Genomic DNA, 225,063 nt, shown 5'->3' with positions numbered 1-225,063 from the left:
CAGTACATAAATGAGCACGTAAAAACAGATATCAAGTCAGTACAAGAAGGAAACTTTGCTGAAAAAAGAAAGCAGAGAGTTGCAGGCCAAGGTCTGATTGAGATTTCACATTTAGACGAAAAGATCACAAAACACAATTTACTGCAATATTAAACAGTTCAACCAAAGAGACATTTTTCCTTTTAACTTCTGAGAAAATACCACTGACACAACTATTAGAAGCAAAAAGAGAAGAAACTAATAAATATTTCACAAAAAAGATTAAAGAAAAGTTTTAAAATTGAAAACGTTGTGAAACTGCATTCTGACAACCTGCGGGGAAAAAAACATGAACTCACTATGAAGGCAGCCCCGTGGAACTATTAAATGAAAAAAACTAAAACTTGTAAAGCAGTGGCAACAAAACTGAGACCCTTGGAATTACCCCGGACCTCCATAAAAAAAAATACCAAACTCCAGAAGCTTAAGTTTTCATTTTAATGTCTTGGGTCAAAACCTTTAAATAAAGCCTCCTTGACATAGTGTCTCATCTACTGTGGGTTTCAATCTACTGACACTTATGTGCAAACCCAGTTTCAAAAAGTTGTGACGTGTAAAATGTAAAGAAATACAAATCTCAAAAAAACAATCTTATTCGTAATAGAACATATAAAACAACAAGTGTTGAAAATGAGTGATTTTACTATTTAATGAAAGTGGCAGCAACACATCTTAAAGAAATTGGAGCAGGGGCATTTTTACCATTGTGCAGCATCTCTGAAACAGTTCATTTTTGGGAACAGAGGAGACCAATTGCTGGAGTGTTGGGAGGCGAATGTTGTCCCATTGTTGTCTGATATAGAATTCTAGCTGCTCAGTTGGTGAAAGATCTTGAATGCATAGAGGTCAGTCCAGCACCCAGACTCTTCGACTACAATGCAACATGTGTTTTAGCACTATACCTGTTCAGCATAAAACCTGTATATATCTTTCGGCTTTGATGGAGCCTTTCCTAATGTACAAGTTGCCATTTCCATAGGCACCAAAGCACATCCCAACAAACATGACCCTTTAGCATCCAGTTATAGACATCAAATGCACATTAAACACAAATTGGTAGAAGTGTAAAAGAGATGTTACAACTTCGTGTCAAAAAGGAAGCTGTTTTTTCCTATACAAAGAAAATAGCATCAATACCCCAACAAAAAAGGATTTTTAAAGGATAAACAATTTAAAAGTACAGGACATCTGTAGCACAATAGCATCAACATATAGCATCCAAAAATAGGCTGGCTTGTCATATATTATTGCTGGAATAATCTGGGCGGAGTTGGAGTGAAATATCTGTTTTTTAAAAATGTGAACATCAGCTGAAGCCGTGTTTTATTAAAATGTATTACAAAAGTGACCTCTAGTGACCGAACACATCAAGCACAGCTAATGATACCAAGAGTGATGACAGAATCTGATTCTTCATAAACAGCTGTCCCGTTAAAGAGATCATTACTAGTTTCCCTCCTGACTAAACAACGTCTGTCTGTTTGTTTGTTTGTGTGTTTGTTTGTTGTTCTCATGCCTGAGCTCGCAGCAACTGGGGGGAACCTTTAAACCAGCATCGTTTTTTTTCAGGAAGCGATTCTGTGCTGCAGTGTGCGCCTTTGTTATCTTGCCGACTAGGAACACGTTCACGCTAAGTTTGGGCTTGATACGACTTACCGGTATTTTTCAGCTGGCAGCGTAAAAGTGGTTGAGTTGGTAAAAATGTCGGAGGCCTTGTTGCAGTGGTGTGCGGACCAGTTACACTACAAGTTTGGCTTGGAAGCGTGTGAAGAAATCGTCCAGTAAGTAATGCTCGATGCTCCTGTTTGGACTGTCTGTCACCGGTTTTCGAGATAAAACAGTAAGCTAGTTAGCATGGTACAGCTTTCATGTCATGTACTGTAATTGTAATAAGTTGTGTGTGTGTATGAAAATAGCGTTATGTAACGCTATAGATGTGTTAAATGTAGTCTCTTTTTTTGGCTAGCTGTCAGCTAACGATTGGAGTGTCCCCATCCTGTAACATCAGTAAAAATAAATCCAATAACCGATTAGTCGTGTCGGCCTTTAAAGTCATAAAATACATGTAATTTTTGCAACTGCCAGGTATCATTCATTAGATGTGGCACAGAAAAATGAAAGGCAGACTGCTTCTTCCTGACTTGCTCCTATGACATTTCTGACATTTTCAAATATGAGTGAAAGTGTGAGCATACCCAAAATAGATCATATAATTCGTAAAAATGTAAGTAAAAGCAGACCGTAACGATCTGGAAGTAATTTACTATTACAAAGAAGACTTATAAAACCTTGTAAAGTCAAGTTGAATATCCAGCAACAGAATCCAGAAAAGTTGGGACACGTGTCGATCGAAAAAAAAGAAGAAGAAATCTTCACCAGAAGAGTGGTTCATTGCATCTTTCATTTACATATTTCATCCCTGAAATGTTCTAACGATGGGATCCCATAAGGCATATTATTCTCCAAGGAGCCTGATGGATTTTTCAGCCATGATACATCGAGGAAGGGATTTCACATGATTGCATGATTATGGAGGATTTATGCAAGAAGTTTCCATTCTTTAGAAATGTGATCTTTGTAAATGAGGTTGTAAATGAACAGGATTGGGATTTGTGATGTGTTTTTATCTTAGACTTTTGATGATCTATTTTAAGTGGAATGAGTTCTGTGCACATCTGAAGGTGTGATTGCAAACTGTTGAAAGACACTCCCCGGCGCGCAAAAGTAATGGGTTAGCATTAAACATGTCTTTTTACAACACTCTGATGAAGGCAAGAGGAGAGCAATAAGATAGTATGATTTATTAACTCATTAGATTTCTTAAGTAGTGATGCTGAGCAAGAGCAGTGCGCAGGATTTTCTCCTTGGTTTAAAACTTCAAAAGCTTCAGGACAGAAATTTGTACGACTGTGTTATCATCTCCTCTTTTAACAACACTCCTTTGACATTTCAGGATATCAAAGTGCTTTAGTTTTTAAAGTTAAATGTGATTCTTGTATTGCTTGAAGTTCAGAACCTTCATTGTGTCATTTTTGTATTCTTAATGTGCAAATAGTTTTCAAAGCATGATTGATCTGGACTGCAGGCTGGCCCCCTTAGCACCTGGACTCATTTACTACACAGCCATGTCATTTGTTTCGAAGGCAGCATTTGTTGGGCCAAAGTTCGTACAGGATTATTGGCTCTTTAACAGATGTACAAGTTACCCTTGAACAATAGTGCATCATCACAAAAATGATCTTTTTAACTGTGTGCTGATAACAAGCTGGATGGTCCCACTCCTCTTTAGCCTGCTGGACATTCATTATTTCCAAAACAGGTTTAAATTTTTTATTTGTAAGGCAGCAATTCAGTCCATGTTAAATGAGCTTGGGCACAGAGGGATCTTTTCTGAGTTTCAGAATTGTTTTTTTGTGCTATCTTTGATTAAATATATAGTTGCACATATATATATATATATATGTATAGTCACAGTATATAGTTGAATAGCATTCAACATGCCAGTGTTCTTTGGACAAAAACAGACTTTCAGGCAAAGTATCCATCATGCTTTTAAGGCTCTTTATGGAAAAAATAATGATGACAAAGAACTGTTTAGTTAGCAGATATATTCTCAATGAATAAATTAGTAACCCATGAGCAGACCATGTTGCATTGCTCAAACTCTCAGGAATACAAAAGCAGAATGTTGGAATTGCTGTTCTTTGTTTATTTTGATTAATTCAGTGTGTCATCCTGTTGTGTAGGTACATTCTATCCATTGAAACAGCTGAAGAGATGGAGGAGTACGTGGGTGACCTCTTGCAGGGCACCGATGGAAGAAAAGGACTGTTTATAGACGAGCTCGTTAGTAGATGGAGGAAGACTCAAAGACAGAGCACAGACAGAGCAGGCCTTTTCCTTGTCAAAGAATCTGTGTCATCAACAGGTAGCGGGCTCCTCAACTTATAAGCTCTCATCAAACAACTCGCTGTGAAACAATTTTACTGAAAGTTATTTACTTTGCTATCCCAGATATACAAGATGCGAACAAAGATACCCAAAAGAAGTCTAAACGCAAAGGTCGAAACAAACTGGAGGCGATGACTGTGAACGTAAAAGAGCCTGAGCCTGAGTCAGTGAAAACCCCCATCGATCTGATGAGGGTAAGCACACACTGACACATATGTGTTCTCATGCACTGTAGTTGGGTAACTGGGTAATTCAGTGGTAATTGTGTGAAGAACACATACAGAACTGGTCAAAGTTAGGACACAACAACTCATTCATCATTTTGACTTTTGTCTAGTCAAAACTAAGCGATAAAACATTTAAATTTGTACAATAATAATTCAAAGTAAACCCCTTTCTCTTCGACAATAACTATTTACGCAGTATTAACTCAAGCTCCTCTCAGTACGGCTTGGGTAGGATGAATTTGGAGGTCAGACCGTCTGATGTGACCATTTTGGCTCTTTTTGCTGATGAAAAAAACACATCCTCATCACACCTAACAAAGAGATTCACACACATAAACCCCATCTCTATTTTATTGCTTTTATTGTTTTTTACTTATTCTTTTCTTTATTTATTATCTGCTGTAAAGCACTTTGGTACACCGAAATGGATTATTGTAAAGGGCTGTATAAATAAAGTACATTTACATTTGCATCTCCAGGACCTTCTTTGAATCTCACAAAGACACTTCAGTTAAGGCCAAAGTGCATATTTCCACGGAGCTAATGCCCATACTTTGTGTTTCTTGGACCATGCAGTTCTCCTCTTTGTGTCTCTCTCCCTCTGTGGTGTTTTTTTTGTTTTCAGAAGCTCAGCCATGAAGGCTGATTTACTCTCTGTCCTCCCAACAGTTAAAGTTGAGATGTTTCAACTAGAACTTTGTAATGCGCTGATGTGCTAATCTTAGATGGTGTTAAGCGTTGATTTCTGAGGCTCTTAATGAGCTTCTTCTCTGCAGCAGAGCCAGCTTTTGATCCTCATGAGATTAATTTTAGCTTGAGTTATTGTAGCTTCTCTCCAAGAAACTTTTCTGAACCTTCCTGACCTTTATGATGTAATTGATTTTTCTTTTTCCTTTTAATAAGTTTTGCAGTTCTTGTCATCACATGGATTATTAGAATGATATAGTAGCTTTGATCTCAAATGCTGGATGTTCACCTCTTTAATTTGTCTTATCGCTTAGTTTTACTGTTTGAAACTGTAGAAATTCAAACATTTGGGTGTAATGGTAATATTTCATTTTGTTGTTGTGTTGATTTATCTGTTAATTTTCCTCTCTTCTTTCAGGCCCAAGAAAACAGTAATACCTCTTCAGCAAAGAAGAAAACTAAGTTTGTCAATCTCTATGCTCAAGAGGGCCAGGACAAACTGGCTGTTTTGCTCCCAGGGCGACACGCTTGTGAGTGCCTTGCCCAAAAGCACAAACTTATTAACAACTGCATCAGCTGTGGGCGTATTGTGTGTGAGCAAGAGGGCTCAGGTCCCTGCCTTTTCTGTGGAAACCTGGTACGTAACTCTATTTCAGTCTATGTAAGGTAGTAACATTTCTCATTTTCTATTTAAGTGTTTAATCACCTTCTTTTCTGATTTAGGTTTGCACAAGAGAGGAGCAGGAGATTCTTCAACGAGACTCCAACAAAAGCCAGAAACTAAGAAAGAAGTTGATGGGAGGTGAGTTAAAGATACCCAGAACTATGCAACATAAATACAGAGCAATGATGGTGTGTTATACAATGCAATTGTTTGGATTTTTTTGGTAACAGATTGTGGGGAAAGAGAGCTCCTCCCACACCAAGAGGCCAAAATGAAGGCCGGGTTGGAGAAAGCAGTTCAGCACAAAGAGAAACTGCTGGAATATGACAGAAACAGGTATAAAAAATGAAATAAAAAAAACAAAACACAGAAGGATTAGGTTTACTGCTTGCCATGCAGTGTCAACACTTAAACTGGACATTTCAAGGTTGTAACGATGCTCTATCGACTAATAACTTGTCAAATTTACTGCTCCCTTCAACTCCAGTGTCAGGAGAACACAGGTTCTGGACGATGAATCGGATTACTTTGCCACTGATTCCAATCAGTGGCTGTCCCCTGGTGAGAGGGAAAAGCTGAGGAAAAAGGAAGAAGAGCTGAGAGAACTTCGCCACGCCTCTCGCAAGGACCGGAAGATCACACTCGACTTTGCTGGCAGACAAGTGGTTGACGAGGGAAACAACCTGAACGAGTACCACAAAAAGTGAGATCATCTGATGATGCTCGAATTAAAGCAGGCTGAGACTGTGTAGGCGTGCCAAACATCTTTACATTCATAAATTATTGCTATGATTTGCAGGTTGGATGAGACCCTCAAAGTTATGAACAATGAGTCAAAGTCACAGTCACCAGGATACTCTGACAGAAAAGGTGGAAAGCAGAACCTCAGAGAGCTGGTCAACCCAAGCATTATGCAGCCAGCACCAGAGGTAAGTTCAAGTGTGGTGTTAACTTGGTGAAGCAGTGCTGTGTGCTACATTTCCAAGACTGCATTAATGTCTCTTCTTCAGGGCGGCCGTTTGCACCTTAAGGATATTAACTGGAACATCAGTCGTTTGGCTAAGGGCCTTTTCTGTCACATATACATGATAGTTTGCATGATAGAACTTTTAATCTGTGAAATTGATATTCACACAGCTTCTACTTTTGTTAATCACACTGAATATGCTTTTGTAGTGGGTAAGTGTTGGAGGCAGTGAGAGGCACAAGAAACCTGTAGAGCAGGTCAAAAGTGTGGGGGAGCACAAGGGAGACGAAGAGCGTCACAGGCTGAGACTCCAAGACAAAGAGCTCCAGGAAATGTCTGACGGAGGCTGGTGCCTCAGCATGCATCAACCGTGGGCCTCACTGCTGGTCAAAGGCATCAAGAGGTAAGGATTACACAAAATCAGTGCTAAAGTTTTCAGATGGACAAAGCTGCTCAGGTAGTTGCTCTCTGCTGACGTTTGGTTTTGTGTGTAGGGTAGAAGGACGGACCTGGTACACGCCACACCGGGGACGACTTTGGATAGCTGCCGCAGCTAAGAAACCCACACCTCAGGAGAACGCTGAGGTGGAAGCCATGTACCGCCACATCTACAAGAAAGGTATGCAAACTGTGCTCAGGAAATCACTGACTTACTATGATTAACAGATTTACATGCAATGCTTCTGAAGTGGCAGAATCTTGTAAACTGCTGTCACAAAATTGGATAAGATCGCTTACTAAGGATTTATTATCTGTATGCAAGCATTGAAACAACTGTTGTGCACTCTGGTGCTGTAGTAAGTCAATGCAAGTGTTTTTAGTATGATTCTAAGTCTAAGAATCGTACTTAAGAACATATTTAAAGTGTTTGTACTTTACTTTAGCATTTTACATTTTATGTTGTTTTGTATTTTGTTCGGTTACATTTCAAAGGGAAACTTTGAACCTTCTGTTCCACCACATTGGTTTTAGAGCTTCAGTTACCATTTGTTTGGCATCACATTTCAGATAAATTCACTTTAAATGCACATTACATTGTTGTTGATGACTGTTTATTGTCACAACTTGGCTTGTGACAAAAGGGGGAAAGGACACCAAAAAGCCAATTAAAAGTAATTTATTAAAGCAAAAAAATCACATGAAAGCAAACCTAAATTGCAGGGTGTGTCAGGTCAATAAAATCTGTGATACAGAGATGGATGTGTGAGTATGGTGGGTACCAGTGTTGAGCTCAACAATACCTAAGCAAACAAAAACCAAAAGTCCAAAGGAATCAAGCCCTGGTGGAAGAGGGTAAAGAAAGAGAACGCTGCATGGGATGCTGGAATATCTGCTCTGAGACTCCAGGTGCTCCAAATCTGGATGGAGGGTGCAGTTAACCCATCTCATCAAGTCCTGCAGTAGCTCACAAAGATGGATACTATTACCATACAGCACACAGGATATGCCTGTCACATTATATTGATACTGAACGAGGTGTGTGTGGTTGCAGCATTGCTGGTGATGTCTGGAGTTTTACATGTCAGTAAATCAGCCATCGCTCTCTTTATCTTTCCAGAGCCCAGGTTTCCTAAAGACTATCCCACTGGCTGCCTTTTGGGTTGCGTCAACATGACTGACTGCCTCTCCCAGGAGCAGTTCAGAGAACAGGTTAGTGATTTATATTTTTATCATCAGTTTCATTTAAACAGTTTAATTTGTCGGTGTTTCACAAAGAAAATTTAAAAAAAAGCTTCCATCCTCCTCTTCTGAGCTTTCTAGTCCATCAGACTAGTATTACACAACATAAGCACATCTAACTTGTATTCATACACATAACTTTCTTATGTTTTATCATGTCTTGTGCAGCTTTAAAATATCCAGGAAAGCCTTTAAACTCGCAGACTTCTTGCTCTTCTTCATGAAGGTCAATGTGTAAGAAAGACTACATGATTTAGTCCAATGTATTTCCTGAAAATGGCAATTCTATATTTCACTGAGTTGATCATGTTGAGTGTGAAAATGCATTAGATTGATGCAGTGTCATTACTTACCAGCAGAGGTCGGGCTGCACCTTGAAACCAGCCAATCCTTGCCAGATGACAGTATGCCCCACTGGAGGCAGTGTGCACCACAGGAATAAACGCAGAAACACACATACAGCTTTTTAATGTACTGTTAAACTACTGCTACCTGTCACTTATGTTTCACTCTGAATATCTTCATATGAAATGAAAATAATTGGACCTGAAGCGAAACCCGCCGTTAACCAGAGTTTTAGACGGACTCTGAGCATGTGCTGTGGCAGAATATGGCTCTGCTCCATTGGCAGTGAGGCCACTGCTGCCCTCTAAGACTTATAAACTGTTTACTTGAGCTTTTAAACCCATTTAGTCTAATTAACTGCACTTTAACCAAGTATAAACTGGAAAATACACCCCACTCTCCATAAAAACATTAGGTGGATACAGAGTTTCTCTCTGTGAACTGTGAACTGACAATGAATGGGAGAGAAACTTTTAACTTGATTACATAGCATTTGTCATCTGGCTTTGGATGACACTGCTCATCTTAAGTTGACCTTTCTCTTTCTTTTACAGTATGTTCTTTGCATGGATTGTATGCCATCACTTGTTCTTCAATTAGTGGGTCACAAAGAAAATTAACATTTATAATATTCTATTATAAGCTATAACTTTGAGATAAAAACTTAGATTATGTCATTTTTGCCTTTTTTACTAGTATTTATTGTCATTATTTGCAGTGATGATTAAGTAATGCTAGGTGTTAAAGGTTCAATATGTGATGTTTTAAACCAATGATCGAATCTATCAAAATAAAACAGGAAATGACTAAAACTAAGAAACCAAAAGTCTGAGTGTAGCCAAATCACAAAAACCCGTAGATCATGGCAGATCTTAATGACATATTTTTCTATTTGTCTTTCTGACCGAACAGTCAGAAATTGAAATTGAAATCTCATCTTCACAGTTGTTGTTTTTTTTTTTAAATAGCAGCAGTAACTATTTGTTCAAGCTCAAGCTGTGTAATTATAATCTCATGAGACTGCGCAGTCACTCTTCCTCTGTGTGTGTTTTAATCCAAGCTGTTTTGTTTAAGGTTGTGGTAGCTGGTCTGTGGTAGCAACACTGAGCAATTACACTTCCAAGTTTCCCCCACAATAAACCGTGCTTGTTTGCCTTAATGCTTCCCAGAGAGAGAACATTAGGAGCAGACTCCGCATTGCTCTGCTTTTCTGAGATGGTAGAGTCTACAATTTGCTTGAAGAGCTCCAAATGGGGTTTCACCTTTTGTCTTGGACTGAGGTTGTTTTGGTGTAATGTGACACCCAGTAGTTTTCTAAGGTCATTCAACTATTAACAGGTTTTGTTTTTGTTAATTTGTTGGTTCTTCGATTTTTGACGACAACGATACAATCAATCAGCAGTGTGATTTTTAAAAAATAAATAAATTAAATTAAATAAAAAAAATAGATAAATATAAAAAAAATAAATCAAACTAAATGTGTATCCTATTCAGTAATATTACTGTTTCTGGTACTGATCAGTAGTCTTTTGTCCTATGTACACATTAGGGCTGTGGTGATATACACTGATAAATGTGACATTAGCAGAAGAAGTATCAATATTGTGTTGTGCGTACACATATGTTGATGTTATGAATGGGCCTCAGTTGATAAAATCAAATGATTATTAAATGCAGGTTAGGTTTTGTTCCATTACTCTGATTTTGAGTATAAGTCAACTGACCGAAAAAGAGACAAAATAGAAAGAAAGCACCAAAAAAAAGATTAAATTAGTCTTGTAGCATTTAAAACACTTTTTAGTGATATCAGGACTAACCGTAGCCCCAAACCCTGCAAAGCTACAAGCCCTGGTGCAGATGTTTGCACACACGTGTTTACCGTCTTTGAGATACTGAAAGAGATCACATGTGGAAATTTTAGTCTTCTGTTGCAATTAAATAAACAGACCCACGGAAAAATAAGTGCTTCTCTTTTGGGACGTTGTGCTTGTGTTTCCATGCTTCTCTACACCCATTCTTCCACACACCTATCTTTCCTCTTACAGCCAGTTGTCTTCCTTCTGAAAAGCTTTGAAAACGTGTTCTGCTACATGGTTGCATTCTGACTGCTGGGACCTGTAAATTTAAGGGCTTTCCCCTTTTGTGCTCTGTCCTCATTCTCTCCTCCACCACTCATTCCACCCAAGGCTGTAAAATCATGTTTGCAGGCTGTGTGACTGCCCTTTCATCCTCTGAAAGAGAGTGTGTGTGCGTGCATGTGTGTTTGTCTGTGTGTCCACTTGCACAGAGCAGCCATAAATAACACCCCCACCCCACACGAGGCCCCTTAGAAAAAAGAAAGCAAGGCAGATGTAGAAAATAGTGGAGCAACCAGAGAGGAATAACCGTACTAAATACCTCATGATTGTGCTGAACAGTTGCTTAGAACCTATTTCTGTTGTGGAAAAAAAAGGGTGTCTATTAGCCGTTTAGCCTTTTAATCTAGCTTCCTTTCGTGTTAGAAAATGGCATGTTGTGTTAGTGCATAGTAGCAAATAGCTGTGCTGCTGGACAGGGCGAATGAGTAGGATTTACTGTCCTGTGCTGGCAGCTGTGGGTGGTTAAAAGTGAAGTAGTGAAGGACAGACAGCCATTATTCTTCAGGCTCTTTTAAATCCATCCCAACTGATGTATGAAATATTCAGAGAAAGTGGGTAGATCAAAAACCCATAAGAGAAGCACTAAAAATTCACGAAAAACGCAGTAAATGTTGTTACCACTTAAATAGAATCGACGTGGTGTCATAGCAGCCTTTCCCCTGTCGGGGCGCTGTTGTACAAGTCAGCCGCCCAGGCCTGATACAATGCTGACAGACGGTGCAGAACGACCACCTAAGGCAGAGCAGGATTTTCACCTGCTTGGCTTGGACCAATTCTTTCCCTCATTAGAAACTGACTGCTTTATTGATTAAATCTCCCCATAATCTCTCATTCCTTCCAACTCCCTAGCTCCCCTTACCACTGATAATTGGCCAACCATTATGATCTGTGCTCAGTCTCTCCACTCCTACCCCCAAGTGCTCACTCAGCAGTGGGTGGAGATGCACGCCTGACCTGCCTGCTCTAAAGCTAGGGAGAGGGGATAAAAGATGCTTACATTACGCCACGCTGGAATGGAAATGTTTTGTTGGAAGAGAATGGTGGAAATAATAAGAGAGGATGAGCAGAAAGCCAAACTAAAGCAGGTTGCAGTCATTCATTTACAAAATAACGTCAAACAGCTTTCATATGTATCGTGTGCACAACATCCATCTGCACATGCACAGTATCACAGCAACAGTAAAGGCCCATCACACCACATACAGAGCTTGAATTGCACCATCAACTGTACTCCTGTGGTGAAAAAATTGATTGGGTCAATCCACAGTCTCACTGGGCCTGATTTCTTACCCTGTTCCAAAGACCACATCACCAGCTGCAGAGCTGAATGTCTTAGCGAATACGGGTCAAGGGAGTTAAATCTTTTGGACAGCTGTGCCACGAGCACAGCAGTCACGTGTCCTCAAACTATGATGACAAGGAGGCAAAGTGGGCTTTTTTTTGTTTGTGTGACGTGTGCTCGTATTATCTAATCAAAAGGCCCAAAGAATTTTATTATGATGAATGTTGACATAGTGAGGTAATGTGTAAGTTGCACCATTCACAGCAGTTTTTAATAGTAAAATGGTGTGTGGTATGTAATGTTTCACAGATAAGCTTATGTTATTAACCTCAGCTCTGTTGAAGCCTGACATTACGGGTCCACTCGCGCTCGAGTGTATCAGATGGAAACATCTTTGAGACATTACTTGTACTAGAAGGTTTATAGCAGTGGGTCCCAACTGGTGTGGACTCAGATTTCACATCTCTCCTTCATCACTTAGAAAACACAGGCTAAACCAAGTCAATTTTATTTCACAGAATGGAGAAATTTGCAAAGGGAAAGATTTTAATGTGTCCACAAGGCACACACATGTTTAAATAATCATGAATCATGGCTGCATTCCATTTAGCTGTTTCAGTTACAGAGTCTTGTTATCTCAAATGCTGACTAATACTGTTTTTCCAGTGCGTGGTATGGTATGGCTCATGTTTTTGGTTTTTTTGGGGGGGGGGTTTCCATTGTAGGTACAGTGTATCTTAAACTATCTGATAGTTTTCTTTGTTGGTACTACCCAAGACGATGTTCCACGTGGAAACACTGCAGAGCACTGATTGGTCCTAAAATAACGATACTCACACGGCACACTTCCTTGTTTCATGAAGTCGTTTGAAAGTCCGGTAGACGAATGACAACGTAAATCAAGGATAGTTAACTCTGAGTGTGCATTAAAATACTCTGTACTCCTCTCTTGTAAGTCGCTTGGGATAAAAGTATAATGTGATAAACAAACACACACACACAGCATAGGTTTGTGGCTCGTCTGCTTCACACACACTGCGATGATAAACAGCTGATTCTGCCCACAGAGAGGGGACACTGTCTGTAATGGAAAATGAAGCACAGATAGGAGAGTTGAGCTGTACTCTACTACTTTACCGTAGCATGTAATGAAAAAACTACGTAATTGTCAGCCTGTGGAAACCCTTGAATTAGTCCCATTGAACAGTCCCCCTCAGACATTCGCTGAGAATGTCTGCTGGTATCTGAGCGTGTCTGCCTCATGTCTGAACGAGCATTCTGGTGCTTGTGATGAGAATCTTCATTCCTTTACACTTGAAATGTGTTTGTTAAAGCAACAACATTCATTCATCTTTCACTAAGTTAATAATCCTCGTGCTTTCATTCAGACCTCACTCTAACAGAGTGCATGATGTTAGCTGTTTGCATGAGGTTGGACAGTGAATCAATGTAGAGTCACAGTTTTCTCACAGCTTATCATAGCACCATAATTGTTCATATCAGTGTGCCAGGCAGTGGTTGTGTAAAACATAGTGACTGTGCACAGAGGCAGTTGAAAGGCACTTTTGTATTAGTAAAAAAGTAGTTGAGTAGTTTAGTACCTTACCAGCAGGAGACGGCGGTCAGAACACGCCATGTTTGGAGAAGCAGGGAGGAATTCTCGTGTATCCAGACGCTCATCACCTTAGTCTGCCAGAAGTTGTATCAGACTTGCTGGATGTCTTCCTCCTGGACAGTACTTCTGTAAAGATTTACGGGATGGTACGTGTTTGTGGTTTTTTCCAGGTTGTTCCTATAAAGTGTAATTCTGGTCCCCATATAGGTTGCAAAATCACTCAGTCACGGCTGTCCAGGGACAGGATATGTTAGGCAGCTGCAGTGCAAGCTGTGATGGGAAGCAACATGGACGTTGTTTGGTTAAAAGGACAGTGACCAAGTAAACAGCAGTCAGATGCAATGTAGCGTTCGCTGAGCCGCTATGAAATTTATGAGGTTTGAGTTGTTTTAGATTAAGAAAATTTGCTCATCTTTTGTCCCTGCTCTCAGTAGCTGTTAGCTTGGTTCATCCACGGGAATTCCTTCCTGCTTCTCCAAACTGAGAAGGCTCTGACTGCTGCCAATTTGCAGGTATGGTTTTTAATTACTCATAAGGACATCACAAAACCCCACTTTAAAAAATCCCTTTAAAGAGCAGTCGCGGTTATATTCCTGAGAGTTAAATTTCACCACAGTCAGTGGGTCTACATGATGAGATTAACTCTAGTTATATAGTATAGCTATAGTTGGGTTATGCTCCTTTCTGAGCAAGGGTAATTATCCTTGGATATATGGCGGTGAATGAATTGAATCACTGGCACAAAGCATGTCATACTCCGGTACGATAGGTGGCGCTGTACCCATTTCAACTGTCGCTAATAGAGCCACTTCTGGTTCACGTCTTCACCACCAACAACAACAAACTCAGGTATTCAAGAAAGATGGCGAACGAAGAGCAAGATAAAGATTTTTGTCAAAAAATCTCGAGCATGCGCAGAACGCTCAATCCAATCCACAACGTGCTTCTGCCGTCTACATGCATGTTTGGTGTACGTTTGCATCGAGTTATCTCTGGGTGTCAATCCGATCGCGAGTAACCCGATCCGATCCATTTTTTTTGTCAGATTAAGGTGTCTACATGAACTGAATAACTTCCTAAGTAATTTAGCCATTAATCTGATCCGATGGCATTCATGTAACCCACTGACTGACGAGCATAGTTGTTACGAACTTGTGAAAAATATTGTTTTTTCACCATTTGATGAATTGCCCGCCAAGGTGTGGATGAAAAATGTGGATGAAACACTCCTGCATCCTGAAAAATTCTTATCAGTATCCAGGGTAAAGCACCAGTCAAATGTTTGGACACACGTTCATTTCAATGATTATGTGCACTATGTTTGAATGAAGCAGTGGGAAACATTAGCATAAATGAGGCTGATGTCTGAATAAATTATTGCTGTCCCTTTTTAAGAGACTGATAAAGTGTCTTGTCTATTTTTCCATTATTATACAGTGATATTTACTCTAAAACATTTTAAAACAAAATTCTAGAGCCTCAAAACCCGACCAAAGAATATAAATAAATGATGTAAATAAATAAATATATATATATGTGCTTTGTAGATTGCTTGAATCTACCGAGCGGTTGCTTTTAGCTGTCCCCAGATCTGGGCTTGTGCACAGAGGAGACTTGGTCATTGCTGTTATATCCCAAAAATTAAGAAAGCAGCTTCTGCTGCAGTGCTCAGCACTTTGATTAAAGGGCTGTTGTCCTTTATGAATATATTTAAATTGACTTCTTATTAGGGGTGTGACGATACACTCAGCTCACGAGACGAGACGATATTGGGTTCACGAGAACGAGGCGAGACGAGATTTTAAGAAAACTACCATGACAAAATATATGATTGGACCAACAGACTTTTATTTAACCGAGTTGCACATGCATTTTGAAATGTTTTATTATAACTGTATGCATGATGTAAGCATGAGCTTTTAATAAACTTCTTCCACAAATTTGAACTAAATTTCTACGGTGTACGGCATTAATTTCATACAATGTTTGCATATTGTCCGTGTTTTATCAGTCACTCTACTGCCATTTATCACTTCTGCCGCGTACCCAAAATGCTGCCAAACAAGCGATTTGAAGGTGGCGGGGGCATCTTCAATGGTAATACCGGTATTTTCCGACGTCATTCTGGCTGCTGCTTGCTGCCATAGACGTATAAACAATAGACGGCTACTGCCTATTGGTGCTGAGGAGCCGTGGGGCCACCATCTTGGACCGGTCACCCGCTCCACTCAGTGTAATCTGTCTGGCATCCGCAATGAAGTGTCAGCGCATATAATCAATCTTAACTCACTGACTTTTCACTGGTTTTTTTTCTGCAAACGTCATACATGTAGGCATGATACTGGATTCACATGATTCGGCGTATTTTAATTTTCATAGTAGGCTTAACAGTAATAGAATATTATGGTATGTAATATGTTATATATGATAGGTAGGCTATTTTGCAAAAGAAATACGAAAATACTAATAGGGAGGCAGAAGCAGATTGTGTGCTACTCAGCTATTTTAATAAGTTGAAAAATGAGGAAATAATACATTATACATCCATATATAAGATAAAACACAATACAGAGAAGTTATAAATCAGAAAAAAATTAATATCTATATTTACATATATTGGAAAAATGTAAAATCTATTTCTATATCAAGATTGATTCAAATTGGCTTTGTTGGCATGAATGGTATCAACCATTGTTGCCGAAATCAAAACATAGCAAAATACAATTCAATCATAATACAATTACATTGAATAATTTACAGTAATTATTATTTAATTACTCTCTCTCTCTAAAATAAATGAAAATCTATATATATCAGAAAAAATTAATACAGACAGATAGATGATGGAGAAATCCTATGAAATGTAAATTTTCAAGTTAAACACAAAAACATGACACCAAACCATATTTACACAAAGTTGCTCATGAAAGTTTAAATGAGCTAAAAGCCCTGAAAGAGGACTGTTTGCAGAGCTTCTTTCTCGTGCTTCCTTTGTGCAGGTCAACAGAGGTGAGTTTGGCAATGTGGTGGAGCCTTCTGACTCGCTTACTGTGAATCCTTCCCTCAACAAAGCAACTTCCCACTTCTTCCTCATATCTTTGTCTTTGTGAAACTAAGAAAAATAAAAACGGGAGTTTCGAGAAAGTCAACACAAAAACATTTTAAAAAGGAGGTCAAGCTTATTTTCTTCCTTCTTTTTCCTATTTTCTTCCTTAAAATTTCTTAAGAGGGTTCGGGTCAACAAAACTCCCATTTTGACGTTTATCTGTTGATAATAAACCAAAGCTGCTGAGATTGTAAGTAAGCTTGTTTGCAAACTATTCTGCTGTCAGATGTTCTGTTGTCTGTATTGTTAAGTAAGTGGGTTGGGTATGAGGCATGAGAGGTATCTTACTTTTGTTGGGATGAAAGAATTACATGTGAATAATATATTAATACAGTACAATAATATTCTACTCCCAAAATACAACCAATAATAATGTTGAATCCTACTTGTGATTCAACATCGACCCTTGTTCGCAATCGTCCGCCGATTTGCACAGGAATACAGTGCTCTGGCATCTTAAATACTGTGCTATTCATGGGTAAGATGACCGGTCCAAGATGGCGGCCGTATTTCTCGCCCCCCGCGGTCGATGCAGCATCTACTCTTTATGTCTATGCTTGCTGCTTCTCCTCCTCTTTTTCTTTTCCTTCTCCTTCTTTAGGTGCTGACAGGCTAGACGTAGCAAAGGTGCATTACTGCCCCCACAGGTCACAACTAGAAGTTTGGATACCTCACAAATCTTGTGAAACAGATTTTTAACGCAACTAGAAATATTGTCGAGTTTAATATCGCACGAGATCTCGTCACACCCCTACTTTTTATATTTAGCTTGTTTGGATGTTGTATTAATTATGAGTTTCTGGTCTTGTCTTTTAGCTTTCACAAAGCGCATGCATATATTTGAGTGTGTCATCTGCATTTATTCATAGCCTTTAACTGTACGAGTGTCGTCCGCAGAATATACATCGACATCCTGATCGCTGAATGTAAAAGTAGTGGAACTGCAGGTGACCCCAGTGAAAAAAGTGAGGAGATAATTCTCAGTCATTCATGTTTTACTTAACTGCATTAAGAAGCAGTAATTACATAAGAACATACTTGAGCTGGTTTTGAAATAATCCTCTCAAACCTTCAGATATAGTGTGACAAACCCAGAAAAACAGCTGAATCTAATCGATATTTGGTGTTATCGCTCTTTTTCCAGACAGCATGTTCAAACCAGCTCAGTACTTCTGTGGATTGTAGCTGTCTCATTGTCTTCTGTCTTTTCAGTTAGTCCCAGTTCGTCTCAGTGTTGATGAGGTCAGGGGTTTGTTTGGGTCCAGACCATCTGTTGCAAGACTCCTTGCTCTTCTTTTCACTGAAGAAGGTTCAGTGCGACAGTGCAATGGGTCAGAGTCTCTTCTTCCAAACTTCCAGTTTTGCCCAGCACAATTGATCAGACACAATTTAGTGTGGACATAATGTTTTAATTTCTAACAGGTTACTAATCAGATAGTCATTTTGCCATTAAGATGATTAGTGACTCTATCTGCCTCTTCAGCTGCATCAGCACTCGATGGCGTATATTGTTATTTTTATCTTTTTGACATTCGATTGATAAAACAAGGCTTTAAATCAATCCTCGTCATAGCTGTGTATTAATCCCATTCTAGCACAACGAGTTTATAGACTGCAGCTTAGTAGGTGTATGCATACTGGCACATGACGGATAACTGAAACCAGGCTTATACCACATCCAACCCCATAACCACTTATCTGTTAAAAGAAGTACTGGTTCCTGTGGAATTCCATTTGTGTAAGCTCTCCCTCTGACCTCCAGAGTGGAGCTCCCGTACTTGTTAGGCAGGCTGGAAGCTCCAACTGATGCCTGAGTTTCCTTGTGTGGTAATGTGATATTTATATGCTGAAAGCCTTCCTGCCAGCATGCCGCACACACAAACACACTCTCACACAGGATATATTGGATGCATTCCAGAGGAAGGGAAGTCAGGCAGCGCTATTTTTTTCTTCCTTCTTTCTCTCTGTAACATTGTGTGAATCCTCAGCAGTGGCTGTTCGACTCTCTTCCTGCTCCCCTCCCCCTCTATCACTCTATCCTCACTTTTTCCCCACTTTCTCTCTTGCATTATGTTTTACAGGTCAGTGCTGTAAAATGTACACTGTTGCAGAGAATTTGGTATATGCTTTCTGAGCAGACGTGGGCATTTATCAAGCATCTTTCAGTCTCTCTGTCTCTTTCTGCACAACCTCAGTCACACACCAACACACTGACATTCCTCCCCTTCCTACCTCTTCCTTGCTGGGCAGTTTGCCATGGCAGAGAGGTCAGACATCATGTGATTCTGCAGTGGTGTGTAGAATGCATTCAGCTCAGGGCCCCCAGGCGCTGGACGACAACCAACCTAACCTCAGTCACAGGTTTTCCACTGCATGAAAAATACATAGAACCATCTGCCAGACTTGAAATGGCCTGCTACTGCTGTCCACAGACCACTTCATTAAATGTCACACAGTCTCTGCTGTTGGGGAAGCTCACAGTCAAGCACCCTTTATTTTCTCTACTTCTCCTTTATTTTGTTCTGCCCATTTAATGGTGCTTGTTCCTCTCTCTGTATGCTGATCACACAAGCTTGGAACAATGAAAGAGGCAACAAGAGACACATTTCAGACAGTTTTCTTTGATGGTGTGAAAGATGGCTCACTTGATGAAAATAAGTCAGAATCAAAGCAAGGTAACTGAATACCAATCTGCACAAGCTGGTACACTGAATGCTAAACAGGCTCAAATTCCTCTTTTCTTTTTGTCGCCTTATTGTCGTTTCAAGCATTTTCGGAGCTCTAACACTGTCTTGTGTCTCGTTTCTGAACTGGAAAAATAGTCCTGAGGTCATAGTCATTATGTAGTCATTACTCCAGTGCAGTCCTTGAGAATATAAACAGGAAAGCCTCCAGGGTGTATTCGTGCTATTGCAGTGTGTAATATTATTGACTGTGACAGGAGTCGAGGGATAAGAAATGAAACCGTGAGTTGGTCACTTCTTGTTTCGTGCTACAAGCAAATGTTACAACTAATCAAAAAGAAATGAATACATATTTTCCTGTGTCATGGTGGGAAAACTTATCGTTGACAATTATTCTTTGAGGCTCATTTTATTTTATATTGTTGCAGGTAGTTGTCACCCAGTATTTGTATGTAATGTGGCTGAAATGATGTTACTGGTATGATGGGTGTTGCAGTACTGTAGATGGATGAACTTTCTACGCCTGTAAGGATATTTTCCTTCGTTACCTTAGTAATCTATATGCCACATGTAAACGCATTGTAAAAAAAAAAGAATAATTCTAACATATCAACAGTAACTGTAGCTGATGGTCATTTTTCATTTCATCATAGAATAAGGGTCCCACTCAAATTCTTCTAACATGGCTTTCCAGTCCGTTTCCCTGCTACACAAGCCATAATAGTTTGTTTTTTTCCATGTTTGGCTGCTAATTTGAAAAGTGGGTCAGCATATGTCTGATGAATTATGACCCCTCTTAAATATTACCAGCTGGACTGAGTGAGTGGTTGTAAGGACATTTCGAGCATGAACGCTTTTCAAGATTAATTGAAATGTTTTGAACATTTCTTTTGTTTGCTTTGTGACGGCCAACGAACAATTGCATTGGTTATTGACACCTTCTGGTGGTAGTAACTGGTTGTTAACAGGCGCTGGTAACAGTCACAATATTCTCTAAGGCAAGAGACAGTTGAATACAGTTTTTAATCTCTTTTAATTAATGACTACTCTAAATTTAACCCATACCACTGACAAGTAAAGAAAAAAGGGCTCAGGCTAAAAAACGTTTTTAAATGGTCTTCAATAGATGGTAGATAATGAGCACAGAAAATAACTGTATAATGTTGAAAATGGTGCTTTATGTGCTACTACATAGACGACATATAAAAATACACACAGGTGCAATGTAGTCAGGCAACCAATGAGCATCCACTGTTAAAAGCACCATTACATATTAGTCACCCACTCAGAAGTAAAATGAACATGGAAAGCAGCTTTTTAACCTAGCAGAATGTCCCATGCTCATTCAGGCAGATTTCCACCAAACATTTGTTTACACAACCAAAATGGCTCCTGCTGATGTGTCGTGGTTTTATATTTTCAAATGCACCTATGACCTCCTTTTAGCCTAGTAACAGAACTTCGACACCTACACCACTCTGCTGATGAGGAATGGTTGGGACACACCGTGGTATTAATCATAAACAAGTTTTATTTTCTCTGCAGCAGCAACACAAAGCACTAGCAGTATTATGTTGCAACCTGAGCTCATCTGGACCCTTTCACACTGACTATTATACCTCACGGCCTACAGCATGTACTTTGCTTTGTGATAACTCTTCTCTGACATACTCGAAGCAGATCAGCTTCCCACAGCACTCAGTAACCTACATCACATCCACACGGGTTACCTACAGTGGATTTACTATGATTTTTAGTATTTATATTGAATTAATTCTATGTTTTTTACTTAACATTTTTAACTAATTGTGATGTAAAAGAGTAGTGAAAACAAAACGGATCACAGCCAGTAGAGGTTTGGACACGAACACCACTTTAATGGACTGGTATCTTTGTCAGTGTTAAAATCCAGCGACCTCGTTTTTATTTTTAGTCATTGCAGTATTTGAATAGTTGTGTTTGCATTTCAGACAGATGATATTTAGGTCCCAGCTGGAACCGAAGCAGCCGTTTTGTTTTTGGTTCATGAAACAGTCTTCTGCTTCTCTGTTTGTGCTTTCTGTGAAATAAAAACTCCAACTGTGTTAAACAATGTTTGCGTGAAACAAGACCTCCATAGATGTCGTTGCTGTGAACTATTTAATGCTTTGCCACTGGCACACTCTGCCCTGCAGCCCCTCCCTACGATGAGCTTTAATGAAGCAGAGAATCAATATGTTTGACATTTATCTCCCATCTTCACATCTGGTGTTTGTTGATGATGCCCCAAAATGGCTCCTCATGAGGCCAGTGTTTGTGCCAGTTTTTTGTTTTGGAATGAGGAAATGAATGAAGGTTGTGTGGCGTAGTCGGTAAGTACTTTGCACAAAGTCAGCAGGCAGACGTGTTTTCCTGCTATGATATTATCACAAACTGGAAAAGCTCTCTGTTTAATCATCCTTTATGCCTGTCCCCATCCAAATCTGAGAACAGACATTAGCTCCCGTGACTTCTAGCTGATTTTGAGTGTTTTTGGCAACATTCCCCAGGCATGTCTATGCAGTTGCTTAATGTCACATATGCCCGTGTGTGTTCACTGGAGAAGTATGCTTACCCAGCCAAGCCCCGGCCCAGCAGCAGTATTACGAAAACAATCTCTTCTCGAGAGGGAGAACCAGAGAGACAGAGAGCAAGAGACTCTCTGCCACTGCGGGTCAGAGATTACAAACTCAATTGTACTCTGCTGGGTGACATGTCTGCTCAGCAACTTCCTGCCAGTGACAGCAAAAGAGAGGAGAGTATGAAGAAAGGGGGAGCCAAGGGAGGACATCCATGCCTCCAGTGCCGTTAATCTTTTTCTTATTGTGTGCTGCAAGCTTGTAGTAAAACACAGCTTCCTCTTGTCTGTCAAGCCAGTGAATCTCACTGGAAAAAGTGTTGCAAGTTATAAATTACTTCTTATTTTTATTACATCTAGTCTGTGCAATCTCAGTGCATCCACTGATATTTATTACATTTAGAAGGATGGTCCAGTCAAGCTTACAAGCGTTAAAATTGATCATTTTTGCGCTGATCTGGTTGACCCATCGTCTATCATTCATCATTTGGTTCTGTAATTGAACACTTTTGCACAGAATGCGTCCGTATTAAAAGCCGGCAGTGATGCTCCCTACTTGCGCATCGTGCCATGTGTGAAAGTACAGAGGTGAAACGGGGGGGTCGAGCTGATCTGCCGCTGATAAGCCTCTGAGCCAGCTAGGGAGATAGATACAGGCGAAACAATGCACGCATCAAGTCGGCATTGTGAAACTCACCACTCTGTCACTCAGCTGATTCTGCGACAGCAGCATGATGTGTGCACAGACACAACGACACAGAGCCGACACGTCTCTGTTTGGCTTGTGTGAATAACAATGAGGAGCAGCTGCCGGTAATACAGAAACCCTTGTGTGAAAGAGGCGAAAATATTTTACACATTTCTGTAACCCAGTTTGTTTCAATTGTTGGATCAATTCTCACGTCCATGTAAATGGACTGGTGTCCACTGTTAGCTTGAGCAAATACATCTGTATAATTTCCAGAAGTTTTGGAGAGGGTTTGAAGTTGATCATCATAGAACAGCTTGAGTTTTCAGATAATTAAAGAAAAAGTAGTTCAAATGTCCACTGATCCTCTGTCTGTTGGGGTTTATTAAGTGGAACCCTGGCTAATATAATGTGTACAGTTCATTACTTTAATGTTCGATAAGACTACATACACTGAATGTCGAAAGAAACTCCCAAACTAATATTATGTTCAACCGCCTTTAGCTTTCATGTTTCAATAAGTTAACCTTTATCAACCATCCAGAGTAGCAATAATTCTTCACTGCTCAAAGTCTTCTCCATCGCATCACAAAGATTCTCAGTGGAATTCAAGTCTGAGTCTTTGGAGGCCAATTCATGTGAAACAAAGACTGTGAGAAAAAAGAAACTAAAGTTATTGAGAACAATAATGTTATTTATACATGAAGAGTAAAGAGAACAGAGTGTAGAGAGGTGCATCTGTTGTACTTTTTAGTTAGTTAAATCCAAGTGTTGACCTCTGTTTTATGGTCAGACAGTGTAGAGATCATATTTGGGGGAAAAAAGAAAAGAAAAACTATATCCAGGTAGCTTTGTTTTAATTATCTTCCTCCATCTGGAGGTGGCTTCTGTTATTTACATTGGAATGTGACATAAATCGTGGTTTCCTTGTGTTTGAACATTGATTGTTTGGTTTCCAGGTTTCAGTTGCTGACAATAATCTGGGCTGTGTCTAACAGTAAATATACTAATGCTATCTGGGCTCTGTATACATTGCAGTGTAATTACAATGCATGGAATATCATAGGTTCTGACATTTAAAAAAAAAACCAACTAAATCAATGGTTTTTCTGTTTGTTTCTGTTGTTATTGGAGAAAATATAATGCAAAGTATTTAGTCTTCTTATAACACACAGAACCTGTGAACTGTTTTGATTCATAAGATGTATCCTGTTCATCAGGGGAGAAATGGCAAGGACACAACAGCAACCTTCAGGAAGCTGTTGGCTTTCTCAGGAAAAAAAAGGCTTAGATGTATTTGGAAAACCAAAGATTTAACTTTCCTTGTTGCCTCTTACCTGGATACTACAACTCAAAGCAGCACAGAGTTGCATGTACTGTTCTGAAGGCGGATGGCACATGTTGTAATCATGTGAAATGGCAACAGTTGAGCAGATCCACATCATAGCAACTCGCATCATAATGGTGGTCCCTGTGGTTTGTAACAACGTGATCGACTGTTGGGGTAATTAAACCTTATGAAGGCCTATATATTTGTTATTAGCAGGAGTTCCTTTTTCTGCAGTGTCTCAGATGGAGGCTTCATGGAATAAGTGTTTGTCAGTGAGTCATACAAAAATTGTATCTTTCTTATTCATATGTGTGCATGATGGTTTGTTTTTGGTGTGTAACCTCTATCAGCTTCACTTAGTTTGAATCCTCTTTCTACAAGACGGGGATTTGTGTGTTGATTCAAGCTGCCATGTCTTTAAATGTCAGGAGGAGTGTTTTCAGTGAGGCTGATTATTTTCAGTGAGGCTCCAGTGGATGCAGTATATTCTGTGGGAGGCAGGGAGTTAGCAGTCTGGCCCACATACCACCAGGTACCACTGTGTGTATGTGTGTAATCAAGTAGAATTTATGTCAAATATCGTATGCCTTCACGCTCGATTCACCCAGAGCTGGCGGGTGGGAAAGTGAAACTACAAAAAGTGTCATGAGCATCCACAGAGATCCTAGCATGACATAGTTTTCTCTAATGTCACAATGAAACTTTTAAACTTTTGCACTTAAAAATCACATCATCACTCACATTACACTACAAGGGGGGCTAACTTGCATACGCTGATCAGACGCAACATTAAAACCACCTGCATATTATTGTTTACTTCCCTGCCATGCTGGGAAAATAGACTGGGTCTTGGATAGAGGACCACCAGGGCTTGTCCTTTGGTGTCTGGGACTAGGATGTTGGGAGTAGATCTTTTGACTTCTGTGGGTTGGAGGCTCTGTAAATCGGGCTTGTCCCTGAGCGTTCTCCCTGATGCTCAAGTGCATTGGAATCTCAGAAGTCTGGAGGATTTTCGTTGTGTTCTTTGAGCTTTTCCTAAGAAAATTTTTGAAAGAATGGTGGGAATCGGTAAGCAGAATATTATGCTGTTGATATATTTTCCATTCAACCTATAAAGACTCTAAACATGGAAACTGGTGTAACCATAGTTTGCATCACATCCTAATGAGTAAATGCACTCTACATGAAGGGGAATTTGTTGATCCTGATGACATTGCCGTCTTATCTGGGATCAATCGGGGGGAAAGCTTTTAACCTTGTTGCCGACTACATTTCCTTCGCTTGAGTCAGCTTCAAATAAAGCAACGTTTCTCTGTGGTTCAATCAGACATGTGAGAAATAATTCATTGTGTGATCCTTTTATAGCCCAGAACCACACATTTTTCAACTGACTTCCAGGAGTAAGCAGCTCAGCTTGGAAGAAAATTCTGATTGTTTTCTGTTGCAAATCGGTGGAGCTAAATGGAAGAAATGACACTGAAGCCCTTTCCACTCAAAGCCATCATTTTTGTATACGTTTTTTAATCTAACAAATGTCGTCCAACAAAAAGCTTGAACACTTTAGTCGGACGCATTTTATCCATCTATTTATTGCGTATTGCTTCCTATTCGCTTAATTCCCGCTCCTCTGGCCTGTTTGATTGCGTCACATTTTCTTCAAGGTTTAACGTGACCTCATACATAATGAGAGAAAAAAATAGCCATTGATAAGTTTCCTAAAACTAAATCACTTCTGTGTAAACTTGGCTGAATCGTCTTGTGATCAGTGGCCTGTCTAACGCTTCCAATTCCAAGCTGTTCTGTGATAATCCGCCACAATCTGTCTTTAAATTCCATGTCCCTGTGTTCCTTACATTGTTTGTCATAAAGTGCTTTGACACAGAGTGAATCAGGCTATTTGGTCTAAGTGGGTCTAAGTTGTCCGTAAAGGAGACTTGGAGTACCAATCAAAAGTTTGATTTGTATCGTATGTTTCTGTATTTTTGTATAAATCACAAACATGATTTCATAAAGCTGGGAGTGTATAAAGATAACAAAAAAACTGGTTACCAGGCTTTAGTCTGGATCGGCTGTGTTACAATATATTACACACTGAGAGCGCACAAACTGAGTTGTTGTTATTATTTTTGTTGTTAAAATTGGTCTTACCCCCTTCACTGCCACCTTCAGCTGTTTTACTCTTGTCTCTTTGCCATATTTAGTGAATGTTCTTGGACCTCTAGAGGACAGCCCCTCTCTGCCATGCTTCACTGGGCAAATATGACAAGAATTGCAGGCTCTGTGTGTGAAGAAGAGTATTGATTTACAAGCAACACCATTTTCTTACCTTTCAAGCTTCTGATGGTCAGTGCAGCACGAATAAGACTCCATATGCTTTTGCTTTGTGTTTGAAAACATGTGCATGTTATCATCACGAGGAACAGATGTTTTTTTTCCATTAAAATGAAGAGCTTTTGTCTCAGAACAATTTCGTCAGTTATTTTGAGTCCAGATGTCTCTGTAATGACGTTGGAATTTCCAGAACAGCAATTGAGTCCTTCTCTTCTCTGACTTTGAATCCAACCTGTTCATGTATGTGTCTGTTTATATGGACCATCTGAGAAGTTATTGAGCGTTCGACACTGAGTTCGGTAAAACAAAATGAAGTACTTCATCCCACTAGCGTCTTTGATATATTCTCATTGAATGTTTATCTAGTAAAACAGCACATTTTAGGGGAAATATGCAGAGGAGTTTAAGAAGGTTTGAGCTAGTGTATAGAGAGATCACCTTGGTGCAGATTTACTATCCTGGTCAAATTAGCTTGTGGTTGCAGATAGTAAGCGGCTCCTATGGGAGGGTCCAGTTCTGCGGACGACCTGATCTGCAAACACAGATGCAGCCAGTTAATTTCAGTAATCACGACCATCACGAGCAGAGTAAAATCACAAAAAACAACTCCTGTTGATGATTAGGAGCCTGTTAAAATGATTAATTGACATTTTAGTCGGATAAAACAAAAAGTGGGTGCACTTTCAAAATAAATACTCTGTGAGTGACTTCCGTCTTCAGATTAACTGCCCTCAGTTTAGGTTTGTGTGGTTCAGGATCAGACAGCACTCATAAATGAGGAAGAGTCATTAAATTCTAACATGTAACCTTATGGTGTTAAGAGCTATCACCTCAGCCCACTGTTCAACCCCGGGATATTTTTAAACCGTTATTATTCCAGATGATGACAGCATGTGAACATAAATCCGCCTCCTCACCATTTGGTAACGTTATTCCTACAGACGTTATGGTGCAGCATGTATTTCATGACTCCTTATTCCAGGCTGTCTTATGTTTCCTCTATTGAGGTAAGAATAACAGTGATTATTTGTTGTTACGGTAACCTCTTCTTGCATTACAAATAAATTCACATGGATGGAGAGTGTCCGCCGTCACTCATACTCTCCTCTTGCTGATGATGTGTAACACCTGCAGCGCAGCCACATACACATTGAGCCCGTACATGTAAGACATGCTTTTCTTGTAAATGACGGCACAATCAGCAGTGAAACGCAAGCGTAAAGCTTAATTAATCGCTTCATCTTTCATTTTGGGCTCTGACAGGGAATCAGGGGCCAGGTGCAACAATAACTCCTCCTCTTTTAGGCGCCAGCAGCACCTCATCGGTAAATACTGATGGCAGCATGCTAATGTTAGAGGAGTCTTTGCAAAAGGCACATGGAGATGGTATGTCTACCCCCTTGTATTGTAACTCTAGAAAACCACAGGCTAATTATGAGCAGAAAGTATTTATACAGTGATTTACACAAAAAATGTTTAATATATGTACAGTCTTGGTATTGTTGTCTAAATTAACATTAGATTTAAGCTGTTATCCAGTGCAATCATGCCTTTAGGCAGGAGGGTTGCTGTGCTTTAGATATTGTCAATGATGCTCCAATTCAAGAGGTCCTTGACGCTGTTAAATTTTAAAGGTTTAATTTAATCATTTAATCTCCAAGTTGTGTCTAATCTGCAAAGTATTAGCTAATTAGTATAGGAGCTCATTTGAAAATAGAAAAAGTTTAAGTTGCAAAAGGGAGTACAGGCTCTTATACAACACCTAATTCAACAGTTCACTCGGTTTGTCCTTGGAGCATTTATCACAGATCACCTTGTCTATTCTAAGCTGTTGTATGAACCCATGGACTCAGGGAAACCTAAAACTTTCCTATGATAAGAGTCGGTCCCTGTGTGCCTCTCGCTTAAACCCTGCTTGTTGCTTGCTTCCATAAGGAGGGACAGTTGTTTCCCACAGAGACTGAGTGAACACAGATGGGGAGGGCTGCACCCCGAAGCCAGAATTTCAAAGCAAACATTCACCTTAAGAGACAGACATCTCCATAAATTGTCCCGTCCTCCTCAATTTCCACATTATGAAATCAAATGCCCACTGTGAAAGGGTTTGTTACTTTGCTTAAAATACAATCCTCTTTGCTGACAGCACCTGTGTTAAAGAGAGCTGGATTTGTGGCACCGATAAAAGAGATTGTGGTGGAAAATAAGAAGTTTTAATGCCTTAGATTCCCTTAAATTTTTCTTTGAAGTCCATGTTTGAAGGCAGACGTAGTAATTGTCTCCAGGGGTTCTTGCGGTATGAGCGTGTGTGTCTGTGTGTGTGTTTTATAGAAAAAAACGACATGGTGGGGTTTGCAGAGCTGTTAAAAAGACGTCCACTTATTTCTTTGTGTTTTGAATGACTTATGAACACAGAGCCCTGCATCATTACCCACTTTCCGTGTTATAAAAATTGTCAGTTTCTCAAAACACCATTTTCTGCCACATTAAAAAACTGTTTATTTTTCAGCCCTGCACTCGTCAAACAGAAGCTTAACTGTGAGTACTAGAGAGGAGCCTTTTCCTCGGAAAGTTCCAGCAGCTAGCTTGTTGAGTCTAAAAGGCTCTGACTGTTGTGAGGCAGTCTTGTTTTCTTCTTGCCAGAGGGCCACCGCAGGAGGTGAAGTCATAAACATGGTTGGGAAAGTGGAACTGGCCTAAGTGAGGAAGTCTGTGTGAATTCCCCAGCAAAAACACATGACTTCACTACACCTGTCAGCGGGAATACAGGCCAATGTGTGGCTTGCTCTTTGCTAACATTACTTTTGCAGAGCTGAATTGTTATGCTTATGTAGCATAAGTGTAGAAAAATAAATTTGGTTACCTCCTGCTCCTGTCATACAGGGAATTTTTTGAAGATTGATGGTTGACTGTTGACAGCTTGAGGTCATTTTGCATGAGGACGATAATGAATCCACTGTTGCTGACTTGCAGATTGGTTCTTGAACCAAAGAACATAAAAAAAGTTAATGTTCTGTATCCTGCCCACATTCCTCACTTGTAAGTTTGGTGCATTTACCACAAAACAGACCTATTAGGAAGGAGCTTTACTTAAGTTCATTTTCACGCACAGACGTGCATTTGTTGTAACTTTCTATCAGTTGCAACTGAGAGCATTTTAGAGGCGAAGGAAATGTGTTTTTGCTTTTGAGCAGACTCACACGGTGTCGGTAATTGGAAAATTGTGGCCTTGGTGCTGAGCTTCTTATCATGAGACATGTCTCTTGTTGTGTTGAGGATATTAATAATGTAAAAAATTCAGGAGCCGGTGTTGGACACTCCTGGATAATTAATGTTCACTCTCCAACTTGACACCAGTTGATTCTGTAGGTGAAGGAGAGTGTTACATTTTTAATCATCGCCGTGCAGCTCGTTGTCTGAGCTCCACCGAAACAGACAAAGTGAGTTGCATAAGCTGCTTGTCTTGGATGGAAAGATTATTACTGGATTTGGTTACTGTATGACCACATGGCTCATCCCTGCTAGCTGAGGCTAAATGCATTTGCACTTTTTTGCTTCCAAAAGCTTTTTTTGCTTTTTTGATTGAAAAGATCTGTACAAAGCATTTAAGAGCTAATCAGGAATGAGATGGTGCTGCGGAGATCAAAACTTAATGCAGCAAATAACGGTACGGTAGCAGTTCATAAACGGGCTCTTGTAACATCCAAAGCATCAAAGCTAAGGATGTGTGTTACTCCTATATGTTCATAGATTAGTAAACTAGTCAAATAAGTTATGATTTAATCATTCAAGCTTTAAAAAGTCAGATTAATAAAGCTCAAATTGCCTTGTAAACATAGAATATCATCCAATCAGCAATGTAAAATCTGCAGATATTTAGTTAGCTGTCACATTAGAGAAAAGTGGTGAATCCTTAAAATTTAGAGGCTAAAAGCAGAGCAAACAGCAAAATCTCAGCTTTCAAAACCATGAGAAAATCAAAATGATCTGCCAAACCAGAGCAGACCAGTACATGTACATCAGTGTAATTTATTCAATGTAAATATTCAAAACTTTTATAACTTTTGTATTTGTTGCGTCAAGCATGTTGCCTTAATTAAAAACTTTTCACATTACTTATATTTCCATTGTTGCCATGTGTTTAGCAGCAGTAAGCGATGCTGTTTCCTGATAAATTTACAAAAATGTTCTCTTTTCTCTGTACAGACACGGTATTTAGAGACATAGAAAAGGTTTTATTATTATTAGTTATTAATCACCTGGTTTTGATTTAGATTAAACATGACTTTCCTGAATTTTCCTCACCACGCAAATAAAAAGGACATCCTATAAATGCCAGAAGATTCGTGTTTCGTGATTGATTTACAAAGAGGTGTACACTGTTCAGACTGACAGTCAAAGAGACAACTGAGATCATTTAAGCCACAGGCTACATTTACATGCATGATGTAATTTGGCTTTGTGCCATACGACAGTAGAGATGTTGTTTGCATTTAGCTGTTTACATGAACCCTCTTTGTTAACATGAATAAACCACTTGACAAATATTCTTATCGATGTGATCTGTTGAACTTTGAAACTATGCACCAGGATCTATATATCTGTGTTGACAGCCACCACAGATGTAAAGTTGTGACTTCGCAGTTAGCAGTCATATCTGGCTGTATTGAAAGCAACAGGTTGAACTCGATGCTATGCAAATGTACGTGTGCAAGGAAAAGTTCAAAAAGAGTCTTTTTGATTCTAATACGATGTGTTGATATCAAAAGCACCTTTAAAGATGGGAAAATAAGGGGAAGATGCATGTGCTTTCATGGTTATCATAGCAAGCGTCTTTTTAAGTGCAACAGCACAGTCCCAACCTCACATACTTACTCATGTTTTTTCCTGTTAAACAGAAGTGCTGTTTTCACTCACTGCTTTTCTGTGCTTTCATCATTTTAAGTTGCTCCTGATGAAACGCAACAGTTTCACAGTAAATGTGACGTGAAAAGATTATTTCTGCCGAATCTGAATAGCTGGGGGGCTTTTAACACAAAACAGATGCAGGGGGGAATTTGCATTAACAGCAGTGGTCAAATGGGAGTAAATCAGAAAACATGCAAGATTCCTGTTTAAATATGGGAATCATTTTCATGAATACTTAAGCCTCTGAAAGCTTTTAATGGAAGCCTCTGTGAAATAAAGGCTTCATCCTGTCCAACAATAATGTACTGTGGACAACAGCTGTCTTGCATCACCTTTAATGGTGCAGACTACTGCTGTAACTTTTTTCTCTGAATGTGAGAAGACTGAAAATTCAAACTCTTGATGACCTGTTCTCATTTAAACTTTACAGTTACTCGACTTGCTGTGCGTCTCATTGATATTCGTACAGTTGATGCATTTGAAGGAGAGTGGTGAGCAAAGCTGTGCTGATGAGATAAGATCAGTACGTTTACATGCACAGTGAAGCTGAGCTACGGTTGTGACTTGAACTGGCAATTTGACTAGACTGCTGTCATCGTCCGCATGTCCCAGTCGAGTTGTGTACTGATGGATGTATGACGCTGCGATGCTGCGTGAAAATGTTCAAGACATTCTGCCACCTCTTGACTTTCTCTGTGGGAGATAATTGCTCATGTAAGTGTAACTGAATTCACTGCACCAGACATGGTCTTTAACCTACTTTAATCTTTATTTTTGTCAGATGGCGCTATGGTTATAAAATCAGGATTTTATTAGAGCAGAGTGACTGGAAGAGCTTGAAGTGACTAAGAGTTGACACATGGACTCTTAATGGGCTGATTTGATCACCTTTGTCTCTGTCTCCTTTGTCGTCTTCTTCTTTGTGTGTGTTGTTGTCATCATCTTCATCCTCTCCTGTTTCGTCTTCTTTGCCTTCTTCGTCGTCTTCTCTTTCTTCTTCTGCTTCATCTTCTTCTTCTGTGAACTGGGCGGGAGCTATTGACTGTGCATAAAGTTCATAAGCCATTTTGAGTCTGGTTGAGCACACACATGCAGGAGTGACTCAAGCCTCAACCGAATTATTAGGATGTGTTAGCCCGACTTTAGAGAACTTTGATTTTCTAAGGCTTTGGTCTGACCGACATGCATTTTTGAAAGTTTTGGTAAGAGTAATACAGTAATGATAACATGTATATATTGGCTGAACGTACTGAAATAAGAGTCTGGAAAACATTGTGTGGGAGTATTTTGGCTTTAGGTGGAAACCTTGCCATGAAAGGCTAAGTTTGGAAAAGCAGCTACTTAATGAATCAGTCACTACAAATCTGAGAGCTCATCTGTCCCTTTAGTTGAACTCCATCAACTGCACAGCCTCATCTGACTGCCAGTTTTTCACCCCACTCATCCTCAAGCCTCTGCCAGAGGCTTGTGAAAAAGCCATTACTGATAAGATAGCGAGATTTATAGGCAGCGATATGCTGCTCACGGGTCACGCTTGAGAGGAAGCCACGTTATAAGTAGCGCTGTGGTGCAGCTGATTGACACAACACTGGAAAATATTAAGTATAAACTGATGGATAAGACCCTCTTAGTGGCTACTGATGAATAAGATATTACCTCTTATGGTTTACTTTTTCATAAATGTGATCAAGTGACATGTTTACGAATGATTTAAGTCAGTTTCATGGATGGATGGAAGAATAAATATTGATAAATGCTGAGGGGAGATGGTGGTGTAAAAACTATAATCTTAAACAAGTAAAGACTATAAGTGAACAACTGTAAACCAACACATTCTGAGCTGGATTCTACACGTAGTTAGTTGTCTCTGCATGCCTGTGCTATGTGTGTGTGTGTGTGTGTGTGCGCTCTGTTCCTTTGTTGGACATGGAAAAACAAATAATGCACTAAATCAGTTACAGTACAAGTTTCCTCAGGGCAGCAGTGTTTGTTTGAGGGTTAGTGAATGCCAGAAACAGGGTTGTTTTGTGTTTGGGGAACATGATAAATTAAAGAACGATTGGCGAACGATTACTGTTGCATACATTTCCCAACAACACCCTTTCACCTCCCACATGTAGCCCATAGCTCATAGACAACCCATCTGTTTCGCCATTCCCGGGGTGAAACCAGCCTTGACAGAGCTGGCTAGGCAGTATTTCAAAAGTGTCCTCTGTGGGAAGACACAGTTGGTTTTGTGTAGTTCCCTATCTGTCAAAATCTCCGTCTCTCCTTGTCTCACCCTCACCTAAGACTCTTATTATCCGTCTTTCGTGCTGAATCGAATTCCTCATTTTTACTCGCTGCATCTCTGGCTCCCTTCTCTGTGTTCCTCCCTCCCCCTTATTCCACCCTCCTCATTTTTAAAAGCCACATGCTCCCAGCCCGTCTGGCTCAGTTGCACCCTGCCAATGAAGGGCTTTTTATTGGGCTGAGATTGAGTGCAGCCAAGCAGGGCCTGGCTATGGGGCTGAGGCTGGGGCCAGCCTCACAGTCCCCCAACCCCCCTCCTGACTGCACAGCCCACTCCACATGCCTGTTCTGGTCTGGCCTTGTCGCCCAGAAGGAGATTACTTGTCTCTGCTGCCCTTAATTGCCGACAGTAGCAGAAAAGAGCCAGAGAGAGGGAGGGATATTGTATAGAGAGATGAGGGAACAGTGTTGGTTTGTTGTGCTGTTACTTGACAAGCTTGAACTCAAAGGTTTGTGTTCTTGCTGGCAAATCCTGCCTCTGGTTTTGTTGTGTTTATTAAGATGGATGTTGTTTTGCTCTGATCGTAGCTCATGGTATTTGTGCTAAATACTGTGTAAAAATAGTAAAGTATGTAGAACGTTGGTAATGTGCTGAAAAGTAGAAACATTATTTTACTGTAAAAAGATCATTTTTCCATGTCCTTGGCCATTGTTGTATTTCACAGCCAAAGGCGCCCTTTCAGCAGCCTGTGCCCTATCACCCCTTTTTCCTTTTTCCAGTGAACTTGTACATTTCGTGCTTATTACACTTAGTTATTATTAAATCATCTCTGGCTTGATCCCAGCAAATTATATAGTAGGCAGTTTATTGAACTGGCAGTCTTTGAAGAGGCTCTGATGCTGTATAATTTTTCATCCTTTCTCTGTTATTTATTTTTTATGCTGTTTTCATTCAGCTGTACTCCTATTAAATGTTCAGAATCCCTATTTGCAGCACACTGTCTGCTTAACTCCCACACAATCTGCTATTACATTTATTTTCAAACCTTCGCTGTATGTCTAGCCTGCAAATTAAAAGAAGCTTCAATTAAAATTGCCCTACCTACCACATAGCAGGAGAAAATGAAAGATTGAACAGCATTTCATGTGGCTCAATTTTAAAATATAAACAGCACATTTTGGCTAACAGACACCTCTGTGACAGATGTATGGTACATCTAAAGCAAGGCCAGGCTTCTGTATCTCATACAGTGCATGACCTTAACATGTACGATGTTTTGAAACATGCACATTTCAGTGGTGGGTAGGTCTGCTTTTGTAAAGAATAAAGCTTCCTTTCTGCTCTTGATTTGCATGTCCATCCTGAACATTTGTGCATACAGTTTGCATGTTTCTTCCCTTGGCTGTGTGGATGCTCTGTGGGCAGACAGAAACCTCTCATCCATACAGAAAACATGAATTGCCCTTTAGAGATACCAGAGCAACCTGATACTAAGGTTGAACTAAGTTAATTTTCTGCTGTCAGTAGCTTCAAATTTACCGAACACATGTGGATGTGGTATTATTCTTCTGATCTCCCTCTTGGCAAGAAACCTAATGAGCACATTTCCCAAAATGTCAAACTAAAACAAATGTTAAAATACACTTCTGCTGAAACGCATGACTGATGACTGCATTTATCATCAGTTGGCACGCTGGCAAGGTTAAGGTTATTTGTATCCACTCACTGAAAGCAGTTTGGAAGCTAGCCATGCAGTAGACATGCATTTCCGTGTTGAACATGAGCCAAATGTCAGTGATGTTTATGAGCAAGTAGAAGCTTTTTGTCTCACAGTTGTCCGGCTTCAAACGGAAAGTGACTTGGGAGCGTTTAACTTGCACAGCACAACTCACAGTGAGGCATTTTAATGCAGCTGACTCCAATCTCCCCCTATGTTGAACACATTAGTTCCTTTACCCAGAAGACCCCAAGGCTGTAAGCATGACCGACCATATTAACAAACTGCCACACCAACAACTGTGTGCCAGTGTGATGTCACATGACTGTTATTGTCACCCACGGTGTTTGTATATAAATTAACTCAACAATTTCTTAATTCAATACCTGTGTTGCATAACAAGCTCAAATTGGATTGCATTTGTAAACAGGTCCACTCTGACTGCATTAGATCCTTCCTGATGAATATGGAAGGATTTAGAAAACCTCTTTGTCACACAGCCACAATGTTTCGTGCCCTTTTGATTAACGTGGAATGGAAACAATTAGGTGGGGGGAGGTAGTGAGGCAAAGCAGCACATTCAACAGCTTTAAATGCTAATTAGCTAATGGAGGATGAAAGAGCAGGCAACTGGCAGGGTCTCACATGAGCACACTCAAGCTCTGGTTGCAGCTATGCCCGTTTCATCTGAATTCAGCAAGACCACCACCATTTTGTGTCCTTGAGTACCACTAACAATACAGCCATCTTGTGTAACGAGATATTCCTTTTTTTTTTATTGATCACAAATGAGGCAGATAGTTTCAGGAGAGGCCTCCTGTCGACTCATCTCTCACAAGCAGTTTTAAATATCAACTTCTCTTGCAGTGTAAGATACAATGTTTTTTTCCAAGCACCTCCTGTGTAATCAGTCTGAGAGCAATCTCACAGAGACTGAAGTTACTTAGTCATGTACGCCAAATATACAAGAATTTAAGCCCTTTTAAAACATGAAATATGTGACATTATTCATCAAGCTGTTACAGTGGCGTCCTTCTGTCAGGTATCTCTTATATTAATGTTCCTCGGGCTTTCACTCAGACGTGACAGCAGATTTTCACAAAGAGCAGCAGGCTTGCGCGATATTTCTCATCTGGTGTCTATGAGAAAGAAAGAAAGAAAGACTCAGTGGCGTGTTAATACGTTGTGATGGCAAGCAAGAGGATTTGTTTTTGTGTTCCTGCAGGAGTTGATAGATTTCAAAACTTGTTTTGACTGCAGTGGAAGCTTTACCTCCCCTGCTAGGCGATTATGCACGAGCACAGAACAACAGGGCATGAAATTAGGCCTTAAGTTTAATTCTTAATGTGCCGCGTAACATGTGTGCTAGATATTTATGATCAACATAAATGACTTCTGAGTATATGGAGAGGGTGTGCCGTTTATAAGTGGGCTGTGTTTTTACATCGCAAAGGAAAAGATAATTGTGTTTTTTGAATTATTTATTTTATTGATCTAACATGAAAGGACAGTGAGCTTCACAAATTAAAATATGGTCACATTTTAAATCAGTATTTTATTCAGCACTGTGCAAAAGTCTTGAGCCGATCTTAGTTGTTTTTTTTGTTCACCGGAAAAGATCTGTCAATGTTTTTCTCTGAAGGATTACTACCTTCTATCTCAGTTTCTGTTCAGATCTTATACTTCACCACTTCAACCATTTCACACTGACTCTCTGAATCATGCTGCAAAAAAAGGCACCAAACTCAAATAGTTTGCTGTGTGTTTACACATAACAGACAAGTTAGCTAAGAATCCATTTTAAATCGTCTTTTGGCACTTTGTTGCAGCAGCTAGTTGCAAAGACACGTGAGTTGATCATGATCACACAGTCTGACGGATGTAAAAATGTACTTCTGCATCGATGAGGGGATTTCTGAAGAGCTATTAGCTGAAAATAAATATCTAAAGCAGATGAACAGCATCTGAAAGTGATGTCTTTCAGAAATGAGAGAAAACAATTCATCAAAGACTTAAAACAGGACCTAAAAATTAGTGACAATGAGTCTTACGGATCCCCCCCAGAGCTTGAACCTCAACGTCTCTGAAGCAGTGTGGGATCATCTTAACAGAGAATGGAACAAAAGGCAGCCGACATCCAAAGAAGGGCTTTGGGATGTCCTTTCAAGAAGCCTGGAGAACTATTCCTTAAAAAAATGACGAGAGAGGTTCTCTAATAGGGTTAAAGCTGTGATGATTGTGACTGTTATTATTGTAATAATGTGATGATTGTGTAAGATTTAGTAATCAAAGTATTGAATTTGTTGGAGCCAAAATGAGGCAAACTGTTTCTCCTCCCTCATGTTTAACTCGTCTGAAATGCTTTGGCTTTTATGTTGGGTTGACGGCATTTAATTCGGCGTGATATCAAAATGTTACAAGGTTGAACCCACAGTTGTAAGACTGTAATTAGGACTGTAAATGTCACTGAATAATAAGTACCGGGGCTGAGCTTTTCAGTTTGTTATACAATTACTTGTTGCCTCGCTGTTCAGCTGATGTGTGTCCAAAGTCTGATTAGAAAGCTGTTTGTTAACTCTGGCGCTAAAAGTGGAATATTTCTCTGCACTCAACCAATGTTTGCATTGAAGTAGTTTGGAAACGAGTCCTGGATTTATTGGCGGCTGTTAAAACAATTTTCAGAAGTGGAAAATGAAAGTTTTTGAACACTTGAAGTCTGTATAATTTAACATAAATGAGACCAGAAAAAGATCTCATTTTCACACAATTTCTAAAAGTAGATAAAGTGAAGCTATTTAACCAGTTAGACAAAAAATATTACATCAGCTTATTTATTCTTAGTGGAAAATGATACGATGATACAAATCCATGAGTGGCAAAAATTGGTGAACCACTTCCATTAGCAGCTCATTTAAATGTGAAGGTTAAGTCGGATGTTTTTCACTCGGTGGTATGACAGTCAGTTGGGAGTGGGTGCCCTGCTTCATGTAGAGGACAAGGATCTTTCAAAGGCTAGGCTTCTCATCACAGCTTCCTGGGCGTATATCCTAGCAAGAACAAAGAAAATCTATCAAATGTTGACACTCGTTAGGCTGGAAAAGGTTAGAAAAACATCTCTTAAGAGTCTGGACTCCAGCAGTCCACAATTAGACAGGTTCGTTATCTTTGACTTACTTCAGTGGTGATTTTGTCAGATGACAGCGTGGTTATAAAATCAGGATTTTATTAGAGCAGAGCGACAGTCTGGAGATACCTAAAGTCTTTGACACGTAGCCCTAATGAGCTGATTTTCACTCCCAGTTTCTGACATGTTTAACCATCTGACAAAAGTAACGGAATAAAAACATGATGGAGAGCAGCTTTATAGGAAATTTAGCTGTATTAAGATACATTTAGCTGTGTTTATAAAAAGATTAGAAAAGTTGGAACTTTGAGCTCGTGCGAGCATCATGTCACAGATCGATTGATCCCTAACGACATTATCTGGGTGTGAGTTTTTGCTTTTCTTTTACTTTTTAAACAAATGATGAAGAACATTTGGGTGAAGGCAGTAATTTACCATTAGAGACAAACGCCAATCTTTTCATTTCATGTTTCTGTCTGTGTCACAGTCAATGTTGACACTTAAAACGGACAAAAAAGTAAAACAACTAGGTTATAGAATCATATTTAAAAGGGCATCTTAGGTTTTAGTGGGTTAACCGTGTGGCTCACTGAGTTATGCTTTTTAATGACTGTTTCACAACAAAGGAGCCCTCTTTCACAGGGAAATGGATTCTGTTTGGCTTCTGGCCAGACAGGTAATGTTGAAGGTTGGATATTTGTAAACTATTTGCTGGTTATTTCTTTTCACGCTGAAGTCACAAAGCTTATATCTTTTTTGGACTCACAGCCTTCACATTCTTTAACTCCCTCTTCATCATTGATAATTTTGTTCAAGGACAGTCTGGGGAATTTTCTAACCGGGAAACCTAATTTAATTTGAATCACTGTATCATTTGAGATAGAAGGAAGTAATCAAGGGCTCTTCTAGGATCCCCCACAACATCTAATGACTATTTGAGTGTTTACATATTTTATCACTCAGTGGCGTATGACACTCAAGTCAACATGGACTTTAATCTGAAACGAGCATCTCCTTCATGACTCCCCAGTTTGTCAGGGAACATACAGATGGGTAGCAGACTCTGTTGATTTCTTTTAAAAGCCCCAAATTTGTCACAACCTTCAGTGCTCCTTTGAGGGAGATAAAGTGGCTGTGAATAAGAGGTGGGGGGAAGGAAAAAGCATGCTGTCATGAAAAGAGCCGCTTCCTGGCTGGCTAGATGCAATCAGGGATACTATCTGATAGCACTGGAGGAAATTGGATGAGCCGAGAGCCGTTGGCTGCTCGTGATGGGAAAGATGACTCCTTTGTCACTGTGTCAGTCAATTCCCTACTCTCACCTGAGAGACCAATCAATAACACAAGGATAGAGAGGTTTTTCTCTTGTCTTCTGTATGCTATGGGCTGCTGTCAATTATAGGCTGTAAGACACCATCTTATTTACAGGAATGCAGTGTGGGATGTTATATGGTAAGCATGAATATGTTACACATGTTGTGTGTTTCTGTTTTAAAGGTGGTTTTAATGAATTTAGGTATCTTTAAAGTAAGCAGTTGCACATCTCAGGGGAACACATAAACGTCCTAACCGGTTTCATAAATGGGATTCAGAAGCCTACTGTCTGTTCGTCAGAGCGCAGATACACAAGACTACATCTGAAAAAGCCTGTAGACGTGTCAGATTTGATGCTGCTAGTTATATATTTTGTGTCATCTTTACAGCTCACAAGTGCCATGGCTGCCCTCATTAGCAGCTACATCATTAGTTGTGCAATTATGGAGCATAAGACCCAGAGAGACTCATAACTATCAGTTGCTGTCAGGCATGTAGTATTACATCAGGCATGAAAGACATCTAGCACGATGTAGGCGTATAAACAGACACTCACTGAATGATTCATAATCGTGATACCATCCTGAGCTTCAATATATTTTCTGTGTACAATATATGGACATGCTAGGTTTGTGTAAGGTGAAGCAAAACTTTTCTTTTCATCATCCTTCCCTGCAGTTCCCTGATACCTGTGAGGAGTCTGCCTCTCCATTCGTCTTCATCTGCACCAATCCACAGGAGCTGCTGGTGAAATTCCCCATGAAAGGGAAGCACAAGATCTGTAAGTTCTCATTCTTTCATGTCAGGGGAAATAGAGTGGCTGAAATTAGCCTGAGCCAACTAAGGGTTTTCGTTATTTCTGTCTTTATTTATTTATTTCAGCATTATCTTCTGTATTTATATGCAGACATAAACAGTCATATAAAAGCTTGATAATTCTAAGCACGGTTTCTGATTACTACTTTTTTATTAGTAAAACAACAACCACTCTCACATAAACACACTCCTACAGATCCCCTCCGCACGCCATCTGTAAAGACAGGATTTTGCTGTCAGGTTGCCTGGGGGAACAAGCCAGGTCTGGATGTGCAGTGTTGTTGCTGTATTTTGTGATTTATAACAGGATTCAACCACATTTTCCCTCTGCTGCCATAGCAGCTACTGTAAAATGATGTACCTGCAAGCTCTTTTGTTAATATTTCACAACCCTCTAAAGACTTGAAAGGATTGTTTATGCAGCTGTGCCTCTTTCAGATCTTTTCAGATCGATGGAAAATACTTTTTAAAGGCTCAAGGTAAAATTGAGCAGGCGCTAGACTAAGCTAGTTGTAATGGCCCTGTCTCTTTCTTTGTGAATATCATCCACAGCAAAGCATTAGGTGTGAATAAGGTTCTAGTTAAGTATAGTGTTGGTAGGTATTGAAAAGATGATTGACTGATGACTAAAGTCTTTATCTTAGCTCTTTTAGTCCTCAGACTGTTGCTCATTGCTGCTAAATTACTTCAGAAATGAATAAACAAGCCACTAGTGTGAATGTGGGATTTTATTTTCACATAAGATGGTGTCAAATTGATGATCTTGAATAAAAAAGCTGGACTTGATAGAATTTGCCGACACATTGTTGTAGGCTTGGCTTGCTGTCGTGGGCGCAGATTGCTGTGGTCAAATCTGTGCCTGCATTATTTAAACTGGCAGCAGCCTGTGGTTTATGAATTGGCCATTTCTTTTTATTGGTGGATAAATAAATGTGTTTTAAGTTTCCCAAAGTAAATCTCCAAATAGATTTTATGTTTACTTTCACAGTTCATGCTGTCTGCTTCTTTTCCCGTAAAATATTTGTTTTTAGGCGCATTTACATCATGTTGAAAATAACAAAGATAAAAATTCTTGTTATGTTATTCGTGCAGCCTAAATCTCTTGCCACTTGTGCTGCTTGTAGTCTCAACATATGTCAGTTTTCCTTGTAAGAAGATTTCAACAACTGCTATCTATTGGCATGTTGTTAGGCCGCCATCTTCCCTCAATGTCAGGAGATTTAGATTGGGATTCTATTCTCAGGTTTCAAGTCAAGGGTTATATGTTCTGCATATTTGAGCAGGCAAGGGGCCAGCTGACATAAATGTTGTCATTAGAGGGACATTTGCAAGCTCTGTGGGGATGCCTCCATAGCCATCAACTTCTGTACAATTCTGTATGTAAAGAACAATTATATCACTGAATATATATATATATATAACTTGTGGAGAAAAGGTGCCCAGGTTTTTGGAATATAAGGGAATTTGTGTTTACAGATGCCAGTCTACCTTTTTTTCTTTCACTTTCTTTAAAAAGTGGAAAAAAGTGGTTATGTAATTCAAACTCATAATGTTGCTGGTCTGAAAAATGAATGAAGACTGTCTCGTACAAAAGAAGAAGCACTTAGATAAGCCTTTACTCTGTGGTTTAGCTCACATGTCAGAAGGTTAACTTTAAGCTGCATCAGTGGCATTTTACAGAAGTTAAGGAGCACCTTGTACAGTTTGGGCACATCAGGATATTTAAGTTTCCAGAGAACTTTTGTTGTTAAGCTCAGGTGATGCAACTTTCAAAACATTATGAATGTTCAAAATTTGTCCCGGTATGTAGTGGCAATACGCTCCTTTACTCGGACTATTACAACAATTCATACCCACCATAAAGACTACAATCATAGCAAAACCAACATTAAAACTAATTTACATTTCCCTTATGTCCTATTATAATAAAGGCAGTTTATTATATTAAACATGACAGTTTTCAGGTACCTTTGAGGTCTGAAAATGCAAAAAGATTAAAATGAGTAAATAAAATAAACAAAATGAAACTTGAAGGACTGTTGGAAAGGCAAATCAACCATCCCATTTGGACTATAAAACATTATGAAGTGGACCAGCCCTCCAGAATCTGAGGTGGTTGTGCACTGTTGTGCTGTGCAGCGGTGCCAACATCTGGACAAGCCTGTGAATTTCTTATGTTAAAATGTCTCCTTTTTTTGTCCAGTTTAGGCTTATTTTCCAGCCAGAAGCATGAGGAACATTTAACCTGGTATGGGTAGAATAGACGGAATTAATCATCAGCAAACGTTTAAAAAGCTGAAGGTGAAAAGCGAATAGCTTCCAACAGGCTAATCGTCCACAACACCTCAAAATCCACAATGTGATCTCAACAAGATGAAAGATTTGGCGTAGCCTTCAAAGCTTCTGAACATAAACATCATGAAACATCTAAGGATACACATCTGCTGATGAGGCGAGCATGAAAGATTCTCACAGAACTAAGAGACTTTATTTGGAAGAATGGATAGAAATCCCCCAAACAAGGACAGAAAAATTTGGCGAACTAGCCAAAGGGGGTTTTACTCACTACTGACTCTGAAGGCTGCCCACAGCTTTGCTCCAGGCCCTTTTCCTTCTTCAATTTTAAACAGTAAATCATGCTAATTACAGGAAAAAATATATTTTCTTCAAATTTAAAAAGAAAGTAGAATCTTTTCCTCACTGAGTTCAAGAGAACTTGGCCAATAGTGCTGAAATGATTGAATGCCACTCTAACTCCACACTCTGCGTGTGTTTCGAATATCTTCTCATGTTATGAGGTGTGCTTTGATCGTGACATACTCCCAGCAGCGCACGTTAGCTTGGATTTTGGATTAGCTTTTCTGACCTACACAGACCTGCACAGTCCAGTCTCATTCTTCTGTCACCAGCTTGCTTTTCACTGTCTCACTCTTTTGCGCTCTCGGCCTCTCTTCCACCTCAATTCCCACTGCATCTCACGGGTCAAGGCATTACCGCTCATCTTACTCAGGGGGGCTTAGTGCGAGTATTTTTTGCTCCTCCAGCAGCTTACATTGACAAGATCCACTTGTGTCTGGCATTGGCAAACATCTCATGCCTCATCACAGTGTGCTAGAGAAGAGATGAACAGCGATGTGCTTTTCCATTTTCTTTCAGCGGAGTCATCGCTTTGTTACACAACGATAGCAATTGTTGTTTTTTTTGTCATTAGGGTGTGACTCTTTAATGTGTTCGTAGGGCATTTTGCAATATGTAAAATTACACTGTGTTGCTGCTGAGATTAATTGTTTCATTAGGCAAATTGTGCACTCATGTTGTGGGAAATGGGACTGGGAGCCATGATGAATATTAGCTGGTACCTAACTCACAGCAGCAAGCCTTCTTGCCACAGACTGTCAAGCATTAACTGCCAAGATTTCCTCCAGCGTTTTTGTGGTTTCCTGTTAGAATTGAAATATAGTGCTTATATCACATTAAAATTACCTCAAAATTCAACATATGCATGCAAAACATTTAGTAGAAAACCAGTCTGTAAGACTTTCCATTCGTTTACTTCACCCCTTTGTTGTGGTTTGATTAAAATGTGCCAGTAGAAAGATTGTGCATGAATGAGAGTGAAGCATTTCGGCTGATCTGTACAGTTTGTGCTTGTTTTGTAGCAAAAGCAAACGTTTTGTAGAGATGTTATTTATTACTGCTGAAAGCTTGAAACCGTGGGATAGAAAGCCTTGCACACTCACATACAGATTAGCATTATTGGATGTGTTTGGCTGTTATCAAATAATCTAATTCAGGCTTTCCCTCCTCTCTTTCTTGCCTGTTGGCTGTTATAGATAAATTCTACGCAATACTAGATGCGAACTCGGGTTGATCAGGCATTACCCTGCAGTGGAGTCTGTGACATTTAAAATGTCAAACAGCCAAGACTCACTTCTGTAAGAAGGGAACTGCAATATGGTTTATGGTCACATCCTGTGAATATTTGTATCTGTGTGTGTGTGCTTCTTTGTAAGCTGAAGGTTAGGCAGGGTGTTGAAAGCTAATTGGCGCTATGCCACGAACGCACATTTTCTTTTACTGTTACTTATTGCTTCACTTCCCCCATGTTTTAACAGCCTGACATTATCTGTGTGAAGTGGCTATGTACACTCAGCTCAAAAGATGAAATACGAGCTCTATACCAATACACCCAAAGCCTTTTAACAGTCAGTGAAACTCTTAATATTTACCATTTAAAAAAAATTACCGAATCTAAAAGATGCTTATAATCCTCAGAAGGCCATAACAACTAACTATTTATCCACATGATGACAAATTAGAGCTAGGCACATTTAATTATCTTGTTACATCCAGGGACCCCCGACTAAAAGGTCTGGACCCCCTACTAAACCTCAAACCAGTTAGACATGGCCACAGTTTGCCACTTCACTAACAACTACAGTGATGTTTGGTGAAAAGTTCCTGTCATTTGGTGGAGATTTGAGCATAAGCTGTGAAAACAGTGAGGCACATTGCCAAATACTTAACCTAACTATGGTTAATAGGTGCCATATAAGTGCAGATCCATTTAAATTGACAGATAAAGACATTGTGTGAGTACTGGTGTTGAGCCTGAAGCTGCTACTAAATGTTTTGGATGATAAAGAACTGAGACTTAAGTTTGACCTTCTTTTTATGATACCGCGATAGAATTTAAATCCTATTCCTTTCAGGCATGAAGAGCGCGTATGCAGCGTAATGTTCCATGAGTGAATCAGATGGCTTTAAGCCTCGGAGTGGTCAACCAGCAAGAAAAACTTGATACTCTCCTGAACAACCACTCCTCTATTCATCTTACAGCAGTGAATTAGTGAAAGAAGTGCAACAGTAGACTGCAATCAGTCCAAGGATTTCAGAATATGGTTTGTTAGCTGAAGCCAGTCGGGGCCTTTTGTTCCATCTTGCAGCCATTTGTTGGCATCAAAGAAGTGCTGGCTGATTGTAGAGAAAATGATTCCATGATTTAAGCCATCAGTTCTGTGGCTTGTATTTGTTCCATAGGAAATCATGTTCTTTTATATCATCCTCAAGGACCAAGGAATATGTTTGCACTTGAACTAAACATGTAAATGATCTGAATAATTACATGCAATACTCGGACAAAAAGCGCAGACAGGAGAGAAGTGTTTGAAAAACAAAAGGCAAAGTTTTTCGCCAGCTTTTAAAGGAAAGACTCATTGCCAGCGCTTCACTTGTGGCTGAATTTATGACTCTTGTAAACACATGGACTCAGTGCCTTACTGCCTTGTGCCTCACTGCCTTATCACTCCCTGTTAAGATTAGTCACACCGATGGCTCTTTAGCAGATACAAAAGTGCTGTCTTTTGTTGAGTTGTCTGTCTTACAAGAAAGGAAGTCATGGGTGTAATTACTGCGATGAGAAATTCAGCTTTGGCAGCAGGTCGCGAAGGGGTCATTTTATCTTTAGTGTTGGTCAAATCTCAAAAAAGGCAGCAGACTTGAGTCATTTCAGAGGACCTGGAGGTTAACGGAGTAGTTTCAGTAACAATACTATTCAAGCACTTAAACATTTAGCTATAGAAAAATGTTTTTGCAATATTTCTGCTATTAGGCCTTTTGTACCTTTGAATATCTTGGACATAAAAACAGCCACCTCAGAGAAAACAATGGTCTGAGTAATTATTGACTCAGTTTACTGCTGTCAAAATGGATGCCATTATTTATTCTACAGCTAGCGAGCCTCTGCTGTCTGATGTGAGTTTATCACATGTGAATTGCGTGTTTGCATTGTGAGATTTTGGTTGTTGACATCGTTGTTGCTCTCAGCCCCCACAGATGAACATTTTTCACTGCAACTGGACAGCTGGGCTGTCCTCCAAAACGCTAACAGCACGTTGGCTTCTGAGATGTGCGAAGATGAAGCGCCGATCGCCTGAAAGATAGCTTAGGCCGGAAGAGGCTAACCACCAGTTTCATAACAGAGAGTGCCTAAACGATACATAGCGAAGAAGCACAGGTGAAAAGCACAGAAAGCAGACAATTTCAATTATTTTAACAGTCAGTTTCACTCCTCCACAATTCAGATATATGACCCTTTGCTTGTCCAAAGCAGGGCAAAGCTCAAGGGCCAGCAAGTCACGGCTCACATTGTTCCACATATTTATAGACTGTCTCTGATTGTTGACAAAATGTCATCTTTAGGCCTTTAAAAGGTGTAGGTTGTGTAACCCGTACTGGCCCACAGACTTTTTACCTTGCAAAGCAACTGGAGTTTTGGAATTTTTGAGATTGCAGTCATAGTAAAATCTGTCTCGGCCGACTCCAAACTATCCAGACCAATAAGCATCCAATAACTGGTACCTATGGGAGGGTTTTAGCTGGGACGACAAACAGCATTAGCACCGCCCAAGTCATTTACAAGTTGTGTAACTCTTAGTTCATCTGATTGAAGTTTGATGACTTTGATAGTCAGATGCTTCAGTCAGTCACCTGTTAAATATCTTCTGAAAGTGCCTGCCTTTAAAAAACTGTTTCACAGATAGTTCTGTGAAATAAACCCATTCATACATCAAGTTAACACATTATAGCATGAGGCGAGTGCATATTTATACAATTTGAAGGTTTCAGACTTATTTCTTAGTCAATCCATACATGAAAATTAGACCATCTCATAAGTTTCTTTTTGTGATAAGCCTCTTTGAACAATTTATTAAACAATTTTAACATATTTTATCCTTTAATCCTGGTGTCAAATTCACTGTATTATCAGTTTAATGTTGTATTTTTGAAGCAGAAGCAGTAGGAGCGGCTGGATTTACATGTAATTTAATAGTATAGTTCCATTACAGTATATGTCAGATATAATGTGAACCAAAGACACATTAAATGCTAACAATGCTAAATCCAGCTCAAACTTAAAGGCGATACTTCCAGGCACTTTTCTACTGCTCATAATAAAATGTTTGATTATCTTATCACTCTGTCCTCCGATAGTGTGAATGACACCGGGACTGCTGTGTATATGTGAACACAGACAGATTATAAAACACCAACATTCATTGAAACTTCTTAACCAGGCGTTTTATGCTCTTCTTATCTTTTGCCCTCAGTGTTCCCAGTTTAAAATACAGGCCACTGAATTCCGGTAGAGAACATCTCAACCTCACTTAGGTAATTGCTTAAAGCAAATAAATCTATATTGACTTGTTCCTGTGTAACAGCTACAAGCCCAGGGACTAGTGAGCATACATCACAAATAGATGATTCTCTTTATTTGTTTGCTTGGCATTCAGCATCATATCCCTTGTACACATACCACTTCCAGCTCTCTTTGCAGTGTAATTTGCATTTTCCACGCATACATTATTGAGCCCTTGCAACATGCACGGTTCTTATGCCTCAGGTTGCACTGCACATGGAAATAACCCAATATATTCACTGTGAAAATATTGCAGCTAAATTTTGCTCTACTAACCATCAGCTGCGCTGTTACATCGTGATTACCTCTTTCTTTTTATGTGTAAAATTACCCCGTTGTGGAATGGTAAGTAGAGAAAGCCAATTACCTAACAAATGTCCATCTTTTCTTCAGAGGTGGTTGTGTTTTTCCTCTCATTTCTCCACTGTGCTTTACTGTCATCCTCTGCTGGGAGACAGAAAGAGGTTAGAGCAACGGAAGTCCTTTTTTTTTGGTTATTTATTCATAGATTTTCCATTTAATATTCATGCCTTTTTTCAGGACTATCTGGGTGCAGCAGAGAATTTGCTGCCTCAGAGGTGGCAGAGGCCAAAAATCGTGTTTCAGCTCCAATGAGTCCAGTGGATGAAGGGAAAAGGAGGAGATGGAGAGGGAATGAGAGACTGGGGTTTCATGTGTTCTCTAGTAAATGAGAGGCAGGCCTTGAAGGTGACAGGCTGTGTTTATTACTGATCTGTCAGCCGGTTAATGGGGAGAAGAGAAGAGGGTGGAGAGAGCTGAGCTGTTGAGCAAAGTCTAAAGCACACAGGCATGGGAGCCCGAGAGAGCCCTAAGCAATAAACCTTGCCATACTAGACCTGCTAGTCCTTACTGCTTCGGTGACTGCTCTCCTGCATGCTAAATTAGCAGCAGTAAAAATAACACAGTATTTTGTTGTGGTGTTGTAAAATAAGTCTTTTTTTTTTTTTCTTTTTTTCTTTTAAGGAACAAAGACCGATAGAGTGCTGTTTTCACACTCTACTTTCTTAAGCTCAGATATTTCTTTGCACCCTCACATGGTGAATGTGTACACCATTTAGTCAATTTTATTTTATTTGTGTCTACTTAACCTTTTATTCATACAGGTAATCTCATTGAGACACGTCTCATTCTCAAGAGAGACCCGTTTCAGTGCAGCATACAGCGTAACAAATTGGTTGCAAACACATATTATTACAGTACATGTGTTTAAATAAAAAGCACCAGGTGAAAGCACTAAGGAAAAACGGGAGCTTCCAATTGATTCCTATTGCTGTGTCCATTAATGTTTTTTATTCGCATTTTAAAGTATCTCTTAAAGAAAAAAACTGAAGTGGCTACATTAAAAAAAGACTTCCTCTATACTGCCTTTGCATAAAGGGAGATTGGAAGTTCCTTTGTCTCCTACATTAGCATATTTACATCCTTACTTAAAAATCTGCTATTTCAGCCTATTTTTTGCCTATTTTCCCACTATTTTAGAGAAGAAACATGGCCAATAGAAGCTGATAGAAAAGAAGAGTTGTAGCATATCGAGATGGAAAGAAGACTTCTTCATTTTTATGTCTTGTGCTATATGATGATATTTACTCATTGAATGTCTCTTAAATTTTCTGCTCAATATCACTGATCACATTCTCAGGATTAGCAATAGCTGGGTTTTTTTTTAGGTATTGTTAGCCACCATCGTTCGCTGAAACCAATGGGACTCCGATTCAGCAGAGAGTGAAAGTGCTTTATGTGAACACAGTTTAGTTTTTTATACCCATACTTGACGTGCTTGTCTGTCATGTGCTGCTCTGCTTTGGAAATAAAGCTTTTACAAATGCCAACCAGACTCCCGTTCTTTAAGATTTTGTTTGTGGTTAGTGACCTTGACACATTCTACTCTTAATTACTGCCATGTATGTAGCATATGCTGCCACTTTTAGCTAACAAATATGTGAATACATCCCTTGTTTATATTTGTTTTGGAAATTAGTTAGTGTTTTTCTTAAACAACCAGCACACAGCAGGCGTTCCATTTGCCATTTGGAGTCAACAAGCTGATTATTGGCCGATACTAACGTTAGAACCGTATATCTGTGCAAAGAATAAATTACTTTATTTATAAAGCTGAGGCGACTGGGTTGTTTGTCCCTTTGTCTTTGAGATCCAAGACTGAAAATGAAGTAAATGCAAACGACTTCTTTTGATCCAGTTTAGCCTTAAGTAACTGTACAATAAAGGTCTCACTGTGCAGTCTTTGCTTTGTTGACTTAAAAAAAAAAAAAAAAAACAACACTGTGATGGCAGCACACACAAAATCGCCTGTGAATGAATACAAAGGAATTTTAGGTTCATTATTACAGCCTGTCGCTTTGTAGATGTTGAGTCAGAGTGGAAGAAAAGCTGTATAGACTGACTGAGATGACCTGGTTTGCATGAGTAATATGTGCTTGGTTAGAAGTCGTGATCATGATTAGTGGAGCTGTTTGATCAGTTGATATGTTTAAGAACTGAAAAGACGTCGTGAAGTTGACTTTATTCTTGTGCTTGTGTCATGAGTTGAATGGGAAAACCTCTGGCTGGAGCCGACCACTTGGTGCAGATTTAAAGAATTTCTGGAATTTTTCTAAATAGCATTTTCAGTATTGTGCGGCCTTCACAGAGACATGCTTTGTCTGTGAGGTTTTTAGCGTTTGATTGCATTTGAGCTCAGAGGTTTTATCAGCTGCCCTTGGTAATGAAGCCTCCCAGCTTTCTGTCTCTTGAAAGGTTGAAAAGGCTGTGTAGAGAAATTGCTCTGTGTTGTAGCAATAGATTTGTCTCTCCTTATCTTAACCAGGCATTGTTGCCTTTATCAGCGACCATTACGAAATCCATATCAATCAGCATTTGACGTGCCTCTGCTGGTCACGTTCACTGCATAAATGGCTTTCTTTTTCAATAAAATGGGCACATTTGTCATTATTTGATATCATTCTGTCATTGTCTTATTTTAAACTGAGATGTCATTAACTGGTAAAATGTGTCTACATGTGATGCTGCTTTAAGCTGCGAGTGGCTTTAAAATGAACTATAGGAGTATGAGATGTACAGGATATGCTGATGTTTTCTGTAGCATGACCCAGTCGCCATTACCGCGTCGTCTTTGTTTTCCCGTCTTTTCTAAAGCTTGTCAGAGTGATCAATCTGTGTCTGCACTGGGGCGGGCGTGTGCCGACAGATGCGCTTTGCACCATGATCAATGTTCCTTGATTAGTGAGAGATTACTCCCATCTTTGTACATGTGTGTGTCCAACTGACTGGCAGACGTCTGCTAGTTTGCATGAATGCAGCCTTGATTTGGTTAATTTGTCAGGTTAGGGATCTTCGGATCAATGGGTGGCTTATTGTCACTGTTCAAGTGGCTGATGGAGGTGAGGGTATTAAAATAGACAAGGCCAATGAGTCACTTATGGTATTTTTAAAAATGGTGAGTGGATGTTCTCCCACTCACCTGCCAAGTGAATTTTACACTCGGGTTTGAAATGTCACAAAAAGTGAGCTCCTTACATATCTGGTTAGATACTCTTATTTTCACCAGTACATCAAAGACTTACTACTGTTGTGTATTTTTGTTACATAAGAATTGGAACTGAATATAACCATGTTCATGCAGGGCAAATTAATTACATTTTGGATGTTACTGTCCCTTAAACAGTTTTTGGCTTGTCGATTCCATCATAATACATTTTGAATAACTTTAGCTTTTGATTAGCTTTTGTCAGCCAACATGTAATTTCAGTCTATTTATGAGCTGTTAATTTTGTTGTTTGTTAATCTTTGTATTTCAAAATGGCTCAATTAAATTACACTTGGGTTGTTTTTATTAACCCCATGTGTCTTTAATATTTTTTTAATTTAAAGTATAATATGTAACATTTCTACATTATAATGTGTAAGAACGACTGGACCACAGGGATTTATTTAGCTGACTTGTCCACCTACCATAGACAGTAAGAAGAAAAAAGTCTATTTTACTGTGAAAGGCACCTGCATTGGAGGAGAAATCTGTATCCATTTTGGTTGCAGTTGTGTCATACTCCTTTTCCTGTATTTCACTGAATTTTCTCACAAATAACAAATACAGTTTTTTTCGTCATCCAAGCTTAATGACAGTTTTAAAGAGCTGTAAGCAACATATTTATAGATTAAAGAGCTAAGTGGTTGTTGTTAAAATTGATGTACGATGACCAGGATGAAGCTAACCCGTGTAACCCGAATGTTATATTGTTACAACATTCAAAGCTCTCATAAATTGAAGTTTTATTCCCACTTTATCTAATAACTTGAGTAGATCATCTCGTCATTTCATTCCAGAATTACAATGAACTAAAATGGATGGAGATCCTTGGATTAGCAGTGGTGTCGGCAAACTAAACCCAGAAAACACTGAATGATTTGAATGATGAATTTAATTTAATTGATAAATTAGCAACTGACATTGTGGCTTTTTCACATAACATGAACAGAACATAAATATATTTTGTTACCTTATTGCTCTTTTGTAGTTCTTACACCGAATCCAAATAGCTAGTTAAAAGTTGTTGTTTTTTTTAAATGTGGGTACACCCACTAAAACAAATCAGTTGAATCCATTCCTGTTGCCAGTAATATAGTGTTTACCCGCAGTGCTCTGGGGGCTGCATGAACTCAGAATCAGTCCAGTAACTTCCACTACTTGCCTGGGGACAAGCCTGAAACTACATTATCATGAAGGGATGGCATTATGCAGCATCCCAGGGGCAGCATAGAGCCACAGTTTCTGGCACAGCTGTCTTACAGACAGTTCTAATTGATCAATCTCATCTTTTTTTATCAGTGAATTGTTGCTGTCATATTTCATTGAAAGGACCGTGTTCTCATACCTGCTGATCGGAGCTGTAGCTGATAAATACCTGCAACTGCTGCGCTGTTAATCAGAGACTAAGAGCTGAGTAACAGCAACTGGAAAAGCCATATTAAAAGTTAGATGCAAGTGAGTTTTTCTTTTTATTTACTAGTGTGAAAAGAGCTTCAGTCAAGCCAGATAGTTTTCCTTGGGCAGCAGTAATAAAGACCTGCCTGTATCCCACTTCACTTCACTACATCATCAAACTCTCTTTTGTTATTGCTTTTATTGAGAAATCCCAACCAGCAGAAATTGTGCAAAGCTCTGTCGCTGTGTGTAAAGTAATAACGGTGAAAAGAGCCATCTGAGAACAGCACAGCTCTACTGGTATAAACACTGACACCCTGCTAACATGAGGCCATCAACATTTCTCTCAGAATAAAAAGTAATCATCTTACTACACTTGTGAGAAAAATCAACAGTGGTAATTCCCCTCTGAGGCAGCTTGTCAGCTTTCCATCAGCTGTCCGTGTTTTCACAGCATTTGATTCTTGTAGTTTTCCTTTCCCTCTGAAAAGAAGCAGACAGATGTAATAGCCATTAGCCTCAGGGAGAGACAGCACAGATGTGTCAACAAGGCTCGACTTTTACTGTCCAAGTGAAGTCTGAGTAAACAGTGGCTGTGTAGAGCTCTGTGTGGTTGAGCAGTGATCCAGGGACACGGTCGCACGGCGTTGCCCCGGGACTCCAAACAGACCGTGACTCCAGCTCTCATTACAGGAGTGGGTCAGACCACCCCAATACGGAAAATAAATAATGCAGAGGAAAACCTGAGTGCTGTCACCTCACTGACAACATCCACACAACCTTGTCCTTCGTGAAGAGAAGAATCAATCATTTATATATTCCTCCTGCAAGCTGTGTATTTTGTACTCGCAGTGAGTTGTATTGTTGTTATTTCAACTATGATTTCACTTGCTTTTTTTTCTCTCTTGACATATATTTTGGGTTTATAAAATGTCACAAAAGTAGAAAAATTACATTTTGCATGAGTCCTTGTTGAAGTCAGATTTTAAGGATAGAACCGGGAAAATGAATGAGCATCATGCAAAGATATAGACCTGAATGACGGATCAATGAGAATAGCAGATTTTTATTTTGCACTAATTGTTTAAAGCCCAATTGTCAGCAAACAAATCTGAATATCTCATTTTATGCAAATTCAGACTTTCCTTCACCAAATAACTCCTCATCCCTCTGAAAATCTACAGCTAATCGGGCTTTCTATCTTAATTTGATCTCAGTTTCCTGTTGCGACGCAATAGAAAGTCCAAGATGAAAGAGTTGAAATTCTAATTAAGCTGTAATGGCAGCAGCGAGTTGATATTTTTCCTCACTTTACATTTCTCCCCAGTCAACCCTGTCCCTGCTTGTATGTTTAGCTTGATCTCTTCAAATTTATTTCCTACTTTGTAACCAGAGGCAAGAGCCCTTGACTTGCTGCCCCCACAGCCACAGCCAAGGCAGCTATTTAGGTTGTGATTAAAAATGAATGGTTGAGTGAGAGGCAGCAGAGAAGGGACAAGGGAGAGCAGAGAAAGAAAGAGAGAATGAAAGAGAGAACGAACATGAGGACAGGCTTTTGAGAGGGGAGCTAGCTGCAGCTGCTCCCTCGTAGAGGGTTGCAAGGTCTGCTCGCAACTCTGCTGTGTTTAACTGCTCTGCTCACACCCCACCATGAATATTGCATTACCGCACCATAGGGTTCCTTGTGTTACCCCCACTGTGCGCTGAGCAGAGCTGCAGCCACAGTGCAGAAGCATCCAAGTCAAGCCTGTGCCCACTGTGACGGGGGCGTCCACATTCAGGCACACAAACCAGACCAGCTTTCACGCCACATAATGGGCAGACCCATTCAGAGAGAGCCCTGCGTCATTATATGTCACCAGTAATTATAATAAGTACAGCCACAAAATGGAACAATACTGCTGGGATTGCAAGCCATTGTGTTTTTCTTTGGCTTTAGATCTTTAATGAAGCTGTTTAAATGGTCTTTTTAGCGCTTTGTAATGAAATGATTTCTAGTTAAGTTGCCAAAGAAAGGACATAAATTATTTTTATTTATACCAGCATACATTTGTTGCTCGTATTTTTATCTTAGAGTAGCTCTCTATTAAATCAAATCATTCAGAACATGACCAGTGGAATAAATGTCTATCAGTGCAGGCGTTGTCGAGCTTCCTCTCTGTACCACTCTTACGCTTCCATTTCTAAAAGCTAACCAGCAATATCACGGGAGCTCACAAGGTCGTGACCTTGACTTTACCAGATGATGAGCGTTGCACTTAAATCTCAACCTTCTACTGGCCTCATTCTCTTTACTGTTTCATTACAACATTTCTCAGAGTCCATTACCCACTGAAACATGCTTTCATTTCAGTACTAGCAACAAAGCTCCTCTGTGGTATTTCTTTAATAATTTAGGAGTATAGCTCTTGGTGCTTTTAGGGGAATTGCTTGGTTCAACATATGAAGATACCACAGATTATGGCTTTATATTTTTGTTTATTTGCATTTATAGTTAGTGTCTGAGTCTTCATGTCAGTTTTGTTACATAGAATGAATTATGTGATAGTAAGCAAGTTCACAAGACAAAAGAAAAAAAAACATTTCCGTATCTGGACTTTTGCACGTTGACATGCTTGTCCAAACATACGAAACTGAACACACCCAGATAACATTGTATGTACTCAACATGACTCAAATGGGATTAGGTGCATTATGTGCACTTCTTTATGCATTTTTCGCTAAAACAGTAATGTGAAAGTGTCAAACGTGTCAAAAACTGACTGAAAAATCAGTGACTGAACTCACAGTCATTGAAAGCATTACCAGACTGTCGCTCTACTCTAATAAAATCCTAATTTTATAACTGCAGTCTCATCAGACAAAATTACCATTCAAGTAACTTAAAGACAACATCTTCATAGTGAAATTGTCTATACTTACATGTACGATGATCTCCAGCAGAAGAAGTTAGAAGCGGCAGAATGTAAGGAACATTTTTTCATACACTCCCGTGGGACAGGGTTCAATTATCTGTCAAAGTCGACCCGTAACTATAGCTTGGCTCAGTGGTGCCCGTGATTAACCAAATCATGAACTAAAACAGGTTGCTGACAAATCTCCTGTTTAACCTTTCAGTTTTAGACTTCTTCAGACAATGGACTACTTTATATCACTGGTTTCATCGATCTGCTCATGACAGAATTCTGTCAATCAGACAAAGGTCACCTTTGTGTTCCTCTCGTTTTCCTTCAGGCTTGACAGTGATGGAGAACGGCATGATGCTTGCGCTGTATTTGTCATACACATGAGAAATTGACATATATTGCACATGGGCATTAGTTTTATTATTAGAACAATGTAATGTTGTGTCAATTGCTATGTCACGTTGTCATGATGACTGACTGACATTAGCTGGCTGGCTGTTGTTCCGTGAATTATTCAAGCAGTGAAGAGCAGTTGAGAATGCTTCTTTTTCTGCTCGGTAAACATGAGAAATGGTAAAAGAGCTTTCCTTGGCTTCTCTGAACTCAGTGACACGAGCCGTTGTTCTCAACTTGAGGAAAAGTCACTTCATCTGTGGTTTCTGTTCCCTAAATGTGACCGAGCTGTGTTACAGGCCAGTAAATGTTTTTTTTTTTCATTCCTCCAGAAAATAAAAACACTAACTTTTGCTGCCAATAATGACAGGAGAAACTATGGAGTAGGAAAGTTTGCACAATGCTTCTTATTTATATGCTGAATAAGAGAAAATAAGATTGATACCATGTTTTATGTTTGTACACCAACTGTGGTGATAGATGATAATTCAAGCTTGGACTGAAGATTGTAAGAAAAGTTAAGAAGTTGGTTTCTTTCCAAAACCAGTTTCAAGCTAACTAGTGAATATGTTTGATCATGTTTATTGCCTCAGATCAGCTGAAACACTGTATTTAAGTCCAGGTTGAAGACACATCTGTTTTCAGCTGCATTTGAATAAAGCTCCAAATAAGCTTGAGTTTCAAAACGGAATCATATTTTAACTACTGATTTTATCTTTCATATATATGATTTTATTAAATTTTTATTCAATCTTATCTTTATTGTTCTTATTTCTTTCTTTTTGTTTAAATTTTAAATCATGCTTTTTATTTCTAAAGCACTTTGAATCACCTTGTTGTTGAATTGTGCTATACAAATAAACTTGCATTACCTATTGAACACCTTTATGCTAACACCTAAGCTCTTCATGCTAAGCTAGGCTAACGCCTAGTCTTAAGTCATTTTAAAAAGCTTTTATCTTCTTTATGGCAGGACTAAATGTTAACCTTCTCAAAGGGTCGTTGTTTTTGTTGGTTGCTTTTTGAAACTGTGCAAACAAAAAGTAATGAATGGGGCAGTTTTGGTAAGAAGTTCCTTTATCAAAAACTGCTACAGTTTGCCCTGATTGCCATATTGCACTCCTGTCTGTGTAACAAAGTTTACAGAGACTCGCCTGTCTGGAAAGTATGTTTATTGTGATCTAATCTCGGTGCAGTCGTTCAGATTTAAACCCATTTCTGCTGCTCCTCGCATATTTGGAGGTTGATAACAATGTTCTTGGACATGACAATATCAGTGAGGAAATTTTACCAGCTCTTATGAGCACAATCAAATACACTGAAAGATGACCTAAACCAGAGCCTATAATGTAGCCACACTTTGAAATGATGTGTGTTCAAGAAGTCATTGTGTAGAGTAGTTTTTCTTTTCTGTCAAAGGCAGCAGTAAGTAATACTGACTCGACACTACTGGGAAACGCAGCTCACATCATAAAACTCAGCTGTAAATACTGACTTCTCACTCCAAAAGTGGTGATAATGTATTCAGGAAGACAGAAGGATGTTGCCTGTTTCTAATGTGAGGAAACCTGCACTGTCACCTTGGCTCTAGTCAGAGTAAGAGTCAAAACTGAGTAGTACATGATTTAATCATTCCAGTGGCAAATATGTGAGCTTGTACACTTTCTATCTAAAAAGAAATGTAAAGTGAGACTCGTATCTTCCCCGTTCTTCCTCCCATCTACTCGTGGACCAGATGATTCATGACGAAGGCAACAAGCAAGGAGCCATTACTCTATTTCAACCCATGTCACATTGTGCAGCTTTCAGTAGGCAGTTCCCCTTATCTCCCTCCTGTCTGTGTGATTGAAATTACAGTCACGGCAATAGCAAATGCAAGTAAATGGATTATTGACCAACTGTAAGTGGCTCGCTCCACAGAGCTGGCTGGGTGTGCTCTCACTTGCCAGACACTAAAAAATCTAACAATAGCAATGCACTGTGTGTTCCAGCTCTCAGAGGAGCAGAATAAGTATTCGTTTTATCTTCTTGTTGTACGCAAGCATTTCACACCTCTTTGTTCACAGCTGATTTGTTGTGCTGATTTTTTTCTGTTTTTGGGAGGCAAATACATGGATGCATTTAGAATTTTCCTTTCCAAACCATTCTTCTTACCTAAAATTTAGATTTTACTGTAAAATGTCATCCTCAAGTTGAAAATGGTTGATCAGAGCTAAAACACTGGCAAAACATCAATCTCCCTTCTTTGAAATAATCTATTTAAATGGTAAATGCATATTTATGCCTCTAAGAGGACACGTTATTGATTATTTTGCTGACTTTAAAAGAGAACTATTAGTTGTTTTTTTTCTGATTATCTGTTTTAAAGTGATGCTGTGTGACAGTGTGGGATATTTGTGTTAAATATTGCCAAAGCTTGACATAGTCAGGTATGTAAAAATGATCCCTCAGTCAAATTATGTAGATTTATTGCTATTTAATGTGCTATGATAGTACAAATGAACAAGCACATTTTAGCACATTTTCTATTCTTCTGTCGATTAACAGAATGTTTAAATATGGAAAAAGTTTAAGTAATGGTTTAAACTAAATCCATCATTCTGTCCTATTTATGTCCCATCGGAAAGAAACATAATTCTTTTTTTTTTTTTTATTCTTTAGTTTTGAAACTTCAACCCTGATAAGAGGATGAGGTGGTGCTCACAAGTAAAGGCTTCCTCAAAACCTCCCAATCAGATGATTTCAGGAAGGGCAGATGAAGAAACCTGAGCTAAAACAGTCTGTATCAGAGAGCTGATCAACCAAGGGGCTGTGTAAAAGACGGGTTTGACAAAAGAAGGATGAATACTCCACGGGAGTCCCTGAATTATTGAAAAAATAGATAAATAAATACCTTGAAATAAGGCAAATAAGCGTCATATGCCCCCCTTTCTATAAGCCTTTCATCAAACTGTGGTAGCTTAGTTCACACAATGCCAATGATTTAATTAACAGTGTGACTCTTACTTCATGTTACACAACATTTTCAGCAGACTCTAGTCGTCCATCAAAAGTTTTGGGAAGGAAAGTTATAAACCCCACGGATCTCAAAGTCTCGCTGGGATTGTTTCTTTTCATGTGCAAACGGAAAACCTCTAATCAAAAGGACTTCAATTCTGCTGTAATCACCTCAAAATTCACTTTTTTTTTATACATACGTCTTATGATATTAAATATATAATCGTCATTCAGTGCAAGCACATATGTGTTATAGTAGTTGGGAGGAAAAATGTATATATAATCATGACGATAAATCTAATCTGGTCGTTTATATGCATCACAACAAGTGAATTTAGTCAAATTCTGTTTGCAGATTCTGATGTGATGGAGGTTTCCAGAATCCGGTTAGTTTTAACATCACACTTTCTAATAAATGCTTTAGTCATTGAAAGCAGAACTTAAGATTAATGATTTTTGATTTAAGGAGAACATTACAAAACATTTCATTAGTAGTTTCATCCTTAAAAACTCTCATTTCCATGAATCTACAATGAGGTAATCAGTGCTCAGACATGGACAACGTTTTTCTCTTTCTAAAGCTCATCATTTCTTTGACATGGCAGGGATACAGCATGTGATCTTTGTCCTTTTGTGTTCAAATCACTTCATGAAATTTAAAGAGATGTTTTCTCAAGTGTCCAATTAGAGCACTGGTAGATCATCTCTGAAGACCCTATTACACCCATCTGCTAGCAAGACGATCCCTGGTGTTTTATTATTTTATAACATATTCAGATCAATGTGTAGTTTGTCTTTTGTAGTTTTTAATGTTCTTGTTTTTTTTTAATTTACACAAATTGATGGTCTCAGGAACAGTTTCCCTCTTGGCAAACAGAAACAGATTTGTCTCTGTGTTGATCTGACCAAACAGCCTATCTCATCCCATTTAGCTAGTTTTTGTTTTTTCTTTTGATTTCAGGCCAGGGATTAAAAACAAAAGATGGAGTGAAGTGGATATTTTAGTTGGAATAGCTAGTGCATCTACAGAGGGGAGGAAGGGACACTGGTGGGGGGGTAGTTTGGGTATGAATGTGCGTGTTTGTTTCAGCAGCAGCCACTGGATTATGATGTGTATGATCATGGATTGCATGTATGAGAGGGATTAATCTTAGCTTTTGTTGTAGAATAACACGATTAATGGTTCTGATTGAATTTGCCTTTAGATGTTTATTTTTTTATTTGATAATTTGTTGACTCACTGAGTTTGAGATGCATTAATTTTGCCCCGTTATTCACCACAGAGCATTGCTGGTTGTGACTAATATTTTTTTGTTCCTGAACTTGCATTAGATAAGTAATGTTTTTCGTTTCGTTTGATTGTTACGAATAAGACCTACAGACCACATGCAGATCAACACCAACAGCTTTGTTGTTGATTTGTTTTTGCTGGACAGCTCTTAAAAAGGCATCCTAATGTAGGGAGAAACTGTGCTCATATACAGATGAAACAGCAGCACAGAACATTTGGTGATGAGGTTCTCTTCACCTGGCAAATGTGGGCAATCTGTGTACTCTAATTTGGGTCTCAACCAACTCCTAGGGGGGAAATATTTAGCTGTTTTGTAATGAGTTGCTCCACTATGTTAACTAGCCTGTCTGTTTATCAGCCCTTTCATGCCAAACAGGAGGCATGCAGTAGCTGTAAAGGCTTTTTTTAGTTGAAAGCGTTGCTGTGTTAGTCGCAAGAGTGAACCAAGATGTTAAAATTGCTCACTGGAAAGCTAAACAATGAGCCGTAACCTGCTTTAAAGCTCAGCAGACAACCTAATACAGACTGTTAAATTGTTTCAACGTTTTCATCTGGCACATTTAACTTTACAAAATGAATTATTATGTATTAAATTCTTTATATGTGTAGCTTTCCAAATATATTAAAAGTAAAAGCATGGATATGGTGTAGAGTTGAGCAGCTCCCTGGGATAAATGCTGTGGCTGTTAACATTGCACACGAGGGATGTCGTTTCCATCAAGGCTGCAAGCTGTAAGTGCCGAGGTTATCCTTGTGTGCCGTGTGTGAGTCGCCAACACACAAAGCTGTCAGATGTGAAATGTAGATTATGAGATTATACTTCGTGTTTGAATGTAGCAGATAAGTGACAAAAAATGCACGCATTTGTACGGATAATATTTCTTTTTCATGGTGCATTGCCTTGATTCTTCTTGGCTGATGCTCCAAAATATTATGAGTCATGAAAAAGCTCAGCATTTTAAAAGGACTGGACGAGGCTCGAAAGAAAATTGCTCCAGTAATTTGTTTTTCTATCCTTTGAACTCGATAAATGTTTATTTCATTGAAGTGTTTTGAATTGTTTCGCCGCAGGTGAAATTCTTCATTTATTTGAGTGAAACAGTTTGACTATTTTCACATTCTTGCAACCTTTATTGCTTTGTTTACCTGTTCAAGCCTACAACAAAATCAACACAATGTTTTGATTGAGCAGACTTTTTAACCAGTGGGAAAGCAAGTTCCAACAATTCTGTAATTATCAGTCAATGACATCATTTTAAAGCAAAATATCAGGTTCCTTAAAGTGAAAGTTATGTGCCGTTACATTTGTGCTCTGACACTTGATGCCCATGGTATCATAATGTACATTCTTTAATAAAATCCCAGGTTGCATACACTGATTGCTCACAATGTTAAAAAAAAAAACCTGCCCGATATGTCGTAAATTTCTTTTACGTTACTAAACAGGCACTGACATTTGAGGTGTGGTATCACAGGGATGTTGGGACGAGATCTTTTGGGTATGTTATTTGTGGCACAGAGCATCCGTGGATTGGGTATGTTCAGCTGCTGACACTTGATCGCATTGGGTTCTGAGGGGTGAAAGTCGGGGTTAATCTTGTATAGTCTTTGTCATGTTCCTGAAAGCTTTGCTGAACTGTTTTTGTGGTGTAACGGGGTGTATTGTCTTGCTGGAGGAGGCTGCTTGCAGTTTACAGGTTCCATGGGTGGATGTGCTTTCTGCAGCAATGTTTATGTAGATGATATTTGTAAAAGTAACATTCTCATTAAGTATTTCCCAGCAGAAAGTTACGCAAGTTTACACCAAATGATAGAAGTAATGATAAAACTATCAGCCTAGTAAGCATACCAATGCATCACAAAGCAGTGTTTGCACTGACATTGACTAACATTCCTCCGTAGTTTAGTACTGTCACCGCCTTAAAAGGCTGTAATATTGCTGAAAATAGCCATTTGAAAATGGATTACCTGGTCAGAAAGGAATAATGGTTCCATACTTTAATTTTTTACAGCAATAAAAATCTTCTGGCAATATCAGAATGTCTCAATAGAAAACAAAACAACTCCATTACCTTTCATTGCCCAAATTGGTAAATCCATTAACTAAAGCCTCAGATTCCTGCCCTTAGCTGATAAAAGGTGCATGTTGTCTGCTTGTAAGGACTGGTAAAATGAGTTACTTCTGCTTTTGTATCAACTCTAACCACTCTGACCATTTCCTCTCTGACCTCTGCTGTCAATAAAGCATTCCCATCGAGAGAAACGTCACGTACTGGGTTTTTTTTTCTTTCAGGGATCATTTTCTGTGAACTGGAGATGGTTGTGTGTGAAAATCTGATCAGATCAGCAGTTTCTGAAATACTCAAACCAGCCTGTCTGGCACCAACATGACTCAAAGTTCTTTATATTGTAGATTTCCTTTAAAGAGCAGCTGAATTACCTATTGAAGTTGGTGGTGAGAGTATGTTGACTGCTGATTTTTTATTATTATTATTGTTTTTTTATTATTATTATATTATAATTTATTATAATTTTTTTATATTGTGTTGAGCATTTCGTTATGATTGTAAATTTCAGGTTTTAGTCACTTTTTTTCACTGCATGTAATGATTTGCAATAGCACTTCAACACAGTTTGTCAGAACCCTGCCAAAAGAACGATGGACTGTTGGTGCAAAGGTCAAAGACAGTTTAGCTCAGCATGATTCAATGCTCAGCTGATCAGCTGATCAGACTCAGATAATCTGTCTGACACTCAGGTTAGAGTCATTAAGCAGACTTAAAGAGTTGGCCAACTGTCAAACATGTTCTTTTTATCTACTTCTGAGACACCAAACAACAAAGAATTATAAAAAGCTCCTAATAGCAGCCAGTGGTCTTTTTATTTCTTTGTATTTGAGTCACATGCCACTTAAAAGGGCCTTTCACATGAGACTGCCGGCTCCCTACGGCATTGTGCACTGAAGCTTCAGCAAACAAAGCAGTAAGACAAAATGAAAAGACAGAATACTTACAGCGATGTAATGTTTAACATAATGTTTGCAGTATGATGACGGGACTAATGAGTATTACATGCCTCACCTGACAGTTCAACAATCCACCAAACAATTATTTGAACTGTTGAATAATCCTATGATCATTATCATCATTGATTTTGGAGTAAATGAAATGTAAAAAAAAAAACTGTGAAAAAGGCCTTGCTGATAATCTAAAGCCAAAGGGTAACGTCTTTACATGTCACTAAAATCCTTCAAAGTTTACTTGATTGTAATCCAAGACCAAGCACTGCAAAACGTGAATTTACTGTGCGCTGTCAGTGGAAAACCAATAAACCTTATATTAGTATTGTGGAGGCAAAAAATGCTGCAGGAAAAGGAAAGATAGATGATGTGACACTTGAATTGACTCTCTGAAGAAACAGAAGCAGTGAGGTCTTATACTGAGCTTATACAGAGTAAGGATAGAAGTAACAGCGACTTCTCCCTCTCGCCTCAGCTCACTCTGCAGCTTTTCACCATATGAGCTCTTAAGTCTTTATCTCTCTTTTTCTGTCGGCCTCATATAACCCTCCCCACGCTTCGCATGAGAGCACCCAAGCTTTCAGGAAAGGGCGCATATATATACAGCAAACATAGACAAGAAAAGACACACACCATCTCCAGCTGAGCCCCCCTGCTTACAGTGGTGTTACGAATGCATCTCTCTCCTTCAGCTGTGGAAATAGCCTGATTACTGATGGCTTGGAATGGATTTTCCAACCATGAGATTTTCAACAGGAAAAAAAACAGCCCATATAATATTTCTTAACCTTTCTATGAGAGACTAAAAATTAGCTACAGAGAGCTTTGTATTAGCAAGTATGTCTCCATCTATCCATCCATCCATTGTCTTCCACTTATCCAAGGTTGGAGTGTCCCCAGCAACACTCTCCAGCCCGTCCTGAGGGATCCCAAGGTTTCCCAGACCAGAAGGAATATATAATCCCTCTGGTGAGTTCTAGGTCAGCCCTGAGGCCTCCTCCCAGTTACAAGTGCTCGAAAAACCACTAAAGGAAGGTGACCAGGAGGCATCCTAAATAGATGTCCAAAACCACCTTGACTCTTGTCGATGTTGAGGACCAGCAGCTCTACTCCAAGTTCCCTTTGGATGGTCGAGCTCCAAACCCTGTCCCTTAGGCTGACCTCAGCCACCCTCAGAAGGAAACCCTTTGCAGACTTTCATCCCGGCCACTACACACTCAGCTGCAAACCGTTCCAGTGTACACTGAAGGTCTTGACTTGAGGAAGCCAACAGAACCACATCATCTGCAAAAAGTAGAGATGTGACCCTGAGGTTCCCAAACCAGACGTCCTCATCTCCCCAACTATACCTCGAGATCCTGTTCCTGGCAGAGTCCAACACGCACTGTAAATGAGTTCGAACCAGTGCCAAGAATGCGGATACATCTCCTGCTCTGTTTATACAGGAACTGAATGACTTGCAAAAACGACTCCAGTACACCATACTCTCACAGCACCCCCTACAGAAGCCCTTGGGGAACACAATCGCAAACTTTCTCCATGTACATAAAACACATGGTCAAACTCCCATAACCCCTTCAATAACTCTGCAAGTGTTGTCTACTGTTCCACGACCTGGGCATAAAAAAATACAGCTCCTTCTGAATCCAAGGTGTACAATGAGTACACCTTGGATTCCTCCCCCCTTACACCCACCTCTCTAACACCCTGGAATACATTTTTCTGGGGAGGCTGAGTAATTTTATCGCCCTGTAGTTGGTGCACACTCCCTATTTCCTTTCGGTCTGCCACTCCACAGGCATTATCTCAGACCTCCATGCAACATTGAAGACACGGCAGCCCCTCAATGTCCAGTGCCTTCAGCATCTCAGGGGGAATCTACTACACCCCGGTGCTTTACCATCAGCACACCTTTTAACTACCTCAGCACGCTCTGCCAAGGGGATGGCCAAGTCTTTCCCCAAGTCCTCAGACTTTCCTCCTCAATGGAGGACCTGCTGGCCAGATAGAAGAGATCCTCAAAGTGCTCCTTCCATCATCTGACAATACCCTTATTTTAGGTCAGCAGTTCTCCATCCAGGCCAAGCAGAGCCCTGCTTTACCTTTCGCCGAATGGTTTGCAAGAAAATCCTTGAGGCCAATAGAAACTCCTTTTCCATGGCCTCGCCAAATTCCTCCCATGCCAGAGTTTTAGCTTCAGCAACCACCAACGCTGCAGCCCACTCTCCACCTGTCAGCTGCTTCAGGTTACCCCCATGACAACCGAGCCCCAAACCCTCCTCCTTCAGCTTGATGGTTTCTCCCACTGCTGGTGTCCACCAATGGGTCCTCCAGTTACCGCCACGACAGGTACCAACAACTGACAAAGTGGTGATCAGTTGACAGCTCCCGCCCCTCTCTTCACCCGAGTGACCAAGACATAAAGTCACAGGTCTGTTGATACAACTACAAAGTCAATCATCAACCTATGGCCAAAGGTGACCTGGTACCAGGTACATTTATGAACCACCTTATGCTCAAACACAGTGTTTGTAAGGGATGATCCATGACTTGCACAGAAGTCCGGAAACCCAACCCAGGGACTCCAAGAAGGCTGGATAATCTGAGCTGTTGTTTGGTGCATACGTACAAACAATTTACAATCTTCCCTCCTACAACTCGAAGTCTCAGGACCATCTTGCTCACTAGGGAGAACTCCAAAACTGAGACACTTTGCCAATTTGCCATGGGAGACCCTACCAGGGTCTAACGCCCCTGACAACACAGCTCTCAGGATCATGGGGATTCTCAAACTTCTCCACCACGTTAAGGTGGCGATTCTACAGAAGGCTGATATGTTTCCATTGGTAAGTTGGGGCACTATCATGTAGCCATAGGCGCATTCGGTCAGAGAGTTCTAAGAACGCACTTCTAAGAACTGTCCACCTCGAATTTAGTTATAAGAACTGCCCTTCCCCTGGGGAACTGTTTCATTTTGCATTCGCACATAAGTCGGGGACCTTGGTCGGGACTGATGTGACGCAACCGTCTGCGACAGTGACGTGTTACTGTAGCGCCACACTCAACGACAAAACCCGCGAAAAGTAAGGAGAGAAGAAAACAAAACAACACCACCAAGAAGCTAACATGGAGAGCGAGGAGGCCACCGTGTTTATGGTCTGCATGACGGCAGTATTAATCATGGACGATCACATCAGGCGTCTAAGATCGAGGCTGGAAGAGCACACAGCGAGAGTCAGGAGACGAAGAATCGAGCATCAGACGATACTTCTTTGTTTCACGAAGGAAAGAAGGAGAGCAAAGGAGACGACGTGTAAGTTTAACTAATTAAACATGTACTGATTGTGTCCGTGTCGTATGAGTAAACGTTTCAGACAAGGGACGTAGCTACCAAACACCTACGTCATATGTGTTCCTATGGAACCCAGAAAAGACGCTGCCTCAGAGAAGGAGCTAAAATGGTTATAGGAACTGAGGGCCGTGGTCCCGAGTTCCTGTATGTCCAAATGCACGAAAAAACGGCCTAGTTCCTGAAAAGGTCATAGGAACTGCAAAAGGTTCCGACAGTGGGAATGCGCCTCATTATTGCATAACCTGAATAAAGTCCTAATTCTCATCATTCTGATCTCGCGTTTAGCTAAAGCATGTCTTGGAACGTTGAAATGTTTTTTACTGTAAGCCAAAAACGTAGGAAAACCCAATGACCTCGGTTTACTGAATACAAAGACAAATATTCTCTCTCAAACAGTTTTTTTATGTCTGTGACTCGTGTTAATGCCAAATTTAATAAAAAAAAAGAATCATTAAAGTAGCAAAATACATTTTTCATATCAGCACAGCTGTAGAGAAAATATATATTAGACTGAAATGATGTGGTTTTTAAATTCCTTTGGTTGACTCTTACTAGTCCAGCCTCACACCCACTCATTCTCTCATCTGTGCTCCAGCTCTTCCTGCTCCCCCGCTCTCTCAAACATGCCTTCCTCTTCTTCCTAATTACCATGTGTGCTGCCTTATTCCTCTAGCAGCTTGTTAAGCTCTCCAGGAGCACAGTTGACCCACTTTACATGTAGACCTGTAGGGTAAAACCTTACTGATGGCTCATTTTTTCCCTCTTTTTAGAGAGCCCCATAGCTCTACATATATATATATATATATATATATATATATATATATATATATATATATATATATATATATATATATATATATATATATATATATATATACATACGCATGTATATGTGAGTGTGTGTAGTAAACAGCCTGAATCTGAGAAACAGATACACACAGAACAGCTAAAGAGAAAAGGTCTAAAACAGTTGCGTGGTGGAGTTGTTTACAACGGAGACCATATCCATTTTTGTGTTCTTCAGTTTGTGCTTTCAAACAGAACTGTGTCATTAGAGACATTACAATCCTGTGTATGTAGTTACATAAGAATATGCAAGAATAACCCAATTTAAAAGGAGTCCTTCCTCCTGGAATGTTTTCAGACAGTGAAATCTGACTAATGCTGTAGAGGTTTTTATAATGTTATACCAAATGGTGCTAAAGACCCACTTTTTTTTTTTCTCCCTCTCCTCTCCTCTTGCCCCCCCAAACTCTTTAAAAGGGCGCATGTGTGTGAAGCCGCTGCCTGTTGCAAAATAATTTCCCCTCGGGGATGAATAACGCAATCTTGAATCTTGAATAGTGTACCTTCATATATACTTTTAGTCTGTTACTTTCGCCTGCCTGCTGAAAATGCATTGAACTGTGATTGCTGTCTAGCAATACAACCTATACAGGATATTCATTTCAAGCATGGTATGTTTGCACACCATTGGTCCTGTTTTCAGCTGCCTTTGGGTCCTTTTCTTGTTGTTAAACAGTCACCATAATTTTATCATGTGTGAAAATATAGAATGTGCCTGTGTTCCAGTGATTAAAGTGCGAACAGCCTCTAGATCCATCCTGTAACCACACAAGTGTTTTAACAGCTTGGTCCAGTTCAACCCTGGCCTAGAGAAAGAGGGATCAGTTTGAATTCTCAGTGCCTGAAGTTCAGACCAGGGAAATGGAAGTATCTGAGAAATAATTAATCATGGTTTATGTATTTATTTATTTTTTTCATTTAGCAGTAGCTAATGCTAACGGCTTAGATCACGATGACATACACCAACTTCTAAGGAGTTATTGCTGTTACTTTTTGAGGGATTTTTATGATAGTTACACAATTACTTTGCTAGATTAATGCTGCTGGCCTCACCAAAAGGGGGGGGGTTAAGCACTTGCTAAAAATAAGGGCTCAAAATAGGGCAAAGACAAGACGCACTGTGCTTAAACCAACAAATATTTTGACTAAATCCTGCCTCAAACATCTCAACAAGACCTCAGATAATTGTGTCAAATTGTTAGAATATATGACACCTTTAAATGTCCAGAAGATCAGCGGTTGGTACAGTGTGCAAAAGTAGAAGCGAGTCTTTGAGAGCATTTACTGCCAGTGAGTAAGTGTGCATGCTGCTAAGAGTTAACGGCTTCAAACTTTTTTTCCGCTGGCCTATATGTAGCTTTCCACTTGCTCATCGAAAGAGTACACATCAGTAAGCATTATTGTAAATGCACCAGATATAGGCTTTTGGGTATCTATTGTCCTTGGAGAGGTTTTACAAAATCCCCATTAAAAACAGAATGTAGAATGATGACAGATCAAATAGAGATTGGATAGATAGGAGATGGGACACAAATATTGGCAAGATAATCGCAGATGGCCGAGAGCATCCAGTTCTGTGATTGCTGACGGAATTTAGTTCCAGTCTAGTGCATATTTAAAAGAGAATTCAGACTGACTTAAAGAACTTTTCCTGAGTGGGATAACAGTCTCCCTCTCCCAGCCCTTGTAAGCCGATATGCAGCTGCTATATTCCTAACAAACTGTCAACACACCAAGTCACCAAGGAGCCTTGTCCATCTTTCTTTACATGCAGTAAGAGAAACAGTGATTTCCACAGCATGGTGTTTTTTTTACATCATTTCCTTGTGTGGTCCAAACAGGCGCCCCTAACACCCATACTTCTTGTTTTACGAGCAGTGATTATTTTATGACAAACAAGAACATTTTGATAATGGCAGGTAAACCTCTCTCCCACAGCACATTTGTGGCTGATGTTTTCTTCCCATTTTAGTTGTTGTCTGATGTGATTTTGAAAGAACCCTCTGTTTTTCCTTTATGTAATGCCGGTGATAAAGATTGCTGGCTAACTATCTCCAGTTCTTCTTTTGTTTAGCTGTCCAAATATATGGGCTTTTGTCCAACATTATTACAGAGGCGCATGCACAATTAGTGGGGTAAACACAGCACGCATCTTGGTTAGTTGGGCAGAGACAGGCTCCTAAACAGAGATGATGGGGAAGTTAACCAACTTTACCAATTACAAAATAAGATGGTTGGAAATTGTTCACTGGGATCGCATCCCTTTGTTAAGAGCAGAAGATGATTGTGTATCCAGACCAGAAATAGGACTAAATGACTGGGGCCCAGTGAGTTCCAAAGGAAGAAAAGTCTCTGCAGTGCCCACTTTGTGTCTTAAAATACAAAAATCTGATCTAGTGTCATAAGAGTTTATCTCTTGTAATCCATGCAGATTTTCCTTTGCACAAACACTGGTCCCCTCAGTAACATGTGTCTATCAGACCATGCAGTTACTGGCTTGTAAATGTCTACACAGCAGTGTCAGAATCTGGTAATTTCTCAGTATATTTGATAATGATGATATAATTGGTGCAAACATTATAATCAGTTCCAGCCGCCGTCCCAGAGTAAGCTAGATGTCACTGTCATTTCTGGTAAATGTGCTCATTTGTAAAGTAGCCTTGACGTGAAGGTTATTACTTATTGAGCTCAGTAAAATTAACTTTACTGCCATCACTGATGTTGTCATACATGCAGAGCAGAAACACACGACCAACATCAATAACCAGGAAGGATCACTCAGAAATATTGTCAGCTTACATTTTGCACACGTTTATATTGATCTCTGGTTCAGATATTTCATTACTGAATGAACACGAATTTACAAACCATTTAAATCTACATTTGTTAAAGAAGTTATTTATAATCTCATGACTGCCAGCTGCATTTTTGCCTCTTTTCTGCATCCAGTATTGTTTGTATACGAGAAACCTGTCTATATATACATTTTTTTTCTGTAACACATTAGAGTAACATAAAATAAACATATAAGTGATTTGCCCAACACGTATCAAATGTATTATTCTAGGATCTAATTGGATTTAGAAAATGTTCAAGAATTCTTTGTTGTATCACGTGGAGTTCCTCTGAATGTGGGCTGATGGTCAGTATTTGTTCGTTAAAGTAAACCGAGACAACAGAGCTTTTATTAGCACTGTGGAGTAATTATCAGTGCCACTGTCCCACTCAGCCTTCACAGGATTGGAATAACCAGCACTCATGAAATGACTTGTACTCCTGCTGCTGCCTGAAGCCCTGCCTCAGTGCCTCCTCCTCTCTGAAGGTTACACCTTGTCCACCTGAACTGTATGATTCATCAGACTGAGGTCCCCATTATTGCTGCTCCCTGTAAAAGCATCAAGTCGTTTAGAAAATTTCTATCATAAGCTGTTCCTCTTCGGAGTCTCCCCACCCCCACTCATCAAGAAAATCAATAGCATCTGCTGCCTCACAGTTAAGCCTGCTGTATTGCTGAGGGAGACAAACTGTGGGAGAGCTAAATTGATTAAGTATCTGTCTATTTTTAGGGATGTTGAGTCCTAAGTTTGTCCACATTGATGAAACTGTAAAATAGAATTAGAGCTATTGAATCCATTTGCAGAAGAATCATCATTTGCTGCATCTTTATGATAAAATTAACGCTCTCTTGTAGCCATGTCTGCCACAGTTTTTATTTTTTCTAAATTATGATTTGGACACACTTATTGTTGCTCACTTAGCATTTGTCACATACCTGCACTGGTTTTTGGTAATAAGCATGTGACACAGAACTCTGCTGAGCTCACAGGCGACGCATGTAACAAAGCTAATTGCATGTTGAGGCATATTTACTGCAATTAGCAGCCCCACCCACCCCCATAGCCACCCACATAGCCATCCATGTTGGACTTTTAAAGTGTTATCACAATACACATGACAGCAAACTGTTAATCAGGAAAGGGCTTTACTTCCTTCACCCCGTGTCTCCTTCCCACAGCTGCCTCTGTTTATTTGCTCTGCATCTGTTTGAAGTGTTTCTTTGCCTGAATAACAGAGGAACACACTGCTGGAGGAAATGTTTGTATATCAACATTAACGTTCAAATAACACCATAGGTTTCCCTGAACTGTCAGGAGATGATGTGGTCATAATATCAGTGAATAATATATATATGCACAAGCCTTTAGTCTGCTTAATTCTTGCAAGCCATTTATTTTTTGGATGAATTCATCTGTGTGTCAGCCTGAGCACATTAGAATAACATAAGCTCAATTTCCATTTTTATGAACAATCCACTTACCTCTGTCGGGGAGACTCATGGAGGGAGGTCTGCTGGATCAATGTCATCATGCCCATAGCATGCCAAGGAGCCTGTCCACTGTGATACTGTTTCTACTGCTTTCATCCAGCACACCTCCCCCAACACACTCGCACAAATATACACAGTAACACAGAGCAGCACATGCTTGGACTCTTTCACACCAGTTCTTATTCTTCACTGAGTATTCCTCACTCCTCTGTGGAGAGGATACATTCTGACATTTGACAGACCCATCAGCAGTTTTTCTGCTTGAAGAGACTCAGCCATAACCTTGAGCTAACACACCCTTCAGCTAAATGATCTACTTAACAGGACCCAAGGGGTTCCTGATATTTGCTGGTCATGATGTCTGCTACGGGTGCTCAAACGTCCGAGCGAGGACCTTCAAATGAGCAAAAATGTAATACCAAGGCAGTAGAAAAATATGGTTGACAGGGCTGGGTCAACTTTAAAGCCCAAACTGTTATTATTTTTACCAGAATCTCTCCTCTCACCCACACAATAACACATAAACACACGGGTTGGTGCAGGCTTTTAGTCATAAGCATTAAGAATTATGTGCAGTGGGAGTGGAGGCAGTAACCCTGGCAGTGTTTGTACTCTTCAATCCCGACTGAGCTGTACAGCACCACATGGAGCACCCAAACAAATAAATCCTCAGGCAGATTAATCAGAAATGATGGTGTTAGACAATGTCAGACAAGTAGAATCTGTTCCCCTGGTTCTGGCTGATGGCAGTGCAAGAGCCCAACCTGATGGGAAACCTGACTATCAAAGGGAGAATTTTTATGTTTTTTGTCTTACTCACCCACTTAGGATCTTAAATATTTCAAAGATATGAAGCATGCCGAAAGGAGCTTCATCCTACTTTTATGTAGATTTCATGTAATCCTTTGAGACGGACCGTACCAATGCTAAGCATGTTATTGAAAAGCAGGAAAATATTGCGTGGGAAAAATAGACTTAATGCAATGTGCTTTAACATGTGAACTTGTAAAGAAAATCTAGATTGGTGGTTCTCTCTTTCTTTTTCATCTTTACCTGTTGTTGCTCTCTGTCGCTGCATTTGATCAAATCAAGCCCGGGCATTCTGAAAAAGACTTGAAGCTCCGTAAACGAGTGCAAGGCATCAAAATAGTTTTTCAAGGAATGTTTCAACATTTTATGGAAATGTACTTAGTTTTTTTTCTTTGGGGGAGGGTTTGCCAACAATAAGTTCTGCGGATCAATACTGTTTTTTAATTTTTTTTTTTTTCTTGATCTACCCTGGAAATATAGAACGCTCAAGCTTGAGACCCATTAATGTAGTTTGCATAAAGACTGGCAGGGGAAATGAGCCAGCCTGGTTCTGTCCAAAGGGAACAAATTCCCCCTACTAGTGCCTCCAAGGCGTGCTAATTAACACATTATTACTCAGAATTATTGCTCTTGGGTTTCGTGACTTCCTGGAGTCAGTCCTGAGGTTGACAGGCACCCTGCAGAGACCCCCAACAAAAGTCACAACATCAGGGATACATCTGGCTAAGAAATGGCCATATAGGTCATACTAAAATACATTTCACTCATAGAATAAAGTTAACATTTTATAAATGGTCAGCTGTAAAAGAACAGGCTTGATGTTTCCCCTCAACCACCTTGGCTTCTGGTTTTTATTTAAAGGTAGCTTAGGTTAACTGCTCTCTTTAGCACAATAATGATTTATATTTTTTAATCATCTAAATTTTGCCCGAAAAAGCAAGTTGCCAGGCCTTCAAATATGGAGCTTCACACAGCTTATGAAAAATAATGTTTTTGTATGTTTGAATGCTTGTTTTTAGTTTCCAGTTTTCCCAATATACAGCTGCATGTGCAATGTTTTAAGCCCCAATGAAATCTAATTCATCGTTTAAGTATTTCTATATTAAACTTATTGGACTCTCCATCAACTACAGTATTAAAAACTGGCTAACAAAAACAAAAAAGCATGTTAAGATATTATAAATGGTATTTTATAGGTTGGTAAATAGTGAAAATATCAATGATTCCTGCACTGTGAGGCGTATGCTAACCATGCAGCCAACGAAACTGGTCCTCGAGTCTCTCGGCTTTTGTGGATTGGTGCACGATGAGCATGTTGGGAGGGAAGTGGCCTCTCTAAGTAAGGTAAGCTTCTGTTACCTGGAAATGCAAATATGTGGGAGCCAGTAGCAATGAGTTGTTCATTTCATGGGGACTTTAAGGTTTGAAGTGTTACATTTAGACTTAAAGTTGCTGGAAGTTCTTGGGGTTTTTTCAGCAACTTATTGCTTTGCCAGTTATTTCCATATATTTTCCTGCAAAACCTTGCACCAAACTAATTTGATATTAGGTTTGCATTCAAAAATATAACATTCGTCTTCTCAGTTGGCCTTTTGAATTGCTTCTAAAAAAATAATTTCAAGTGTAAATGTGTGGTTGAAGATTAATGTTGAACTGCCAGTATGAATCAAAGGGATGCATAAAAGAAGAAATATATGATGTTTACTTCTGCTTACTATAATATCGTTTCCTTTTGAAATCTTCCATGCTCTGATACAATATTACCCTAAAATACTCTCATACACAGGATTGAATAGTTAGGTGTCTGAGTGGCAGCAGTGAATGGCCTGCCTCGCTGGATCCCTCCCCCAGAGATGAGTCTTGTACTTGAGCTGACTGTTAAACAACAAGCACTACTATACATCACTGTGCAGGAACAAAGCAATGCACAAAGCCTCCCATCTCCTGACCTTAAATCTAGTCTGTTTGTGTGTGTCTTTGTGTGAGTGTGCACACCCGTGCACGCCTCCCTCTGTGAGTGTGGGTTTTTGTGAGAGTGCTCCTTCCACCATGTAGCTGAGTATGTGAGGAGAGAGTGCTTGCAGGGGTGTCAGCGCAGGTTTAAGATATTCAGCTTGCTGTCAGCACCGACACATTTCTCCCTCTGCACCGCTGCACAGATATGCAAATCCAGCCTCCTCAGAATGCAGAGCGCCAGATCAGCTTCAATTTATTCCATTCTGCACTCTCCTCTCGATGTACTCGCCCTCCCTCCCTTCCTCTCTGTTCTCTCTGCTCTCCCCCTCTCCTCCTTATTCTGCTGTCTCCTCTCTGTCTTTGGTTTTCTGTTTGGTCTTAGCTGCTGTGTTCATGGCATATGCCCTCAATGAGGAATCATACCGAGGTGGGAGGATTTCTTCTGAGCAGCTTGAAGCCTAAGCTTAGTGCAAAGAAAGCGCATCATTCTTTCAATCTCATTGAAGTACAGGAGGCAAAAGATTGCCTGAGTGTGTGCATTTTACTTTTACATACTCTTACCTTTACGTGTTTTAGTCTTGTAGCTGTCCCACATTGTCTGCATTGTACACATGCAAAACAATCTACTTCTCTTTCTTTAGTTAATTACCAGCAATAGAACATCAGCGGCTTACATTGCAAGTGGTGAAACACAATTAGTCAGTTGCCAAGCTGCTCTCTAAAAGGCTATCTCACCAACACACAGTGTCATCAGTAATCTAGTCTCAGCATAATCTAAATGCCAATGTCTATCCTCTGTGATCCATCCCCAACACACACCACATTTACATTCTAATTAGATGTGGCCAAGGCCGCTTTAGGCTATAAGGACCCTCTTTAATAACATGGCTGTATTCACCTTTGCAGAGTCCCATTGCGGCTGTAGCAAAGTAGGCTACACTTTATATTTTGTCCCTTTGACATTGTGGCTACTGAGGATTTGAGTGGGTTTTTAAAGCCCTCAGCACCAGAGTGTGTGAAGCCTGACAAGAGGTTTTCATGTCTCTAGAGGGTGAATTATAAATGAGGAAATGGAGATGCAGTGTCAAAGCAGGAATAAAATGCTAAGACTACACATATCACACCCAATTTGGTAATACTTCAAAAGGACATTTAGATGCAGTATCTGTAAGGTTATTTATACTATTTATTATCATGTTTTAACTGCAGTTACATTTTCAAGTATGTCATGGATTAACATTACCATTGATTTGTAATTAGCAGTTTGTTTTAATATGATTAAATTAGCTGAGATTACTGTTTAAATAACATGCATCAGCTGGGCTTTTAGAGTGTTTTTCTAACAAAAGGATGTGACAGAAGCTAATGTTAAAAGAATAAAACATAATAAAGAATAAAACATCTTCTGGGTCGCTGCCTCAGCAGTGGTGAGAAGTCTGAATTCTAGATTTTCTTATTAGTATAATTTCTATTTCAAGTGAGCGGTAAGTGTTTTTTACCAGCTCAGACCAGACCGGCAGTCGTGTGTGTTGATTATAACAAACATAAATGTCAAATGTCTGATTTACCCCCTTATATCAGAAGACTTAAACCTTCTGCAACTGTTCCAAATCACTGTTGGTTCCTTTAGGCTTTGACTCAAGGGGAGTTGGTAAATGTGAGGGGATGATTGACTGTCAGAAGCTGGGTTTCCATTCACTAACGAGGCCAGTTTGTAATTATCTTTTGAAAAGCCACAAAGAGGAAATGTCGCACATGTTTCTTCTGACTGGTCTGAAGAAAATTTAAAAAAACTGTGTAGTGTTGTTCGAGGGTGGTGGTAAAGACTAAGTTACCAATAGTCATAATTCAGTAGAAGAAGTTGTTGTCCTAATCAGAAACAAGCCTTCAGGAGGGAAAAAAGAAGAAGTAACAACTACTGCGGTGGACATCCACAAGATGGAAAAGAGAAGAGCTCTTTAGGAGTTAATATTCTGGGAATATCTGGAATATTGTCTCATATCTGGGGAGATGCTTGGCAGTCGTGAGTTTATCGTTTAGCTGAAACAGCTGGTGAGTCACAGCATTTTAATCTTTGATGGGTCAGACACCAATTGTTTTTTTCCATTTTTCCTAAAGCACATCAAGTCTTCTTGGGAATTGGCACTGCGAGCAAGTGTATCAACTTTTTGGTTCATTAGTACAAGTTTTTCCAATTTTTCCAGTTTAATTTCACCTTTTCTTATTCACATTTTCTAAATGTTAATCAAAACCGCCAATGATACATGTAGCTAACTTTGGATCATCTCCAACGTGCCCTCAAATAAAAGCAAAATAACTTTAAAAATTAATAAATTACATTTAGATAGAAAAACATTAATATATAAAAGGTTCAACAACAGATATCAACAGAACATCAGTACATCCAAAAAGAGGAAGCCTTTCTCTGGAAGACCATGATAGATGCCAATAGTATACCATCCCCATATTTCAGTTTAATTCAACATGTAGCCCTTCGATTGCTCAGTACCTCAGCAGTATGGCCCTTTGGTGAAAGATGCTGCCCAGCCCCTGTCTGTGAGCTACAGGAGAAAAACTGACTCGAGTTTCCCACAGAATAATCTGATGCATAATAAGATCATGCTAATTCCTTCTTTGCTCCCAGCAGATATAAATTCTGTCGGTGCTTCAAGGCTTTGTGTCTTCACAGTATACACATGTCCTATCTGTTCATTTGTGGTTGATAAAGACGGCCTCTTTCTTCTCTACTGAAATTCTAATTATACATTATCAAATATTTTTATTCTCTAAAGTGAGATGCATGATGTTCTTAAAGAGCATCTTTTAGTTTAATGTGAAATGAAGTATGTTTGCCATCCTTAGTGTATTCCAACCAGGCAAAGCTGTTTTTGATTACAATCAAGTCTCAGTCAAAGAAATTAACCTTTAGCTATTAGAACAACTTGAAAATCAATATAAACCTTGCAGGTAACTGATATTCTGTCAGGATTCTTATTAGTTCAGCTTGGCTAAAACTAGGTTTAATCTGTCCAGCGTGGCTTCTGAGTTCCTCTTTGTGGTCTGATATGTGCCTTCATGGTTAATAGATAATGGGGTATAGTGATATACGGGCAGTGAAAAATGGAAATGCAAAACAGAGGGCCGTTATCTTCAAGGAGTCCATTTCTGAGTTAATTTTTACGCATGGCCACTCTCAAATATCACCTGTTTTAGCCACTGGTATCGTCTTTATTAGCAGGTTATTCTGTTATTTTTATCAATGTATGTTTAATCATGTTGGCAACCGAATTAAAGATGGATAAGAAAATGTCATAATAGAAAATATATGGCTGTTATTGTATTTAAGGTATGTTACTTTCTGTACTTATCTTTTAAAAGGCCTTTAAATGTGAAGTGAAAGTCTTGGGAGTATTAAGATTTAGGTAAAATTCTAACTGTGTCTTGAGGCGCATTCCCACTGTAGGAACCTTTTGCAGTTCCTATAACCTTTTCAGGAATAGGGCCGTTTTTTCGTGCATTTGGACATACAGGAACTCGGGACCACGGCCCTCAGTTCCTATAACCATTTTAGCTCCTTCTCCGAGGCAGGGTCTTTTCTGGGTTCCATAGGAACACATATGACGTAGGTGTTTGGTGGTTGGTAGCGTCGCCCCTTGTCTGAAATGTTTACTCATACGACACAGACACAATCAGTGCATGTTTAATAAGTTAAACTTACACATTGTTTCCTTTGTCTGCGGCGCTCTGCTCTCCTTCGTGAAAGCAGTATCGCCTGCTGCTCGATTCTTCATCTCCTGACTCTCGCTGTGTGCTCTTCCGGCCTCGATCTTAGACGCCTGATGTGATCGTCCATGATTAATACTCCCGTCATGCAGACCATTAACACGGTGGCCTCCTCGTTGTTTTATTCCATCCTTACTTTTCGCAGCTTTTGTTTTGTTGTTGAGTGTGGCGCTAAAGTAACAAAGTAACTAAAGTAAAGTCTGTCGCAGACGGCTGCGTCACATCAGTCCCTGTCAAGGTCCCTGACTCATGTGTGAATGCAAAATAAAACAGTTCCCCTGGGGAAGGGCAGTTCTTATAACGAAATTCGAGGTGGACAGTTCTTAGAACGTCTCTGTCCGAATGCGGCTTTGGTCTAATTAAATCTCAGATCTCAGGAGTCTTTAAATTCTGCCGGTTCTTCGTCCCAAAAAGCATTAGAGCTTCGGCAGATTTCTGTAGGAGAAAGCTTAATAGACCCATAAACACGAGGAGCTCCTGCACATGATCTCTGTGTTCATAGTTGAAACAAGATGTGACAGCAGAGTGCTCTGCATTCAGTTAATTTTCATCTGTCGTGCTCATGTCGTCTTCAGCTGACTTTTCTGTGAATGAAAATCAGAACCCGGTGGCCCCTGGTGCTCAGTCCACATTATCCAGGACAGATAATGAAACCATGTGCTTGTTTTCACACCACATAAAACCTCTGCAGACTCTCTGCCGAAGGACAACATGAAGGGATGAAAAGTCCAAAAGTGATAAAACAAAAACATTTTTAAACGTAGTAAGCTTTTATTGTGTAATTCAGAGCTGTGTTTACAAGATATCTGCTGCTGATTAGAAGAAATATGTTACAATATGTGAAGTAATTCTCTTGGTCTTTGATCAGCTCTGTTGAGCTCCATTCTTCTCCATAAATAACTCTCTCTGCAGAAGTCGGCATCTTTTTGTAGCTGCACATAAGAGCGAGTGATTGATAATCTGTGAAGCTCTGATCGTGTTTTCGAGAATCGCTTGTGGCCGCGGGGGAAACTTGCTCTCTGTTATGGTGCTTCATCACAGTTCCCAGTTACTATTGAACCTTCTTGTTCAGTCTTTACAGGCTTCCCAGTAACTGTGCGTGAACAACCGGTCCCAGTGTTTCTTTGAATCTGGTGGTGTTTAACTAAGGGCCCTCTTCAATAGAGAGAGTCAGTCATCAGTTGTGCTATGACAGCGTAGGACATGACTTCGAGAGGCTAGATCCCATCTCCTATTCATTTCTATCAGTAGGAGCAGCTAATGTTTTTAGCACAATACAGAAAACTGAACAAAATGTTTAAGGTTTTAGGACATTCTCTGCAGAAGTCTTGGCATTGGTTTGGATGCAGATAAATGGTAAGTTGAACATTACAAGTGGCATATAGCCCATTGATGTATTACAGGAAGTGACAGCACTTTTAAGCAAGCACATTGGTTTGGAGTGTTGCAGGCTTTTTCATTACAGTTTGCATGTCTGTATTCATCAGGACTGCACACACACACAAAGCTCTTCAACATCATAAATCATAGATTGTTTGAGGGCTATTTTTCTTCTCCGTCTCTCATACTGCATCTCTTACAATACATATTGCATCACCTCCCGGTAATGTCTATAAATGTTACGCAAAATGTATGAAGGGTGTTTAGATGATTGTCTTAATCTATGCTCATATCTCTCAGGTGTCACTAAGTTTTTAATGAGGATTTTACTGAAACCCTAGTGTTCCTGCTGACGAGCTGTTTGTTGGCCACAGCTGGTTGTGTTTGACATTACTGGATGTTATGTGTGGGTTTAGTTGCATATAGAGGCCGGGAAGTGAGATCTGATGACACGGTCTCTGGAGAAACATTGTTAAGGTCCCCACATTGTAACATATTTGCATTTATGTCTTTAAGCTCATGGATGAATATGCATTGTAACTGCATGCTGGCACTTGAGGGCAAGTTTAAGTAAGGTGTTTAAGGTGATCTCTGATCTTTGACTGTCTTTCTGAAGCCAATTATTTTAAGCAGTAAGAGGTGAGCCACAGTTGCCCAGATGAGGGATTTCATTTGAATGCCTGCCCATCGATTTGCCTAAATACTGCTCTCTCGTGATCAGATCACTTCGGGCCGATGTTAAAGCCACACCTTTACATATTTAGATAATAACCCTCCATGATAACTAATTTTCTTTGAAGCAGACAGAAATATTGACATTTTTACAGCATTATCAAGCTTATTTCGTACCTGTGGTCCTCTGCAAATCGCAGTATAGCAAGTAAACGCGTCATTTATAACCTTTAACGTGAAATGTTGCCCTGGTTGTATGTGTTCAGCTGGAAAAATAGATGGGAACATTATCAAAGACTGTAGATGTACAACAGAGGAGAGACTCAATGGGAGTATACAAGTGTTAATTATTATTTCTCTTCCTTTTGCTAAATTGAATGAGCTCTGTTTTGCTTACAGTAAAGGGCAATTGATTACTTTTGTATGATGATTCTGCCTTCAGTTTGAGCATTTGCAAATCCTACAATCCTACACTTTGTAGGATTTGCTGGTACTGTCAACAAATGATAGTCTAAATAAAATTCTGGAGGAATTCCTCACATTTTTATGTATAGTATGAAGTGGTGTGGTCCTAAATGGATCCCAGAGATACCCATTATCACAATTTTACTGTGATTTTACTTTTCTTTGCCTAACATTTATCTGTGTTTGTTTCCTGCAAAGTTGCTGGTAATAGTTATACGTGCTGTTGAAAGAGCTGCTGAAAGATGTTGCACAAGCTGCAGAACATAATGGACACCGCCGTGCACCCTCGTCACAATGTACAGATGAAAGATACTGAAGAGTGTACTCAGTCAGAGGCTTCTTCAGCTCCACCCAAATACACTGCAACAACTTGATGACGCTCATTTTATGTCAGCTGCTGCTGCTCATGTGTGATGAGAGATATGTACTAAAACAAGACTTCTTAAAGTGGCACAAAGACGCCAGCCACAAATTTTTTTATATATATATATATAACACTTGTTCAGCTGTTTCCACCTGAGTAAGTTGATTGTTCAAACCCTTGAGCAAGCTCAAGTGAATGGGTTTATGTTTTATAACTTGTGAGTTTTGGTTTTAAAGTGCTAGAAAGTGAAAACACCGTCTTACCTTTCAAAGGTTACATTGTCTCGTCTGCAACCCACGTTTTGTTTTTGCAACTTGTTTCATTATGACTCGAGTCTACGTGCAGTAGTTTCAGGCGGCCACAAAGCTTTAAACATTTAAATGATGTATTCGGACTGCTTTTATATCGCCTCGCGGCAGTAACGCCAGTGAAATATTAGTAAGAGCCGGGAAAAAACAAAAATGCAGTGAATGTTAATTTCTTGAATTGACAGAACTGAGCTCCAAGCAATTTTTGAAACATTCATTAGTGATTTGCAGAGGACTGAATAGATGCAATGAACTTTCACAGTTTGAACACATCTCTTTTTGACAGTCCATTAATGTCAGGCGCTGTTTGGCAGACAGACTTTGAACTGTTCAAACATGAGCTGAGCTCTCCTGGTTGTCTGGCTCTACAGGAAATTAAGCTACTGTTGGCAAGTTCTTTATCATGTATGTTTGCAGTGTGAATGTGGGCCAAGAGCGAAGCAAAAATGATTACTGGAGCCACATGATCACAGGAGGAGGGAGAGAGGAGAGTCATTTTTAAGTCTGTGACACTCAGCAATGAGTTTGTAACTATATTATGAGAATAATTTGTCAAAATGTTTAAGCCCAGAAGTTCTAAATTCACCATCGTCCTATTTAGTGTTTATTTTGACACACCAAATAGCCTGCAGCATCCAATCAGTAGATATACTGAGTGACACCATTGTCTAACTCTCACTTCCAGCTGATACAATTAGATTGATTACTGCCAACAGGCCTGTTTCCCTCCAAATAATGACAGTTTGTGTGTTGTCAGGCTGTGTGCTGTAAGAACTCACAGTCGTTATACTCCTACCAAACATATTTTACTCCAAATAATTACAGAGGCTCAACTTTTGAGGCTCATTTTTGCTGAATTTACAATTGTAGTAGAAGATTAACACGTCAACATTAAAAAGATTTTTTTTTCTTTAATTTCCACCAGAAGTTTTATGGTAGTTGTAAATAGAGCCTTTGAACACTGAGGATTTTAAGAATCAACCCACACAGATTTTTGCTGTTTATTTGCCACCCAGCTGTCTGCTGTTTTAGTTTCTCAGAGGTGGTCTTCATTACTCATTTTTGCAACTTTTATTAAGTCCTAATCTGACAGTCATTGTTGCTTTCTGCTGCAGCTATCCAGAAGTGTGTAGGAGTCAACTGGGCAGAGCTTCAACCAGAATTTTTCTTTGGTTTTATTCCTTCTTCTTCTTCTTTTTGCATCACTGCTTTCACTACTGGGCATTTAGATTGGTGAATGCCAACAGCTGCGCCTTCGCTTGCAGAGTAGTTTAGCTTTCAGAGAAAAGACGGGTGAAGTGAAGCTGAAATGAAATTACAGCAAAAACCCGGACACACATGCACATTCCACCTTAATCTCAGTTCCAAGTTTTTGTTTCAGAGACAGTTTTTACTGAAAAAAAAGCTTGTTTAAAGAAGCTTTCTAAGTGCAGGTACACCCACTAAAAACAAGACCGTTACATCCTTTCCCCATTCCCAGTAGCATCGTGTTTACCCTCAGTGCTTTGAGGACTGCAACATGCACAGAGCTGGAATTATCTCCAGTAACTACTACCTTCCAGGGGACATGCCTTTAAGCTACAACAACAATGGTATTACGCTGTGCCCCACAGGTTGTGTTGAACTATTTCTTATAGTCACAACTTTCTGAGATAATAGACTAGGGATGTGCTGTGAGCTTTTGTCTATGAGTTGTTGCTGTCAATTTCAGAACCTCCTTGTGATACAGTTTCTGCTAAGAAAAAGTGAATTGCTCCCACTCTTGCAGGCTTGAGCGCAGCAAAAGAATTGGCTTGTGCCCCCGGGTGTTGTGTTACTATCAATGCCGGTGGTCGGAGCCAATAAAGACCCTTGAATACTTGCAGTCATTTAATCCTGGACTGAAGACCAATTAAAGATGTTTCCATTGCATGCAAAAGCCAAATATTTGCAGAAAAGGGCTAGAGATGAACAGCTGGAGGTAAAACCACTATGGGGAACACAGAAACCTTTGTGCTTCTAGTATTTGCAACACAAGTGATTTTCAACTTCTCTTACCTCATTGTTGTACATCTTTCGAGTTAAAAAATAATGTAAATGCGAGTTTCTTGAATTTCTTCCAAGAAAACATTGCTAGTTTGAGGCTGCTGCCATCACAGGGTAGTTTGTTTTAAAATAGCAACATGCTACATGCTAATGATTCTGCTTGAATGTAGATGACTAAGACTACTATGAAGTCATTAAGAGGCAGCACTGTAAGTCATCTATTAACATTAGCAGTTTATTATGTACTTTGTTATATCTGTAAGCAGGTATAAGAGTATTTTAAGTGCTTATTAATGTACAGTATTTGTCCACAGTTATTACGTCTCCTATAAACTCAGTGATCTTTAACTGTATGTTCATTCCACATCATGCCGCCATCCGGACATCTTATGGACCACTGCCCTTACTATCAATGCTATCAAATTCACTTCATGGACTTTGTCTCTAACGTATTTGAACAGGGATTTTTGTCACATGATGTTGTGGTTGTAGAATTAGGATTTTATTAGAGCAAAGCGACAATCCTGCAATGCTTTAAGTGACCGAGGGATGACGCGTTGTCTCAACAGGTTGATTTTCAGTCACAGTTTCTGACACATTTGGTATTTGGTGAACATAAGCTGTGTTGGAAATTCAACTGTATTGATATACACTTACATTTTACTGTTTTACAATACGATGGAGCTTTTGAGCATGTGTGGAGCACCCACTTGAGTTTAGTTGAGCATTGATTTAATCCTCAACCACATTATATAGATGTGTTTTAAGAAGCTTGATCTAAAAGCGATTACGGGAAGACTAAGCTTTTTACATGTATTTCAAAAGTCCCGGTTTGGTTTGACAAACACTGTCATTCATTTTTTTCATGTTATGTAAACATACTTATTGATGTGTGTTTACTGCTTATGAATTCCAGAGAGCTTGTTGAAAGCCTGAGCTTACTGGTCAATTGTCGTGCCTCATTTTAAATTCCATTTAATTATCAAAACTCCTCATTAGTCCAAGACCACTGACTTAATCAATCTGTGTGATTATACTACTTCACAAAACATTTTATATGAAAAGTATGAACCAATAACAATTTGGAAGCGTCGTTATGGAGAAGCTTTTGCAAACATCCCCACTGCTCCACATTCACCCACAAACCAGAATCACCTTTGCTGTCCCCGACTTGTCAGACACTGTCTTTCTGGCGAGTTGTGATGAACTGTCATGTGCGTGACTAAACCCGCTCAACGGTGCGCTGTTGGTTGGAGAAATCACTCAGCCATTACAGCCCCTTAGTGTCTGTGAAAACAGCTTCAGGCAGGGAGGTTTGGACAGACCCAGAGATGGAGAGACTGTTTTCTCTGCAGTGGGAAGCATGGTCGATGAGTCTCCCTAACCCCTTGCAAACAGCATGCCAGCACAACTCTCAAACAGCACCTTCTCTATCCACTTGTAAATTCACTAGCTCGGCAGCACAGGAAGGGAATGTAAATTAGGTGTGACTAACAGCAAGATGGGAATCCAGGCAGTTTTTCCCCCTCCCCTCCTGCTTTTCTCCCCTGGCTACTGGGGGTTTTGTACACATCCACTTTCCTGCAGTGCTCGAGGTCGAACAGCTTGGTTTCACATGCAGAATGACTTCAACTGGAGGTGTATGCGCCGGGACAGAGAGGTAAAAGGAGAATAAAGAGCAGTGTTGCTGCGGTGAAGTCAGAATGAAGCCTTTTCGGAGAAAAAAAGCCATTGGAGTTGTCATGAACCGGGAGCCCTTTCACTCCATCTTCAAGACCACTGCATGAGTATCGGGCTCACTGAAATATGGGAAATACTACTGCCACGTGTGATTTCTCTGAAACATTTTAGCTGTACTGACTCACCAACAAGCACTCCCTGTGTAGTCAAAGACATATTGGACTTAAGTACAGCAAGTACAGCAATTAACACCTGGAATTTGACTGCGTCTCCACATGCAAGTGATCACTTCCTCACCTTTATGTAAATAAACATGCAGACTACATCATATCTGCTTTCAAAGACCAGCTCTAGTCCTGCACAGGTCCAGTTTGGCAAATCATTGGTCAGGAGACCACAGGGTAAGTTATTCTTACGTCTCACATCAGTTAAGTATGCGATTCTTCAATTTGGCCCAATCCTAATCTTAATAATTCTCAATGTGTCTTAAGTATGGCATTTCATTAGTAATCAAGGTTTCATGATACGAGGAAAAAAAGCTAGTAAAGAAAAAGTGATTATGAATTTATGGTTTATTTATGTCTGATTCTATCTGCCAGTTTTGTTACCGAGGATAAATTATGTGATAGTAAGTATGTTCACATAACACTAGAAAAAAACAATTACATAACCAAACTTTTAAGGTTAGATGCGAACATGTCAGTCAGATCATACAAATTGAGCTTCTGAAACCGTAGCAACACGCTTAGATAAGGTATGCACTCCATTAGATTCACATGGGCCAAGGCGCCCTGTACATGCGCCAAAGTTAGATTTTTTTATATCTTTCATAAAAACACTCAAGTGTAAGTATATATTGATGCAGCTGAATTTCCATTTAAGGTGCTCTCATTCAGTTATAAAACGCGGTGTCATCTTATAAAACCCCAATTCAAGTAGTTTAAAGATGTCCGTGCAGTGACTTCAGCTATACTTAAGTGTGCAATGATCTCCCACAGTCAATAACTCGATTCTGCTCCTGTGCATGTATACAGTTACAAGGACAGGAATCCAGTTAAATGGCCCACATCTGGCTGAGTGATTTCAATCACCAAGCCCTCATGTTACTACTACATGTGACCACGGCTATAAAACTATTGCTGCCTTTTGCAATGAAATCTGACATACTTCGGTCAACAAACCGTTTGCTCTCCCCTGCTTGATGCACGAACCAGGACAGTGGTTCATTTGAATGCTCAACTCTTATCTGTGCATGCAAAGGCACTGACTGACAATGAGGGTTGTAGTTTATTTGGAGTTGTGATGCTATGAATACTCACTGGTACATCACAGCTATTTAAATGACTTCCCATTAAAACAACAGCACCCAGTGGGTGTTGCAGCTAATTAACCTTTGTGGCCACAGAGGTGGTAGAACTGTCCACACCTGGATATCTAAAGAACTTTTACATGGATCCAGGATTGTCAGTTAAATTTCACGGCAAATTTTGGATGTATTGCTATAAAATTTGCATCAGAGACACACTTATACACTGAAATAACATCTGCTCAAAGGTACAGCTCAGTTACATTGATGACCATCACATTGTCTGAGTTACTTTCCTCTAATTTTATTTCTAATTCCACCAAAGCTAAAGATATCCCAGTGAGTCCCCAACAGCTGTGTAAGCCACAAGGTTGATAAGAAAAACATAAAATATCTATTTAATTGTAAATCAATTATCTAAACAATTGAGAGTCTCTGTGTCGTGTTTCAAAGGATAACTTCTATGTCATCACCTTGTGGTAGCTGCTTGGGTAATGTGAGCACTACTACAATTGAAATCCTTTTTAATTACAGCAGAACGACAGCACGACATGACAGTATGACTTGGCCACAATAGAGAAGAAGCTCTAACATAGTGAACAGACGGCCAAGTACAGACAGTATGTTTAGTCGAGTAGAAAATCAAGGCAGACTTCATACTCCAGCTGGGACCCGGAGCCCAAATATCATGGTTGTACGAATTTTCTTATCACTTTAAAGCAACACTAGAGAGGTTTGTGAAGCTCATAACTATGTGCTTCTGCACTGACTGAAGCTGCCCTGGAGTACCGCACTTCATGACTTTGGTTTCCAGCCCTGCACCACAATGTTTTTGCTTTGTAGGTTTTTGATAGCATCTTCCTGGCCTCTTCAACATGACAAAGTGTATGGCTGTATAGGTGCAGGGCTCATGCAGATGTGTTGCATCCCACAGCTCTAGGGGGAAACAAAAAGCAAAAACAGGTTGTCTAGTGTTACTTTAAGTCTTGAACGTAGAAATTAATCTGCAATTTGAGCACTGATCTGAATTGTAGTCTTTCCTTTGTGCTATTTGACAGCAGCTGACCATGAAAGTGTGCTCCAGTTGTTTAGAGCTTTTACAGAGACTGCACTTGTAATTGTTAATCGTGTGCGAACAATCTACTCCAAGATGGTGGACCTGGTGAAGATTGAACCTAGATGTCAACATGTCAGCTTTGTCAATTTGAGTGTTACCTGGAATCCACTTTAAAAGTGAGATGAGAGCGTTTTTCGGTGTTTCCTCCCACACCAGATTCAACCTCTTCCTCAGAACCAGCTTCTTACCAGCAGAAAGTCGAGTGTCCGAGCGAACTCTTCACCCAGATGAGTGACGGCAGGAATTCTTACGGAACAAAAACATTTTTACGTTCAGCTCGGCAGGAGGAAATTAACATTGTCATCTGGACGTTCAATGATACAAATACGGCTTTGCTATAGAGCAGGTGAGGAGGAAAATCCTGCACACATAAACATGGGGAGATTTGTTTGATTTGAAACAGCTGGCTGCAGAGTTGAGGCTTCAGTCCATTCCCCAGAAGGAAAGTTAGACGTGTTGGGGAGCCAGCGGGGACCGAAAGACTTGATCATATATAGAAGTGTGTCGGTTTACTTAGAGATGCCATCGATAGATAGACATCAAATACACTTCTACAAATAATTTCTAGTCAGATGGGTCTTGAGCTAAGTTGAAGAATTCCACTGTACAGTTTTGGACAGTTTATATGGATGTTTGGCCTTAGCACGGAATGTAAGAAGGCAGACAAATGAGATTTGTTTTCACGAGGAGAATTAAACTCCAAATAACACCTCTGATTCTCAAAATAAGTGTTTGAACTTGATGGTTAGACTTTTCACTGTGAACTTCTTAATCGTGGGCCAGTTTTCTTATGTAGATACTGTTCAATCACAGAGCTGGAGGTGCTTATTTTATCTTTCCGTTTCTGTGTCATCATATTTAGGCATGAAGTAATTTCCTCATGTCAGCGTGTGTCTTCAGAAGGTGTGTCAACATGTGGTTAAAGTGCAAACTGTACGCATAGCTGTTCTAGGTTTATTATTCAGGCGCTTTGAGAATTGTGTTTAATAAAAATTTGCAATAAGGATACAGGATTCATCCTTTTTATTCCTCAGTGTGTGGGTAGTTACTCTCACAGAAAGAGAAACAGCAACCAGCCAATTATTCCTCTGATTATTATTGCAAGGAAGCTGATGGACCTGCGTGTTATTGATGTCTGGGAGGATGTCAGTGGACCTCTATTTCAGTCTAATAAATACTCTTTGCATGCTGGCCCTGGATTTTTCACGGAATTATGTGCGAGCGCTTTCCATCAGCAGTGAGCTGTGCTCTGCCATTATGTGTAATGGGAATAGTATGCATGCAGTCATATTTGTTAATATGGAAGGAGAGTTTCCAAGCTTGGTGAACGTATGAATGTCTGTGTGGCTCAGTGTGTGTTTTACGGTCTTGGTGATGGAGCTGGCCCTCTGCAGACAACCTGTGCTTATTTTATGGCATTCTCCCCAGCTGCAGAGTGTGGGCAATAAACCTCTCTCCAGCAATCTCCAAACAGTGCAGCAATCAATGGGAAATTATCTCAGCCAATCGATGGTCCAGCCTTTCTGTTTCTCCCTCTCTGTGCTTCCACTGCTGTCCCCTCACTCCCTCTCCCACCCCACTTCTTCTTCTCCTCATCCCTTGTGTCTCATTTTTTGCTGTCTCTCTGTTTTCTTCCACCCACCTCCTCGGCCCCTCCCCCTTCTTCTTTCGCTTGCATTCCCTCCAGCTCTCTCGACTCCACAGCACCTATTTTCGAAATGTGACAGCTCAGTAGCTCCTGAGCCATTAACAAAAGTCGCTTTCACACATGGAATATTTAACATTGCTGGACTGACTTTCCTGGTTCTTATGTGTCTGACCCAGCTTCTGTGCGCCATGACGTTGTCCTTAGTTACCAGCGGCTTTTTGCACAAAACCTTCATTTTTTCATTTTTTCCTTGCTTTGCTTCAGGGTGTATATTTCAATAAGTTCTGACAATTACCCAAAGGACACTTCTTAAACTGCTGCCTTTAATTTGATTAAAAAAAGACAACATTTTGACCTTTTCTCATCAAAAATACTCAATAGCCCTTTCACATAGAGATCACGCTGCTAAGCTCCTCATTATGTGGCCGACGCTCACTAAATAGCGCACCAGTTAATCAGCTACAGAATCAGAAAAGTGTCTGTGTGTTCCACCATACCAGCGCCCCCCTTCAGATATATGTCGAATTTCTTGTGTGACAGCCTCTGAAATGAAACCTTTTTATAGTAACACAGCAACCATGTCTATGTTAAAGAGGCCACTTGTAGTTGTGCATCCACAGGGCCCAATTGTCAGGGTTTGCAGGTCCTTTAAGACATTTTTATCTCATCTGATTCTCCAGCCTCAACTGTTTTGGTTCACTCTCACTGCTCTCATGGTGCCATTTCAGCCACAGAAATGAACTCCGTTCTGGACAAAGTAAAGCTGTCTGCCACATTTCCACCGCATGGGACAGCTCGACTCACCTGTCCTTTGTTGTTCCACCGTGGATAGCACCTGGTACTTTATTTTTAGCACCACCCCGACTGAAGACCATGCAAGCTGTGACAACACTAGAAGATGATTGGTCAGAGAGAATCATCATTCGAATTGTATCTCTGTTACAGCCTAAAAGATTTTCAACACTTATGCACTCAGATCCAGTCACAGGTTTCCCCAGCTGGATGGCCACTCTTCATGCTGCACATGCTGCATGGTAACTCCCTGCAGAATAACACAACAGATAGAAGCATCTTGAAGTCGAGTAGCACCTACAATCCATTGGAAATGAGTTGAAAGTGACTAGCTATGACTACTGACTACTTTCCATGTATGAGCGCACATACCGATGGGGACTTCACAGACGTACACGTGACTCTCTTTATATCAGAATTTGGGTCAGCTGCATGTCGACAGCACACTGTAAAGGTGTGAACGGCGGCACCTGTCTTTTGTTTGATTGATTTTAGGCACATATATTGGCAGCTTTTGAAAATATTTTATCTATACGTGACTGGCCACAGAAGGACCGAATGGACCCTCACAGACTGGTGAAGATGGCGAAATTTAACTAAACACAGGCCTCGCGGCTGAGCAGCCAAGCGGAGCATGAAAAGCCTTTTAAGAGCCACTTAACTCAGGAGCTGGAGACACAAACAGAGTGACTGTTCAACTCATGTTCACCAGGTGGCAATGACTTAATAAATGATAATGTTGCTCCTTGTCAGCTGGACATTTTCACCCTCCAACATGAAAATTTAATAAAGTGATATGCCAATGTTCTGTTCTCAGCTTGTTATGTTGCTTCCAGGTGGGTAAAGGACTCATCAGTGGGTCCTCTCTGAGTGGACAACTTATAGTAAACTTCAGTTCAAAATCTTTTTTTAAATGTAAACATAGCAGATTTTCTGATCTTATATGCTATCAGTCACGTACCGCTACTGGTATCACTGGAGTAGAATACATAGAATGTCTTTATTGTCATTGTACAGGTACAATGCAATTTAGGTGACATAACTAGACGGTATTCTAAGGTCTCCTCCCAGAAAGCGGCTCGATAACTTTGTTCACACGTTGCATTTTGATTAGAGAGTCCTTCGCTGTCCTTGAAGTTGAATTTTTCACTGTGATAGGTATTCATGAGGGGGTAACTGTGCTGACACTGGCTAAGCCCTCATTCCCAGAGTGCTTGTTTTGACTCTGATAATAGTTTGTTTTCATGTATGCTGATATGCAGCATTTCACAGAAATGTCACTGTGTCTTGACAAGAAAAATTGCCACGGCAAGTTTTCCACAGTATTGATTCCAGCTCTTAACTCGCACGATACTCCAAAGGAATCAAGAGAGGACAAAACCAGTTAGTTCCCGGAGGAAAAAGTCCGCTTATGCTGGCACAACACCACTCTGACTCCGGCTCTCCTGAGTACAGCTTCCACCTCTGGGTTTTATGACACAGTTATTGGGCTCTTACCATCTAATATTTATTTTCCCCCTAAAATACACGCTAAAATGGCTCTTCTCCCCTGACATCATCTGTTCAATGTTATAAAAAAGCCTTTTAAAATTATCATGCAATCCGGTTAGGGTGAATGTATCATTTTAGTAATCTTGGATAAACCTTTGGCAGCATTCACTAAAAAATTCCAGAGAGGTTTCCACGCCTAAGCAGCGCTCACTTCTCGCAGAACAGACACACACTGACAACCATTCAGACAGGCCTGGAAATGGTGAGCAAACAACACTTCTGCTAAACACCTTGTTTATGCTGCTACGAGAGTTCAGCCATAATGTGACAACATGAAAAGATAGCACAAGTGACAACCACAACCCTTGACTGTCACACTTGTATCATTTCCACCCCCCACCCCATCTCAACTGTGGGGAAAACAGCCAGCTAATGTTGCGGCTTGACAAACACGAGGCTTGAGTGTGTTGCTGCGACATACTATTTGCTTTGCAGTTAAGCACTGGGTCGACACGGGTTATCGAAACCCAGCGGAGGTTGTTCTGCAGAAAAGGACAAAGCAGTCGAGCATAGTTTGTGAGGATGAACTCTAATGGAGAAATGTAATTAATATTGGTGAAGCTGCGTTGGCAGAGATGGGTTGCAGGAAGGGTAGATTAGGAGGTCAGCTCTGGTCGGTGGCTGCAGGGGGTTTTGTTGACACGCCATAGCCACGAGCATTTATATAAATAGCAACTTGCTAAAATCCCTTCTCTAGATTCTCAGCTGCTTAGTCTCTGCAAACATTCTCATCTGAGTCTCACATAAATGTTTTGCATCAGGTTACTCATGGAAATGATTACAAGAGTGGGATTTTTAAGGCTTGAAAATGTCTGCTAATGAGCAAGTCTGTGCGGGAGCTGTTTCAGCAACAGGATCCAATGGATTAATGAAAGAATCCATCACTGATTCATTCTCTGTAGACTTATAGACATGCACAGATATTAACATTCCTCAGATACGTCAGTGAAGATAAATGAGTGATAAATGAGTGTGTTGTGTAATGTTTATTAGAAACTGCTTATAGCGCTTAGTATTTGCTGCTTCCCAGCATACTCTGGATGGTTGTATTCAGTGTATTTCAGGCAGATTTGAGTGTGTTGCTGCACATTGGTTCAAATAAAATTGGTTGTTGTGATTATTGATTTGTTATTATCATTCATTTAAAGCTTGTTCTTAACTCTGGGTGGACAAAATGACATGTATTTGCTGCCCCAGTTCTAAAAAAGATGTAAAGTGTGAATAAAAAACAGACTTTCAAATCTAAAAATATATATTTCATTCTCAATAGAACATAGCATCCCAACATTGTTGGAATTGGGGTTGTACAGTATAGGTTTCTAATTAAATGGACATTAGCTTAGGTTACAGATTAGTCTAATAGACAGGCATTGCTCATCAAGAGCCATAATTAAGGTGCTGATCACTGGATACAGATGGATAAGTAAGGATCTCTATGCAGTTTGCTTTAATTCATCCAGACCAACGTTTGCACTCTCAGGTCTTCATGATCAGTAATCATTGGAGACTTCCAGGCTACAGCTGCTATACAGTAACATGATGATGGTGATTTAATTATTCATACTGTACTTCTGCAAAGAGGTGAAGAAAGCAATCAGAACAGCGTCAACAGATCAGATTCTTTAAAAAACAAATACAGCCAATAAATTTATCTCAAATAGACTAAAACTACCATGTTGAATACCAAACATATCCATCCAAAATATCCCAAAAGTCCATTTCTAAAATATGTCACGTTACAGTCGTGTTTTCACCTCTGTCTCTGGAAACAAAATCTAATGACGTGCTCCGAAAAATGAGCGAACAGTCGAAACTTTGGAAGTTTTCCTCTGTTTTTATTTGTTTTTCGTATCGTGCAAAAACGTTTTTTATTTTTACGTGATAAAAGTGTTGAATATGGATCAGTGCCGCACCCTCATCTTACTCATTTCTGTACAAATGAACAAAACTTCATTTCCGACTGGAATTTGCTCTTTTGTACGCCGATGACGCTGTCTTGTCGTCCACTGACTCTTGTAAACTGGGCTTTCATCACATCACAATATGATCTCAACAACAACGAGACCTAAACTCCAAACATTACAATGTGCTTTGTGCAACGCTTAGATGCCGATACTACCTGCACTTGTTTAGTGGTAGCACGTGTGCGTCTGCCATCACCCTTGAAATAAAGGATGTTAATACAGTTTTTTGTGAAGTCCCATGGGGTTATACATATTATAATGATTAATATTGTTGGTATCAGTAGTATTATTGTAGTCAACGGTGTATGTTGTCATTTTTTTTCTTTGTTTTTTTGTTGACCTTTGATTGTACTGAATCTACATCTGCGCTGAATAACTTAACATGAAATACTACTGACAAAAGCTGTGGTCTAATCTCTTTTTGCTGTGGAATAAAAGGTCTCGTTGGTCTTTTACTTCATCATCTCGCTGTCTCTGTGCATCAACCCGAGGCCGCCTGTAATCAGCAGGCCTTGAGCTCTCAGAAAGGTCATTCTGTCCCTTTGATGGTGTTTTGATTCATCCTTTCCTCTTCTCTCCCCTCCCTTCTCTTCCTCCCCCTCTGTCTCACAGGGAAGCTGGAGAGTCACTACCACCAGGGTGCCAAGAAGGGGCTGGTCCCATCAGCTGCAGAGTGACGCTGGAGGAACATGGCAAATTATCTTCTCTAAGAAAAAAAGAAATTGGTCTCAATCTATACTGGTGTTGGTCCAGTCTCCATTACAAAGATAAATAAATACTATAATCTCTCTGACAAATATCTACAGCATTCCTTCTCTTTATGATTGTTTGCACAAAATTAAAAGAAACCTGAAGCTGGTTTTCTTATTGTGCAGTTTTGATTTGTGAAAATGAAAATAACTTGTTTGATGACACAGTAAATAGACGTTGTCTTTGTTTTTTTCTGATGAATAACCCCATCAGGTTTTATTTTGGCTTTATTCTTGGGCAGCCGCAGGAGAAATGCTGTTCGACTTTCCTGCTCATTAGAGGCAGGCCTGTCATTACCCTTCTCACACTTAAGGCCACATTTACACCGACAATAGCACTCTGTTAAAAAAAAAAAAAAAACACAGCCTTGTCATTAGTTTCAATGAGACTATTTCATTACAGCAGCATGGGGGGAGGGGAGGGGGTGTGTGGCAGAAAGGGGAAGACAATGCATGAGGAAAGTATTTGAACCCGACTCAACACTGCAGTCCAACAGCACCAAGCACTGCACTACATGCAGATACATGCTTATTTCATACCTTTCACTGTTAACACATCACTGATACCATGATATCTTTTCAGTTTTCAGTTGTAAAACCTTCCTTTAAGCCTAAACTACCGTCTGATAAGCCCTCAGACTTTTGGACTTACCTTGGATGGAATTTCGTCTGCTCCCTCTGAGCATGTAGCAACATGCCGACACTGAGGGTAACACTTGGACGCAGGGATATTTTCAGTCTAAACAGCATTTGTTATCTGGCTTGGGTGTGTGCTCCCTGCTCACCACAACAACACATTAAACCTGTTTTCAATTCTGAACCTACTTAGAAGCGAATGCAGTTGATGTCTCTTTTTAAACCGTATGTCTTAGTAAGTTTAATGTGCACATGTGCAGCTCTGCGGGCTCGTTTGTAAAAGTGCTCTCAAATGTATGCTGGCACATGGCCTTGAGATCGTTTCCCACAGTATGAGAGCAACATTAACCTCAATGCAGCTTCTAAGAATACCGGTTTTAACTTGGGGTTTATGAACCTGTCTCATGCTCTCTAATGCAGCACAAATGAGGGTTGTTTTGTTTTTTGCAGAAATGGCTGGGAAGGGAAAAGGAAAAACATTGGACAAGATCATGGAGATAATGGCGATGGTTGAGTGGGTAAACAAACGTAGCCAAATACACAGGGCAGAGAGACAGAACTGTGGCATTCATTTACCTATAAGTAGAAAAAAACCACACATAGCACCTTTTTTTTTTTTCACTTCCTCCTCTTACATTCTTCAAAATGCAGAGACCATTACAAGCACAGACGCTTGTGCATATCAACTGTGAATTCCCTTCATTACCAGCTAGAAAATCGCTTCCATTGGATCCAAACTCTCCCAAAAGATCGATTCTTTGTAAAACTACTGCTTAAGTCAAACTAAACTCAACTCCCCTTGTAATGGCTCTTGTTTTTTCCAGGAATGGCACACAAAATAGGTTTAACATCAATTGCAAAAAAAGGCAGTCAGACAGAGAATATCCTCTTTAATCTTTTGATTAAAAGCAGCTTCAGACATTAGTTTTTTCCTCACACAAATGTTTCACTATGTTTTTACGTCATAACTGTTGTATTACATTAGGTTGATCAATTAAGTTTGTGTTCTGTACGTCAGTGGTGTCTCCCACCTTTCAGTGCCTTTGAAACCAATAAAGAGAGGATGTTGTACAACAGACGCAGCTGTTTACTGACGCTGTAGACGTCTGCTTGGTGTATGCGATCCCTTTTAATACAGCCTTCAGGTAGCATCGCTCTGACGGGGTGGGTGCGATGTTGGCCTCTCCCGGCTGAGAATCGCTAAACTTACCCGTACCCTGTGGTGCACTGACTGCACACATGTGCACACAAGGTCTTTTTAGGCTCTGTTGTGACTGGCTCTGTTTGATGAATTTCATGTGCCATGTAATTTTGTGTTTCAACATTTCACTTCTCCTTGCATTGCTGTGTTTATTCCCTCCAAATGTGTTGAGTGGCTCTTTGACTAAGCTCTTTCAAGCCTGAGGGCGTGTTTCACCATGCTTTGAAAAGCATAGTGTGATTCACCAGCACGCACACACACACACACACCCATCCTGGGTTGTTATGTTTTTGCCTGTGCCTAGCATTGTAATTCACTGTTGATTAGCTTAGATTTACTCTTGTTTGAGTTGCAGATTAGCCACAACTCTGCTCCACTCCATTCAGCATGAGAACGCATAATTGCACCAGCTCTCCTGGTAATCTCCCAGCCAGTGAATGTAAGAGGACTCTTTTGTAAAGATCCTCAATAGAAGGTGGGTTTTTTTGTCAGAGGTTGCCTAAGAATTTACTAAACTGAGCCCCTGTGAATCAGCGATGACAGCACTTGCCCCGTGGGTGGCCTTTTCCTCTGTCTTGCTGATTGGGGGCATTTCTCCGGATGGGAACAGACATCCAAGTTCAGATAAACAGGGCTGTTTGCTGTTACGCTGAACAATTAAGCACATGCAGTTTTTACTAAGCCTCTTTAGATAAACACCATGAGATCATGTGCTGTTGGTTTTTCCATTGCACAAAAGATGATGTGATGTACTTATGTTGAAGAAAAGCGTCAACAAGGCCGAACCGACGGTTGAAATGGCAGCAGGAAATCATGTGTACACGTGCTTTTTCACTCTCTTGGGTGAAGCTGGAATAGAAGTTTGTTCACAAAAAAAACAAAAAAACAAGTGTTAAAGTGGTAATTTGCTGTTATATGGAGGTCCATGTGCCAGACTAGTTCTTGGCGGGGAGCAGTAACTTCCAGGAGCCTCTGCAGGATACCTGGCAACCACTCAAAGCCACAAATAAATCCGGGAGTGTATCATACATTTAAGTTTTTATGTTTAATTTCTGGGTAACAGCAGGGTCGTTGATGCCTCCTTTTCAGTCTTCAGGCAAAGTTAACCAGCAGCTGCAGTGGCTCTGGCTTCAGATTTGAGGTATATTGATTTTGCCATCAAAGGTAAAAGAAGGAAAGTTCATACGAACCCTTTTACTAAAAAATATGCGGAAATTGTAAATGACAGCAGAATGTAATTCTTTGCCAGTCGATTGAACTTTGTATTTGATTGAACATAGAGCGAAGACGACATCAGATGTTGAAACTGACCTATTTTCTTTTTAATTGCACCACAAGTGGGTATAAAAAAGAAGCTCAAAGACAAAGACACTGAGTCATTCCACTTAACTAAAAGCTCAGCCCTGAAGAATAATGTTTCTCAATGGTTTCATCATCCACACCTTGCAATGTGATTATCAAATTCAAAGAATCCACAGAAGTCTCTGTCCACATGGGACAAGACTAAAGATCAGTACAGGATGGTGAGGATCCTCAGGCTCTCAGGCAGCGCTACATTAAAACCAGTAGTGGATATTCACTGCATGGGCTCAGGAGCATTTCTTAACCACTGTCAGTGAATACAGTTCATTCACAAATTAAAACTCTATCCTAAAAATAAGATCCATAAACACCAACTTCCCCCGTGCCAAGCGTATTTGGTAAGGGCCGAGGTGTGGACGCAAACTGCCCTGTGGTCCGATTATTCAAATTCATTTTAAGTTTTCTGTGATAAAGAGAAGAGGTACTATGAAGCCTGTTGGCAGCACGCAGCTTGAAAACCAGTTACAGTGATGGTTGGAGGTGCATATCTGAGAAGGCACCATGAATGCCAAACTTATTCTACAGGTTTTGGAGAAACTTATGCTGCCTTTCAAATAGGAATACCTTGATTAATTCAGTAAGACCATGTCAAACAACGGTCTGCACATATTACAACAGTATGGCTCAGTAGTCAAAGTGTCCGTCTGATGGACTGAAAACATTTGACATGATGTGGTAAAAATGTCAACATTTATCTTTCAAAACTACAAAAATGTGTCTCCTCAGTGAGATAATGAAAACACTATCAACTTGTACAGTTAAATCGAGCTACCGGTACACCTCAATCCAGCCATTTAACCGGACCACCATCCTTGCAACAGTTTACATCCGTGAGAGGGGAATCACGTTATGGGGAGAGGGCGTTAAGTTTGTCCAACTCAGTAGATGGACTGTGCGAGAATAGATTCAAGTCATTCTGCTGCGTCTAACTTTCTCTGTGGGAGCACATCGTGAGCAGACAGTCTGGAAACGCTTTAAGCTAACGTGAGTTGACATGTGGTCTTAATGAGCTGCTTTTCAGCGATGATTTCTGACTCGTTAAAGCAGAAGAAACAAAAGAAACACAGAAATATGCGAATGAGAGCAGTTTAACTGGAAATTCAGCTGGGCGATCTTTGTTGTTACCTGCTTCCTCTTGTCTGTTCAGAATGGGAACTTTAGCTTGACTTCCAACTACATTATCTGGATGTGTAAGTCTGGGTTTGAGAACCTCAGTTTTACACAGTTTCTGTCAGACCAATATATGTCGACATGCATTTTAAAAGTTCAGTTTTGGTTCAGCTAACACACTAATTTTGTTTTTGTTTTTTCTTCTTATGTCCTATAAACACAATATTCAAGTCATACAAAATGAACGAATGGAAAGTGTGTAACTGTCAGAAGTCAGAATTTTCAGTATCAAAGTGGAGAAATTAACCCTCCAAGGTTGGAGTTCTAACTCAGAAATGTAGGCAAGCCTCACCAGCCCTGACCTCCAAATCCAACATGGCTGCCCCACACACTAAAAAGTGATGGTAGCTCCAGTAATAAACTGTTAATTAGCACATCTGTCACCTAGTGTTTTGTTAAATTAGTCACGCACATATTACTGTCCAAACCCTATCAGTGAGCACATCGCTGCTGTGTCTGTATGCACAAAATAATGCCTTATCAGCTTGTATTGCTAATAGCAGTCAGCCTGGTGTGTGAGCACAATAATAAGCTAATCCTATTTGTTTGCTGACTTCCAACTGGAACATGGTCAACTCAGGTGTGACATCACTCCCAGCTTCGAGTTCCGGCTTCAGCGGCAAATGGAACGCAGCATGAAGCTTCTGCTACATCACACACCAACCACCCCGCTGCTAATGAAGCTGGTGAACAGAGGAGAGGAACTAATCAGAGTAGATGAAGCAATATAACAAGCATGGCATCATCCAATTTTGAGCGCCACCTGTTTCTGAGTAAGAACTCCTGCTGAAATCCCTGTCACCATCCAGCGTTCATCCACTTAGCTGAGGTTTAAATTTCAATCAGACATTTTAGAAAAAGGGTAATGTGGCTTTTCATCATTTGGGCTGAAAAAGATGCCCAGCTGAATTTCCTGATTGAAATGAAATGTAATTGACTCCAGTCCAACAGTTTGCCCTCCTCACCATCAAGCCAAGTTTCCAGTTGTTGAAGCAGCAGGACCTTTGTGTGCTTGCTGAGAGACTGATTGGTCTGAGGGCACAAGGTCCCATCCCCCCATCCTCACAGGCCTGGAAGAGGAATTAGGCTTTGGAGCACTTCAAGAGGTGGTGGCAGGCTGGGGAACAATACAACCTGGGAGCAGCTTATGGCTCATCCATCTCATAATCCGTCACAGAGCGCTGCCTGTCGAGCCGGGGTGGCTGCACAAAGGAAATATTTTGGAAAGGATATTGTCAATATTTGCTCATTTAAGACAATTTGACAGCAGGATTTGATGCAGTAAAACCACTTCAAAAGGCCCTCATTACTCGAACAACATCTCAAACACACACAGTGCCCCACATTTTCACTCAATCAGCAGAGACTGACCTCAGAACTTTACACTGTAGATAAATATAAGGAATAGTCTTGTTGAACAACGTGCAGCAGCTGGTAAACAGAAACACATAAGAGGGTTTTATATTTTGGTGGTAGATGGTTTATGGTGTTCTTGGACAGAGTCAGGTTGGCTGTTTCCAGAGTTTCCTTAAAATATCAAAGTGGTTACACATACGTTTGTTCACAGTCCTGAAGGTTTGGCTGCATAAAGCACTTCTGATTATTATCTATGAATGTCTTATTGACCTGAATGTAGAAATTGGGCTTAAAATGAGTACAACTCCTTCAATCTCTGTTGTGTCTCTATCTCAGTCCAAAGGTGGATCCCCAAAGCAGAATGGAAGTGCACGGACCTTCGAAAGTCTATATTCTCAGAGATCTAAGTTCACAAAGTGCTGCGACCTCTTTGCTACTGAGTAAATGTTAATATCTGATCTATAAATTCCATAAATGATTGTGATCAGAGAAAAACAGGCAAAGAAAAGAGCAAAGCTCTTCAGAGAAAAAAAGCTGACTTTTAGGAGTCCTCAAAAGGAGAGCAGATGCATAAATTCAATTGAAAATTGATTTTCCATAGCAAATGGCTTTCATTTGCCACCATTTCTAAAGATCCCCTGATAAGTGATCAATATGGCCCATGACCTTTTGACTTAGTGAATGAGGCTATCTGTAACCACACAAATATATTAAGAGGTCACTTAGAATTATGGCTACATCGATTTTCCAAAAAGAAACAACAGAAACACACAGTGAAATTACTAAAGTGACTCATGGGTCAGCACATTAGGGTAAAATCCATGTCCAGGGAAACCCCCCCACCTCCCATCAAGAAATCACACAGTGTCTCATATATTGCCGCATTCCATTCAGAGCCTGTCTTCAAGGCCTCTCCCGTCAGTAAGTGTAAATATCTGAGCATAGTGTTTTGTCAAGCTCTGAATATGTAAAGTAGTCCCTTCCAGGCCTCTGTTTTCTCAGAGCAGGCAGACACATAACATGATTTCCCGGGATTAACTGTTTACATATTACTATGTGGTGACAGTAATGCAAACCTGGTTTAGCCATAGGCTTACATTTGTGCTCTTTTTCTGTTTGAAATTTAATGGAGATTTGTGACAAAATTTGGAGAAACAGCCAAATAACACGTTCAGAAAACAACACATTACAGCCGCACGAAATAGAAAATAAAGTCTTGTTAAATGACTTTTGCAGATGCCTCATGACTGTGGCATGATTACTGTTTGACTAATTGGGTCACAACCCAAGTTTGTCCTAAATAAGACGTTTCAGATTAATTTAGAACATACAGTAAAAGATGTCACTGCTTTCATGCTTGATCTAATTTTTTTCAGTGGAGTGGCACGGATCGTGTGTTAAAGGCGGAGAAATCCATGAAGAAAAAAAAGAAATGAAACCTCACAGTCTTTTGTAATAACCTTTTCTTGTGATATTCAGGTAACATGTTTTAACCTGGGATTGCTCCGAGGTACAACATATTCTTTTTGTGTCTGAATAATTCTTGGTTATTGGTTGACCTCATGTTAAAGAAGAGTAATTTCTCTGGAGTTATAGTTATTGTCTGCCCTCCATCCATGAAACATTAATAGCAGGTGACCCTCACGGGTGTTTGCTACACATCTCTTTGTCCATCTCAATCTCTTGCACACTCTATCTATACTCCCCATAAAATAGATACTGTAAATGATGGACCTATTATTTTGCATAATTCTTAGCAGCCATAAAATCGCTCTGGTGTTATTTTGACACCATAAACTGCTATTTTCTTTCCACTGTGAGAGTTTACACTCTGACTTAAGATACTTGTTTAAAATGGCACAAGGTAAGCATACTGCACACTGTGGTGAATAAGGAGTGATATCATACACAGTGTGCTGCCAAGCTAGTCTTTCTGTGACGCTGTTGAAATATTCAATGCAAACTCATTTATGTCATTAAAATGTAATGTGTACCCGAGTGGCAACTTCCAAGGCTAAAAAAGAAGCCAACACGGAAATGCCAAAAACTACAGTTGCTCAAAGAAGGAGCTTAAGGCTTGCTCAAACAGCCAACCCCTAAAGACCACCGTGTTAAAATGGCTAATGTTGCTGCTAGAATAAACACATTTGTAGATGAACACAAAAATGGCTCTGCTCTCTACAGCTGATTTTCATGTTTACGGCAATTGGACGAGTTGCCATGAAGTAATTCACCAATTTAAATGATCTTTGTCATGCTCTGCATCTGGAAACCCAGCGTCGTAATGGCCAAAGAACAAACTTGAGGCTACACTAACTTACTCGAACACTTCAACATACTCACATAACTAAACACTGTTGTCCAGGTTTTAAAGAATCAAACAAATTATAAACTTGGAGCTAAGGGAGCACAAAAGCTGTTACACTTCACCCTTCACCCTGGATTCTTATGAGATTCAAGAGAATACATTTCCCCTGGCTTCAACCAATATGTCTTTAAACCACATCTTGTACCTAAGACTGTCCAAACTAAGTAGCCACTATTAATATCATCCATTGGTTTGTGGATTCCCATTTTAGAGCCTTAAATTAAAAGACTTGCCTATTGCCATCTTTGAAACCAAACAACTTATGATTGATGGGCCATACTATTAACAGTGGCAATAATGTACTCTCTCTGCCTCAGCAGCCTGTGAATAACCACATTGTCTGCCCTAATGCATACTCTTGTTTATTTTTATGCTAAATATGACCATAACCAACAATCTGGATTTCATCTTCAATTAAATGAGGTGTGAAACTAGTGATTAAGACCACAGGCTCATCAAGAAAATGTCTTCTGATGTCACAAATCAAGCGAGAAATGATTTTCCAAAAGATTTTCTGTATGAAAGAACTTCTATTTGCAACCTTGCAGTCTTCAGATAAAGTGCAGGTTTAAAACACTTTTGCTTTGACTTCATTCCTGACATGCAGTCTACAGTTATAATAAACAGCAACTGCAACACAAAAGAGGCTCTTGAGGTTGCTGCTTTACCAGCATTCATTTCTCAACTAGACTGTATATCTTCACTGAAAGGAAAGCAAAAAAAGGTATTTTCTCTGTGGAAAATGTGTTTTTAGTCTTTTGTCTGAGGGCAAAAGTTATATTTTACCAACTTCCTTCATTCCGTAGATCTTATTGATTGAAGACTGTTCATTCAGTCACCTCTAAAATACCTTCTGAAAGCACTTGTTCTTTTCCAAAAACGTGTAATTTCAAGCTGATGGGACATTTCACTTCATAAACAAAAACTAAGAGCAAAGTAGCCATAGAAGGATGTTGCTTTTTCAATTCAATTCAATAATATTTTATTAATCCAGAGCAACTGACAAACAGAGGGGTGTGGTAGAAATCTTTAGAAATCCCAATCAGTGGGTTTGCGTGTTGTTTTTTAAGCTTTGCACCATCTTAGGTAATGATGTCATACACAGTGTTGCCAGGTAACTCGGAGAACTCGCTTAGTAGACAACATGATTCAGAGACATTCGTTCTCGGTGACATGTATAGGATTACACCGTCTGTTGTTAACAAGCACTGTAATCTCTCCTCCTTAACAGTTACCTCTTTGTCTGCAGTCTCTCTCTGCCCATGTAGTCTCGAAACTGAGAAAAGAGGTGTTAGTGATATTCCTGCAGCCATGTCTCGATGAAAAAAATAGTAATAATGCTGCTGTCCAGATATTTCTGTAGTATCCTCTTCAGGGTTCCCAGCTTGTCCATTTTCCACCAGTCGCTAACGTTCCCCATGATGATCAAGGGAAGTAATCGTAAACTTCCTCCTTCTTTCTCCCCATTTTGTTCCAACCCTGCACCCTTGACGTCTTCTCTTCAACTCATCTGCATTTAGGGTCTTATCACTTGGGCTTTGGACAGCTCAATCAGCAGCTCTCACATGCAAACAACTTTCTTGTTGCCATGGTTATGCATCATAATGGGTGTGAAGAAGTGCCAAAATTACCAGCAGAAATCATTCCAGCAGCACAGCATTCAGACCGGCACAGAAAAATGTTTCAAAAATCGTTGTTTTCACAGAAAAAAAGCTCATTAGAAAATCTCAGGAACATGCTTAAGAAAGATGTATATGTCCATAGCGCCTGCACCCGGCTGCCACTCGTGCAGCACCATTTGAGAACACAAGGTTTAGGATTTTTAAAATGTTTCTCAGCTAAAACACATCTAACTTGTTGTTTTCGGTGCTTAATTCTAAACAATGACCAGCCTTGTTCATAGGGCAGGATAGGGCTTTTTCATCTTAGAGCGTTTGCTCAGAAACATTGACATTTCGTACATCTGTGGGTTCTAGAAACAGAAAAAAAAGACAACATTTTATCCTGGGGACCAGGTTGCCCCTCAAACAAGCAGTTTAAACTCATGGTGAAGTGAGAAGTTGTGATTCATCCTCTGGGGATCATAAATTTCATGGCAGACAATTTCAGTTGGATCACAGTTGTGAGTAAAATGAGAAGACCAACTAATACTTCTGCAGTATTTCAGTAGTCTGTGTCAGTCTTGGGAATGACTATTTTCCTGCCATATATAAATGTGCTACATGGGTGTTACTCGACACATTTTAAAAAGTGCTAAAGATTAAGTCTCTCTGAGACAGGCTTCAGGGTTTTACAGTCTCTTTTATAGAGTAATGGAAAGATGATCACATGAATCGAGCCAGCCCCTCTGTGATTTCCACACGGCTGGCTGATTAGGCCTTTTTCAGTGATGGAAAACACATGGCATCCACACAGCTTGTTCATTTCAGGTTTAAGATGGTGTGAAGCTCATACTTGGTTTGGAGCCGCAGCCTTGAAGGGCAGCCATCATCAGATTTCTGTCCCCTCCAGTCCCTGCTGGCTGCCGACTGTTATTTAGCTTTCCAATGGAGGCTGGATGTTCCCTGGGGAAAGCAAGAGTGTGCCTGCCAGCAGGAATGCTTCGGAGGCAATAGAGGAAGATGGAGGATGGTGAGTAGCTGCTGCTGCTGCGTTTCCCTCTGTGTGAAAATGAGTCCATTAATTCAGCCCCCTCCCCTGCCTCTCCCCAAGCCCTCCCTGTGCCTGTTGTCTCTGTTTGTTAGCGAGATGATTCCTTCTGTCATGTCAAAGGCAACATTATCATATTCTTGTTGCCTGGGAAACCAGCGCCGGAGCGAGACAACGACTTAAAGCCTTCGTAGCGTTTGAAGCTGGTAAACATGAAAGGTTATTTGTGGAGCTGTGAGAGCTGGAACTGTGACATATATGAAAAGGTCTTATTGTCGATAGCTTTATTTATGGCTCATTGTTCTCTGAGAAATCCCCCTTCGGTTGTTTGTTGATAGATTCCTTTCACTGATATTAAAACATGGCATAGGCAGTTGCAAAGGTAACGAATCCAGCTTGCTTTAAACATATCAAGTTTTGACCCCTGCATTGATTTTTTTGTGTGTGTGCAATCAGGATTTCAAACAAGCTGCTCATTTACTTCCTGTTCTCTGAACTAAATCCATTGAGAAATCTTTATGATAGATAGTTATAATGTTGCCACTTTCTAATAACGCACCATACATATGAGCTGTCTATGTTTTAAGTAACAGCTTTATTAATGTGAAATTCATCCCCTATGGAAGCTTTTTGATAATTTATAATCCACTGATGACAACAGTGATTAGGTTGCCAGGTTGTGAAAAATCCCCTTTGACTGGTGTTTACTCTCCTCCAGCATGACACTCGCTTTATCAGTTCAGATAAGCTCTGTAGGTCATCGGTTAGTGCGCTCCAATGGACTGTTCGACCACTTAGTCTCTGGAAAAGGTCAGGAGGAAAAGCAGGATCAAAACCACCTTATGTAAAGCACATACAAGTACAGACTTGTATGTGCAGACTTGGATTGAAATAAAACCCACTTATCAATGTTTGCTTCTACAGACCTGATGGCTTTTTAAAGTTGAGAAACCTATTTATGACTTCATTTTGAATTTAAAAAAAAACATCCCAACAAAAGAGATTTTTCACACAACAAATAAATATTTCAGGTTTTGTTTGTCATTGTTTAATTAGTATTTTGATTTTTAGGTACTGACTGTACTATTTTTTTAAATATCTTGTAGACAAAACAATTGGTTAATTGATAGATGGTGCAATTGACAGATAATCAAAAATTATGACGATGGATTGTAGCCAGAATCACAATTAATATATTGTTATATCAGCTAGTAAAATGTTATTCACTAAATATTGTTTCTATTTATTTCTGATTAACAATTAAAAAGTTGTTCATTGTTTTATCAGCATATTCCAGTTATTTGTTATGTTATTGTGCTTCAATTTGACGAGTTTTGGGCCAAATAAACCTGTGAGGTAAGAGATACAGAATTTCCAAGCAGAATTTCAATTAAGACCTTGTGGCCAAATCTTTGAAACAAACTTAAATGTTGGAGATGGATGGGACTTGAACTCGTGACCTCAGTATTTCTAAAATCCTGGAAGCAGTCCTGCCCCCCTCCACCACACAAAAGCCCTCGTCTCGTGGCACCTGGTTGTGCTGGTGAATTTTTCCTCCATGAAAACCAGACCCTTTAAATCACAGTCCACGCAGATAGCAGTTAATCCAGTTCCATGTATTTCGCCCGCGCGCCGTGGAGTGCAGTTCAATCCGTCAGGCACGCGCCTGTCCTGGATTTCCTAACCGCTCCCGCTGCTGCTGGTTGACTACATTGTATCAGTTCCCACACGAAGACTTAGCACGGTGCTCGACTAGAAACGGCGAATACGAAGGAATTAACCTGGATGGAAAGCTATTTACTGTTGGATTAATTGCAGGAAGGTCGCGGGAGAGCAGCGGACTTGTGTCGGGCTTTAGACCGCAGCGATAAAAATGCGCTCCCGCCTCGGCTGTTTTCGCTGTGGACGGTGTCTCGAAGTGTGATGGCAGAAGTCCAGTGAATCGCTGGCCTCCCCTCCTCTTGTGTTGGATGTCTTGGGGAGTGCGTTGCCACTGGTTTCAAGCGCTTCACATTTTGTAGAGGTTTTTATTTTAATTCAGTCTCGTTTATCCTTGTTTTTTATTTTTATGGAGCGCACACCACCATGGACAGACCACGGTTTGGAATAGGAGTGTTTAGTTAAGTCGGTAAGTTGGTCCATTTTCTCATTGTTAACAGTGCTACGACTCGTTAGCCATTTAACGTTAGCCTTGCGTGCAAGGCAGGCAGGCTAGCTTTACACCATGTAGCCAACACAGCATGCAGCAGCAAGCTGCTAGCCAAGGCTGACTGACTGCACTCTGAGCTCATTGTTTCACTGTGCCAGCTAGCTAACGTTACAGTCACACTAGCTCATTACACCGAGCTAAGTTAGCTCTGTTAGCTTCTTGTACTTCTTTTTACCATGAATACATATAAAATAGGCAGCTAAATGTAAGTAACGTTAAAGGACTGCTCACTACAATCGTTTAACTGGAGGGACGCGATAGTTAGCCGTCGCCTCGGGGACAATGACATTTATTAACTGTAGAAAACACATGCCTGTCTACACGAATAATGCCCCCTTTCAGTGTTTGGAAATTAAACGTGATGGGGAAATATTAGTCGGGCACAGTTAAAGCTGCAGATTCCGCCAGGGAAGTGTTTCTCAAGCTGGGTACCGGGGGCCCCAGGGGGGCCTTAGTGGAATATTTGTAGACCTCAAGACAAACTGAAAATGAAACGTTTTTCACAAACGTCTCACGCTCAGCACATGTATCAAATTTCCATTTCTGATGCTACTGTAAGAGCAGCGTGTGAATAGTGTTACTCATTTTGTTATTTATCATATCTCCAAAGAAAAGTCTCCTCTAATGAAACTTTAAATCTCACAAAATGGTGGCTCATGGTCACAAAACGTCTAGTTGGGCTTTTTTGACGTGGTGGGAAAATTTTGACGTTTTCAGTTGGTCAAGTGAATAATCTATTAAAAGAATTGATTTGTTTTTTGTTTTTAATCAAATTTTTTGTTTATTTGTATTAAATTCTATTATGAGATCACCTAACCCTGTGGTTTGAGCTGCTTCATGGAATATGACTGTACCACATTAAGGAGTAGTCAAGTGGTACACAGCCTGTTTGTTAACATCTCACATTGCAGAATTAAATTATTTCTGGTTAACTGGTTTCTAAAAACTGCACCTAACTATCCAGACTTTGAATTAGTCTTTTGTCCTTGTTCTTCGTGAAATGTTGTTGCATAAACATGCCATGTGATTGGCACAAAACTTTGCTTATCGTGGCCACTGTACAACTATCACTTGGCAACTCAATTACCGATGTTTCTCCTCATTTGTTTTGCCCGTTCCTGTAATTTTAGGTATGATTTATACTACCATGTCAAATGGCTAAGATTAATACCTGTGCACCGAACCAGAAATGTAACTACTGCAACAATTGCGATACGTCTTCAAGCCTCAGTTGGTTACGATTTGTTGTCCATCTTAGCAAAAGTAATTGTTTTACAATAATTAGTAGTTTCATATGAAACTTAAGCTGCTGTTTGTACTAAAACAAACAGAAATCCACTTGCTATCCTTTTTTTTGGGGGGGGGGGGGTGATTAATGAACGATGTGGCCACATAAGTATGGTATAATTGCTCACAGTTGCATAGAACATGTGCATTGGCTCCATGTAAAGTCTATGTAGAAGAGTAAGTGAAACTTAAATTCAAGGACGCTGTGTTACCAGCATTATTTTGCAAGAGACCGTTTGAGTGAAAAACATTCTTTGTTTAATAGAAGTAGATGGATTGGCTGGGCTGATCCGTCATTTGTAATAATTCATGCAAATGTTTGTGTTCGCAACTTGTGAAGTGACGAAAATGTCAGGTTTTATTCTGTCAAGTTTAATCGAGATTAACTGGTATAGTTGCGAATTTGATCAATTTAGAAACTAATTTTTATAATCCTAAATTAGAAACATTCCCAATTGAAGCGTTCTTTAAATTCAGAAACATTCTGTACAAATCTATTGTTACCTAACAGCTGAGGCTAACATTTTAAGAAGGTAGCATTGTGGGTAATGTGGTTTTGAGTTTTCTTAGGCGGTTTATTGCAGCTGAGGAGTGCGTCCAGACAGTGGTGGTTAGATTACTCATGATGATGAGTCATTACCCATCCAGAGGGGCCCTGGTTTAAGTAGAACTTATTGTAAAGATGTTGACCATGTTCAGTGTCTCAGACATGGAAGCAAACACTCGGGTGATGCAATGTTACAGCGTTGACTCTAGGTTCCTACCATAGCATAGTTGGTAATGATATATCAGCTATGATCTAGAAATGGTTTCAGGTAACGTGACAGTATTTAACATAATCAGATAACACCGCTTTTGATTTGTCCTGGAACTTGGTGTTACTTTTAACAATGCAAAGCTGATCGTGTCACACAGTGCAACAGTAGCTGGCTCAAATAGTGGTAGTAACCGCAAGCACTACTGTTTCTAGTCAGACTTTCCAGGGCCACTACCACAGCCTCGGTGTTAGTTTTGTGTTTGGCTTGCTTATTATGTTGACGGATATATATATATATATATATATATATATATATATATATATCTGCTGAAAATGAAATGCACTCATTCAAATAGTCTGTTTTTTCATGAGTCATATTGCGGCCAGAATAAAACTTGCTAATCAATTTTCAGCATAGACGGGAATGAACAGTGGACCTAATACATTCACTTGAGTTATTGGTGATAATGCACGGTAAAAGAAAAATTATCGAGCAATAGCATTACTGAATTTAATTGCACAAAACTAGCCACGGTACTTATAATGTATTCAATTTTATTGCAGAGCCATTTGATGCGAAACTGAAAGCAGATTAAACTCTTACGTTGCAGTAAAGAGTCGGGTGTCAGCAGGTGTTCTTAGCAATGTAAAACAGGTGTCGGGGAACCATTTGTGGTACGAGTTTAAATTTTTAGGTATTAAAATCAATATTGTGATAAAAAACAAGATGTAGTGTTTATCTACCTGGGCCATTAATACAGGTGGAGGCAATGCTTGCCATTCAATTGGTGCTTTGTTGGTTTTAGTAGGTCAATTAAATGGAATCTATGCCATTTCTTATGTTGTTCTACACTTCAGTTTACAGTGTCATGCTTTATACTTAGCTAATATGTAGCAAATACTCAATGATTGTCTGGGGTAATGCGTTGCCAGGGCTGGCAGAACGTCCCAGTCAGCAGCAGACCTGTGGTAGTGTTGTATTACATGTTTTGTAAAAGAAGTAAGCAGACATCTGCATTAGGGCCACTCAAAGTGAGGGCTCGGTATGCAGCCATCGTAGCCTGACCAGGAAGATAGTAATGATTTTATGTGACATACAGGAAGTTTTGTCTACAGGGTAGACAAAACAATCACACACATATGGCTGAAAAGGATCTGAAATTAATAAATTATTTGGATGATGTACAATTGTGCTTTATTCAGCCTTACAAATAAACTATTCTAGTACGAGTAGTAAGAAAAACAGTTTTACAAGAGTGACTGTAATTCGTTTGTAGTACCTGTAAATGATTCAAACCTTTTACCAAGGCTGCAAGAGTGGTTGATCTGTATGCATTATTTACTGACTTGAATTGAATTGATTTTTTTTTTTTTGCTCAATGTAAGGGCTTTTTATCTTTAGATTTCTCCCCCTTTCTTTTCATGCTCTTCAGAATGTATTATAACAATGGCAAACCCGGAGGATTTGCCCCAAAATTGAATTCATACACGTGGAAGGTCTGGTGCCCCTGTTAGACATGCCTCTTAAAAGCAAATGTGGTATTTTCCATTTCTTCCAGAGTAGAAAATTCAGCCTTTTTTTCACTGTGATGAAGACATCTGCCTCCTTTTCAAGCAGCCACCTTTTCTCAGGCTATTGCTTTTCATCTGATTAGATATTTTTTTCTCTTTGTCGCAGTAATTTGTTCTAATCATGAAAACAGGTGTAAGGAGCTTTGTTGTGAACTGTCAGACATTGTAAACGATTTGACAGAAGCCATAACTTGTGAAGTACATTTTCAGGCTATGGTGAACACAAGAGCTCAGCCACATAAGGAAATACCCCATTTATTAACTCGGATGTTTGATGGCTGAGATAAACAAGCTGCTGGTATAGAACCAATCTGCATATATGTATCATTAATATTAATCTTATGATTAATCAACCTACCATTAAAAACAATAAAAGATCTGTTGTATTTTGGGATAATTCTGACCAGCATTTCACCCTTTTAAATCCGTTCAGCTTCAGATAGAATATCAAAGAAACATTGTGGAAGAAGGGTGTTTGTTTAGAGGTCCAAGGCATTAGATTAGTCCAGGACAAGGGGATTACGTTGGCTTTGTAAGTCTGCCGTCATCTCATGGCTGCACACCAGCTGAGAGCAAGCTAAGAAAGGATTTGGCCCGGCATACTCAGAAGTAGCTGATCAAGATTTTCAGACCAGTTAAAATCACCTGAATGAAGCTGTTTACTCAAGCGCACGTGTATGCACTCGTTTTATTCATGTATGCACTCACAACCATTCCTTTGGTTTTTAAAATGCTTGCTAAATGAGAATCACATGCATACATGTCTTCTTTGTGGAGTGGTGAATCCATATTGAGCCTCATGCTTCAGTTAGTATCATTGGACAGGTGCAACATCTTTGTAGTTGAAAACATTACAGTGTTTCCAGAAGGTTTGAGATTTATTTGAAGTGATCCTCACTGTGTGAGCGGGGGGTCGGATTGGGTTTGTAGAAACACTGGAGGGACTGCAGAAAAACAGAAATTACATACGTGACCTGACTTCCAGTCTGGAATCATAAAACCCTAAAATCTAATTGTACATTTTAAATTAACTAAATTTAAACATTTTACAGTTTGGTAATCTGTAGGTTTAGCAGTATTTGAAAAGAATAAATAATGCATATAATGTTAAAGATCTCATTGGTTTGAGTCTAAGGATTTCACAGCAAAGCTTATTCTGATTATTTTAGCCTTTTAGATTTCTGTTTATACAATGTAGAGGTGTCCATCATTTAATCAAAGAAATGCAAACTGGTCACCATTTTAATGATCTGTTGAATGCTGCAGTTGCTTCATGGATAAATCCTTTCAAATGGTAAAATGAGCTATTTTTCTGTTAAAACTAATAATGCTTTAGATTGTTGATGACTTGATTGTATTATCTCAATCTTCTAATGCACATTTTAATATTCACTGGGGTTTTACAGATCAAATAATTAATTGGAACAATTATTGATCAGGATGAGCCACTGTAGTTTCAATCTCAGTGCAAAATCTAGTTCAGTGTTTTTATTTCCCTTTATCCTGCCACTGTATATTACACACATTTAGCTTCCAATGAAGTTTATATACATCTTCTCCACTCTCAAATTAGATATAATCCAGCTGGTAGTTTATTGTTGTGCTTGAGGAGAATGATTCATCTCCTAAATCATTATTTTAATATGTAGAGATAGCTTGTTTTGAGTGATGTGTGGAGGCAGTTGTGTCTGGACGGTCGACCAAAATAGATTTTATATGTGAGAATTGTGATGAGGACACATCCTCCTTTATTTCCTGTGGCTACCATTTTGTTGAACAAGTTGACTGTACAGTATGTGACAGTTGCTGTGAGGTTGTATTATGGGTCAAGAGATATGCAACTCTGCACTAGTTTTTACAGCATTGATTGCATTTCCGACTTGTAAATTGCCAGTTAAAGCAGAAAAAAAGAGAACACACTGAATGCTTGTTGCACTCTTGCTGCTTTGCCAGAAATTGGTGATCCATCTTTTCCTGGGATGCGAGCCCAGGTTATACTCAACTCCCCCGCACAAGCTATAAAGATATTGTCAGCGTTTGTGGCGCAGAACAGCCTTGAGTGTTCCAGAAATGCTGTCTCATTTGCTTTTGGTTTAAAATGTCGCCTTATGTGTTCTTAGAAAGAAAAGCCCCAATGATTATTGGCCAATTCAAGCTGTGTTTTTCTTCCTTTTTTTTTTTTTTTTTTTGCATTAATGAAGCCCTGTCAAATTGCAAAATACATTGGTGTATTTAACACTACTCTTTCAGTTCAGTCTTCATTCAACCACTCACAAGTAATGTGACCTCATTAGTCAATCACGCCTCACTTGCTCCTGACACTGGTGATCTTTTCACTACAACTTACACATAGTGGTTTTCCATCTACAATTAAATGATTAATATGCCAGTGTAAAGATTATTGTTTTTTCTTTTCTTCTCTGCACTTGAAAAAGCCTGTTGGTTTCTCCAAAAGGATGAGTTTAGCATCATCCCAGATGTTGTAGGGATGTCAAGGTCTTGTATGAAGACACATTTTTGAGCCGAGCTTGCTGTAGACCAAGAGAGCTCTTTGAAGAAGTGATGTGCGGGAATTCCTCGGAGCACATCAATACTCTAGCATGGTGGCAGTATGTGGGAGGATCTGTCCCTGTTGCCCTAATCACGCACACGATCCACTGTCGTCTGTAGCATCAAAAAGAAGCCGCTGCTTCTCGGGTGACACCAGCTTCTCTTGTTATATTGATGAGTAAAATGAGAGAACATCCACAAAATTACACAACTGCTGCAGACTAAAGCAGAAAAAGATGATCAACTGGGACTGCAGTCACTTTGAAAGAGGAATGTTTCGTGTTGAGCTGTGTTGACGTTAAATGAAATCTATCTGGTTTCATCTCGCTGCCGGCACATGTGGAAACAGATGTATAGTGGTTTAGCAAAGGTTTAGTTTGAAACATATTCCCATCAAAGCAGCTTCACTTTATAGACTACTGGAAGGTTATCCTGTCCAATTTCTTTTTTTTTTTTTTTACTGTGCATGCATGAACAATTAGGAGATTTAAAGCTGTAGTTGTAATTCTCCTCAACTATATATGAATTGTGTGGCTAGTTTATTGGGCAGAGCACATTTTCATCTATTTAACTATGGAAATATCACTTTAGGTCCCTTTTTTAAAAAAAAAAAAAAAAACCTTTAGAGTAATTCTAATAATAGTCCACTGTTGTCTTATCACTTACAAGAAATCCATTTTAAATCCACTAATCTTGGAAAAAAATTTCCAATTTTAGCAAGTAGTTAAAGGAAAAGTGATTTGGGTCCTCAGGGTTCCACTGTAATGGCTGTCCAGTTCCCCTTGGCAACCACATTTGGACCACATTTAACCCGTCTCTGTAAAATGGTTGCCGGCACACATGTCCTTCACTTTTGCCTCCTAAGGCAAATACGGTGTTGGTCTTTTAAAAATATATACATTTTTATAGAGAAGAGCCAGAAAATGAACCTGCAGCTCAGCCTGTAATAACCATTGTCTACTGATTTGCTGCCTTTTGGTGTCACGTGTTAGAATAAACAGGTTAGATTTAGACTTTTTTAATAGTCTGGACTCATTTTTGTCGTACTAAGACAATAGTCATGAGATTAATCAGTAATGAAATTCATGGCTTTGAACCAGAGTAGAGTTTGTAATGAACCGAGAAATGGTCTAAAAACAGCCAGAAGGCACTACACTGAAATGTAAAAGATGAACTGATATATTAAAGGAAGAAGTTGTTTTTTCCCCAGAAAACGAATTAAAATGTTTAATAAACATCTTCAGACTTACCTTATTGGTTGGTTTTCCTGATCGAATCTGACACAAATGACAAACCTCAGATCTAATCAGGTTACAGGAAGTGTACTGTCTGTACCCGTTTGTTTTACCTTTAATCTGATGAGGTGACGGAACAGAATCCTGCATTTGTATTAGAAATGCATGTCACGCACTCATGATCAGCGTTATGCAGTTTCACAACTGAGGACAATCAATAGAAAAAACAGTTAATCTCAGGGGCGAAGATGCTACAAAAGCAAATAAAGCAACACTTAAGAAAAAGTCGGTAATGGCTTTGGACAGATCACGCTGTGCAGCTGCAGGGAGTGTACGTTCTTTTCTTCTAGCTTCAGCTCCACTGCCATGATGCTTATTATCCATAAAAACATTTGGTGTGTGGGTATTTGTCTAAACAGCTAGAGAAGGGTTATCACGTGGCTAAAACATGAGTGGTTTGGACTGTTTTATGTTTCACACAGCAGCTTCGGGCAGATTTATGCTTTTGTGTTGGGATGTTGTGGCATCTACATGCACGGCAGCAGACAATAAGAGCTGTAATTGAGCCGCTCAGTCTGTGCTGTATTCCCTCCTACATTTTTCTGTTGTTAGTAGTAGTTGTTGAGTGTGAAGACAACTTGCGAAAACGTGTATACTGTCATCTCCCAAAGCCATTTTCACTGAATGTTGTCTTTTGATCACACTTTGCTTTTAAACAGAGGTAAACCCGTTGTTTTGGACGTAATATAAACGCACAACTTGACCTGAAACTGTTCAACACATCCATTTAGTGAGGTAGCAGAATCACGACCGTCAACGAGTTAAATCCTCTGCTGAACTATAAATCAGTTCCCAAGCTGCAGGCATCTATAACGGGAGCAGAGAAACAACTCACCAGAGAAGCATAAATTCAGCTTTAGTGTTATTAGTTGTAAAGTGAAATATTGGGATGCTCCAATGTGTGAATATATCAGACTTAATATGGTACTACAGAAAAGCAGCAGAGGCGACGTTGTCTACATCTAAGTAGAATTAAGGTTGCATTTGTACTGCACTGTAATCCAATCAGAAATTGACAGAATAATGACATAAAAGAGGAGAAAATGTCTTACTACCTGTTTGCGTTTTAAACTGACAGGTGCTACAAAAGAAGACAGACGGAAGCAGACAGACTGTTAGAAAAGGAGAGATAGATGAAAAACGGAGGGCGAAGTGTTTGTTTATTTCAGTGACAGTCTGAGGACAAAGCCAGCTCGCCTGTAGTCTTTTTGTTTTCTGGGTCACGGTGTGTTTAGACTCTTGATTTAGCTGACTTGCAGTTTTAAAGGTGGTTTTTCTCCTTTGAATGGATGACCTGGTGGTCATGGTGGAAGCAAATGTGTAAACAAGGCAGTCAAATGTCTGAATCAGGCAAATGTATTTTAATAAAATACATTGGTGTGGCTCTTGGTTTTTCAGGCTGACCTCGTTCTTGTACAGCTTTGGAAGTACAGCTCTGTGTATTAATGACTGTGTGAGACAGCTCAGGTTATTGCAAAATGATGAACTGAAGGTTAATGAGTTAAAAACTGGGAGTGACCACAGGTTAAGCAAACATGTTGTATATGCAGGCCTCCAGACTGCCACCATTTTGGCCCACGCTCAACCGAAAATCTATCAAGTGCTTCTAAACATTTGTATTGGACAACACCTTTCCGCTTGACATTTGAGAGATCTGTTTGTGTGTTGCTTTATTTCACATCTTAGATTTGTTTTTTTCTAAAGCTGCTTCCTCTTTTCTCTGTCGGTTGCTGCTGCGAGCGCCTGCTGCTTGCTCCATTAAACTACTCCTCTGTGCCCTGGTCCTTGACCCATAGGTGTTATTACAGGAAAATTTGGCTGACCCATAAGCGCCCGAGTCACTGCATTAATCTGTTTTAGCTTCTTAATATTTAGCTAACAAGACGAGTGGACAATTATGGGTTTTTCATGCTATTTTAGATTGTTTACTCAATCCGAGACAGTAGTGCATTTGCAAAGTGTGTGTTTTGGATGTTTGATTCCCTTTCTGCACTTTAATTTTGTTCAATAAAAATTGGCTAATGATGTTTTCTTCTCATTGCAGTATTTTGGCTGTTTCCTTCTGTCAAACTCTGTTGCTTGGGAAGTACAGAGGAGCTTTATTACATGCTGTTTGAATGCTCAGTGCCTGAATGCTCAAGTATGATATTATCAGTATACTTGGTATAATTTCACTATCACTGTTATGTAGAATATTGTTTTCCACTGCCCGACATACATTTTCCAGCCTTTCAAACGTGAGCATTGATGGAGTGTGTACACATGTCAGCACTTACAGTCAGATGTTATTGCATCCTTGTGCGCTTTTTTAAATTTATTTTTATGAACAGTATTTCAGCTCCAGAATAAAGCCGCTTGAAGTGGATGGCTACACTATCCAAAAATATAGCTTGGACAATTACTGCTCTGTCAAGATTAATATTCTGGTCAGCTGTGAATTGGGTGTAAATTATTGCTTACTCCTGATACTTGTCAGTTTTCGAATGTGACACTCGGGCCTCTCAGGAGCAGATCACTGCTGCATTGATTCTGGAAAAGCTACCGTGTCAGTGATCATACTGTTTGAAGCCCTGCTTGTTGACTCGGCCTCTGTTACGCAGCTGCTGGGAGAGAGGCAGGCAGTTATTTGGGGTTAATGGTTGTCCATGCCCTTTCTCTAGTTAGACATTCACATGGCAACACCACAGCTGTCCATGGTACAAACAGTAGTGCTGTATATTAGTCACTTAGCAGTAACCTGATGTCTTCGTGTAAATGTCTAGCTCTGCAGTATCGGCTATACCAGGGCTTTCTGTGGTGCTTTTGTTGCTTTATTTACAGATTAATGCAGTGTAGCCGATTCATAAAAAGATTCCATAAAGATTAAATTAGTTTAACACTCGGAAATATTCAGAGAATTTCAGTGCAGATATCATCAACTTGACTGAGTGCACTGTTTGCAGATGGGGTTTTCAGTAAGAATTTGTTGGAATCCTGCATGGCCAGCTGCCCGTGCAGGAATGCATGTAATAAACAGTCCACTAAAGCCTGCAGGGAAAAAATGGTCTTTATCTCTTTCTGTTTTTGCTCGTACACCCTCACATCATAAGTGTTTGTCCGTGGACATACTACTCCTTTACCACAGGCCTTGTCATTTCACCACCCTTCCTTCCTATTTGTAAAAATATTTCTCATTTGCTTTTGATTTAAAATATTGCCCTATGTGTTCTTAGAAAGAAAAGCCCCAATGATTATTAGCCAATTCAAGCTGTGTTTTTCTTCTTCTTCTTTTTTTTTTTTTTGCATTAATGAAGCCCTGTCAAATTGCAAAATACATTAGTGTATTTAACACACTATTTCTAATACTAAAAAGAATAAAGCTCATTAAAGCTGTAGTTATTGATTGAGGTGAAAAGGCCTTCTCGTGACATGGATTGATTGAAAATCTCCCAAATTGGCCATTGATAACGTGAGAATCCTTATTAAGATCAGATGGTTGTAAAGCTTAAATTTTTGGGGGGATTTTAGCAACCATTTACTCTTGTCCACCATCTTTTTGTCTTTGTGACCATATTTCTGGCAGCTCGTGAATGCTTAATTGCATCCATCACAGCTTATTATGTCATGCACTCGGGTGTAAATTGTGTTTTGGTGTTTCACATATAGCTGCTATGTACTGCTCTGAATTTCCAAGAACTCCACTTATGTTGCAACAATGTGTTGTATACAATGTATTATGCCTTTCTAAAGTCCCATGTGCCAGGTTGTAAGCAAAAACACTGCAGGTTTAACTACAAATAGAGTTAATAGTAGCAAAGTTGCACTCTTTTGCTCCCATTTCACTTTCTTTTTTCTTTTCCAGTCGAGGTTTTTTTTAACTTGGCAAAATCAGATTTTCTTTCAAAGAACTATAATTCACTGCAAACACACTTGTTTTTTAAAATAATTTTTCTTTAACAGAACTATTAACCACCATTTCATAGTGAAACATGGACTACTAGAGAACATGTCAGTTGTCCAGTGAAAAATAATTAGAGAAATCTGATACCAGTTAAGGGTTTTTTGAGTGATTGGTATTTGACTCACGAGATGATGTGCCGTCAGCTGCAGTAGCAGCGTTTTACAGGGAGTTAACACATACCTAATTAGCATATCAAAGAGGACTTCTATTATTAAAGCAATTTCTCAACTCTTCTAGATATATCTATGCTATTAATCATATACATTCAGCATAAATATCACAAATCACAAGTATCACTGGTTCAATGGGAGACCGTCACATGACGGGAGACTCATTAGCATGTTCCTGTTACACAGGTTGTAGTCCAAACACGCTGCGTTCAAGTTCATAATTATGCAAAATGCTGTGTTTGTCATGATTGAACATTCATCATTTGGTATTTTCTGCTTATTTACAGGTTTTATTTGGGATTTTTGAGGTTTTTAATATGGATTACATGATTGTTTTAGTTAAAAATACTATAATAACTTTAATGTACTTATGCTGTGTAGTTTGCAACAGTGTGCTAAAGGGAAATACATATCGGATAGAGACTGCACTGGCAGATACTATAAATCGGGGGCAACAAATTTTGACCAGAACATCTTAAAAAGTCATAAAAGATCATTATAGAAAGTTGCCCTTTTCAGGAACTGGTGCAACACAGTTTGTAGGACACAGGGAGGTGGCGTCCCTTTAAGTTGTACCTTGCTCTTTATATTAGATGTCGCTGTGTTTGTTTTGGCCCTTAGAGCATCGAGAGAAAACATCCTTCTAAAGGCAGAAATGACATTGTGTTATTTAAGCCGGTGTACCCTAACTTAAAAGCAATTTAAGCCTTTTCATGTAAACACAGTAGATGGCAGAGGCTTCCAGTCTCTTTTCTATGTATTGATGATTGACTTGTAGCTTGTCTGCCATACTTGCCTAAGTGGCATCATTTGTGTCAACAATATTTTTCATGGGAAGTTTGAATCATGGTGAAGATCTCCCATTGTGACATTCGGGCACATTTTTGTGTTAATGTGGCTATATTGTTGCTGCGTTGTATGTGCATGACATGAACCATTCTGTACTGGTCACATTTTACACACAACACTTATGTTCTGCTCACTGGTCACAGCTGGTCAAGCCATAAACCAGCCCTCTCTTGGTCACCGGACAGTCAGTGCATATCTAGTTAATGCTCTTGGAGCTTAACTAAAGTCCTGCTAACTGGATGCTGTCAGGTATGACGGTCACGGTCATAATTCTCAAATGAGGAAGAGTTTGAGCCTGTGCGGTTTACTGAGCATTGCAACCCCCCGCCCCCCCTGCTGATTCCTTGGTCTGATAAAGTGAATCTTCCTCTTAAACTCAAAGTCTGTGATAGCTCAGTGACTTGAGTTTAAGGCCATCCCAGGAAAAGGCCAATGAGGTGCTGGAGAGGAAATGCCCATTAAACAGAAATGATCATATCCTACCATGTTGGAGTGAATTAGCTCAAGAAGAGATTAGCCTGAGTGTGTGTGTACTTAGTAGAAAATGTTTTTCATTTATATGGACCTGACATATTGATAAATATTATGATAGCGTTAAAGTGTTATTGCTTTTGGATATTTTTGTCACCAACAGCCCCACTGAGAAATTGCTGCTGAAAATTCGAGCTGTTTTTTAGCATGATTCATGCATTCCTGTTAAGATCCTCGGATTAATTTAATTCAGTTTAATTTAATATTTTACTTGTTCCAAAGTGGGAAATTACTTTTGCAGCTTAAGGAATCAAAACAGCCATCAGTCAATGTTAAAAAAAAAAAAAACACCTCCTGAAAAAAACCTCTTTTTAACTAATTTTACCCTATATTGCTGCAAAGAAGCTGTTTATCATCACTATAAGAAACCAGGCTTTGATCTGTCACAGTCATTATTATACTATATATCTTAAAACATTAACGACCGCTCAGTAAAATATGGGCCAAACGTATCAGTTTAACTACAAATTTGATGCCACTCCAGCTATGTTGTTGTATATTCACTCTTTAAGTCTTTGGAGGATATTGATCTTTTGAGGTTTTTACTTGACAAAGTTTCATCATTTTCAAGTTGTTTTTTATCGTGTGAACAGCTGGTTCTGATGTAATCACATTAATTTGACACCACTGTGAGATAGATTGTCAAGACCACTCATTAAGGCCAGCTCAGAAGTGTCTGAGGGGAAGACACCCTGAGGTTTTTAATTATGCTATCAAGAAGTATCTGGTTGTGGTGGGGTGTGGCTTTCCACAATAAAGGCAATGTAAAGCACTTGTCGAGCTTCTTTATTTTCCTCCTCTTCTCGCCTTTGAATAATTTAGTGTCATGATTCACTGGGAGGTCCCATTGCTCTCTTTGAGAGGGTTAGATTTGACTTTACAACCATTTTCCGTAGTACTCTGACCTTTTGGGTAAAGTTACATTAAAGTTCATAGTATCTAAACAGACTGACATTGCTAATTATACCACATTGTATAGCTTGTACTTTCCTACTATAGGTTTTGTGCAGCTTGTCCATAATGGTGCTGTTCTTCAGGACATATGCTGTAGTGTTTTACATCGCTCTACCCTGGATCATGAAATTTAACACATCTTTCTCATGCGCTATGTCTCACAATTTTACATAATGTTAGCACTTACCAACAGTCTGTCTGTAACCAACTTAGAGTCCCAGAGCTGTCGACAGGAATGTCATACTCATTGCAGTATTATCTGAAACCCTTTACAGAAATAGGACTGTTCTGTATTTATATAAGCTCCTCTTGACCAACCTTGACACCGATACCTCTGCAGAAGTGATTACTTGCCTCCTATCTTGCTGTCGAAACAAGTCGGATGCTTAATATTTTATTGGATTGTTGTGCAGATGATGTGTCTTTGTTTTTCGAGGGCTTTGTCAGATCTTTAAAACCTGAGAAACAAGCTTCAGATTATTCTACCAATTTAAATTCGCCACAGCTTCATTGAAACAGTGCGTCAATTGTAGATTGTCAAGAGCAGAAATAATTAGAGGAGTTGTGAGAATCTTAGTCACTGGCTTTTATTATTCAGAAATCATGGCAGAGTGAAATGGCTCTGCATGTTAATGGAGCTGCTCTTTTTCCTGCTCGAGGCCTTTTTGAGCTCAGGAAAAATCAATCTGGCACCTTGTCAGTGTTTTAGGATTGGAGCTTCTTTACACTCTGGCCAGTACGTGAGTGTCCTTTTCATCTCTTGCATCAGTAGCTGCCACAGATGAGCCACAATTGGATTATTTATTTGTACTCCTGGGTGAGTCTAATTTGTAGTTTATACTGGACGCCACTTTTAAGCTTGAAAACATTTTGATGGTCTTGGAGCTATTTCTTCTTTGTTTTTGCTTTTCACAAATACTGGGGATTAATGTTAAGACTTTAAGGCTATTTTATCTTTCTAAGAAGATTTGGGTATGGATTTCCACCAAATCACACATCCATTTCCTTCAAATGACTGTAAATGCACATTATCTACCTTTGATTCATGTGAACAAAATGTTTAATTACATATCACACAGAGCTGCTTTCATCTGTCGACTACTTAAACCCCGGGAGCAAATCTTTATTCTTTCTTTTATGTATCGCTATCACTATCAAAGAGGGTAGAGGCGCTAAAAATTACGTTTCACAAAAAGAAATGTCGACTAATTTGTCATGCCATTTTAGGTTTTTCCAACCCATGACTTTTGAAGTGCTGGGTGATAATCCTCAAAAATACTTTAATTAGTGGCTTCCAGAACCAATATGCTATCATATGAACACATGAGACTTCATGCAGCTTTGCCCCACACACTTTCCCCGTTAATGCTGCTATCTGCATTGAATTTCTAGATTGTTACTCCATTGGGTAGCTTGCTTTATACATGACTGATTTAATTTAATCAGAAAGTTTACATTGTATTAGACTGCTGATGCTGGGGAACAAATATATACCAACATGTTTTTTATTTGTTCTGCCTCTTACCAAAAAGACAAGTCCAGTACAGCATCAACTTGGTCAAATTGGCTACACCTTTGCTGTGTGCCTGTGTTCTCACCAATATGGTAATGCTCTTCCTTCTCTGTGCTTGCAGGGTTGGATAGTTGGAGATAACTAGCTTTTCACTTGATTATTTCTTGAGGGTGATAGCTACAAGGGTCTGAAAGGGTGTCAAATGTTAAAACAAAACGAATGTGGCCTCTGTAAGCCAATGAGCCTTCCTTCGACAGATCATTCTGTGTTCATGCGTTACTCATGCATTAAGAAGGTGCCACTATTTTCGATAGTAAAAAATGTCCATTGCCACGATCACCATCAACATTAACACCAATTAAACTTTTACCTTAGTCTGTAACAGCTCTCCTCCAAAACTACTCAAGCAAAATGAAATAAAAGTGACGTCTGTCTGCTCTGTATTATATTTAGAAATGTTCACAAGTTATTTTCATATTTCAAACAGCCTTATTTCTACTGTGACCTGAGTGCTAAAAGAATACAACAACTAAATTTTGCCAAATGGGACTGATTCTCATTTTATTCTGGATGCATCAGCCCAGGAGAAAGTTTTTATAATACTAATTTGGGGGCGAAAGTTGTTTTGAGACTATAGTTTCTTCATTAATGTAATGTGTTATTGGTTTATGACCAGAAAGGATTTTTAGTGTCAACCCTGGTCCTGTAGTCCATGACGAGCCTGTGTTTTCACACCAAATGTGAGCTTTTCAAACGTACACTCCTCATAAATCAGGGTCTTGGGTTTTGTGAATGTCAACACTACTTCTCCTGCAAAGACACAGTTAGATGCCTGAAGAAGGTTATGTCAAGAAGGCGGTTTCTTTAAGCTGCTAACCTTTTTCTGTTCGGTGTCAGCTGGTCACTGATGGATGTCTTTTTCATTAAATATTGTGTGAAACAGCCCTGGATTTGACCTTAATCTATTGAATTTCTGACCTTTGTCCTAATCAGATTTCTTAGAGGAAACATGATCGTGGATGTTTTTTTAAATTGCACCACTGATGTCAAGTCTTTTAAACTAGCAGAGAGGAAGGAGCAGCTTTCGGCACCGTTGTGTTGGAGCTTTTGCTTTTGCCGCATTGCCTCACAGCCAGGACATTAAGGCTTAATCAGCCGGAGAGAAATCTGCATGTTTCACACCTCTGTGTGCTGTTGTTCTGAGTGTTTTTAGCAGTGATGAAATTTTAGAGTAATCGGGAGTATTAGTTGTGATTAAAATGTACCGGTTTTATTCAAAGCTAAAATATGCATGTTTTCAGTTAATGTGGGCATTGGTAACAAAATGGTCTTTGTACTGCATTCGTATGAAGCCCTGGTGAGCTCATCTTTGCAGGCAGCACAAAGTTCCTTTTGTTGACACCCAACTGATAAAGATACTGGCTGACACACAGACTTCTGACTCCTATCACCTGGTTTGACTAGGTCCATTTCTACTTTGGTAATCAGCTCAAACACACAATCCAATTACATGGCGGTTACTATGAGGGACCGGTCTTTGAATGACCTGCACAGATGCTGTTTTTTGGACTTTTTCTTCCTTTGCAACCTATGCTGTTGTAATCTTTGTTTCACTGTGCATAAAAACCCTTTTCTTTGCATTAAAGTCCAACCAAGGCTTTTCGTGGCTGATGTTGAAAACTATTTTCAGGGATTGAAAAGTTCCACTAACCATCTGTCCCCCAATATTCTGTGTAAGATCAGAGATGTGAACATTTCTCAGTGAAGATGCATCACAACGCAGATGTAGAATATTCTGCATTGATCCAATAACAGAACAAAAATCCAGTTTTTCTCTGTTTTGATCGTTGCGTTTAGGCGATATAAAACTAAAAGAAATGGCTCTTGTGCATTGAATTGTGGGAGTAATATGATGCTCACCTTACTGTGATATGTGAGCAAGCAATTTAAACAAAAAATAGTCTGTGAACGCTTTGGATTTGATGAACTTAGTCAAAAAAGGAAGCACTAGATAAGACACTTGTAAGAAATATTTACAAAGGTAAATTACTTCACCAGGTCACCCTGTCTTAACATCTCCAGCCATAAGGAACACGAGGCAGCCCAACTAATCAGCCAAGAGTTTAGGCGTTCTCGGTCAAGGAGGAGGTTTTCTTGCCAGCAGCAATAACTCCTCATAATTAAAGCTGATGATGATTATTCTCTAAAATAAATCCAAATTACTGCAACGGTATTATTTCCCTTTATAATGATCGATATTTGTTGAGCGGTAAATTGTTCTGGCTGTTCTGCACGTTGTATCTGTGCAAATTTTGTCTAACTATTTTGTTTTTGGTAATTCACCAGCTGAATACATATGCTTATATGGAGATAGAATGTATCCATTTGCGTGGGTTTGCTCAGCTTGGAAAGGCATAAAAAACCTTTTAAATGTCCGTATTGTTTGTGAAGGCTAATTCTCACTGGGTTTACATGAACCATGAATTTTTCATGCAGTCCTGAGTGTGGATAAAACTCAAACTTTTAATGAGAATAATGGATAATCCATTGGTTTTCTTTTCATTGTCAATCAAAGAAATACATTTGAGACACACGTTAGAGCCCTTCAGTGTGTCTAGAAAAAAATAAATCTTTATTTTTATTGACCGAGGTCAATTAAAACCACTCATTCTCAATTTAAAAGAATATGAAATTGACAGAAGATAAGCAAACGTCTCTTTGCGTTTGCCCTTTGGTTTATTGTTTCAGTTATGTGTGGGATGTTGGCAAAGCCCCTGTGCTCCTGGATATCCTTGACTGTTCAACCAGTCGGTACTTGCTTGATACACAGAGCCACAGCTATGCAGGGCATGTTGTTGAGATGGTAGAAATCTAAAAATCTCCTGTGAGCTATATTAAACCAGACTTCTCCTCCTTCTCTGCATAACAATTTAAAGTAACTTTGGAGAATCTCCTCTCTGTCTCTAATAAGATTTGGAGCAGTGGGAGCAGAGAGAGGGACTCTAATCATAATTCAGAGAGTGTGAACCTCACAAAAATAAATTCTAGCTTAGTGTAAGCCTTTATATTTGTAATTATACCATGAACCATCACAAAGAAAGGCCTGGGAACAATAGTAGGCTAGAAAATAGTAAAGGACATTGCTCATTACTTATAATATTCTTGATAAATGTGTCTTCTTAAAAATGCACTCTAGTGATTTATCTGGAGTTAGTTAAGTATTTATTGTGATAGTAGCAGACGCTGAGCTTCCTGGCCAAGTTGATCATGCTTTGAGATCTTCATGTCAACACATGCCTAATTTGAGGGCATATCTCATTTATGCCTGGGCCGAGGAGTTATTTTTCTATCTGTGCAAGTTAAACAATAATTATCTGCTCTGCACTCTGATTTGAAACATATGTAACCCATCACAAGCTGTTATTTTTGCAGCAGGGGGGAAAATGGTGTATATTTGGTGAATTTCATGGTGTTTTGGGGGGAAAATTGCTAACATTTTAGCCCTTAAAAGTGCGGTCATTTAACAGTAAGAGTCACTTTATGTACTTCACATTATGTCTGATGTTATTTTCCACATCTCCTTTTCACCCTCTCTGGATCTACAGTTGTGTCATAGTTAAACAACAAGCTGAAATGGAAAATGAGCCCTTCTCTTGTGGTTTGTGCCTGAAAAGACTCTGTCTTGGATCCATGTTTATAGACATGCGTCATACTCTAATTTCTGTTATATGCACAGATGGTGTTCTTTGCAGTCGCATGTAGAAAATGACACAAAGCTATATTTAATTTATCTGTGTTTCATGTGAAATCGACCACAAATGGCCATCCCCTGTATTTCATTCTGCTCTGTCGCGGCAGAGTCACCCCTGCGTGGCCTCTGATAGATAGAAGGGTGAAACTGGATCTGTGAAATAAAGGACAAGCACTCTGGGACTTGCATGGCTCTGCATGCCTTTAGCTCAATGGGGCACTCGCTGGGACATTTCCTCGGTGAAGCTTTTTCAAAAGGGGCTTGCACTGCAGTTCTAGCTAAGGGCAGTACAGTGGGTCAACTGCCGATAGAGTTACAACCTCTCCTTTGTGGAGGTGTTGGACAAATTAGACCTAGCAACTGTTTACCCAGTCATACAGGGACAGCTGCATCTCTCCACCCTCCAAAATCGGTCCCTGACTGTTGTTCTTTAGGGAGCCATCTGTGAGAAATAAGCAGGCACGATGATCAAATGATTGTTCAACAGTTTTACCTCTGTCACTGCTGCGGGGGGGGTGTATGAAACGCAGAATGAGCTCTTTGCAATCTGTGATCCAGCTGCACTGTTACACTAATGATAGCTGGGTAGTGGTAGATTAAAGAGTGCTTTTTTTGATGGGCATTTGTACTCTTACAACAGGATGCTCTGGTGGTGTTGTGTATTTCTTTAACATTAATTCTAAAGAAAGACCAAACTGGGCACTGGTGCATGTCTTAACTTGTAAAAAAAAATCTGAATTCTTTTTCACTTTCATGATAGAAATGAACTGATTTTGTTCTACCAAAAGTGATAAAAAAATATTCTAATATATCCTGTTAATCTCTGTATGAGGATTGTTCTATAAACTGGTCTGATAAGCCAGTCGGGATGAGCCATATTTATACAGGCTAAAAGCATAAAGATATAAGCATTGATGATATTATTAAGAATTTAAATGCTTTGCTGTCCTGAACATTATCCATTCACAGGGCTAATGAATGCTGCATATGTTCAATATATGGTGCAGCTAGATCTATATAACTAAAGTTCGATACGATGTTCATCGTTTGTATTCATTTCGTCACTTTGTAGTCTAGTCGGAATAGTGGTAAAATAGTTGGATGATTATAAGGAATAGTAAAATGTCAAATTATCTGCCAATATTAAAACATTTATCTGCTAAAGTCTTGAAAATGCTCGATCCATTTAGTCAAGCACACCGTTATGATTATTAATAAAAGATAAAGGACTTTGATCATTTTTTTAAAGGATCTTTGAAGGGCTCCACTCTGGCTGCAGCACAAACAAAATCGGCTAAAAATCATTGCTAGTTTGCATCCGCATTGATCAGACCACCCGACTGCAACTGTAAAGTCTTTTGTACTTCGTGTTCTTTACTGCAACATCAGATGATATTTGTTATTACCGACATGTTCTGATGTCTCAGGTGACTATTCTGTAAGATCATTACAAAATTAGTTGCATCGACCATGTAAGTTCTCCCATGAGTTCTTAATACTGTTGAATATGGCATAGAATAGAACAAATGGTCACGGGGAAATTCACGTCAGTGACGTTGGTTTGAGCAGTGTGAGGCTTTTTCAGTGTATGATGTTCAATAAACTGTTTTCTTCCCATAAGATGCTTGTTATTGGCAAATAAATTTTGAGGAGCGTAGTGAAGAGCAGCACTAGTAATCATGCAGCTGTGCACTTTATTGAAAAGCTTGTGTTATTCACACTGAGAACTTGGTTTGTTTCCCAATAAATAAAAAAATAAAAACTCCCCAGGATCATTTCAGTGTAGCATAAAGCAGATCTGAAAACATCCATTAGCGTTTAAAGACCTATTCAACAAGTGGTTTAATGCTCATATGTCACTTATGTTTTAAATGCAGGTCTTTGCAACTATTCACCAATTTTTTACACAGAAACATTTTAAAATATTTAGATAAAACAAAAAGGCTCTTCAGTCCTCTAAACCCATGCTAATGCACATCTTTGAAGACGAGGATTTCACAAAATTATCTTTATCCTTACCGAGCTGCAGTGCCTCCAAAATCAGATGCAGCTGGTTTCTGCACAAGAGCGTTGGATTCATTTATTAAAACATGTGAAATGTGTTGACCTTTGTGCTGTGTTGTGTTGGCAAATACAACCACCGAGTTTTCTCTTTCACACCGGCTCACGTTTTAAGTTCCTCTGTTAATGCAAGATTACTATTGTGCTCTGGAGTTGAAAAGGCACGGCTCCATAAACCGTGCGGGGGTTTGTAAGGCCGGCTTCTCCTTATTTATCAGCAGTGACACTATCAGCAGCGCCTTGTGAAAAGAGAGCCAGTCATTCAGAACAGTGGGGCCACCTTGGCTGTCAAAGAAGGATTTATGCTACATTTCCCATGGTTGCCATGACAACTGTGGGAAGTGATTATGAAGAGAGGGTTTTTTCGGAGCAGTGCTGTCACACCAGTGGGTTTTATCATAGTGGTTTGCACAGTGATCATTGGAGAATTACTGGCATTTTTTGTGATGCCCACAATGAAATTCTCCCATCACCTGTGATTTGGTGCTGTTATTCTGTCTCTGAAATATCGGTTTAATAATTCTCTTCTCTTATTGTCATTCCAGGGCAAAATGTGGTTAAATGGGACAAGAACGAGTAGACCGTGAAGATTCTCTAACCCTTGTCCCTGAGTCCCAACCGTCTGAGAGGGTGTCGGACCTCACTGAGGCAATCCTGGGCCGTTGGCACTAAAATGTCCCTAAGTGGTGGCACTGCAGGCGGGAAAGGTGTGGACTCTAATGCGGTGGACACTTACGATAGCGGGGATGAGTGGGATATCGGTGTTGGAAATCTGATTATTGACCTTGACGCTGACTTAGAGAAGGACAAACTTGAGATGTCTGGCACCAAGGACGGCATGGCGGCACCACCCAGTGCAGTGGCAGCGTTGCCTGACAACATAAGATTTGTGAGTCCAGTGTCTGGCTCTCAAGGCAAGGAGAGCAAATCCAAATACAAACGCAATAAGAACTCTAAAGACAATAGTAGCAAAGCTTCAGCTGGAGATGTGGGTAAAAAAGAAACTACAGGACGGACTCAAGGGGAGCCGGTAGGTGCAGCAGCGAGTGCAGTAGCTGCTAGCAACAACTCCACCTCTGGGAAGAACATGGAAAAGGGGGGCAAAGCCTCCAGAGGTGTTCTCAGTGGTAAAAAAGAGAAAGAAGGGGCTAGTGGAAAAAGTAAGAAAGACAAGGCAGATGGTGCCCCAGTCGTGGCAATTGGTGTCACAGAGAAGGATGTGTCTCAAGCCCAAGTCGCTTTGGGGAATAGTCGTAATACATCCTTTGAGAACCCACAATCAACAGACTTGGCAGATGCCAATCCAATGGGGAATATTGCACTTGAATCTGTTGGGATAGTACCAGCGTTGACCACAAAAGCTGAACCGGAGGAGGTGGAAAACGGTAATAGTGAATGCAAGACGCTAAAGAAGGTGAAAAATGAGAAGGTAAGTTTTTACTTTAACTCTCTTTTCGTGTTAGATGTTAGGTTTGTTTTGTGCCAGGTTTCAAATACATTGAAAATTTCATTAAAAAAATATTTATACATATGATGTTCTGATTAGTGCTTTAAAAACTTAAAAACTCACCCAGATTCATGACTAATCATTCCATTATTTTCTAGTATTTTGTCCTCAACGTCATGTGTTATGAAATATGAATTGGCAGGAAAGCTCGCCTCAGTTACTGGTGTCTTTTCCAGAAGTCTTTGAGATGTGTCTTTAAAACAGAGCCGGCTTTCATCGATTTTAATTTAATACAATCTGACCTAATGCTTTAGGCTTCTTGACATTGTGCTTGTGACAGCCTGTTGCCTACTGCAGGCACAGAGATGCACTGCATCCCCTAAAGCAATCTGACATGTGATGCATAAAGAAGACCTACTGCTGTTTTCTCTTTTATTACCATACAATGAATAAGGGCACCCTTGACGAGTATGATGCCGAGACCAGCTACAGGAAATGGCCCACACAGTGCTGTTCTTTTCTCCTCTTGACAGCAGAGACTATTCATTTGAAAGGATGCATGAAGGATTGCCTTTGGGTTTTAAGTATTAAATATAAATCCTTCGATCATCTTTTGCAGGTATTTTTAAGGCGCTTCTGCTTCAAATTAGCCAGTAAAGCATTAATAACAGACTTGTATAATAGGAATTATCAGCTAGATACAGATGCAGAGCGTTATGCCAGTGATGTGAAGCAAATGTCAAATTGGGTTCCACTCTTCTTTACATAAACGATTTCAACACTGACGTTGTCATACAAGAATAATATAAAGATCTGGGTAGCTATTCACCCACACTTATCTTGTTCAGTGAGAGTTTATCTATGACTGTGTCTATTGTATGCCTCATAGCAGCCTTTTCATGCTCTTGCAGTATAAAAGACAGCAGAGCAGGGAGGTGCTGAGGACTGTTTTTGTCTGTCATCGTGTTCCATTCTTAATCCCACAAGCCCCAGCAATGCCTGGTGGAGCAGTGTGTGGGGGAGGGAGCTGGTGCACAGCACGCCTCCGTCGTTTTTCCTGCTGCTCTGAAAGTGGTGTGGGGGATGGGCTGCGAGGAAGCCTGTTTGATTCCTTAAATCCAGGACACTCAGTCATGAACACAGGCTGTAGAGCCTTCCTTGGACTGAATACTGTGAAAGGAATTTCAGGAAAGTCGTTGTAACCATAATGTATTTCAAACAAAAAGGCTTTTGAGGGAGAACTGCATTAATTTGTCGACAGGCAGGAACGAATAAAGAAGAGGTCACAAATCCTTTCTAACAGCTAGCATGTGAAATGCATCTTTATTACAGTCAAATTGCAATCAATTGTGGCTAAAAGAGCTGTTTTTTAGATCTGTAACTCCAGTAAGAAAATGCAGCATAAGAGCACTTATGTTTTGTAAGTGAGTTCTTCAAGCTGGCTTTAACATTGACCAACGTGGATGTGTCCCCTCATAGGAAAATAGGCCATGGGGAAGTCATGTAGAGCAACTGTAAGGATTGCTTTGTGTCGTGTTGTTTACATTGATTATAAACCATTTGTACACATTTAAATGATCACAGCCATGTCATTTTGGAACAAGAATTAAACTTAAAAGTGTTGAAAGAGTAATAAAAAGCAAAGCTTTGAGGAAAACTACCCACAGTCACACCAGCAGCTGTAAGACAGCTTTTTTTTCCCCACATCATAGACCTAGGTTGTAGTGTGACCCATTCATCAATTTGTATACACCTGGATTTGAATAAGTTATTTCTTTCTGTGTTTTCCCTAAAAAAAAAAATAGATACAATAGACTGAGCTCTTGGTATTTAGCTCATAGTAAAGGGACACAGGACTATATTTCAATAAGTTTTTGAAAGCTTTAATACACCAAGTGAAATAAGATAAAGGGAATTATGAATGTCTTCCCAACAGAAACTTATCTGTCACTTACATTTTTCAATTATTCACAATGCAACACTGCATCCCCAATGTCCCCAATGTTTATTTAATCTAATTGATAGTGGTGACCTTGTCTGAGCTTGCCCTCTACTTTACTTTAACAATTATTAGCAGGGTCAAGGCTTCGAAGCATTTGAGTCAGCTCTGCTTGATAAGACAAAAATCACGTCCATTTAGATTACTGAAAGGCCCTCTGTGACTTTTCAACATATATTTAATCAAATCGACATAATTTCTGTTAGTCAGAGAAATCGGCTTAATATTTGACCTCCTTTTTGAAAGAATTATATTTTATTATAGCGTTGATGTGATATGTCGGTATTGATGATGATCAAAATATTGAAATAACAGAATTTTGATTCTTTGTTGATTAATACACTTAAAATAATATTGACATTTGATCTCAGCTTATAAGATAAAAAATTATTGATTTATAGATTTTCTATGGAATGTAGCTCAATTACCAAAAGAAAAGAAAACACAAAAAGAGTGAACGCAATCGGCAAAATCCAATATTATAACGGACCCCTTTTAAATGAAATAACATCACAACCTGCAGCCTGAATGCCAAATTTGTCATTACGTGATTTGTATCTTGGTTTGGGAGAGTCCAGCTAAAGCATTTCATGCTATACCTGTCAGCTGTTTATAGCTAACCCTTGTTTAAAATTCACAATATTAACTAGCCAGAGTAGATGATAAGATTTAACTGTCAACAGTAAAAGGAAAGGTTCCTGGTTACTTACGTTGTTCACCAGCCACATGGCGAGCATTCACTGTTGACTGGGTTTATATTTCTTTTACATCCTGTTGAGACTGTAAAATTTATGAGATATAATGATTCAAATGAATTGGATATCATTGTATATCATGTTGCATCTACTGACTGCCTAAAATTAGTATGCAACTATATGATATAGGCTTTTCTAGTATATTGGGTAAATTGTGACTAGTTAAAGGTAATGTAATTAAGCATTGGGGTCGAGAAAACAGTTTCAACCTCATTACAAATTGCTTGTTAATTTGTAAGAGCGAGGATTGTGTAATGCAAGCATTAATCAGTATGAATTTCACCAACAATCTTGTTATCTATAGTAGTCGTATAATAGCCATGGCTACATTGTCTGCATCCTAAGTTAAAGCTCCCCAAAGCATTGGCCCTCAGATGCTGAATAAATCATCTCTACTTCCTTCGTACAAGTGCTAACCACCTCTGAGTGAGTCTCACTCTCCCACCTCTCATTATACAAATCTAAAGGAGTGAAGCATTCGTCAGCTTCCTCGATGTGCCACTGGCTTTGATAAATGGAGCAGCGCTCATGGAAAATTACATTGGCAGGGGGGAGAGAAAGGAAAGGCTGCACTTCAATGAAAGAGCACTGCCACCGATCTGCATTGCTGCTGATGTCCAGCTCGGGAGTGCAGGGATCTCATGAGAGCTAGCTTGAGTTCTTTCTCATTGCCTGTTTCTGACTGTCGCTATTGTGTTACAGCTCATTCCTTTTAAGTAGTGCCAGGGATTTTAAAGGCTGTGGAACAGAAAAGAGACTGTGACTTATTTTAAGAAGGGTTGCAAAGTACAACAAGCTTGCTTCAAAGGGCGGCTGTTAGCCCACCTGATTGTGTTCTGGTAAAGCTAAACCTGCGTAAAAATCAGAGCGGATGCTTTATTAACTGAACAATTTAACCTCAGGAACTGAAGCTAAGTTCAGTCAAATTCTTGGGGTGCAGACAAGCATATATAAACTCTCAAATACTACATCTTTAATATTAAAATATTACTAAATTTACATACTTTGCAGACATTAAGAAATGTATTAAGTTGTCTGTTTAGAGCGTTTACATCAGAAAGCTGCAGTGGCTAATAGTTGTGAGGCGCCATATTGGATATTACTCAATGAATATGTGATTGAATTCGGCTTCAGTTAATTAGATTTAGTAAGCGTAATTTCAGCATTGTACATACACTAAAATTGTTAGGTCGTGGGTTGTAATCTCCCCTCAAATGACAACGCCTTGAAAATTTAGACAGTGCGCCATCTTGCTACAGCTTCCATATGTAGGGGCATGTAGGGTATCTGTTTTCACAAAGAGAAGACAGACGACATGGATATCGGTTGTCAGGTGTCAATTTGTCCACAATCTGTAAATTGAGTGTGCTCCAGACATTTTTTTAATCTGGTGAGTATTAAATTTTTTAATTAATCTTAGTACTTTGTTAGCATTAAAACACCCTTTAGCTAGCACCAAGGCAACTGCAGTAGTTTAACAGCTGTGCCAATTTAAAGCTGGGTATGAAAATTGTGTCTATCGATATTTCACCTTTTCTGGGCTTCGTTGGTCTTTGCTTTATTCATTCTCTTTCAAACTTATGTATAGTTTATGAAGAGCAGGAGGTTATTGTTGCTTTGTTATAGTTTTTAGCTTCACAGTGTAGCGGTACCACCTCCATATGCAGTGCTCGTAACTCTGTCAGAGAATTAAATCTGTGCCTCATTTCTGGAACCTTCTGAGAAGGATTTCCTTCTTTATTTGTTCAGCAGTGCAAAGATAAAAGGAAGCTATGGCTTGAACTTCTGACAACTAATTTACATTTTTAAATGCACAATTTAAGCTGCATTTTGACCACGGGAGCGTTTTCCTAGGAACTAAGGTGTTTTTTTGGGGTCCTTTCCTCGATCTCTTCCATTTTTTTTTTACCACAGGAACCATGGACTAAACAGAGTCATAGTGGCAAAGCAAGTGGGGGTCTGTTGATTGACCTCAAGAATGAATTAACAGATTGAGCTTCAATCAGGATAAGACAAGAGCAAATTCAGAGCCATAAAACTTTCATTTCAGAGTAATTGTATAAATGTTAACAGAGCTGAAGTGTACTTCCTCGTTTAGGTGTCTCACAAAGCATGATCAGCGTTGCAGTGCTGACACTCTACCAAGAGATTCAAATTTTACTCTCGAGCTCACTTAATTTGCCCAATCAAACCTGTACGTCATTCCTCAGTAAAAATTGTAAAGGACCCAGGAGTGTAATGAGCTTTTTGGTTCCTTAAAGAAAGGTTCCAGGGTGTAAAACTTCTATATTCTTTTGGTTGAAATGAATCTTTAGTGTCTTTCAGGACCTGTAAATAAGTTACAATCTTCTAAACTAGTTCTTTCTAGTACTACTCAAATCTCAGGCATGTGAAAAAAGGTATTTGATTTGTTTTTACATTGTATTGCTTCATGATATTGTTGAACCCAACAGCATAGTATAATATGAAAATATTTCACTTAAAAAATCTGACACATGCAGTTCATGTTCCCTGTAATGTTTACTAAAAAACTCGTCTATTTCCTCACAAACTGCTTGTTGTTTTTTAAATAGTTTTACACAAGACATTGATCGTATCATCAGTCTTCATGGCCACAGAACAATATATGGTGTGAATTTATTTTTGAATTTTCTCCTGATCTGGTTCATTGCTGCTCTGATTTTTATTTTGTTGCCTATTTGAAATATTCACCTTCAGGGAGTCCTTCACTCCAACACGAATTCCCTTTAGCTGCTGCTTTCACTACAGTATGAATTGCTCAGAGGTCATAAGAACAACATTACTTTCACATATTAAAAGCACTGTTGGAGTGAATGTGTGGTGTATTTTTGAAATGATACTACAAACCTATGTTGGTTGTGTCTTCATACATTTTAATAAAATGTGAATTTCCGTGTCCTGGGAACGCTCCTTTTTGGCAGCAGAGTATGACGCATTCCATGCATACCACACATCCTCAAGGTTCACTGTGCCCTATCCCTCTCAGACAAGCCAATGCAAATCAAAACAGGTTGTAGAAACACTGCAAATCAAAACAGGTTGTAGAAACACTGCAAATCAAAAAAGGCTGGTGCAACATGATGGGGGACATTTTGAAATGTCACAAGTTATTAGTTGTTACATACAATGATGAAGGGCTTCAAGGTGATGGGAGGGACTTTTGTTGTGTGAATTCTTTGCATCTAAAACCTTATGTAATCCAATAAAACCAACCTTTTTTATGTAGCTTGCTTTTCTCAAACATTCTGTTATGTATAAGTATGTATAGTACAGTATAAGGATATAATATAAGGTATAAGGATATCTGCTGGTAATTCCGTGATTTTTAACATCTGTCATGAGTAACCATACAAATAGGAAGTTGACAATGTGTGTTGTTTCCAAGCCCAAGACATGCCCGGTAGAAGACCCCAAATCCAGACAAATTGAAGAGGAGATTTGTTGGATGTAGGATAAAAGCAAAACAGAGACTTAGGATGAGGAAGTGTAAACATAAACATTATAAGGACATAGTGGTAATATTGTAAGTTTAGTATTGTGTGTTTTACTTAAAAAAAAATGCTTGCAGGAACATAGCCCCGACTTCAGTGCCTCCTTATTCGGCTCTCAGCATATACAGGCAGACAGAGACTGCAGGCAGAGCGATAAGCATACTGCAGTGCTTGTTAACAACAGGTGGTGTAATCCTGGGCATTTCACTGAGAAGTACTTGAGCGTCTCTGTAAAGCAGATATAGAACTACCGGCTGTGAGAGTTCACCCGACTTTCTTGCCAAGCCTGTCTGTGGCATCATCGGTTCAGTTGTGGCCAAGCTTGCCACCACCACCGTGTAGTCATATTGATTTTTGGAGATTTCAGTCACACCTCTCTGCTACAATTCCAACTTTCAGTTTGTCAACGGATTTTAATTTCATTCTTAAGTTCAACTTTTCTTAAATTAAATAAAAGTCAGATTTTCTCTTGGCTACGTTCTCACCTGCAGTTTTATTCAGCCAGTAACCTGGGGAGTCTTAGGCGCTCTTGAACAGGAAAGGTTTTCTGTCAGACTATTATTTAGGTCACGTCTGATAATTTTCTCAAAGCTAATTAAGGCATTTTTAAACTTCAAGACAACATGCAGGGAATGTAAATCTAAATCATGGCTCTTTCAGGTGGTTTGCCTTCAATTTTGTCATAAAATTAATTTTCGAAGTTAGTTTCTTCATTGGCGTGATGGTTTGATTTGTCCTGTCTGTAAAACCTACAAGTTTTATTTACAAAAAATCAATGTAATAATATAGTGTTACACAATAAAACATTGCCTTGAAATCTTCATCAAGAATTGATACGAAGGTTTGCTGCAGGAAATCAAAATGTACCCAGGCTGCTTTTTTAAAAGCAATCACAGATCTGTCAAACAAAGAACTTGTCACGCTTTGTCTTTTTCTCCCCGTCTTTCTCTCGGCTTAGCTTTCCAGGAGGTGAGTTGTACTGTGTCTGGATCGGCTTGCTAGGAGGGAGGCATGTGTGGGGGGAAGGGAGCTAAGGCTTGTACAACTAATTCAGCTCATGAAAGACTTATGCAGCAAGAGCAGCTGTCTTCCATTGTCAGCCTGCAAATTTCCAACGTGCCTCATTTCGCCTCTTAATGCGTGAGTAGCAAGAGAGCCGGGGAGGGGAGAATAGAGGAAGTTAACCAAAATAAGGAGGAAAAAACAATCGAGAAAAGAGGAAGGCAAACATCAAAACTTTCACAGCACTAACTCGATGTTGTAGGCTTAGTTCTGTTTTTCTATTTAAAATTGTGGTGGGTGTGCGGTTGGACCATGGTCTAATAATAAACCGTGGGCCTATTCAAACCCACTGTGCAGACAGATAAAAAAGGCTCTGCTGTTGTGAGAAGGAAGGGAGAGGGCATATGAGGGGTAAGACGAGGGGGAGGGGACAGGGTAAGAACTGCCTGAGATTAGGAGAGGAGGGAGGGTGGACAGTGTTATGAATGGATAGAGTCTTTAACCCCCCCGACACACTGAATAGTTTGTCACAGGCTGCTGCGGCTGTATGTGGAATGAGAGGAGCTGGCTGAGAGCTCTTGGATTCCTGAATCCTTGAGGCATGTGGTCTGATTAGCAGAACAAAACCCACACAGTGGGGAGGAGCAGACGTGGCTTTTTTTCCCCCCTCAACTGGAATTTTCTCTCAGCAAGCAAAGAGGTGGCTCAAACTTTGTACTGACTTGCTACGGTTGTAAAAGCGTTTTCAGGCTATGTTGGGGATTTCTCACTTGTTTCTGAGGCTTTGTCTCAGCAGGGTCTCTTGTTTTGGCCATGTGAAAAGAAGCTTCTCTTAATTCTTCGCTCATGATCGTTCAGCACTTAAATTCTGCTGTGACGTAGAGCAGGTTTGAAATAATTATCGTCACCCAAACACTGAGAAAACCATTGAGCTTGTGGAAGGTTTTTAGTTTAACAAAGAGGAAGTTAACAGCAAGGCAGTGTTTGAACAAGAGTGTTAAAGAGGGGATTACTTGCTTCTTACCCTCCCCCTTTAATACTCCTCCAAAGGGATTGTTTTCAGCAAGTTTGTTCAGTGGAACAAGTTTAGGGACTCACTCACGTTTCTGCTGTGAAATTCTTTGCCTTGTTACACCTTTCTTTGTTACTTTATCTCTGCTGAATGCTCACAGTTTTCCAGGAAATTGATACCTCATTTGGTTTTATGCTTCCTGCCTGAAGAAGCTTGAGATCTCAAAGGAGCAAGAAAAAACTATTGAAAATAAACGTCTGTCATATCTCATCACAATTCTACTTTGAGAAGGTCAGCATTTTGCCGTCTCCAAACTCTACGCCCTTTGAGTTTGATACTCGATGTGACACCATGTCATGCATGCTTTTGAAATATCACATGATAACAAAGGGGTCATCCTCCTCCCCTTTGATTGACGTTTCAAATGGCATTGCCAGTTCTCTCTTGTTGTTCTTCTTTTTTTAAAGCATCAAATAGTGTTTTTCCATGGAACTTCCAGGCCGCAGGCTTAAGCTAACAGCCTGCTGCTGCTGCAGAACATCTAGTCCAGACAAGATGATGTACTAGATCCAGAAAGTAAAAAGTGATTTGGAAAGACTTTGAATTCATTTGAATTCTGCATGTCGAAGGCTGCTGTATATATACGAGTCAGTTTCATTGTCCAGCTCAGTACACCAGCTCCCACTGTGTGCTTATCTATAATTACACCTAAAATACCACTTGACTGGTTGCAAAGCCTTTTGGGAAAACAAGTGTACACATTTGTCTGTGGCATGTTTAGACTGTTCTACTTCTGGGTACTTGAAATATAGTTTCATTGGAGTGTGTCCTCCCAGATCCTATTAGACCAAACTCGAGTTGAGATTGAGTATCCTGAGTATATTTAGGATGAATTGAGGTTTTATTTTTCTGTGAAACCCACAGTGGAGTGCAGAACCATTGATTTTTATTTTTTCTAATATCAGTAAAGCGTTGTTGACTCGAGGTTTACATTGTTTCAAAATCTCTATTATTGTTTAACTACACACTGTATTTTTAATGTTTTGGTCAAGACATGGACTGCACAACTGCCTTCTCAGTGCGTTTATAATTTGTTTTCTTTTTTCCTGTCAGTTCCTGTTACACACAACCAGGCTTGTCATTTTCCACTCGCAGAAGTAGACAAGCGAACAAACACTCATAATGACAAATCCATTTTCTTATCCGTCAGATGGTGTTGTTTGTGGGTGTTAGTTGTTGTTTTCTGGCTGAGGAGGTTCTCTGCCTTTATACATCTTGTTAGGTTTTGTGAGATGTCAACAGGCTGTCTAAGATAACACAGCAGTCAGCATTTTGGGGGGGAAAAAATAAGATCATGCGTGAGCCCTCCTGGGCTGAGAGGTCAGCCTCGAGAGCAAAGCCTCTAAACAGGCGTCTCTCTAATCCGGTGACTGTCGTTCCAATTTGGAACTTAATTGAATTTAATCTGTTTAAATTTAAATAACTGAGTCGTCTATGTTAAAAAAAAAAAAAAAAATTAAACAATATAAAGGTCTTTTGGTTTATTACATTGGAGGCTTGTGCGTGTGAGAGTGCACACATGCTTCCAAGCTTGGAAGTGCAGATCTGAGATGAAAGGATTTTCTTTCCCATTCTAATCCATACAGACAGCCAGGCCCTTGTGATTATTCCCGCCTCCCTCTCTACACTCATCTCTTTGAATACTGGCTCTTTCTAATTCACCCTAAAAAGGGTTTCAAAGGGGGATTATACTGCTGATAGAAAATAACGGGAGAACAAGTCAGTCCTTTGGGACCAATGTCAAACTTTTATGAGCTGACTGATTGCCTCACCATGTACAACTGTTTACTTTTAACAGTTTTTTTTTAAATAAAGAATTACAGATACAATCTTTAATTATATTTTTAATGGAAATTTTTCAAATAGCCGTCATTAAAGAAAAATTCCCAAAGACTTAGGCCTGCCAATTGACTTATCTACAATCTCCCCTTTACAAGGAGAAATGACATGTGACCTTCCATAAGCTATTTTCCAATCTCGTGGAATTTTTGCTATCAGATAATCAACATAGTAATTCTTAACAGATCTTTTTTCTTTCTTTTTTTTTAATCACTGTTGATGCAACACTGAATGTGTCTTCATTGATGTCCTTAGAGATTACTTTGATAGTTAATGGGAGACGATATATTCCAGTGTCAGTTATAAGAGGCTAACCTGGATATTTAACCACTTATCAAGATGTCAATAGAGCCATCTCCATACATGCTCTGCAGCCTTGAAATACTCTAGACATTACGTGGAGGAGCTGAGAAGGGAGAATGTAAATGTCCAAATTGGTTGGACTGGGCTTGACCCTGCCAGCTACCCAGTAGTCTCTGCATAACATTCAGTTGAGCCCGTATGCGGCCAGTGTAGGCAATTACCTAAGAATCCTGTGACCGTGTGTGCATGCTGATTACATTTCTATCTTGGGACTGGTGCGAAAAGAGAAGAATGCAAACATCGGAAGGCAAAGATGAAAGCTCATTTAACACGAAAACATGACTGAAAATCCAGGGAGGCGATGAGTTTCAGGGTGTACTGTTTCATCGTGTCCTCAACCTCTTCGTCACAGACGATCCCCCCCATTGTGTGCGACATGTGTGAAAGACAACCATGTCCAAACCAGACTCTCAGGAAATGGTTTGAGATCCCGGATTAATTTGACTGGACAAATAAATGCTTTATATTGTGCATCTTCCTCTAATTCAGCTCATTTGGCAGAGCATGATTATCGTCTGAAGCTGCTCATGTTTAAATATGTTGGAAAATGTGAATGTTTGAGAATCAGGTAAAGCATCTTGTGGCTCAGTGACCTGGGCCTCAGACCAACAACTTAATGCTTCATCTCCACTAAATCCCTTAAATCCTCATCCCAATCTACTGCTCTTCAAGAGAAAGACAGAAATAGACATTGTACGTATATTTGGTGCATAAACATTGATGGCTTGTGCTCTTCCCTGCCATAAATTGATAGATGATATCTAACTGTTTTACATGAGCATCAAGTAGTCGTCCTCTGTTGACATGATATTTAATTTATGTAGCTGGCAGAGGCTTTTTGACCAGGGCCAGGAATGAGAGCATTGAAATAACAGTGTAAAGACTTCTGATTAAGTTATTGTCAGCAGAACAACCAATCAAAGCAATTCCACATTGAAGACTGAGCCAAATACTAACCTCAAAGTGTGTTTTCAGTTTGGGAAATATTTAATGCCAGATGAGTTATAGTGGAGAAGCCGAGCCAAAAAGCAGACCCAAGTCCAGTGTAAATTGGATGAGGGACTATATAAAAATTTTTATGGACTTAATGTTAAAATATATTGAGTTTGACTTCTTGCCTGCGACTTTTTTTTTGTAACATTAGCCATTTATTCCGCCTCTTGTTCCAAGAAATCAAGTCTTCACAATACATCAGACTCGCATTCCAGACTTTTGAACCCTATGTCTTATAAATTATTTCTATGTACATAATTCATTATATTTAGAACCTTAAATGCCACAACTGATAAATGTAGGTTGCCTTTTGGTTATGCTTCTCTTCAAAAATTGGCTTCGTACCAAAGACTTTTATAGTCTCCTGTGTATGAAGGTTTGATTTTTCTCTCACTGTTTCCTTAAACGAGAGAACCACATGCATCAAAGTCACCCCTGCCACAGCGGAGTCCCCTTATGAATGCTGATATCCTCACTAGAGACTGCATCAGTGTCCTTGAATACAGAAGCATTGCATTATCTTGTGAGAAAGAGTCCCCTGTCAAAACATCCCATCATGGCACAATTTTCTCTCAGCGTTGTTCCAGACCCATTTGGTCAGCAGTCTGGTGTGGTGCTCTGCGTTTAGGAGTTATGGGCAAGGCTGTGATGTGGGGAGTACAGCTGGAAATAATTAAGCAACCATAACTGAGAAGAGAAAACTACTTAAGAATCCAGGTGGACATTATACTGTATGCGAATCGCCACTGGCTGACACCTTAGAAGCTATTATTCTTCCTGTGGCCAACATTCTCTTTCATACCGGAAGGTATTTTATTGTCCCCCAATACACAAAAGTGAATGTCTGACTGGGAGGAAACCAGAACCACCTGGAAGAAACCCACCGAGGCACAGAGAGCGCTTGCAAACTCCACCCTGAATATGTCTGGCAGCTACCCTGCATATTTTAAACCGCTCTGTGTTTTGATGCTTACCAAAAAATGTAGCATTATCAGGCAAAGAATTTAAAAAAAAAAAAAAAAAAAAGCATAAATCTGGCTCAACTTTTTATTTTGAAAGTTATCTTGCTGGTCCATGTGCAGTTGTAAACTGGTGGATTGGTTTGCTCTGTGAAAACCATCAGTCTACTGCACGGGCCAGCGTCTGGGTCCACAGACAGCTGCTGTTGGACTGGGACGACCTGTATTGGATGATAAAGTGATTTTCACTATAAGAATGTTAGGAGTGCTGCTTCTTCTTCTGCTTCTTATTAACCTCTGTGTACTGGAAAAGCACAGTCCTGTTTCCTAAAAACAGGCCCCTTTGTGAGGTTTTGACCATTAGAATATGACAAATGGAGAAAGGGAGTTGCATGGAGTGAGCAGCATTGAGACATAGTTGGATTTTAGTTTTTTTTTATTAATAGTACTGAAGGTGGACTCTGCAGCAGTGTTTATTGTCCAACTTAAAATGGTAGTCAAATGGTGAAAAGGCTGGTGCCATGGCTTCATTTCTTGTAACGAGATGTTTAGAGTTCACCAGAAAAGACAAACTATGAGCATAAACTGTGGTGGTGATACGGTGATAATCGTTCTATTAGAAGAGAAGAGAATAGAGAATAGAGTTGGAAATATTGCTCTCTTGGCAGGATCTACTTATCCTCACCATGTAAGCAATGTATTCCAGTGAGATGAGAGGTAGCAGGAGGGCCTGCTATCTTGTGATTGAGCAACAACAGCACCACCAGCACGACAGAGCGGGTAAAATGGAGCGGCAGCCGCCTCACAGCAGCTGACAGATGTCTGTCACTTGGAGAAACATTCGAGCCAATCTGCCATTTTTAACTTTCTCTCTGAGTCACCATCGTGCATGTAAATATAGCCCAAATCATTGCTTAGAGGTTCTTTTTTTAACTTGGATGGATGATGATTTTGTCAGATGATGATGTGCTGATACAATCAGAATTTTCTAACATTGGAGTAGAAGCCTCGGCAACCTTTTTGAATATTTGGCTGAATTAAAATACTGCATAAATCAGCACAAAGGGTAGGACAGAAGCAAACAAATGTGCGGGCCGTGAACAAAGCAGGCTAATCAATCGATGCGCCTCTAATCCTAACATTAGCCCAACTTAAAAGTTTAAATGTGAGTCACAAAATTGACCTAAAAGTGTAAAAGATATAGCCTAACCTGTGTCTATACAAATAAAGACTATTGGCTTAATTTTCTGCTGATCAGTTGGTTTACTGTACGCTGTCGACTGTGACCGTTGCGTAACTTATGCTACCCACACACCAGAAGACTTTGAAAAGGCTTAGAAAAGACTATCAGCTCACATCTAAAGACTAAAGAGTGTTTAGAGTTTTTAGTCCCAGACTAGCCTCAGACTAAAGATTTTACAAAGACTGTGAATCTTGTAGGGTCACTATTTACAAGACTACAACTAGATTTTTTTTCCCATCATGTAATTTTTTCCCCATCATGCTCAGCAGAAGTTTTACAAAAATGGAGGAGAAGCAGCTTTTAGCTACAGCTGCTCTTGTCTGTGCAGTGGTTTGTAGTGAAAAACCCAACAAAACGCCACAGAATATGGGACAGAATTTTGGACGGTCCATTTTCGCCTGCTTGTCGCTCGTTCTTCTACGTCCGCTGACATGTTTGTTATTCACTGTCTGCTTTCCTGTTTCCGATTTTGTCAGTGCTCATTTATTGGTTGTTGATTGTGTTACGTCACTGTGACCTGCGATTATATTAAAGACGTTTGATATGATCCCAAGACTAGGGAAAGACTGGTATGAAACGCAGTCGCAGATTGCAGATTACCACCTTAAACGTAACGATCAAGATGACGGGAGCGCACCGAGACTCCAGTTAGACTTCTAAAGACTGTCAGTTTTTAGTCTGGGACTGTGACAATCGTTTGGTGTAAACCCAGCATAAAACGGCAAGTTTATTTGGGTAAAAAACGCTCTTAGAATAGTGTGAAAAGGCCAGAAAGATGAAATGGCACTTTAGATCCAGGTGATAATTCTGCATTTAAGCCCTTAGGCTGCTTTTGGATTTTATTTATATTGATAATCTGTTGATCTAGTTACAAGTGTTAAATTGTTTTAGAACATGAAGTAACTCATGGAGAGGCATTAGTACTTTTGTCTCATGGTTAGACTGTTGTGATGAGAGGTTGATGACTGGGCATGCCAAGAATTCATAAGATTCCCCAGAAGTGGGTGCAGTCTTTCTAAATTATAGTTGCAGAGAATACTCTTAAGCCAACAAATGGACAATAACACAGAACCAGCTTATTTTTTTGTTTTACATCCTACATCTTACTATTTCTAAATGTCCTGTACTTCAGTCTGTTGGTGTTGTGGCAGGAGAGGATCGATAAAGGTGAAGTTAATATGGAAATGAGCTCCTGTTTGTAGGGGAGGATGGGGAGTTGTTTTGTCCTTGGCAATAAGCTGAGCTCGCACATTCAATTATGTTTTGTAAGAGAGGCTTCTCTGTCCAGCTGGAAAACTAAATTATATTTAATCACATTAATTTGGTTTATGTATTCCTTGAAGAATGAGACTTTTTCTCCTCTTTATCCATCAGTTTTGAGTTTAATGTTACAATTGTTGTTTATATTGTGAATAACAAAACCGATGATATTACTCCAGAGAATTTTTGGCGAATTTGGTCATAGAGTATCGGGACATTTGATGTAAAATATGATAAAATAAGATGTATGAATTCCTAGGTTTTCTTTCAGTGCTTGAGATGAATGTTAAATCTTTCGACTGTGTTTATCTTTTTAACTGTCCAACAACCACAGATGTGTAGCTCTTAGCTGCAGAGCTTTATCGTTCTGTATGGAAATTTGGTGTTAGCGTTGGAAAAACCACCAGAGAATGATGATTTAAAAGAATTTAGAGTCTATACTGTGAGTTTAATTATTAATTTCAGTCCCTCAAATGCAGTATTGGTATGAATTATAAAGCACCAAAAGCCCAAAGTGTTTAAATATGTATTTGTAACACTTATAAAAGCCAAATGTATCAGTGTTATTGCTTGGTGTCCTGTGGCTAACTGATATTGTGCTAGTTTTTATATAGTTGAAAAATGCTAACACCTTTTTAATGGCATCACAAAATATACTACAAATACAGATAAGTGGAATATACAAGCCACGCTGTGTTAAAGGGCATTTATCGGTCTTTGTATCTGCAGTACATAATGCAACCCCCCCCCCCCCGCGGCTCTTCATACTGTCAGTTTGACAGTAAGTCCTCAGGATAAATAAAGATGGAGGTATCATCTGTGTTTATGGATAGCAGCTGCAGACAGGGAGGAGGGGAGAACTACAATGACTGCACTGACTGTTTATTTTTATCAGGGCATTAGCAGATTAGGCACTCAAACTAACAAGGTCATCAAACTCTGATGGCTGAGAGCAGCAGACCTCTGCTAAGCGCCTGGCCAAGAGGGGAGATTTGGTCTGATATAGTGGGTTTCACTTTACTCGTGCTCCCTCGACATCACCACAGTCTGACTTTATTAGTGCTTTCAATGATCTAGAGGAGAGAGGTATTATTTGTTTGAGATTCCCCATCAGCGGGTTTAGTTTCAAGGCTTTACTTTATGTTGCTGACATGCTGCCATGTTGCATAAGTGTCTTAAAAACATCTGAGGGTTTCAAGCTGCTTTTGTGGTTGTGCCAGAGTGCATCTACTGAGTGGCTTTAAACCTTTTCAGACTGCTTTTACTTTGATTTGATGTTTGCTAAAGTAGATTTCCAGCCTGGTTTGGTTTCACTTCAGAAAAGATTTCTCACTTAGCTCGTTGGAGAGTCCCTCGGTTCCCGCCAAACTCTGATATTCAAAACGAGGCATACAGCATTTTATTTAAAGAACATATTGTGTGAGAGAAGGTTGATGGAGACGACAAATAAAAAAAAATATACTAATGATTTGGGCTTAGAGGTTTACACTCATTTTAAGTGGTTTTAGCCTTTTTTGGAAAAAGGATTTTAAGAAGATTAAAGATAAGGAGATTAAAACTTTTTGTGAATAAGATGTCAGTTACATGACTGATCAGCTATGTGCACTTCCACAGAAGAAACCTTCTTGTTTGTTTGAAACAGGTTTTGTTTCAGGTTAGCAACCTTTAATTCCTCAGATTCAAAGATCCAGACTGCAACCACTTTTTGGTCGGTTTGGCGGTCAACTGCTGTTTCTCTTTTGACATCTAAAAAAAAAACCAACTCTGTTTTGAGTTGTCACATGACAGTCTAATGTTTTTAACTACTCTGCCTAACATGAACGATTAAAACAATCAGCAGCTAAATAAAATAAGGTCTCAGAATCTGTGCTACACTGAAAGATCTCAGAACACCTGCAGTAATCCACATTAAGCGGCTCGTTTTCTAGAAATCTAGAAATCAAACTCCAGAAATGTAGTGTCTTGGTAACCTTGCGGCTTTGGACCAATGGCACATTACATTCTCATGGTGGATATGTCCTGCCTGGGATTTAGTTGAACTAATTTGATGCAGAGTGACTGCGTCAGCGGGGTTTTTCTTGAGCTCATTATTTTGCTGCAATTTTGGTCGACAGCCCGAGTTCTTTTTATTCTGGCATCAGGGGAAGATGCTTTATTGTGACAAAGGCAGAGCGGTTAGCTGCATGGTTGCTAGTCCAAGGTTAACGTATCGGGGTATATCTTTTGAACTGAATAAAACAGAAAATTGGTAGTTTATAAAATGACATTATGCAGTCAAGATTGCAAACATATGGAGGAGTCACTCCATCTGTACACTTAAATGATGTACAGATGTCTGCAGCCCTGTTCTGTTTATCTGTTTATTACATCCATGTAAAATGTAGCCAGTTCTACTCAACCTGGTTTATCGCTCCAAACCAGCTTATAGAAATATACCTACTTTACATTTTCTTTTTATCAACATCTGAGAAGTTCACCACAGCTGTGGACACGCACTGTGACCTACACTGTACTATTGACCTGCCTTTTCAAGTTATTTTCCCTCTCACCAGTAAAAGTGTCAAAATATCATGTGGTACGAGCTGTATCATCGCCTCCAAGGTGCATGAAGGTGTAAAGTCTTTCTTTTTTCTTTTTTTTTTTTTTTTTGAGGCTATAGAGCAGGAACTACTTTCACTCAGTAATAGTGCGCATCACCAACCATTAAGATAGACATGGTTCAATGAGACGGCCGACAGTGGAGGTCAATCAGAGTAGCGAGCTCTGGTTAAGGAAGTAGCTTGAGGGACAGAGCAGCCAGTGGCGCTCAATGACCATTTGTTGAACAAAGCTCAGTACACCCTTCCATATGTACAGACATATATCTCTGCTGCTACAGCCGTGGCCTTAAACCCGGCTCATTTATCATCCACTTCTCTATCTGAGCAGCTTGAACCTTGAATTTTTTTTTCTAAAGGTGGAAGCCTTGAGTGGATTATAGGAGTTTATCCTAAAGTTTGTCAGCTGATTGTTGTATATCTATATTCAGCATTTGATTAGTATTTGATTAATAGGAGTTGAATTATATGTATCCACGTAGAAAAATGTATCCTGCCTCTGAAAGTGAGTATGTTGTGTTGTGCTGAGCAGAATATTCATTGTTTCCTGTTTATGTGTCAGACAATCGAGAGTAACTGGCCATGATTGTCTTCTTTAAGAAAAATGTGTTTACTGATGTGTGGTCCGGGATTGTCTTTCTAATGTTTGGAGACGGCACCACCCACAGCAGAGTGTTAACACAAGGGAAACAGACGAACAGAGCATCTATAAATAGTTTGAGGTTAGGGGCTCCAGGGAAATCTCACAGCCTGAATAACAACTTGTTTTCCTTGTATGTTATGTAGAACTCGTAAAATGACTTTTGTTACTCTGCTGATAAGGTTTCAGGATAGTGTATCAAGGAGTATCTGTTAATGCCCAACCTAATTTAAACTGCTTTGGGCTTTTGGATGCAGGAAGGTAGGTCTGTGAAACTGGAATTTATTGTACCTACCTGTCAACGTTACACCAAATCATGAATTAAGTAAACAACTCAGGTTGCTAGGATTTTTCCAAATCCTTTAGACTTGTAAGAAGTATAAATGGTTGGTGTTCGAACTGTTGATGGCAACCTCTCAGTTTGTTGTCAGGTTTCCCTTTGCTGTGAGATAAGATTTATGACTATGGAGAGGGTTGGCGAGAGAGAAACCCTGGCGGTCTCAGCTTAGCTTATCTTGATTTCTGCTCGTAGCACAGCTCCTCTCCCTGTCGGACGCAAGTGGGTGACCTTGACAAGAATGTGGCTTATTGTTGTAAGAGATACTGCTGTTGTCAACTGACCTATGGTGAGAGTGAGAAGATGAGGAATGTGAGAAGGAGATGGAAGCCCAAATCAACACAAAGATAGGATTAATTTGAAATGGATAACTCGTAAGGTTGGACTCTTTGGGCATTTTTACAAGGTTACAATAGAAACAGTCTTGTAGGTATTACTGCAGCACACTTTTGCCCCCAGTAACGTTGCATTATGCTCTGAAGATCTTCCAGCCAGAAACCACTGGTTAAGATGAAAGAAAAATCCTATGTACCAGTCAGAGAGATTAGGTTTGCTCATGTTTTTGTTGCATGAGTACAGATGCACTATGCAGTAACATAAAGACCCATCCAGTTTGCTTTGCCTGTGTATGGCGAGCTTTCACTGCTCCCGATGGCAAACAGCCCGCCTCAGTACACTTTCCACCCAACCCCCACCCTTTCAGCCAACAAACAATACCAGGCCTAGTCTCACAGCAGCGAGCCAAGCCAGAGAGGAGAGGAAGGAATTGGGTTGACAAGGTCAAGCTGAACCAAGACAAGAGGAAAGTGTACCACTCCACCTCGTGTGTGTTAACCAGTCAACCAAACTGGCATCCAGCCTGCCGGCCAAATAGCTAAGCAGACAAAATAGTGCCAATACTTTTTAGAAAGTAGTTTACCATTCTTTCTTGATACTGAAATTGCGTTTTGCTGTAATGATAATGTAATTCCTCCATTTGCTTGTGAGCCAGGGTTGGTGTTCAGAGTGTAGCCTGAGGTAATATCGAAAGGTGGATGGATTTGTTAAGCCTTCATCATTACTGTGGAGGTAAATCACTCCTCTTATCTCGCTCTTTTGTTGTGCAGATGTTGAATTGAGCTGCTTAGTTTTGTGATAATTAATGTAAAAGTGTGCATTTTATTTTTTTTTTAGCTAATCGAACACAGTCATAACCATAGAATGTACTTCTTGCAGGAGCATGAATTTCTCTCATGCGGTAAAGGATGTGTGTTTTAAGGGTTTAGATAAATTTCAAGCCCTGCATGTGTTGAATTTTTTATGATGACAAACTAGGCCTAACTGTGGAATAGCTCGGCAGTTTGGATGGCAGACATTTTATGGTCTTTCCAGAAGATGGATCCAGCTGATCCTCTGCCTTTTCGTTTTTTGCACCCTCTTGAGAATTGTAGTTTTAAATGAATTAACTCAACAACTATTGAACATAGTGCCATGAAATTTGGCACACACATAGACGGGCTTCTTTGGTTTTATTGCTGGAAGTGTGCCACATACAGACGGCAAAAGCACGTTACCCTTTCACAAGATTTTAATTGACTTTTTAACAATTGCTGGCATCAGTGTTTGACTCTTTACTTTTATTCTTAGTGTCATCTTCTGCTAGTTATCCTGGTTTATAATAAAACAACCACAAATTAATAGCATCTTTACAGTTTAAGTGATAGGAAGCTAAGCATCAACACGGTACTGGACGCATGCTGCTTTCTGTAGCCTTATTGGAGCATGTGAAAGTGTGACGGTAAAGTAAAAAAATGTGAAAGATAATGCATGAGTTTAGTATTTGTAATAAGGACAATTGGCTATGTAGTAGATTGGCTATAAAAAAGAAAAGAAGAATACAAGCTCTCAGACAGCTTATAAACAAACCCAAGTGTTGCCAAATGCTTCGTTTTACAGTTGCAGTTTGATCGTGTTCTAAAAAGATATTTTCCTCCATATGACTTTAATGAGTAAATTAGGCCACTGCTGCATAAGTGAGCAAATATGTGAGCTCCACTTATCTCTGCTCAGTTCTCTGCCCTGCGGTCCCTTGTGCCTTCTGTCTTTTTATATCCGTCTTGCTTCCCATCACGTAGCTGTAGGAGTCGTCTCCTTACTAATGCATGCGATTGTCTACAGGTGAAGCCTCATGCTCTCATAAGAGGTTTCTCTTTGTCAAAACTCTGTACCCTTTCGCTTCAGTGAAATGAAAGGCATTTGTAGAATATATGCTCCAATTTGCATATCGCAGCTATAATGTGTCACTCTGAATCACTATCAAATTTTCATCACTGCTTAAATTTACATAAATGTGTAAGCATTGCATGTTTTTTAACAACTGAGCTGTAATTCACAACTGTTCAGAGCAGAGAGATGGATGTTTACTGTATATAAAGCCATTATTCATTATTTTATTCGCAACACAACTTAAGTGTTGTGTTGCACCATAAAAATGAGCTGTGATACTAAGTGTCAAAGTGTAGGCTTTACCATTTGCAAATGACATGTTGTGTAAAGCTTGTTTTTAATAGAAAGTATGCTTTTATCTAACTGAACTAGTCTTATATACACGTGTATAAACTGTAATATAATGTCAGCTGGCAAATGGCTTTGATTCAGATAGTTTAGATCCTGTCTTTCTCATTATAGCTCCAAAGAGATTGTGGGTCATGGGTGACTGATTTCATCACAGCTTAGTTTCCTCTCGGTATTATTTATGTGTGCTTATGCTTTCCTGAAAGCACAATTAGCAGCTAAAATTGGAAGGAGTTGCCTAGAAACTGAGTGTCTTTTGCCAGCTGGTGGTCTGCAGTAGATGTCAGGTGTTCCTGTTTGTATTTTCTCTGTGTGCCTGTGATTACTCTGAGCTTCAAAGAAAATGACAGCGTGGTTTCAGAAAAGGAAGTGTGTGCTGTGTTTGAAAACAATCTCCCAGCTTTCATGACTTGAAAGGAAAATAGTCATTTCTTGTGTGTGTGTTCACACTGATTTGAACATTGTAGCTATAAAATTTGATACAGCTTGTGCATTTCTTTTCAATTGGAGCTCAATTTTAATATCTTTTCGTCTTCAATTCCTCTCAGTAACGTACATCTCAGTTTTGTCTCAACTGGCTAAACTTTATACGCTGCTCTTAAATTCAGTGAAGCAAATTCACAGAGTCCTATACTGTTTGTACGACAGCCAAATTGAGGAGCTTTGGTCCTTTTCTTCAAACATATCGTAGCTGTGTGGCAGTGGTGTTGAGAGAAGCACTGATCAGAGCCAGGAAGACGTGTAAAAATAGCATTTCCACTGGCCTTCTGGCTCTGTAACTCACCAGAGATGTTAAGAGTTTGCCCATAGAGTCAAACAGAGTTACGTAAGGGAAGTAGAAACACTGGACGCCAGGATTCCTTTATGCTTAATAATGGCTGCTTGTCAGAAAGAATTGCATTCCTTTTCCAGACAGATGTTTTCTTTCTTTTGATGTTAGTTAGAAAATCTCAGCCTTTCTTATGATTTAACAGTTACATCAGGTATAATCTGGTCAGCCTGATATTTTTACAACGTCTGAAAAACTTCCCCCCAAGTCCCATATTCAGTTGCTACGATTTGATCGTCAAACCTCTTTTATGGATTCATTTCCTGACATTAGCATATCAATTCAAGTGATTCATATAAAATCTGAATAAATACAGTCATTATTCTGCATCTGGAACAAGTATATAATCATTTCATGAATAGATCAGAACTGTGATTTAGTTGTACAGCTTGAGAGAAGGGGTTTGAAAACGTTTAAGATATGCTTATGGTGTGTAAACCATTTTCCAGTGTTTATGTGCTGATAACAAATGTTAGAGACAAAAATTGATCTGGTGATTTCACATCCATTATCGCTTCACTACTCAACGGAAGCATGCTAACAGACAGGTTGAGTTAACCTCATGCTCCAGTGCCCTGAAGCAAGCTTACACATGTTAGCATACCGTGAGATTTGTGCATTGTTGCTGCTGTGAATCATTTAGATTTCACAGACTTGTTGGTTTAATTCTAATCACTTCCACCTCAAATATAGTTTCCCCATCACTTATTACGCTGATGGTTAATGCTTTAGCTTTTCAACCCCCATCTTCAGCCACTTCAAATGACTGTGTTCAAATGTGGCCAACTACCATACCACGCTTTTGAGAGAAAACTCCTTATGGTGCTCGTTTTATTGCAGACACTGATGCAGATAAAGCACCAGAAGAAATGGGATTGCATGGTTTAGCAGTGAAGCATATTGAAGTACTCCTGCAGACATGGTTCTCTGTGACCTGCAGCAGCAGTCTTGTTTGAGTGGCTAAACCATGACCAGAACATTTCCCACGTTAAACATGAGTTTTGCGTGTGTAAATTGTTTTAGATCTGTTGTTAAAAATGACTCATAACTATTTTAGAAACCCATCAGTGTTCCACATCACAGGATAACATTGAAGTTGAACCATGACAAAGGTTTTTCTTAAACTAATGTTTCAATAGTCTTTTGAGCCCAGTAATGATCCTTAATGTTCACTGTTTTTGTATTTGAGCAAATTGGCCAAACAGATGTTCAGGGAAACGTTTTTTTGTTTGTTTTTTTCTCACAAAGCTTTGCTAAAGCTTTGGAGTCCTTGCTGTTAGCTACACTGATGGTGGAGACCCTCTGTATCTCCACCATGTCTCTCTTGTAATCCTCCCTGTCGACCTGTGTTACCCTTAATCCACTGAATGTGGGCATCTGTGTTTCTTTTTCAGGACAGTTGCACCTCTTATCAATGGCATTTCAAGTTTTTATAGTTTGTAGAGTGAAAGAGACGGTGTGCAGGTGTATGATCTCTGTTTAGCCATTACTATCCGTCCTCACACACACATTTTTTTCACAGTATGGTTGTTTTTGTTGACGTTTCTTTGGTTCTGTTGGGGGAAATGGTGCAAAATAGATTGTAGCTCAGAAATCCTGCATTAGCAGCACTCATCATTGAACTGCAAAGCAGCAGACAAACCTTTTTTCCTCCGTAATTGTTGGATGAAATGAACAAAATTTCTCTCCAGTTCATAATCCTCCAGCAGAGGTGATGGATCCTTCCCCACTGATAGCTTCAACTCACAGTATGATGGTATGAAAACACAAATGTCAAACGACTGCGGCTACTTTATTAATACTCAGATTTTTTACAGGTTGGCTTTTTTTTATGGTCTGACACATGCTAGCAGTATCACCATCCGTTTATGGTTCTTCACCTGCCACCAACGCAGGTGGCTCAGTGTAACACTTTTTCATAATAGTCACAGTTTCCTATTCCAGTCTCATAAAGAAGGTAAAGATGAAGCCAGTGTGTCCAGTTAAAAGTACACCACACCCGTCTGCCACTGAAAATCAGGCTGTTCCCCCTCAGTTAATGCCCCAGTTATACACAACACCAAGCGAAGATTTACAAGATTTTTGCCAGTGAGTTAAACATTATTTTTCCCCAGTGTGGCTTTCTCAGGAAGTCGACATGGGGTTTCAGGAAAAAAGATTGCGTGACACTCTGGGATTGTGGATTTCAAAACCATTCTGTAAAGTCTGGCAAGAAGGGAAGAAATCTTGGACTCTGGCACCAACTGAGAGTTGGGTAAAGCCTTGTAATCTGACAAGTTCTGTAGTTCAGTTGCTTGTGGTTTTTTGAAACCCCAAACAAGACGTCAAGCATTGCGCTGGATGTGTGTGTGTGCACTCTGCAGCTCTAGGGTGAAAGTCCTTTTGTTCACTCATCCATTTACACAACATAAAAATCCAGCGGATTGTTCATGTAAACTGTTTCAGTTTTTCCATTTCTATTGCTATTCTGATTTGAATCATTACCTTATTGAACGGTCCCTCTTGTATCTTAGCATGAGGCTGGCTTCTTACTTTAATTCTGAAAGTTCCTCTGCTTTATTAAACTAATTGAGTGGCAAAAGTCGAAGCACATCCAGGCAAGGTTACGCTTCATTTGAAAATGTAAGATATCACTGTGAAATTCATGAACTCATTAATGGAAATAATTAATCTCAGGAATTGTAAATGGCATTGCTCCGGGGATCATCAGCATTCAGTGTTTTTAATGGAAATTTACAATGATTTAAAAGCTTCTGATACCAACGCTGCACTTGGAAATCAGGGCAATCCTTGAACTACTTTCTGCCTATACTCATAATCTCTGTTTTCCACAATTAATTATCAGCTCTTCTTATTAGCCACTTGTCCTTATAATTCTGAGAAGACTGAAATAATTAGTCCAGAAATCAAATGATAGAAAAGTGGAAATAAATACGAGCAGTCTGCGACTGCATCCTATTACAGAGGCGTAATAAAAAAAAGATGAACATCAGACGTTAATCACTTCTCAGATCTGTCGTAAAAATGCTCAGGCACATCTGTCCATAACTTCTTAAGTATTACTGCTAACACAGAGACAAACCGAACCAACGACATAACTGTTTGCTCTAATTGGAAGCAAAGTGATCCTGCAAAACTTTAGCTTTAAAACTCAATTCTGTTAGCTTACTTTGGTCACAAATGATATTCAAATCATCAACATAAATAGTATGTGGACATGTCGAGCCCTTTTGGAGGAGTTTCTGGATGAACATGTTTGTACTTTTCATCATTTTCTGTCACTCTGCTGGAGGCTTTATTGTGTGGTTTTAGTCTGAGGTCCAGGAACGGTGTGGTGACAGCTCAGGTGATTACCTGTCCTGTCTCATTCACTCAGCCGGCCCGCAGCGTGGCCACATCACACGTGGAAAACTGACACACGGTGATTACGATGTCGACTCACTCACTCTTCACACATTAATTTGCTATTCCTCCCTGCAGCAGAAGAAACGGTTCAGCCGCGCTGATGTCGGTAAACCATGAAATGTAAAGATTCTGTGATGACAAATCTTTAGCTAATATTAAGTTTCATCGAGGACTAATAGTTGGTTTTCAAAGCTCTGTGATTGACTCTCCTCATACAAAATACTTTGATTATAGAATATATCTTAAATGGAAATGAATAAGTATGCTAGTCTATGTCTATGCTAGTTTATGCGTAATGCAATCATGCTGAAACCTCATACCACAAAGAAAGCTGAAAACTACTGATTTTACTGCCATGCTACAGGCTCTGCTGAGCTGTACAGAAGCATAGCTGCAACTACACTGAGATGATGCGGAACTTGTTTACCTCGCAGTGTGATAAGATGGCATGACCACTATTGTTCATATGCACTGAATATATCTGTGCGCCACAGCTGGAAGTGAATGACCCTCCGTTGATCACTGTTTTTTAGTTCGCCACATTTGACACAGTTTGGAACAGTAAGTAGATTAGAACAATTATTTAAAGACTGTAAAGACTTGTAATCCAAATGTGTCAGTTGTTGTTTTGTTTTCTGAGCCTAATTGGATCCAGCATTGGCAGCATATTCCAGAACACTGAGTGGTTTATGCCCAATTAATAAATGGCAGTTGGCTGCAGCTTGGCATTCCTGTTGCAGTTCAGTGCTAATGATTTGGAGCGCTTTAATGTGGACTGCATTGAATAAAGAGCACTAAGCCTGGTGACACTGTGGACCTTAAATCACCATCAGTCTTCCTCTTTTCCCACCTACATGTTTTTCTGCCTCCATTTCTCTCTAGTGCTTCCCTCCATTTGCTCTCATCGCTTCCCTCCCCTGCTGTCCTTTTCATTTTCCTCATAGGCCCACTCGCTACTCATTGCTGTCACAGTGTGTCAGAACAGGTGAAATCAATTACTGACCCTCAGCGGCGTGCTCCCTTACCACAACTAGCTCTTTAATTGAGGGAATTAATGAGTGATCAGTCTGTGAGATGATTTGGTGTCATGGATCTCTCTCTGCTGTGTGTGTGAGGAAGGAAAGCTCGGGGAGGGTTTGTTTGGCAGACCCCCGCATATCTAATTCGGTCCTTCCACAGAGGCAGTCAAGGCAGTTCACATTCCCTCCCTCTGCCTTCTCTGCCTGCTAATCACCTCTAAGGTTGAGGAGAAAGGTTAAGGAAAGACACAGTAGTGCATTACAGCACTAACAGCTGCCTGGCCTTTTCTCTGTTGAGGAAAGCTTTCAAGGGCCACTGAAATACCAGAATGTCTCATGTGTCGAGCACGTTGTTCACTTCCTCTCATTGTGGCATCTACTGACTGAATCTCAACAGACTCTGGATGTGTTTATGAAGACGTTCTGAAGTGTCTCGTGCGTTTCTTTCCCTTATCAACCTCCTCTTCCTCCTTCACAGATGGAATCTCCTGTCTCCACGCCAGCTCCTCCCCCCCTCCACCTCCTGGCCACAGTGGGCAACAGTGAAATTGCCTCGCCGTGTGAGCAGATAATGGTCCGCACACGCTCCGTGGCGGTGAACACATCCGATGTGGCCCTGGCGACCGAACCAGAGTGCTTGGGGCCCTGCGAGCCAGGGACCAGCGTCAATCTCGAAGGCATTGTGTGGCAGGAAACCGAAGACGGTAAGAAGAGTGGTTTAACATGCTGTTTAGTGAAACATATAAGTCACGGTTGGGGCACAAAAGGAAAGGAGCTAAAACATATGGGATAGTTGCTTGTTTTTTTTTTTATTTTCTATGTACATACTCTGTGTGGTTTTGTGGTTAAGACATCTAAGAACATTGCCTTTTCAAGGCTTTAGTTAAGTCTCTGTCGTTAAAAAAAAATGATCATCTTGCCGTCATTACCATACATGTTTTTCCTGCTGAAATATAATTGGATTAGCCCAGACTGCCTCGGGAAATGGTGGTGGTACCAATTTGTGCTTTAACAGCACACATGGTGCATTATTTTGCCAAGAAGAATAGCAGTTGGCAGCCAGTTCTTAGGTGGCCTTGATTTGTTTTTTTGCATGGGAGTTCTCAGAAGGGAGTTTGTTGCACAGAGATATCTGCTCGACGGCATCATGCCTCATAACAAAGCGCTTTTTTTGCAAACCTGCCAGTCGGTAATAGAGTTGGCTCGTCTCCTGCAGTGCAGTCCGAATGAAAATCTTAGGCACTCAGTTTTCCTCCCTTTGATCAAAACAACATTCAGCTTATTTAATTTCAAGATGTATCGCTTTTGCTATCAGTTTCTGCAGGATCTGAAAAAACTGCCCCTTTTTTCTGTGAAATAATGCAAACACTGAATCTTCAAAGCAGCCTGCGCTCAGTGGCTCTGCGGGCATGCAGAGTACAGATCGCCCACACATTCACGGTGCAGCTTGTTGGTTCATTTTCAGGAACCAAATGGAGGAAAGGTCCCCGGCTCATCAACATTCCCAAAGCACAGTCCCTGTCATTGAGTGGCTTTTTTCCCCCTCTATCCTTTTTTTCTTATTTTTGCTCCAGCGCTGAGCTGTCTGATTCTGCCCCCCAGCCCCCCCACCCCGGTCCTCTCTATTGCAGCTCTTTTCTGTTACCAAGCATCCAGCCAGTCACCCCTTGACTCTGTTTCCAGGCAAACTGGGTGAGAGTGAGTGCATGGTGAGAGGTAGAGGCAGGGGGTGGAGAGCTGGGTTGTGGTAGACAAGGCCACTTCTGTTATTGACACAAACATGGCTCAGAGCCAACACCAGTACTATGTTGTGCTCCCTCATTCTCTGCCTCCCACAGTGATGGAGCCTCCCACTTTCCCCCAACCAAGTCTGTCCTTTGCCTGTACTCACCTTGTCAAAGCTGCTATTTTAGCTAAAAGAGGCAGTGATTTTGGTCCGGTTGAGCTGTGTTTTTCTCTGATTCTGCTCTGTCTGACACAGTGGGGAGGAGGATGGTGGGAGATTTTGAGTGGTTTTAAAAGTGGTGAGGTGAGTAGAAAGGGAGGGGGTGTTTTGTGAGTAGTGGTGGTGGGGGGAGCACTCTGAAGGTGTAGTACACAGGTTGTTATGGCTGTCAGGGCTTTAGAGGCCCGTAGAGTAAGATTACAACTGAACCCTCTTTGAAGTCTGTTGTTTTTTTTTATCTCAGAAACTTGTCAGGCAGAGCTAAGTCGTTTTCATCTGTTTTTCTACTCACTTTGAAATATTACATCAGAAAAGATTGACGGAAAAATCAAAATTTAGGATATACTTCTTTGCTTTTATGTTTATCCGTTCACTTAATGTGTTTTTTTTTTTTTTCCAAAAAAAGTTTCTGCAGACAAGGGGAGAGCAAACATTCCTGTTTCTGCTTTTCGAGAATAAACATGGCTAATACCAGCTGACATGAAAAGATAATTATACATGGCAGTGTCCCAAATTCAGTTTTTATTAAAGCTGAGTCTTTAAACCAGCTACAGATGAGCACACAATAACAACACTGTTTGCCATTGTTGGTGACCTAACATTATACCTTATTTGGATGCTGTTAGTTTTCAGGTATCAGGCAACTTGTTACAGGCATGGTTACATAGCTAGTTACGTGCTCGCTCGCCAGCGCCACTTTTAAATGAGAGCTTAAATGTCCTGGTCTGAGAATGCCAAATAAAGATTGGTGTTGAATATTTGTTTAATTAATTCTATTTCAGGGACAAGTACCATTTTTTGCTGTTTCCCTCCCACGACCGTGAGTTGAAAGTTGACAACTGTTAGGACGGCCCTAATCACAATTTTTCCTGGTAAAAATCAGTCCTGAAGACCTGTGGCCCAGGCAAGGATTATGTTTAGGGACATGGAATAACTTTCTAATGTTCATGAAATTATAAGAAAACAATGTGTTTATGGACCCATCGCGTCTGATCTATCTGTTTTTCACCGGCACCTAGTAGTAACGCGTTACTGCAAGACAAGGACACTTTTCTATTTCCAGGCTCTGGTAAAACATGTGTGGCCCTGTAAGCTTAGATGCTAATGTTGTACGAATAAGAGAAACATGCACATCCCAAGACCACAGCCATCCAAAAGTTCTGTATGCAAATTCTTTGAGAAGATTTGGGTCCAGTGCAAACTCTGCCAGATATAGCTAGCATGCAGTAAGTCTACCAGTTCTGTGTGCTATGCCTCATTTTAAAAATGCTGGATTAATTCCTCAAGAAGAGTACTTTTATTTGAAAGGTACCTTCTTAGATTTGTTTGGGTGCTGCCACTGTGCCCTTTACTTTCTTTATTAAAGGAGGACGCAATGCCTCGGCCGTACCACCACCCTTTAAAGACTCTATTCAGCTTTGGTTACGAGCTTCAAACCAGACTATGGAAATGCACATTTTCTTTTTATTGCCGTTTCAAAAGTATGCTTCAGATCTGTTTAACGATACAACACTGAAGCAGTGTGTTTAAAGCTGAAGAGATCCTCTGCATCAGCCTATAAGTGTTTAAAGAATTTATTGCCGTTTGACACAGCAGCTCGTTGGCTGCTAAAAAAAAAAAAAGTTCGATTTGTCTTGTCTTTTTGAAGAGCTGATCTGTTTTACCATCTCAGATTTTTTACAACATATATAATTGTCAGTTTTAGGTTTCATACAAACAATAAAACCAGTGTTGTTGAGATACACCAGTACATCTGGGCTGGGGTTTTTTTTTTAAAGTGAGGCCATTCTCAGCACCCTTCATTGTATTACATTTTGCACACTACATTAAACAACACAAAGATGTGTATTGTCCTCCCTTTTACATCATTTTAATAGTACAAGGTCCTAAAAACCCACTGGCTGGTTTGAAAATGAAAGACCTAGTTGCTGTTTACATCACACAGCACTGCCTGTTCCCTTTAGAGATTTATGAATGAAGGATTCTCACAAATGAGAACCAGCTCAAATAAATCCACTCAGATGACCGGGGAAGAGCAACAAACGGAGGCCTCAAAGACGAGGCTGTGAAGTTAGTCTCCCACCACTCCTCATGACAAGTCTCATACAGCGCTGTTTAGGCATTTAAGCACTGTGTGTGCGTATCGTTTAGCATGCCAACCAACAGCTGCTTCATCACCTCCGCCTTTTGGCCTTGTGGGAGTAAATGAACAACAAGCTCCCAGTAATTGTATGCGTCTCACCCGACTCGCTGAGTGCCAAAGAGGGGAAAAAGATGAGGAGGAAGCGAGCAACGCATAACAAAAAGCGATCACAGAGGCTGCACCTTAAGTCAGTGCTGACAAGAATCTTGGCTGAAGAGGATGAGTGATTTTTATTTTTTATTTTATCCTGTGTAATTCGAGGCTTTGAGCGCAGATGTTGCCAAATCTGGATAACGACAAGATTTAGATAAAAGCCCGCATGTATCACGGATTGCTGAATGAACAAAATAACCCAAAAAGCTTATTATTTTGTATTAGGACCTGTGTAGGAGAAAAAGTGTCCCACTGTCATTCAGGGGGTAAGTGAAGCGTAGACAGGAGGCACGAGGAGGGGGGGGTCAGAGCCGTGGTATTTTAAGGCCCAGCACTGACACAAATCCCCTCAGCACAGACGAGGCAGTGGCAGCTCTCAGGGTCGTGTCGGCAGAGCGATGGGCCAACCCCTCCCAGGCTTAGCATGCTGATACCTCCAAATGCCATCTCTGAAACGCAGGAGAAGTTTATTGCTCTTGAAACGCAGCCCAGAACGCCTTGGCTCCTGCTCCGGGGCAGAGGGAACACAGAGGGGGCCCCTTCAGCCAAACACTGCAGCTCCATGCCAGTAACGCACACACACACACCCTCCAGTTCACAGCAGGCTATTCCCCAAGCAGGTTCCACTGCTTCTTAAGCTCTCTAATAGATAAATAATACAGGCTGTTTGTGATAAATGTTTGTCTCATGGATTATTTATGCAACTCACATCACTACAGTACTGGCTTTAGCACATGAGTAAAAAGATGTCTGGCATCTGCATAGAAGACAGGTCATAGTGAAACAGACACTCCTGCATAAACATTTGAGTTGTCTTTTTCTCCTTCTCTATGTCTTCAACCCTGTCAGGGAGTCGAGAAGGAGAATACTGTATGAAAGGAGCACTTGGCTCTGTAACTCACTCGCCAGCTATGCTTCCTTGCTCCTTTGAAGACCACCTGTCAGTGGCCTCATTGAAATGTTTTCACAGAGGCGAGAGGGGGCCGCTCTCCCTGAACTTTCTGTAAAAACTGTCCTTGAAATTAGAGTGAGCATTGTCAGGAGGCCTATAGCTGTCGTCCAGGCCGGTGAGCAAGAGGAGGATAGAGTGGGGAAAGAACAAAATCAACCGCAGAAGACCAATTTCTGTTAACCATGGAGGACGGATCAAAAAGAAAAGAGCAAAAGTGACAGAACTTTCTTTGTCTCCGGCCCACACACTGTAGATTTTCATTTGCCACTTACTTAGCCACATTTCTTTGCAAGTTGCTAAGCCTCTTGAGCCTCACCAGGAGTGGAGTAGCCAATTTTCAGGGAAAAGAAAAATGAGCCCTCCCTTGTTGTTTTCCCTAAATATGTGGTTTAAATGACACTCTAGGATACTGAGATGATGATGGATCATTGCTCCTGAGGGACTAAGCTTGATTTGTAAGTCACACACTTAGTCCCTGGGTAGTGTTGGCAAGATGGTGCCTGAATTAACCCAAATTACTTTAAAGAGACATAGGTTCCCATTCTTATTGGCTGACAACTGCATTTTTTGAAGCACTTAAACAGTCTTGAAATATAAATCATATGCCTGGAGGAATTGCAGGCTTCACCAGTGGTTGTCACAAGATATCATATTTTCTGTATCCACGTCAAGGAGGGCTTGACTAATGGGCCTTTGGCAGACCCGTCTCTGAATCTCAGCACCATCTCCTTTAAGGAAAAACACCAGCAGGGATGTTTTAACAAGAGATTGTAGATTTACCTAGATGACATTTAAGGAAACTGCTCCCTCGCCTCAGTACAAATTATATACAGGAATAAGTGTGTGTAAAATTTATTTATTTATCTGTTTACTTTGGCCATAACTAACACGAGCGGCTGGTGTTTTTTTCATATGCTTCCTCTGTAAGAGTAAACATGACCAGATTTTTGTGGAAGGAGAAACTGCTGCATGCGGCTGATAATGTCGGGCGATGTGGAAGGCATACTAATTCACTCTTCCTCTGCCTCTCAGTGGAATGAGAGAATTGACCTTCTCACAGGCTGTTATTCTTGTCAGTGAGGGTGACTTCACACTTTTACCTTTTAGAAACCAGAACGCAGCCTGAACTTTTCAGATACGGCTCGCTCGAACACACTGAAGTCCCAAATATAATTGTCAACAATACCCAAGTCTGATCCACCAGTTGTCTGTAACATCTTTTATTTTCTCCACTTAGACTCAGGTTGGTGTTTATTATTATGATTTCTTTGAAGTCTCCAATTTCTTGTGCTTTTTATTGACCTGGAATTAAATACAGTACAGGAGGGCTGCACTTAATATTGCAGAAATTCAAATTTTCCTGGTTACTGATCTAACAAAATGGCAGATGTGAACTAGAACTGCTACTAGTGTCATGTGTTTCAGCAACAGGGAAGTGTTCAGTTGACCTTGCACTTCCTGTTAACAGTGAAAGTGAGTATATATATATATATATATATATATATAATCCTAATGTTTGCACTGACATTTGATATCTAACAGATGTATCTAGCTTAGTGTAGCATTTTCAGTTCTTTCAGAAGCTGGTTGAAAATAAGACCATCTCTCACACACAAGACATTGATCAGCTCGTTACATTTATAAAAGTAATGGTGTACTTTTATGTATTATTGACTAATTTCTTAACAGATGTTGTGTTAGTGTAGTTTTTTGAGACTTAATTCACACCGAGTCCTATCCCTCGCTTGTTTAGCAATTGTTTATAAATGATGTAGTAATGTAAAAAAGGGAAGCATTGATCGCTTGACTGGTAACTAGAATTGTCCAATGTCTTTTCCATTTACAAGCAAAATAAATATGAAAAACCTGCAAAAAAGAGATGAAACGGTAATGCGTTGCCACAAGACGGTAATGCGTTGCCACAAGACGGTAATGCGTTGCCACAGGACGGTAATGCATTGCCAGAGGACGGTAATGCGTTGTCACAGGACGGTAATGCATTGCCAGAGGACGGTAATGCGTTGCCACAGGACGGTAATACCTTACCACAGGACGGTAATGCGTTGCCACGGGACGGTAATGCGTTGCCACGGGACGGCAATGCGTTGCCACGGGACGGCAATGCGTTGCCACGGGACGGCAATGCGTTGCCACGGGACGGCAATTCGTTGCCACGGGACGGTAATACCTTACCAGCTATTGCACCTCTGTGCAGTAGCTCTTCTTTAGGAATTAATTTAATCTCTGAGAAAATCTGTAATATTTGATCATATCTGAGGAGATGGGATCAAATATTACAAGTTTACATCAAAGTGTGTTTCTTTGAAACTGGCAAAAACCACCTCAAATTGTTATTATTCTAATATTTTGTCATTTCCATTTTTTATTATTCACATCTTCTGAATGCAAAACAAAAACAACATTTTACTCTGAGTCAGCTCATTTCTGTATATGGGGAAAAAAGCCATGGAGGAATGAGCACTGAAACATTTGGAACAACAAATCCAGCACTCAAAAACACACCCTCGCCTCACTGAGAGTATAATATTCTAATATAACAATAATAATATAATAATGGGTGGAAAACCAGCTTGATCAAGGTACTGATGAAATGTCGCCACAGATCTTAAAATGTTTGACAAATAACAAATAAAAACAAAGAGTGGGACACACATCCATGTGAAACAAGCTGCTGGTGGGACAGCTCCAAGAAAATGTCTTTGGTGCGTTTTTTTTTTTTTTTTTGGTCAAACCAGCTGTTCAGAGCCCTAAAATATTCAGTTTTCAGTTGCATAAAATGTAGCTCCTCACTTGTCCAGGTGGGATTATCGTATGAGGCAAAACACCAAGAGTTTTCAAACTGGAGCACGGCATCCCTCGGGGGTTTTGTAAAATGCTTCCAATAGTACAATCCCCTTTACAACCCCCTCATCCAGCGCTGCAAGTGACTCATACAGTTTGCTCTAAATTGCTGTCTGCCCAGCATTTCAGATAAAGGTCGGTCTGAGGACTTTGTATTTTGACAGTGACTTAACCGGACAAGCTCTGCTTCGTTTTATGCAGCACAAGTTCAGAATAACGCAGTTAAAATGGAAAAGTGCTCGACACTTCATTCATCAAGGTTACAGTTATGGCTCATGGCAGCACCCAGCTATCTTTTATCTTCTGTAAGGAACATTGACACTATTTTTCCTCATTGTTCTCACTTTCTTGTCTACATGCAGCCGTGACAAGTGTTTCTTTTTTTAACACAGAAAACTGAGAATGGCAAATAAAGACCTTTAGTCTGTTTTTAGTAGGATACATACAGGGTCTGTCAATAATTACATTAGTATGTGACAGTGTATGAAAGGTGATAATTACAACTGCTGGTAATTGTTCACACAAGTGAGCACTCTTTTTCAAGGCGAGCCTTGTCTAAATCAGAAATCTTTCTCACATTTAAACCAAATGGAAACCTTTAATGTGATATTTTGGGAGTCACGCAGTGTCATACCCAATTATTACAGAGGAGCGATCTCCCATTTTCAAAGATAACAAAAGCATTTTGACAAGGTCAGTCAGTGAAAATGTCATTAACCCCTCTGGATTCCTGTTGAGCTGGAGCAGAGCAGAGGTCAGCCAGTGAACTCATGGTCCTCACTGATTTCACCAGCAGCAGAGGACCTGATATTTTGGTCCCTCTGCAACCTGATGAAATGTGTTAAGTAGGGAGGAGGGGAGGTTTAGAACATGACATGGCACTCCTACGGCATGGCACTGACATAAATTTTCCCCTTTCATTACCGTCTTGTTCAAGTAATCTCATACAGCTTTGTGGTGAAGTTCAGAGCCTAAGCAGGGCTGCCATTTGTTGTTGTACAGCACCTAAAGGAAATGAGGTTTAAAATTACAGGCCAATTCCTCTCATTATTGTGGACTTCACTCAGTTGTCCTGAGTGACCCTATTAAGGCTGACACAAAGGGGGAGGCCAGAGTGCAAGGAACTGGGTTTGCTTCAAATCACTGTGCTCCTTTTCTCTCCCCCCACTGCAACCCTCTCCAAGCAAACAAATCCCAAGTGAACTGCACCTCCAAAGAGCAAGTTTTATTTTTTGATCTTTGAACTGCAGTCTGTTTCTACCCTTTTCAGAGTCCCAGTGTGTCAAGAGAGGGATAGTGGGCCACGCAAACATAAACAAATCATTATACATGGATAGTTATCTTAAGTCCGGATGGAAATTACTTAAATGTGAGGTTTTTTTCTCCAGTTAAAAAGCATTTTTTAGACAAGCACTTGCTAACATCTGGCTTTTGAGTGCAATCAGCCATTCAATCAAATGACTGTGCAGGAGTCACGGGTATTAATCGTCTCTGGCTCCAATCGGCATTTACGGCACCACCCGGGTGTACAAGCTGATTTTAAATAAGGATTCTGGGGTTACAAGAGTTGACAGAGCTTACTTTGTTGTCAGCTCACTCTCAGCCCTGGAAGGTTGTATATGATCACTACAGTCTATAATTCATATAATAACTAGTTTAATTAACTCGAGCATATCAGAAACTGTGCTCCAACACACTGTGCAGGAAACAGTCATCATTAGTTACTATCTAAATAATTGTATTTATGGGGATTAATTAAAAGTGGGTACACCTGCTTATACAAGGAGATGAGTAAAGGAGGAGAGAAAAGCTGTGTATTGGCAGGATTTAGGAGCCAGAAGCCTCTGTGCAGACTGGAAAAATCGATCCATCACATCTGTCTTTGCGTTTAAAGTTTACTTCTTTAGCTTTTTTTAAAAACAAACTCAGTTGACCAAAGTGATGTACAAGGTACGTAAATGTAATCAGCAATTAGTTCCTGTTCACATCAGTTTCAGGGACTTGATTTAAAACTTTGCTGTCAGTTAACTTGTGTTAAAACTTATTTCTGGGCTGTGTCAACACATTAGCTGCCTCCATCCAGGTGCTACGTTTACACCACTTCCAGAGGGAAGACGTTTAAGATGGATCCAATAATCCACTAAAATGGCTGCTGGATCTAATAAACAATAGACAGTGTCAATGTTATTGTCTCTGGTGATACTTTTTTTTAGCCTTGGGCAATAGAAAGAGTGCACCCCTCTTCAAATTAGTTTTATATGATGGCGTTTATCACCTAATTCCTTTTGGGGACTACAAATTATCATTACGGCTGTTTATATAGACCTTTGACTATAGTTATTGTTTCTGAACAGTATTTGAGAATAGATAGGTTCTTTGATATAATTCTGATGTCCTGTATTTTTACACATCTGTATTTTTTTTCTTTATCATTAAATTTTTGTATATATATTTATATCCTTGTATGTCTTAATGGATTGTGGGTATTTAAGATGGTGACTCTGTATAGAACTCAAGTCTGAAGAAAGCTCTGATGCTCAAAAACTAATACGGTCGAACGTGGGAGCTCTATCATGTACGGATCCTTCCAGTCTTTTCTTAATTTGATGTTAGCACTGCTGCTGCGGTATTTGAGCCAATTTACACACGACCGAGCGCTTTTTGCACCATTTCGCATTGTAGAAAAAAAGCCATATGTTGGTAGGTGTTTGTGGCGTTTTTGTCCTGTGTTAAAAAGGCGTTTGTCTTCTCAGACACAAAATCTATCCGTCTCCGTTCAGTTAGCACTTAAATGTTGATCAGACAGTGTTGAGCTTAAAGGGACTTAAGAAGAAGAAATTAAAAATAAATTGCTGTCTCTTCGACTGTCTTTTCAACAGGTCTGCCCTTAGTGAAATAAACCCACATACGCTCATTTTTGTGCAGAAAAGAAACAAGTTTCTTGTGTAATTCGCTATCTGCCAGAGGAACATGTGAGTTCTTTGTCAAGGGCTTTCCATGTTTAGAAAGACATGACATTTACATCTGTGTGATGACAGCTTGAAAATTGCAGAATAGATTCACACAGCTTTCAGTTTTCAAATTTAACTGGAGAATGATTTTACATTGCCAAGATTTAAACCTCTTTTATCAACTATTTGGAAAGCCCAGTTAAGACCGTGTGACATGAAATAAATCATGTCGCACACATTAGTTTTTTATTTAACAAGCTGTTAATCTTCCCCCAAGCATGCCTTCGTTTCTAACTGGCTGCCCTTCTTCTTTTCCAAATAGATACTCTTAACTTCTCTGATATGGTTTATTAAGCTAGTATTGACTCCTTAATAAAATTATGAAAATAAAAGCACTTTTTTTTAAGTGACCATATGATTTAATTTACTTATTCCTGTTAAGAATAATTGCATCTGACGTTTCACACCTATCACAGAAATTTTATCTCAGTGCAACTTAAAACTCTTCATTAATGCCCAAAAATAAAGATTATGATGTTATTATAGAACATCCCGACCTGTCACGTTTACTTTGTGTTAACTGTGCATCACAAACACACTCGGCCCTTTTGTAAATACATTTTTCTCAATTTTTTAAAATCATCTTAATTGAACATGAAGTCATGTGAGCTGCGTAGCCTCCAAATGTCCTTGAGGTGTCCCACATCATGTTAAAGGAACTATGCTATTATCGTTGAGAGAAAGCCAGAGGCAGAGATTTGAGGTGATTCAGAAGCCAAGGATAACAGAGTTCCTTGGCTTCAGCAGGGAAGATGGCCAGAAGGAAGCCACTCAGGGGAAATAAGGTCTCTGAAAGCTAGCAGACTCTGTAGCCTATTTTCCGGTGAAGGTGGATTTACTGGGTATTTTGCTGTGGCTTTATGACACCACAAATGGCTGCCCTGTTTATGTGCTTGTAGAGTTCTAGTATTCCAATCCAAATGCAGGTGTTTCTGTTTAAAAAAACAAAAAACAAAGGTGCATCGTGATTTAGATGTTTATGCACATTTTTGTTCCTGACACCCCCAAGTATTTCTGGCCAATCAATCATCAACCCATTTAGAGGGGAAATGCTCAATAAGATTGATCACCGCACCTCTTCTCATCAGCCATTATCCACTTTGTTTTCGTGAAGTTAAGCGTATGCAAGCTGACGCTGTGGGCTGCTTTTTTACTAGCAGACAGTGAGTTATAGCTGTGGGAAATACAGGGAAATTCCTCTGGAAAACCCAACACAAAGCACATGTGATGTCAGATTGTGGAGAGGATTTGTCTTCCAGGAGGGCTTAATGCACAGACACATACAGCATGGAATTTTCTCAGAGCAATACAGTGAAAGTCCTTCATGACCGAGCCGCAGCTCAGACCTGAGTCATGGTGGAAAACCTTTTCAGTGACTTATGAGATGCTCCACGGTCAGTCTGATTGAGCGTAAGGAAAATCTGAGTGCCAAGTTAACACCTTTTTGTTGAAGATGAGACAAAGATTTATCAACATCTGTGTTATTATGGATGCGCATTGTCAAAAACTCTTGAAGTACAATTTAATTAATCAGCATTACAGATTATGTAATGCTGATTAATTAATTATGTGGGTAGCCTAAACCTAGTCTTTGTAAATGACATTTCCTTACTAACATCCACATAAAATGGCAGATATTATTGGGTGAAATGTTTGCTTTCTTGTTCGTAATAAAAACACGAGAGTTGCATCAGTTTTCTCATCAAACAAGAAAAATGCCACATAAGAAGGTTAAACATTAAAACTGAATGCTAATCGAAAATCATTAGACTTAACAATTCATGGTATAATTTCCAACCCCCTCTGCAATGAGCACAAGGAAGGCTATATCCTGCATATCATGAAAGGCTGGTCATTCATTTCCCTGCCTTGATTTACATCCTGCCTCAACCAGCTGCCAGAGCCATTTTGTGTTGGAGTGTTTGGAGAGCTTAGGGGGGGGCGGGCTGTTGAAGGCGTTTTATGAAAGGTCTGGGTTCTTTTAATGTGACAGAAATCCGAACTGGAGCACCTCTCCACTACCCAGCATACACACAGATGACATTTGCAGTTGAATCTAGCCTTGACGAAGCGCTGATGTTTTGTGGCCATAGATTGAAGGAAGAGACGTGCAGCCAAGTGTCACCAAGTTTATGTAAACATATATAAATGCCTTATATGTGCCCTGTTTTATGCCAGAGGCAGCAAGAGAAAAATGAAGTCTGAACTGTGACTGGTGTGTGTGTGGGAGGGAAAAAGATTGTAAGCCAGGGATGGTTATACCATTGAAAAGAGGAAATGATGGTTAGGGTGAAGGAGAGAGGGAAAGTGGGGTGAGCAAGAGAGGTTTCCTAAGCTAATAAAATGCTCGGGAGGATGGAAGCTGCCAGCCAGCATTCCTGTGCCATTAGATAAGTTAGCTCACTGCAGCCTCCAGTTTCTCTGCAGTGCTGAAGTGGCAAACTGAGGTCACCACCAGGCAGTGAGGGGGATGGTGTGGGCAATAAATTCACAATGTTTCTGCGCACAGTTGTTGGTGCTAAATCTCTGAAGCAGAATGACTTATTATTCAGGTGAAAATCAACAACGTATCATTCACAATCTTAAATTGTGCTCTCAGATTATAACAGCCTCCACAGCAGCCGTTGTGTGTCGTGTTTTTGTGCTTTAACATGAAATATATTTCTTGTGCTTAGTAACACTACGAAGTAACACACTGACATAAGCTTGTCTGTTTGTACTTTGGTTCTCCTTATAATAGTGGGATGTAACACCCCTCTCATTAAAATCAAATCTACATGTGAGCCATGCTCATGCAGAGCCATACACATGAAGCGGTTGTCCCATTGAAGAGGCCACAAAGACACCACCAAAAGCCCACAAAAATGTCAAGCGACTGTAAAGCAAAATGTTATGGTGCTTTGCCGGAAACCAAAGTTGTGGTTTGCTCAATCTCACTCCCTGGGTGCTTTAGGGCACATTCGTGTATAAAAAGAGTCAACGTACTTTAAAACAAGGCTGAAGCATATAGTTTTATGGTTCATAAACTTCTTTAGTGTTGCTTTAAATGTCTGCAGTGCAGGGACTTCAGATAATTTTGAACATATCTGCATAATTTATGACGACCCTCACGCTGTTGCCAAAACGAACCTCCGGAACTAATTTTAGTTTTTAAATGTGAGATCTGGTATCGCACAGGTCGGATTGTGTGGCTCACACGAGTGTGGCGAAATTCACACTGACCAGATAGCAACACGGAAGCTTCTAAATGTGACAGGTTGCAGCAATTCCAGTGAAGTCAAGAGGCTTTTCTTGCACACTCATTTACAGTCTGTCAAACTGAACCCTTCATGTCGAGTCAGTCAAACCCTGGAGCTTGTTGCTTATTTTCAAGAAGCTGTATTCGTCAATCCATACACCCCCAACCCCCCCAAAGGTATTACATTTCTGAACTGCAAAATGAGATAGAGGGTTGCAAAGAAATATTTGCCTTCGAGTGATTCTCCTTCAGGGAAATCTTATGTGCTGTGAGATAACTTATTTAAATGAGAAGGTTGTTTCCTGGTAAGCTCAAGGTGTTTAGCGAGACCCTCTGCCAGTATCTTATACAGGTTTTACAATGCTGACACAGTTGAGTGTTCCAACTATTAGGAGGTGTCAGTCTATCTCGCCCCTACTGATTTACTGTGTAAAGATTAAGAAAAAGCATATTTGACTTGTATAACTGTCTTTTTCATGTGACACCCTTTGGCAAAGATTACCTCACAGATGCTACAGCCTCAGTGCATGTTTTTTTCACAATGTGCAGGAAGTGATAAATATATATGACATTTTTCAGTGTGATTTGTGGAAGAGAAAACAAATATGTAACTCTGATTTCTTGTCTCTCAGGCATGCTGGTGGTCAATGTTACCTGGAGAAACAAGACCTATGTAGGCACTCTGTTGGATTGTACACGACATGACTGGGCTCCCCCCAGGTAAGACGCATCACCCTGTTCTGCTCACTTCATGTGAAGAAAGCTGGTTTAGTGCGCTATTAAATTTACCGTCAAGCATGGGGGTTGTAAATGTCAAGGTAGAAAAGAGTTCACAATTGCCAGAAATCACTGATGCATACTCTCTATCCATAGTCATGGTACACAGTCTTTTAACCTTTTCATATTCTGTGTGATATGAATCTGCTGTAGCAGCATCAGTTCAAGCATACGCAGCCTAATGTACTGACTTGCCAGTGTGCCACAGGACCACTGAGTGCATGTTGGTCTTTATGTTGAGCCTGGAGAAACAGGATTCATTGGCAAGCAGCTGATGTCCCAGGAGACAGCAGTGGAAATAGAAAGCTACTCTAACAAGCCAGATTGCAGAATCCAATTATTGGACTAAGAGCTTTTTTCTTCTACACTGGATAACATTCTCCATCACAAAGGCTGCAGTTTCTAAGATCAGTCTTATGGCTATAACATTGTGTTTTTGCAATTTTAGGTATTTTTCCTTTGCAAATAACCAGAAATTACATATGCAAAATATGTGTGTGAAGTGCCATTCCAAGCACTTGCTTTGATCTAAAACACATGCACTGTATCTAAGTGTAAATGTAAGTCTAGGTATGAAATGCATCGTTAATTGAAATGGGGGGTTGAAGATTAAAGCACTGCTCTGAGAAAAAAAATGAGGTGCTGTATTGCACTACTGTATGACCAAGATGCTCAATATGCAATTTTTGCATTTGCACAAAGATCATCTTACAGTTTGCAGCAAGGCTACATTATGGACTCGCCATGAATAATTCAGAAATCTTTCAGCAGACTGAATATAAACTTGGGTTTGTAATGAGTCTAAAATTCTTGTACCACTGTCAGACTACGGATGTATTTACATCCCCTGCTGGGGCTGAAATTGTTTGGAGAGACTTGTAGAGGAAGCTGTGAGTCATACCAGCCCTGTGTCTGACTTTGTCACAGACTGCTAACCTTCACTGCTGTGTAGAAAGATAATTACATTACTGTTTTGGAGAGATAAGGCCATACTGCTATTCTAGGTACTTGAATAACTAAATGTTTTGATTAAAAAATGAGTTAGAATGTTCATTGTTGTCTTTTCAAAAAGTGTTTACATGACTTTAATTTTGAAAGCTATCTCCCTGACATAAAATATTAGATTGGTAGGTTATAAAAGGACAGAGACTGTTTTTGATATGATGGTTATTGTTTTTGCAACAGTGTTGGAACTCTATAGAAAACTAAGCCTGTCTGTATTGTCATCATGGGCCTTACAGTTATTATTTAATTTCTGAATTTCCTCTGTGAGGAAGTGGAATTGTGGATTACCATAAAAACAAATAACCTTATATTTTGAGATCTCGAATAAAAATAAACTTTCTTCATCATACAAACTTGAGAGGTTGGCTTAGAAAGTAGCCAAAAATCTGGCATGTTATTAGGGTTGACCTATAAAAATTAGTTCTTCAGAAGTATTGCTGAAAGGCCTTCATAGATCTTTCCTGCTGCCAAAAAACTGATACTGTTCCTTTTTATAATCAAAAGTTTTGGTTCTTTGTGCTTAGCTAGTGATGAATAATGAGGGCAACATGGGTTTGCATTGCAGAACTAATGTCACATTTTGATTACACACTCATCTCAGTTACACAAAAACAGCTTATTACACCACTGATTAGATTTATTGGTTACATTCTTAACTGTTGATCACTGTCCTTACAGCCAGTATTATATTTGCTTTGATTGAATGCCTTGAATTTATTGAAATGGGAAAACTCTAATGGGGGTATTTATTGGATTATTGTTATTCAGTTTCAACAAACATTTAGATTCGATCAAAATCAGAATTTTCATTCAAGTGATTTAGTATGTGAACAGCCACATACTGGAGTGAAATTAACCATTTGTACAGTTACATGACTAACTGCTACATGTATTTTCAATACTGCTGCAGATTTTGTGAATCGCCTACAAGTGATCTGGAAATGAGAAATGGTCGTGGTCGCGGTAAGCGAATGAGACCGAACAGCAACACCCCTATCAACGAGAACAGCAACTCATCAGACAACAAGGGTGCCACAAACAACAAGACGCGTGCAGCCTCGAATAGCAAGGGCCGGAGGGGCAGCCAGACACCTTCAGAGCGCCGCACCCCACCAAACAGCAACACAGAGGACATCAAGGCCAGTCCATCCTCAGCTGGAAAACGCAAGACCAAACCAGCCTCAGACATGGAGCCTAATTCCAGCTCAGAGGACACCAAAGGCAACAAACGCATGAGGACAAATTCCAACAGTGGAGGTGTTGGACCCACTGGTCTCCCTATCCCTTCAGTGAAGACTGAGCCATTACCTCCTCCCCTTGATCGCAGCTGCCCCTCTCCCGTTCTTATTGAGTGTCCACACCCTGGCTGCAACAAGAAGTACAAGCACATCAATGGTCTCAAGTACCATCAAGCCCGTGCCCACAACGATGATGACATAAAGTTGGACTTGGACGGAGATAGTGAATATGGAGAAGACTCAACTCTCCACCCTGAACCAGGAAACTGTAATGGAGCATCTAGCTCCCAGAAAGGGTGCTTATCTCCTGCACGTTCAATTACTCCAAAAGGGAGGAACTTCGATGCTCAAAGTCCTTCCCCATCTCCTGGCAAGTTTGGTTCAAAACAAAGTAAAAAGAAAATAGCTGAAACAGATCAAGAGACGGGAGGTACACCAATGGATGGCTGTGAGGATGGGCCATGCCTTACTGATGAGGCCAGTAATGATGGTTTAGATGATAAGAGGGGATCAGATAAGTCTAAAAAGGCTAGCACTGGCGCAAAGGCAGATAAAATGGCCCAGAAAAACTTGAAGTCACCACGTCCCATTGGCCCTGGTCCCACAGCATCCCAGCAGATGTATTCCTTTCCTCCTGGGAACCCAAATTCCTCCCCTGGGCTTACCCCAATGATACAAGGAATCCCCAAGAGTCCCCAAATGAAAGGCACACAGCCTAAACCCCCTGCCATTGGAGATCCTGCTTCAAGTAGCTCCAAAGACAAGAAGAAGAAAGACAAAAAGAAAAAAGATGGCGGGAAGGATGCTGACAGCCCTAAGCCTCCAGGAAAAGGAGGGAAACCAGAGGAAGGAAAGCTACCATACTCTGAGCCTTGTGATCAAGGGAATAAAGGGGATGGCCTACTCAATGGTTCATCAGATTCTCATCAGAGTCGCTTGGCCAGCATGAAAGCTGAGGCTGACAAGATTTACAGCTTTTCTGACAACGCCCCAAGTCCATCCATTGGTGTTGCCAGTCGAATAGACGGCACCGGAATGCCACAGCCTCTCACACCACTTCATGTGGTAAACCAAAATGGTGCAGACAACTCTTCAGTCAAAACCAATAGCCCAGCATATTCAGACATTTCAGATGCTGGTGAGGATGGTGAAGGGAAACTAGAAGGAGTCAAAGTCAGGACGGAGGACCAAGCCATCAGGGAAAGTGTCAAAAAAGCGCTCTTTCCAAACCAGACACCCAACAAAGATTCCCCATACTATGCTGGTTATGAGACGTACTACTCACCCAATTATGTAAACCCTAGCCCTGGGGGGCCAAATCAAGGTGCACCAGTGGCTGAAAGTCAGGCTAAGATGAAAAGGGATGATGAACCGGACCAAGGTGAAGAAAAAGTGAAGGTTGAAATTCATGAAGATCGCAAACCGGACAGCAATGTTCCTGGCCAGCAGCAACAGCAACCTTCAGTCATCCAACAGCGTTCAAACATGTACATGCAGCCTCTGTACTACAACCAGTATGCCTATGTCCCTCCTTATGCATACAGCCCTGATCAAGCCTACCACAACCACTTGATGAATACCAACCCAGCCTACCGGCAACAGTATGAGGAGCGGCAGCGACAGATGGCTGAACAGCATCGTGCTGCTGAAAAGAAATCCGACGTGGTCATGAAAGAGCGAGAAGCCGCCATGAAGGAGGAGTGGAAACAAAAGAGCCCAATGCTGCCAAGCCTCTCCAAAGCCCCAAGTCAGTCAGACCTTGGAAAGATGCCGCAGCCCCCAAGCAAATCCAGGGACTCGCCCTCAGAGCCTTCCTCTAAGTCCATTGGAAGCATAAAGGGGGAGGATCCAAAGTCCCAGCAAGCTGAGGGACTAAAGATGAAACTGACTGAAGGGGGTCACCATGTAAAGGAAGACTCCATGCAAGCACTGGAGTCCAGAGGTCCCGCTGGGATGGAGCAGGCAATGTGGTACAGACAGGTAAATACCAATCTGTATTAAGAATAACGGTGTTCAAATGTCTCCTTGTAAATCTGTTGCAAGAATGTTTTGTGCTGACTTTCTTTGTTTTCCTGAGCAGTACCCTGAGAGCCAGAAGCTCCAAGCAGAGGATGAACACCAGCAACAACAGCTTCGAAGGAAAGATGAAAGGGAACGGGAACGTAAATTAAAGGAAGAAAGGCCCAGGCCAAAGGACAGTCAAAGTGGACCCAAGGAGGATGGCAAAGAGGGTAGTGATCCCAGAATCACTTCAGAAGACCATCGAGCCCTGAGCAAAGACTCTCGTTCTAATCCCCACTTGCAGTTCACGTCACCACTAGCACAGCACCAAGGCTACATGCCCTACATGCATGGTTACCCCTATGGACAAGGCTATGACCCCAACCACCCGGGATACAGGGGCATGCCCTCAGTCATGATGCAGAATTACCCAGGTATGACATGGATGTAATCCAAATACAAGTTATAAATGCGATTTGAAAAAGCTGAGACAGGTTCTAAGTATAGTTTGGCCATTTAGTTTAATCATTGGTCTAAGTGGTTGCTGAGGTTTTTCTTTATCAGGTTTATGCTAGATTCACATGGTTTCACATGGATTTACACATAATTTAATTATTGACCTTTACTATGTTTTACGGTAAATACGCTGGTAAACATGGCTTCAAAATTTGCATAGCAGTTTGAAAACATGATGGTTATAAAGATTTCTGAGTGTATCAGTCCAAGTTGGAAGTTTTTATGAAGATTTGTACTTTGAATTATCTGCATCAAATTGGGTCTTTTCTAGCACATTTTATGTTGTTTGAAAGCAGCATGGAATGATTCTAACTCTTTGGAGCTCGTTGAGGGGGGGTATCATAATTAGTTGTATTGTTCTAGTTTTTAACGGTGGATCTGGGTAGGACCATTGCATGTAGAGAATGGTATATCCTGGGTAAAATAGCACTGCTTTGTTCTTTATCTGCTTCAGACATATTTAAGGGGTTGGGAGAATTGTTTGCTCATACAAATACTATTTGGATTGGTTGAATTTGTGGTAAATCACAAAATTCTGGAGGGTCTGATGAATCTAGCCCAAATAATATAGTAGTGTAGTTTAGTATAGTAGTAAATTACATAAACATACTTTTTTTTATTTTTTTTATTTTATTTTTTTATCGCTCTCAGGTTCTTATCTACCTGGAGGTTATCCATTTTCTCCATATGGGAGTAAAATAGCTGGAGGTGATGAAGGCAGCGAGAAATCTCGTGCTAGCCCTACGGTCACTAAAACAGCTACGGACTCCAAAGCCCTGGATATCCTGCATCAGCACGCCAGCCAGTACAAGAGCAAGTCGCCCACAGTGGGTGACAAACCGCCCCACGACAGGGAGAGGGAGCAGGACCGAGGAGGTGCTGGAGACAGAGACCGGGAAAGGGAGCGTGAGAGGGACCGGGAAAGAGATGTGGACCGGCCGCGCTCCTCACCCTCCCAGCGCATCATGCCCTCCCATCACCACCTGGGATACCCCCTGCTCTCAGGACAATATGACCTGTCCTACACCACAGGTCAGTCAGTCATCCTACCCTTTCACTGCACTCCTGTTCATTAATACTAAACAAAGATCTTACAGCAAGTTCAGAATACTTAACCAGCTCTTATTGGACTTTTAAATCATAGCAGATGGCCGATAAGTCTTATAAATAATGAACTACAGTAGGAATTATCACTGATGGACATTTCCCAGCTCTCCAAAGGGCTCCTTTATTTCTGCAGCAGATGTTTGCAAAAGAGTGTCACTGAAACAAAACCGAAGCCTACCAATTGTTTATCAAACCAGACAAATGCAGGTGGCTGAAAGATGTAAACCGAGCTCACACTGTAAGTCTAAGTAAAATAGCAGTGGGTGTCTCTCTGTCCTAGGAGGAAGTGCAAAAATCACCCTGCTGTAGTCTCTCATTACATTTATGTTGTGGACTCGGAAGGCAGCAAACTACAAAGACACCAAGTCATGTCTCTGCAAAGCCCCCGTTTCCCTGCTGCAGTCTAACACAATATGCAGTTCAGCTTTTAGGCCCTCAGCTCATCCATCCTAAGTAGGTCCTCTGAGGACAAGTGGATCACAGTGCTGATAATGGAGACATTGAATGAGCCCGCCAAGACACAAAACCTCTGTGGCCTGCAGGGACATCTAGTGGCAGCTCTTTTAAATTGCAGTTAATCTGAAATATAAATCTGATTTCAGCTGACAGTGTGAAAGATGAAACTTAATACAGTCTAAACTCTTGAGTTCTGCTTTTTATGGGGCTTTTAATGTTCAGTCATTTGGTTTCATGTCGGTTGTGGAAATATGTGATTACCTGAACAGAATTTAAGGCAACCTAATTTCAGTTTTTATTTTATTTTAAATGGACACTACATTTAGATTGTGCCAGATTAAAATGCCACCTTTGAAAACACCTGAACAGATTTAGCAGCCTTAGCTAATCTACACATTTCCTTATTAAAGCTTTTTAGAAATGGCCCTAAAACAAGCTGAAAGAATCACAGTAAAACAAAAACGACCAGAACAGAGAGGAGCGCAGACACAAGGACAAACAAAAGTCAAACTTAAAAATCATTTGAAAAGAAAATGCATTGAAGAATTACTCCAAAACAGACTATGTGTAGAAACTGACAGTAAAACCGCCATAAACACCAAAAACTTTCAAAGATGGCAACACTTGTTTGCTATGAGAAGCAGCTTATCATAGTGTTTTACTCTGTGTGCCTTCCTTTACTTTAAGCCACTGTGTTTTGTGAGTAAAGTTTCCCTAACCTGTGGGCCTACTAAAGAAGAAGAGGACTGCCCCCCCCACCCCCCAGGCCTGAAAAATCAGGGCCACATCACAGTTTATAACAGCAATTAAGTCTAAATCTACCCAAACTAAAGCTAATGTTAGCTAAATGTTCGTGGCTCCTTCCAGATCAGTTTAATGTTTTTATACTATTTTATCACTGTGGTGTAGTCGTTAATGTGAACTGCTTTTTTAAAGTCGAGGTTCTGGGGAATCTGATGTGATTGTAGTTGGATGTATACAGTAAAATGCAACATTTGACGCATGTAAATGAATAACAGCAAATCCTAAAGAAACCTGTTTCTTTCTGTTTATTCTGTTAATGAAGATGAGTAAGTAATCTGCTGATTATTAAGTCTTTCCTTTGTGTCTCTCACAGGGAAACCCGACCGTCACACCTCAACCCTGCAAAGATTCATGTGACTGGCTCACATGTGAACAAGATCTCCTGGTTGTTACCTTTTAGACATCAGTTGAATGGTGTTTCTATCTTTATTTTTTAGTTCCTCTGCCCCAAGGCAAGGCAGACTGTTGTTGTTTTGTTTTTTCTTCCCCTCGTAAAAGACCCCAAACTCTGCAGCCGTGGACTGTAACAGGACTGATAGTAACCCAGGTTCAAAGCCATCTCTCTGCCCCTTCACGCAGAGGAAACACCCACCCGCTGATTATCTAGTCTTTGCACTGTCAACAAACGCAATGCAAAAAGAGACTATTGGACTGCCAGAACAGCTTATGTTGGGTTTTTTGTTTCCTTTTTTGTCAGACTGCATTGTCGTTTTGTTGTTTTTGGTCACGCAGAAAGAAATTGGCAGGGGATTATGGAGAAGCCGGGTGGCTGATGGGGGAAGAGGAGTCAAACTAAACTAAAGACTGGCTGATCGTATGCCGTGAGACAACAGTATATCCTTAACTTGATAAATGTTTGGCTATATTTCGTGGGGAGAGGGAATATGGCAACAGCTGCTTTCTTCAGAGACTAAAAAGCCTGAGACAGAAGTTTTTCCATCTTCCATCGTCATCAGTTTCCATCTTCTTTGAACCCTCACGTCTTGTTTCAGGGATGATGTCGTCATGTTTTGCGAAGGGACCGCACACACCTCAAAGGAGAATAAACACTATTCATGTTTTCTTTTGTCAGTAACGCTCGACTTCTCTTTCATATCATCGTGCTCATCTTTTGAATGTGTCTGATGCTGGTTTGGTCCTGTTTTTCCGGTTACATCTGTCTTTGCGCTCAAACAGTGAAGCCACATCAGCAAGCGATAAGTTCACGGGGGGGCATTGTCGTTGTCGCATCGGGCCACATGTGCGGGTTTTGGTGTTTTCCTCTGATTGTGCTTCTTTCACTTTGATTGCTTCCTGTAAACAATGTGAAATTTCACTCATGTATTTTTCTGCTGTAATATAGACTTTTATCTTTACCTTTATGTGCATAAATGTTTATATTTACCCAAGCATGCAACTGTTTGAAAAACTGTTAAATAGCTTTCAGCCTTCACAGCATTTACCATTATGTGCTCGGATCATTACTATTGCTGCAGTCCCTGGACATCTTCTGTGCTTTTTCTTTGCCGCGTAGGTTATGCTTGTCTTGCCTCTAATTTTTCTGTCTTCTTTTTTTCTTAATTTACTTGATCGCAAGCTTGGTTCGCATCTCCATTCATCCCAATATGCTGTGTGCAGTCAGACCGGCTGTGTGCGCAGTACTGAACCACCGATTCAGTCAGATGAAGGTGATAAATCAGTGTGATATTTAGGCCACTGTTCACTGGCAGTACTTTTCTCAGCGCTTCGATTGCTCATGTGGCTTCACCATAACACAGAGTCACCTCAGACTGTTTTTATATGAATCAGCGACTAGCTCTTTTGTCTTTTTTTTTTCCTGCATTGAGATGTTGCCTGTGCAGTAACGTTGCTCACCGGCACATTAAATCCACAGTAAGTGCATGTGAGGACCCGGCTGTTGCAATTACAAAACAAATATGAACCAGTCGGATGTCGACAGCTGAATCTAAATTAAAAGGAAGTGCGAGCCAGTGAAAATGTAACCTGAAGCAACGTGAACATGGTAAATCGAGTGTAATGGGACCTCGATCGTGCACGCATGACTGAAGTAGGAAGAGTTAAAGTTGCCCGACGAGCTGAGAAAGCAGCACATTGCTCCAGGCGCTCCTCTGGATCTCAAACAGGTGGTCCCTCCCTGTAAATTCACAGTCTGGTTAACTTTTAAGTCGACACAAAAAGCCTCTGTCAGCACGGCCTGTTCGACCAGAGGCCCATCTTGGCTTTAAATTACAGCTCTCTTATACCTCAGGGGTTGTAAGTGAAATTCTATCCATATGCTATTTGCATTGATTTCACAGGGTTTCTCTTGGTGGGCAAAAAAAACAGAAAAAGAAAAAAAAAAGAAGCACATTTTCTGCTCTGGGCTGGATGTGTTGTGGAGGTTCATTCAGGATAAGGCACTGTTGAAGGTTAAACCATGCTGTTGTAGGTTGTGACCAGTCTTAATGTTCCTCTAAAGCATTGTAATGACAGTAGAATATTGACATGTTGTCATTAAATTTGATTTTCTCGATTTTGGTTTTTACAAACACTTTAGTGTTCCCATCGTTGTAGTTTTTTCCTTTTGTCACCGACTCCCTGCGCCGACGGTTAGTCTCTCGTTTGACACCCTCTGAAGCTGGAAGTTAGCTGTTCTCTGGGACACTTTGCGTGAGTAAGAAACTGCAGCTCTTCATTTCGAGGTTCTTGAACATTCCAAGTGAACGCGTTGCCAGTTTCACGTCCCATGAAAGTTTTCAAGATGGTATATATTTCGACTTTGTGCGCATTTTAAAGAAGAATGGCTGACTCGAATAAGCTGAATGTGGTGGTGTGTGACTTGTACTTAATCTGTAAGGGTAATCTAGGCAGCTGTGATGTTGTCATTAAAGTCAGTGGGTTTTAGTACCAGCAGACTGCATACAGTACATATAGTTTTATCAGACAATGGTTGTGACAAGTGCATTTGTTCTCTCTCTGAGAGTAGTAATGTTATCTCAGTAGTAAACAAAGCCCAGTGAAAATCATTTATTCTAAAGTGTATGAAAAGCCAGAAAAGTAATGTTTGCTATCAACATATTGGAAAGTGCTTGGCTCTTGTATTTTGCAGGACTGTATTTGTTTCATGGTGAAGAGTATATTTATTGGCCAGCAGTTGTCTCAATTGGTGCCTAGTCGAACATTCTTCTGTGAAAACACAGAGACACTTGCTCGTTTGTCCTTTCCTAACCCACCTCCTGTCACGCACCTCCTCCCCTCCACCCCCCCTCCACCCGCACCCCCTCCAAAGCACCAGTGCCGGTGCTTGCAAGGATGTTTACAATGTCTTCATTTTTCTTTCTGTGTGAGAAATTCAGAACTCTTCTCCCTCTCCTCTGTTCTCTTTCCCTTCAGGAGTTTGTGTAAAGTGTACATTACCATGGTTCTTTTTTATACAATACTCTGTAACTTGCCTTTGTAAATTTGGGCTGGAAAAAAAAAATAAATCTTTTTATGAGACAATCTGTCCTGCGAACTGCTCAATGACCTCAGCTCGAGAAGACGCTGCATCCCGAGTGCCTTCGAGTCCGTTTTATAACCGTTTCAGCCGGCTTTTTGGTTTATTTGTGCAGCTGTTATCTTCACATTCGAGCAACATTCAACCTTGAAAATCAGGTCATGATGGAGGAAGGATTTCAGTTTTTCTTTGAGTTAACAGCTGGCTTGTTTATTTTTAATATAAAAAAATCATCATAAACAGAAAACCTCTTTTTTGGGGGGGGGTACACCCGAGGCTGCAGAGTGTATTGTTGCATGTGGCCACAGGAGAGCAGTGTCTCTAAAGAGGCCACAGTCACGATCAAATGTCCAGCTTTAGCACCCGAGGAGGAGTGATTCAGAGCAGAATACGCGCCATATACCACGACACAAATGATGCTCATCAACTACAACAGCAGGCGGCGGTGCTCAGGTCATCTGCATTCAACTTAAATCTGATTATCCCTCCTAATTATGTCTTATTTTCAGTTCTTTGTGGCTTGAGGATATTTTTTCAGGAGCACAGCATCGGATAAATTATTCTTGGTTGGGTCTAAGACAATATTTTCAAATCATTTGTGTAAAAATATGGCACAACTTCCTTAAATGTGAGGCTTTGCTCAGTGATTTCTATCTTAAATACCAGTTAAAACAGCTGTTTTAATATCAGACCATTTACTGGCAGAAACATTTATAAACTAAAAGGATCCACAATCTCAGCAGAAGGCGGTAAGTTCGACTGGCTGTCAACAGTTTGGTCTCTTACAACTTTATCTGTCTGTTGTGGCATTCACTTGTATCGGGCATTTGGGATATTTTTAACTGCCCCTGATGCCCCTGAACTGCTGAGTGCATTAGCATAATGCAACAACAGTGACAGGGAGTGATTACGCTGGGGATGATTTTGTTGAGTGTAAATGTAAAATCTGATTATCCTCCGTGCTCTCAGCTCGGCAGAGGGAGGAGGACCGGGGGGAGGCAGAGACAGTGAGGCTGGCTGGAGGAGAGATTCAGAGGGTGGGAGGGGTTAAGATACCAATGTGCTGAGCCAATGGCTTTTCCACAGAGCAGCTGGCTGGCATCAGGACAGGACAGGCCGCTCGCAGGAAGGATACCTTGAGGACGACTCTTACCCCACTCGCTGTAGGACACTGAGGCTGACTTCCAGGAGGTGTTCATGGGATGCACTATCTACGCAGCCAGCCCTAAGGCCCTCCCTGCCGACGAGGCCCCAGGCCAGGACAGATACTACCAGCTTCCCCACTACCGCCACCCTCATGGTAACTGCAGTCAGAGGATAGCAGCCTGCAGAGTCAGGTCAGTGAACACTGCACAGGAAGTGCACAGAGGGTCGATAAACGTTGCTTAAACTGGACCAAATGGGATGCTGACCCCTGCAAAATGACAAATTACTGAGATCAAAGAATTAAAAATGGGAAGAGTGAAGGGACAGTTTTTGCATTAGTGGCAAGATTAGTGGCAGTTTGCGCTTGCAGTTTTTTATTTCTGGCTGTCATGTGAGACGAGACAACAGATACTTGTAAAAGTGAAAAGTAAGGGGATTAAATCAACACTGCAAAGGTGGGGTGTGCTGGGTGGCATCTGCCATCTGTGAGCGTCACAGCTTCTGTGGCAGCACTTCCTGATGTAAAGCCCGTCTGCGTTTTCATTTCCATATTAAATATTTCTGCTGTTCTTTAAACTTGCAGCAGAAAATCTGATGGCCGAAACTGATGGGGGGGGGGACCTGTAGTCATGAACTTTTTCATGTTTTCACACTGTTGGGACTGTGGCTTGTCTCAGTCATCATATAGAAAATTAAAAAAATATTATTACATACTAATAAACCCATTTAATGGCCCCAAAGTTATTGTTGTTAATCATGACCAACAGCCTTAAAGAGCGCAGGTTATGACACCCGTCACATACTATTCATACAATCCTAATTCAACAAAAGTTGGGACAAAATGCAACCATTTAAGTAATTTACACCCCATTTTAAAGGAAAACGGTACAAGGGTGACGCATCAAATGCTGAAACTGATGTTTTTCCCTTCTTAATGGTTTTAGGCCTCCTTTGTGGTATTTTTGGTTTCACCCTTTAAATGTTTCTTGTTGGGTGACGGTTCAGGGGAACAGTCCAATGGTCAGAAAATTCACCTCTTATTACTTTTTAAAGCACTTTTCCTTGAACTTGTTGGAAAATGCATTGGGATTAAAGAAAGGCTGTAAGAATTAGGAACAGATGTTTGTGCTACATTTGAGAATCCAACCAAACTTAAACTAAACTGTGATGTGTGTTTGTAGTGCTGAAACTACAGCTGCATTTCATCTAATATGTTCCTATAATGTTGTTATAGAGCCTGTACTATACACATATCGTGTATAGTACATAACATATTTTCAAAAAAATACTTCATTGGGAAGGTTGATCACTCAAAAAAGGAAATAAAACTCCATAAAAGTGGAAAACAACCTATCATTGGCTGCCACTGGAATACTTTCAGGTCAGTTCAGTCCGCTAAAAACCTTCCTCAGCAAAAGAAAAAGAAGACCATTCTCCAGGACACCTGGACCGGAGGTGGGCCCCTTGAACAGCCCAAAGCTTTGACCACGGAGCCATGGGGTCTTTGGGTACTCTGCACAGGTTTTGAGCCAGCCCTCATGTCTTCATGTATTACCAGAAAAAACGTTATTCTCCAACACGACCTGAACCCTCTTTAACAAGCTTTCTGTCATTTCCATAAGCAGTCTCCAGGAATAGTTCTCCAGGCTTCTTGAAGGACATCCCAAAGCTCTTCTTTGGATGATGGCTGCCTTTTGTATCATTCACCATTAAGATGATCCCACACTGCTTCAATAATGTTGAGGTCCGGGCTCTGGGGAGTTTTCACCCCTCCATATGACCTGTTGCCACTGATTTTCAGTCCACTTCTTGCATCATTTGGCATATATCCGCCTTTTCTCCCGTTTCCCTTCCTAAAGAATGGCTTCTTGACAGCCACCCTTCCCTGGAGACCAAGTGAAATATTAAGAAAGAAAGAAAGAAAGAAAGGGTGGTTTAAGACTTGTTTTATTTATTAATTCCTTAAATTGGTGAACTGATCAATTATTACAACAGAAAACAAACTGGGAGATGGTCATAATGTTTCACGGTTGAGATTTTGTTATTTTGGTCACTTTTACTTTCTAATAGGCTTTCTTTTAATGCATACATGTAGACCTAGCTGGGAAAAGGTGAGAAACATTAGTAATTTGTGGATTTTGAACACTGTAAATGTAGTTAAATTAACCACTGCAGTTATTTTTTTGCAGCCATAATTTCAGCGCTCACTGCAGAGGCACACACTGTAGTCACTTTGTTGTTGTGGGCGTCTGTGGGGAAAAAATAGCCACCCTTTAATCCCCAGCCCACACTTGGCTAATAGGTAAGCTCAACCCACCTCTCCAGAGTCGGACACACTTCAGAGGACGTAGCAGCTCCGTCACTCTGTCCGCTCTGCTTGTAATTATTCAAGGAGCAACGGAGTTTGCTTTATTTATTTTATTTTTATCAGTTTTTCCTCTATAAGACACGTTAAATGATTTGACCGAGACATGCGGCAGAGGTCCGAGGATTTCAGCGACGCTTCCAGTCGAAAACTAAACGGAAAAAGTCGCGACCGCTAGAAGGCTACAGGTAGGAGACGTTAGTCAAATCAAGCTAGCAGAAGCAGCAGCTGTACTTCCGGTTAGGATTTCAAAAATAAGAGGAGCCGTAACAAAGCTTGTGCAATAAAGGAGTGGAAATATGTTCAGAAAATATGTTTTTATGTGGGTATTGACATAGTAATGTGTATCTTATAACAAATATTAAGTTGGCATATTACATGTTTTAATGATTCGGGGAAAAAAACTTCTGTAATCGTTTTTTAACAAATTCCAACAGAAAATAAAGTGATATTTGAACGAGGGTCAAACATTTACTAGATGTTAACCCACAGCTACTAGGTTTTTGTGACACTCATCTTTAACCGGTTTCACAACAGACACCATTTAATGCAAACGTAATGATTTTTTTTTTTGTTTTATTTTGAAGAGTAGTGTTTTTCCGGATCTTCTCGATACAAACTTTACACTATTCCTCGTGTATATTTAATAATCAACTATGGTGTTTTTTGGAAAAGTCAAATGCAGAGAGATTTCAGAAATATTTTTGTCTGCTGTTTATTGAAGTAATTCAAGTAGCTAAATGTAATTATTTTTTCTTATTGTTGGGTTTTGACGTTAAGCAGAGTGCAAAATGGAAATATTACCTTTGGTTTGGTCTCTTATCCCCTCTTTATGGAATGAAAACACATAAGCTAAAAGCAGCAAGGATCTTCTGAATCTCAATCTGTGATTGTACAGTTTTGCTGCTGTGCAGACAATAATTTTTCCTCTTCTACTTTTCTACTTCTGCTGCCTTCCCTGTAAACTATAAGCTCTGTGGTGCTCCACTTAATCCTCTGATAGATTAATATTTGGAGCATTGTGCTGACTTAAAACACACCTCTGCCATCAAAGGCTGTTCTGAGGTACTTGCACAATGGGGAGGTTATTTCTGGAAGCCTCAAGCAGTGCAGATAAAGTATCTCTCAGTCCTAACCCTGGACTGTCTGTGTCTGTGAAACGCCAGAAGGCCAAATAATGTTACCATGTAACAACAGGGAAGAGAGGAAATGCAGGGATGACTGTTATTAGGGGATAAAGAAGAAATATAACGTTGTCCAGATATGCTACTAAGTTGTGAAAATTATTTTTGTGACATTAAAAACTTTGCTTTATGTTTGGGAGTCTCTTTTTTTTTTTTTAAATCCTTGGTTCTTGGTGAGTATTGGCTTTAGTTTGCTTCCTACAGTGGTGCTCAGAGCAAAATTAAACAAGTTCCACTGTCTTTATCCCAACAGTTTGACTGTATGGAAATAATTTGGATGAAACGGGCTACACTGGAAGTGTTGAAATAGGATAGTAACACAACACTTGTTCAGTCCGGAGCAAAAGTCAAATTAGCTGTTGAGGCCGATTTGCATTTCTAAAACAACATGGTAGCGCATGGGGTGTAGGGAAATGAGCGTCTGGGGGTGAGGAGAGTCCAACCATTCTTCGGTGACTAACGACCTTAACAAGGTTACTGTTTATTGGATTGTGGGATGTCTTGTGACAGCGCAAAATGTTGGCCTCCAGAGACAAAGGAGGACACGATGGAGGAGAGACAAAAGGGGGGAGCGCTTTTCGATAGATAGATATCTATTTTAGCTGCCAACCATTCGTTTATTAGTCATTCATCCATGGTTTATGCCAGCATCTGGTCACCATTAAATGGCGTTTATTACTGGATACAGAACAATGGCCATCACAGGCAACAATTACTTTGTGAAATTTTACAAGCAGGCTAATCCTTGAAATATCTGTTTTTAACAAGTCCAAGTAGGAGCAGATTGGTTTTAAATTTAAAAAAAAAAAATTCCCATGAAGCAACCTCTTGAGTTAACTTCAGGATCCATCAGCAAAACTACAAATGAGGCTGTTTGTGGATAAATACTGCGACAGGGTTCATCAGTGTGCACGTTGTGTGCTCTTTGCTTTATGCTTTGGTTCACACTCCTTATTTACTTTAGAAACTTGTTAGGCTGGTATAATCGGTCTTGGGCTTGACCTCCTGAGAACAATTGAATTTAAGTTGGGATTTTGTGCGAGGTCAGTTATCAACTAACCAGAGAGTTAATTATGTCTGATAACTGAGAGAAAAACTGTGGCTTCTGCCTGAAACGTCTCCATGGCCACACTTATGCTGATGCTTTATCAGGGTTTATCTCTTAAGGCTGTGTGTGTCACTCACTATGGGAAAAGTTTGTAAGCAAATATTTAGAGAATGAATTTATAGAAGAGTCAAAGGCTATTTTCTGAGACTTCAGACAAGAACACAATCAGACATTTGAACATCTCATACTGATGTTTAATCATTTCTCTTATATTTAATCTTAAAAATAGGAAGACCAATCATCTTCTATCTCATGTTGGTTTTTTGACAGGATAGTTTTTCATACTTAAATTAGCAAAAATGCAGCAAGAGCTCCTTTTTGCTTGGCCAAAGTTTTTCTCGAAACCCTTAAGCTCAGATTTAAGGTGAAAAGACCCTACAATTCCCAACCTTATCTATTACAATAGGCCTTTCACTTCCCATTCAATCCTCTGTGACCACAGATAACAAGTCAGATCTAACCTCCAGCATCAGAAATCCCCTGTTGTTTGAATAGGTCAGCAGCTGACGTAAAGCTTCTGGCCAATTAGAGATAATACACTGGAAACTGCATGCAGGTGCCTATTTCCATCAGCACCTGTAATTATACCAGAGCAGGTGGTAACGACTTCACCTCTCCCAGAGGACAGGATGGCACATGGTAGACATGTGCTTCTGTGTTTGCTTGAGGGAAAAAAATAATGTGCTGGTAAGAGAAAGACACGGTAGATTGCCTAAAACTTTCAAAGCTTTTCTTTTTTTTTAAACTCTATCATTTTAATGGCAGCACAACAAGCATTTAAATGATTAAAGTTGCTCTTTTTCTTGATTAGGAAAAATCTGTAATTCCTCACTCAAGGTACTCGCCCCCTGGGATTTACCAAATGTCAAAAGTGAAGATAAATAAATAGGATTGTACATTTGAAAGTGTCTGATAATAATCTTCAAGCCCGCAAAAAAAATGCAACGGTTATGTGAAAACGGTAGATAAAATGTGGAGATTGATAAGTAAACCGGTGCTTAATGCACAGCTCTGGGCAGGATTCGGATATAAATACCTGATAGATTCCAGTTTGTACGTGTATACGATGTGTTCTCCACATACTCCAAAATAACTTCTAGTGTTCCACAAGATTTCAGGACAATTTTTCTCACTGTGAAGATGCTTAAACTTCCCACCAACTAGTTTAGGAATGAAGAAATCAAGAAGTCCAGGTGCTCTTGTTCAAGCTCTTTGGATTATCATGGACAGGATCTTGAGGTGTATTTACAGACGAGGAGGATGTCTGGTTTTTGCAGATGATGTTTTATTTGCCATGACCCTCAATTCTTTCATGTCACTGGAGCGGTTTGCAGTCGGGATGAAAGTCGGCTCCTCTGAGTTTGAGGCCGTGGTTTTCAACTGGAAAAAGATTAATCCCTCTCTCTGAATTAGGGATGAGTCTCTGCCGCAGGAGTTTAAGAATCTCAGGATCTTGTTCGTGAGTGATTACAAGTTTGAGCGAGAGGTGAAGACAAAGTTGAGCAGAAAGTCAAAGCTTTGGATTTACCAGTTTATCTTTGTTATAACCCTCACTTATGGTCATGAGATCTGGGTAGTAACCTCATAGTAGAGCTGCTGCTCCTCCCCATCAAACGGAGTTAGCTGAAGTGGTGAGTCAGGCATCTGGTTAGGATGCCTCCTTGTCGCTTCCCTTTAGAGATTTTTTGGGCACGTCCAACTGTTACGTTGGACACTTTTCTAGTGTGGGAACATATTGGGATCCCCAGGAGGAGCTGGGGAGTGTCATTGGGATGAGGGATGTCTGGGTTCCCCTGCTGGATCTGTTGCCTCTTTAACCCAACCCTGGATAAACAGAAGATAATGGATGGATAAGTTAATGGACACACTTCCATAGAGTAGCATCATCAGACTACATGGTATGAATTTACTATTTTGACGTGGATGACATCCAGTTCTATTTATCTATGAAGTCAAAGGAAATTAATGGTTTTCTGAAGTTACAAGCTTGTCCTGGATACATAAAGGCCATGTCATTATTTTGTCCTTAAAAGGCACAGAGGTTCATTATCAAGCCACATAGTTACTCTGGCTGGCATTACCTTGGTTTCCATTGCAACTGTGTGGAACCTTGGAGTCATTTTTGACCAGGAATAGTCATTTAATGTTCCTGTTAAACAGGTATTGGAGTGGCCTTCTTTCATCTGTATGTTATTATAAAAATCACAAGCCCAACGCTTGCTCCATGCATTTCTCTGATCTCGGCTGGACTATTGACTGGATTATTGTAGCAGGGTGTCCAAATAAACACCTTAAAATATTTTTATTAGTCCAAAGTGCTGCAGCCGAGGTACAAACTGGTACCATCAAGAGAGATTATGTCTCCTTTTATAGCCTCTTAACACTCAAATCTAGAGTAGAATTTAAAATCTCTATCACTTGGAAAGCCCTTAATGGCCAAGAACTTTTAAATATCCTTGTTACCTAATACACTACAACAACTCTTGCTTAGAGTGTAGGCTTACTTGTGGTTTCCAGAGTTTTCAGGTCTACAATGGGAGGCAGAGCTCTTAGTTACCACAATCTCCTGTAGAACCAGCTCACAGTCTGGTCATGGGACACTGACACCCTCTCTGATATTAAGCCTAAAGTTTAAAAGTGAAACCATTAGTTAGATGAACAGGAAAACGGTTGAATAGAAGCAGGGTTATAATGTTCAGTATACCCCTAAACCTCTTAATTAATAATGGAGTATACCCATTTTAAAACTCCTCAAATGATGTTAATCGTATTCAGTATTGTGTTGCAAGTCTTTTTTTATTTTCAACAAAACAAAATAGTCCAAATTTGTAAAGTGAAATTTAAAAAGTAACTTTTTTGTAAAGAAGAAGACAGAAAACTTGATACGTTTCGCTCCCCAAAGTCAGGACTTCATGGAGCCACCGCTTAGCAATTACAGCAGCTCTTAGTCTTTCTGAAAATCGTCCCCCACAGCATGATGCTGCCACCACCGTGCTTCAATGTGGAGATGGTGTTGGGTTTTTTTTTGATGGCCAAGAAGTTCTAATTTAGACGTTCTTTCATATGCTTGGTGAGTTTCCCCACATGCCTTTTGGCAGACTGAACGTGCCATCCTGTTTTTTTCTGTAAGTAGTGATTTTTTTTCTTGTGGACACTCTTCCCTCTAAAGCCCAGTTCTGTGGAGTGCACGGCTTATACTGGTCATATGGACGGATACATCTGTGGGTTTCAGGGTTACCTTTGGTCTCTTTGTTCTTGCACTGATTACTGCCCTGATTCCCTGCTCTATGAGTTTTGGTAGACAACCAGGTTTGTTGTGGTCCCGTATTTTTTTAAATTTTGTAATGATGGATTTAATGCTCTGTGGTATTTTTAAAGTTTAGGAGATTTTTTTTTTTTTCATAATCGCAGTAACCTGACCTGTTTGGAGAGCTCCTTGGTCTCGGTCTGCTTGCTTGGTGGTGCCTCTCGATGAGTGGTGTTGCAGCCTCCTTTCAAAACAGGAGTATATATACTGAGATTGTGTGACTGCACTCAGGTGGACCTTATCCTTAGTCACTAGATTCGTTAAATCTAGTGACTTCTGGAGGTAACTGATGGCACCAGATCTTATTTAGGGACAAAGGAAGTCAATACATACGAATGCACAACTTCTCTTTTTTTTTTTTAATTTAATTTCTTGAAATATATAAATATTTTCCAGTTCACTATTTCTTTTTTTCTTTTAACATAAATCTCCCCAAAATCCATTGAAATTACAGACTGTAAAACAAAAAAATAGGAAAAAGGCCAAGGAGGGGTAGACTTTTGCAGGCCACTGTCTCTTAATTATAGACAGCTTTCTCCACCAATAGAGAGGGCCAGAGCCAGTAGGGTGATGTCCTCTTACGATGGTGACTGGAGCCCAATAGAAGACAAACAGTTGGGCACAGGCGCCTGATTAATGATGCAAGTGGAGCAACTGCATACCAATTATTGTGAGTGGGCGGAGGGCAAGCTTAGGGTTTTGGTCTCCCAGTTCTTGCCTTAGAAGGAATAAATAAACCATCAGACAGTGCAGCACCTCCAGTCAGTTACATTTTCGAGGTCTTTATCAGTTCTCATCTGATCTCTTTCAGTGACTAGCTCAAAAATAATAAGAATTGGTAATAATCATTCATTTCTGAACCACCCTCCTTAGTTGGTTCAGCCCAGCCTGCTTTTGGTATCACAGTTCATCAGTCCACACAGAAACCGACTGTTCACAGGTAAGACATGTGCCATGTAGTGTATGTGTGATCACTGACTGGCAACAGACCTTTTAATAAACGGACTAACCTATACTGAGCGAGCACGGTTCGCTGTCTGACTCCAGTCAAAGTAGAAATGAACAAAAAGTTTATCTGAACTTTGGAGACGCGCAGAGCGATGCGTCAGTCAACTGCGCCAACTTTCCCAGCTCTTCATCCTCATGTCAGCTCGCTGTTTTTGGACTCGCACAGATTAGACTGCAGGGCAGGAACCGAACCCAAGTCGAAACTTTTAACTGTTGTGTGTATAACTGACAGTGGATTGTTTAAACCAGAGGAGACCGCTTTGCGCAATGTTTCCCCCGCTCTCCTGGAGAAACGCACGCGCATGCAGTTGTCTGAGCAAGTTCTGTCTTTATAAAACTTAATATCTTGTTGGATTAGTTGGATGTGCTTGTGCGCCGTTGTGTATCATCTAAATGATATCACTGTCTCCGCTCAGAAGATTCGATAAAATCTCATTTCTTTTCTGCAGGATCCACCGTTTTTTAAAGGGCAATAACTGCTCATCAGCTTGTTTCCTTCATTCAGGAGAACAGCACAGCAGAGAAAAAGGGAGACTAAAGAGCTACAAGAAATACAAAGACCATGTCATGTGATGTTTAAACTGAATGGGCTATTCTGGGTCCGTTTAGCCATATTTTAAAATTAATGTGAAAGGAGAATGTTTGTTCTTGTGCAGGTGATTTATGCTACCTGCACATGAACTTGGATCCAATGTTAGATTCACTTGGATGAAAGCAGAATAATTATTATGACTGTTTTCTCCTTTTCTCACCCGTGTACATTGTGGTTTTGACCCTTTAAAGTCTTTCAGAGCAGTTTTTGTGCTATTAAGAAGAGCTACCTCTAGAATTAGTGTATAATTAACAAGTGGAGTTGGAATTTGACAGTTTTCATAGCCCAGGCCTTATCTTCATATTGTTGCTAAGACCTGTTTAGTTTAGTATTTTTCAGACTGAGGAGAAGATCAAAACTATGAGGGGGACAGCCTGTGATTTCTGTGGCTAGGTGCATGGTGTAGTACAGGACTTTCTATTGATGCTAAGGTCACAAATGTGGTGTGTGGGTGTTTTTGGCTCGAGGCCTAACTATATTTAACCAGCTTCAATTATCCAAATCACTTTGTGGTGTGCTGTGAACTAGTTATTTATTTATATGAGTGAACATGAAGGTGGTGTGGTAGTCTGCATCCTTGAATCATTTCAAGATTTCTGATGAAATCAGATATCACATTCTTCCGCTTGTTACTTACCAGTAATAAAAGTAATAGATGGACAATAAAAAAGACAATATAGCTAAAAATAATAATACGATTAAAATCTTTACTGTAAGTAAAGCTAAATAAAAGAACTGTTAGCAAAACGTTACAGATGAAAGGTGCTGTAAATATTTTGAGATAACTGAAATGGAGAAACCTTCACAATCTTAAATAGAATTATAATAACAGTTGAATAATGATTAACTATAATGTTATCCTAAATATAATGGTAATGGTTAAACTTGAGATCATGGATAAGTAGCTGTTAGCTAAAAGTAAGCTAATGGATGAATAGCTGTTAGCTAAAAGTAAGCTAATGGATGAATAGCTGTTAGCTAAAAGTAAGCTAATGGATGAATAGCTGTTAGCTAAAATTAAGCTAATGGATGAATAGCTGTTAGGTAAAAGTAAGCTAATGGATGAATAGCTGTTAGCTAAAAGCAGGGGCAGAGAGTAAACATTTCAACAAAAAGTGAATAAAACAATTAAAAAAAATCATGAATACACTACAAATTGTTTTTCTTTAGTAGGATGGCGAAAAAGGTTGTGCTTTTTAACCAATTGTGTTGGTTTAATGTCTGAAGCAAAACTGTTATAAGTAGATGATAAACAGAGGTTAGAAATCATGGGTAAAGCTGAAATATTTAAAGTGGATCCACTTGTTTACTGCTTCATGGATAAAATGAGATGGACATTAGAGAGTTCATTGAATAGCTAGCAGTGGTTAAGGGGTCCTCCAGCTCATCAGGACTCTGACAAGTATGTGCTATTTGTTTGACAAAATGTTTATCTGGATCACTCCTATGTTTTTCTATGCTTCTGCGGTCCCATTGCAGATGGAGATTGCAAGGCTGGTTTTCCCTCTCACAACAAACCATTTGCTGCCATTCATTTGGAGCTGCATCCAACACAACTTCAACAAGCCCTTAAAAAAACCTGAGCCACATAATCCATCACAGTATACATTAAAGCTTGGATTTGGTTCTCTTTTCTTTTCAGCAGAGTCCCTCAGCGAGCCTCGGTTGATTGTTTTAGTGTCTGATTCATGCTGTGCTTCACTTAGAAATCACTGCCCATGAGAGGATATTTGTTTGAGCACCTCATCTTAAACAGCTTATGGTTATATATCCACAATTTTCTTCTTTCTTATTCTATTCATGTGCTGAGAGTGAATTTGAAGAGACATTTGGTCAACATATTTTAGTCGGCTCACAGCAGCACATCAGGTCAGCCATCTGCACAACCTCTGAGGTGCTTTGCTTCTTTGTAGACATCTGCGTGAGAGTACACACTGACCCCATTTACAAAAGCACAGGAGCTTTATTTTGCTTGGTAGATATTTTGAACGTTGCGCAAACAAGCTGAATCAGACTTTGAATGCTACATCACGGCACTGTTGATTTTTAGGACAGAGTTCACTTGTTTGTCCCATAAACTGTTTGGGAAGCAATCTCTTTGAAGCCAAACTTGGAGACAAAAAACAAACATTTGTCACAAGAGTACATGGAGATTGAGCAGAGAGGTGCCTGCTGCTAACATAGAGCTGTGTGTTTGTGTATCCAGGGCCAGGAGCATGACTGAGCAGCAGGAGCAGGGTGAAGAAACGGGCCTCATCTCAACGCAGGACCTGGACCCCTCCAAGGATGATGACACACATGGCCACTTCAGGCAAAGTCTCACACACAGACACACACTGCTCTGTTACACTTGCTGTTTTAGCAGGTTTTTTTCTCTGCGCACCATCTGTATCCTGTGCATGGTCATGGGTTACAGCTGTAGGAGATTTATTTTCACAGCACCCATTTTGCTCTGTATTTGATGTCAAACAATGGTCAAAACGTGCACACACATGCATACAAGAAGAGTGCAAACAGGGACTTACAAAGGATGTTTTTTATTTTCCCTTCTGAGGCCTCTGAGAAGATATACTGTCCACGTTTGGACAATGTTGTGCTACAGTTATAGTGATAGTGTTTTGAAACATTGCACTTTTCTTTTGTTTTGTGCATGTTTTTCTGTGTCTACATGAGGAATATTGGTGAGTTATATAAGAAGGATTTGATGCAGGAGCAGTGTAATCCTGTGGAGTCTGTTCCGGGATGAGATTTGGCTTCAGAGCACAGTGTGTTGGCAAATTCACTGAATGAGAGAGACGGCAACACGTAATGCATGTCAGTCTTGAACATGCAGCCCTCAGTGAAATACAAATATGAAATAAAAATAACATTTCAGATGTTTAATCTCAGGCTTTTATTGTAAAATATTGACTTTGCTGGGGACACATTAGGTTGGAACGGTCAAAGCATGCACACATGTGTATATATACATATTTATGCATGTTTATAGATTAACAGTGTTAGATGTTCATGTTAAAATATCTGATTTGAATAAGATTTCAAATGATGAGGTAAGCGCAGAGCCGAAAGCTCCAGTTGGATAACGTTAACAATGTGAAATGACACACGTAAAGTGAAAAAATGATGTGAAAGTTGGCGAAAATGGTGTGCATGAGATCATCAGCGTATAGTGGTGTTTCCGATGTTACGCATCACTGTAACAGAGAAGTGGACGTGAATTAGAAACAAAGCTTTGATGAAGACGACACAACCAGCCAACCTGGCCATAGAAGAAAAACGGTGGAGACGTCATCGGGACTTGTTTTCAACTGTTGTGACTATTATTTGACTTCATTAAGTATTTTACTCTGTGGAGATAAAAACAAATGTTGGTTCACGTTATCCATCAGGATCACGTTAAATATTCGCTACCTTTGACTGATTCATAAAAGGTGTTTCCATCTCTGAATGCATATAAACTCTTTTTTGAAACCACCAAAACTAACCTGAAGTGAGCATAAAAACCTTTTAAAAAAAGACGTTAATGTGAGCTGGAATACATACTGTCTTAGTTGACATATCGTGTAGGAACTACAGTGCCATACATGGGACTCAGCCAGTTAAGCTATATAAGCACCTCACTGGAATCATTTCTGCTGGTAATTCTGGCATTTTATTACATCTGTTATGATGCGTTGTTATGACAACGGGAAAGTTGTTTGCAGAGGAAGCAGCTGATTGAGCTTTCTAAAGTCCAAGTAATGCCTGGAATAAGACCCCAAATCCAGATGAGTTGAAGAAGCGAGATCTAGGACGCAGGGTAGGGACAAAATAGAGAAAAAGGAGGAGGAAGTTTAAACTTTTTGCTCCCTTGAACATCATGGGATGTGTGAGATCACTGGCAGATAAAGTGGATGAACTTTGAGCACTGACAAGGAGGCAGCAGGAATATCGACGTGGCAGCAGTAAAAGAGGAGAATTGCAGCGCTTGTTAACAATAGTTGGTGTAATCCTGGACATGTCAGTGAGAGGGAACGTCACTACACTTCAGATGTTGAGCTGCTGGCTGTGAGCTTATGTCAGGTTGTCAAATGAGAGAGTTCACCTGTGATATCTGCCGACAATATGTGCAACCAAAACGTGTCAGATTTTACTTTTCCCAGAATTACCTACTGTATCTTCTGAGGTTTTCAGAAATCCAAATGACACATTTAAGCTTTCTCCAGTAATTCTATTTCATGTTTGAAGTCAAAACATAAAGATGCTACATATCCTCAACAGTCAACACAGCCCTGTTTTTACAGCTCCAAAGAGAGATTCCTCCAAACATTATAACTCACTTTTATCTGGCACATGAGATCAATTTTGTTTGTTTATGTACATAATAACCTCACTATTTTGGCTCCACTCTAAATTTGTCCTCAGTAAGGAAGTCATCAGGCATACAGAAGTTTCTTGGCACTTGAGGATAAAATCCTTGGATAATGTTTCAAAAGATGAACATCAGACAGTTTCTCTATATTAGTAAAATGCAGCCATGTTGAAGTACTGGTCCAAATAAGACCACTTAACAATGAGTTTGGTCATTTCTTCCCCTGAAAATCCACATTTATCCAACTTATCTCGGTACTCTCAGTCCCAGTTTCTTCTCCTCCAGCTAGATTACTGACTCACAGTCCACTGCTGCGTTTGCCACCGATGGGAGGTGTTCGCTTTCTAATTTGGGATTCAATTTAGGATTCTTTGAGCTTGTAATTAGTTTCACTGTTCTGCCTCACAGCCAAGGGTACTGTGATAGTTGGGGAAAAGCGCATGCGTATATACACAAACACACACACAGGCAACATTTTGCTTGGCTCACAAGGGAATGAGCTGATTCACAGGTTTGGTTTCATTGCCAAACCCATTGCCTCTGAAATTATGGTGGGGATCAAAGAAAGCTGTTCTCACTCTGCAAAGTTATTGAGCCTCATTATTACTTGTCTGTAGGACTCAGACAGTTTAAATTCATATACACAACGTGATCCACTGACTTCCGAGCCTCCTGACACTTAGAAAACCAACATACTTTCTGCTGTGTGAGAAACCTCAAAAGGCCTGGAAGTTTTCAAGACTTTGTTTAAGATAGAAAATTGGAGGGTTTTCTCTTGGGCCAGTGACTGTTAGATTCTCTGAGTAATGTCCTAAATAAACACGAGGTGACACTTTATTGGAACTATCCACATCTGTACAATACCAACATGACCTTGTTTATACCGTTACACAAATGCTTTACCCTAACACACCACATTCACAGCTCTCCTAAAGGCATGCAGCAGCAGTATTGATTTGGACCTAGATCGTGTTTTAAAGAAAGAGACAGATGGAGAGTGAGAGCAAAGACTAGAAAGCCAGTTAGTCCCCACAGGGCAGCCTGTGTTTTTAATAATCACTCCCTTCTCTCCACCTGAGAGTGCAGAGCCACTGTGAAGCCTATTTATAGGCGGAAACCAGCAGGCAGGCAGAGAAGCACACATGCACTGTTGTTCATAACATGGTCACAAGATGAAGGGGTGTATTTTCCAGGAGGGGGGATTTTACATCTAGGTCAGGCTACATGAAATACTTAAATGTTGGAAAAGGCTAAACAGAGGGTAGATTTGAACTCCTCTAAACCAGATTACTGCTTTAATTTGGTTTAATTCTGGATTATTTAGTACATATCCTGGTCTCAAATGTTAGCAGCATTTGTTGGAAGGCATACAACATATTGATTTACAATGATGAACAGAACTTGACTGAATGAATAAGCAAAAATATTATAAAATCCCCCAATATTGCTTTTCTATAAGTGGCAAAAGTAAGGGTACTTTTATGACTAGCTGTTAATTTTTCAAGCATTGTTGAGTCTTGGTGTTACCTTAGGGAAAGGGGATCTGTCAAAGTTTGATCTTTACAACGCATGTTTGTTTAAGAGTATCGTGGCACAAAGGTAGAGGATCTGTGAAAACCAAAGAGAAAACGTTATTGATGTTCATCTGGCTGGGAAAGGTTACAAAACCTCTCAAAGGACTTTGGGCTCTAGTTCAAACAGTCACATAGATTGTGTACAAATGGAGGGAAAGCAGAACCATTGTTACCATTCCCAGGAGAGCTCTTCCAACAAAGATCACTCCAAGAGTACCTTTTGTAAAAGTCTGTGAGGTCAGTAGGAACTCATGGCATCTTCTAGGAGAATCACGCCCTCTATCACGTTGGTTAATGCTAATGCTCACGAGTCCTCCATCATAGAGCACTGAATAAACATCAGTGGTGTGCATAACAATAGAAAGGCACCACAATAGTGGCAGCCTGCTGTTCTTGGTCTGGACATATTGTATCTATCTTTGTATCTTGTTGAGATTTTCTACAGAACTTTTTTTCGGTGAAAACACAGATTTTCTTTTGCTGGTTTGAATGCTGTGCTGCTGGAATTGTTTCTGCCAGTAAGCAAATTTTCATATCTATCATGATGCATAACAATAGCAACAGATGTGTTTTTTTGCATGTGAGAGCAGTTTTTCTATTGTTTTTCTATTGAGCTTTCCAGAGCCCAAGTAATGCTTGGAATAAGACTTGAAATGCAGATACGTTGAAGAGGAGATGTCTAGGTTGTAGAGTAGGAACAAAATGGAGGAAAAAGAGGAGGAAGTTAAACAGTTTCTTCCCTTGATCATCGTGGGAAACGTCAGATCACTGTCGGATAAAATGGACAAGCTTGGAGCACTGATGTGGATGCAACAGCTATATCAGGAGGGAAACATTATTTTTTTAATTGAGATATGGCTGCAAGAACAACTCTACCACAACTCTGTTTTGCTTTAAGAGTATATGGTTAAGATTCCAGACAGAGACGTAACAGTAAAGGAGGAGGTATTGCAGTGCTTGTTATCAATAGATGGAGTAATCCTGGACATGTCACTGAGAAGGAGCATCTCTGCACCCTAGTTTTTTAACTGTTGGCTGTGAGTTTCTGTCCATGTTATCTACTGAGAAGGTTCCCCTGTGTTACCTGCCGACAGAATGCATAACATTATATTATTGAAATTTCCTGACCTTTATCCCATGTGAATGTTGTGGAAAGGGCATCAAGCGAGCGGTTTGTGTGAGGAAATCCATTTAAATCTAAGAGATGAAGTTGATCTGCACTGAAATTCTTCCACACTGATATAAAAGATAAGTGAGCAACAGCTACTGGAAACATTTATTGCTGCAAAGAAGCTTCTTTTTGTTTTCTAACACTCAATTAAGCACAATATTTCACAGCCTGTGTGAAAATCTGAGTATATTTAAGGTCATGTTTGTGCACAAATACAGAAAATTCAAAAGGACTCACTTTGAAGTACTTCTGTCTAATACACGACAGACATGGTTCGTTGTCTAGATTAATATACCTCACATTATGATTCTTCTTTCAAGAACCGAAGATACTAAAGGTTGATCAGTTTAAGTGACTGTGAAGATTCAGCAGCTGGCAGCGCTGTCGCAGCTGTATGACGACGCTGTACACCAAGTGTCACACGCACAGACACGCACACAGCAGGCAACCCCTACTGCTGTCTGACACTTAAACCCTGCTCAGATCTTTTTCTGGCCTGAGCTGTTCCATTTTGAATCCATGCCAGTCTTTATGTAAACACCCGAGGACATGCTCACGTAAGACAAATAAAATGAATCACTTCCATCGGTGTTTTTTTTATGCATATGTTGAACTCAGGCTTTAGAGAAGTTTGAAAGAAAAAGAAAGCTAAATGTAGATAATTATGTCTGTTCTCTCTTGCTGTTGTGCAATTAAAACCCTAACAAGTATAACACCAACTGTTCAAGAAGTGTAAGATTGTAGGGTGATAATATTTTCAGCTGCTTCCCTTCACCACCGCTATGTTTTACATAACAACTATGCAGTTGGCATGCTAATATGAATTGTTATGGCAATATGAGATGTTGTTGTGAGAAAGCTGTGACTCTGTGAAAACTTGCAACTCATTTCATTTACTGTTCCATCCTGTGTGGCCATGACAACGGTCACATATACACAATATATGCCTCTCTGTTATTCTAACAGGCATTCCTGTTGAACAAAGTCGCCTCACTGCAAATACAGTTTTTAACCTTGTTAACATGTTCATAACATCATTTTTATGTGTTACAAGACATAAACAAGTCATTAAAAATTTCTGCATTGAAGCTTGAGAGAAGTACCTTCAGTGTCTGAAAGGTGAGGTCAGATGACACGTTTGTTCCACGTAGAACATTGTAGTCCTGACTACTTGCTGACTGGCTTTACAGCTAATATGCGTGTGCTGTGAGGAACAGATTAAATAAGAAGGTAATGCAAGCTACAAGAAGAAGTTAGGCCTGGAATGAGCAAAAACAAGCCACTCAAAATGCGACTTAGCCGTCTGAACAAGTAGCCGCTAGATGCTAACAGCTGCTGGTGGGCTCAGATGTGGGTGGAGCCAGATTAGCATATTCATAGACCACATTCGCTGAATAAATGGGAAGGTGTCCTCATGCCAAAGCAATTTTAAGGCCATGAAAGTTCTTTTTCATGAAAAAATGTATTAAATGCACAGTTTTGAGGAACATAGATTAGTTTTTAGGGTTTGACAACGACTGGAGTGGTATTTTACCAGTAAAGTGACTTTTGTTTAAATGACTGAAGGGCTTAAGCTGTGAACTCTTGAGGCACCCTCCAGACATGGAAACTGCAATACACATACATTGCATCAAGTTATGGGTTAAAGGAAGACGTTGTAATCCGTTCTCGGTGCAGTACCTCTGGTGGCTGCAAGATTCTGCCTCTCTGGCTTCAATAAACTCCAGTCAAGTAATCATCCCCTTTCATGAAATAAAACGATGATTATTGCACATGTCATATCATGTCATTACGAGATTACCTCCTTCTGGTCAATCCTGTTTTTCAAAACAACTCCAGAATTTAAATACTTACTGGACCTCATAAAAGCAGCAGTTCACAAACCAATGGATGATATTGACATCAGATATTATGATATTAACTTGAAATATTTAGAATAGTAATATAGATATAATCTTATATACCAACCCAATGTCCTGTGCTTAAAGTCTTGATCATACCCAGTAAATGTACTTTTCAGATGTACATTATTTTAGTCTTCAACATTATAAGTACAAAATGATACAACATTGGCTGCTAATACTTTTTCATATTATCGAAACTAAATGTTTTGACTTGAGGATGACTTCTTGCTGTTGGGTTTGTGAAATGCAGCCGTTGTCTCAAACACACCAAGGCTTCCTTTCTACCCTTCATTTGATGCCTTTCCCTCATGCACAGTAAGAGAAATGGCTTCCACAGAATGAGGTCATCCATCACCGTAAATGTAAAGCTGCAGTTTGCCTGAGCTGTTGCTTTATCAGTGTCTCCTCCGGCAGCAGGGTTTTTTCATATCAGCTCTGTGTTGCATCTCACTGTGTCGCTGTCAATCACCTGGCACTCTCCCAGAGATATTGGATGAAAGACATGTCTGTCTTCCTCCGTCAAAAACACCCTTCAAATTTGTTTTTCTATTGTTCCTCTTTAAAGCATCCTAACTGGGACAGCTGTATCTCAATGACATTTTCCTTCAAAGTGTGATTATACTGAACTTCATCTCCTGAGTGGCTGTCTCTGCCTTTGCAATAGATGTGAGTATCATGCTGTGACATCTGCTGCACAGCTCTGACTATTCGCCCTGGGGCCATGGCTTATGATTTGTGTGCCCACGTGCTGTTAAAAGAGCAACTGCGTTTCGGCACAAACAGCTGATAAACATGTCATGTGAGGCGTTGACCCAGCTGGGATTTAAAAACAATGTAAACGCATGCACGCATACTGCACACGTGCACAAAAATTAACCACAAATTGTCATGCTAAGTGTTGTTGTTGTCGTCTTCAGACCAGGTTGAAGGGATATATCTGCTTTCAAGTGTGTATTAACTTTTAATGTTGTTTTTTTTTAGGCTTTTTTTTGTCCATATTGATACATTATAAGGGTTTGATGATAGATTTAGAATTTTTATCCTGATTATACACTCATAAAATGCCATTTTTATTTGTTCTTACATCACAGGTTTCAGCTGATTGAAGACTTGTCCTATGAAGATGTGAAGAAATGTTACAGGGGCTCAGTAAGTTCAGTACCTCATCACTTTGATTCAAGCCTGACTACTCTTACTTCTTTATTCATAACAGTTCAAAAGTGGCACTTTCCCTCTCTGCAGCGTTAGACTATGACAGTGGAAAGTGAAGAAAGAGTTCAATTCTTTAATTTTATTAGACGGTAATGACATTTTTAGTTTTCTAATCTGGCAAAGATGGTACATTAAAAAATCTTGTGGGTAATAGACTCCTGCCAGCACCTTTTTAATGTTGCCCAAGTGTAATATTTAGGCGGAATGATACTTGCTCCACAAACTTCTCATCATAAATGACAGCAAATGATTTTACATTTGCGTGTACTCAGTCGAAGACAAACCCTCTGCATTACTTTAACCTACTGGAAACACCAGAGTCCTGAGGACAGAAGCTGCCTGTAACATGAGCTAAAAATAGAAAAACAAAACCAGGAGCGGCGCAGAACAACAGACTGAGCGGTTCAAGTTAAAGGAGCCATAGATGAGAAACAGAGCAGAAAAAGCCGGGAAAGATACCATCGTAGCTGAGATATCGAAAGCTGGGTGGTGAGTTTGAGCAGTGACAGTGGAGAGTGGGGCATGAATGAGACCTTTTTGGTGTCCAGGCAGGAAAGTGTATGATTTATTTATTGTATTTCTCTAATCTTAGGCATCGCAGTCTGACACTGCAGACGGGAGGAGAAACCTGCAGATAGCGGTAGGATAAGGGGAAAGGCAAGAGTAGTGAGGAGTACTCACGTGGGGGTTTTTTTCAGCTCAGAATGATGAAGGACAGAGAGTGAGTGTGTGTGAAAAGGAAGGAGAAGAATAGGGAGGGTGTCAGCTGGGAGCTGCAAAGTGTAGAGTCACTGAAGGTGTACTGAGACAGAAAAAGGAAAGCTTGTAGTTGAGAAAGAGCTCAGTGGCTGTAAACCGAGGTGTTGCTGCTGTTAGTCTGTAGTGTGTGTGCACACATTAGAGCCAGGTGTGTGTGTGTGTGTGCGTTGACTAGAGGTAGTTGTAGTTGTTCGGAGGCAGTCCTCCAACCAGCTCCGTACTGACCGGCGGCAGGGGAACAGTGTGTGTCTTGCAGCGGCTTGCTCCAGGCCTTGGATGTGCGCGAGTGTGTGTGTGAGTACGGTGCCAACGTGCTGAGCCTGGTGCAGAGCTCGCGTCCTTTGAGGGAGAGGGTGGTGTCTGCGCCAAGCGGAGCCGGAGGCGCCAGTGGTGGCGGAGGGGCCGGTGGGGCTGGTGCTGTTCAGGCAGGCCGATCCACAAAGGAGCTGCTCATGACTCTGCCCTGTCCCTCTGCACAGACTGTCAGCAAGTACAACTCGCAGTACCACAAACTGTTCCCATGTGTGCCCAAGGATGAGATCCTCATGAAAGGTACGTGATTTGTGCTGTACTTGTAGGCTTTAAGTTCTTCCTGCAAGCTTTTAATGTTACAATATGATACAGATGTTAGTTTTTCTTTATTCTGTATCGGCTATTAATGTCATCTAGAGGTGACATCATCAGATCTGTTATCAAAAAAGTAGATCTATGATACTCTAATGTGATCTATTAATGACGTGAATATAGTAAACTGGGCTTTTATTAGATTAAATATTTTAAAGAATGCAAAAAATAATAAAGAAATGTCAGTTCACAGACCATTTTATATCATTAAAAATTCAGTATGGGCAAAATAAGTTACTCTCCTACCTGGATAATCTTTAGACATCGTCAAAATATGAACGTTTTAACTAGTTTGTGACTATAGTAAAGCTAAATGATCTGATTATTAGGCTGAAAATGAATCTGTGAGGAGTCATCAGTGTTGTGGGTAGGTTCCTTGAATTGGCAATCAGTTACAGATACAATATCATGGGATGACACTTCACTTTATATATAAATAATAATATCATGGATGACGCTTCACTTTACTTTCATTTGTCACCCCAGCTCCGTCAGGTGCCTTTAAACTCTTCCCATTCCAGGAATATTTGCCTAAAATGTTGATCCTCGCCATACACAAAGTAAATTGAAAGCTGTGTTCGGGTCATTTGGAGCAAAAGCTTCATTTTGGTCTCTTTTGAAGGTGAACTCTCCATTTTTTCCCTCTTAACGAGTCAGAATTGCTCAAAGTGTTACTGGGACCTGACCTACAGATGTTTGAACACACTGGAAACATTATTTTCTTTTGTTCTTTTGTAACTACATGCCTGTAGATGACTGGAGTTGTGACCTATTAGAAAACACAATCAGACCACAGATTGATGTCTTACCCAGTTCTAGTTCAGATTTCATACCAACATTGCAGGTTTTTCTGAAGGTATGTCCAAAAATCTCTCAAAAAAAGCCTGTGGACACGACATTGGAGATCCTGAGCCTTATGACACTGGCTTTATTCTCAGTTCACTGTATCATGAATCTTTACATGTTAACTGGTCATAAAAAAGAGAGAATCCATGAAAGATGAGGCTCAGCTCCCAGCTACTTGATGACACAACTGCAATCTATGAGAATAAGCTGAAGAAAAAAGTTTTACCGAGTTGGATTGTTGGGATTAGCAGGAGGCGTTTTAGGTGAGTTGCCTCCTTTGTGTGATTTTTGCTTTGATTGTTTCTGGTGTTCATTATACCAGCTGTGGTCACTGTGCTGTAAAGTGCTTTGGACCAATCAAATTGCAAGAATCTGAGCATTCCAACTGTATGTCACATGAGCACCTGTCTATACACATCCCTTGTGAATGAAGTGAAGCTGTGTAGAAAACAGCTGACAGCGTCTCCAAGTGCTTTAAAACGAGAAACTAAAATCACTGGACAATTTAAAGCCTTTCATCATACCATTTCAGAGCCGCTGTAATCCCACTGACTGCTTTTAATCACTTCTTTGTTTCTTCCTTATTTGGTTCAGAGATCAGCTATAACAAGCAGCATCTGAAAACAACTTATACTGAGACACTGATCAGATTAATTAAACGTTCACAATATTGCCATTCTTTCTCTGTTTTTGTCATCTTCCCTTCCTGCACCCGTGTTGCTTTTCAGGGAGACAACTGATGCCAACTCCATCTGTTTTACACATACTCAGAGTCAGAAAAATCTGGGCTGACTTAGCGGGTCGATAACCAGCGTTGTAGTTCTGCTTAGCAAGATCTCCTCGTTAGGGTTTGTTAAGCCAGATCATTTAAAGATCATTTAAAGATACCCTGGATGTGTGGGACCGGCTTCATAGTACAGGGGAACTACAGTACCCATATGTTGCATCCGGTCTTAATGTGTTAAACATCCAAAAAGTCAACACAGTTGCAGTGTGTGTCGAACCCTCCGCAGCTGCAGGTTCAACACGTTGTACAAATCTGAAACTATAGCAATATTCACACCGAAGATGGAAACTCAGTAGTAGGAACAGTAAGTACAGCAAATTGGTAATCCCACAATGAACGTTCATTATGTTTTTGTTCCATTGTGGTATTTTAAGGGCACTATACATCAGATATAAACCCCCTATCAGCCATAATATTATGACCTAAGATGGAGTAGGTCCTCCTCATGCCATCAAAAGCTTATCAGCTGTTCACAGATGTCATCGGGTCTCATCCGATTTGTGTCTGAGATGTTTTGAGGTCGAGTGAACACCCCAGATTCTTTGTCATGTTTTTAGAGCCCCTCATAAGCAGTTTTTGTGGGTCCCCCTTCTGTCCTGCTACAGTATGGGAGTACTGTTGCCATGAGGCAACATGGTCAGAATAATGTCCATGTGAATGCCAAGATGTAGGTTTTCTGTTGCATTGTAACCGTAAAAGTAGTGTTACTCACTTTATCTGTTAGTGGTTTTAAGGTTATCGCTGATATTTACACAGCAAGTGAATAAAGAAGGTGTGGTTATAGAGGGTTTTAGGCACAACACGGGTGCAGCTAACTTTAATGAGCCAACAAGCAAACAGCATTTATATTAAGATAGTGAAATTCGTAGAAATATTCCAAAAACCTTTGCATATTTCTCCTTTTTGTGTAAATGATTTTTCTTCCTTTTAGATGGCTTTAAATCTCTTTGCACCGTGTCCATCTGTTTCAGTTCTGCCCTCTACTTAAACTCAGAAACCCTCAGATATCAGGATACTCAGACCTCTCCTGCTCACCATCAACTCTTTTGTTTGCATGTTTCATCCCTAAACATTGGGGCTGTCTGCTATCTATCAAAATAAATCTTGTGATGTTGAACTTCAGAGAGGAAATTAATGAGGAGGAGACAGTAGAAGAACTTGAATAGGCGTATATGAACCTCTTTACAGTCACTGAAAATGTTTTTATCTTTTCTTTTCTCAGTGTACTCCTGTGCTCTCCTCAGAGATATCCTTCTACAAGGCCGCCTCTACATTTCCAGAAACTGGTTGTGTTTCTATGCCAACCTCTTCGGCAAGGACATCAAGGTACGAGTGACTGACGGACAGCTTAATAAACTCAAACTGACTGAGAAGCTCACACCGAGTCACATTCTGACAGGCTGATTGGCCAACTTCACAAATTATTTTACCAAAAGACAGTTAGGATTTCAGGCTGTTTTGAAGTTTTCTGGTCTTAATTCTTTTGCATGTGAATGCCTTTCACTGTGAAATTATGTCCGAGGAGCTTGTTGACTCTCCCAACCTTAAGCCTTAACCAGCTATGGGATTTTTCTCTTTGATGTTGTGCATTATACCTTTTCCTTCATTTCCTTGAAACCAAACCCCTCTCCGGGATCTCAGTGACAATAAGCAGCTTATTCAGACTGCATTCCTCACATTCTGACTCAAACAAGACACATTTCTTGTTCCTTCCTGATTTTTTCCAGGGGCTTTTCTCCAGCCCTGCCACCCAATCCTCATGATCATGTTTTCAACTCGCCTGTTTACTTCCTCATCTTATTCCCTTCCAATCCCGATCAGGTGGCTGTTCCTGTCTTTTCCGTGAGGCTGGTGAAGAAGCACAAAACAGCTGGCCTTGTGCCCAATGGCCTCGCAATCACCACAGACACCGGCCAAAAGGTACACACTTCCACCTCAGTCGCTCTACATCCAAATACTTATTCTGATTGGTGCGGTGTGGATGTATTTTCCAGAGGAGCCGTGATGGAAAAAGTAGCACCATGCTATAGACAGATGCAGAGCGGAGTCCCAGCTTTGTGGGTTAAAAGAGTGGAGGTTTTTCCAACATTGTGTTCAACAGCACATCTTCACTCTCTGTCACACCAACCTCTCATCAAGCTATCAAAGATGATTCTTTCGGCTTCCCCCAAGGCCTCAACAACCCACAAATAATGATAGCCAGTAAGCAACATTAATATGTGGTAATATCTGGGTTATTCATCTTCAGCTGCCAATTAGTACAGCAAAAAAGCCCAAAAAACACAAAGACCTACAAACACGTGGAAGCATCTGCTGCCCAGAGGGTAAAGAATATTGTAATGAAATTCCTCTAAATTAATCATTTCTATGCAACATGCCCTCTGCATGTCAAATAGGAAAATTAAGTCGTTTTAAAGCATGGTTTGCTAACAGAGGAGGTAATATAACACTAAAGAAAATACAGATAAATCATGAAGATTCCACTCTCCTTCAGCCTCACAGAGGACGTTTAAGACACAACAATGTCAGCATTTTGGTTGTCATTATGTGTGTCCTTTACATGCTGGCAGTATCTATGGGTGGAATTAATCAAATGTAATGTATTTTCTATGTAGTCCTGCTTTAAGATATGACCTTCCTGTAACAACAGATTTAAACTGTCAGATGAATGAGTTTTTTTTCAACATTTCAACATTAAGACAGTGTCTGTGTCACTGAATAGTATTTTCTAATTGTAGTACATTTTAGTCCCATGCACACATTTGCTGCAGCACACTCTTACATGAAACACAATCTTAAAGTCATAGTCACAGCTCAGAAATAGAATTTATTTAAGAAAACACTCACATTCTCCAGAATAGTCTCATTTTTAGATGTACATTACCACTCAATACTAATTACACCTAATTACACAGATTCAGCTTCAATAACAATACAAATCATTTATTATTAATAATAATAGATTTGTTTTCTTTGATTAACACACAAGACATTGCTGCACTATGGCAGACCTGACATATATCAGCTGAATTAATAGTGGCTCAGCATATTGTGTATTCAGTATAGCGTCAGTCATGTGCTTCCTTTCTCTTTCTATGTTAACTCAACTTGTCAGCATCACCACCAAGCAGTGTAATGCTGTTGCTCACTTTCCATTTTTACAATAAGTGAGACTTTAAGCTTTTTCAACATATTCAGAAGCTGGTCCTTAAAATGAGCCTTACAGTCATCACCTTCAGCCAAACCGGACAACATTTGTATATTATTTTCGTTTTTGTTCAAATTCTTCATATTTCTGTTGTATAATATTAGTTGTAATAATAGATAATGGATGGATGGATGTTATTGTAGTATTGACTTCATGAGAAGTCATGCATCACCAAGGAGCAGTTCTCAGGAAGGAAGCTAAAATAGAGACAAATAAAAGATCTTCACAACTGTTTAGAGGATAATGCGATAACATGTTTAGACAAGTGCTCTTGTGACATATAAGAAGCTGAAAACCCAGAATTACTTTCATTTTTAATGGGAGTTTTCCCGCAACAACAGGGAAATAGCAAATGTTGGCATGATTCACAGCTCGAGTGGCTAATATTATCATCTGATTTGAGTATGAGTGGACAGGACAGGCCAGTTTGAAAACAAGTACGAGTACTCTCACTGTTTTTTGTCACAGGACAAGTTAAACTCCATCTGAAATGATTAGATTGGGCGTTTTGTAGGAAAGTTTTTGTAACTCTCTGGTTGAACTTCTGATGTCTTGCCTCATTTCTGTTGGGGTTACCATGGAAACAGCAGGAAGGATACAGCCACCTTCCAGAAGTGGAGAGGCCTCCTGCAGCTTTGCTGCATTTAAAGCTACAGACTTAGAAACAGAGAAACGGGAATAAAAACTTGAAGCATGCGGCTGTATTTTGAGATGAAACTCAAACTCTGGCAACATTTCAAACTTACATATTGAGATCCAAAGACAACTGATAAAGGATGTTTTAAATGCTCCTGGATGATACGTGTTTATCTAACGTCGTATCCAGGTCACAATGATCCGTGTATAAGCTTTCACTGACCTGTCGTTTTCATTTTGAGTGAGAGAAACTGGAACAAAAATGCGTTTCGAAATAAATCCTCCTCTGTGTTCCAGATTAAAGCTTAAATGATTTGTAGAAAAATCTTAACTGTTTTCCATAATTGTTCATGCTCGTCATGCTGCATTTTCATTTAAGTCTCTTCATCCTTAAATGAACTGAATGCAGATGCTGATCGACTTGACATATCGAAGAGATGATACTTGTCTCTGTAATGTTTGCAGAGGTGGTTTAAATCCTCTGCCTGATTATTATCTCATCTAATCTTATACGAGTATATATCTTGTTGATATTGTTAAAATAGTCCTTTTATAACTATATCAAAGACGTGTGTTCATATTTACATAGAAAAGATTTTCCACTTATCTGTGTCTTCGTTTTATTTCCTCAGTATGTGTTTGTGTCTCTGCTATCAAGAGACAGTGTATACGATGTCCTCCGCAGGATCTGCACACACCTACAGGTCAGCAAACACACATTGTGCATATTGCTCATCAAGTATATCCACAGTGTGCTGTGCATGTTAATTAAAGAGGCCTGTCTCTGTCCAGGTCAACGGGAAGAGTCTGAGCCTGAAGCAGTTCATGGAGGAGCCGACTTTATCGCTGGTCAGTGAGACAGAGCAAAGTGCCGTCATTAACCTCTGTTAAGTCTTAAAATCATTCAGATCAAAGTGAGTGGAACCAGAAGGCTTGCTTCAGACCACAGGGCTGACTTACCGTCTTACGCAGACAGGATCAATCGATCATTTTGTTGCAGCTGCAGCCTTGCAGTGAATTATTCCCCGAGTCGGCAAGATGCTATCAAAGGGCTCTCTGAAGTCACCTTGTGTGTGTGTGTGTGTGTGTGTTAATGTGCACGACAGGCTGCTCTGCGACAGCACAGCTCCTGTATTACGGAATAATTCATTTCTGTCCTTGATCTTGCTCCACCTTAGAATGATAATATTTAAGGTAAGAAGGGTGTTTGTTCATGATGCCATTGAATTACTCTGAAGGTTTTTGGGATGCTTTGGTATCACCTGACCGTAATCATTTTTAAATCTGTTCATTATTTCAATTCCAATGATACTGAGAAATAATTGTTTATGTGTTTTATGTTTATGCATTTATCAGACGCTTTCATCCAAAGAGACTTACACTGATAGGCAGTCAGGGTAAGGGGGTCCTGCCTAAGGACCCCTACCTTTAAAGCAGGGGATTTGAACCCAGGTCTCCCACATGAAAGGTGGCAATCGTACCAGGGTTGAAAATGAACCCCAAGCTTTACTGAGCAGAAGCCTTAATAATACACTCACTATGGTTACGTGCACTGTTGAATCGAGCTTCATTTATAGCTCGACTTGACCAGTTCATTGGACCAGTGTACCATTGGACCAATACACATGCTCAGGAGCAGAATTGAGTCATTGACTGAGGTGACGCTGTGAACTGTATGAATAAGTAAGATATTCTACTGCTTTTAACTTTCTCTGTCGGAGATCTTCGTACATATAGAGTGTAGTATAAGTATAGTTAAATTTACTGCGCAGACATTGTCTTTTATTTACTCAAATGGTAATTGTATAGACAAGGCTGTGGTTATAAAATCAGGATATTATTAGAGCAGAGCGGCAGTCTGGAGAAGCTCTAAATGACCATAAGTTTACACGAAATCTTAATGGCCTGATTTTCAGTCACAATTTCTGACGCATTTAGCTGTCAACGAAAGAATATGTGAATAAGAGCAGCTTTACTGGGAATTTGGCTGTAATAATAGACGTACAATTTTTTGACAAAAAGACGGATCTTTGCATGTACGGAGTGCCGAGGCCCACTTGAGTTGAGGTGACCATATACATTGCAGGTGTGATTCGAACCCCGAACATATTATCTGGATGTGTTTGTCCCGTTTTAGCAAGCTTGATTTCATATGATTAGATTGTTTGGGTGCATTTTGGTTGTATTATCACAAAAGTTTTGTTTTTTTTCTAATGCTTTTTTTCTTACTTTTTTTTTACCTGCTTATTGTAAATAATTGACTAATGCTTAATAGATCAGTTATAACCAGTAATAACGCCAGATTATGGGAAAAAAATAAATCTCAATGTCCAGAAAATCATTGACCTATATCAAAGGATATTTATAACAGTTTATCTATATCTATAATTGTAGGCTTAGATACCTTTTACAGAGTAAATCTGTAGAATTAGATCTTAAATGTTGCCAAAGTTAATTTTAAAAGGCTCATCACGTTAATTATAGACTTCATGAATTCAGACACAAAACTGTGGGTGTTGCAGCGGCTCCACCCTCTTTTCAATCCAGCCTCCTATTTGTCCTCCACAGGACGAGTTCCCAGCTCCGGACGAATTCCCAGTGGTTGATGAATTCCCATCAGTGTTAAAGTGGCGACGGAAGCCCTCTGTGGGTTCTGTGTCCTCCTCCCTTCCTGACCTCCTGGGGAACTCCACCAGCAGCCTGGGAGCTGCAGACACGCCCTTCAAGTCGGAGCAGCCGCTGGAAGGTGATAAAATCATGATGATGCATTGTCACTGTGTGGATATAACAACACTCATAATTTACTGAAAGTGTGACAATATTTGCAATTTTGTGTTTAAAAGGAACAAATTAGTCAACCGCTTTTGGGCGTTTTTCTTACACAACTGCACTGTAAGCTCCAAATGGAGATTAAACCACGTGGTGTCTTGTATTAAAAAGCTTTGGGCTGATGCAGATTAAGTTGAGATTATGACTAACAATGTCTGCTGTCAAAGTTGTCTGAGGACGGTTAAACAACTGTGTGCAGGCAGGCTTCGCATAGTTTCCACATACTAACCTACATCAGTGTTGCTCGGTTTGATCAGTTTCTGTGCCTTTTCTTCACAGCTCAAACGAGGGGTGGAAAGCTGGGGGGTAATGTCACTGCAGGTGTGATGGATTAGCCGTATAACCTGAATACACGTGGATTATAAAAGCTAATAAGGAACTATTCAATCATGTCAGCCAGCATGCAATTATAATGAGACTGTAGGGAGCGCTTGAAAAAAAATAACATGGGTTCTTTGAGAGTTTTCTTTTAAGGTTTTAAAGCATATTTTAAAAAAATCTAATTACTCTAATGAAAATGAATTTATTGTACATAAACAGCTAAATACGACTCTTGAGAATTTGTGACCATTAGGGGGATCTATGGGCTGGAATGCTATGATATTACTAACTCAGTTATCCACTATATCATGTTCGCTGCATAGAGGACTGACTTAGGACATCACTAAGGTGATGGAGCAATCAGCAGGTGATTTGAATGAAACAGTGCTTCATAATGATGCGTCACATATATGTCACATAAAGAAATGTCAGCAGGATATCAACACACCAAATCTGTGGTGATAGAGAGCACAGGGTTGCTGATTCTGAGTGAGAGGATGTAATTAACACCTCTCTCCACAACGCCGATATAAAACTTCATTACACAAATCTGTTCACGCCTATCATTATTTTATTGTGCTGAAGTCACACAGGCTGCAGCTGTAACTGTATATGCCTAAAATGAACCATCAACCATTACCCATCAGACGGAAACACCTTTTAAGAGCCTCGTAGCTCCATTTTTGTAGCTCATGTGCAGATATTAAAATAGCAAGCAACATGGCAATGTTTATAATGATATAATATTGAACTATTTTACTAATAATTTCTCAAATCATGCTTGTCAGGCAACAAAAGAGACAAGCCTTTTCATGGCTGAGATTGCTGAGGAATATTATTAGCTCATCCGTGAAGCTAACATGAACGGTGGCTAGTGCTAGTTAGCAGTGCAGCTTCTTTACACTCATTTTGGTGTACCATGGGATGAGATAGTCTGCTATACAACAGATGGAAAGTTTAGTTGAAGTCTTAAACTGGTCTTCATAATGGCTAACCTTCTACGTGTCCCTTTTCAACCAAAGTTAAGAACTGTTTATTTTTTTCTCACAGCCAGAGCCACAACATGTCACTTTAAATGTCTCTTCAATACACGACACTAAGTTGGTTGCAATCTGCCCTTTTGCCACCAGATGTCACTAAGTATCATGCACTGGTCTTGCAAAACTGGCCAGGCCAAGAGAAATAATATTTAATGCCATCACAAGTAAAACTAGCAACTTGCGTGTCCTATTTTTAAAAACTTTCTCTGGTTTTATAGGCTGCAACTGCGATTACTGACAGTTTAGAGTTTTTAATAGCACCCTCTGATGGTTTATAACTCATACTAATAACTCCATGTGATTCCAAATGCATCCAGATTTAGACAGACAGGTGGGCCAGCAGTTTTAAAAGGGGAGTATGTAGCACAGTCAAGCAATGTTAATGGTTTGTGCCATTGTACATATGTGTGTGTATTTCAGAGCGAGGTCTGCAGACAGACAGAGGTCTTTTATCAGAGCCAGTGGCAGAGCTGGGCCAGATGGAGTACCAGCTGCTCAAGTTCTTCACCCTGCTGTGAGTATACAAAGGAACACACAGACACCGACAACACCACCTTCACCTCCTCCAACAGCTGACTCACAACTCCACGCACACTGTGAGCATTAACGTGGAGATATAAATAGTGAGTGATTCAGTCAGACTCATCACAGGGGATCAGAGCTGTTAAAACCCTTTTTAATTTGTATTTTTCCACAGAGATGTTTCCTCCTATGTCGCTTTACGAATAAGCTTTAGTGTCCATCATGCACTCATTCTCCACCTGCAGTCTTTATAATACGTTGGTCACTGTCCTTCACAGCACGAAGCCACTCAGCTGATGTGTCCTTGACAGAGCTTTGACTCCCTTTTTGTTAATAAAAATTTGTCATCTTACTGATACTGACTTCTGACCCCGTGTCAGGATAAAGGACTATGATAAATAACAGGCTTCTGGTGTACAACGGAGGATATTTCATATAAATTAGTGAGAACTGTAAACATTTATTATCTGGTAGATTAAAATATGAATAAATGTTACATTTTAACTATGAAATGATACAGAACAAACTTAATTTACATTAAATGTGCATAAACTGTATTACCAGTAATTGTATATTTGAATACAATTTGAATTAGGACTCGATTTTCTTCTTATTGCAGTTTTAATTGCAAAGGTATGACGGGAAACCAGTGGCTGCTTGGAAAGTGAAGGAAAAAGGAAATAAATCAGGCTTTAAAATACTAGATCATTGCTCTTCTTTGCTACTTTAAGACAGATTGAATCTTCTCAATTAATGTGACGCACTCAAAGAAAGTCCAACGTTGCCTCCCAGTGTTCAGTAAGGGACATTACAACGTTCTTCCTCCATATCGTCAAATAATTTCAATGTATGATGCCACTAAATCCTAAAAGTTGATCATGTGGGATTTAATCACCACGTGTGTTTGCTTCTGTTTCGCCAGGATCATTCTCCTCATCCTGTCTTCATGCTACTTGGCCTTTCGAGTGTGCAGTCTGGAGCAGCAGCTCTCCTTCCTCAATAACCCAAACCTGCCCCTGAGAGAGAGGTAACATCCCATCAGCAACCTTTTCTTTACTGGGAAATGGGAAACAACACAGCAATACACCAAAGACTAAGGAGATCCAGAAACCCTGAAAGTAGAGGTTTTGATGTTTCCAACTAAATAAAAGAAAATTGGAGACACATATCTAAATGTTATGAATATCATATTGCATCAGAATTCAGTACACTATATTTTTAATGTGTTTTTATGTGATAAACAATACTGAATGAATTTGTTAGATGTCCTTTAAAGGGAGCTTTAAAGAGAGCCTTCAACTGAAGCTCTAAAATAAGTTATGTTTGTTTGCACCAGTGTGAGAATAGCAGAGACATTGGTTGTTAATTTTCTGCTAACCAGGCTGCTCCCTTCTCCTTCAGGTAACCACGGCGCTCCACTTCGACCCATCGGACTCTCTGTTGTTTACTCTCCTTGTGCTTGGAGTTGACGTGCCCTCCTGTGTCGACCCAGGACCGGCTCAGAGCCCGGAGCAGATCTAACCTCCACACCAGCTTCAATACAAAAAGGATCATCATGAGCCCGGGCATCTAACTAACCGAATGAGTTCCTTTTCAGTGATCACTTCCAGACTATGCAAACAAGCTGCATATTTATTTCTACATATAAAGTAGATTTTACTTTAGATTATGATTGTCCACTAGGGTCTTTCCCTCTCACAGACATTTCACCTTTAACCATGTGGTTCCTTGGAGGAAAGAGCCTGAAACAGAGAGCTCATTATAGTTGAATATCCTGTTTGGGGCACTGATGACAGTCAGAAGATGTAATGGATGATGGAGGTTGGTGTTTGGGGATGGAAATTTGATAATTCATCCCATCAGATACTTGAAAAGACTGATATTAAAGATGTTTCAGGGGGGCTGTGGTTGTCACATGCAGGAATCATCCATTCCTTTTCAACATTTCGACTGGCAAGTGAACCCGATCTATTTTCAGTAGGAAGCTTAAAACTAGCCACAACAATGCACTTTTTAACATTAGTCCAGATTATCTCAAATGTCTGTAACATAATAGATCTATTTTTGCTTTATTTAAGGTACGTTTATGAGGGTATTTATGAAAGAAGCTACTGTTGGCAGAGTTTTTTGTGATATTCTGGAGCTGTAACACCTCTTGAGGGTGTTAGCTGTGATGTGAATGAGATAATTGGAAGGCAGGCATCATTTTAAGATTTTCTGTGTAAAAAGAGTGTGGATTTATTTTCTTGTATATACATTTCAAATGAAGACTTAAGTCAAAGACTTCCCATCACACATTCTTACACTGTCGTCTGAAGATGGTTTATTGGTTTCACACAGGTCGATGATATTTGATCCTAGAGATCTAGTTTGTTGAATCCTTTATGAATTAAACCGATGACAACATTAAGATGGTTAAAAAACAAGCTGTAGCCTTTTTTTTGTTGGTATTTTTGGGTGCTGAGACTTTACTACCTGCCTGAGCATGAGACACTGAACTGTGCCAACAGCACAGCAGACTTTATTAACTTCTAAAACTCAGCCTAAAACATAAAACTAGAGAGAATTGTTGGCAGAAGCATTCACTCCTTAATGAATTACATATGGAGCGTTGGCTGAACACCACTGACACCGGTTTTCTTTCCAGTTGTCACTGTTTTAATGGGCTGAAATGTCCTAAAATGTTAACTGTTCAGAGAAGGTTTCAAAGAGGCCTGACTGTAGTTAAGGGTGATGTAGAATAGAAGGAGCTTGAGTTACAACCTTTTCAAAGGCTAGCAATGATTTCTGTGATGTATGACATGCAGAGCGTGTTGACACTGGACCCTCAACTTGAACCATGTCTTATTTTGAATAAAAGTTTTAACCACAATGTTCGGAGAAATACCAAGAAAAAACAAATTCAGACAGTTCATTAAACAAAGATAATGAATCAGTCCCATTTGCAGACAAACACAGACAGAATGTGCATTTCCTGTCTTTCGCCTACTTTTTATCAGCTTTCCTTGCAACACTGCACAGACCAAATCGTTGACTCTGGGTAAGCTGGTTCAAACATATTTTAAGCAAATGTATTTCAACATCAAATACATATTTAAACTCAGGACTCACATCATAATAGATGTTAGACACATCCAGGATTCTTCTGAAACGTTGATTTCCCTCTACATTTGATAAGGAAATGTTTCTATAAGATTGATGTAGTTTATGAAATTGGCCGTTCGTTTGAATGAAATCGATCACAGTTTAGAATGAGGCAACATTAGGGTCTTAGAAAAATATTCCACTTATATAAACCTCCAAAAGAAATCTGAATTTTAGTATTAGAGGCTGTAAAAGTGGTTCTCATCCGCTTATGTATCAATCACACAAGAGTTAATTTATCATACAGGAGTTTATTTAGTCTCTGTGTGGTTTCAGGCTGAATTAAAGTTACCATTTCATGAATACTGAACCAACTCCTCAGCACTAAACCTTATTATAAGTAGCTACACTGACATCTAGTGAACATCCATCAGAGAGCACCACAACACCTCCACATTTATGTCACAATAACTGAGACCAATTACATCTGTCAATATTTTAGACCATTCCACGCTTTAATTTCCTTACTGAAGCCTCAGATAAGATCAGTGACAGTTTTGTGTATTAGTTAGTGTATTCATTGATGTTTATAATCCAGCATGACGTGAAACTGCATACAATCACTGCCATTTAAATTGCCAATGTCAGTGTTTTAAGAGTGTAAAACACTGCTTAAAGGAAACGGATGAAGCCAAACATGCAGTGGATTTAGTCCATCACAGCTCAGTGTTTTGCAGGCATCCGAAACCTCCACCACTGGCTGTGATAGAAGTCTGTGATTGTAAACTACACCCAAATGTCTCCGAAAAGTTTTATTTCTGAGGTTGTACTGCCCGAGGATGCAAAGCTCACCACCATTCAGTGTTGGTTGTAGGAGAGATGAACCCCCCCCCCCCTTTAGCAAGATCTTAACCAACAGCAACATTGAAGTACTACTTGCATGTGGATGCATCAGTAATAACCACACAAAGGTAGAGAATATAACTGCTTTTACCCGGTTATGATGGCTACCTCACGTATCCTGGTGACCGGTAGGGGCAGATGTGACCGAGTATCCAACGTTCTTGATTTAGGGGCCATGAAATACCATCAGTGACAGCTGCTTTTTCTGCTGCAATCTTAACAGAATCCAAACGCTAACATCCTGTTCGTTGTTTACATTCTGCAAATCCAGAAGTTCTGTATGGTCTGAGTTTGCTGGGGAGACCCCAAGTTTGCAAGCAGGGAAATGAACAAATACACAGAAAAGGAACCGAGTGCCTCCACGAGCACAAGGTTAAAAAGCAAGTATATTTCTGGCCCGTTGAGACCATTTTTCTGACAGAATTTATTGTTGCTACAATTTTACTTCACACTACCTGCCAATGTTGCTGCCTTCTGTAATTGACCATGTCACGACAGTGCAGTAGAAACAAATTTATTCTAAATATTAGCTCATGCAGCGTTTAGTTTTTCAGTGTCAGTTGCACTGCTGTCTCCTGGAGATCTTAAGAAGCACAGAGGGCAGGGGCCAACGCTGTAGCTCTTTGTGAGTGTGAGCGTGGAGTTTTATAAAGGGGGCAGGTCGAGGCAGATGGCCAGACAAGCTGCAGCCACGTCCATTCCTCCAGGGAGCCTTATTGTCTGTCCTGGAATGCTCCTCGTGGTGACCTGTGACCCCTCCGGTGCGAGCGAGAATGCTGACTGTAACTTCACGGTAATTGTCTTTATCACACACAGTAAAAATCATCACAAACAGGCGGCATAGCTGGAGGTTTTCCAAGAACGCGTTACTTCAGCCATGCTCTAAATGTGTCCACCTAAATGTGCGTTATGAGCGCAGTCCAAGTGCATTACAGCGGATCCATTTATGAGGTGACAGCTTTTCACTGCAAGGCGCAGCTCAAGTATTTTTTTTTTCCTCCCTGAAGGATTTCTGGGACCATAAATACAATTACACAACGCATACATCTCATGAAACGATTGTACACTGAAACCACGGAAAGACAATATTTGCAATTTTTCTGAAATGTTATGTAAGCGTGTTACGTAATGCACACATGAGGCCTGATTTAGAAAATAACATGCCTCATGCATTATGTAAAAGGATGTGAGAATGCATCTGTCACCTCTGTTAGCTATTCCAGATGTGTCTAAAACTATCAGTGCTGTTGCTGTTTAAACATTTCTTTCAGGGCTTTACATCATTCTAGGGTAAAACTAAGTCTCATTTAAAAACATAACTGGCTAACTCAACGCTTCACTGGTAAAACTGATTTGACTTTTATCTCCTGCCACGCGACCTCAGAGGCCCAGAATGCGACTTAGCCACATGTTAAACTGTGTTTTGATTAGCGGAGGTCGGCTGTGACCACAGACACACCCCTGTGTCCACATGCCCGCCCGCCACTGAGTGAGAGCAGCAAGTTCACGCCCGTTCTCTTGAGAGATGTAAGCAGAGTATGTTTATACTCTATATGAGAAGTGTTATCCAATACACTGGAACATATCAACAGAAAGGGATTGGTTTAATTAATTATGAGGCACAATGTGATTGACAAAACTAAAAAAGTAAGTAAGTAAAAAAAAGTAATGTCCGCTTGAATGTGAGTTTCATGATCACTTTAATTGTTTTACAGGTTGAACAGCTCCAGCTGACAAACAGCTATGACGATTTGAATCTCCACAGTTGGATTAAGTGTCTGGGTGCACACAAGCATGGAATGAAATTTAGCATGACTTATTTATTTGCTCCTTCAATCCCATCTTTTTCGTCTGCCTCTTTCTCTCTGTGTTGGGATCTGCTCCTCATCACTTTGTTGGATTTCTCCCTTTCCTTCCAGCTATATCTAATTCAACCCAGAGATCCGATCCTTGAAAGATCTGCAGTCTATCATAAGTCTGATCGTACACTTTCCAGTCCAAGTCACACAGACATCAGTGTTTTCACTGAGGAGGAACATTTAAGGAGAAAAGCAAGTTTTCTTCTATATTTACTTTTTAGTTTGAGACGCAGGAATAGATCATTTGTTGGAGTGCTTCAATTTGATATTTTGTGGGTTTAATATCTATCTTGCAGCTAGTCAGATGAAACATATTTCTTCTCCTCGTGCTGAAACCTGAACTTGTGGGACTTGTGGCATCATTTGTATCAGATATTAGTCAGTTTACAAAATTCTCCAAATGAAATGTGGTTCTAATGTTTCCATAAGATGCTGATAAAAGTCAGTTATTCATACCTTATAAACTGCTCCCAAAGTTTCCAATGTGTTTTTAATTGTTGTGCGGTTTGACATCAGATTCTTGGAGTCTCCTGTTACTGCTGTGTCTGTGCTTGTTGGATATAAGACTGGTAATATTACAACTGTTAATTTATGACCACCTGATTCAGAGAAGCCAGAGGCACAAGCCTGGAGGACACTTCTGCATTTCACTGGGACAGTTTGTTACAAAAAGGAGCTTTATCTCAAGGGGGCCAGGCTGCAGCTGCAGTGGAGCATCTAGTCTTTGCCTTTTCTATCCCTCTCTGATATTGTGACCTACTTACGCATCCTGGTCACGATGTACAATCACACAGAGCTCACCTGGAAACAGTGCTGCTGTGTCGGTTTTTGACTCTTCACTGGGATGTTTCTTGTTTTAATCAAATCTATTCTCACGTATCTAGCTGTTTATGAGACAAAATGAGTCCAAGTTGTTGTGCTTGGTTGCAGGTGTGCTGTGACAGGACGTAAAGAACAGGAAACAACAACGCAAAGCAGATTTTACTTTGCAGTTGCAGACGATTCTCGGCTCACGTTATGGAGCTTTGTAGTATTTTTAGGAAGCGTATGTGTGCATTTGTGTTTGTACATGTACATACTGCAGGCATGAGAACCTGAACCTGACGGATAAACACGAACCAGCTGGAGATCTTGGAGGGGAAACCATGCCTGTTGCTGCTGCTGCTGACATCAATTACACACAAGAAACTGTGACGAGAAACTGTGTTGATTGAACTCACCAGTGGAGCTCTGCTTTTATTTATGTTTACAGCCTAACTCAGGGTATGGGTCTGGTCATACGTTTAAAACATGCATAAATCTTTTTGGGTATTTGTGTTTAAAAGCAGCTGTGGTTAAAATATCTTACAACAGACAAAAAACATCCAAGTCAACCCTCAAGTTCTGACAGTCGGTCTTTAAGTAAGAATGCCTCATGCATTATGTCCATACATATTTTAAATGTGAATATTTTCTGTATTATATTTTCTTAAATGAGTTAACATGAATACGTGTCTTTTTGTAAGTGCTCAGTATTTACAAAAGAGGGCAGTTTCTTCCAAAATGGCTAACTATTAAGCTCTTGTTGTAGATGTTCCTGTTTTCTTCTACTGTTCCCACCAGTAAGCTGGAGTCATCTATTCATCTTTAGCAGTAAGTGATACACATTCTGTGCCAATTGTACATGGTGACAGGAAACATCTTAACGTAAGGAGGCCAGAGGGAAAGACTGAAAATGAAAAAGAAAATGAGAATGTGACAAAGAAACCATCCCAAACTGTCTTGAATTCTTGTCTCATGACTTTAAAGTAACACTGGAGAATTTGTTGTGGGATGTAAACCACTGTCACAAAAACAAACCCTACAAATGTACGACCATACACGTGATTTGTTGTCATGTTGAAGAGGACACAAAGACGGCATCAAAAGCCCACAAAAATGTTGAGCATCTGAAAAGCGATACTGTGCAGTGAAGGGCTGGAAACCAAAGTCGTGAACTGTGGAATCTCGGCCCCTGGGCACTCTGGCAGTTTTAGGCCCGGGAATGTACGTAAAAAAAGTCAAAGTACTTCACAACGAGTCAGAAGCACAAAGTTTTAAGGTTCCCAAGTTTCTAAAGTGTTGCTTTAATTCCTGCGACTTCACACCTCCTCCCCTCCAGCTATCTGACTAAAAACATGTAATGTTTGTCGTGTAAGTTGGAATTTAGAGGAAGCAAACGTCCACATGAGCATTTTGCTGATTTCTGAATGTTTTCTGTGGCCATCAAACATTGCTTCAGTCAGTGTACCAGGGCACAGCTGCTGGAGGAAACCTAATTATCACAATATTTAATGATTGAATGTATAACAAATCACACATTTTGCCCTAAGGCTTCACAACTTGTGGAATAAACAACATTTTCTAGTTTTACCCTGCCGTAACCGGATGAAGTACAATAACAGTCGAATAACAGTGAAAAAGGAAAACAGGAATCTGGTGGAGGCCAACAACCACATCCTAGTTGCTGCTCTAATTCACCTGCCACTAATCTATCACATTTGGTTGATCAATTCTACACTTTTCTAAAAACTGACCGCATGTCCTTGTTGGTTTGGATGTGTGTTTAGCTCAGCGACCATAGTGAGGTGCAGGGACACATGGATATTCAAACATGGGTCCAACAGGCAAGAGATGACATGTTTTTATCGATAAGCCCACCATAAATTTACTACAGAGTAAAACTACAAGCATTAAGAAATTTTGTCTCATGCCAAAAAAAAACAACTTTGCATCGTTTGCCACATGATTTTCTGGGATTTATCCACCTTAGTTGGTGTACTTTAATGGTGTAAGAGCACCAACAGATGACAACACAGAGAGACAAGTTCTGTTTCCGTGTAAACACTCAGCGGGACGACGAATTGACCATTTAGAGGCAAATCCTTCTAAATGAGCGTGCCTTTACTCGGGCGCTTTGTCTCACTAATGCAGCGTGCTGCCAGGGTGGGGAAGGCTTCAGTTTTGTTATATTTTATGAGGACATATTGTCCTCAGTAAACCCTGATGACTTGTCTGACTGGTTACTGGTGGATTATACCTGTGGAGTGTCGATGAGCCCATGATGCCAGCAGAGCGTAGGGAAGAAGAGCTGGCAACCAGCCGGATCACGAGATGAGTTTCTGATGAGTAACAACAAGTCTACACCATTTTGTGGAGTAACTTGGTGAGTTTGATTTCAGCTTCCCACAGATTTTTAACCCCCACACTGATCACTGTCCACCAACAGGCAGCTTTTTGTCTCATTGATCTGATCATCTTGCAAGCTTTTGCTTTACAGATGTGCAGTAACATTGTAAAGACTCTTTTCTGGAATCAGAATCGAACTTTCCTGCAACATTTTTGTTTGTTCCCGGAAATCTCTAGCTGTCGTCATCATTGAACCCCCTAAACAGAAACAAATAATTACGCTCACTCATAAATGTTATGAAGCCCGCAGTTTAACTCTGAACAGTAAGCTGTAAATAAAGAACAATCTATAATAAATATATGATATTTTGATGCTTTTCAAAAAATGAAAGGGGATAGATTCAAAAGCCGAAAGTCTGGATCCAGGCAGTCCTTTGAGTAAACATCATGTCCCTGCACATAAGTTCTCAACCCCACAACCCCATTTGTAAAAATGTTGGGATATTTTGTAAATGCAAGGAAGAATCCAATGTCTGAAAAAACATGTCAAACTCAGTTTATTTTAAAAAGTACGATATTAGGGAGTGGCACATTTTTTTTCTGGAAAAAAAAATCACGGCAACATACTCAGTTCAGTCATCTCAAGGCACTCTTAAGAGAGAACAAAGAAGTTATGATGCAGTTCATTGTATTCCAAGTCAGTCCAGTTCATTATAGTTGTTTTCATGCAATGCAAGTTCAGAAGAAAATGGCCAAACTAAGGAAGTCAACGTATACCATAGAATTTTCAGTCGATTCAAAGCCGACTGAGTACAGGGGAGAGTCTATTCTGGTGTTGAATGGTCCTTATTTTGGGCCCTCAGACAGACAGCACCGCATTAAAAACCAAAAGGGATTATGTTGTGGGAATCACTGCACGGGTTCAGGAAGAACACGAAAACCATTATATGTGACAACAGTTTACCTCAGCATGCACAAATGCTAAGAAAACAACATTTATAAACATGATCCAGTCATGCAGATGCTTTCTCTGAGCTGAAATGTATATATATATATATGTGTAGCACTTGTTAATAATGTTACAAAGCATAAGAAGGTGAGTTAGAGTTGGATAGATGTTCACCAAAAACTACAAAGAAATAAGTAAAGGATTTATTAAACATTGCCAAAGGTTGTTTTTAAAAAAAACATGAGATTTAAGGGGTGATCTGAAGGCAGCCTCAGATGTGGCGTGCCTGAGTTCAATAAACAGTTCCACAGACTCCTGTGTGGGGGCATGAATACAGAACAGTGTTTACAGATGCTGCCATTCATACTACATATTTTTCATGGAAGGACTCACCTCAGACTAAACCAAACCAGACTCAACACCTAGCGTCTCACAGGAGCATGGCTGCATTTAGAAGGCGATGGCTGATGAAACGGGCCTGCCAACAGCTCAGACCCGTCACGCCGAAAAACAACTAAACATCGGCCGCTTTATGAAACGAGAAACATGAACCGGGAGAGCTGAACTGCTGAAATCCTATATCATCCACCAATGTGAAAAATGTCTTTCAGCTCCGTGTTGAGATGTAACACCGTGGCAAC

At 40.0% G+C, this 225,063-nt stretch overlaps 3 protein-coding genes across 5 annotated transcripts; all 3 read left to right on the top strand.

Annotated features, from left to right (window-relative positions):
• Window positions 1-1,620: 1,620 nt before the first annotated feature.
• Window positions 1,621-94,407, top strand: trip4 (thyroid hormone receptor interactor 4). The gene is made up of 13 exons (XM_072380102.1): window positions 1,621-1,820; window positions 3,786-3,967; window positions 4,054-4,184; window positions 5,323-5,541; window positions 5,628-5,706; window positions 5,799-5,904; window positions 6,056-6,271; window positions 6,368-6,497; window positions 6,745-6,938; window positions 7,030-7,154; window positions 8,094-8,185; window positions 40,302-40,404; window positions 94,162-94,407. The coding sequence occupies exons 1-13, from the start codon at window positions 1,741-1,743 to the stop codon at window positions 94,224-94,226; spliced, it is 1,722 nt and encodes a 573-aa protein (XP_072236203.1). The 5' UTR covers window positions 1,621-1,740; the 3' UTR covers window positions 94,227-94,407.
• Window positions 94,408-106,729: 12,322 nt separating this feature from the next.
• znf609b (zinc finger protein 609b) lies at window positions 106,730-181,993 on the top strand. The gene is made up of 8 exons (XM_072380101.1): window positions 106,730-107,168; window positions 129,025-129,908; window positions 156,782-157,007; window positions 171,240-171,327; window positions 173,300-175,607; window positions 175,708-176,062; window positions 176,796-177,176; window positions 178,825-181,993. Exons 2-8 carry the CDS (start codon window positions 129,153-129,155, stop codon window positions 178,866-178,868), a joined length of 4,158 nt encoding a protein of 1,385 aa, XP_072236202.1. The 5' UTR covers window positions 106,730-107,168; window positions 129,025-129,152; the 3' UTR covers window positions 178,869-181,993.
• A 1,083-nt stretch (window positions 181,994-183,076) lies between these two features.
• gramd2aa (GRAM domain containing 2Aa) lies at window positions 183,077-217,354 on the top strand. Of its 3 annotated transcripts, none has more exons than XM_072380104.1 (12): window positions 183,077-183,323; window positions 194,903-195,007; window positions 202,788-202,845; window positions 203,910-204,219; window positions 207,147-207,250; window positions 207,746-207,844; window positions 210,401-210,472; window positions 210,561-210,617; window positions 212,337-212,514; window positions 214,379-214,472; window positions 215,403-215,507; window positions 215,882-217,354. In XM_072380104.1, the coding sequence occupies exons 1-12, from the start codon at window positions 183,184-183,186 to the stop codon at window positions 215,883-215,885; spliced, it is 1,326 nt and encodes a 441-aa protein (XP_072236205.1). In that variant the 5' UTR covers window positions 183,077-183,183; the 3' UTR covers window positions 215,886-217,354. The 3 variants fall into 3 exon arrangements, with proteins under 3 accessions (XP_072236205.1, XP_072236207.1, XP_072236206.1); XM_072380106.1 differs by having other exon boundaries at window positions 183,081-183,323; window positions 204,147-204,219; XM_072380105.1 differs by lacking the exon at window positions 183,077-183,323 and adding an exon at window positions 185,458-185,685.
• Window positions 217,355-225,063: the final 7,709 nt, after the last annotated feature.

This window comes from Leuresthes tenuis, unplaced genomic scaffold (assembly GCF_036924035.1).
Source record: "Leuresthes tenuis unplaced genomic scaffold, fLeuTen1.0.hap1 SCAF_2, whole genome shotgun sequence".
In the NCBI taxonomy this organism is placed as follows: Eukaryota; Metazoa; Chordata; class Actinopteri; order Atheriniformes; family Atherinopsidae; genus Leuresthes; species Leuresthes tenuis.
This window is presented reverse-complemented; position numbering and strand designations above follow the sequence as displayed.

What these genes read in the sequence shown, in the direction of transcription:
- trip4 (XM_072380102.1), top strand. Translation starts at nt 1,741, where the DNA reads ATGTCGGAGGCCTTGTTGCAGTGGTGTGCGGACCAGTTACACTACAAG. An exon ending in AGAATCTGTGTCATCAACAG is followed by an intron (nt 3,968 to 4,053) that starts GTAGCGGGCTCC and finishes TTGCTATCCCAG; the next exon opens with ATATACAAGATGCGAACAAA. An exon ending in CTGGTCAAAGGCATCAAGAG is followed by an intron (nt 6,939 to 7,029) that starts GTAAGGATTACA and finishes TTTTGTGTGTAG; the next exon opens with GGTAGAAGGACGGACCTGGT.
- znf609b (XM_072380101.1), top strand. Translation starts at nt 129,153, where the DNA reads ATGTCCCTAAGTGGTGGCACTGCAGGCGGGAAAGGTGTGGACTCTAAT. An exon ending in GTGGCAGGAAACCGAAGACG is followed by an intron (nt 157,008 to 171,239) that starts GTAAGAAGAGTG and finishes CTTGTCTCTCAG; the next exon opens with GCATGCTGGTGGTCAATGTT. An exon ending in CATGATGCAGAATTACCCAG is followed by an intron (nt 176,063 to 176,795) that starts GTATGACATGGA and finishes TATCGCTCTCAG; the next exon opens with GTTCTTATCTACCTGGAGGT.
- gramd2aa (XM_072380104.1), top strand. Translation starts at nt 183,184, where the DNA reads ATGGGATGCACTATCTACGCAGCCAGCCCTAAGGCCCTCCCTGCCGAC. An exon ending in ATAGCAGCCTGCAGAGTCAG is followed by an intron (nt 183,324 to 194,902) that starts GTCAGTGAACAC and finishes TTGTGTATCCAG; the next exon opens with GGCCAGGAGCATGACTGAGC. An exon ending in TCTTCGGCAAGGACATCAAG is followed by an intron (nt 207,251 to 207,745) that starts GTACGAGTGACT and finishes AATCCCGATCAG; the next exon opens with GTGGCTGTTCCTGTCTTTTC.